At 41.9% G+C, this 241,769-nt stretch overlaps 1 protein-coding gene and 3 pseudogenes across 5 annotated transcripts; 2 read left to right on the forward strand and 2 right to left on the reverse strand.

Annotated features, from left to right (window-relative positions):
- Positions 1–54,249: 54,249 nt before the first annotated feature.
- Positions 54,250–55,151, reverse strand: LOC119505294 (annotated as a pseudogene).
- A 6,649-nt stretch (positions 55,152–61,800) lies between these two features.
- Positions 61,801–160,676, forward strand: TNC (tenascin C). Of its 5 annotated transcripts, XM_037797974.1 has the most exons (28): positions 61,801–61,970; positions 89,374–89,956; positions 92,823–94,232; positions 95,668–95,931; positions 97,057–97,172; positions 97,941–98,097; positions 101,149–101,418; positions 102,148–102,333; positions 102,586–102,675; positions 104,100–104,363; positions 113,657–113,929; positions 114,501–114,773; positions 115,388–115,657; positions 118,166–118,438; positions 120,718–120,990; positions 128,213–128,485; positions 130,039–130,311; positions 138,249–138,371; positions 139,769–139,912; positions 142,083–142,202; positions 143,804–143,947; positions 144,707–144,837; positions 150,493–150,625; positions 152,881–153,032; positions 153,616–153,712; positions 154,608–154,769; positions 157,018–157,181; positions 159,931–160,676. In XM_037797974.1, the coding sequence occupies exons 2-28, from the start codon at positions 89,500–89,502 to the stop codon at positions 160,039–160,041; spliced, it is 6,603 nt and encodes a 2,200-aa protein (XP_037653902.1). In that variant the 5' UTR covers positions 61,801–61,970; positions 89,374–89,499; the 3' UTR covers positions 160,042–160,676. The 5 variants fall into 5 exon arrangements, with proteins under 5 accessions (XP_037653902.1, XP_037653898.1, XP_037653899.1 ...); XM_037797970.1 differs by lacking the exon at positions 128,213–128,485; XM_037797971.1 differs by lacking the exons at positions 118,166–118,438; positions 120,718–120,990; positions 128,213–128,485.
- A 62,917-nt stretch (positions 160,677–223,593) lies between these two features.
- On the reverse strand, positions 223,594–226,095 carry LOC119545327 (annotated as a pseudogene).
- Positions 226,096–229,614: 3,519 nt separating this feature from the next.
- Positions 229,615–230,230, forward strand: LOC119545413 (annotated as a pseudogene).
- The last annotated feature ends 11,539 nt before the right edge of the window (positions 230,231–241,769 follow it).

Genomic DNA, 241,769 nt, shown 5'->3' on the forward strand with positions numbered 1-241,769 from the left:
TAAGACTGAACTCCAGGATTAGACAGACTTATCTGCTCAATTCCAGGCACCCTGAATGCATTGAGTCTCTCCTTTGGTCTCTGAAGGGGTAGAGTAGAAAGCCTGTTCCCTAGAGGCAACTCATGCTCTAGAGGAAAGGATGAGGCAGATGCATAGCAGTGCGTCGCCAGTTCCTGCATCCAAACTCCCCAAGTAGTTGAGACCTTCCATCTCCCTTGGTCAAAATGGGTGTGGGTGTGCGGAGAGGCCAGGAGCCATTCACTAGTGGAGTTCTCTCCACATGGAGCATTGCCCACTGTAAGAGACTGTATTTTTGTCGAAATACCTCTGCCCTTCTCCCATCCCTCTGAGAGTACTATCCTCCCAGTGGCCACGAGACTTGCTTTGGTCAAGAGTAGAAACGACACGAGCCATTTTTCCATAGATGTTTTAAGAGCCACTGTTCTTTCCTTTTCTTCTTCCACAAGAATGGCGTGTCCCAGACTGAGGTTTCACCTTCAGCCTTGGTTCTAGATAACTGGAGCAAAATTGCAGCATATTCTTAATGGACATGAATTTCAATGAGAAATAAATATTTTTTGTTTGAGGCCAAAAAGATTTGGGGATCAATTGTTATCACAGTCTAACTTACCTGACACTTAGAAATACATGCACCACCACCACCACCACCCAAACACATACACACATCATCTAGCAATCTTCCCTTTCTCCCTGGGTTGCTGTTTTTCCATCTATCAATCATCCATTCACTGGCTGTCACCTGGATAGCAGGCCCTATGAGAGGTGACAGAGCTGTAGTAATAAATAAGACATGCCTAGTGGGGAAGACAGTTGTATCAAGAAATAGCTTGACCTATGGGTGCAGTAGTGCCAGTGGTTTCCTCCTCCTGTCTTCCAACCCAGAAGCCCTCATGCATGCTGAGCCCCTAGGAAGAGCCTATTGGCCAGCTTGTAGGAGCTTAAAACCATCCTCACCTCTCCAACTGCAGGAAAATAAAAATGGTTGAAGCAGATAGCCCAGGAAAGCTCTTCATTGGTGAGCTCAATACAGAAACAAATGAGAAAGTCCTTGAAGCAGTATTTGGCAAATATGGATGAACAGTGGAAGTGTCTTAATGAAAGACCATGAAACCAATGAATCAAGAGGTTTTACATTTGTTACACTTGAAAGCATGGCAGATGCCAAGGATGCAGCCAGAGACATAAATGAAAAGTCCTTAGACGGAAAAACCATCAAGGTGGAATAAGCCACTAAACCATCATTTAAAGCAGAAGACATGGACCACTTCCACCTCCAAGAAGCATAGTCCTTCCTAGAGGTCTTAGCGGTGGAAAAGGAGTAAGTGGAGGAACCAGGGGACCTCCCTCATGTGGAGAGCACGTGGATGATGGTGGCTATTTCATGAATTTTGACATGCGTTCTTCCAGGGAACCACTTCCAGTAAAAAGAGGACACCACCACAAAGTAGGGGTCCCCCCTCCTAAAAGATCTGCTCCCTCAGGACCAGTTCACAGCAGCAGTGGAATGGGAGGAGAGCTCCTGTATCACGTAGAAGAGATAGTAATGGAGACCCACCACAAACGGAACCCCTGCCCTCTAGAACTGTTTATTTGTCCCCAAGAGATGATGGATATTCTACTAAAAATAGCTATTCAAGCAGAGATCGCCCAAGTTTTCATGATAAAGTGATTACACACCACCACCAAGAGATTATGCTTCCTGTGATCACAGTCATTCCAGTTCACATGAAGACTACCCATCAAGAGGCTATGGTGAGAGAGAGGGCTGTGACTGTGCTCAAGACTCTTCAGATCATCTGAGTGGAGGGTCCTACAGAGATTCATGAGAGTTACGGTAACTCACGTAGTGCTCCACCTGCTTGGGGGAGCCCAGCATCTTATGGTGGAAGCAGTTGCTATGACAGCTACAGAAGCTCACGTGACAGATGTGGTGGAAGTTGAGACAGTTACTCAAGCAGCCAAAGTGATCTCTGCTCCAGTGGTCATGATTAATCGGGTTGGCAGACAAGAAAGAGGGCTTCCCCCTTTTATGGAAAGGGGGCACCCTCCTCCACGTGATTCCTACAGCAGAAAGCCAATCTGATAGACAGGCAGAAGCAGATATTAAAAACAAACAAAACTTTGGACCAAAATTCCTGTTCAAAGAAATAAACAAAAAGTGGAAACTGTCATCATAACTACTCAAGAACTGTTAAGAGGAAAAATTGTGTTACCTTTTGAAAATTTCCTATAAAGTTCCCTGCCATAATTTTTATGTTCTTGGGAGGAAAAAGGAAAACATGCTGAATTTTATTTGATTTATGACATCACTTTCAACAAGCAAATGTTAAATGTTTAAGACTTAACTTGTATATTAGTGTTATAATTTTCTAAGTAAAAGTGTCCCTCAAGGCCACTTTCTGTCTGATTTTTCCCAGCAAATGCAGCAAGCATTCCTCTAAGAGCTTCCACAAATATCTAGCCTTCTAAAATGGAGAGATCAATCTTTCTGCTTAAACAAACAAGCTAGATATTGGAGGGCAGTTGGGGTAATGCTACTCTTAGGATTTCAGGATGTGTTCAAAGTGAAATCTCAATGTTTCCAGTAAGAAAAACCTGAGATCAGATGCTTATGAAGGAAAGTGCTATTCACCCAGTAAACCCAAAAAGCAAATGGATAATGCTAGCCATATTTTGCTTTTCTGACATTTTCTTAGGAATCTGCAAGAACTTTCCCCTTCCCCTCCTCTAATAAGACCACTTAAGTGTGTGTTAAACAACTACAGAATATTAAATAAAAAGTTTGTTCAAAACCAACCAGGAAGCTGCAAACCACGCTTGGTCTTGCTGTTTCAATTTTTTGAAACTCTGTAGTCTCAGTTTTAAAGGAACAGCTTGATTACAAAGGAGAAAATAAATAACCAATTCAGTTATCTCCAACTTCTCAAAGGTTTATGACTTTTAAAAAGTGACTCTGTCAGCATTCCACATCAGATTTAAAGCATCAAATGCCTGTGAAACAGCAAAGATGATTGAGGATTATGGTCATTATGGTCACAGAGTGTTGATTTATTCACAAGAGATAAGGCTGGCAGCAAGAGAAAAACAAAGCTAAGAGTTGTTGAAGCAGAAGGCTGATTGAGGACAAAGCACAAGAGATGCCTTAGTAGCACTCATCAGAGTTGGTTTGTTGCAGGCCGTAGATTTTGCCTTCTGGGGTTCCTGTGGACTTTAGGAAGGCATCAGTATCGGGTAGCACTCTTAACTAGAGAGTGGTAGTTACTTAAAGCAAGTAATTGACCAAATGGAGAAAGAGAAACAATTAAGGAAATTGGCAAGTGGAGGTAGTCAGGAAGTTCTTTTTTGTGGTTCTTTATGTAGCTTTTAACAGCTTTGGCTTTCATTTTGTTTCGCTAAACTGACAGGTAACTCTGCCATATAAAACTTCTTAACTAGCACTGAAAGTATCAGAAAGTTAAATTAGAAAACTGAAAGGCGTAAGTGGTAAGTCTTATAAGTGGTAAATCTAGTAAAGTGATTTTCAGCAAGTGAAACATTTTTTTGTTGGTGCTTTGTCCAGAAACAGTTAAGTTGTAAAACAAAACTAAAAGAAAGAGTAAAATCTGAAAACTAACAACTGGAAACATTGCTAAAATTATCAAAAGCAGACTTATAAAACTGGTAACAAAATTACTCATCAGTTGGTTTTCTTTTGTAAGCCTACTTCACCCCCACCTCCTATCTTGGAAACAAATCAAGATACAACTTTAGTTTATTACTTTGGAGTCTAGAGCCAATAGTATAAAAAGCTAATGTTCTCAAAGGAAAGAGCTCTGAGTTGTTGAGTTGGAAGAATCAATTCAACTTCTGAAAAACTGTGCATAATAATTATAACAATACTATTATGTTTAAATTTTACAATAGGGGAGAATGTTTATCCTTCATTTGTCAGATTTCTCTAATTAATCAGACTGAAGACATTGACCAAATGTAAATAGCAAATGTAAATAAAATGGAATTTTATTTTGATACCTTGAAGATAGCATACAATGTAGAGATTAATTATGTAGGAAATATCTTGAATACTGAATTCACAGTAAATGGAGTATGCTTTAATGAGCAGATGCCTGTATGTCAAATAGTTTATTAACCCAGCAGACTTAATTCTGCTCTTTTTGGAAAAAGAATTGGTCTTGATTTTTCTGACTTTATACTGATTATAAAAGAAACAGAATGATATAGAAAATGCTTTCCTGTTTACCTGGTATTTGAACATATAATTTAAGAATTAGAAATCACTTCACTTTTAGGAGCATTTTGTATTTAAAACTTAGTAAAACCTAACATGGAGAGAGAGGGGGAGAGAGAGAGAAAGAGAGAGAGAGGGAGGTAGAGAGAGAAAGAAAGAAAGAGAAAGAATTCAAGTGGAAAGTAGTGAGAATGCAAGAATATACAAAGTGCCAAGAAGGCCCAGAGGAGAGATGATTCAGGCCAGCTATGGGGACGGGGAAAGCCCTGGTCCATCTCTGCAGGAGCCCTTCCCTCTAGGGAGCCCCCAGAGTGTGGCCGGCATACACTTCTTGTTATCGCCCCTGTTCTCTAGCAGCTCAAAAGGCAACCAAGACATTAGATGAATTGCCCAACACAAATAGGGTAAGTGTCAAATTCCAAGAAATGCTATAGGAATTCAGAGGAAGGCGGGAGTCTATCCATCATCTTGTATAAGAGGTCTTCAGGGAGGAGGCTGGATTTCAGCCAAGCAGTGAAGGTAAGTTGAAGTCCCCAGGTGAGGGCTGGGGGCAGGTCAAGCCATAGGGAGCAAATGTGCAGAAGACTGAAGCAGGAGAATAAGTGCTCTTCCAGAGACAGTGTGTGGAGCAGAGAGTCAGGATTCACGAAGGGAGCAGAGGAAAAAGAGACTAGAAGGGGGAGCTCAGGGCTTTGCAAGACCAAAGCCCTTAGGTGACAAAAGCCACTGAAGGTTTCTGAACATGGGAATGGCATGATAGAATAGGCATTTTGGTATAATGTGAAGACAACTCTGGCAATATGGAGGGCAGGAGTGAAGGAGGTGGGGCAACCAATTAGGAGACTGCTAAATGTTCTTAGCAGGAGGTGAAGGGATCTGAACAAGAGTGGGAGGAGTAGAAAGGAGAGAAGGGAACAAGAGTGAGCAGGGTCACAAAGGAGGGATCTACAGTTAATGCTGTTGGGGTTTTAAGAAGGACTTGGCAGTCATGAAAAATGGTCTGGAGGAGGCAATAAAGTTGGGTCTTAAACAATGAACAAAATTCAGGTAAGCAGACAGAAGGGAAGACATTCCAGATTGGCGATGAGCAGACAAGTGGGGAGGGCAGCATAAGGAAGTATGGATCTCGAACTAAGGAAACAAGTTTGATTAAGGAGAGGTTTTCTGTAGAGGTACCATTGAAAACAGTGTCAGCAAGTTAAAGAGAACAATTCCATTTGGATCTACAGCTACCATATGTTCCTTCTCTTAGTGCTCTTAAGAACTCTGAGTTCTGCACTGTTAATCCATTTTACAGATGAGGTTATATGCAGGACTAGCTACATAATTGTGGAGCTTAACACAAAATGGAAATACAGGACTCTATGTACAAAAATTAAGACTGTCAAGACAGTGATGGCACAGCAGCTAACCAAGCACGAGGCTCTCTGAGCACCAGGCCCTGTGTGACTGCATAGAACCCTGCTTCTATTTCTTGCCCAGGCTTGTACAACAAGAAAGGGTCAGAGCTCGAAGTCAAATAGCTCTCACAGCAATCAGGGAAGCATAGTTGAAAAGGAGGTTCCTGACTCCCTATAAGGAGTAGAACTCCATGATGTAGCATGAGTGTGATATAAACTTCCATAGTTTTAAGCCACTGAAATTTTGAGGTTATTACTAAAGCATAACCTAACCCATGCTAATCAGTACTCCAAGGCTCAGAAAACCTCCCAAAGCACATACATTGGAGAGCTACGTCTTGAGCCTGGACCCCAAACCATACTCTTTCCTCTGTAAATGCATTTTCCAATTCCAGGTCACAGCCTATTAGGGGGTCATGAAACCAATATATTTGGGTCACAAGCAGCTTTTTTTAAAAATTAAATTAAAAAAATTAAATAGGATAGAAACTGTTAGTGCGTATTGCACATCGTAACTAAGTATTTCAGTACACGTGTGTACTCTGGAGCTCAAAATAAAATGTATTTCTTACTATGGGTCATCATCAAAAAATTTTAAAAGCCACTGCTCTACATCATGCTTTCACCACAGGAAAGGAAAATAAGTCTCCACACATCACCCCCAAAGACTTGGATACTCAAAATTCCTTTTTAAATTAGCTAAATGGAAGGAAACATGAGTCCTAATTGCCAACACAGCTAATACTTTAGACTTTACAGTTTCCCAGATAGGAAGCAATCCAAATTCTATCGAAAACAAAACTCAGTCTTTGACTTGTACCCCTTTAACTCTGTTAATCCCCCACCCTCCCAACCCCAACTTCTGTTCCTCCTAAAAGGACCATGAAGTCATCGTTTCGGGTTCAGGCAACAAGGCTTCATTGTCTTCTGACACAAGCTGACAAATTCTGGGCACATATGTGCCCACCAGGGTGACTGCAACAAAGCAGGCAATAAGCCTAACCGTGTCGCCAGCACCAGGCGCAGTGCCAGGCTTCTTTCCTTCCTCAAACCCACGATAGGCCGAGCCCCTCGGAAGTCGGGCATCGAAAAGTGCCAGCATCTGCCACAGATGGAGACTCAGTTACTCAGTGAAAAAAATCTGTGGAAAACACTAGTGTTTTGCTCCACCAAAAGCTGTCAAGCCTACTTCCCACCACTGCAACTGTGAGACTGTACCCCCTGCTTATGACTAAAAAAAAAAAAAAATTAAGAGCAAATGAAGGAAATGGAAATAGATACTGTTGGTTACTCTTGAAAACTCCCCAATGTGAGTTGTAGTGACTATGTGTGGTGCATGTATTTGAATTTCCAGTGTTGGCATTCTCCTTAAATGTCTCCTTCTGCCACACAAATTATAAAGCAGGAAAGTCATTATTGATCATTTAAAAGAGGGTTGGATTTCTGCCTCACCCTTCTTGCAGAGGTCCTGATTTCTGTGATTTGGAAGTTAGAGGACACTGCCCAGGACTTCTCTCTGTGCAGTTATCACCTTCCTCTGATGGAGGATGGTTGCATCCAGCTGGCCAAGTTTCTGTCTCCAGAATGTCTTTTGAGTCTATCCACCTCACACTGTATTCCTCATCACTCTTCCAGTCCAGACCACCCCAGCCGCTGGCCAGGATGTCTCCAGAACCTCCTCATGGCCCTTCAGTAAATGCAATGGCTTCACCCAGGATAAAGACCACACCTTACCGAGCCCCGGAGGATCTGGCTCTTTGACTCCAAGGGCTCATCTTCAGCCATTCTCTCCCTCTGTGCCCCACACTGCCCTTCCTTCAGTTTCTGGAATGTACCAAGCTCTTCCCTGCTTCAGGGCCTTTGCATCTGCTCTCCTAGCTCCAAAGAAAGTCTATTCTCCCCCATGTTCCATATTATTATAACCTAATCATCCTTCCATTCTCAGTGGAAGCATCACTTACTCAAGAGGCCTTCCTGAACCCCCAGAATAAACAAAGCCCCTCCATATTCTCTCCCATAATATTATCCTTCTCTGTTAATACTATTATCATGATGTATAAAAGTACATGATTTTTAATATCTCTTTCCCCAACTGGACAAAGCTTCACAGGGACAAAGATAATATTTGTTTATCCTCTATACCCATGTCTAAGTACAATGCCTGGCCCATGGTTGCTAGTAAACAAATATTTGGTAATTAAATACTAATACCACTTGAGAAGGCTTCTCTGAGATCTAAATGCTTGCAAGCAATTTCTTTGACTCAGAAACTATTATTTTCTTAAGAAAAAATGACTAAATCCACCTCTGCTTGTTATTGGCTGCTGGGAACCGAGAGTCATATATGAGGCTCAAATAATCCATCATGTGGATTGGATCCACAGGGTTTGCATATCTGCATTTTCTCTTCCGTTGGTCTTGATTTGCTACTTTTAATTACAATTTTGCTTTTACCATCTGATTCCATGGTAAATAATACCATGTGATACTACTATGGAATACCATTGTAAATCTTCACAGTAAAATTCAAGACAATAAGCAGCACTGAAATCTTTAAGGAAAGAGATGGGAGCAAATATTTATTTCTACGGTGTCTGGAAACCTTTCAAATTCAAGATGTGAAATGAAACAGAGCAGCTATCATGGGAGTCAAAAGCCCTGGGCACATATGTAGACCCTGTAAGACCTGGGCGAGACACTCCTCAAGGCTTAGTCTCCTCGTTTACGAACAAGAGGTACTCTGTTGTGCTTAACACACAAGGCTGCTGACACAATGTATGACAGAATCCGTGGACTGAAAGACAGAGCACAACCGCATGCACACACTTGCACACACACACAAGCATATATGGCTATGATCAAGGGGAGAAAGCTTTGATGAGATCACATTTTATTTCTCCCCTCTAGGACTGGCTTGTGGACAAATTTTCAAGTGAGTAAATTTTTCCATTGTTGCACTCCCTTTCTCCAGACACTCCTCCTGGGTCTTACTCATAAAGCTGCTCAGTGTTATCAGGCTCAGAGACCTCCCGCTGGGCCCCATCTCCAGGCTGCTCCCATATTTCCCTTCTACTTCATCAAAATCTGTCAGCCTGTGAAGAGTTTCTCACATTTATTTGGTAAACTAATTAAAGTTAAAGATGACTGACAATGTAGAGAGAAAATATACATGATGAGGCCTATGATGGAGGAGGCCCAAAGACAAGGTACCTAAGGTTAAAAAGGCTTCCCAAAGGAAGGGGGGTTATGCTGAGCCCTAAAGGTCACCAGGAGGTAGCCAAGTAGAGGAGGAAAAGGAGAAAGAGCCTGTGAGGGAGAGAGAACACAGCACATCCTGAAAACTGTAGGATGAATGTTAAGATCGGCATATATTTCTACCCACTGATTCTGGGACTACACTGAAGTCTGGATCTCTGATAGCCCCAGAGATTTGCAGGATAAGAACGGTCCTCCACCTCCACCCTGCAGAGGCCACGGAGAGCTTCCTGAATCAAAATCACATGACTACCAAGGGAAAATTATCACATGGGAAGTGTAAGAAAGTGGGGGCATGGCTTAAGGTGCATCCAAGACTATAACTGCAAGAGCAAGAGGCACTCAGTCTGCACAAGGCTGTTGGGAAAGCTCAAGACGTTTTAAATGTATCTGTTTCAGTTTGCTAATACTGCCATTATACAAAATACCAGAAATGGATTTGCTATTATAAAGGGGGTTTATTTGGATACAAGTTTACAGTCCTAAGACCACAAAAGTGTCCAAACTAAGGCATCAACAAGAGGATACCTTCACTGAAGAATGGCCAATTGCTTCTGGAACACCTGTCATCTGGGAAGGCATGTGGCTGGCGTCTTCTTCCTTTGCTCCCAGGTTGTGTTTCAAAATGTCATTCTCCGAAATGTCTCTGGGCTTGTCTCTCTTAGCTTCTCCAGAGCAAACTCTGAGCTAGCATCTCCAAACGTCTCCAGGCATCTCTAAGTGTCAGCTCCCAAGCATCCCTCCAAAAGTATCTCTCAGCTGCTCTCTGGGCATTTTGTCCTCTCTTGGCTTCCCTGGAGCAAACTCTGAGCTAGCATCTCAAAGCATCAGCAAGTGTCTGGGCCTGTGTCAGCTCTTTTTAAAGGACTCCAATAAACTAATTGAGACCTACCCTGAATGGGCGGGGTCAAATCTCCACGGAAACAATCAATCAAGAGGTAACACCCTAATCAAAAAGATTACTCAATCTCCCCCCACAAGATTGCATTGAAGAATATGTTTTTTCCTGGGGGGACATAATATATCCAAACTGGCATAGCATCCTTTCTCTGGATCCAGCACTTGCTACGCCTTGGCCAGGAGATCGATTGCAAAGTATCTTCCCCCAAATCAGCCTAGATGTTCATTTCTCCCTGCAAGTCTGTGGGAATAAGATTCTGGCATTTGCTGTGTATCAGGCATTGCGGGGGGGGGGGGGGGGGGGAGGAGTGACAGAAAAGACTGATTCACAGCCTGTCCTCAAGGAGCTCATGGTAAGCAAGGACAACATTCCCAGTGACAAAGTGACCAGGGAAAAGTATGACGCAAGCAGCACAAAACTGGGCATCAGGGAAGGCCTCTCAGAGAAGAGGCAACTGAGATGGCTCTTGTGGGATTTATTAGAGCTCCAGAGGAAGGACTGGTGATCATCTTTCTGCCCATAGGAGTTCTCCTGCCTCTCCAAAATCTCAGACAAGTTTCCCAGGCTTTCTTGGAAGGTTTTTTGACTACTAAGCCAGGAATCACTGTCTCCTATGATCTTGGGAGCACCTGGGGCCCAGAACACTCATGCTGTACTTACTCTCTGTCTCTCTGTCTGTATTATTTTCCCAAATAAATCAAAATTTCCTGAAGGCAAGGATCAGATGATTGACTTTTCTTCTTCTCTCAAAGAACTAGGTACATACTAGGTGCTCTATAAATACTGGTTAATCTGAAATGACTTGGTTTCATTTGATTGGTCTTTGACTTTCAGTGCTTGACAGAGAAATTAAGGTGTTATCTGGTCAATATGTTGCAGTGGAAAGAACATTAACAGGCTGTGGCATCAGGGAGTCTTTGGTTGAAATTCCAGTTCTACTTACTTCCATGTTAATTTGGGTAAGTTACTTAAGACTATATAAGTCTCATTTTTCTCATGTTCAACATAAGGATAATATCCCCTTCTCAGAGCTCTTGTGAGGGATTGGATGTGATCATGCACTTAGAGGACATTGAACATGGTAGTTTCTCAATAAAAATGTGTTCCTAATAATAGTGGTAAAGAGGGTTAATCCATTGGTGTGTTCAAGACACTTGGCTAAAGCACTTTACATACATTATTTCTAACTGAAACTAGACACTAATTCTATAAGGCTGGGCCAACTATCACCCCCATTTAAGAGGACAGAAAACTGAGGCTTAGAGAAGTCAAGTAATGTACCCAGTGTCACACACTGTTTTTCACTCTAAACCCAGTTCTCTCCCACCTCAGACCACATGTAATCTCCAGCTCCCAACAGTGGAGAACATTGAGATCATGAAAATTTATGTGACTTATGCTGATCTCGCTGCTAATCACTGGCCACTGTGCCATATTGAGAAATGCATTCTGGTGAGAAAAGCTTTCTCACCAGAGTTAAACAACAGGACTTAGCAACTGTACTTCTATTTATAACTGGAAATTATGTGTAATTGGAATACATGGAAAGGCACAACGATGCCTGATGCTGCTATTTCTCCACTGCCTATGAGTTAGCTTTTCCATTAAATCCCAGGAAGGAGAGAGGACAACACAATCCCAGCATGTCCCCGCACCCAGCACAGAAAGTCCTCCCCCAGGGAAGCTGAGAGCATCAGAAAACACATTTGGGCTCTGCAATAGGCTTAAGAATAGTGTTGCATGGGCTGGTTCTTTTCCTCACCATATTCTGTCAAAACATAAAGGGCAGGTCATGCCCATGAGGGCATCTGGAGTCTGTCACTGATCCCCCCCCCTCCCATAGCATCTATGCCAGTCTGGACCAGCTACCAGAATTAAAGAATCATGGAATTAAAGTGGAGCTTAGTCGGCCAAACTGATGGGAATGAAGATGGATAATGACTATTATTGCCTCTAAAATTTACCAAGTCTTCCTTGTGTGACAACCCCTTGGGGAAAGACTTTGCATTCATTCTCCCATTTAGTATTCACAACACCCATATAAAATAATCTCAATTTTGTATGTGAAAACAATGTGCCTCAATAATTTCCCAAGGAGCCTTAATAATTTGCCCTGTATGCTAAGGGTTATATAAAAATTTGCCTTTAGCCAGTGGTTCTAACTCCCTACCTTCCCGGTAGATAACATCATTTGTTGTGGCTTACCATCCCCTTCCCTCTTTGGTCTTACTTGATAAGGTGTGTGTTGGGCAAAAGAAATAGATGAACAAATTTTTGCAGACTCGTTCTTTACCAAGAAATGTGTCAGGTATTTATTACATCTGATTTGTTCTTACAAGATTAGATATTATATCATGAGACTCAATGGGCTTGCCCAAAGCACACATTTTGAGAGTGGGAGTGCCCAGGCCCTTTGAAGTTCATGCCCATGTTTTTTCCACCACCCAGGAGGTAAGATAATAAGAAAAAAAAAAGGCAAATAATAAGCTAGATCAAGGGTCTAAGTGATTCATCAGTTGGGTGATATATTCTTGAAAAACATGTCCATCTATTTCCAATTAAAAAGTGAAAAGCAGAAAGCAAAAGCAGAAAAGGTGATTGGGCAAAAAGAGAAGGTTATAAAAGGCATTGGGTCTTCCTGAACTTCCCAAGTGTGTCTGTTTGAGCTGAACTATTAATTGATTCATTGGTTGATTGATTGATTCATTCATATTTATTGCTTGCTTGCTTGTTTGCTTTGTACCATGCACATATTAGGCAGTGAGGACATGAGCATCTGTAGAATAGTAACTCATGAACTATGGAAGGAAGGAAGTGATGGAAGGAGAAAAGAGATGAGACTCTGCTTTAAAGAGCTCAGAGTCTGGTATCAACATGAAAAGTAAACAGACAATGAATTTTATCATATACAAACAATAATTAAATGTCAGGTTTGATATGGGCTATGAAAGAAGAAAGAAAAGAGGAAATGTCATGGAAGACTTCCCAAGTGACATTCAAGTTGAGATTTGAAAAACACATATTTGAACCCAAGTGGGATGTTTCAGGATCAGAGATGTTATAAACTGCAGTACACAAAGGCCAAGATAACAGAGAACATCACCTTTGGGACTTTGGGGATCTTCAAGGGTTCTGGTATCTCAGAGTGACCATAAGATATATTGGGGTTTGTGATGGAAGTCACAAGACAGCATCATGGGGTGAGGAGAGATGGCTTAAGAGACAAAGACAGAGAGACTATCAGAGGCCAGATTTTAATGAATCTTGAAAGGCATTTCAAAAAAATTGACTTCTCAGAAGAGCAGAAAACCACAGAAGGAGTTTAAGTAGAAGTGAGATGTCTTTAGATTTGTTTGTGATATATAGAATGGATTGTAGCACTGGGGGCAGGGAGCAAGGGGATAAGATAAGAAGCTACTCCAAGAATCCAGGCAGGAAATGTTGATACTCTAAGCTAAGAAAAAAATTCCGTTTCAGAAAGTTCATGGCCAAAATGAGAGATTGCTATGGGTTGAATGGTGTTCCCCAAAACTGTATGTTGAAGTCTTAAGCACCAGTAGTGCCTCAGCGTGTGACCTGAGAAGAATCAAACAGTGGAAGAGACCATGAGAAGATGGAAGCAGAGACTGAAATTATTCAGCTACAAACCACGGAACACCGGAGATTGCCAGCTACCACCAAAAGCTAAGAAGAGGCAAGAAAGGATTCTTCCTTAGAACCATCAGAGAGAAAACAGCCCTGCCAACAGCTTTCTTCTGGACTTCTAGCTTCCAGAAATGTGAAAGAATAGATTTCTTTTGTTTTAACCACCGTGTTTGTGGTAATTTGTTATGGTAGTCCTAGGAAAGTAATACAGAGATTGTTTAGAATTTTCTGCAGCCGTAACAGAGATTCTGATGCCAGATTTAATGGTGTAATGTATTATGTACCTTTGTGGATCCAATTTCAATTTTCTCAAATATAATAATTACAACAGTAAACATCTGTTATATAATATAAATCTTGGAAGTAACAATGTGTTTCCACTTACATCTCCCCAATATCTGCAATCCAATAGGTATTGAATAAATGAAGTCTCTCACTAGATTTCCCCCAATAGTCCTTTGAAATAAGCAGAAGAGTTATCACCAGCATCTCTGTCTAACATATGGGGAAACTGAGGCTCAGAGAAGTTACCTGAGGATACATAGAAAATTCCAAAGCCAGGAATGAGACTAAATTCCTTGTGTTCCTAGCTAGGTATTCAACCCACCTCCATGATGGAGGCTCAGGGCTTGATTCTTGGTGCCTAAAGACAAGAATATGAGTTTGTGAGTCTCCTAGTTAGTGTTGATTTAAAAATTATCTGGAAAGTGTGTGAAGGAGGATTTAAATGCAGGACACATAAACACTAGAGAAGAGAAAGTCTAAGATGGCCTCCCCCACGAAGCCCCAAATATTCAGATCAAGCTGAGTTTTAACCTGGCTTTATGTGTTAAATCTATATTTGTGCATGTTTATTCTCTCTAACAACAACTGAGGGTTCTGGTCATTGTCCCTCTCCTTGGCTCACACCCCCACCAGCCTCTGCAGATTCCAAGCCCCGCACATGCCATGAGTCAATCCTCAGAGCTGGCACGTGTTGAGCTAGTGCTGGCTGCCAACAAGGATTTCTCAGGAGTTTGGGCCACCAGACTCTATATCCTGGGAGAACTTCCATCCAAAGAGCATTAGAAAAGACAGATGGTAAAATTCATCCTTCTACCTCCTGAAAAGCCACATCCTGCCAGGATCTTCCTGGCTCTGAATCCAGGCCTTCCCTCAGTCTCCCTTCCTGACCAGGTGGAGATGAAGTCACCCTCCTGTCTCCTCCAGCTCATCCTTGGACATTCAGCTCAACCCACACCTCTCCCACACTGAGGGAAGTTGGTGACTGGCCCCTAGGGAAAAAAGGAGGGAGAGGTAGATGGGAAGGAACAGAGGGCACTGTAAGTCTGACCCTACCATAATTGTTTGCCCTTATGGTAGACAATTATTATTCTCCCATACCCCATGCCCCTCTCATGGAGGGTTATACATCCCCACCCTGTTTCATTCTGCCAGTGTCATGTGACTTGTCTTGGCCAAGGAAGAATGAGCAGAAGTGCCATGTGTGTTTTCTAGGAAGAAGTTTCTAGGAGCCAATGTGTGGTTGCCATGTTCTCAGTCCCCTCTACCAATATTCCAGATAGAGACTGCTTAGTCAGCTTGAGTTCCAAGGTGAGGCTAAAGTGGAACAGAGGCACAGCCGATCCACAATGGCTCATAGCATGATAAAGAAATAAATCTGGTGGTTGAGCACTGAGATTTAGGGGTCATTTGCTACCTAAGCATAACCTAAACTCTCCTAACTACCTCTGACTCCCTTTCCGCCCTCCTTCTGCACACCCCAAGGGGTACCATGTGTTCCCTCTCTGGGGTCTCTCAAACAGCCCCCTCTCTGTACCTGTTATGGGTTGAATTGTGTCCCCTAAAAGATATGCTGAAGTCCTAAACCCCAGGATCTGTGACTGTGACCTTATTTGGAAGTAGGGTCATTGCAGATAGAATTAGTTAAGATGAGGTAACGCTAGAGGAGAGTGGGCCCTAAATCCAATGTGACTGGAGTATAAGGGGGGAAGACACAGAGACATATAAGGGCAGAAGACCATGGGACAGTGGAGGCAGAGATCAAAGCGTTGTAGCTGCAAGCCAAGGAATGGCAAGGATTACCCACAAAACACCAGAACCTAAACAGAGGCAAGGAATGATTCTCCCTACAGGTTTCAGAGGAGGCGTGGTCCTGCCAACATGTTGATTTCAGACTTCTAGCCTCCAGAAGTGTGAGACAATAGATTTCTGTTGTTTTAAGCCACCCAGGTAGTGGTATTTCATTACAGCAGCTCTAGGAAACTAAACCAGTACCTATACCCTAATACATACCATAGTGTGATGGTTAGGTTCATGTGTCAATTTGGCCAGGTGGTGGTACCCAGCTGTCTGGTCAAGCAAGCACTGGCCTAACCATTGCTGTGAGGATGTTTGTGGCTGGTTTATTAAATCATCAGTCAATTGGCTGCAGCTGTGACGCCAAAGGGCGTGTCTTCTACAATGAGAGAGTGCAGTTGGCTGGACTTAATCCAATCAATCAGTTGAAGACTTTTAAACAAGACAGATAGAGGACCTTCAGCTCTTCTTTGGCTGCCCAGCGAAGCGTTTTCTGAGGAGTTCATCAAAGTTGCCAGTTCATTTCCTGAGGAGTTCATCAAACATGTTCATTGAAGATCCCAGTTCGTTTCCTGAGGAGTTCATCAAAGTTGTCTGTTCATTTCCTGAGTTCATTGAACATCTTCATTGGAGTTGCCAGTTTGCTGACTGCCCTACGGAATTTGGACTCATGCATACCCACAGTTGCATGAGTCACTTTTATAAATCTTATGTTCATAGATATCTCTCATTGATTCTGATTCCCTAGAGAACCCTAACTAATACACATAGCATACTGGAATGTATACTTATTGACTATCTGACCACCAGCCCCCAAGCTCCATGCTCTTGATCTGTACCTGGGCAGTTCCTAACATATGGGACACTTAATAAATGCCTGTTGAAATGAACTAAATTTATTTATTCGTGCACTGAATGATTTCTGTTTTCCCTTCTTTGGGTACAACACTGTCCTTGACACTTGGGAGAATTAAAGAAATAAAGTAAATACCAATGTTGTCTTCACAAAACTCCCAGGAGAGCAGGGACTATGTGGATGGCACTGTCAGTTGGCCAGTTCCACACACACTCCCAGTGACTGTCTTCCTCACCCATCTCTACTATAGAAGTTGGAAAAGTAACCAAGACTGGCCATGTAATTGGGTTCTGGACAATGCACCATAAGAGGAAAGTTACTGGCTATTCTAGGAAAACTTTGCTTTGCTGATAAAATAGTTGGGTGCATGTAGCATCACCCATCCCCCTTCTTCCTAACTTGAACGTGGATGAAATAACTGGAACTGTGACTATCAAATGAGATGATTGTGGAAAATCAAAAAATAAATTAAAAATGAAAGAAAAAAATTGCAGTGACACCAGCTTTGACATTGCTAAGGCCCAGGCTTCTTGATATGTAACAAATATAAATTCAAAGTTGTTTTTACCATTGTTAATCAGGCTTTTCTGTTACTAACATCCAAGCATATCCTAACTGATATAAGTTGCTTATTTTTAGAACATCAATCCTTACCATCTTCCTTCACTGTCTTATCCCTACTGATCCTTCAGGACTCAGCTTGGTCATTATATCCCTCCTAAAGCCTAGTTTGTATGTAAGAGCAAAAACCCTAGATCTGCTCTGCCTGAATCAGTGAAACAAGTTCAGTTCTAAGTGGATACATTTGTCACATGAATTCTCTATGAAGAGCTAGTTTTATTATTCCTACACTCCTTAAATCCTAACCTAGTGACAAATTCTACCCTGAGCTTTGATTTCTGTTAGAAGGCCCCAACTAATCCATTCTCTCTGGATTGCATATTTTTGAGTGTTTCCCTATGAGTAATTGGGAGTCATTTCTGCAGACTGTCAAGGGCCTGGCTGTAACCAGGGGCCAACCTGAGGCACCACAGTATCTCCAGGTCCACCACACACTCCATTTGCAGGATATCTTCAGACCTAAGAGTCATCTGTGAAAATGAGTCTTAGTTGTTGTTTGCTACTAGCAAAACCCTGAAGATTTCCCCAAGAATCCTCTCCAATTTTTTCCCCTGGAAGATGTGGGGAGACTAAATGTGCTCCCTGTTTGGCTTCTGGGAAGGCTGTCAGTTACTGTCCCCTACAGGCCCTCCCCAAAGCTGGGCCATCCCAGAAAACCATCACACATCTCCTTGCGTAAAATGGTCTTCAGAGCCCCAGGAACCCCAGAATTGGGCTCAAATCTCTACCACAGTAGATATAAAATGCTGAGCACACTGTCTGGCACATAGCAATTGCTCAGTAAAGATTAGCAGGCACTATCAAGCTATAAAAATAGACATAAATTTGTTGGTCCATAGCATCAAAGCCAGGAACTACTCTGAAACTTTTAAATATGAAAAAGGCAAGCAAATAGACAGCCAGGAGAAGTCAGGGAAGAGACAAATATAACATCAAAGTAGATTAGTAATAAGACAGTTGTGAAAGCCAGATTTGTTAACCCATAGGAAATGTCTCTGGCAAAGGATCAGGCAATCTGATTTGGAGAAATAATTAGATTGCAGACTGGAAACAAAATGACTAAAAGGAGAGAGGCCTAGCTCAGAAGAGTAGTTTTTTAGCATTTCTTCATTACACTACATATTTTCCCCACGATGAGCTCAGTTTAAGATTAAGAATTTGGTTTCCACCAGAGAAATGTGTAAGAGCTGCAATTCGTTTTCAATCTCCGTCAAGGAAATCAGATGCAATAAGCTGGACTAGGAATGCAAGGATGTGATTTGAGAGGGTCATATTCTCCAGGGGACCATGGAAATGAGGCAGATACAGAGGCATCCACACTCCTAGGCTGAAATGTAAATTAGTAAATCTTCAGTGTGGCAAGATGAATTGCTTAGAGTATGCATTTCCTCTCTTCCTTGTGGATCCCATTAAGATGCATCATGGATGGATGCGTGTTAGAAAATGGTCTGAGCCCAGGACTGGAGCCCACTGCTGGGTGAACTTAAATAAATGCCTTCCCTTCTCTGAGCTTCGGTTGCCCAAACTATAAAGTAAGTGAATTGGACCATTCCAAAGCTCCTTCCAGTACATGATATGTTGCCATAAAGAAAAAAAATCTGATTATTATGGTTTTAAGGGGCCCAAAAAATGACACCTCTTTCACCCATCCAAATTCAAAACCAACTGTATAGTTGAAATAAGAGTCATAAGAGGATCAAATTGCCAGCTTCATTAGATAAAACTTTGGTTGGAGAACATGATTTAGGTATGTGAAATCATGGGCTTCCTACATTGCACCCTGAAATTATCAGATGTGAACATCCAGTTCTTAGATAAGTACCTACCATCCCTCCCCCACCCATGGGCAGACCCATATGGCAGAAAGCAGACCAGCACACAGCCCTTCTGCAGGCAGGCAGAACTAAACAGAGGAAGGAGGAGTCATCTAAACAGTGGCTCTCAAACTTGAGTGGGCATCTGAACCTCCTGGAGGCTCTGACTGAGGGGGCTGAGGTTGGGTCTTAGAATTTGCATTTCTAACAAGCCCTGGTGACAGTACTGCTGCCAATCTTGGGACCACACTTGAGAACCTCTAAGCTAAACTAAGTATGTTCAGCCACTTCTCCCAAACTCACTCTCTGATTGAGTCACTTCTCCTCCCATAAAGGGGCAGAGGGGAGGAAGAAGGGGATCCAGAGTTTCCAGACACATTGAGTAGGCATCTCTGCACACAAAGTGCACCCCATGAAGTGCTCCTTGCACCCCACCCCACCCCACATACACACTTGTTGATTTACTGGCAAAAATGAAGAAAATTAATACTACTATAATTGTGCTTTATATTAACTATAGGCATACCTTTTTTTATTGCACTTTGCTTTGTTGTGCTTCACCGATATTGCATTGTTTTTTACAAACTGAAGGTTTGAGGCAACCCTGCTTTGAACAAGACTATTGGCACCAGTTTTCTAACAGTATGTGCTCACTTCATTTCTCTATGACTCATTCGAGTCATTTCAAACTTTTATTAACCTTATATCTTTTATGATGATCTGTGATCTGTGACATTGCTATTGTAATTGTTTTGGGGTACCATAAACCACTCCTATAAAAGACTGCAGATTTAATCGATAACTGTCGTGTTGTGTGTGTTCTCACTACTCCACTGACCAGCCATTCACCCATCTCTCTCCCTCTTTTTAGGACTCCCTATTCCCTGAGAAACAACAATATTGAAATTAGGCCAATTACTAACCCTACAATGGTCTCTTAGTGTTCAAGTGGAAGAAAGAGTTGCATATCTCTCAGTTTAAATCAAAAGCTAGAAATGATTAAGCTTAGTGAGTAAGGCATGTCAAAAGCCAAGACAGGACAAAAACTAGGCCTCTTGCACCAAACAGTTAGCCAAGTTGTGAATACAAAGGAAAAGTTCTTGAAGGAAATTAAAAATGCTACTACAGTAAACACATGAATGATAAGAAAGCAAAGCAGTCTTATTGCTTATATGGAGAAAGTTTTAGTGGTCTGGATGGAACATTCCCTTAAGCCCAAGCCTAATCCAGAGAATGGCCCTAACTCTCTTCAATTCTGTGAAGACTGGGAGAGGTGAGGAAGCTGCAGAATAAAAGTTGGAAGCTGCAAAAGAAAAGTTGGAAGCTAGCAGAGGTTGGTTCATAAGGTTTGAGGAAAGAAGCCATCTCCATAACCTAAAAGTGCAAGGTGAACCAGCAAGTACTGATGTTAAAGCTGCAGAAAATTATCTAGACGATCTAGTTCAGGTAAATGATGAAGGTGGCTACACTAAACAACAGATTTCCAAAGTAGACAAAACAGCCTTATATTGGGAGAAGATGCTATCTTGGACTTAAATAGCTAGAGAGGAGAAGTCATGCCTGACTTCAAAGCTTCGAAGGATATGCTGGCTCTCTTGTTAGGGGCTAATGTAAGTTGAAGTTGAAGCTAATGCTCATTTACCATTCAAAAAATCCTATGTCCCTTAAAAGTTATTCTAAATCTACTCTTCCTGTGCTCTATAAATGGAAAAATGAAGCCTGGATGACAGCACAGTTGTGCACAGCATAATTACTGAATATTTTAGGTTCACTGTTGAGATTTACGGCTCAGAATAAAAGAGTCCTTTCAAAATATTACTGCTCACTGACAATATACCTGGTCACTGAAGAGCTCTGATGGTGCTGTACAATGAGATGAATGTTGTTTTCATGCTTGCTAATGCAACATCCATTCTGGAGCTTATGGGTCAAGGAGTCATTTTGACTTTCAAGTCTTATTATTTAAGAAATACATTCCATAAGGCTGTAGCTGCCATAGATTATTATTCCTCTGATGGATCTGGGCAAAGTAAATTGAAAACTTTCTGGAAAGGATTCACCATTCTATATGGCATCAAGAACATTCATGATTCACAGAAGAAAGTCAAAATATCACCATTAACAGGAGGTTGGTAGAAATTTATTCCAAACCACATGGATGACTTTGAAGGGCTCAAGACTTCAGTGGAGGAAGTAATCGCAAATGTGCTGGAAATAACAAGAGAGCTAGAATTAGAATTGGAGTCTGAAGATGTGACTGAATTGCTACAATTTCATGATAAAACTTTAATGGATGAGAAATTGCTTCTTATGGATGAAAAAAAGTGATTTCTTGAGATGGAATCTACTTCTGGGAAGATGCTGTGGACCTTGTTGAATTGACAACAAAGGATTTAGGATATTACATAAACTTAGTTGATAAAGTAGTAGCAGAGTTTGAGAGGATTGACTCCAATTTTGAAAGAAGCTCTATTGTAGACAAAATGCTATCAAACAGCATCACATGCAACAGAGAAATCTTTCATGAAAAAAAGCATAATAGACGAGGCAAACTTCATTGCTTCTTATTTTAAGAAATTGCCACAGGCACCCCACCCTTTGGCAACCACCACCCTGATCAGTCAGCAGCCACCAATATCAAGGCAAGATCCTCTAGTAAAAAGATCACCACTTGCTAAAGGCTCAGATGATGGTTAGAATTTTTTAGCAATAAAGTATTTTTAATTGCGGTATATGCATTGTTTTTTAGACTCCATGCTATCACACACTTAATCGACTACAGTACAGTGCAAACATAACTTTTCCATGCACTGGGAAACCAAAAATTCATGTGTCACGCGTTATTGCAGTTTTCTGGAACTCAATCCACAATATCTCAGAGGTGTATCTGTATAAGATTTCATATTTCATTGGGATGCTACTATAATTTCTAAGAAAATTTATATTACTCTCCCATTTAAAAGTTAAGTTTAGTAATTTTCAATTTGTGAGTCCACAATGAAACAAGAGGAGAATTCCTATAATCCTTTGCTTTGAAATTATAGCAGTATTAAATTAGATTTTGCCTTGGAACTGACAGTTATACAACTGATTTAAACAGTCTACAATCATCATTAAAGAAACATTAAGGGGGGCATTATTCCTCCCGAAGAATAATTCCTTATTTAATCCATGTCTGATAGCTGGCTAGAACCATTGCACTGGAAATAACAAAATCAAGAATAAAATCCATCTTTGCCATTGTTTTGGTTAGACGGTCTTGGGCACTTCTCTGACCCTTGTTCTTCATCTGTAAAGACCACAGATGATAAAACCTGCAGACAACTGAAAGGTCTGTGCCTCCACACCTTTGCCTGTACAGCCTTGAGCACTTTCTACTTTTGCATGCAGTAATCTCATTTGATGTTTGTTGATTGAGAGCCCTTAACATCAAGCATCGTATCCCATCCAATAAAGCATAAAAAATCTTGCATGCTTTGAGAGGTGGAATGCTCGTGAAATGCTGGCTGTCAACTTGGCTTTCCTTTCAGTCTAATTTGATCTGATTAAAGGAGAAGATAAGAGTCCTACTCTCCCCTGGGTCTCAAGAAGAGCTCTCCATGCTAAACAGGCAGCTGGAAGGAGTTTTTAAAAATTCCTCCAGCTTTAGAATTTCTCACAAGGTTGAAAAAGCTAAATTCAAGTCCAAGTGTGCCATCCTAAAATATTCAAGAGGATTAATCTCTCCAGCCTGCAATTATTTTAGGAGGAAAGGGTAGTTTCTCTGCCTTCTTTAGAAAGTATCTGGTCAGAGAATTTGGGGACAGGTAGAGAAGAGACAGTAGATGGGATGGGGATAGAAATAAAGGGCTACATCAAGGGACATTTAAACCTCACTAATCAGATGAGGGTGTGGATAGGGTAAGACATAGCATTCTACACCTACAGATAGGACCCAGCTATTCAGTCAAGGCAGATTAGGAAGCTATTAGAGTTGAAGCTCAAGGCATGGATGAGATTATGGTGGCAAGGGGGACGGGGTGGGTGAGGGGCTAGCGAGACACAAACATACAACCCATGGGAAGCAAAAAATTTAAAAGGCAGGGAAGGAATGGCCAGAGTAGTCCAAGCAGAAGAGGAGTGCAAATAGACGCTGAAGGGAACTTGAGTTTCCTAGAGGACTGTGCCAGTTTGTATGTATTATGTCCCCCAAAATGCCATGATCTTTGATGCAATCTTGAAGGGGCAGATGTTTGAGTGTTGGTTAGGTTAGAATCCTTTGAGTGTTCCCATGGAGATATGACTCAATCAGCTGTGAGTGAGACTTCTGATTGGATAATTTCCATGGAGGTGTTACCCCACCCATTCAGGGTGGGTCTTAATTGAATCACTGAGTCCTATAAAAGTGTTCACAGACAGAATGAGGTGCTGCAGCTAAGAGAGACATTTTGCAGAATGCACAGGAGCTGGGAGTGGAGCTAGAACACAATCTGGGATCAGCAGACACCAGCCACATGCCTTCCTAGCTAACAGAGGTTTTCCAGATGCCATTGGCCTTCCTTTGGTGAAGGTATACTTGTGTTGATGCCTTAATTTGGACATTTTTCACTGCCTTCAGACTGTAACTTTGTAACCAAATAAACCCCCTTTATAAAAGCCAATCCATTTCTGGTATTTTGCTTAATGGCAGTATTAGCAAACCAGAACAAGGACCAATTAACATTATCCATTTCAGTGAAGAGGTCTGGTAAAATAAGAGCAAGAAAAGAGGCCAATCCAATGAAGACTGGATTGACCTCAGTGGAAACAGATTCAGGAATGGGAGAGAGGAGCAGAAGCCTAATTAAAATGAATTGACAAGTGACTATGAGATGAAGTGAGATAATAAATACAGACTTCCCAATGGATAATTTAACAGAGCATGACACATAGTATGTGTTTACACTGGAGTAAAGAAGAAAGAAAAGGATAAAGGAAACAAGGAGGAATGTATACTTCAGGGTGAGAAGAAAATGCCATATGGGCCATAGAAGAAGGATGAAGAGGCTAAGGTTTCTACGGAGCTCTTTTAGGTAAATTGATAATTATGTATTATTCAAAGACATGTATCCATGAATTAAATTACAAGCCTGAAGAGACAACAAAGATAAATGTCTGTTCTCCCTCTAGACAGATTCTTTGCATCTTTGGCACATTTTCTATTCACTCTAAATATTTATGGAGACAGCTTTACTTGGAGTTGCACCATCTCTTCCAAGGGATGTTAGCAACATGACAAAGAACTGGTGAGAGAGATGATGAATGTGAGATGCACGGTGGGGTGGGAGAGAGTGCTGGGCTCAAGGGGACTGGGCACTGCATTTTTCAGAGAGATGCTTTGATGCAATCTAATCTTATGGGCAGGAATGTATTAATCATAATCCATAGCAACAGCTCAAGATGTGTGATCAGAATGATTCATTTGTTCTTAGCTTTGTCTTTCTCCATGTGTTGATGTTGTGCTATTATCAGCGACGCTGATCAGGAAAGAAAAGACTGAAAGCCCTTCTCCATTTGACTGCCATCTACTTCTCTGTGACCTCTGTGGCCACAACCTGGTCCTTGCCTGCTTTCTATCTCCATCTCTCCTACTATAAACCTTGCTAACTCCATTCTACCCCTCCTAGATTTTGTTCCCATTCAAATACGCCAAGATGGCTCCTGACTCAAGACATTGGCCATCACTTTTTCCTCTGCCTTGGGAGCACTTACCTCAGATATTTGCACTGTTCTTCTCCCTTACTTCTTTGAATTCTCTAATCAAATGGCATGACCTAAAAGAGACCTTCCATGGTCATCCTTTTTAAAGTACATCCCCAGCCCCATAACTCTCTATATACCTTTGCCTTGTAGTGTTCTCCTTCATTACTGCCACTTAGATTAGTATTTTTTATTTATATGTAGTCTGCTGGATTGCAGGCTCTATGAGGAAAACATTGATTCTCCTAGTGCTGTATCCCCTAATACCTGGAAGAGTACCTGGAACAAAAGAGGTTCTTAGTAAGTAATTGTCAAAAGCGTGAAATTATTAATCAATTTAATTAATTAGTCCTCCAGGAAGGCCCCTCTAGTTTCCCAGGCTGGCGTAGAGTCCCCTCACCTCTGCCTTGACAACCCCCAAGTGTATACTTCATATTATTTTATAATATAGTAAAATGAGCTGTTCTCATGGCTGGCTCACCCACTAGTTGGTAAATTCCTAAAGCTCATGAACCATGTCTGATTTCTTTTTCAATCCCAGGGTCTCAAATGGCATTTTTATTCACTGAACTGAAGGGGAATGATTGTATTTACCAGCCAGAGAGAGAGTAGTAGCACAAACGGTAAAGTATAGTCTTGGGAGTTGGCACTGACTTGCCTAGAAATAGGAGAGACAGTGTGCTGGTTTGAATCTGCTATGTATCCCATAAAAAGCCATGTTCTTTAATGCAATCTTGTGGGGGCAGACCTACTGTTGGGTGGGACCCTTTCATTAGGTTGTTTCCATGGATATGTGACCCACCCAATTGCAGGTGGGACCTTTTGGTTAGATTATCTCCATGGAGATGTGGCCCTGCCCATGCAGGGTAGGTCTTGATTAGTTTACTGGAGTCCTTAAGAGAGCTAAGAGTTGAAACAGACCTAGACACTTGGAGATACAGACAGAAAGATGTTTGGAGGTGCTAAGCTAAGAGATGAAGCCCAGAGTTTGCTCCAGAGAAGCTAAAAGAGGACTCCCAGATGCTTAGAGAGAAATACCCCCAGGAGAACCAAGCAAAGATGCACAGGAGCAGAGAGAAAGAAGCTAAGAGAGACAGAAGCCCAGAGACATTATGGAGAAAGCCATTTTGAAACCAGAACCCAGGAGCAAAGGACCAGCAGACACCAGCTGTGTGCTTTCACAGCTGACAGAAGTGTTCCGGATGCCATTGGTCTTTCTTTAGTTAAGGTATCCTCTTGTTGATGCCTTAGTTTGGACACTTCTATGGCCTTAGAACTGTAAATTTGTAACCTAATAAATCCCCTTTATAAAAGTGGATTCATTTCTAGTATTTTGTATAATGGCAGCTTTAGCAAACAGGAACAGTGTGCCCATAATTACATAAATTGTGTTTATTTTGCCTCAACCACAAATCTGTATTAAGTATTGATTTGGAGTGATGGACCTGGGCAGCCAACCTCTGTTTTTGTCCTGGCCTTTGAGAAAAGGAAATGTCTTTCCCTTCTCTGGGCCCACCCCCAAAAATACAGTGAGAAGATTAGACCACGGGATGTCTGAAGGCCAGTCCTGGTGTTTCAAGATCCTATGTGCCTAGGATAGTGAATAGTGTAGTGGAGTAAGAGAAAAATGTAGAAGGCATATCCCTGCTCTCAAGAAAGGCAATCATGCAGAATTTGAAGTCAGACACATTTGGGTTTGAACCCAGGCTACAGAATTTACAAACTTAGTGAAATGAGGAAAGTTCATGTATCTGTCTAAGCCTCCATAAAATGAAAATAGTAATTCCTAGCCACATGCTCAGTAAATAGTAGCACGCTTTGTCCTTCTTTCTGAAATATCCTACTGCTCATCTTTTAAGCCAAGCTGACTCAAGAACAAGAAAATCCTTTTCCTTTTAAAATGTCACCCTAGCAGTTTGAAGATCTCCAGTTCTGCTACAACTTCAGCTAATTCCACCATGGGAGCAGACAGTCTTCTTTGCAAGTTTTAAGTTTTCCAGTTGCTCCACTTTGGGGCCTCTTAGAAGACTCCATTTGTGATACCCAGGAAGTCTCTCAAGCCCTTTCTTTCACTAAAATTCCATGATGAATATTCTTACAGATGACTTACCGCCTGTCACAATGCTCTGCAGCTCCCTTTCCAGAAAGAATTCCTACAGAGTGAAGTCAGTCACTTTCTAACCATGACTTCCATTTTTTTCATCCCTTTTGTCTTGCTGTTGGGATGCTGAGCAACTGCTTCTGGCTACATCAATTGGTCACTTGCAACAGCTGTGGGAGCAAAATGTTCCAGCAGTCCAGCACAGAGCCCAGAAGAACCAGGAAGATGAAGAACAGGCTCCAAATCCAATCAGGGATCCAAAGGGAGAAATGTCAAGTTAGTAGATCCAGTAACCATGGAGTGAAATTAATGAAATGTTCTGAGATATGCTTCTAGAGGGTTTAGAAATGAATAATGTTTAAAGGTATTTGTTCTCCTTTAAAACACCTTTTATTCTTCAGTGGCTCCTTGATGCCAGGAATGATGCTTATTCTCATTGTAGATGACTCTAAAATATTGGAGGCCCTTAAAAGTAGTTAACTAAGACATTGAAAAGTACATATAATTCCTTACTAGATAAGGCAGTAGCAGCTCACAGTCCTCAGCCATGTGGAAGCATAAGCAAGGGGTCTTCAGGTAAATACCTGGTACTATCTAATTCAAGGTGTCTCATGGAATCTCAAAATGTGTACAGAGGCATATGCTCACCCTCATGTTCTCATATTGCTGAATCATAAGTAAATTTGTTAAATTGTTTTATCTTTTACCTTTTAAAGCTAATGCTGATATCTGATGGATACAGAGGTAAGGGTCTTAGAAGGAACTATGACTCTTAGCCAACCTGATTTACCAAACTGTCTGCTCCTATTCCCATTTCCAGTATGTAATAACTTCCCTATGGCTTGTTAGTAAGATTACATTTCACAAACAGTAACAGAGGAATTCATTTTCATTCATCCAATCAATCTTTTATTCAGCCATTCAACAGACATTTACAGAGTCCCTAGAAGAAGCATAAACTCTGAAGTCTGTTTACTTAAGTTTAAACCCCAGCCTTTTGAGCCAGTTACCTAACTTCTCTGTGCCTCAGTTTCCTAAATTGTGATAACAAAACCGCTCTCTTATGGTTAAGGATTAAGAGTTAATACATGTAAAGTAGTCTCTGACATTTAGTAAGATCTCAATAGATGTTAGCTATTATTAGTAGTAATAGCAGTCAAATGGAATAGTATAATAGTGATAGCAGTACTAGTATGGTAGTAATAGTAGTACAGTGGTAATAAAAGCATTAGTCATTTAATAGCAATAGTAGCAGTAGCAGTAGTAGTAATAATATATTAGTAGCAAAAGTGTAACAGTATAGTGGTAATACTAGTAGGAATGTATAACAATGTAGAAGAAATGGTAGTAGTAGTTGCATGCTAGTATAGTACTAGAAATAGTTTTATAGTAATACAAATAGAAGTAACAGTATTGTGGACTGGGTTGCTATATGGTATATCATGGGAACACAGGCTCAGGCAACAGAGACTCCCAGCAAATGACTTCTTTATTATTTACACAGCACAAAGGGTCAAAAAGAGCAGAGGAAAAGATTCTACTGTGGCTGGTCCCCCAGGGAGTCTAACTGTTCAAGTCAGGGTCAGTGGATGGCACTCTGCATGCCCCACTTTGTGTTGGAGATGAGGGACACCTGCACTGCCTGAGAGCTGGGCTTTTATATACTCCAGCAGGAGGTTGTGCTGCCAGTGAGCAAACTTTGTGCCCTGGCAAGCAATTGAGGCTGGCTAAAATTCAATGTCTCTCCTGGCTGCCTGTGGGCTCTTGCAAGATAGAAAAATACTGAACACCTGCACACAAACAAGCAAGAGGGGAGAGGAAAGGGTTAGGTGAGGGCTGGGAAATGACCACTGAATGTGTCCATGACTTCCCCAGCAAGTATTTGCCAAGCACCAGGCACTGGGCATACAAAGCCAAAGAATATGAGGCCCTTGCCCTCAAGGAACTTCTAGTCTCCCCCAGATTCCTAGCATGTCCAAGATGAAAGGGAGTTTCAGAGATCACCTAGTGTATGGCATACATTATACAGGTGAGGAAATGAAGGTCAAGAAAAGGAAAGTGACTCTCACAAGATCCCCTGAAGAGTTAATGTCAGAGCACAAGCTAAACTTCCAGTCCCATACTCTCTCTCCAGTGCTCTTCCCACTACTCCATAGAGTTATTTCCATTTCCCTTACAAATTTCCTTCCTCATCTACCAACCCACACCCACTCTCCTCTAATCACATGAGAAACCTAAAGCTTCCCAAGCATGTTATGTTCTCTCCTACCTTTGTACTTTTTCATATGCTGTTCCCTCAACCCTGGAGACTCTCTACCTCTTTGCCTACCTGGAAAATTTCTATTTACCCTTCAAGACTCATCTTCTCTTCAAAATATTTCCTAAATGCCTGCTCCATCCTGGTTCCCAGGCTATATTAGAACAGCCCTCTTCTTTTCTCCCATAATTCTTTGCAATGGGGTTTAGCTTAGCAATTATTACAAGGACCTGGGATCCACTTTTTAGGTGCAGGCATTATTCTAAATGCTTTAAAAATATTAATTCATTTACTCCTCATAAAAAAATACTATGAGGTTCTTATTATTGATTTGTCATATCTGTTATCAGCACTATTTGTTCATTCCAAAAATTGAGCACCAACTATATGCTATGCATTAGGAACATATTAATGAAGAGGATAACATTGCCTCTCTCCTCAAGAAGCTTATAGAATAGTGGGAGAGGCAGGCAAGGAAGCAGCTCATTCCAATACAATCTACTAAGTGTTTTGATGGGAGGGATCCATGAGAGCACATGGAGAGTGCACAAATCCAACCTCTGAGAGGATGTCAGAGGTTTCCTGGGGGATTTAACATGAAGGATAAGTTAATTGGATAGAGAGATGGTGGAAAATATTCTAGATTGGAGAGAAGTTCATGATCAAAGGGCAGAATCCAGAATAACATAGGTAGGAAAAGCTTGGTGAGTAGGATAAGGAAAAGAGAGGGCTAGGATAAAGGAGCCATCAAAAATGGGGCTTGGGAGGTGGGAGCAGTCAGCTGAGGCAATGCTCCAAGGGCCTTATTAATTCAGTTGGCTAGTCTCATAGACCATGAGCTCCTTGATGAAGGAATTCTATTTGATTTACTAAAATGTTCTTCATACCTAACACAATGTATAACACAGAGCAGATACTTAATAAGTATTTGTCAAATGATCACATGAATGAGCAAACAAACGATATAAAACAGAATTATTTGGAGGAATCCCTTTCCTTTCCTTTCCTTTTCTTTTTTTTTTTTTTCTTTAGGATTTCTCTTATTTCATAAAGATAGTTTTTCATCTCCAAATACTGGAAGTACAGCCTCCTTGGGGCAGACTATGTCCAAAACTCAACTTACAGGGTCCTTTTCTAAAGAGTTCCCTGAAGATTTTCTGTCTCATAGAGCCAGACTGGGGACGTGTGCTTGGCACTTTTATAGATGGGAGAAAAATAGCAGATTCCAGAAAAGCATCAAGCTGAGCCCAAGAGATAAGAGAAATGACTATCGAAGGAACAACATTAAAAGAAACTTTTTGAAAATACTCACAAGTCTATAAATCATCCTGTAAACATGCTGTCCTGATCAGCAACACCCCCCCCCCCCAAAAAAAAAAAAGAAAAAAGATTTTCTTCTGTACTAATGTTTCATCATCACTGGTAGCTCAAGGCCTCTGGGAGCCTGGAGTTTGTGGATCTTTCAGTTGGGAGATGGAAGGACTGAGCTCAGAGCATTGCCTTGCAGGCAGTTTTTAGGAAAACCACAGCACAGAGTGTAGGTTTCTGGAATTCTTGTGGAGACTTCTCATTCCAGCACAGCGTTTCAAGAAGGAGACAGGGCTCCCTCAGGGGGCTGGCTGACAAGAGAAATGGTTAAAGGATAAAGTCATACCAGGCATGGTGCCAAACCCCAAGTAGCCCTCGGGCTAAAGACCAGGTTGCCAGGGGCCTGCCAATCAATCATTTATACAGCACGGTCTGTTATCCATGACTGGACTTGGTCAACGGAGACCACAGTCTCTGCCCAACATTTGGTGGCATGGTGGGTAGAAAGAGAAGAAGCTTTGTGGATATGTGGGCATAGACTCAAATACTGGCCCTACCACTCTGCATTGCTTAAGTAAGATCAACCTCCAAATTCTTGTCTGGAAATGAAAACAAAAGTTGTTTTAAGGGCCGAGTTAAACCATATATTTAAAGCATGATTCCTAGCACACAACATGATCTTAACAAATATTGGTGCCCTTGGCAAGATTTACCTATTGTCAACCTAAGGATCTTTTAGAATCTCGTTAGCTAAGTTCAGAGGTTATAAAATTTGTAAAAGTACATATAAATTAGCCCTACCTCTTGCCCCTAAAAGAATAGGAATTCAGTAAATTGTTAACATTCGGGGAGTTGCTCACTTTGATGGGGGCAGGGAGGAGCTCTGCCCCTGTTGAATGCACTACACTCACCTGGAAATGTCTTTGATGACCATGCCCCGTACTGCTTGCAAGGGTCTTTAACATTTTGGGGTTTAAACCATGAAAACCAGAATCTTAGATGTCTAGAAGGTATGTTTAGGGTCAATCAGGTTTATATGTGAATCTCAGTTCTACTACTTACCAGTTCTGTGATTCTGGGAACATTAGTTAAGCTCTGAGACACAATTTCTTTAACAATAAATGGAGATAATATCTATACCTCACAAAGCTTAAATATTAAATGGCATCACTTGCATGAAATTGCCCAAAACAGAAGATGTTCATTAAATTCATCCATTTCTTAACTCATTCATTCAATAACTATGTTTCCAGCACCTTCCAGCCAGCCGGTTTCTAGAGACTGATGTTGTAGTTGTGAACAAAACAATGTCCTTGCCCTCACGGAGTTTTTATTCTAGTAGAGGAGGCAGGCAACAAACAGGCAACCAAATAGATTTCTATCAGCTAGAATAAGTGCTGTGAAAAAAATTAAAGCTGAGTAATGACTTGGACAGTGATAAGAAAAGTGGTGCTAAAAAAAATACTGGATTATTTTCCCCTTTGCTCATGCAGCTCTTCTCTTTTTGAATCCCAACCTCTCCCACCCCATGACCATGAAAGAGGTTATATTCTTGAATTGAGTCATCTGACATCCTTTATGTAAGGTTGTGGACTCCAATAGAAGAGTACATAGTCATTGACAGGATGGACGGAGTTTGGGTGTCACTTTGGAGACCCTTGGAGACACACAGCTATGCTCTGTCTCTGGGTTTGTCATAATTGACACTACAGAGGCAATTCATGGGGAATGAGGGCTTCCCCCAAAAGGAGGCAGTCCTGAATAATGCCATCTTTGTTGCAGCAGAACATCAGCAACCTTGTTCTGAGCTGGATCCAAGTTGAAGGGAAAGAGGGGAATGGCCAGCTGTGAAAAGATCAATTTGTTTCCAATCCACTCTTTCTTACTGCCAAAGAGGCTGGCTCCCCACATTGGCTGGGTCTGTTGGGAACAGATGCCAAGTAGGGCACAGATGGAAGAAACACCCCCTGTTCCCACTGAAGTAGGAATCTTCAGCCTTCTGTGTTCAGTGGATCTGTGACATTAGCCATCACCCAGCTGTGCTGCTGATTTGGGTGGCCAGGAGGGATGTCTCAAGTCTAATTCAAAATTGCAATATTCAAATCCTCCACTTACTCACTTTTGAAAATAGCCAGTGTTGGCCAGAAATGGGAGTGCGAGCTCTCCCATATACTATAGTTGGGAGTGCTAATGGGTATTACATCTTCAGAGGCCCACTTGGCAGTATCTATGAAAACTGAAAATACAGAGACTTTTTTTGCATCCAGGCCACCTCTATGTATTTCTCCTTCAAATAAATTCTCAGAAGTACACCAAGATGAATGCAGAAAATTATTTATTGCAGCATTTTCACAATAGCAAAAGTCTAGAATCAACTGAATATTGTATTGTACCTAAAAAGAATGGGGTGTATGTGGATTTAAGTGGAAAGAGGTCCCAGAGATAGAGGGAGAAAGTAGTATGTAATTTTGTAGGCATGGCAAAATCCATTTGTTATGTATAAAGTTAATCCTTCCACCAATGTTTACATCCTGAGGTATGTTTGCCTACATCTCCATGTGGTCTCAGCCCAATTCCAAGATTTGATAATGCTCACAAGGCAAGCAGACTTCTCTAGGGCCCTACAGAGATGTGCAAGGTGCTAAGAATGAATGGATATCATAGATGTATGCAGAGGCAGGCAGCCTTGCAAGCTCCTATTAATCCTCCTCTGCAGATATGTTTGAAGATAAGATAGCCAGAAAACGTTTTCCTAGGCCAGGTTGAGATGGAGCAATTGCCAGAATGGGTAGTGAGTTCCTTATATAGCTTATGATTTTTCCTGAGCTCAATTTGAATAGGCCCTAAGACCATACTCTTAGGATTTTCAGTTTTTCAGTCTCTTCATAATGGATGACCCATTTCTTTCTTTCATCAAATAGCACAGAGAACAAACGTGAAGGAAAGTAAAAGCTTCCTAAAAGAAAGAACGGTTCATATTTGCACAATAAGAATTTGCTCCCTTCCAGCTCAAAAACATCCTACATTTTCCAAATGCGAATGTCACCAAGTTTACAATGAGCGCCAAATGCTAAAAATAAATAAATAAATAATTCTGCTCATCCTGCTTCTGATTAGCCATGGAATGCTGATTAGGCTTCCATAGGGAATCTCAGTTTTCCCCTATGGTCCATGCGCTATGGCTTTTTTGAACTTGGACCAGCTCAGGGATAACAAACGCATGGCACTTCTGACACTTAACCCTGCTTCCCCTGACAGATTGACTAAGCAATCATAACATTCTTTCTTAAACATCCCAAATGATTCCTCTGAATATTTCTTGATAGAACTCTAAGCAGTCACCAACAAAACAACTGACATAAAGGATAACACTTAACTGCCTTCTCTGGACTAGATGATGCTTGAAGTTCATTCCAAATTTAACATGTTGTTTCCATAATTCAAGGACTCCTTTGAATCTCATCTTGTTCATGAAGTCAACCCAGATTCTGAAACACAAAATAGTTTTTCTCATTTCTGAGTTGTAGCATCTGGCCCTTATAAGTCAATATGAACTTGACCTCTGGCTACTTTCATTGTTATCTCACTGATAGATGTATAGCCATGCTGGGGAGACTAAATTTAATTACAGAAGGAATATCTCACAGTGAACTGTGGTTCACTGTACCTCTGGAGGTACTCAAGGATTTTCCAAGGGCTATACTTGGCAGAAATAGTTGCAAGGGAATTTTCAAATCCTCACCTTTCATTTTTACTCTTTCTCAATAATGTAATGATAAGATGTTCCCTTTCATAAACACTGTACAAACAGAATCATACCTCTCCTCATCTCGAGTTGCAGGAAGGTATAAAAATCTCCAGGGGACCAAAGGAACAATTCAAAATTCTGTTCTAACTGTTGAGAAAATGAATGACCAATGACAGAGCAACAAATTATTTTGCAAGTCTGATGATTTCCAGTGCTTTGGTTACAACAAAACTGAAAGAGAACCTAATTTAAGTGTCAGCTGAGAAACCATTAAAAATGAGATTTTGCAAAGGTGATATACCAAGGTGAATGCAGATAAGAGGGGGGGATGGGGGGGCATGTGTTAGACACTTGACATTGGTGGTATTGTCTGATTCTTTATTCTACTTTGATTTAAGGTTATTTTTCCTTTTGCTGCTTCCTAGCTGTCATTTTTTTTGTTTCCTCTTTCTTTTGCCTCTCTACCTTCTTTGACTCTCCCTCCTGCCTTGTGGAAGAAATGTAGATGCTCTTGCTTAGTATAAGCAGAATGTTCAATTAGGATGAACTTAAATGTTTGGAAATGAACAGGTGTGTTGGTAGCAAGATGTGAGAATAACTAACAGCGCCGAATGGTGTGTGAATGAGGTGGAAAGGGGAAGCTCAGAGTCATATATGTCACCAGAAGGAAAGTTGGAGGTCAAAAGATGGAAATGTATAAAACTGAATCCTTTGGTGGGGAATGTCCATGATCAACTGTACAAATACTAGAAATCACTTCATGAACCAGAACAAATGTATGACAATTCAATTAGAAGTTAATAATAGAGGGGCATATAGGAAAGAACTATGTACCTATTACAAACTATATACTACAGTTAGTAGTATTTCAACATTTTTTCATAAACAGTAACAAACGTACTATATCAATACTAGGAGTCAACAATTGAGGGGGGTTAGTTAGGGATAGGGGAGGTTTAGAGTTTCCTTTTCTTTTTTTCTTTTTTCATCTTTCACTTTATTTCTTGTCTGGAGTAATGAAAAGTTTCTAAAAATTGAACAAAAATTAAGTGTGATGGATGCACAGCTGTATGAGGGTACCCAGGGGCAAGTGATTGTACACTTTGGATCTTTGGATAATTGTATGGTATCTGAACAATCTCAATAAAAATGAAAAAAAAAAAAAAATATATATATATATATATATATATAAAGAGTATTCGTAGTATATGTACCATATAATGATAGTATTAAATTTAACCAGTATTTACTGTGGGTGTAGTATGTACCATGTTTGAAATTTTAATTAAAAACCAATTTTTGAAGGTCACAAGTTTCCTAAAAATAGGAATCAAACCTAAAGAAACAAAAAAAAAAAAAAAAATGAGATTTTGGACATATAACCTGGGTAGGAGGTTATAACACTGCTGCAACAAAAGTCCTTCTTTTCCCATATACTTATTTCTGGAAAAGGTCTATCAGTGCTTACAACCAAAAAATGAAAACTAGGAATAGAATTGATATAATACCAGATCAGTCTAGCAATAATGACTATTCCTCAACATTTAGGTGATATAGTTGAAAAAACAATTCATCTCACTAAGATAAGCATTTTCAATAAAACTTTATGTTTTATGTCATAAATATTCATCAAAATTTTAATATAAATATGGTGATTTCATCAACAGAGTAGTTCTAATAATTATTATGATAATTCAGTCCTGAAGAAATTGTTTTGTATTAGAACCTTATACTTACAGAACATTAAAGAAATTTTAATTTCAATTTATACACATTTTGTTTCAGAGAAATATAATAAAATAGGGAACAAAAGACTTTCAAGTATAAAAATATACTACGTTAGAATAAACTTCTGGGGAGGAAATGGAATGGAAATACATGTCAAAGGAAAAAAAAGGACTATACAAGTTTTTAACTGCTAAGGAAGATCTTATTCATATATTTCTAGTGGCTAAATGGTGGTATCACATCACTATGGAAATTAGATTCCACTCATTCTATTTAACAGAGTGGTACAAATGTTCAATTTTTAAATGACCGTATTTACAAACATCTGGAATTATATTCTTTGCAATGATTTAAACTTGCAATAAAACATTCGTCAACTTAAAAAGGTACACAGTTTTCCAAGATTACTTTAAAAAGCACAAAAGCAGACTGTTGAAGACCGCTGTATTTTATCACAGTGAATTATCTTTGGCACTTACAATGGGCAAATCAAAACGGTAGGTGTTCAAGGGGATCTGATCTGCTGATGGACTTGCATCTGTAAGGGAGGTGAGGATGACACATTTTCTGAGTATAAATATTACACTTTAAGCTTGGACTGAGATTGCACTAGGTGTCCCAGGCCTCCTTGCCCATCCTCAGGCAGCAATCCCGGGCCAGCATCCTTACCTCTGGACCCAGGCTGCCCTGTGTACTTGAGTTCCCTAACTTGCAATAGGAAATTGAAAGATTTTTAAACTTCAGCTCTTTGCTGAGAAATAAAAAATCTCTTTAATTTCAGCACATATTGCTGGTACCTTGGAATCAGTGTCTCATCCAGGGAACACAAGCAAAGCAACAAATATTTGTCTCCATCATATCTTAGGAGGTCCTTTCCTTCCTTGGTCCATTCCAGATGCCCTGTTTTCTGGGCAGAGCTTGCTTAGCTGAGGTGAAGGCAAGATAAGGAAGTAGTGGAGGACAAAGGCATTCCAGCTACTTACTGTTGCTTCAATTTTATGTGGAATTTAACTTATCCATTTATTCATTCAGTAGGCCTTTCCCATATGCCCATTCTGGGTTAGGAGCTGGAGGTACCAAGGCCAAGAAGACAGATTCTGCCCTTGACAAGCTCACAGTTTACTAAGGGAAAGACAAACTCATGAACAAATACTTAAATTATTCTGTAGTAAGAGTTCTATTAGAACAAGCATCTAGTACTAGGAATCAGAGTAAATGGAGCAATCAATTCTGCAAGGGTAGTGATATTTGAGCAGAATATTAAGAAGTGCAGAAGGCAGAGCACCTGCTTTCACATGGGGGCATAAATAATCATGACATTTTGATGAATCGTGAGTATATTGAGGCTAAAGCAGAGGGTACAATCAGCATTTAGGAGATGGGGAAAGGAGATAAAGCTAAATTTAGAAGCAAGCTGGGGATAGGTCACAGAGGGTGTTGAGAGTCTTGATGAGGCATTTGGAATTTGAACTTGGTCCTTTGGGCAACAGGAAGGAACATGACTAGATCAGGACTTTAGGATAGTAATTCTGTGGGGCCATGAGTTAGAATTATTACGAAAAATGCTTAGGCCGGCACTGGATACAAGCAGATTCTCCAAAAAGCTTTAGTTAAACTCTGAACTCTCCAATCCCTCTTTTCCCTCAAAGAAAGCAGAGCTGTGAGCTGACAAAATACCATGCATTCGAGTGTTCTACAGAGAAGAAGAAAAAATGAACCAAAGTTAAGGTAAGAACTATTCATTCACTTCATCAATATTTATCAGGTACCTACATCTTTAGATATGGTTCTATAATTTTTTCCTCTACAACAAACTTTCCATGAGGAATGAATCATGACCCTGACTTTGTTGATGTGGACACTGAGTCACAGATGGGTTGGGTAACAAGCCCAAGGTCACATAGCTAATAGGACTTGGACTATTTATAAACCCAGGCAGTATGACTTGAGGCACAAGAACTTCACCACTGAATGTCTATGAGTATTATGATTACTTTTTTGCAACTGTGGACTGTAAGAATAAAAACACACCAAACCAGTGGGGAGAGGGCCCCTAGGGGTGGACTTGACCTATCGTTGTCTCACTCTTAAGTAGGGGTTGAGTGTGAGTACTCACAGGCCAAGTCTGGAGAGGAATGGAACATGGGCATAATTTCCTACTGAAACCAGGCCCACAAAGGAGACTGTTTGCTTCCATTGCAGGCCTGAGCTGGAACTCCAGGTCCAAAGAGTGGCCTCTCCTCATTCTTTCTTTGTATCCTCTAATCCCTTTTCAGGGAATGGCATCACTGTCCCCTCGTTCAGAACTTTGCTCCTTTCTACTTTGTCCCCCATATCCAATCAATCACGAAACCCTGTCAATCTTGTCTTTAATATCAGTAGAATCTTTCCACTTCCCTCCATCCTCACAGCTTCTACCCTGTTTCAACCTGCCATTTTCTTTTGCTAAGATAAGGGTAGCAACTCCCTCACAGGTATCCCTGACTCCAACTTGCCTTCTTCTTAACTCTGCTTCACATTGTGGTCAGGGTGCTATTTGACATTTCTAAAGCATAAATATACCCCTCTGTCCCTCCCTTGTTGAAATACTGGAATGGTATCCCATCACCTATCTGCAGGAAAAGAGTTCCAAATCCTTCACATGGCTCTCAAGGCCCCACCTGGGAACCTACCAACTCCAACTCCCTCACCAGCCTGATCCTCAGAACCCCCCACCCCACCCCACCCATACACATCCTCACCCCACAGACATTTGCAACATGCTGATTCTCATCTCCATGCTCTGGGGAGGGGGGGCAGATTCCTCAAATAACCTCCTCCCATCCCTTCCCCTCCTCCACTCCCACCTCTAACTCTAAATCTATTCAAGCTACTGTTCAGGCATACCTGTCTCTAGGAAGCCTCCCCACCTACCCACTAGTGGTTCCTGGAGTGGCTCTACTCTCTCTATCAGTGGCTTATCACATTGGATTACAATTGTCACTTTACTCCTCTGTCTTCTCCTCTGCGCTATGAGCCTCTGAAAAGACAATCCTCCTCTAGTTCATCTAACTTCCTCACTGTTCATCACAGTACTTAACACATGGCAAGAGATCAGTAAATATGCGTTCAATTAATGAGTAAATGTGCTCTATCATCTTTACCTCCTAGTAGATGCTCTGCATTCTCATAAGAGATTTTAGGTTTGCAACAGGGTGACTATAAAAGTCAAATGACCTTGAGCATCATCATTCCCAGCCTCCTTCTTACAGTGATGGTACACAAGGCTTCCTCATTTTCAGGGGATCACATATTCTTCAGCTAATTAGAAACTCATCCAACTAATTAGAAACAGGGCTAACAAGCACTGCCTCTGCAATTTTAAAGTTCTGAACTGGCCTTCTGAGCATAAATGAGAACATGATACATTTTTTACACCAACTTCTTTCCCAAAACAGAAAGGAATCCACTCCTTTTGGGGGGAAAATTTTCCTATACAGTGGGCCCCAGACTACTGAATGGAGACCATTTCCTCACCCTTCCTTCCTTCCCCCCTACACACATCAACTTACACACACACAGGAGGAAGCAGGTGTTTGAAGACTTTCCAAAATCAGGGACTGACTCAAGGAAGGGCTGTGTTTCATAAGGTGTTTCATCAAGAGTAAGAGACATTGGGCTCACTAAAGCTCGAGAGAAATGATGGAGAAGGGACAGGACATGGGGTGGTTCAAATGTCTGAGCCCTGTCCTACATTGTGACACACAGCTGTTTGGGAGCAGAAATTTTGCAAATCTGATCCTAAAAAAATCATGGAGTCTCTGAACATTTTTTTCTATCATGATAGAGCACAGAAAAATGCATGTCCCTTACTTTATGGTAAAAGCCATGGCAGGAGCCCAAGAGATTTAACACTCTGACCCCTTGGATACACCACTGTTGAGTTTTCCTAATATACATATACATATTTTTAATGCAAAATGGACCTTGGAAGTATATTGCATTCCCAGGGGAGGAAAAAAATCCCAAGGATTTCAATAAAACATATTTTGTTCCTACCATGTTCAGGGAACTGTTATGGCATGCTGGTGAGGCACACAGAGCTATATAAAGGCATGATTTTAAGCCCTCAAGGAGCATAAAATCTCAGAAACTGCACTTTTTCATTTTTAATATAGCGCTAGAAACATCTGCCCCATAGCCAATTTGAGGAGATTCCATGAAATAGCATTTGTAGAACAATTAGCCCAGTGCCTAGTGCATATACGTACATCAAAAGTATTCCTGTTTTCTTATTTTATAATCTCATGAGAGAACTACATATGGAAGCAATTATTTAGGATACAGGCAAAGTGGAGTAATCAAGGAATAGAGACACAAGTAAAATATAGAAAGGCATTTTGATATGAATTTTGAGGAATAATTTACCAGACAGGTGGCATTTGGGTTGAGTATTAGAAGATGAAATGGCATTTTAGATAGAATGAGGAGGCGTTTTCTCAGAAGTCTGCGTAACTGAAGCACATCACTTGAGCGTGGAAAGAAACACTTCCTGGCTCAGCTACTTAGTATTGTGTCATTTGTTAACATTATCAAATCTTTTCCATGTGGCTCTGCTTCCTGTCCAAAAATAGATTACAAATGCGAAACTGAGATTCTGCTTCCCAATGCATCCTCACTTGTCTTTTCTATGGATGCTGGTGGCTAGAGGGTGTTAACTAGGAATGTTCTATAAGTGACTCAATCTTCTCTGTAGAATGGAGAATGGAGAAGGCCCTCAGTTCCCCAGGGATGGAAGAAGGAAAGTCATTATTGTATTGGATTGTTCTTGACAAAACAGACAGTGGTACCTAGCGGTAAAGTCATTGCTCACACTGGCTCACATCACCACTAAGAGAGAAGAGAAGGCATGGTGGAGATGGTCAGAGCACCATAGCCACAAGGGGCACATGGCATGTGCCCTGGGGGTGCTGGGAGAGCCGAAATCACCATGGAAGACCAGAGAATCCTTATTAGGGCCAGCTATGGGCAGTTCCATTGTGTGCCATGAAATTCCCCATTCCCAAATGTTGCTGTCATCTTTGGAAGGTCAGAAAAGCTGAGTAAAGTTCATGCTCCTTAGGTGAGCATGCAGTACTCACGATCTACCCTGGCCATATCTCTCTCTCGGGGTCCCTGTGCCTGCCTCTCCTGAACCACTCATAGTGCCTGAATGCTCCCCCATGCCTCCTTGCTTTTGCACATGCTATATATTCTGGAAATATTTATAAACTCAGTTCAGAGATAAATCAGTTCACACACACCCCACCCCCAGTCTTGGTAAAAAGGCACTCACCTGGCACATACCTACCACAATCAAAGCATTCATTTCACTGGATTGTAATATTCTCATTTCTTGTCTCTTTTTCACACTTGATTGTAAGCTCCTCAAAAGTAGGGACTGGGCATTTAGTCCCAGCTGCCTAGCAATACATCGTGTAGGCTCAGATGAATGTTCGTGGAATAAATGAATCACCAATGAATTACAATACGAGCAGATTAGCAAAGGACAGGAATAAGAGGGCTCCATTTACCTTTCTTCCCAAAGAGTTCTATTTTCATCCTACAAATTGGTTTACCTAGTCTAATCCCCAGAGAAGTACTGCTCACTGCCTTGTCCCTAGTCCATCATTGTGATCAGGAGGCAGGTCTATATGTAGAAAGAATTAGCCATCAATTGAAGTGTGAGATCTGAGGGGCACAGTTCAATCACCTACCTCCAAACATTTCACTCAAGTCCCTGTACATCTCTTCCATGTTCAAGAACAAGCTTCAGAGATCCCTTCTGTTGCAGGGACTGTCTAGCTTTTATAAAACTCATTTCCTCACCTTTCTGGGACTCAGAGATAGACTACATTCCCCAGCTTCCCTTGCAATTAGATGTGATCATGAAATTGGTTCTAGCTAATGGAATGTCACTTCTGGGTCTGGTCCATAAGCCTTCCATAACAAAGTACCATAAACCAGAGGGCCAAAAAAAATAAAAAAAAAAAAACAGAAATTAATTGTTTCACAGTTCTGGAGGCTAGGATTCTGAAATCAAGGTGTTGGCAGAGCCATGACCCCTCTGCAACTTATAGGGAAGAACATTTCCTTGCTTCTTCTAGCTTTTGGTGTTTGCCAGTAATCCCTGACATTCCTTGGCTTATAGATTCTTTACTCCAATATCTGCTTCTATCTTCACATAGCCTTCTCTCCTTTCTGTATCTGTACCTCTTTTCCCCTTCTTTTAAGGACACCAGGCATATTGGAGTAAGGGTCCATCCTACTCCAGAATGACTTCATTTTAACTAATCCCTTCTGAAATGACTCTCTTTCCAAATAAGGTCACATTGAAAGGTCCTGGGGTTACAACTCCAAAATCTTTTGGGGGAACATAATTCAACTCATCACACAATCCTCCTTGCTCTTTCCTCTTCTGCTGGTTTATTCCAGGTAAGCACAGAGCTCATGGAAGCCAAGATGGTGGAGAGATCAATGGAAGGATTCTGGTATCAGTGCCCGAAGGAAAGCCAAACTTCCATAAGGGCTTTATATGAGCAAGATTATAAACCTCCATTGTGTTAAGCTGTTGTGCAGGATTATTTTTCTGCTGCAGCAACTGTTGTTACCCCTATGCACATGTGTCATTCTTAAACCCGGTGACACAGTTCATTAGCTATACTTCAGGGCAAGTATTTTGAGAGGATAGGCCACCGTGAGGACAGGGGACACCCTGAGCTTGAGATAGAAGGCAACAAGAAGAGAGTACACTGAGGGAGGGGCGGAATGCATGCCCAGGTGAGACGGGTGGCACCAGGTACTAACTTCACCCATTGCACCCATTTGCTGAGAAACATTACCAAGAGGAGTCAAGATACATCCATCATTACTCAGTTGGCTGTGGGATCTTGGATTGGTCTTGCTTTCTGCAAGAAGATTAGCTCTCGCCTCATTAGAACCAAACTGCACTGTCTGGTGAGAAGCAGTCTAGCTTAGTGGTTTAGACCCAGGCTTGAAAGAAAATCAGATATGGGTTGGATTCCTGGCTCTGCTACTTAGTAGCTATTACCCTTGGGTGAGCCAACTTCCTATGTCAGCTCTCAAGTGGAGATGCTAATCTATATATCACTGTTTTAGAATTACATAGATAATACTTATTGAGCACATAACACAGTACTTGGGATATTATAATTGCCCAGTATTTAAGAGCCATTCTTACTCTTTTATATGAAATATAAACTCCTACGATATTTCTACCATTGAATATTTTAAAAAATGACTGAATACTTGCCACTTGTCATGATAAACACACAAAAATACCCTAACAGAAATATCTAGTCCCTCACTCAACACCATGCTATTATTCAATTTTTTTTTTTTCCCCTCAACTCCTTCCCTTTTAGATAGGACTGCAAAAGAGCCCCTCTCCTAGTCTATCTTGGGGTGAGTTGGGTCCTGGAAGGTTAAAGACCAGCCCAGAGCGCACAACCAAAGGCCTCTCAGAGCCACAGCTGCCACACATGCAATCGGATCTGGCTGCAGAGAATGTGACTAAGCGAAACCCCATCTGCTGCGAGGTTTCCCCTGGTTCCCTGGAGGGGCCCGAGCAGGATATGAGATATGAGACGGCGGCGGCGGCAACGAGGTGAGGGTTCTGCACGGAAATGGTGAGATCCCCCACGTGTAATGTGTCTCACCGCAGGCCGGCGTGGGTCTCCCCCAGCATGACATCATCCTGGAGCTCTCCCCGGCTCAGGTCCGCGCACACAGCTCTCTCTTTGCCAGCAGGGGCGTCGGGGTGCGCGCGTTTGTGCGCCTGTGTGTGCGTGTTTGCGCGTGTGTGCTCATGTGTGGAGGGGCTGGGGGTATAAACCAGGGTTTCTCAACCTCTGGACTGTTGATATTTTTGAGCCAGATAATACTTTGTCGTCGGGGGCGGTCCTGTGCATTTTATGATGTTTGGCCACATTTCTGGGCCAGTAGCATCCCTCTTCCCAGATTGAGACATCCATTTATCATTGTCAGATGTTCCCTTTGGGGAGTGGGGGGCAGCAAAATCGCCCCCAATTGAGAACCACTGGCATAAACCACAAAGTAAAACAAGCAAGACCCTCTTCCTATTGAAGGCAGGGAAAAGAATTCAGGAGAAACATAAAATACAGTCACCTCCATTTCCTTGCCTAGTTTGGAAATTGAATGCTAGCAGGTAGTGGAGTTGACAGTTCAGGTGATATCTGTTAAATAAAGAGGAAAACCTAGAAGAAATAACAATTACCAACTATTCAGCACTTTTCCGTGTCACTGACACCTTACAACAGCCTTGAATGCAGGTGCCCTTATCCCCATTTCACAGGTGGGGCCACCGAGGCTTTAGAGGCCAACAGTCTTGCCCAAAAGCTCCCAAAAGGTGTAAGTAGCTGAGCTTTGACTCTGGGATCTAAACCCAGGTCTGTTTGACTTTAATGATAGAACTCAAAGCCATGTGTTCATCCTGGTCCATTACTTTGGAGTCTGCATTCAACACCATAAAAATTCCAAGGTCTATGCTTTCAGCCAATGAGTATTTAATAAGAACTTCTCTGTCCAGCGTAGTGTATACAGAAAGTGGGTGGATTTGAGTGGGAGAATCAGACTTCCCAAGCCTTACTTAAACAAGACTAACCCACATGAAGTATTTATAAATTCACGTGAGGTAGCACATTAACTCCTAAACTGATGGTACTCATTAAAGGTATAAAAACTAAACAGTTGACTGATGAGAAACAACATGCTTTAGCCACTGCATTTCTAATAAATGAAACTGACCCTGAATGGGGCAACCCATATACCAGTGAGTACTAGGAGTTGAGCATTGGACAGTTCTGGGTTTTAATCCCAGCTATGCCACTTACCAGCTATATATGTGGCTTTAGGCAAAGCACTTTACAACTAGAAGCCTCAGTTTCCTCATTAGCACAATGAAGATTAAAGTGCTCACCTATCAGGATTGATGGTATTAACTAAGATAAGATAGTGGGATCAAATGTAGATGTACTCAGGGAAGTAGGCTGTTATACAGCTGCTTAACTTTTCTTATATCACACTCATCACTATTTGTAACTAAATGCTAATTTGTGTATTTACTTGCTTAATGATTGTCTCACTCTGCATCTCCAGCCCCTGACACAGTACTTGGCACATAGTAATACATTTCCTCCTAAGATTCCTGACACTGGCAGCATTTCAGCAATAGAAAAATTAGATTCCCTTTCGCTCTGTGTTCTACCAAAGTTCCTTAGAGTGGCCTGCTCTACAGCACATATCACATTGTGCTGTGATTACTTGTCTATGTGCCTGTCTCCCATACTGGGCTTTAAACAACTTCAGAGATGATGGATCACCTTTGAATCCCTATGACATGGTCCCATTACCTATACCCAAGGTGTGATACATGTCCGAATTCAATAAATATTTCTAAAATAAAGACATCAATGTCTTGAGGTCATCTGTGCACAAAATTAGAAGTCAGACAAAATTACCACCAATAACTTCCAATTCATCGATTCTAGGCTTCTGCAACCCTAAATGCTATTAACTCTGCTTACACAACCTCCCACAATTAGGAACAAAAGACAGGGTTGTTATTTCTATCATCTCAAACAGAAATAGACCAGCAATAATTTGGTTCTGAATTGCATTGGGTGCTTTTACAAGGAAAATTATGGCCTGATTTTCCTAATATCCAAGCTACCGCCTCAAAAATGGTTAAGTTCATTCATTTAATACACATCTACACATTTCTTCCTATGTGCCAACCACAGTTCAAGATGCTGGTTAAATCCTATTGGGTCCTGCATAGGTTCTGTCAAGACCTAGAGAATAGTTTTGATATCGGACATCCTTCTCAGTTACCCAAAGGAAACCAGCTGTTCCTATTGGATTGTTTGGGGCAGACAGCAAAGTCCCAGAGACAAAACTCTTTGCCTTCTGGTCTCAGCACCTTTGGGAAAAAGAGACTCTGATGCTTAAAGCAATCAGTTGGTTCACTAAGTCACAGATGCTTCCTCGGTTCCTGAACCAGAACGCTTAGGCAGTGGAAAGTTTGGCATACCTGCAGATCTCACCTCCCCAACCATCATGCAACTCCCCTGAAAACAGGAAAAACTATTACTTTGCTTGTACTTGTTCTCCATAAGAAGGAAGAACTAGCACTTATAAAGCCCCTTACCTATGGGAGCTTTATTTTTGCAGTCCAGTAGTGGGTCCAATACTCTACAATACTCAAGGGTAAGAAAGATCCAATATTTTTCTTTCTCTCAATCATGCCATTCTGCTCTGAGTCCTCACCCAAGTGACCAGTGGAAAATTCAACCCCAGTTGTGTTGAAGAGTTATTCTCCCTGCCTACTGGTTTATTGAGGGTCCCAGGAGTCATACATGGCCCAGAACATCTGAGTTGAGGCCACATGCCTTGTGGCTCTCTGGTCATGGCAGATATCCTGATTGTCCAGACTTCATTCTCAGAATTGAGTGCCTCTGCCCCTTCCATTCCAAACTGTGGTGTTGGGATGTTGGCAAGGCCTGCAGCCCACTGAGGGTCAGTCTCTTCGGAAGCACCTGATGGCCATGACCAGCTGAGGTCTCCTCCCCTCCTGCACTGCGCTGGAGGAGGACGGCTGTCCCCATTTCTCACAGATCCCACAACTCCTCACACACACAGTCCCATTGTATGTCTGTTGTGTTATTTCTGCTCAAGGTCATGAGTGTTCCAATGTGATTTGGGGGTCCTGGCCCAGGTCTTCCATTTGTGAGATAACTGTCATGATTCCCACATCCCTACATAGCCACTAGAACAGGGTTTCTCAAACTCAGTTAACATTTTGGACCAAATTATTCTTTGTTGGTGGGGACTTCCCTGTGTCCTTGTGAGGTTTAACAGTATCCCTGGCCTCTGTCCACTGGATGCCAGTAGCACCCCCAAGTTGTGATAGTCAAAAATGTCTCCACTCATTTCCAAATATCTCCTGGGATTAAAAATCGCCCCTGGTTGTCTACCTTCCAAGAAGAAGGGCATTGTGTCTGTTGTATTTGCAGCTGTGTTCCCAACAGTGACCACAGGACATGTGTAAGCCATCAGTATATGTGGAATGATTGAGTTAAAAAGCGAATTAATGAAAGTATTATATTGCACTTTCCTTGATTCCCCCTTTTATTCTTTCAACAAGGAAAGCTAAGCAGTGAAATGTTTTCTTCAGAAAATATAGTGGAGAGGAGCATGAACAAGATGATCAGAGATTTGGGTTCCTAACCCTACATCTGACTCAAACTATTTACTCTTGGTCAAATAACTATTCCTCCCTATGCCTCAATTTGGGAGCTAATGAAAGTATCTACCCATAAAGTTATTATGAAGATGAAATGAGGTTAGTATATTTAATGTTCTAAGAATGGTATACAGCACACAGAAAATGCCCAGTAATAATTAGCAATCATTGTTATATAGGAGATACCCAGTAGCAAAAATGATAGAGTAAAATTGCTTTCCCTTATGAGAGGCCTTTAGAAAACAATCATCCACTCATACATTTGCCCAGATGTGGGTTCCTTTACTGGTGTTCCCTGCTCATCTTCCTGGCTCTCCAAGGCTCTGAGTCTGTGCTCAGGGACTCTATCAGCTTGTGACATCCATTTAATTGGCTATCTTCCTGCTCTGCCTAGGTTCTACACATAGCGTTGATCTCAGTAGAAAGCCAAAGGTGGGAGAAAGGAATCCATGGGTCAACCATGGGTCATAGAACTGCCAGGCACTGAGCTGCCTCACTTCCCTTCACAAAGACCCTTACCACCAATCTAGCCTGTCTTCCCATTGCAAGAGTTACAGTGGGCAAAGCCTCTTTAAATTTAGCAGGGTCTGAACTGGACTTTATCTCTGCTCTAGCTTTGGTGCTAGAGCTTGGAAAGTATAAAACATTGAGTCCTAGGAAAGTGCCATTTTTATAGGTCAAATGTGGTTGAGTATTGGCAATTTTATTTGAGTCAAGCTATTAGATTAATTGGGAAAGCAAGATTACAACTTTCTTAGGAGCCAAACTATGTCTACTTCCTTCCAAAGCAGCCATTCACTACTGATTTGTGCTCACTAAACCAGGCTCTGAGAAAATCTCTCTTTGGCAATACTTTAGTGATTTAGATGAGCTACTGACAGAATATATTTCAAAGGGAAGCAAGCACCCCTCAGTTGGTCTTCTACAATGCAGCTGTCTCACTGATTCATCCTGCCCCCACCCCTCCCTCCTGTCCATGGGGATTATCAAGTCTTCACCATAATTTCCTTATAAAGTATTTCCATGGGGGAAACCTGCTATCATCTGCCTTGAATGATGACTGACTCATCTATCTATACTCACTAAGAGCACTCCCCACATACCATCCATCTGCAAGTTGAATCCAATCCTGGTCTGGGCAGGTATTCCAAAGAATTTAGAAAGTCTTTGAACTTCCCCACGGAAGCTGTTCTGGGAGACAGTGCCTGAAAAACTTGCTTGGCTTCTAAGGACTCCTTCAGTCCCCAGACATCACAGCCACATCTGATGCGCTCACTGAGCAAAACGGAAACCAGAGGGAAACCAAAAAGAGAGATGGGACTTGCGGATCGTCCACAGAAGCACTGAGGAAGTGGGGTGTCTGGTGTGTGTCTGCTTACTCCTCTCAGTCCCTTTTCATGTCTTTTCTATTTTAGTAGAATATGCACAGTCTGAGTGAGGGATTTTTTTTTTTTCAAGCAATGAGCTCTCCTGGGTTTTGCAGATCTTCACACTAATCTAGACAAGTTTCTTCCTCCATGTACACTATTGCTTCAGGAATTCACAGACCCTGATTTTAGTCTCAGCTTTACCAGAAATTCACAATGTGTGGGCGAGGCAGGCAACCTCTCTGGGCCTCATGTCTTATCTCTAACATGAGCACAATGAGCTCTTAGCTCTTTTCAACTTGACAAAGTATACTGTAGTTGACTCTTTTGAGTTGTAAATGAGTACCTACCCAGATAAACCTGACACTTGTTAGGGTCAGGCTGACTCTGGAATGATAAGGATGTAATGTATAAGTCCAGATTTACTCCTAGTTGTGGACTAAATCACTCAACACTGCCAAGCTCCCACATCAGCAGGCCACTTCAAAATTCAGTAAAGGCAAAGGTTGCAACTCCCTTCAATTTCCCTTTCTTTTCTTTTGTCTTCCGGCCCAGACTTGAAAAATCATACTAAAGGAGATGCAGTCAAATATTTGAAAATCTAACGAAATGGAATGGCCACTTTTAAGTCCCTAAAATGCACGAGATGTAGACACTATCCTATCTAGTCCTTGTATTCGCTTCCTAGTACTACTGTAATAAATTATCACCAACTTAGTAGCTAAAACAATAGAAATTTATTCCCTTACGTTTCTGGAGACCAAAAGTCCAAAGTGAGTTTTATGGGGCTAAAATCAAGGTGTTGGCAGGAATGGCTCTTTCTGGAGGCTCCAGGTGAGAATCTGTTTCTTACCTCTTTCAGCTTCTGGTGGCTGCCAGGATTCCTTGGCTTGTGGCCACACCATTCCAACCTCCACTTCTCTGGTCACATTGCCTTCTCCTCTTCTGTAGTAAAATATCTCTCTGATTCCCTCTAATAAGGACACTTGTGATTATATCCAGGATAGTCTCCCCATCTCAAGATCTTTAACTTAGTCCCATCTGTAAAGTCTCTTTTGCCATATGAAGTAACATTTACAAGATCCAGGGATTAGGACATGGACATTGGGGATGAGGGTGGGGACATTATTCAGCCTACCACAGTCCTTACATCACCCCAAGGGGTGGGCATCCTCACTCCCATTTTACAGACACACCCACAAGATGGGGTCCACTGGAATGAAGGAATATTTAAAACTGCACTACTAATAAATGGCACTGACCTGGGATTGAGCTTGTCTGTCTAGCTCTGAATCATGAGCTGCTTCTATTACATAGTAGCCCGTACAACTGATAAAGTAGCAGTCTTTGTAGATGGCCTCTTCAAACCAAAGAGCCGGGTATTTTGCCTGTGAAGGTGAAATTTCTGTCAAACCACTCATGGCCATGTGCCTTTAAGCAAGTCTCTTGACCTCTCCTCTCCTCAGTTGCCTCATTTGCAATATGGGGATGGCCTTGCGGTGAGGATTGAGATAATACAGATGCTTTGTAATGTTACTAGCAAATCTAAGTGGATATATTTTCTTCCTGCTATTGGAAGCCTGTGAGATGGGGAAGAAGAAGAAGGTAAGACTGCCCACCTGGTGGTACTCCCCACGGAGGAATGATTCTCATGCTATGAAGTGCCAGTTCATCAACCTCTAGGCCCTGCTGAGGGAGCTTCTAGCTCTGAGGCAAGTGGTATACTACCCAGCTGACTCTAGACAGAAGACAATGGGAAATCATGAGAGAGCAGGTCCCTTAAAGCCCGTTGTTGAATGGATAGACAGATATAGTTCTACTTTTCAAAGGAAAGGAATACTATTTCTCCCAATCAAAATAACCTCTCAGAGGCTAAACTGACTTATAATTGTGCCTAAAAGTCTCCCCAAGTTCCTCTTTGTTGCTCAGATGTGGTCCTCTCTCTCTAGCTAAGCCAACAAGGCAGGTGAACTCACTGCCTTGCCCCCATGTGGAAACTGACTCACAGGGGTGTAAATCTCCCTGGCAATGCAGGTTATGACTCCCGGGGATGAACCTGGACCTGGCATCATGGGGTTGAGAACGTCTTCTTTGAAAGGAAACAAAGTTTCACTGGCTGGGAGATTTCAAATGTAGTCGAGATGTCACTCTGGTGGACGTTCTTACACACTATATAGATAACCATTTTTAAGTTTTAATGTATTGGAATGGCTAGAGGTAAATACCTGAAATTATCAAAATCCAACGCAGTGGCCTTGACTGTTGAAGACGACTGTATAACAATGTAGATTACTAGGGGTGAAAGTGTGATTGTGAAAACCTTGTGGATCGCACTCCCTTTATCCAGTGTGTGGATGGATGAGTGGAAAAATGGAGACAAAAACTAGATGAAGGATGGGGTGGGATGGGTGTTCTTTTTTGCTTTTATTTTTTATGCTTGTCCCTATTCTTTCTGGTTTAAGGAAAATGTTCAGAGATGGATTGGGGTGATGAATGCACAACTATATGGTGGTGCTGTGAACAGTTGATTGTATACCATGAATGATTGTATGGTATGTGACTATATCTCAATAAAACCAAATTTAATTATAAAAACAATGGTAAAAAAAAAAAAAAAGAAAGAAATAACCTCTCAGACCAACACTAAACAACCCTTCAGGAAAGTACTCATTTCCACGAGCTCATGCATATATGGTGTGTGTGTGTGTGTGTGTGTGTGCATTTGGGTGTGTGTGGTGCATGTGTATAGCAGGATGAAAGAGGAATTTATGAAGGAATGTGTAAATAAATGGAGTAGCCAACTGTAATGTTTAACTTCACATGTCAACTTGCCTAGGTTATGGTGTCCAGTTTTTTGGTCAAGCAAGATTTGCCCTGAATGTTGCTGGGAGGGTATTTCATAGATAAATTTGCATGTTTAGTCAGTTGATTGTATCTATGGCCTAGTGCATCTACAATCGTCAAAGGAGATTGCCCTTAGCAATGAGGGGAGTCTCCTCATCCTATCAGTTGGGTATCTTAAAGCCAGAATTTGTGGATTTCAGACATGAGAAAGAAGAATTTCTTTCTATCTCTACTTCAGCCAGCCAGCCTCTCCTGGGAAATTCAGTGTTGCTTTCATCAGAGTTTCCAACATGCAGCCTGCCCTATGGGATTCAGACTTGCCAATTCCTACAGCCATGTGAGCCAATTCCTATAATAAATCTGTCAATATTTACATATAAATATATATATAAATATATGTGTGAGATATATATATATAATCTTATCTCATATATATATATATATATATATATATAATCTTCTCTCAGTTTTATTTCTCTGGAGAATCTTGACTAATCACCAATATACTCAATTTGGTCAACTTGGAAATCTCAGACTATCACAAAAGGAACTATATTTTTTATGTGCTTGTACAATTTTTATTAAACTTTCTGTGAAGTGAACACATTTCTGAAACATATCTCTGAGATTATCTTTTTTGTCAATTACAGATAAGAAAATAAAGTCCCAGAATAGAAAAATTTGCTTGCCTTTAATAGAAAATGGCCACCATTTCAAGATTACTTAGAATGTGACAAACAATAATGTAAACATTTGACAGAGCATATTTCCTTTAATCCTGAGGATAATTGCAAGAAGTATCAGTTATTTTTATAACCATTTTACAAATGTGGAACCTATAACAGAGGAGCTATAGGGCCCACTCCTTTTCATGGCTGCTTAGTAGTGAGTGGTTGAATTAGGATTCTAATTAGAACTCTAAGTGCAAGCCAGATAGCCCCATAGTCCAGCTTTGGCATAGCCAGATGGGGACTTTTCACTATACTGTGTCGCTACAGCACCAAAAGCAACTTAACCAATGCCCTCCTTCCCTCATTAGATCTTTATGCTCAGACTTCAAAATCACCCTGTGTGGTCCGTCTGAGTCCAAGAATGCCATCTTGCCTTTGGGCAATTAAGTAGGAGCTGGAGTCTGCATTTGGATCCTCTCATTGTCATTTATTACCAATTAGGTCTTGGGAAATTTACTTAATCTCACTGTACCTCAGAACCCCCATTTGTAAAATGAAAATAATTATAATACCTACCCAATGGGCTCATTGTGAAGATTACAGAAGCTAATGCATGTAAACTGTTTAAATAGTGCCTAGACCACAGAACTGCTCAGTAAATGCTAGCCAGTGTTATTCATTGTTGTCCAAAAAAAAAAAAAAAAAAAAAGAGAGAGAGAGAAAGTAAAAAGGAAAAGGACATATTACACTTTCTCACAAACATCTAACCCAGCTGTAGCAAATCAGGCAAAGAAATTTGATCTGCATTGATTTCAATCCTGTGTATTCCCCCTGTGACCTGCATTAAGCCTGGAGATGGTTTGACTCACTCATATTCATCACCGAAGCTGGGCTCAGACCAGTAAACATGACCAAACCTGCCTCCCCAGCCCTCTGTAGAGAATACACAACTCCTAGACCTGCTAACTTGCCTTGGCCAATGCTCACCTTTTAAAACTCTCCTTCTTCCCCTTCAGCTTCCAGCTAAGAAGCAGTCTTTAGAAAGTGCTAGCAGACAAGACAGCACCAGGTCATTTTAACTCCCTTTTCCCTCCTGCTGAGCCCTGCAGAGCCCAGAAATACTTCAGATAGCAGCTGGGGCTCATGGTTTCACAAGCTTGGTGTAGCTATGCAAAGGATGAGCTTGTGACTGGGATTTTGGAAGGAAGAAATCACCATTCTTCATCATCAAAAATTCTGTATAGGGCATTACCATTTGCTTAGCATTTTCTCTTCCATTCTCTCATGTGTTGTTTTTTTTTTTAATAGTCATAATCAACTTTTATTGATTTCACATAAATAGCTTATAGAATGGCTTTGCAAACCATGTTTTTTTCCCCAATATATTTATGTTACAACACACAATATTTCTTTATGAAAGTATCTGCTAAATCATTTGCAGATGAAGTAGGGAAAAGAGGTAGACAAGAGGGAGAATAAGACTTCAAAACTAATCTTCATTGACTGGTCCAAATAATTGGCAATTATTTTCTTTCATAGAAAATTATAGGTTCATAACTTTGAAACATATCAAAAGTGCAGTGCATTGATTTAACTTAAAAAATCAGTAGCGTCAAATATATTATTCAGGAATCAAATTTCCCTTTCAAATATATTCAGATTCATATATTTTTAGAGTCATTAAATAATGGTTTTTAAATAATAACAATCAAAATCTTTAGCGAAATAATCCCATATCTGGATTAAATCATGGTAGAACTGATTTTTTTACAGATTCCAATTTATTTATACATCAGTAAAATGTGATACTTGACAATGTCCCCCAGGGAATAAGCTTCCTATGCAAAGGAAGATAGTAATATAGTTACACTTGCTATTAATTAGGTCATTTACGTAGCCACTAATATATAAGATTTTTTTTTCACATTGATGTTTTCGTTTGGACATCGTTATCATCCTAATACTGGAGACTTAGCCATTCCTGAGACAAGGAACCACTTTGTATTAGTGTTTCTCCATTAACAGTGCTTAGTCAGGGTATTATTAAGCACAATGAATTTTTCTTAATGAACGTGGGTGGATTAAGGCAAAAGGACATAACGTAGTCCCCTCAATTATTTATTCTGTCTTTTTAAAAACTGTTGTTGAACCTATATGAACTATAGATCTGTGTGCTGAAAAAATGCAAGTTGTCAATACATGGTATTTTAGGCTTGAGGTTAAAATCTTGGTGCTCACAGCATCTTTCCTTTACCTACCATTAGGCTCATTCCTCAGTGGTACCCACAATGCCGATTTCTAAACGATACCGTTTATTTGCTACGTCTCTTGACTGTATGTAGATTATTTTGCCTTATTAAAAATATTTAAGATTAACGTAATAATCTACTCATTCTTTGAAAGCTCTCCATTGAATAATTTTTCATTTTTACAAACATTTCCTGCATTGCTGCTGCATTTTCCTTCTATTTCCTTCTTCACACCTCTAAGCAGTCCCATCCCTTCAAAAGCTGAAGGATTTTTGAATGAGCCTCCAATTCTATCCCACAGTGTGAAACACTGTCCATAGTTATAATCAAAGACTATGTGGTAGTCTGTATGATAAGCTGAGCCATTAATAACTGGTTTTAAGATTTGGCGGGACATGAAAACCACCATCATGAATGGAAATTGATCAGAAATTGACCAAAATGTATAAACCTAAATAAACTACTTTATGTAAAGGAAAGATAAAAGGGTATATATGGTAAGGTAGACTCTGAAGGAAACCATCCACAGGGTGAAAAGCATGACTTGCAAATGGAGTAGGAATCTTCCAAATATAATGAGGTTTACGTGCGTGCTTATATAAAAGCCTATGATGAAGGCCTCTCTGAATCCAGTAAATCATCATGTCAGTGAAAAAGAGGAAGGATATTACACTAACAACGAGTTGAAACCAAACAAATGCAAACTCTCCTATGTCTCCGTATAATTTACTGTAATCTTTCACCTCTAACAGACACAATGCAACCGTGGGAATACTCATCCATGACAATGCTTGCACAGTATGCTTAATCTCTCAATAAACTTGATTCTCTAAAAACTGTGGATGTTTCATCAATAAATGATCAAAGACAAAAATGATAGCTCAGTGTTGCAAAGAAGAAATAAAGGATATAAGCACCAAGATTTGTTATAATCAGGAGACTGATAGTTTGTTGGAAAGTTTCATCCTCTGCCCATGTAGCTGGATATAAATAAGGTGTAAAAAAGTAATAATCTGCAGCACTGAGTACAAGATCCATCTTAGCACCTAGCAAGGATCTGCCGCCCTTCCAGTTGCTACAGTTTCCAGGCTGCCGCTGCCAGTCCCCTCTCGTGTCTTCTTTCCACCAACTCTGAGAGGTACAGGAGGCAGGGGATTTTATCTCAGGCTCACAGAAGGGGACTCTGCACTTCAGAGAGGGGATATGATTTTCTTAGGGTGATTCAAGCAGAATTAACCCTAGACTGCATGTGCCTATTTTACACCTTTTCTGCCCTTTCTATCAGTCACTCGTTAGTTAGCCAGTCATTTCATGGGAACATTAACCGATTTCCCAGTGCTTTGGGCATATAAGGATAGACAGCACAAGTCTTGTCCTCAAGGAGCTCTCACAGTCCAGCTGGGGAAATGGATTAGTAAATCAATGATAACAATTAAGGACTGTAATCCTAATAATTCACTTCAGGAAGTTCTTATCACTTACTTCCAAAATCTACTATTGGTCAAATGCCATTCTAAAAACTGTGACATGCAGGAATGGTATTAAAAATAATGAGCAAATGACACAGCACAGGCACCAACCGTAAACAGATGCTGGATGTAAATACGTCAGCTGACAAGTAGATGAAAGGGCAGGGTGCCTCCTCTCAAGATGTCCTTGGACTAGTGGGATAAACAAGCAAGAGAAAGTGTGCAACACACTAAAACTGAAAAATGGGAAGCTGGATGAGCATGGAGGAGGGACACCTCTCTGAATGTGTGGATCACAGAAACTTTTTTAGTAGAAGTACCATGAAGTAAATCTTGAAAAGTAAAATTGCAATTTGCCACATGGACAAGGCAGGGATGGGGGGTCATTCTAGCACAGAGAATTCGATGTGCCAGAGCTCAGAAGTCTCTAAATTATTTCTTTAAATTTTTTTCATGTAAGTTTTTGGGTTCTAATTGGGTTAGAAATCACTTATTTAGTAACCAGGACACTGAGAGCCAGAGAAGGGAAAGGATTTGCCTAAAGGCACACAGTCAGCATTTTCCACTTTGCCATGCCGACTAGCCAGTCTACTCATTTATTGACTGTGCAGCTGACTTGCCCAATTCCATCAAGCAAGGAAGCTCTGTCTGTTTTCCCTCTCATTTTGTTGGAACTTTGAGCTTTTTTGTCCTTTGTCCAATAAGAAGTGAGAATAGATGGCGAAGAAGGGCACTGAACAAAAGCCTGCAGACAGAAAGTTGGGGCAAGTCAGCTCTAAACAAATGCCTGAAGTCACATCCAATGAAATGACTTGCCCATTTTGTTGGACTGGAGCTCCTTAATTGCTTTGGGAGAGAGTTCTGGCAATCATAGTGTCACATGGGCCTTTTGAATGGGAGTTAGCACATTAGATGAATCCCGAGAACAAAAGGAGGAGGTTGGCAGCAGTGAGGAAGTGGGTGAGCAGGGATGGGAAGCAGGGGATTCCATGAGGAAGTGGACGCCAGACTTCTCAAAGAATTTCAGCTTCCTCAGGGAGAGCTAGTCCCAGCCAACTTCAGTCATTAGCTGATCTATCTGGGGAAAAAATGTATTACATTTAACAGACCTTCAAGGAAATGAGAATGATCTCACCTGAGGCAAACCCCCACGTTTCCTCTGGCCTCCAAACCACAGCCTCCACCAGCAACTTTTGAATGAGAATTGCAAACAAACAACAACAAAACCAGTCTTTGGCTGGGAACTCATGCAGAAGGTGGTATTTACAAGCATTCATCCGGCCCACTCACATGGGAAAAACAAAGCTTACAGGAGGGAGAAGGATGCAACTGTGAGAGATCAGATGCCAAGATGCATGGCTTCTGCCAAGCAGGATGATAAATGGTTATTAATTCCATAAACATCCTCTGTTGTAATGTCTGCTGTGGCTTGGTTTCTCAGTTCTGACGGTGACAACCATCTGCATGGAAAGCAGCCATTGTGCTGTCAGATAAGTCATTTTCCCATTTTGGGCCCCATTTCCTCAGTGGTGAAATGGGTATGTTAGACATGATAATCCAGTTTCCCCTCTCATGCTCTCTGAGTGAAAAGGAAAGAATTTAATTTAAAGCACAGCATGTCAAAATTTCATTTGTTTCCCCATTACTTCATTCATTCAACAAATATTTACTGAGCTTCTGCAATACCAAAGGCTCCATGCTAAGCACAGATAATGCAGATGTCCCTTGGGAAGCCTAAAATTTAGTAGGAAATACTGGACATACACATACATGATTATATCATGTAGAAGCAATTAGAGTCTATACTGGTTTCAGTTGTGTCCTCCAAAAAGGTAAGTTGATGTCTTAACCTCCGGTACCTATAAAAGTAAACTTATTTGGAAAAATGACCTTTGCAGATGTATTTAAGATGAGGTCATACTGGATTAGTGTGGGCCCTAAATCCAATGTGACTGGTGTCCTTATAACAAGAGGAAAATTTAGGGTTGAGATACACAGGGAGAAGGTAGCATGTGAAGGTGGAGGAAGAAATTGAAGTTATGCTGCCAAGTAAAGCCTGGGACCAACAGAAGCCAGAAGAGGCAAGGAAGAATTCTTCCCTAGAGTTTATGGAGGGAACATGGCCTTTCCAAGGCCGTGATTCAGACTTCTAGGGGCTTAAAGCTATCCAGTTCATAGAAATTTGCTACAGCTGCCCTAGGCAACTAATATGGTGTCCTAGCAGAGTTAGAAAATGATGTAGTTCACAAAAATATTGCTTGTGGAAGAAATCCAGGAAGCTCCATGGTGAGGCCGGATCAGAACTGGTGGTGAATGGATGTGGACAGATGGAGGAGAGGGTTCTAGGCACAGCAGAAGTGAAGGCTCAGAAATTGGAGAGCACAGGATGTGTGAAGACCTATCGGCATGGATGGAGGTCACAAAATGTCCAGGTGTGGAAAACAAGTCCTCATCTGTGCCCCCCACCCCCAATCAAAAATGAAACTGTTGCATGTTCTTTCCATGATGCTACCAAGCAGGAGTATAAATGGTTGTCCCAAGAGGAAGGGACAAAGACCATGGACAAACTGCTCGAGGACCTGGACGCCAACAGAGACACAGTGGTGGACTTCCGTGGGTTCATCATATTAGTGGCTGCACTCATGTCTGCCTTCCACAAGTACTTCGAGTAGGCAGGACCCAGCTGATGCCCTGCAGATGGAAGATTCCTGAAGGAGGTAGAGGCAGGGTCAAGGAGTGGCCCCCTGACTTCCAGAAAGCCCACTGTTGGGCTGAGTCTGCCTCAGTCCTATGAAATGACAAAACAAAAACAGAACACAAGGGCAGCGTAAGAAGTCACACTGCTTTTCAGAGAAAACTCCTTTTACAAGCAGCCTCTTCTAAGGGTACATAAACAAACCAAACAGTCACGTCTCTGTTAATAGGACATACTTCTATGATAGCTGTTGACTTAATTCTTGTCTGTCTGTTCCACTAGCCCATTTCCTGCCTTGAGGGCCAGCCTGGTCTTACTGGGTTTGTTTTTTCCTGTGGTTGGCTAAGCCTCTCATAGTAGGCAGTAATCAGTGATTGTAGAACATGAAGGGTGGGGGGCATGGAGATTCCCAGAGGAAGTCACATTTATCACTCAGTTTTCTAGCATGCTTTCTTGTCTCATTTAAACACTCACACGCACACACACACACACACATGCACACACACCACATTTGTTTAGTCTCATTTGTTTCTTCAATCTCATTGAAGAAATATGATCTCAATGTAGAAATTAGGAAAATTCGGAAAAACACAAAGAAGAAACTAATAAGCATCTGCAATGCCATTACCCAGAGTGCCCCGGTAACATTTTGGTGCAATTTCTTCTTCCCTGAATTCGGTCTTCCTGTTTCTCTTTGAGTTTGTCTTGTCCTTCTGCCACACTTACCTTTCCCACTTGCTAACACTGTCCAAGGGATTGTGCAAGCTACCATCCTCCTTATCTACCTATTATTTCTCTGTAATCTCCCCTGATCTGCCAGGAACCCATACTCCCAACAAACTCTAAAGTCTTCATTTTTATGTATGAAATGTAATTCCAAAATCTAACCTTAACTTCCCCCAACCCAAATTGCCCTTTTTTAAAAATGTCGTTTTATTCTACAATCTTTTCTGCAACTGCCTATTCCCTTCCAGATACATTATCAACCATATTATATAACAAGAACAACAGCAAACTCACAAAACTTGAGCATCTACACTTACCATCTTCCTTTGAGATAAATACTTTAAAGTATCAGTGTGCTTTCATATCTATTTCCTGTTTGTTTTATGTACTCTGATCATCCTACATGATAGGTAGATGATCCCTATTTTGTCCCTATTTTGCAGGTGTAGAAACTCTAAAAGAAGAAATAAAAGGAGCATCTGCTTAGAACCAGAGCCAGGCATTTTCACATATTCCGTACATTTCACCCCTAAAAACATAAGTAATTTTATGTCCATTTTAAAGTTTAGGAAACTAAGGCTCCTACTAGTGAAATACCTTGTGTGGGGCCATAGCTAGGAAGAGGTAGAAATGACATTGAAACCGAGGCCCAAAACAAAGAAAGCCTGTAAGTGAAACAAAAGTTCATGTAACGTGGTTCAGGTCAGGAAGAAAATTAGAAGCTGCACAGACTACAGCCAAAATCACCACAACCAGCCAAATGCTTTCTTCAAGGAAATATTTGGAATGCTGCAACAGAAAGCAAGCTCAGTGAGCGTAGGGCACAGGTAGCACCTAAACAGAGGAAACATTTAAATTTATTTGGCAAAACTCAAAAATGCACAGAGATTTTGAAAATATGTTAATTATATATTATATGTAAAATATGGTTTATAGTCCATATAACATGTATTACATACTAGTGTAATATTTTACACCCTAACCCAGAACATAAACTCGGTAGACTTTGGCAAACCAAGAGGCATGGAAGCCTTCACTACTGGTGGAAAGACACAGCCTCGTGCAACTACGATAAGCTTTGGCTAAAACACAGAATTAAAAACTTCTAAAACAACCAACACTGGAATCAGCCAAAATGGTTCAAGAGTTCAGATGAGCTGTTTTATGACATGACTATTTAAGGGCTTTCTTGCCGAGAGGGTCACTTAAGCAAAGAATCCTACAAGGAAGGAGCCAGAGCAACTGTGGGGATGATCTAATCTCCTCCCTCCTTTTTTAGATGGGGAAACAGGTCCACAGCAATAAAATAATACCTATGGGGATGATATCCTTCAGTACTGAAAAGAGGTGGATAATTAAAACCTCTATTATCAGTAGTTAAAAAGCAAAGCTCTCCTAATTACTCACTGTGCAAACATATATTATCCATACTCAGATATGGAGGTGATTTCTATTCAAATGCTGTTACAATGTAATGGGGCCTAAAACATTTAAATATCATCTTACTACTTGTCGGGACAGAATGTGTAAGAGAAAAAACTATGGAGTCCAGCGTTGTCACCTAAACACTTTCTAGTTGCGTTACCTTAGTAAAGTTATGTTACTTCTCTGAACCTCAGTTTCTTCATCTGTAAAAAGGGGACATTCACACCTATCTCACATGGTGATTGTGAGGATGTAATGAAATGAGGTTCATAAAGTACCTTGTACAGCAGCTTAATAAAGAAGAGCTCAATGGTAGCTCCAGGCTACAGAGTACTCTCATTTTCTCCACTATCACGAACCTTCTATGTGCTGAGACAAGCCCAGAAGTCCCTCAAGCGTGGGTGCCGTGCCCTCCCTTCTTTCCCCACTCCCTCAAATGCCAGTGTGCCCTGCGGAGACTCAATGCATGCTAACCAGCAAACGAATACATGACTCAGAGCTTGGAACCAATCCACAGCAGGCTGGAGAGCAAAGGCTTGGCTTATGTGTCAAAGATTAAGTTGTTACCTTTTTTTTCTCTCCTTTAAAGGAAAGGCTCTATGGTGAACCCCTTTCAGCACTAAGAGCAAGACACTCCCCAAGAGATCCAGCTTAGAAGACAGCCCCAAGCACAGGGTATGGACCACGTCAAAAAGCCACCCCCTGTAGGGCACTGGAGCTCTGACAATGACACCTCATGGCAGCTGGGCATGGCTGGCTCCCACATACGTAAACCAGGACCCTTCTGTGTGCTCCGGGCACCATCCCCACCTGGGGATAATCCTGGGTGACCTCTCTGATGTCCCAGAGAACCCCAAAGCCCCAGGCTTTTGAAGGTCTTTATCTCCTCTTTCCAGGAACTCAACTCTACCCTTTTGCTTTCTCTGAGGTGCAACTGGACAACTGCTGCCCAGAGCCCAGGCTGGGTTACATTTCCAGCCTGCCCGAGTAGCAGAGCTCTCAAGCTGCTGATTCTGCCCCCTCTCTCTCCCTCTGCTTCTGTCCCAGAATTACAAAACCCTTCAGGGGAGCAAAGCAAAGATCACAGTTCACAAACAGCTATTCTGTGTCAGGGCCAGGAGGCGGGGGAAGCGGGAATTCCTACTTTCGCCATAAATTGTATGCAAATGGGTTCCTTTCCTGGCAGAGAGCAAGGAGTGAGTGGGTCTTTCATGAGCTAACCTTGTTCCGCTGGGAGGGCTGTTCCTTTAATTCACCAACTGAAAAAGTGGAAAAGGATGTCTGGAGGCGAGGCGTCCCGTTACAGAGGAGGGAGCTGCTATATAAGCCAGCCAAAGCTGGCTGCACTGGCCACAGACTGCCGACTGTCACACGCCTCTCTCCGGCACGGACACACACGCTCGCCTCTTGCACAAAGAGGGCTCAGCGTGGTGTGGCCCTGGGGGGAGCAGCGCATGTGGGAGCCTTCTGCTGCTCAGTTCTAGGTACTTACTCCATGGAGCTGGAACCCTCAAGGATCTAGGGCTTTCCCCCTCCGGAAAGGTAAGTCTGTTGCAACCCCATCCCCAAAGATCATTATGATATACCGTTTGCATTCCTGGTATCAAATGGATTGTAGCTTATAATTTTAGAAGTTTCGTTTACCTCCTGCTGCTGGAAAAATGGGGTAAATGATTGATGGGATTCAGGATTCAGTGCACCTTGTTAGACTCTTTTCTACTTGCTCCACTTCAGTCTTACATGTATATATTTTTTTAAGTTCTATGAATAGTCACACTTGGAAGGTACTTTTTGTAAAGTTTTTATCTCTTCATTCTTCAGAGGAAGAGTAAGAATTTTCTCTTATCTCCATGCCTGGCTGATTCACCTGTGGGTTTTTTTGATGGAGGATTAGGGAAGTCGAGTCTGAAAGTGGAGTTTGCTCACAGCTTTCCTCTGGGGTGAGGTGGTAGGAGACTGATAGAGGATTATAGAGAGAATAACAAAAGTCTCCATCTATCAGTCCTTACCTTACTGTTTACAAAGTTTTGTATCCATCCCCTCTTTGGAACCTCCTGACATCCACGCTCTGCTCAGACATGGAAAGGGACAAGGGTTGGGGGATGATGGAGAGAAGGTGACTCTTAGCATTACTTGATACCAGCTTCAGTTTTTAAAGGTAGGGGGGCTTCCCGATGCTTCCTGATTCACTGACCCTCAGGCTGGGTGCACATGTGGGTTTGGGGAGCTTAGAACCAGCAGCACCCTCTATCTCTCTTGAATCACCACCCCTTCCTCAACTCTAATCACAGAAACCCTGAGGGACAACTTCCCTCAGAGATGGGAAACTCCACATCCGGAAGGTGGACTTTGGAAAGAGCCCGGGGCTCCTCTCTCCCTTCAGTGTTGTAAGGGGACTGAGCTCAGCTTTGAAGCTGTGGGAAACCATGCCCTGCCCCCACTTTCTGTGCATGTGACCCTGAGAATATTACTTTACCCTCTCTGAGCCTCAGTTTCCACTTCTCTAAAATGGGGACAATAACGGTCATTAAAAGGAGAAGATGAGGTGTACAGAGACCAGCAGAGCGTTCAGTAACTGAGAGGTTGGATAATCGTTGTCATTGCCTAAGCCTGCTATGACCCTGGAGGGTGAAAGAGGCACGTGGTCCATCGGGGATTGTTTCTGGTGTGTCCCTCGTTCTGCCTCCGTCTTCTTATCTCACGCTGTCTGAAGGGGCCTCACTAGGCTGGCAGGGTGGAGACTTGGCTGTATTTCACAAGCAGGAGCTTGTGTTGGCACAGGCTGGGAGAAAGGGGAGAGCCCAGGGCTGGATGTAAATGTCAGGTTCTGATTCATGAACACCATGAGGTTTTGAGTTTGGGCATTCGCAGATGCCAAAGCTGTTGACTATAAAAGTATGATGTTGCCAGGGGCTCTTTGGGGTTGCTTTTTGTCTGGAGGGAGAGACGGACAAAGACCCCCACATGAAGGAGAAAGACTGCCTCTTTTTCATGTTTTTGTGAACTTTTCCACCTATTTTATGGAGCTTCACCATATGTACTTTAGAAATGAAAACTGCTGCCCACCCATGCCAGTTTCCCCATTGTCCTGCATGTGGCAAGACTGGCTCAGGCTCAGAGAGAGGTTTGTTCAGGTGATTGGAAGTTTGCTGGCATCATACGCATCCGAGTCCTTTGCAGAAGATGCCAGCTGTGTTCTCTGGCCCCACTCATTTCAGTGAGGTGATGGCATTTGGGGGATGAAACGGTGCCCATTAGGAATATTCTCTGGTTTGCTCTAACAGTGTGAATTGGATAAGGATTGAAAGAAAATGTGTTGCTTAGCTCTATAGTTGTTAAGGACTTTTTTTCCATCTCTGCTTTGTTTTAAAAACCTAGGCTTTCCTATCTCATCTCCCACTAACAGCCCCCTTACCTGGAAGTTACTAACCTTCCAGCCCTCAGCTTTGTCTTCCATTCAAAGAGGATGACAATCTATATCTCATTGGGCTCTTGTAAAATTCAAATGGCACAGTATATGGCAAAACCTTGTTGCACTACCTGGCACATAGTAAAGGCTTAATAAAGGGAGGCTTTTCTTGGTTTTCCTGCTTATCAATTCATAAGGACTAGTCCAAGATTAATTTTCTAAGAAAATGGCTTTCAAACTTATTTTTAGCAATAAAACTAGTCATTAAAAGAAATTTTGGACAAATCCTCAAATATACAAAACAGCTAAATGTAGGGCTGCTTTGCTTTGGGGACCCAAAACTTGCCCTATTGCTCTCAGCCCTGAGAGACATTTCCAGAGAAACCTGGACAACACAAAACAGTTTAAAATCATAAAGTCAGAAGGAGTGCATTCAGGTTGCAGTTCCACAATTTGACAAAGATTTTTTCCCCTCCAGGTCCCCATCTGTAAAGGGAGTGAGAGAAATTCCCCAAATAATACGGAAGACATGGAATGCACATGGAAAGTTTAAAGCAATGACGTGTGATCATTCCTCTGGATAAACAAAATTTTAATTACAAAAATAGCCAAAGCGTATGGATAACCCATTCTCTATTCTGTAGGTCCTTTGCCTGCATCATATCACTAAATGCCAGCCTGTCTCTGAGGAATGGGCTAGACCAATTTGATGGAGAGATATCAAGTAATTTTCCCAGAGCCAGAACTCAAAGCCATGGAGCCAGATCCCAGACACACAATCACCAAATCAGACATATTTTGCCGTATTCCCTCTGATTGCTTCTGCTCCTTGGACTTCCTTTTTGACTAAATCTGCCCCTCTAGCGAGACTGTGGCCACCCATAAATGCAGCAGTAGCCTGATCATATAACCAGAAAGGAATTTAGAGAGGGAATTCAACTTGACAGAATTAAAAACATATCCCCCTTAATTCTACCCTTTCTAATTCGTACAATGAATGAAGAATGCCTATTCCCCCCTCTTGCTGGATTTCTGTAGACGTACAGCCATTTTTTTCTTACAGAAATAAAATATCTAGTTGGCCTAGAGCACAAGCCCATCACACTTCAGTTTGAAAGTACAAAGTAGATCACAAACAGTTTGCTCTAAATTTGCAACCTATTGTGATTATAAAACACACATGCACATGCAACAGTTTTAAGGGCTGCCTAGGTATCAAATATGGTATAGGGGGCTTTGCCTGTGGTTTATCATCTAATTCTCTCTTTAACACTGCAAGTTGTGAACAGCGATCTCCATTCATGGACAGAGAAATTGAGACCAAGGATGTTAAGTGACTTTTTTGAGGTCTTTCCGGAAGTGAGGGTCAGAGTTGGCTTTGAACCTAAACTTTCCGATGAAAACCCTACTACTCCTTCCACTACACTGTACACTGCATTGCCTCCTGAAGCCTGGCTGGGCTGACCTCGTGTAGAATCTCAAACCCTGGGTGGTGTCAAGGACACTGGCCAAGATGGCAGAGAGTTCTCCGACTGGCAATGGTGTCTATTGATTTTACAGAATAGACCGGCATGTATCACTTTTCATGGTGTTCAGAAAAGGGAGCTCATGGGAGTGCAATTCTCCACCTGGAGCAGAAACGTTCAAATTTCAGTCTCTGGAGATAGAAGAATGAAAAAGCAGTGGCAGTCAGGTCATTCCTAGTGATTTTAATCCCAGAAAAGTAAGCCCACATGTTGATGTGCCCTAAAGGGTATTCTTGAAGCTCTCATTGAGAAAGGAAGACTGCACCTGTACCCTCTCTCAGAGCCTGAGAGCACAGAGAATTTACAGCTGGCTTTAGAAGGGGCTGATTGAGAGATAAAATAAAACCAATATTCTCCAGCTTTGGGGCAGTGAATCCCAGGAAAAATGGGAAATGGTTGTAGGCACTGAGCCAAAATTGCAGCTGAAGCCTCAGAGAGGAGGGTAATGGTTCAGTCACCTCTTGTTTTGAAAAGGTCTCAGGGAATCCCCTGGAATCTAATCCTAGGCCAGTGTGAACACTGTCAACATGTGGGAAACATTAGACGAAGGCTTCTTTCCAAGGAGGAAACCCCCCTCAAAGTGTGGCGAAACTAACCTCCCACAAGTTCCAGGGATAGTTCTATCCAACCCAAAAGACAACAGGAGCACTTACCTACCACAAAGGGGCTGTACACTCCTTGTGACTATAGAGGAAAAAAGTCTGTGTGCCGACTTGATTCTAAACCCTGTGACCAGACTTTTTTCAGTTACGCCCTTGAACCTAGAGTATTTTTTTCCTCTTTCCTTCCCCCTTGTCTCCTATTTCTGGCCTGTCCTTCACTTTAGCAACAACCTGGTGACCAAACTGTCATTGTTCCCTCTGACCCTTCATTATGGAATTTTTAAAAATGCCCAAGCTGAAGAGCTCATGAATGGAAAACCCATTCCATGTGTATTTTTAGTCCATTTATGAGGGGAACTTCATGCCAAGTTGTCTCACAGTTTTGAAATTTCCTTAATTTTGAGTTCACAGATCCTTAATTAGCAGCCATGGTAACTCAAATGGCTTTGGTTAGCCCTTTAACCCTCCTCAAATCCCATGCCAAGAGCTAGAGATGTTTCATAGGCTCTGAAAGTAGACAGCCTTGCCTCAGAAATGACAACTGGTCACCTGTTACCCTAGAGGAGGTAGGTAACTTGGCTGCTAGTAACTTGCATATGAACATGTCTAAAAAGTTTTTCTTGGAGGGGTCTAGGGTATGAGCATAATGGCTCACATTTACTTGCTCCTCTACAGTACATTAAGCCATTTAACCGTCAACCATTGTTTCCAATAAATATAATTGTCCCCACTTCACATGTAGGGAACCTGAGGCTGAAAATGTTTAAGTAGCTTACCCAACAACAGGCAGATAATGACTGATGGAGCTTGAGTCCTGAGAAAGTGGTTATAATATTAGGGTAAACAAGTCATACTTAACACCATAATTCTATTTATCTTCTAACAAGAGAGAATCAGACACAGCAAAGCTAAGAATCAATCAAAAGCTTGTCTTTCAGACCCTGATTTTCTCTTCAGCAGGGCAGCTGTTTTTACTGTCTCCAACTTGCTCCTTCAGATTTCACCTCCCACATAAACTGTATTTGTACTGGTGTACAATTGCTAGTGTAATATGTCTCCTCTACTAATCTATAAGCTTCATGGGGGCAATGTCTGATCCCCACTGCATCCCTTCACCAGCCTGAGACTTGGAGCATAGACACAAGTGAGCATGTGCTGCCTGAGTGACACCTCAGGCTGGATTACACCCTTCACCTCCAGGCGTCCATAGATCGCTGTGCTTCCCCTACTGACCTCCCTGTATCCTCACTGTCCCAAGAATTGCCTTCCCACCCCACTAGACTGCATGTCAGTGAAGGCAAGGACGTCAGAGAGGGAGGGCAGGAGCTACATCGGCTGTGCCCACGCTTTCCCCATAGCCCACAACCCTGCTGGTAGGTGCCTGACCCTCAGTTATTCTCGTTGGGGAACCGCTCCTCTTTCCCAAAGGAAATGGATCAATAACACAACACCGCTTCGCTTTTGAACAGTGTTCTATGGTTTATGACGTACTTTTATCAACTTATAAAACTATAAAATAACTTTATTGTGCATCACCCTCAGATTCTTGTGGTAATTAGACAGTATTTTACATATGCATAACCTGAGGTATAGAAAGGTTAAGTCACTTAGGAGGGAGAAAGTGGTGTTGTTGGGGTTCCTCCCCATGCTGAACTCCCAGGATTGGGTTCTTCCACTGAACCCCATGGGACACGGGGATTATACCATTTTCCAGATGAGGAGAGAGGTAGAAACAGCAGAGTTTCAAGCAGACTACCTGCCAGAGGAGTGTTTCCATTCTAAGAATGTAGTTGGGTAAAGAGGGCAATGCTTAACACAAAAGAATGAATTGCCAGTGGGGGACTTTAGGCAAAGGGCTATTTTCAGGAGAAGAAGAGCTCAAATTTCATCCCCCAGAGATGTGTTTAGGAGTAAAATCAGACTGGTAGGTAGACAAAAAGGATGGCCAAGACTTCACACTGAGTGCAAGTCACTATATTTTTGTTCAAAGCTCTAAACCTACAGAAGTGGTGTGGGAAAGCTCTGGCTAAACACAGGGCACATGTAAAAATCTAGGGAACTTTGCTACACGTGCAATACAATATGAACACATGTAACCTCCCCTGCAAAATCAACTTGCCATAGTCAGAACTAGAGAGCCCAGAGTTCCATGGGCCAGAGACCCTTAGGAAAACTGCATCCAGTATAGGCACCAAGATACAAAAGGATAACAATAATTTTTAAAAGGACATGAGTGTGTCCAGAGGAGGAAGCTGTGACTTTCCACCCAGGGAACAGACAGTAGGGAGATGGGAGGTGAAGGGATGTTAGGCAAATACTTAAGCAGCTTTAATATAACTGAGGGAGGCCCACCTGCAGGGAGCTCTGAAGGCCAGAAACAGGCCCAGTGTGAGGCAGATGCACCGTTAGTGCTGCCTGCAAGGGAAGTGGCCCTGTCCCTGGGCCCTGGGAGGGTCACATAGAGGAAGCCTGATGCAGAGATGTCACAAAAAGCACTGTAACTGGTAGGTAGATTGTTAAAAGTGAAAATCTCCCTAGAACACATAGAATGTTGAAATTAAAAAAACCCATGGGCAGCCTGTAAGCCTGAAGACTGGATTTGAAAAGACTCCTCGGAGGTGATTGGGGCTGCCTTGGGGATTTGAGGAAGCCAAACACGGTGTGCTACTCGAATTTATTTCAACTAAAGTCCCTCCAATTTTATCAGGTTTTGTACACTGGGCTGCCTTATGCAATTGCATTTGATGAAAGGATTCTACAGCAAAAAATGTTTTTGTAAATCACTGACCTACTTTAACTCCCCTCATTTTAAAGATGGTGAAACTGAGACATGGAGAAGAGAAGGATCTTCTAAGATCTCATGCCAGTTGGCAACAGGGTCAGGGATAAATCCTAGGTCTCTGACTCCTGCTCTTGGAAGACAGGGACAATCTAAAATACTTCAGAATTAATACTTTCTTTTAAAAAAGAAAAGTGAACCCTGTTTTATTTTCTGAACAGCCTTAGCTTATGTGGACTGAACCATAACAAATTACCACAAAACTGAGCATAAAACCAGACACATTTATTATCTCATAGTTTCTGTGGATCAGAAATCTGAGCACAGCTTAGTTGGAATTTCTGCTTCATGGTCTCTCATGAGGCTGCAATCACAGTGTTAGCCTGGACTGCAGTCTCATCTGAAGGCTTGACTAAGGAAGGGTTCACTTCCGATCACACTTCCATAGTCGTTGGCTGGGTTCAATTCCTCAGTGGCTGTTGTCCTGAAGGCCTCAGCTCCTTGCTGGCTGTTAGCCAGAGGCCGCACTCAGTTCCTTGCCACATGACTGCTTGCTTCGGCAAGGAACCAAAGACAATGAGAAAGAGAAAGAGAGTTGGCAAGTAAGATGGATACCACAATCTTGGGTAGCCTAATTATGGAAGGGACATCTTGTCACATCTGTCATATTCTATTGGCTAGAATTAAGGCACTAGACCAGCTCACATTCAAGGGGAGGGTTTTACACAAGGGTGTGAATCGCATGAGTTGGTACCATTGGTGACCATCTTAGTGTCTGCCTGCCACAGCCTCCAACCCTGCAGTGTCACCAATTCTTGGCAACCTCTTATCCATGGTACATTCACCCAACCCAGCTACACGTCTAGTTGATGAATGATCAATAATTATGGTAGCCACTAAGGTGGACTGTGTCTTATTTAAACTTTCCAACCTGTTATAAGATGGAGCCAGGTGTTTGACATTGAATATTCCACATGACAGTCTTCCAAGACAATGACCTCAGATGCATTTCATTCAAAAATAAAACATTCAAAGTGACCAAAACTGAAATTCATCCGTTGTTCCTCTCCCAACCTATTCCTCAATTAGCAGATATAATGAAGACTAAAATCTAGGAGTAATTCCAGACTCCTTTTTCCTCACTAACACCCATGCAGCAAATCCTGTGGACTCCACTGCTTTGACAAATCAGTCGTTGCCTCCCCACCTACTGTACTGTGTCATCACCCTGGTTTAGGCCTTGGCATCTCACACATGGACTACAACAGCTTCCCCTTAGTTGCCAACCCACCAATCTCCCTCTTCAATCCATCCCTCACTATGAGAACACTGAGGTCAACATTCCTAGACTTTAAGCCTTCCAAATGGTACTCTTCTGCCCCTAGGAAAAATCCATATCCCCATCCTGGCATTCAAGACTTTCCATGAGCTGGCTCCCTCTCTCCAAATAGACCCTGTGCCACTGTGAGTCATGCTCTCCACACCAACTATCTCATGCTTTTTGTGCTTTTGCACATGCTGTTCCCTTTTGCCTGGAATGTCCTACCCTATTTTTGACTAGTCATAGTCTTTCAAAATTCAGTTCAGGTACTACCTCCTCCAGGTATATTAGGTGCCCCTTAACTATCATCACATTCCACTCAGTTTTTTCTCTAGTGTCACCCTTATCATTCTGGAATCACCTGTTTCCTCATAGGTGTACTCCTTCTGAGAGTGACATTCTTGAAAGGAGAATGGGTATCTGATTTATCAGGACTTGAAACCAAGAAAAACCAGAATAAAATTAATCTTCAACAACTGACAAGAGTCCTTTCTCTGTTTCCAGATTTGGACAACTCCTTCTTTACCAGAGTTTATTCAGAAAGCCCAACCCTTGAAGTTGTTTTCATGCTTCACCCTCTAGGCTCATAACTTTGCAGAGTGATGTCATAACACATGACAGGAGGAAGCCAGCCAAGCCCTGGGATGGGAAACCGTCTCAGGACACAGGCTTCAAGGAATGTCCTTGCTTCAGAGGTGGCCCCCAAGATCAAAGCAAGCTCTGTTTAGGATTTTGAGAAACCAGTACCAAGGACAGAGGAAGTCCAGCCATGGATCTGAGGCTGAGTCACACGAGATAGCCGAAAATCTGGAGGTTATAACAAGGGATCAGTCATCTGTTAGTGGGAGGAAGGAAAGGGCTCAAGGAAGGGATGAAAAGAAAGCACTCTTTATTTTAGGACATGGAGAAGTTTGCAGCCCAGGGAAAGAACTGAATAATAGTTAATAGTTACCATACTTCGTTACAGCTCTCCACTTTTGTGACAGTGATTGTGAAAACCTTGTGGCTCACACTCCCTTTATCCAGTATATGGGCAGATGAATGGGAAAATGGGAACAAAAATTAAATAAATGGGGTGGATGGAGTAGATGGAAAGATTTAGGTGTTCTTTTTTGCTTTTATTTTTATTTTGGAATAAGGAAAATTTTCAAAAATTGATTCTGGTGATGAATGCACAAATGTATGATGGTGCTATGAATAATTGTACACTGTGGATGACTGTAGGGTGTGTGACTATATCTCAAACTGTCTTAAAAAAAAGTAAATGAACAATGGAGGGAAGGAAGGGAATAGGATATTTTGAATGATTTTTTTATTTTAATCTTTATTTTATTTTTTGGAGTAATGAAAATGCTCAGATTGTGGTGATGAATGCACAACTATATGACGATACTGTGAATGACTGATTGTACACTTTGAATGATTGTAGGCTATGTGATCATCTCAATAAAATTGCATTTAAAAACAATAGTGTGGCTTTGGCTACAGAAAGTTCTGTGTTCAAGAGATGCTTGCTTGCTGTGTGATCTTGGCTTAGTTACTTAACAACTGTAAGCCTCCTTTTCCTCATCTGTATTAAAAACAAAATAATAGTGCATGCTTTATAAGTTTATTTTGATGATCAAATGACATAATGCAATTAAGGAACTTAGCACAGAACCTGGAATTCAATAAAATTGTTTTATTGTCATTGTTATTGTTGTCACCTGTTGCTAAAATCTGTTCTTGGTAATAAGACCCCACCAGAGAAGTGATTTTAAAAATGTCCTGTGAAACAGTATTTTCATGAGATGCACCTGAAAAAGTGTTCTAGGACCAGCTGAGTTTGGGGAACACTTGAGACTGTGTCCTCCTCTTGGAAATTCATAGCTCCTACAATCCATTCAACACATAGTCCTAAGGGCTGGAAATACAATAGAAAACACGATAGGCAAGGTTCTTTCACCCATGGTGTTTGCACTCTAGTGGGGAAGGCAGACAGTGAAAATGAGCCAAATAAATTTATACTACACTTTCAGGTAGTAGTATTTGCTAAGACTAAATATAAAGCAGGGTAAGGAAACAGACAACTGGAGCTGAGATAGTGGTGCTCTTTTAGATAAGGTGGGACATGGAGATGATGTATGAGTACTGACCTCATGGAATGAGAGCATGAGCTCTGTAGGAGATCAGATTTTTTTCTGAGTGTGATTAGAAGCCAATAGAAGGTTTTGGACCAGAGAGTGCACAATCTGAGAAATCCTGCAGCAGTTGATCAGTTCAATTGTGTTTAACCCAGTATCCTCAAATTCATTTGACTATAAGTAATCTTTTCCACTTACTATTGTCCATGGCTAACAACAATTTGGACACAGTCTTGGAAATTCTGCACTGGAACACAAGGCTTTGCAGATTTTAAAGGGACTGTGAATTTGTTCTCACTTATCTAGAACTACAGTAAAAAGCCAGACAACTGCTTGAGCCAAAGCAGGCATGCCCAGAGCAGAAAAACCTAGCTCTAGAGGTAAGGAGAAGTAGGATGTCAACCTAATTAGCAATTCTTTTTGCCTAAGATCATCAATGAGCCCAGCCAGGTCTCAGCAAACTATAGAATCTCATCTCAGGCCAAAGGAAATTTGCCAACATCTGCCCAGAAGCTAATAAGCTTTTGCAAACAGTGCACATTGGCTTAAGCTTTCTCCAAAGGGGAAGTGTATAAAACTTGAGATCCAGCCAGAGGCTCTGAGAGAAAGACAAAGGTCAAATATTGCAGTACTTACATGTAGACAGCTACCAGAGAGCTGATGAAGATCTGGGAAATGGAAAGTGAAGGTATCCACTAGGATCTGATGTCTCTCTTTATTGGGCAGTGCTAATTTAAGTTTACACCTTATATGAACCCCAGGAAGTCGCTTTAGGAATCATCCCAGTGTAGTAATTGAAATTACTCATTCTGAAATCACAAATCAGGTTCTAAAAGCTGACTCTGCCTCTAAAGGCAGTTGCTAAACCCCCCTGAGTCTTAATTTCCAACTAGGCATTATAATACCTCTCTCACCAGGCTGTCATGATAAATGACAGAATAAATAACATGTATAAAAAAGCATTTAGCTTAAGGCTTGACACAATATAGGTATATAGCATGCACTCAACAAAATCTTACTTTCCTTTCTGTCCAGTTCAATCTGTATTTGGTTTTGTAATAATAGCTGTCAATTACCAAGTAACTAACTACTGTATTCCACCAGGGCTCAGAAAACTATGAAGCCTGTTTTTGTAGATAAAGTTTTATTGGATCACATCCATGCCCACTTGCTTACTTATTGCCCATGGCCACTTTTGCTTCAATGGAAGAGTTGAGTAGTTGTGATAGAGACCGTCTGCCCCACAAAGCCTAAAACATTTACTATCTGAACTTTAAAGAAAAACTTGCTGACCCCTGGCAGTGAGCTAAATTTATATACTTAATCTCTAATCTTCACCATGACCTAGCAAGGTGGATATTATACTTATAAATATAAAGGGGTTGAGGTAGAAAAAATGGTTCATCTAGGTTCAATAACTAGTAAGCCCCACACTAAATAATGTCAAACTCTATCTGAAGGAAGCTTAGAAGAATGATAAAAGAAGTATTCATGTGTATGTTTCATCCTCTATTTGCCAGTGCATACCTCTGACTTTGATCTCTAACTTTGGCTGAATTTCTAGAGTTTCCTGCCATATGCCAAGAGAAATGATCCTGCCTAGAAGGGATCCCCCCTTCTTTTTATTATTTATTTATTTGTGTTTGTTCATATAAATCTATGCTTCCAGAAATGAAAGCCATACTTTCCAGATCATCTTAAATGCCCTTGACTGATTTTATGGAAGTCATACTATTTTAGATAACATATAGAATGGGACCCAATGTTCCAGAAAGGATAGATTTTTTAAGTTCCCCTGTCTATACTTCTCACTTTGCCGCCTTCTCACTTACTAACCTTCCAAGGAGAGCAACTTGTCCCTGAGGGCTTCAAAAATTTCCCTGGGACATAAAGATATTATAGCACATTTGGTTTCATGCTTTCTCTCAAGTTCAAAACTGAAAATACAATAGTCCTATGAAACTCAATTCCTTAACAACACCCTCTCAAGTTGTTCCATTTTAAGAATCTATCAACTGTATTTGCATGAATGATGTTGCGTTGTCCTTGAATATTTATTGCATAAATATTACTTCTTAGAACTGAGCAATGTATCTTGCTTCAAAAGATAACTTGTTGTCTCAGAAAGAGCATAGAGTTTGGAATGATAAGCTTGGGTTCTTAATTCTGATTTGGATATTTACTGACTGGGCAATTTATTTAACCTTCTCGGGGCTTGATTCTCTTACCAGTAAAATAGGAACAATACTTCATAATGTATAATGTTGGCATCACAATTAAATGGCACCTATAGAATAGTGTGAAATTATTGTCTTGCTCTTAGTTTAAATTCCTTGAGAGCCTCATTCCTGTAACTCCACATTTACCATAGATGAGCCATAGTTAGGAATGCCTCATATATAAGAAAAGGAGAAAGGGTCAAGGATTTGTTCTATATCAGCACTTTCCCCTGATGTGTGCCACCAAACTCAGTCCTGTGATACACTTTAAACACACAAAATAATCATGTAAGTTTGGGAAACACTCTATAAAATCTTCCCTTCTTAGAGATTCCCAATAAACACAAACATATTAAAGATCCTGGAAAATCCCAAAGGAAAGAAAGCTGTGTAACTTGTTTGATTTAAAATAGCATTTGGTCTAAAAGAGCATTTTCCAAAGATGTTTAATTGGGAAATCTTTTTCCCATGCATTAATAAATATCAACATGTTATGGATTATTATATTTTAAAAAGTGCTGCTTGAAGTTATACAGCTAAATTGAACCCAAGCCAGGGGCCAGAAATATCTCTATATTTCAGATTTGTGGGCAGTTTCTCCTGCTCACTCTGTAAGTCATAAAGATATTTCATTGCCAATTATTATTTTGGACCCTGACCATTGGTATCCTTTTGAAGTTCCGTTCCTTTAACTTACTCATGCAAACTACCCTTCGACATCATTAAAGGGTGGCAGCAAAGCCTGGGGTCTCTGACTCATGAGTCAGGCAGATTGAATTTAATTCCTGCTCCCCCTGTCCAGCTGTGACCTTGAGCTGTATGAGCCTCAGTTTTCTCTCTATAAACTGAGCTACTTCAAAGGTCTTGGAGATAATTCAATGAGATAATGCATGTAAGGCACATAAGGCAATGCCAAGCACAGATGTGTTCAGTCAATGTTATTTATTAGTGTAGCATTTAAATAGCCCCATTTTGAGAATGAGAAAGTAGACAGTGAAAGTATGCTTGTCTTACCTGGTATCACACACATGAATTACTGGAATAGACTGCGAATCTAGTTTTCTGCTTCTAGTCTCAGAGGCATATTTTCATTCCAGCAGACCTCTTCTACCAAAATGTATCCGATTTGATTGAACTTGATTCGTACAAACTTTTAAAATTGTCAGTGACTCCGTCTGGCACTATCTGCATGGTCCTCAGTCAAGCAGAATTCCATTCATTTGAATATCAAAATTAACAACACATTTCAGTTGGAAAAGAGTTCCAAACCTATCTAGACCTGCTATGCCAAATATTTGGTACACATATCAACACTACTCCACACGTGTACCCATGGAAGATGTTGTTAATCCATCACAGCACTCCTTCCCCTTGAGTCCAAACATGGCCTTAGACTCTTTCTCAGAGCAGCTCCAGGTAGCCAAACCAGCTAATTGAAATTGATGCATAAGCTGAAATGTAATTGCCATCCCAAAACATTCCAACCTCTTATCCAATGTTTGAACATTACTACCTCTTGTTGAACATGTCCAATGTCCTGAAGCTCCCTAATAGGGTGGATAAGAAACAAAAGGAGAGAAAAACAAAATGGGTACTAACATTTGGGTAGCAGTTATTATTAATATGCCAGGCACAGATAACTCCATTATTTCATTCACTCTCTCTAACAACATTTTATGGTTGAAGAAGACGTGGTCCAGAAAAGTTATAGAAATTTGTCCCAAGGCTCCCCAGGAGAAAAGTGGAATTTGAGCTTGGGTTTAAAGACTCACAAGGCTGTGTTATTCTCTGTCCCATTATAGTGCCTCCTCAAGAGTTTTCAAAGCCTTTCAAGGCTAAATCTCTGACATTGAGTGGATGATAACAGTTTTCACAGAGGCTACCATGTCACAGAGCCCTTTCAGAAGTTCTCTTATTTGGGATTGAGTTGTCAGCCAGCCTGTAACCTACTATTCCCCAGAAATCTTTTATTTCTTGACCTTGGATCAAGAACTCAAGAACCTATTTTCTGATACTTGTGAAACAGCCAACTAGATTTCTTAAAATTCTGGGTGAAGAACAAAGTAGAAGGGGTCATTTGTCCATTGGGAAATGGATTCAAATCTATTTTTGAAACAATTTTCCAGAATTTTACAGAAATATATATTGTTTCCATTTGCTCAGCCCAATTTTTTATTTTCTGTTCAGTCTAAGGAAGAATTAGAAGCAAGAAAGCAAGTTCTCTGCAAAAATTTTATTTCAAAAATTGAAACCAGATCACACCTGGGCAGTTTGTGGTCTAAATGTATCAATGGACCTAGTCATATTTCATCTGAGCTTTTCTTAGGTATACTAAACCACAAATGTGAATCTCATCATTGTGACTGGATGGAAATAGTTTATGGATTAAGATTTGTGGATTTAATTTGGTTGGTAATGAAAATTTTATTGGGAGGAGAGGGGCAGGGAGCCATGAAGTACCACCAATGCTTAAGCCAAACAACTGAAGAAAAAAGCACAAAGGATTTGGGGTTTTGTACATAACATTGGTCATTTGACTTGGGTCTAAAGTGAAATCCAAAATTAAGTTCAGCAGAAATATTGCTGAATTAACAATGGATCACAGGTCACTAGAACCAAAAAGACCTTTAAAATAGAGGCCACATACAACTGTTTATTTTATGAGAAAAGCTGAGGACTGAAGAGTGGATATAATTGCCAAAGTCACACTGTAAGTAGTGGGCAGAACGGTGGCTTAGAGCTCATCTTCCAGCTCTCAAACCTATTGCACTATTACATGGCCCCATGAGAACTTCAAACCTCCAGGAATTAAAAATAAGTAATGAAGGTCAAAAATTCAAAAGGGGGGAGGGTGACCTGAATTTAGCAACATACTTCAATTCAATTGGAGAGGTTAGAAACTAATAACCCAGGATGCTTCCTTCACACCAAAAGTGGAGATCCAGGCTGAGAATATTACCGGTCTAGCCAAGTCCATCTCTTGCCAAAGGTCCAATGCAGTTTCCTTTGCTCATACAGAAAACTTGCCTCAAAGCAGACAGCACTGAGTTCCCAAGGTCCCCTGGAGTATTGACTGGAAGCTCCTTATGGGAAGGAGAAAAGTCTGTCTCTGTCAGTTTTGTACTCCTAGTGATTAGTGTGGTATCTGGCATGTAGTGAGTACTTGCTGAATAGCTGGTTAATGAATAAAAATGGACTAATTGCAGGAGTGAGGTTGTGATAAATTCTTTGACACATCTTCCCATAGAAGACATCACAGGAAAACTACTTAATATTAAGGCCATTAGGAAAATAAGAGTATTTAATCATTCATTAATTCAACAAAAATGAGCACCTGTTATCTGTAGGTTCAAATCAAGATATATATTCATCTTTATTTTAAGCAATGTAAATGTATTGTGTGCATACTACGCTCTAGATACAGTGCTAGGTGCTTGGTATTAGAAATAGCCCTACTCTAATGGAATTTTATTCTAGTGAGGAAGCATAAATAAAAGACAGAATTTGCTTAAGAGAAGGAGCTAAACATATATCATAAATCCATATGATACAGATAATATCAGATCAAGTAATCAGAATTTAGAAGAAAGAAAGACCCATTTTGTCTGAAGTTGTTAGAGAAAACTTCTAATAATAAGTGATGTTTTTGAGCTGCATCTTGAAGGACAGGTAGATTTGTCCATTCAGAGATGGCAAAAGGGCTATCTAGGAGGCTTTGAGGCAGCTGGCTTCCTCTCTGGTGATAACTGAATCATGACAACATCTCAAAGGCACCTTCAGCTTGCTTCATCTCCACAGCATCCACAGGATGTCTGGCACCTTAAGGCCCTAATTCTAGAGGATTGATAGTCTTTCTTTTTGAGCCAGGTGTTTGGAAGATATGTATATGAAGAGCTCACATCTGGTCTTGCTCCATAACTCCTCTCCTTGGGCCTCCAGCACAAGAGGTTCTATAATAAAATGGTGATTCAGAACTCTGACTTTAGACTCATGGACTTGGGTACAAATCCTGATTCCACAATTTAGTAGCTATCTGAACTTGCACAAACCATTTAGTTATCCTACACCTCAGTTTCTTCATTTGCAAAATGAGGATAAAGATACTACCTCATATAGTTTTGTGAAAAATTGAAATTGGAGGTATGAAATGCTTAGTACAGGCCTTGGCAAAATAAACACTCGATAAATGTAATTACTGTTATTTTTATTATCCTTTGTGTTAGTTTGAAGGTGTTATGTACCCCAGAAAATGCCATATTCTTTTAATCCACTCCTGTGGGTGCAGACCTATCGTGGGTGGTAGCTTTTGGTTAGGTTATTTCAGTTGAAATGTAACCCAGCCCATTCAAGATGGGTCTTAATCCTTTTACTGGAGTCCTTTATGAGACGATAGGAGAGGTAAAACCAAGAGAAGCCCAGATAGAGAAAAACCCCCAGAGGAGCTGAGAGAACCACCAAAGCCAGAAGCTGAAAGCAATGAAACTTTGCAAGAGAAGGATCAGCAGATGCTGGCCATGTGCCTTCACATTTGACAGAGGTATCCCAGATGCTGATAGCTTTTCTTCAGAGAAGGTATTCTCCTGTTGATGCCTTAATTTGGAATGGCCTTAGAATTTTAACTTGTAAGCTAATAAATCCCCATTGTTAAAAGCCAGTCCGTTTCTGGTATATTGCATTTTGGCAGCTTTACCAAACCAAAATACCGTTGTCATTATTCAAACGTTGCTTGCCTTCCAAGGCCTCTCTAATCCATATTGGTGATTCTAAGCCCTTCCTCCTGCAGGCAGGCCTCCTGAACTTCCAAGTTTAGCATGCCACTTCCTTCTTCAAGTCCCTCATTCAGGTTGGCAGTGATACTGAACCTTACTTGTGTATGGTCTTCTGGTTTCTGAGCTCTCTAGATACAAGGAACAGGTCCATACTCTATCTGTCCTCCTCAGCACCCAGCACATTGGGGGCCCATAGTAAGTAAACAGCAAACAGCCCTTGCATGACTCTAACTTTTATAGTCTTTTGCTGGAGAGTATGCATCATGTTCCTAATTTGCGGTGACACTTAAGAATATCACAAATCTTATACCCACAATATATAGATTGAAAATAAATTGCATTTTTAGACGTTTCAAGAGGGAATTGTAAGTCTCTGATTACAGAGAAAATGTATACCCCATGCTTAACTCAGGACTTGGCACATAGTAATATCTAATAAATAGATACTGGAAGGATGGATATTTCGATGGATGGATGGATGGATGGACGGATGGATGCATGGATGTGTTGGTGGAAGAAATGAAAAGTTAAGAAGGCTCCAGGACCAAGAAGTCTGAATATCTGTTACACAGATGCTCTTCATGATTCACCACTGATATTTCTCTCTTGGGAATGTTAAAATACTTCAGGCTAAGAACTACAGGAAGCCTTTTATATGCCCTTTTTGAAGGCCTCCCAGTAGTCTGGGGGAAGAGATAAACCTTGATAGGAGGCAGGTTTCAGTATCAGCTTTGCTGCTAATTAGTTGGGTGACCCTCTCTGGGTGTTCAGTTTCTCCAACTCTTAAATAACTAGATAGTATGGCAAATAAGTTTCATGTCATGTACTACCTCTTCTTGACTGGTAAGTGGCTGTCTCAAGTGGTACATTCAGAAGGATTCTGAAGCAGGGCTCCGTGGAGGTGTTCTGTTCTTGGTGAGCAAGTTCTGCCAGGTACACAAGCAGGATTGTGGGAGAGCCACATAGTTGCCCCACCCTGGACTAGATGATCTTTCACAGTCACTTCTAAGCCCTGCTCAAGTTTGCTTTTGATTCTTTAATCTGAGGTCTGCCTATGTCTACGGAAAGTCAGAGAAGCTGAGCCAAATGTTTCCCATCAGGAGCAATGTCTTGCAAGCCTAAACCACAGGCAGCCTGTTCTGGAGAAAGCCCTGGCTCAGCCACAGGGACAACCATCCCAGTAGCTGCACTGCCTCTGAGCAACCTTGGCTGGGACACTGACCTCCCAGAAAAGAGCCCCACCCCAGGCTCACTGACTCACATTTAGAATTAGAATAGATACGATCGGTGGAGAAACTAGGGCTACAACCACAGGCTTCCCTTAGCCAAAGGATTTTAGAGTATCTCTGTCAGTTGACAAGCTGCAACACTAAGAATTACCCACTTCCATTAAGAAAGCAACAGTTGGTAACAGGGGCCTCCCCAGGTTCCCTAATGAATCCTCATCCTTCAAAGCCTAGCCATCCACTAAGTCTTCTCCAAAAAAGACTTGAGTAATCATGCAATAACAATACACACCAGCTACCAAAGATTCCCTCCTACTAGGCACTGTCCTGCCTGTTTGGCATGCATTATCTCATTTAGTCTCTCTCTCTTTTTTATTTCCTACTTGCAGTCAAAATTAATTTTAGCCTGGGGTTGGCATTACTGTTATCATTTTATAGAGAAGAAAATTGAGTCTCGGAGAGGCAATGTGAAATATTCAGGTCGTAGCCATTAGGTTGAATCATCTGAAATTGCCATGTCCAATCATGTCTGACCTACAAAACTGGCAATTCCACATGGCTCACTCTAATAGCAAGTGGTAGAGCCAAGGTCCAGTGTTTGAATGGTTCTAAGGAGATATTTTCAAATATTGCACATTCTCTCCTTGGATATTGTTCTATTTTAGCATTTATTATTCTTAAAACTGTTAAAGTTTTTTTTCTCTCTCTCTCTCTTTCTCTCTCTCCCTCCCTTCCTCTCTCCCTCTTTCCCCCTCTCTCTCTCTTCCTATCTCTTTTACTGGAAACTCAATGAGGGGAGGAATGAGTTTCTCTCAAATACCCTCACCCCTTACCCCTGCCCCAGGCTATGCCCATAGCATAGCCCTATAGCACTCATTTACTTCATCGCTGTTAAATGCAAGAATAAATGATTTTTAAAAATGCTTTAATTTGCAGGCTCTCTAGCATCCTAACTGGGCACCAGTTAAACCACCATACTTCCCTAAATGGATAAATGCTTCTCAAAGTTGGAATGCAAACATCTAGGGCTTGAAAGGTCTTTGATTTGGCAGTTAGGGTTTTCTCAATTCTTTTAAGACACAGGTTGTGCTGGACTCACTCAACTCTGGGGATCAGATGTCCTCGGAAAAAATCCACACTAAGGCTGTTTCCTGGCTTCTCCCTTTTCCTGACACATTCCAAGAAGGAATTTATGGATGTTGGGAAGGACAAGGGGTGAGGAATTTCTAGAACCTTTTAAGAATGCCCATGTAAGCAACTCCATGCATGACTGAATGCCTACAGTAAAATTCTCTTGCCTGCAAGCATGAAGAAATATTTGGTGTAAGCTGCCTCTTTTGTTGCCAAAATGATGTGGAAAGAAATTCATCTGCATTTCCAAACAGTAGGAATCCACCTTCCCCCTCAAATCTAGGGTAGGTCACATACATGCTGAAGCCAACAAGATAAATATATTCCATGAGCTACTAAAAATGAAGTCATAGGTAATTAATTCTGAAATATAATTCTAGTCAGTTGGAAGTTTTATCTTTATCTAAAAATGAAATTGGTTATTTTCCAGTTGTGACCAATGAAAAATTCAAAACTTGTTGATTCCTTCATCTCACAATGGTCTTTTTCCTGTGGTGAGGTGCCTAAAAATAACCATTAGTTTATTCCTTGCTGCTCCCAAAAGGTGAGCTACCAAACAGTTCTCCTGCAAAAACATGGAAGATTTAATAATAAGCACCTTGAATTAGAGGGTTATAAACTAAAGTACCCTTGGGACATGGCCACTATGATTTTGGGCTTTGTTTCCTCACCTACGAAATAAAGTATTACCTCACAGTAATGCTCTGAATAAAAATCTATAATGCCAATATCTGAAAAAATAATTATATACTGGCAATATCTAATACCAAAGAAATTGAAACAAGAACTCAATCCATACCTTTCATTGGTGATTGAGTCCTAACATTTTAAAAAATGGGGAAGGCTCAGGACCATTTATTTGTTTGTTTATTACTTTTGGGGAAGGTGAGGGCTGTAAAGGAAAGCCGCTGTGATTACTGTCATCTTCTTCATTCTCCTCGTCACCCAGGCATTCCAACTTCCTTGTTTTTCTCATGCTGTTCCCCCTTTCTAGACCACCAGAGGCTTCACATTCTATCCACCCACTGCGGTTGTATCCACCCCCTTTTCAGAATTCCACTCATCCTTCAGGCTCTTCTTAAATGTCTTTCTTGGGCCCTTCAAAAGAATGTAGCCTCTCTTTACTTTGGACATTAATAAACCTAGGTTGGCCGATCTCTTTTGTTATCTGTTGTGACATTATTATAGTCAAGGGTGTATCTCTGAGTCCTCCATGACTTCTGGATGCAAAGTTTCCTTTCTGATCTATCCTCAGCTTGATAAATGTTGTTATCACTTCCATGATCATTGACTACCATGTATAATGCACCTACTATGTGCCAGTAACTGTGCTAGTAGCTTAACGTGCATCTTCTCGTTTCAACCCCATCCTCCCACTACCCGATGAGATAGACGTACTGATCTCCATGTAGGATATGAGGCAAATGAGACCCAGAGAAGGAAAGTTGGAAAGCTAGTTTCTACCACAGGTCTAGCTCACTCCAAAGCCCAGGCTCTTTCCAGTGCACTCAGCTGCTTTATCAAAAGAAATATTTCAAAGGCCAAAAGAAATGGACAGAGTCCCCTCAAAAACTCTGGAGCAAATCAGTGCAGGGTCAACAGAGGAACAAGGGTTGTGAGTTGTTCTTGATTCACTTTACTGACTTTCAAGAGGCCAGAGAGGCAGAGGAGGATGAGGTATTAGGTGCATCCAGAATGGTTCCTGGAGCAGCTTAGAATTGTTTGATTTAAGAAGACTCTCATGAAGAACTTGGGGCAAATAGAAGAAAAAGAGAAGATTTCCTAATCCAAGGGCAGGGTGGGGGAAAGGGGTGCTGACCTGGGGCAAGGTGGTTGTCTCTTCAGATTTGAGGAGAACAGTGGCCTTAAAGACAATTTCTCACTTATAGCTGGATATATTTGAACAAGCACAGTTCTACACTTTAGGGCACATACATGTTTGCTTGTACTTAAATGATTTACTAAAAAGATGCCACCTTCTTTCCCCAGTCCCCTGGAACCAGTGTCTGAATTAATCAGCCACTTTCATTTTTGACAGGAGAACTTAACATCAGAACTTTCTTATGGCCTAAGATGTCCATTCATTTGACCTCTCTGAGCCTCAGTTTCCTCATTTGTGTCATGGACTTAATATCACCAAGCAACTCTTTAAACCAGCACTGCCTAGTTGAACTTCCTGCAATGATGGCAAGTTCTTTATCTGTGCTACCCAACCATAAGATACATGTGGCTAGTGCAACTGAGAGATGGGATTTTTAATTTTATTTAATGTTAATTAAATGTGGGTAGTGCAACTGAGAGACGGAATTTTTAATTTTATTTAATGTTAATTGATTCTAATTTTGATAAACATTTATGTCTAGTGGCTACCATATTGGACAGCTTGTGTTTTACTTTCCTAGCTGCTAAAACAAATCCCATACAGTGAGTGGACATAACAACAGGAATTTATTGGCTCATAGTTTCAGAGGCTAGAAGGCTTACTTCCTCCCAGGGTCGATATCTTTTGGCTGGCCAGGAATCTTTCGGTTCCTTGGCTTTTCCATCACATGGCAATGCACATGGTAGCATCTTCTTCCTTCTATTCCAGGTTCCATAGACTTCCAGAAGTTTCCAGCTGCTCCCCCTGACTTCCTCTTCTGTGTCCAATTTCCGTTGCTTCTAATGACTTCATTGATATTTTATTAAGGTTCACCCTCATTCAATTTGAGCCTTAATAACATCTTCAAAGGTCCTAGTTACAAATGGGTTCACACCGACAGGACCAGGTGTGCAGACACGAACATGCCTTTTGTGGGGGATGTGATTCATTCCCCAACAGTGCATCTCTAGACCAATGAATTCAAAGAAGATCTCCTATCTCATGGGGGAAATCCTTATTGTAGATTTTTCCCCTAGATTAATTATGTTTTGAGAGGTTGACATAAAGGGAGACACCTAGAGAGTCTCAGAAAACAATTTCACAATTCACAGCAGTTCATTTGACTCTAAGAGTTGCTTTTGATAAAGAGAGAAAACTAAGTATGATACACAAGTGTGTTTTTCTGCATTAGGCCTATGTGCTGAGATAGAGTACAGTGTAGGGCAACACACAAAGCTTGGAAATAGCCCCTTTGTCCTGGATGTGTGACCCCAACAATCTATGCAGTAAGCCGGTACAAAGGTTGTGTCTCTCCGTATTGACCTCCTTTGCAAACATTTACCCTCAGATCCTTTACTCTCATCACAAAAGGAGAAACTGGGCATATTTTCCTGGGAACTGGGGTGCCCTGAGAGAGGAAGAGGCCCCTTCATTGCAGAACTCTTATCCTTGCTTAAAAACAGACCTTCATATGCCAATGTGTGGGACAAGGGTTGGGAGAAAGAAACTCCTGGAAAAGAAACATTAAAGTCAATGTTTTTCACTTCAAGAATTTCTCATCTAATGAGCTCTTGCTGTCTGCCAAGTACTGTACTGGCCCCTTTATACTTTTTATCTCATGTGTTTTTCACAACCATCCTTTGAGGACAAAATTATCCCATTTTACCAAGGACATGACTCTGGCTTATGGTAGTGGGTAATACCTTGCCCAGGGTAAGAGTAATTCAGACCCTAAACAGTTTCAGTTTGTCTACAAAATCTGTACTTTACAAGACCATTCTATCTACATTCCAGTGCCTTGACATTCTAAAAGAAGCCCTGCCCATGAAGTGACAAGTTCAATTAATAACGTCTCTCTCTTGGGTTGAAATTTGCCTTCTTATAACCCTGCATTCCTTCCCCCACCCCCACTCACTGGTCCTTGCTCTGTCATTTTGGGCCACATAGAACAAGCCAGTTTCCACTTCCCTTGGATTTATACACAATAATCCTGTCCAACCTTGGTTTCCCCAACTATAGGATAAACATGCACAGCTCCCCAGTCCTTCCTCTTACCAGATATTTTCCAGATCTTTCATTGCCTGTTCATTTCCTATAAAGATAAGAATCTGCTTGTGCTTTTTAATAGAGTCTCTGCAGAATAAGTTTCTCATTTTGAAATTGTAAAAGTCCTACTGTCAGGACATGACTTTTTGTGTCTAGCCTGAATATCTCAAACTTCAATCTAAAGCAGTTTTCCTCAGTTCTGTCCTCAAAGGAGACATAAACCAGCCAATTGTCCACATGAAAATATTTTACATTCTTATAGGTCATTATTTGTTCCCTGTCTTTTCCTCCTCTGGTATAAATATTTCCAGTCCTAGTAAATTTATCTTTATAAGGTTTACCTTCTCACCTATCAATGATTTCTGCAGCTCCTCTTTGTTCTACAGCCAAATTGCTGCAAGTTTGGGATTGGATTCAACTGTAAGCTCAAGTTCAGGCTTAAGCAAAGGGAGGCTAATGGCCTCTTGCTAGGCTATGTTCTTATACTGACATCACAGTGCAGCAAAATAGCAACCAATTTTTAATGTGTACCTACCATGAACCTGAGACCATGATAAGTACTTTAGGTACAGATTGCTAATCCTTACCTCACTCTGGACATGTTTTGACCCCCATTTTTCAAATGAGGTAATGGTTTAGAGAGGACAGGTAGCTCGCCAGAGTCACACAGCTAGTGAGTGACATTGGAACCCAGATTTATCTAATTCCAAAGCCTCAGTGCTTTTCACCACACTGAAGGCATAATGGATCTTTCCCAAAGTACAAAAGCATCCACCAGCCCTCAGACCACCATGAGCCAATGTGAAATACACAAAACTCAGGAATCACATATCCTTTCCCACACTAGGCAACATTTGGCTGGGCCAGTCCACTTCTCTTAAATACACAGTGGAAAATCCTCACCCTACTGCTAGTCTGGTCATTACTACCCTAGACTCATTGCCTTGGAGTCTCAACCAGCAACTCCCATGGCCTTTTAGATGGAAATTTAAGTCATTTAGCAACACACACAAAAGTGCTGGGTAAAAGTCCAAAAGCATTTCAAGCTTGGCACATGGCCCTTCCTCAAAAAGAAGACCTAAGAATTGATGCAAAGGGGTGAGAAGGAAGAATTTTGTTGAAGGCAAGAAGAGGAAACTCACCAAGCTATGCTCTTTAAAGTAATCTTCATTCAGTAACCTTACCTACAACACAGACCTGCAATTCCTTTTTTAGGAAACTAATTTAAATAAGAAAGCATACTCGGAAGAGTTTTTTTGTGTGTTTTATTTTGTTTTGTTAGGTTTTTTGTTTTGCTTTGTTTGGTTTGGGATATTTTAGCCTAAGCAAGGAGTACATGCCCTAAGTAGATGTTACATGGAGAGTTGGCAAAACTTCAACTATGAATATAATTAGGGTGCGGATGAGGGTAGGGGTGTGGATAGCACATTCTAGATGAAATGCACAGTGGGTGCTGCTTTCTAAGTCCCTGGGCACTTGCTCAGTCCTACACAAATGCTTCTCAGTGCAATCTCTACAATCTTGCTCCAGATTTTGCAAAGACTTTCCATTATAATGAAGAGATGATCACATGGGATCATTTTTGTTTGTTTTTATTGTAGTAACATATATATATATATATCATAAAATTTCACATTTTAACTGCTATTAAGTGTACAGTCCAGTGGTATTAATTACATTCAAAATTTTTGCTACTATCACTACCAGACATTACCAAGACTTTCATGATCCCAAACAGAAACTGTGTACCTATTAAGCAATGATTTCTCATTTCCCTCTCCATCTGGCCCATGGTTACCGCTAATCTACTTTCTATCTCTCTGAATTTGCCTTTTCTAGATATTTCATGTAAGTGGAATCATACAATATTTGTCCTTTTGTGTCTGGTTTATTTCACTCAGCATTATAGGATACACACACACACACACACACACACACACACCACATTTTGTTTATCCATTCATCTGTTGATGGACACGTGGATTGTTTCCACCTTTGAACTATTGAAAATAATGCTGCTATGAACACTGGTTTACAAATATCTGTTCAAATTACTGTTTTCAATTCTTTTGGGTATATACATAGAAGTAGAATTGCCAGATCACATGGAAATTGTATTTGTAATTTTTTGAGGAACTGCCAAACTATTTTCACAGTGGCTGCCCCATTTTGCATTCCTACCAACAATGTACAAGGATGCCAATTTCTCTGCATCCTTGCCATGCTTTTTTTTTTCCCATTTTTAAATAATAACCATCCTAGTGGGTATGTGGTGTCTCTTGATTTTGATTTGTTTTTCAGTTGAGATCTTGTTGATGCTTCTTATCCTTGGGATAAGATCCTTCTGGAAAAAAAAGTTAGAAAACCTCTTACAGGATAAATGATCCAAAGACCAGAGCTAATTGACGTAAAGCACTAATTTAGAATGTATAATATGCATGGGCATAGGGAAATGTCAATTTGTGAAATGACTGATTGATTTTAGCCCTTCAATTACTTTCTTGAACTACATTCAGGTGTATAACTAATTAAAAAGAATCATAATTATAACTTTATACCACTTATAGAACATTCTCACATGCATCTAAGACATTATTTTAGTCAATATTAAAAGCATCTAAACTTTAGCCATCTCTTCCTATTCTTACTCAATGATTTCTCAACTGTCCTTTTAAGTCCCCTTTCCTCTGCTACCTGGCTTCCCATAAAGGTGAATATCCATAAGTGAGATGAACAAGAGAACTTGCCAAAGTAAGAAATATCTCAGGGTAGCATAGCCTCTTCCATATGGTTACTCACTCTTCAAGGCTCAGCTTAAATTCCATCCTTTCTAATAAGCCATGCCTTACCACCCTTTTAACACTTCCATTTTTTTTAACTCCATGAGCAGTTATATTCCGTCCCACAAAATAAATCTTTTGCATTGCTTCTTGCTTTGTCCCCTAAGAATAGAATATGTGATCTTATTTTCTTCTTATTTCTATTATAGATCCTTGGAGAGTAGGCACTAGGTCATTCATTTCTTTGTATTATCCACTGAACTCTGATTATTGTGGATAACAGTAAGAATTCGTAAGAACTTGTTGGTTGGAGAAGATATCAGAGGCTCACAGGTTTCCTTTCTGAGTTTTCTTTTGTTCCGAGTCACAGTTTGAACAACTGGCTCAGGAAAACTGTCTGGATCTTCTAAAAATTTGACCTGTTAGTGTTTTAGAGAAAAATCAAGGAGGAATGAAAAAGGTTCAGAGAGGTGGAGTAGTATACGAACAGTCTCCTAAGTTTGAGAATCTCAGCTAGGATTAGATTTCAGTTTGCCTTCTGTAGTTCTTAAACTTAACCTCTGCCTCCCATGACAGAGGTGGACCAGCAGAAGATGCTGTTAAACTCTGTTGGGAGGGTTAATAATAAGACTTGGGAATTAAGGAATATCTGCTGGGACTATGTCTTCCTATTACCATATTGACTAACTCAGAGTGTTAGCTAATAAATGTTTAAGGAATTAATGAATACATGCATAATTTTTACTTGATGTTTTCAGTTACATTATTTTAACACTGCTATTAGCCATTATGATCTTTGCAATACAGAAAGTGAAATAAGGCCCAAAAAAAGTTATAAAACTTACCAAAGATCCCAGGATTACAGGTGTTCAAACCCAACTCTATCTTTGACCAAATGTTTTACCCTTTTCTCTATAGCCTGCTGTTTCCTTAAATTTCCTGAAGTTGAGTAGGGAGTGAAATCATTCAATCAAGATCACAAAATTCTTTTACAGACCACTTTATATCAACAGTACAGTGAATACTTAAAGAAATATCAGGAGAGCTTCAAACAGAAGAGAAGTAAAGTCCAAATATTCATGGAATGGCATATATTCAATAGATAGAATTAGGAGTAGATACTAACAAGCTTGTTTTCCTTGCTTACTTGTAGAAGACAGTTTCAAGAAGAGCAGAGACGGCTGCTTTGAATTCCACCCTGTGCTTTCAAACCTGCAAATCAGCCTGAGAGTGAGCCACCCTAGCACCCCAGCAGCAGCCAGCTGAGCCCACCTCCACCATGGGGGCCGTGACTCAGTTGCTGGCGGGCATTGTCATAGCTCTGCTTGCCCTCCCTACTGAAGGTGGTGTCCTCAAGAGAGTCATCAGGCACAAGCGACAGAGTGGGGTGAATGTCTCACTGCCAGAGGAGCAGCAGCCGGTGGTGTTTAACCATATCTACAATATCAAGCTGCCCATGGGGTCCCAGTGCTCAGTGGATCTGGAATCAGCCAGCGGGGAGAAAGACCTGGCCTCACCGCCAGAGCCCAGCGAAAGTTTCCAGGAGCACACAGTGGACGGGGAAAACCAGATCGTCTTTACACACCGCATCAACATCCCCCGCCGGGCCTGTGGCTGTGCTGCAGCTCCTGACGTCAAGGAGCTCCTGAGCAGGCTGGAGGAGCTGGAGAGTCTGGTGTCCTCCTTGCGGGAGCAGTGTACCTCGGGAGCGGGCTGCTGTCCCCAGCCTGCGGAAGGTAGGAGCTGGTGGCCGCTCTACAGATGGGAGGGGCGGCAAGCAAAGCAGGATCCATCAGGTTTTCCTAAAGTGGGTTCCCTGGAAAACGAGCCTCACTAGGTGTTCATTAAAAAGAGATTTTATGGTCAAGTAAATGTGAGGAATGTCATCATTTCTTTCTTGCTCTTGGAGAGTCATGGTGTCAAATGTTTCTCAGAGGAGTCGTCAGGCCTGCTTTGAAAAAGCCTATTCATTTTTTTAATTGTATTTTTTTATGGTGAAATATAACATATATACATAAAAGTGATAACTTTCCAAGTGCAATTTAGCAAGTAGTTAGAGAGCAAATTTCAAAGAATATTATATGTTACATTTCCACAGTTTCAGTTATTTCCTTATTATGAAATATAACATATATATAAAAAAAAGTAATATCTTTCAAAGTATGATTTAACTAGTATATATACAGGAATTTCCAAAGTTTCAGTCATTTCCTTATTGTGAAATCTAACATGTATACAAAAAGGTACAGCTTTCAAATTACAATTTAACAAGCAGCTATATAACGAATTTCAAAGGATGTTTTGGGTTCCAGTAAGCCTAGTCATTTTAATTACAAGTTTTCTAAAATTTATTTGACCATGAAATCTATCCATTCTCTACCCCAAAACATATGAAACATAACATGAAATTCCCAACCCAAAGAACACTCTTTGACAGGTATTAATATAGCCCAATTGCCTCTTTGTACCAATAGAGAAACTGAGACCCAGAAGGAGAATGGAATTCCTCAAGGCAATGACTTGCCGAGTTAGGACTCAAGCCATCCCATTGTTCTTACAAATGTCCAATGCTGCCTGTGATAATGCAAAGTCTGTGGGGTTTGGAAAAATGTTCCAATCTAATGACAATGATGATAAGGATCACAACCATGAATTGAGTCCCCGCTAGAGACCAGGCACTGTGATCCATTATCTCATCCAGTGCTCCCAACAAGCCTTTACATAAGATGTGATAACCCTACTTTGCAGATACAAGAATGGAGTCTCAGAATAGTTAACTAACTAGTGCTTGGTGACATAGAGGCATAGGAGATAAGGACTTTGAATTTGTCTCTGTGTCTCCAGAGCTCACGTCTCCCCAGTGACACTTGCCTCCATGTGCATCTCATTTTAAGGAATTCTGCCACTTTGGAATTCTGTCTTTATCTCCATTCCCTAAGCTGATAGTGCTACAAGCAGTTTCAACAACTTCAAATCAGAGAAGAAAATTTCTATTTCTGCCACCCAGAAGAAATCATCAGAAAATGCTTCAACAAATTATTTTAAGAGTAGACCGAATCACCGTTAAGTGTATAGTATATGCTCTAGGTTTCTAAAGCAAAAAAGATAAAAATAAAAATAATTAGAACAACAGAAAAGTTTTCTCTATGCATAAATTTTTATGCATAAAATTTTATGGCAAAATGCAGACAGGAGCCTACACAGTAGGATTAATTCTAAAGAGTGGGTTGAAATAATAGTTCGGAGTAGCACTGTCCAATAGAAATATAAAGTGAGCAACATATGCGATCTTAACTCTCCAGTAGCCGTAAGTTAAAAAGGAAAAAGGAACAGGTAGCAATAAGTTTAATAATCTATTTCACTTAAACTGATATAACCAAAATACTAACTTTCCAGCTTGGAATCAATATAAACATTATCTTATCTTACATTATTTTCTTGTATGCTAACGTCTTTCTGTGCTTTACACTCGCAGCACATCTCAGTCTGGACTAGCCCCAAGTCAAATGCTTAATAGCAACCTGTGGCTAGTGGCTATCATGTTGGACAGTCCAGAACTAGAATCTCACTTCTCAAACTAACATTTTTTATTAAGAGTCTTCCTTCCTGCTATCAGAAAGGAAATAACACATATAAATCACAACTATATCTAGGTGCAGAGGCACTGGGAGTGTATTTTGTTTCTCGTCCTTGAGATCCATGAAGATCAGCCCAGTGACTCTTGTGAGCTGAGCCAAGACAATATGTTGGCTTCAAAGAATTGATCGTGCATTCCACAGGCTTACCAACCACTGCATCCTTCAGGATAAGAGAGGGAAAAAGGATAAAGGCACCTGTGTTCTCTGTAGTGGGGGGTGAGAGGGAGACAAAAAGAAAGGTGTCCTGACAGAATTAGAGAGCCACTCCCTATCTGCCTCATTTCAGTTTGGGGAAATTAGAATATATGGGTCACATAAACCCACATACCAACTTGGGTCAACCCAAAACACTCTGGAAGAGAAAACAGAGGAAAGCACAGCAAGCAGAGTGGTGAATTCTTAATGTCCTCATTGAATTTCACATACACCAGTCAAGAAGGGCTATTGGTTCCACTTTACCAATGAGGAAATGGCACTCCAGAGTCTAAATCCCTTCCCAAATGCAGCATAGCTAGTGAGTCAGAGTCAGAATTTATTTCAGTTCAGCCACTGTCTCCTGGGCATCTCCGTGTGCCTGACCTTGGCCAGGACCAGAGAGGTAGCAATACAAGCACAGCGTAACAGATTCCGTAAGGCAGCTGTTCATAATCCTCTGGAGTCATGGAACTCCTTGAATGTCTGATGACAACTGTGGCTCCTCTTCCTGGGAGTGGAAACACACTTGCACACACCAGCACACATCAATACACACTATCATTGCACATAATTCTACCATTTCAGGGAGGAAACAGAGCCCCTGAAATTCCAGTTTAAGAATCCCTACCTGATGTAATCGGATCTGACTCCACACACTAAATAACTGGCCTTCAAGCCAGATGGGGGTCCGGGGATCCTAACACCCTGTGGCTGAATTTGAATCTGGGTTTCATGGGCAGATACGAGCCTCCATTCTCTCTGTCTGCAGGCCGCCTGGACACGAGGCCCTTCTGCAGTGGCCGGGGCAACTTCAGCACCGAAGGATGCGGCTGCATTTGTGAACCCGGCTGGAAAGGCCCCAACTGCTCAGAGCCCGACTGTCCCAGCAGCTGCCACCTGCGAGGCCAGTGCATCGACGGCCAGTGTGTCTGTGACTCAGGCTTCACGGGCGAGGACTGCAGCCAGCTGGCCTGTCCAAGCGACTGCAATGACCAGGGCAAGTGCGTGAACGGGGTGTGCGTCTGTTTCGAAGGCTACACGGGGGCCGACTGCAGCCATGAGGTGTGCCCGGTGCCCTGCAGCCAGGAGCACGGCAAGTGTGTGGACGGACGGTGCGTGTGCCAGGACGGCTTCGCGGGCGATGACTGCAACGAGCCCCTCTGCCTCAACAACTGCTACAACCGCGGGCGGTGCGTGGAGAACGAGTGCGTGTGCGACGAGGGCTTCACTGGCGAAGACTGCGGCGAGCTCATCTGCCCCAAGGACTGCTTCGACCGGGGCCGCTGCATCAACGGGACCTGCCACTGCGAGAAAGGCTTCACGGGAGAGGACTGCGGCCAGCTCACCTGCCCCAACGCCTGCCACGGCCAAGGGCGCTGCAACGAGGGGCAGTGCGTGTGTGACGAAGGCTTCACCGGGGTGGACTGCAGTGAAAAGAGGTGTCCTGCTGATTGTCACAACCACGGCCGCTGCATCGACGGGCAGTGCGAGTGTGACGATGGCTTCGCGGGACCCGACTGCAGGGAGCTCCGATGCCCTAACGACTGCCACGGCCACGGCCGCTGTGTCAACGGGCAGTGCGTGTGTGACGAGGGTTACACCGGGGAGGACTGCGGCCAGCAGCGCTGCCCGAGCGACTGTAACAACCGGGGCCGCTGCATCCAGGGGAAGTGCCTGTGCGAGCGTGGCTTCACGGGCTATGACTGCAGTGACATGAGCTGCCCCAGTGACTGTCACCAGCACGGCCACTGCGTGAACGGCATGTGTGTGTGTGATGACGGGTACACAGGCGAAGACTGCCGGGACCTGCGATGCCCCAAGGACTGTAGCCGCCGGGGCCGCTGCGTGGACGGGCAGTGCGTGTGTGAGGACGGTTTCACGGGCCCCGACTGTGCAGAGTTGTCCTGTCTGAACGACTGCCACCGCCAGGGCGACTGCGTGAACGGGCAGTGCGTGTGCCATGAAGGCTTCACGGGCAAAGACTGCAGGGAGAGAAGGTGTCCCAATGACTGCAATGGCCGGGGCCGCTGCGTGGATGGCCAGTGTGTCTGCCACGAGGGCTTTACCGGCCTGGACTGTGGGCAGCTCTCCTGCCCCAATGACTGCAGCCAGTTAGGCCAGTGCGTGGCCGGCCGCTGCATCTGCAGGGAAGGCCATGCCGGGGAAGACTGCTCCGACGGTGAGTGCCAGGGCGCAGAGCAGCATGGCAATGGCCAAGAGTCCTTGCAAGCTGGGTATGGGTTGGAGAGCGATGGTTACATTACACACATGCTCACACACACAGGCTCACACACTCACACTCATATGCACTCCCACCCCCACACATGCTCAAAACTCATACACATACACCCACACATATATTCTTTCACACACACACACTATACACTTCTGTACATGCTCACATATACTCACAGACATTCACACACACACTCTCACATTCACACACACTCTCTCAAACACACACACTGACTCTTTGAGGGGCCCTGGTCATTCACCTGTTACAGGACTCTGTTTGCGGGCTCTGCAACTTAGAGAGGTTATGTAATTGTCCCAGGGACATGCAGCAACTAAGTCACAATGGCTGGGGAATCTGAGCCTGCCTAACTCATCTGCACTATCCAGTGCCAAGCACGAGGTAGATGAAATGATAACTTCCCTTTGCCAAACATCAACTCTCCACTAATATTGAACTGCTAGTAAACTAAACCCGCCTATTTGGATGGAAATAAAATTTCAGTAAAATGGAATGGGACAGTGAGTTTACATGAGGCAAAATGTTTGGAAAGTATTCTCAGCTAAATGCTTACTCTCTAGCAGGCAGACTCATCTCTTGAAATCATTTTATATTTACTGTCTTCTAACCCAAGGCCTGTGAGCTCCTCAGAGGTGTGCTATCCCCAGCAGTTAGCACAAGGCCTGGTTTATAGTAAGGGCTCAGTAAACATTGTTGAATGCAAGCATAATAAAGAGCGAAAATGATCATGTTTAATAAGGGTCTTCTTTGTACTTCACTCATCCACCCATATATGGAACGGTCATAATTGAGAATTTCTGCTTTGATTAAAGCTATTGGTAGTTAGGAATAAATAAATGGCTCTGTGTTTAGTGTGGCCAAGGCAGGAAACCTTGATTGGAAAGAACACTAGGCTAGCAGGGAGGAGATGTGAGTTCCAGACTTGATGAGGTAAGTGACTTGCCAAGTCCCTCCGCCTTGCTGGTCTTCCACCTAGAAAATGCAAGAATTGGGCCACACGAGCCCTAAATCCCCTTCCAGCCCACCGATGACTCCAAGCCAGAGCAGGGAGGGAATCTCAGGTCCCGCTTTCCTACACCAATGTCCTTCATCTGATTTAAGACCCAAGGGTGGAGAAGGAGGAGGAGCCAGGTGGCCCAGAGCACTGGCAACCACACTCCTGACCTTGAACTTTATTTCCCCTGAAGGAGATAGACACCCCTGAAGGTTTTAAAGATGGGTCACAGCAGGGGGTCCTTGATGAGTTGTGTTTCAGAGAGAGCTCCTTAGGCCTTTGTTGCCAGCAATGGAGGAGAGAGGGGGAGGGAAAACAAATCGGTGGACATGACTGACCTGCGATACCCTTCCTCCTTCCCGCCAGTGTCCCCTCCCAAAGACCTGGTCGTGACAGAAGTGACAGAAGAGACCGTCAACCTGGCTTGGGACAATGAAATGCGGGTCACAGAATACCTCGTCGTGTACACGCCCACCCACGCTGACGGCCTGGAGATGCAGTTCCGCGTGCCCGGAGACCAGACGTCCACCACCATCCGGGAGCTGGAGCCTGGCGTGGAGTACTTCATCCGCGTGTTCGCCATCCTGGAGAACAAGAAGAGCATTCCTGTCAGCGCCAGGGTGGCCACTTGTGAGTGAGCGGAAGCCCCTCGGCCCGCGGCTCCCCCACTGTGACCCTTCCCCGTGGGTTCTTTCCTCAGCTTTGCCCCCACACACCTGTGGTTGTCATTTGATAATCAAATCAATTAGGAAGTGTCGAGAATTCAAATAAACCCATTGAATATTTTCTTCAAGAAACTCATTTGCAACAAAATCTCCCTCCTTGCTTGCCTGTATCTTTCTGCCACAGAGAATTATTACAGGTAATACTTAACAAGTGTTTACTCTGCATCAGACTTTGTTTTGAGTACTCTGCATATACTAGTTCATTTAATCCTCACTACAACCCTATAAGTTCAGTGCTATTGTCAACCTCATTTACAGATGGGAAAACTGAGACCCAGAAGGGATAAAATGCACCTCAGCCCAAATCACAACATGGCTAGTAAGTGGTGGAGATGGGATTTGAACCCAAGTCTGGTTGCAGAGTTCATTTCCTTAACTACTCAACTCTACTACCTTTCCGTGGAGCTCACTAGCTATTTTTTTAAAAAAAAAGAAAAAAAGGAAACATTAGCATGCAAGTTATTCCATTAAGAGTCCAACATTAGTTCAATTGCCTGCACATCTGAACGTCAAGTTGTGGCTGGAAATTGGCCTTTTCTTGTTGAGTGGTAATAACCTTGGCTGCTATGTTTTGAAATAGTATTATGTATCAGGAACCAAGCCCAACTTTCTACACGGATCATCTCACTTAGTCCTCAAAACATTCCTGAGGGGCAGGCATACTTCTCTCATTCTTGTGGGTGATGAAACTGAAGCTTGGGCACTTTGCATCTTGCCCCATGTCATGAAAAGTAGTAACAGTGGAACTTAGATTCTAGCCCAAGTTTGTCTGATTCCAAAGCCCGGTCTCTTATTAGGTTGAACAGGATGAAGTTGCCAATAGTTCATCATACAGTGGCCCTAATATTAATTTTCCTACTGCCTTGCAGTAGACACCTTCCCAGAAGAACCCTGAAATAGTTTCTAGCCCAGATTACCAGCCCTTAAGTGTAGCAGGCATCCAACTCTTTGGGATAGTGAAATCAAGGCCTTGTTGCCCCTGCCACACATCAGCCCCAACCTCACCTCCTACTTGTACTATTCCTGACAGATTTACCTGCACCTGAAGGCCTAAAATTCAAGTCTATCAAGGAGACATCTGTAGAAGTGGCATGGGACCCTCTGGACATTGCTTTTGAAAACTGGGAGATCATCTTCCGCAATATGGTAAGAAGCACAAAGGAGCAGGTGTCTCTGACCAGAAAGTTCTAAAAGGTTGTTCAAAGAACTCTGCTGGTTTTCACATCAACTTGATTTCTTAAGTGATTGGTGGAGGGCAAGACTCTAAAATTAGCACCCTGTGTGTGCATATATATTCTAAGCTGTGTTGGTTTTTTGCCCTGATTTTAAATTTAACACTTAGGGCTAAGCCTAGATAAATAGAAACTAAGTCATCTCTAGGTTCCAATCGCACCTCACAATCTTGCAAACCTCAACTCAGAGGCGAAGAAGAGAAGAAATTATCCCAGTCCCAAAATGCCTCCACACACATTTCAGACTGAGCATCCCTTCTTTCTGGGCCTAAAACTCTACGTAAAGCAGAGAACCGGGTTCTTGAGTTCAAGGCCAGGCTCTGCCACCAGCTGTCTCTGTGACAGCACAAGAGTCACCCAATTGCTCCATCTTAGGCCTCTTAATCTTTCAAAGGAGAAATTGAGCTTATGGCTTCAGAATTCCCTCTGTCTCTCACATTCTGTCATTTGACTTGGATGTCAAAGGGATGAGGAGAGAGTTTTTCAAGAGGCAGAAAAGAGCTCAAGAAATGTTTTATTCATCTCTGTATCCTCAGCAAATAACATACTGATCTGGTTCATAGTAAGTGCTTAACAAATGGATGTAGGAAAAGGAGGAATGAAAAAATGCAGAATGAATGAATCACAGGAATGTAAAGGTTGGCGCTTTCTGTAAGTCTTATCAAGATGTCCCTATTTTCAGAACAAAGAAGATGAGGGAGAGATCACCAAAAGTCTGAGGAGGCCAGAGACCTCGTACCGGCAAACTGGTCTAGCTCCAGGACAAGAGTATGAAATATCTCTGCACATTGTGAAAAACAATACCCGTGGCCCCGGCCTGAAGAAGGTGACAACTACCCGTGAGTATCACCTTTAGTGCCACTGATCCAATGGTAGAGTTGATTATGCCTCACAGCACCTCCCGGTTGGTAAAGTGCCCTCTTGTATTAATTAGCTTTTGCTGTGTAACAAACAAGCCCTAAACTTAGTGGCTTAAAATAATTCTGCAGATTAGTGACTTTGGGCTAGGGTTAACTGGACAATTTTTCTGGTCATGACTGGGTTCACGTATGTATCTTTGTGGGCTGGGGGCTTTTTGGCCTGTGATGACCTCAGCTGGGGTTGTCTCTTAGCTTCCAGTAGACTGGCCTCAGAGCTTCTTAAGAACAAATAGGATTTGGCCCTGCTAGATCATTTAGGAGGAAAAAAATCTGAATTTTTCATCTTTTAATGAAAGGAAGTGAAAGTCATAATTCAAAGGGGTATGGATACAAGAAGCAAAATAATTAAAATCACCATCTACTATGTCCTCTAATTTAATCTTTTAATCTTAGCAGTAGACCTCTGAAAGAATCAGGGCAAATATTAATGTCATTATTTTTGAAAAGTAGAAACTGAGACAGAGAAGTCAAGTCTATTTAACTAACATCATATGACTGATAGTGTCAGGGTCACGTCTTTAAGCCAGGGACTAGTTTTATAACTTTAACCCCATCACCGCTAGGATTGACTAGGCTCTGGTTTATGCAGAATATTGCTCCCATGTGATCAACAGGAACCTAAATAAAATCCCATTCACTACCAATGGTGTCAGAGCTTCTTAAGAACAAAATAGGATTTGGCCCTGCTAGATCATTTGGGGAAAACAATTCTGAATTTGGAGTTGTTCTATGAGGAAGTATGTTTTGAAAAGACGGGGAAAAAAAAAAAAAAAGAAAGAAAATCATTTTGCATTGCCATTGGGTAAAACCTTTTTATCTTGCCTAAGACAACATATGCACCAACTGTTTGGGAATTGACTCTTCTTGGCAGGGACTGTCGGAAAAGTTAAGTCTACTGACTAATGACAAGAAAGAACATCTTGCATTTAAATATTTGCACATTTTTGCCTAGCTCAGAGCCAATTCAAGGGATTGTCTCCTTAATAAGCAAGTGTTTTCCATCATCTTGACAACATCCCTCTGTGGTAGGTAGAGGGCAGGTACCAACAAGAAAAATCATTAGATCACCAGAGAGGCATAGGAAAGATCACCCAACCAGTTATATCTACTATAGAGAATGCACACTGAAAATACAAAGGACATTTCTTTCATCTGCCTCTTTTCTTTTTTAATCTAAATTTGGAGATTGGCTGCTTTATTTTCTTCTTATTGCAGGACAAACATCCCAACATTTGAGTTCCATAATCATATAAATATCAACATTAAGGGGCAGATATTTCCCTGTTTATTTTGCTGATATACCTGTTTTTTTCCCCAGGTTTAAATGACCTTAAACTTTTGGTGCCAAAACAGTATCTCCCCCTTCCCTCTGGTCTCTTCATGGAGGTTGTATTATAACCATTTTGACACATGCATATTTTCAAGAGGCACCATCACATACAGGGAAAGAGCATGGGCTTTGAAGCCAAACACTCCTGAGTTAGAAATCCACACAACTAACCATCAGCTTGGGCAAATTTATTTCTTTAAGCCTCAGGTACAACAGCTGGAAAATGGGTTTATGTAATCTTCCTTGTGGGTTCATCACAGGGTTAAGACATAATGACAAAACACCGTGCACAGCGTAAATGCTCACCCCCTCTTCTCAAGAGTCCCAAACTCAGGGCAGATCAGTGTCCTTGGCTGACTCTCAGTTTTCTTAATGAAAGGAGTGTTAAAGAAAGAAATAAGCGTGGTTTGGGTGCTTGCCGGCAGCTGGAAGAAGAAGATATAGCACAGGCAAATTCACTGTTGATTTGAAGAATCATTTTCATTGTGCATTTTTAGTCGGGGCTGTTGTAGCAACACTCAGACTTCAAAAAATAGACTCCACAGCTTTATCACAGTCAGCTATGAATTATTCCTTCTTTTTCTTCCCTGTATAAAGCCAAATTCCTTTCATCTGGTATTGTTTACTCAACCAATGCTGAAAACACAAACTTAACTATTTTTACAAACAGAAAGCAATATTTACTGAATCCCTAGTATGTGTCTGGCTCTATACTGCGGATTATGAAGGGCCTAAGATTTCTGCCCCCAAAAATGAGTTACCTCATTAAACAGATTTGAAATGTAGATCTGCTACAGAAGAGTAAGAAACATACAGTATTAAAATGTTCTTTAAGGACAGAAGCAGCAGCAGGGAGGACATATGTGTTTGCCTGATTGCAGCAGGGTTGAAGAAGGCTTCTCATAGGAGGTGTCATGTACAGGAGATTTTGATGGATGAAGAGGCGATTTTTAGAACAGGGAGAACAAAGAGACAGAAAGTGCAGAGAGCAGGAAACAGCATGGTGTGTCCCAGGGCCCTGAGCAGCTGTTGGAGTGTGATGTCCCAGGGTGGGTGGGCAGGGGGCAAGTAATGGGGCAAGGAAAGAGGCCAAGATGAGGCTGCGAAGATAGGCCAGGCTTGGATATTGAGAATTTGCCTCAATTCTTTTAATCAAAAATAACTTTCCATACACTACTGAGACAGTCACTGCCTCACTCCGTAATTCTGATGGTGAGCTAGAGAAGTAATCAAACATCCAGGGAGTTTTGCCTAATTAAAACTCTGAGAGACAAAATCAAATTTTTCAATTGCAGTGGTGTGTAAGCATGTTTCTTCAACTTATGAGAATAGTAATAATTGCAACAACGCAATAGTCATTTATTCTGCAACTATCATATGCCAAGCACAATGCTAGAGGCTTTGCAAGCCTTATCTCCTTTAATATTTGAAAGCGCAAAATCAAAACCAAACAAATTCCTAAGAGGTAGCTGTCACTATCTCTACCTATATTTTAAACTGAAACTCAGAAAGTTTTCAGGAGTCAATAGACATCAACTGAATGCATGTGAAAAGGGCCGTGGCTGCAGAGTCGTCTGTCTGCTCAGCTGCAGGCACGAGCCCCGATCTCTGCAACCACCCTTGTCCTCTGCCCATCACAGGCTTGGATGCCCCCAGCCAAACTGAGGTGAAAGATGTCACTGACACCACTGCCCTCATCACCTGGTTCAAGCCCCTGGCCGAGATCGACAGCATCGAGCTCTCCTATGGGGTCAAAGGCGCGCCGGGCGACCGCACCACTGTCGACCTCACACCCGACGAGAACCAGTACAGCATCGGGAACCTGAGGCCAGACACTGAGTACGAGGTGGCCCTCATCTCCCGCAGGGGCGACATGTCCAGCAACCCAGCCAAGGAGATCTTCACGACAGGTAACAGAGCAACGGCGAAGGAAAGGTTGCCAGGCTGGGGTGTCTTCCAAGCTCATTTTACAGTAGGAAAAACAGTGGGGGGATTTTCATTCTCTTAAATTGGATTTTTAAAATGTTGTAGCAATTGATGGATTACTTTTTCAAATCAAAAATACTCCAGATAACCTTCCAAAGCACACATTTTTTGCAGGGAATATGTAGCGGATGCTGGGTCTAATGTTCTCTAACAAAGATTCTGGAAAAAATAAAAATCAAATAAATATTTCAATAATAAAATACAATATATGGAAAAGATGAATGACAAGGGCTCCTCTGAATATCTTAGCCAATGCTATTATTTTAAAAGCACTGAAGTTTCAATCGTTCATTCAATTGGTATTTTTTCATTGCTTAGTAAGCACTGGGTGAGTTATTAGAAAAAAAGTGATGAACACAACAGACCAGTTCTTATCCTCATGGAGCTTATCTGCTAGTTTCTGTGTAGTGTTTTTTAGGCACAAAACTGGAGGAAAATATGAATAACTGCAGTGGTGCATACACTAATAATGGGGAAAAGCACCAATTATGTGCTGCTTGTTTAGATCTGAGTGTTAACCCTCAGGCAGAGAGGTGATTTTTTGATCTCTCTCCAAGGGCAGGCACCTTCCATATTTCAGGTTAAACTGTCAAAGACTCCTGCTCTCCTAGTGCCTGGTGTTTTCATCCGAATGTTCTCTGTCTCCCAAACAGGGCTGGATGCTCCCAGGAATCTCAGGCGCATCTCCCAGACAGACAACAGCATCACCCTAGAGTGGAGAAATGGCAAGGCAGCCATTGACAGCTACAGAATTAAGTATGCACCCATCTCTGGAGGTGACCATGCAGAGGTTGACATCCCAAAGAGCCAACAAGCCACAACCAAAACCACACTCACAGGTGAGTGCTGCATCCCTGATCCAGCCAGCCCCATGGAGGGGCTCCCACAGGTCCCCATTTTGAAACGCTCATAGAAAGTGATATGTCCACCTTCCAGCAATTCCTATCACTTGGATGCTGAGAGTTGGTCTGTGAAACATTCTGGACATTGAGAAATCATAGCCTCCCAAGAACCAGTGTAGGGCCACTTTTATGGACTTTGGGATTGTGTCCAGTTTCAGGCTGTAAGCCCACCTGTGCATTCTCCCTTAGGTTTGAGGCCGGGAACTGAGTATGGGATTGGAGTGTCTGCTGTGAAGGAGGACAAGGAGAGCAACCCGGCGACCATCAATGCGGCCACAGGTGAGGGGTCACTTGGATTTGCACCACCAAGAGCTGGTAGGTGCATTAGACAGACAACACAGGGCCAAGGAGGCAGGAAAACCTACTTTAAAAGAAAAAGAAGTCTGGGAAAGTCTGGAAGTGCAGAAGGACCAGAGCAAGCTCTGATCATTTAAATGATGCTGATGTTCCTCTCGCCATGTGGGAAGCAGGTCAAGGGAATATTTTTAAAAGAAAAATTGGAAACTGTCTTTAGAAGAAATCCATAATTTTTTTATTTTTTTATTTTATTTTATTTTTTTACAAATCATCGCCTAATCAAAACAGATCTGGGGAGCTTCCTGTTAGGAAGCATATTGTAAGTGGCAGAACCAGAGTTTAACCAGCTTCTGCCTCCTTGTCAGTCTGGGCTCTTAACTTTGCAGCCTGTAGCTCAAACCTCAGGATGAGGATGGTGATAGGGCAACATGATTTGAGGCAAGGACTCTTTCTTCAAGTTGTTTTCCAGAAAATCTGCACATGAATGAGATAGCCCCTCCCCTTGCCTCTCCACCAACCCTCTACCAGGTACTGTGAGAAAAGGGGAGCTGGTGTGTAAAGAGGCATAAACCACGTTCCACTGAGATTTCAGATCATACGAGATCCACTACTGGGCACGTGCATGTATCATCCTTTCCTAAGTTTTAATTTTGAGTTCACTGCAGATTCACTTGCGGTTGTGAAAAATAATACGGGGAGCTCCCCTATGCCCTTCTCCCTGTTTCCCCCAGCAGTAGCATCTCAGGTAACAAAAGTAAATATCAAAACCAGGAAACTGAGTTTCATCCAATCCATCAATCTTATTCTGATTTTGCCAGTTTTACAAGCACTCATTTGTGTTGTGCATTTAGTTCAATGCAACTTTATCCCATGAGTAAATTCATTTAACCACTACCACAGTTAAGACATGGGACAGTTCCATCATAAGGATCCTTCATGCTACCTTTTATAGATACAGCCACGTCCCTCTCTCCGCTCATCCCTAATGTCAGGCAACCACTCATCTTTTCATCATCTCTAGAATTTGGTCATTTTGAGAATGTTACATAAATGGAATCATACAGGACATAGCCTTTGGAGAGTGGCTTTTTTTCATGTGGCATAATTCCCTTGAGATCATTCACATTGTTTCTTGCAACACTAGTTCTTTCCTTTTCATTGCCAGGTAGCTTCCCAAGGTACTAATGCACCGCTATATTTATTTTTAATCTCCCCAAACTCCTGAGAGCTAATGTATACTTGGACCCGTTTTGCAAAGGTGAAAACCGAGACTCGGGTTAACTGTCTAATGTCACACAGCCCCTCAACAGCAGACCGAGGGCTGCAGCCCAGTACCAGCTGACTCTTAGTCCAGAAACATCCCTGCCTCTCAGCCTGAGCAGTGTGCGTCTCTGTTTTCCTCCCAGACATGGATGCGCCCAAGGACCTTCGGGTTTCAAAAATGACAGACAACAGCCTGACCTTGCTCTGGAGAGCGCCCCTGGCCAAGTTTGACCATTACCGCCTCAACTACAGCCTCCCCTCGGGTCAGCCGATGGAGAAGCAGCTTCCCAAAGACACCACCTCCTACGTTCTGCGGGGCCTGGCACCTGGGCAGGTGTACACCATCCTCCTAAGAGCAGAGAAAGGCAGACACAAGAGCAAACCCGCCCACGTGAAGGCGTCCACCGGTAAGTCCTGCCTCTGAGCTCCCTCCAAAGCCAGATGGGAAGGCATGCTACTTCCTCTACTCCTGGAGCTCTTAAAAGCCACTTTGAAAGAGTCCCTTACCTCTTTTTCCAGAGTGTTAACTTTTCCTTTCGTTGGCCAGTTCAGCAAATGTCCCAGGAGAACTTAAAGCATCCGGGTTTGGTTTGTCTTTAATTCTTTTATTTTTTGATTGTATGTATGTTTTGCAGATTCTTTTAAATTGTTTCCCATTTTTCTTCCCTCCTTTAGCTTAGCAATTAATTTGTTTTTCATTTTATTTCTTTCAGAGATGACCAAGATATCTTGATACTAATTATTTGGTTATTTCCCATTAAATATTTTTATTCCAGGTCTTTTCCTTTCTTCTAAGGTTACCACTGGAAAGCTACACAGGATCCTTTGAGTCTTCCATGATACTTTTCTCCTTTTCTATTTTCTCTTAGGCATTAAGGTTTGAGCCCCATATTTCCAAGACAACAGCTTAATCCTGACCTCCCACGTCTCTTCTAGCCCAATCATCGTATTCTTGGCATCTACTGCCATGTTTCCTAAGAGGCTAAATTATTTAAATGCTATAATTGAAAAAACAATCAGAGAAAAATGTTCTTCCTTCATGAAAAAAAAAGATGTGCACATTTTATTTTGTCCCCCAATATTTAAGAGGTATAGGTGGAAAATGTTACATCTTCAGGGTTTAATCAGTCAAAGTCTTTACTTTCAATGTAATTAGTAAGTGTTTGTTGAGCACCCACTGCATGCTTGAACTCTGCTAATACTTGACGAAAAAGTGGGTGACATAATAAGCATAGCTACATTACTCATGTGCTCCAGCTTACAGTTTTGGGGAAGAATAGATACTCAGAATGTGAGATAGAATCCAATCAACGAAAGGGAGTGAAAAGGCAAATCAGGAGCAGCCAGTGAAGGTGTCATGACAGAGGTGTTTCTCCAACTGGACAGAAAAGGAGTTATAACAATGGTCATATTTGGAAACGCCTTGAGAAATCTTTGTCATTTACAAAACCTTCAACTGCCTATAACAGAGATCTTAAATAGCTGTCACTTAAGTAAGACAGAGGTTGCTTTCTTCTCTCATAAAATAAATCTAGTTTTAGGTGGTTCAGAGATGGTGTGTTAGTTCCAAATTAACAGGGACTCAGGATCCTTGTATCTTTCTTTTCCACTGTTCTTAGTCCTTGGCTTCCATTCATTTTCAAAGTCACCTCAATGCCCCAACATTGCTGCTATAGCACAGCCTTCTCATCTGTGCCTAGGCAGCATGAAGAAGAACCCAAGCCAAAAGAACTGCCTCCTAGATGAGTCTTTCTGGAAACTTCATGAATGATTTCTACTTGCATTTTATTGACCACTCCTGTCTATAAGTGAGGCTGGGAAACATGGCCTTCTGGTTGAGCATGTTGCTGCTCATATAAAATTGTGGTTGTTTGTAAGGAAGAGTGGGAGAAGGGATATGTGGTAGGAAAAGAGGGAAGTCTGCCAGGGAGTCTAAAGTGAGTCCAGGTGGAAAATTTTAGAGACTCTGTGCACAGACTGTTCCCACTTTCAGCCATGAGATGATTGTCAAGGTGCTCCAGAAAGGTAGTATAATCATGGGAATAGGGGCAGATGAGAATAAAGAAAAAATAAATCTATGGTAAATATTTGAATATTTCAGCTTTGTAAGCATAAGCTTGTTATAAGATGTCAAAGGACAACAAATGAATCAGAAATATGAAAAAGGGAAAGCCTCTGTCTCTCCCTCTCTCTCTCTCTGTATCTCTCTCTTGTCTTTAACTTTCCCTGAGTCTGACAAATGTTATGTCAAAGAGAGTTTCCTATCTCCCCTCGATCATTTTACCCTCTGCTTATAGCTATATTATCTCCTTTCTCCAGTGGGGAAGCCCCAGACCTCAGCAGCTCAGCTAGATGAAATCTTCCTAATGAACCACAGCCTGGAATTACTTTGCCTCTGACTCAGAGCGGTTGATATCCCAAGGGCTCAGTGGTTTCATTTCCCTTGCCATGACTTCTTAATGCTGTTTCGAAGAAATCAAGCTGTATATTTATATTCTTTAGTATAGGAAGATTGTACTAACCTTTTGTTTGGCTCTTCCCCACTGTCTTCAGAATATTTCTGCCTTTGGCTTTCTCCACAGAGCAATTGTATTCTATTAAAAATGAGGCGGACATTTATTTCCCTCTCCTGAATTCACTCAAATTCTGTAACCATGCCCTGTGCTAAGTTCTAGAAATACTAGAACAATTAAGACAGGTCCCTGCTTCCAAGGAACTCACTGTCTAGTAGACAGACAGACAAAAAGCAGCACACACATCACTAGCTAGTAATTGGGGATGCAGAGAGTGTGGTGGGAGCACAGGAGGAAGCACAGCATCTGCCTTCTGTACATGAGGAAAGGCTTAAAATGGGAAGAGCTGTTGGCAGAGACTTAAAAGGTGAACAGAACTGTGTCAAAGAATACGTAAAAGAAGTAGAAGTCAAAGTACCTAGCCTGGGAAGACGTATAGGAAAAAGAAAGGATGGGGGAAGGGGGGATGGGAGACTTTGGATGATTGGACCACATGGCTGTGGTCCTGAAAGATCAAATGGTTATAGGTGGAATCCTCAGAAGAAAGGCACTTTCTGCTCTGTACCACCAGACTCTTAATTGTGGAAGTCTGCAAGGGGCAACTCATCATCTGTGGGCTTTCCAGAGAAAGTGGGGAACTGGTGATTTCAAAGCCACATTCCCAGGGAATTCCAGGGCTATAGCCATGGAATTGAGCCAAAGTGCAAGCCTTTTCCTTGAAGCTAACCCATATTTAAAGTGTTCCTACCCTGGCTTCCCATCACTCCTAAAATGAGACCCAAAGACCCTACCATGGCCTCTAAGGCACTACAGAATCTGGCCACCACTCGTGCCCTTGCTCGTTTCGCTGTGATCACCCTGACCTTCTCACTGACCCTCAAGCATTCCAAGCCTCTCTCCACCTCAGGGCCGCTGCACGTGCTGTTCCTGTTGGATACCACTCTTTCCCCAGTTCTTCACACAGCATGCTCCCTTGTTTCATTCAGTTTCTATTCAGATACAATCTCAAAGGAGAGGATTTCCCTGGCCACCTAAAATGGCACCCCACCCTGATCTACCCCTTCGTTACATTAGTGTTCCCCGTGACACTTATTGGACCTGATACTATTCAGTTGTTGGTTTATTTATCTGTGGCCTGCCTCCTACTATGGACCAGAAGGTTAGGACTCTCTCCTTCATCCACTGCTGCATCTCCAGGGCCTTGAACATGATAGGTGCTGCAGGAGCATCTGGTGGCCCCAACTACCCCAGAGTGAGCATTTCCTTAGAAACATCTCATCTTTTCCATTCATCTACATTAACATCACTTTAATAGCTCAAACTCTCTCCCCCTAAAGACTAAGGGGAAGGCATTCCCCCTGGAAAGTCTTCAATTAGGCTTAATCTGGATAGAAGGAAGGAAGGAAGGAAGGAAGAAGGAAGGCAGGAAATGGGGGAGATATGCTTGGCACATTGGTCTCATGTCAATAAGGATGATTTCTCTGTTCCTTCCTTCCTTTCTTCCTTCTTTTCTCTGTCTCTGTCTCTCTCTGTCTCTCTCTCTGTCTGTCTCTGTCTCTCTCTCCCTCCCTCTCTCCCTCTCTGTATTTGTATTCTGATAAGGTCACCCACACCCTGTTTGAGGTGAAGGTCATGAATTTGCTGAGAGCAGTAAGGAAACATAAACCAGGGAGGAAATGTAGAAACACAAGACCAATGAAACATCTTTCCAAACCAGCATAAGACTCAATAGCGACATCCCAAATAATTCTCAAGAATTTTGGAAGCAGAAAGATATAATTTGTTAAACCATGCTATAAGCAATAGAGAATATTCTAGTCTGATTTCCGATTTGTATTTCCTTGTAGAACAAACTGAAATGTATTCAAATGTTTATCCAGCCCACAAAATTTTATTTAGCACCTACTATGGGTCAGACAATATTGGTATGTAGAACAGAAAGACACAGCTCTCCACTCAAGGAATGATGCACGCTGCAATGAGAAAAAGAGAGGAAGAAAGAGAGAGAACCAGAACCATACAGATTTAAATAGTCTGTGTTAGAGGGAAGGTCACTAGCTACAGAGCACAGATGCACGTCCCATCCCAGACCCAAGCAAAGGGAATAAAGGGCATAAGAGAGGGCTTTTGGAAGAGTTGGTACTTGTCTGAGTGCTATAAAAAGAAAAGGAGTTGGGCAACTGGAGAAGGGGGAAGAAAATTTCCAACAGGGGAAACAACATTGCAACTCTCAGAAGCATAAGAAACTTGATTTTCCTGAAACGCACACTGTACAATCCTGCTGTTGGACAGAGTGGAGAATGGCAGGGTCAAGAGCTGGAAGTGTCCTCAGGGATAGCTGCAGGGTTGTGAATATCATGCTAAGGGTCTTTGGCTTCATTCTTGAAGGTTCCCAAGGCAGGAAAGTCTTTTAATTTCATTCAACTTATTTTTACAAAATGAGATCAAAGCAATTTAATCTACCCTTTGGAGAAGTCACGCTTGCTCTTGGACATCACCCTCCTTCAGGAAGATCCCTCTTTCACCCATGACTGAGCACTGAAAGTGGATTCCTGAACAAGCAGGCACTGGGGACTCTCACCCAGCCGTGAGACATAACTACTGTCTACAAGATGGTGGGAATCTAAAGATTTCAAGTTGGCACTGCCAGAGATTCCTCCAGGCCAGCACTGTTTGCACCCACCATGAGCACAGAAATGGGATTTTGAAACTCCAATTTCCCAGGCCCACTGACATTGTTCCTAGGGTAGATTCCGGTGCACAGCTGTAAGATAAAGACAACGGCCTTTTCATAAAGAAATGCCAAGAAATTCATTCTGGAACTATACATTGGAAACACTTGGCCTCTGGGGCAGTAAACCCACAAGTGTGTCATTTACACTTGAAATGTGTATTCAGCATTTATGTGGGGTCTCTTGGTCTCCACCTGGACTTTTGTCTGCTGTATTTTTATTCATGTTATTCCTCCTCTTCTCTTAACTTTTATCCCTCTCTCTTTAATTTGTCTACTGATTTTATTCCTGGAAGTTTCACCTTTTACTTGTCCAACTAGCATTTATTTAATCAATCATTCCACCATTTCTTTGTTATCTTATAAACTTGCAAAAGTTTTCACTAGTATTGGGATTTTCAGAATTTATATACTAGGTGTCATTGAATTGTTCTTGTGTTGAAAGACCAATAAGTAGAAGACATGTTTTAAGGCCATAAAAATGTTTATTATCTGTTTCTGACCTTGTGTGTAGTTATAGATAGAGTAGTTTAGCCTGGTACATATCAGGGCTCTGCAATGATGAAAAATTGGTGCTCTTTGATTCACTCATTCCATACATTTTTATGAAGCACCTGCTGTAAGAGTTGGGAGTACAGTAGTGAGCAAAACAAAGTCCCTGCCTGCATGGAGCATGTATTTTTTTTGTGGGAGAGATATAAGATATCATGATAGATAGATGATTAGATAGATGGATAGATAGATGATTAGATCAAGGTAGATAGCTAAATAGAGAGAGAGAGAGTGTATTTTTTTTGGATTTTTTGTTGTTGATTTTTGTTTTCGTTTGTTTGTTTTTAATTCTAAGTGTGATATCAAGCCATTGGAGGGCTGAGAACAGCGAAGAGATATTTTGCCAGGATTCCTCTGGAAATTAGGCTCTAAGGGGGCAACAGTGGGAGCAGCAAATCAGTTAGGAGGCTGTTGCGTAGTTCAGATCAGGAATGGTGGTAGCTTGGAAAAGGATGGTAGCCCTGGAGGAAATGAGAAGTTTCTGAAGTAGAACTCTATCTTGAAGGTAGAGCCAAGAGGATTCACTTTTGGATTTGATGGTGGTTGTTGGAGGTGGGGATAAAAGAAAAAGAAGATTCAACAATGTCTCCAAAGAACTTGAACTGGATAAATACTGGTGCCGTTTATTAAGACAGGGAACCCCAGGAAAGGATCAAGTTTAAGGGGAAAAATGAAGGTTCAGACCTTGATATGTTGAGTTTGAGATGTCTATTAGACATCCAAGTGATGACAGCTAATAGGCTTTTGGATAAATAAGTCTTGCACTCGAGTTCAGAGTTGGGGATATGACTGTGGGAGTCATCAGCATATAACTGGCATATAAGAGCCATGGGCCCGAAGGATATTGTACTCCTCTGGAGTGTTGTTCAAGGTTTGTGTGTGTCTGCAGTGTGGTGTTGGTGTGTGTAAACATGATTGATCTAACATAGAATTTACCTATTCTCTATTAAACTACTAATTTCTGCAATGAAGTTGGCAAGATTCAAGCGTTTGTTATGTTGAATTTTTTTTTGTTTTTAAGACCATGCATTGGGGGAACACTCTTTGCTTTTTGTGGGGAGGAATAGATGCTGTCTTGGGTTGGAGTCCCTAAAAGCAGAGTGTAAGATGAGGATTCTTTTGGAAGTGATTTAATGGGTGAATGCTCTTAGGAAAAGTGTGGTGCAAGAACCAGGATGGGGCCAGGGAAGAAGCCAAACAAAGGTCTGGCTCATTCTAGGGGAGGTCTGGAACTCACACCGCCCCACAGAGTTGGTTCCACCTAGAGGCAAAGGGGCTGGCCTTATATACCCCCAAAAGGTGGGGACAGGGGGACATCATCTGGAGGAGACGGCTCCTGTTCAGCCAAGAACAATTCTCTAGAGAACAGGGCAAAGGTCAACTTTAGCAACCAGCTCTCCCAGCAGCTGGGAAGTAGAGGTACCATCTTGGTGAAGGGGTCTGAGTGGGGTACCAAGTATCCACTACATACATGACCACAACACAGCATTTCCACTTTAACTAATAAACTGATTCCTTTTCTTGAATTGCCCACCAAAACCAAAACACAACAAAGCAAAAAAAGTGGTGGAAATGTCATCACCATAACTGTTACACCATAACCATTACTATTCATTAAACAATATGATATTATGTGACAGTAATGCTATCAAATTTATGGACAGACGAAAAAGGATGTGAGCGTCATTGTATACATAGTATCAGTGATAACAAAAAGCTGATTCAAAGAGGAAAGATGACTCTCATCGGAAGGAGACACTTACCAATACCTGTCTCCTCCTCTTCCTATCCATCCATACTCTCTCAGCTTCACAGGCAATCCATAACCACCTCTTTCCTTCTGCAGTTAGGTGACTTACCCACATCTCTTGCAAATTGGTGCCTGAAATTTCTATCGCGAAAAAAAATACCTTTCATGTTATGAGAGATAAATCAATATGGCAGGGAAAAAGAAGATAGGTAAATGGAGAGGAAAAAAGAGTGACTCAATCACACTAAGGGATAAACTGTCAAGTCAGTTAAGCTCTTGGCAAGCAGTTTTTAACAGCAGGAGGAACAAAGAGAGGAAAGTAGGATAACAAGGGGAGTATTAGGGGTGTAAAGATTGATTTTGTTGACCTTACAGTTTTGCTCAGATTTGCTTTTGTCCTGCATCTCTTTTATGCATGAGGACCCTGGCATATACTCCTGAGTACAGTTATGCTTAAAACTCAAGTTCAAGGATATATTTGTTATATCTGGGAGCACTGTCCTGGGCTTACAAGGACCAGTGGGTTTAAGGATGGTTGATCTCTTCCCCAAACTAGAGTTATCACTTTGTCCTCTCTTTCTCATAAAGACCACACTTTTACAATTAAGAACTGCTAGGGGGCATTAGGTGTGAGCCCCCGAACACGAATCTGAGAGAACTGAGGAGCCCATAGATGGTGGTTCAAGATTGGGGTAGGCAAACACTTTCCGTAAAGGGCCTGAAAGTAATCAGTTTAGACTTCACGGGCTACATAGTCTCTGTGGCCTGCTATTCACCTCTGCAGTTGAACACAAAAGCAGCCGTCAACAACGAGTAAATGAACAAGCATGGTTGTGTTCCAATAAAATGTTATTTATGCCCACCAAAATCTAAATTTCATTTAATTTTCATCAGTCATGAAATATTCTTCTTTTGATTTTATTTTAAGCATTTAGAAATATGAAAACCATTGTTAGCTTGCTGTCTACCAAGACAGGAGGCAGTCCAGATTTGGTCCTCAGTTTGTAGTTTGCTGACCCCTCTTCTAGGTCAAACAAGATTTGAAGGAGTATAAGATTTGCCAATATGAAACAATTAGGAAGAATATTCCCCAGAACTTGGAAAAGTCTAGATCAAACAGATTCTAGAAAAGAAAAGCTCTCCATTATCAAAGGATAACCTCAATCGAATTGTGAGCTAAGATTTTCAAGTTTGAACCTTGTTTTAAAGGACATAGCAGGCTCATTTGAAATGCATAGCAATGTTAGACATACACAGGAAACTAATTTGTTCTTTTCAGTGAGCTACAGGCAGTTCCTACTCTCTTGTTCATAGGATCCATTTCCTGAGAAAATCCTTTCTTCCTAGGTTATGCCAAGTCCACTTAACCTCAGCCATGGGCAAATTATCCACCACCACCCCTTTACAGCAGAGTTGTTACCGTATTTTATGTGTTCTGTAGCAGAGTAGAAATGGTGTATTCAATTAAATTAAGCTTAGTAAGCTCTTTTTTTTTTTTTTTTTTTTTTTTTTTTTGCCCCAGGACTGAGTCTTTCTTTCTATCCAGTAAGGGACAAATATTTAAATCCATGGCCTTCCTTAGTTCTGCCTTACTTGTACTGTGTTAGTTTATCTATGATCTTTACTAAAATGGTTTGAGCAAATTGATTTGAACCCTGGACATTGACAAAGTCCCAATATCAAGAAGCTGGAAAATAGACCTGCTAGAGATTGAGGAGGCATGGAAAGGAAGGGAATCCAGGAGATGCAAACTGTGTCAAAATCCAGAAGGCTGAAAAGCTCAGACCAAGACCACAAGAATGTCTGAGGGCCCCTCCTCAGGACGAGAGGCACCTCTTAAACTGGAAATGGAAACCAGGTCACCACTAACATAGACCTACAAAGTTTCCTAAATCTACCGGACACCTGTCAATAAGAAAATACCATTTCTGAAAGACAATCTCATACATATGATGGTAAAACGAGTATATTGATTTTTTTGTTGTTGGTGGTGTTTTAATGGGGACAGCAATGCCAGGGGATCGAGTGAGCAAGGTACATTACACAGGCTCTGACAGCCTTCTTGCGCTGGCAACAGGTTTGCCATTTCTGGATTCTCAGAATGAACATGTTTTGAGGAATGGTTTAACTGACCCCACTTCTGTCATTATTCAGACCAAGCCCCTGAACTGCGAAACTTCACCGTGACTGAGGTCGGCTGGGATGGCCTCAGGCTCACCTGGACCGTGGATGACCAGACCCATGAGCACTTTGTCATTCAGGTGCAGGAGGCTAACAAGGTGGAGGTGGTCCAGAACCTTACGGTGCCCGGCAGCCTCAGGTCTGTGGACATCCCGGGCCTCAAGGCCGCCACCCCTTACAGGGTCACCATCTTCGGGGTGACTCGGGGCAATAGGACACCAGCACTCTCTGCTGAAGCCTCCACAGGTACCTCTTACCTTTCTACCCATAGCTTCTTTTTTTCTCTACAGGAAACTGGCCCAAGGATAATCAGACTCAAGTAGCTTTTGAATAGATGTGTTCTGCCGCAGGTTACAATGCTGTGATATCTAATAATGGAAAGCGAGGCTATCGATTTGCACAATTCTAGGGATGGCATTCATATTGCACTCCATGTGTATGGTGCCCTCTGGAGTTGTGCAGAGCCCAGCCTGTGGGACTATGCACACAGCCCCAGTGGAGGGGAGCTTCAGCTTCAAAAACAGGCTCACTCCTATTAAGAGCTGTTAACACACTGTATTGAAAAGGAAAACAGATCACAAAATTAATCCCCTTATCTGCTGGAGGCTAGTGCAATTCCCTAATAAGATAGGAAAACAAATCTTTTCCTACACCTTTCCCTTGTTGCTGTATTTCTAAAATTTAGGAAGCTGCATGATGCATGTTGATCTAAAGAAAGATACATTTTTAAGTGACATAAAGCTTATTCTCCTGTTAAAGATTTCCTGGATCTTCGTGTGTGATATGATCATTAAACTAGTTCTTTGTCCTTCTTCAGGGGAAACTCCCTCGCTGGGGGAGGTAACAGTGGCCGAGGTGGGCTTGGATGCCCTCAAGCTCAACTGGACAGCTCCAGAAGGAGTCTATGAGCACTTTTTCATTCAGGTGCAGGAGGCGGACACAGTAGATGCAGCCCAGAACCTCACAGTCCCAGGGCGACTAAGGTCCGTGGACCTAACTGGGCTCAAACCAACTACTCATTATAGCATCTCCATCCGTGGGGTCACTCCGGACTTCAGCACAACCCCTCTGTCTGTTGAAGTCTTGACAGGTATTCTAGACTAAGTCTCTAATTTGCTTCATTCCTGTTGTCTCCTGCTCAGGAAGGGTCAAAGCTCTGTCCTGCTCTAAACTGGATTGGGCCCCTACCATGTTGGGTAAATACTGGTGAATCATCCTTGCTTCTTCTCAAATGTCATATATCCTCATTTGGCCAAATCCTGGTAGTAGCATGGCAGCCAAACCCGTGGAAAATTCCGCCTTCTCTCCCTGTATAAAAGTAAGAGGTGACTTTCCTTTCGATGCCAGTTTCAGTGACGATATCTAAGAAGTTGGAAAGCATGACTTGGGAAGTGAAAAAAACATAAAAAAGCTCTGAGTTCATTTTAAGAACAAGCTAAAGGACTCCCCAAAACCCTAACTATATAAAACGAATGGAAGTTGTGAATAATTCCTAAAACTACCTTTCATTCCCAAAGGCCAAATAGAAAAATCTGGTTTTCCTGCCAATAGAGACTGCCCACTCAACATCTACTGTAAATCATGCATCTCTAATCAACATTAACCAGACAACTCATCTCAACCTGAGCCAAAATGCCATCTCACCTGAATCCCAGCACACAATTGCCTTTTGTAGTAACTCAGCAACTCTGTGTCCTTATACAGAGAAGGTTCCAGAACTGGGAAACCTCACAGTGAGCAAGGTTAGCTGGGATGCTGTCAACCTGGACTGGACCACCCAAGATGGGACCTACGAACAGTTTATCGTTCAGGTCCAGGAGGCTGACCAGGCAGAAGTTCGCAATCTCACTGTTCCTGGAAGCCTGCGTTCCGTGGAAATCCCAGGCCTCCGGGCCAGCACTCCTTACACAATCACCCTGCACGGCATGCTCAGGGACCGCAGCACTCGACCCCTTGCTGTGGAGGTCACCACAGGTATCTGACCTTCTTCTCAGATCAGAAACATGATGTGAGCCAGCCTGTCATTGGAATAGAGAAAATTCCCCATGTGGCAGGGTCCTACCTCCATGTGGTTGGCAGGCAGGCATCACCATGAGCTCTAACTCAGGATGATCTGGGTTGGAATTCTACCCTCCTGGCTGAACATTCATGGGTAGGTCACCTTACATCTCTGAGCCTTCTTTTCTCATCTTCAAATCGGAGACAATACTCCTACTTCAGAGTAATAAATGAGATAATAAATGAAAGTGCATAGCAAAATGATCATAAGGTAGTAAGTATTCAACAGGAAATAGCCAAATTTAACATATAGCCACTGAGTCATAATAATAACAGTGTGAACAGTGGGTCTGTTCTAGAAAGGCCAGAACTTTCTAGAGAAGCCTTGCATTCGTGGACTTGGAGTCACTAACAACCACCCAACTAGTAGTCAAGTCTCTGCAGAATAATCTTTGGAAATGATCTAGTCATCTTCCACCAAAATTATCGAAGTCTCTCTCCAACAGATATTCAAGGTAGGGACATTTCCAAGAAAGGATAGCCACACTTGAATTCAGTGTTCTTCATTCAATTTGAGGAGGAACAAGAATTCATCTCAATTTGTCCCCTGAAAAAAACTCCCTCCTAACTGCTACAGGAAACACTAGGTTGTTCATGAGGTTTTTAGAAAAGGCTTTAAAAGGGGCTATAAGCAAAAAGACAGAGTTGATAATAGGGTCTTTATGCTAGGCCTTTTAAGTCCATGCCACTTTCTACGTACCCAGTGGTTTTATAATGCCACCCAAATCACCTAATTCAACTAAATTGTTTTCCGTGCCCCTATCTACCAAATAAGCTTGGTCCTGGCTGGAAACATAACTGCAAAAATTAGAAAGGTGATGTTGCAATACACCTGAGCTGTTCAGATTATGATTGTCCTATGTTTTCTGAAATATCTTCACACCAAACAAGAGCCAAAAGGACCTTTAAGACATGTATGATCTGGGTGCAGGACACTGATGATCTAAATCTACCACTTGCAAACTTTTATTTTTAGCAGCAAAACTTCTTTTGCAAGTGAAATCTTAAAAGGAACCCCACTATATGACAGACTAAAGAATTGTTCTTGGTGAGCTGGGGAGAAAGAAGGGGGTGCACACCCTCCATGTCCCCACCCCAGTTCTTCCAGAAAAGCATCGGATGTATTTGGAGCATAGCTTGAAAACAGTCTCTCTAAAAGGAAGAAGTTGCTCAGACTCTCACAATACCTATTGCACAATACCTATTCCACAGAATTCTTGGATACCTGAGAACAAGTATTTTGTGTCTTTTTTTTTTTTTTTTTGGCTGAAATCGCTGCAGATATTTTCCTTTCTAACTTCTTATCCATAGCCACATCGCCTTAAAGAGAGAGACTGAGAGCTTGCATTAAACCTGACAAGCATCCCACTAAGCAGTGGGTTTTTCCATATCCTGAATCCAAACTTCATAAATCAGCAATAATAGCTATGTCAAATTTCCTTCCCACAATGTAGACTAATTACTAGTGGGCCCTGATCTGCACCATTTACTGAGAAAAATGTAATGACTATTAATTAAAAGCAGACACACTCACTTCACACCAACAGCCTTGCTTCAGGTTGGAGCTGTCCTTTCTTCAGGCATAAAGTACTATTGGAGGAGGTAGGAAGAGAAAAACCAAGCCAAGAATCCAGTGCCTAATCTTTGATCCCTGAAAGCTGAGAAAAGTCCAGAGGTAAAACCTATCAGTCAAAGCCTGAACAGCATATCCTCTATCAACCCAATCAAATAGCAGCCACCAGCAATGAGATCTGTCTAATTTCAAGTCACTGAAATCAAGCAGGTAATGCTCTCCCACATGAGCAAGAAACTCCAAGGTAAAACATCAGAACAACAATATACTGTTTAAGCTGTCACTCACTGGGCACTCGCTCTGTGTCAGGTACATTAACAGTTTATAAATATTATCATTTGATTATCACACAACCCAGTGAAATGGGTCCTATCCACTCTGTTTTAAAGGTGAGGAGAGTAAGGCTCAGAGCAAAGCTGAGGGACATGCCCAAGTTTACACAGCCAGCAAGTATCAGTGTTAGAATTCTAACCGAGGTCCGTCTGCCTCCAAAGCCTGTGCTTTTAACCATCCCTACTCCCCCTACCCTGACCCACAATCCATGAGCTCTTTAGCTGCTGGCCATGCATGCTCAGAGACCTCCTTGCAGGCTGTGCATTTGTCCTGATGGCATTGCCATCTCAAGGATAAGCAATGCACATGTTCTCCTTTCTGATCTTTTCTCAACTCCTGAAGAAAGCTGTGGTCAAGTACCACAGTTCAAATTGCAAATGCCTGGGGACCAGAAAGGACTACCCCCACAAAAAAATTCTCTCTTCCCCTGCTCTCTTCCCTGGTGTTGGGCCGTGGGATGTTTGGTTTCCTCATTTTCCATTTGCAGAACTGACACACACCTCTCTGCCCTTCTTCAGAGGAAATCCCTCAGCTGGGAGACTTAACCGTGACTGAGGTCGGCCGGGATGGCCTCAGACTCACCTGGACCGTGGATGACCAGGCCTATGAGCACTTTGTCATTCAGGTGCAGGAGTCTAACAAGGTGGAGGCGGCCCAGAACCTCACAGTGCCCGGCAGCCTCAGGGCTATGGACATCCCGGGCCTCAAGGCTGCCACCCCTTATAGAGTCACCATCCACGGGGTGGCTCAGGGCTATAAGACACCAGTCCTCTCTGCTGAGGCCTCCACAGGTACCTTCTTCTATACTCTCAGTGTTTTCTCTCCAAGGTTTCCTGCTTCCTTTCTAAGAGATTGTGCTGGGAGTCACCTCTCCATGCCTGAATCTCTCCTGTGTGCCCTTCAGCTGCTGGCTGTGCATGCTCAGAGACATTCTATGGGCTGTGCCTTTGTCCAGATGCCACTGTCATCTCAGGGATGTGTGATGCAGGTGCTGCTCTTTCTGACCTCCAGCCTCCCAGCCTCTCTCACCTAAACTTTACCTGGCCCATCCTGCATTTATATCTTTTTCTGAACGATGATTTTTTCCTTCAGGAAGCAGCCTTACAGTTTTAATTCACTTCTCCATTGCTTGGGTATAACTCAAAGCCCATCCTTATATGTGTGAGTTCTGGTGGAGCACAGATAATTTACCATAGAGAGTCTTTTGCTAGTTGCAAATTGTGCTTTACTATCTCCAAAACCCTCAGGGGTGTGGGTCCTGTGGGTCTTGCATTTAAGAAATGTTTCTATAAAGTGCACTGAGCATAATAAGAGAACTGAATTACTCTCCTCCTCCAGGCAATTCTCTCAGATAGTGAGTCATTGTTAGAACATCAAATTAGCAAATAGCTAGACCAGAAAGAAAAACATATATCACACAATTATGACTGGAGACTGTACCAAAGAGAAAGCCATTCATTAGCAGAAGTACACACAGCAGTATTTGGAACAAGAATATCCCAGGCTATGAATGTCAAAGAACTGATACCCCTTTTGCTCTTTTTAATCAAGAGTCACTCCCTGGAGAGTTGATCTTTGGATGGCACACCCCAACCCCAGACCCAGGACAGTACATTATCATTTACTCATCACACTACTTGAGTCACAAGGCCTTCAGTGTTCCCTAGGAGCCTGCTAAAGGGGGCAGCCCTTCCCTGCATTGTTTCCCATTGCTCATCTTCCTTATATGCCTGGATGGTTTTGAAGCTCATTAGCAGCTTTGTTTTGTTTTGCATCCTCCTGACCCCCTTTCTATAAAATTCTTGCAACTAAACTTTCATGGCAAACCTATAGGGGTCAAACACACACAACACAGCTCTACATTTTTGCCTCAATCATTTCAGTACCCTTCACTGAAATAAGTACAAAACACAAGCTACCACTGCATGGACAGTGATGCAGAAATGTCTAGAAATCATAGCTCTGCTGCGATTTCCCTGGATGTACCCCGGGTTCCTTAGTCCGATATCCATGAACCATCCCTTCCCAGACAGCAGAGAAATTGCCCACTGCTTCTGATCTTTCCTGCAGATCTTGTGGTGTGGGTATCATTAGTATTTTTACATCATTTTTTTTCTTTTTAACAACAGCAACATTCTTGTTCCTGATGACTTGGCCTATGAGGAGAAAGGGCCATAATCCCATTTACTCTGTGTCACCAGAACTGTTGCGTTGGCCTTAGAGATCAGGAGGCAGCTCCTTCCTTGCTAAGAGAGTTCTGGCTTTTCAAACCCTGCTTCTGCCTGCCCTCTGCAGGTTTTATTCCTCTTGCTCAGAAAAGCACTGGTAGGACCATCTCCAAGGCAAAATGGTATTTTTTTGGCGAAAAAAGGTTGCCCGAACTGCCCTGTCTTGGCTTAGCTCTCTTGGTGGGCAATGCAATACTAGTCTTCTTGGCCACATAGAAGCAGTTACAAGATGAGAAGCAGAATACGAGAAAGGATGGCCGTTGCCCAAAATATGGAGAAAATACCAAGAATTATATTGACCCCTGAAAATTACCAGTTCTCTTCAAGCCACAAAATCATAGGCCTCAAGGAACCACCCTTGGGATAATAACGGCATCAGAATTACTTAGGCCTCATTTGAATAGATGGGCCCTCCCTCAAAGCAAAGGATGCTGGTAGGAGGAGGGAGTCAAGTAACCTTGTCTCCAGAATGCAAGTCAAAAGACTGGAAGCTGCCAGCCCTCCTATCTTTTGACTGATGGCCAGAAGTCCCTGAAGGAGGCTCACAGGGCATGTCTTCCCTACTACAGGAGCCCTTGGCCACACCTGATCATGTGTGGCAGCTGCGGAGCAGGGAAATCTCAATTGCCATATCTTTCTCCTTTTGTTTTTCTTTTAACAAAGCCCCCTTTTCTCCTTCTTTCATTGGTGCTGACTGGTAACTCTTTGCTTTATTTTGCCGTAACCCTGAACTACCAGATCTTTCTATCTAGCTACGGTTCTGTTAACAAATTCGATCTTCAAACACAAGCCAAATGATTAACTAAATTTTTTTTTCTTCTCCCTTATCCCTCCTTTTTCAGCTAAGGAACCTGAAATTGGAAACTTGAATGTTTCTGACACAACTCCTGATGGCTTCAGTCTCTCCTGGACAGCTACTGATGGGGTCTTTGAGATCTTTACCATTGAAATTATTGATTCCAATAGGTTGCTGGAGACAGTCGAATATAATATCTCTGGTGCTGAACGAACTGCCCAAATCTCAGGGCTACCCCCTAGTTCTGATTTTATTGTCTACCTCTCTGGACTTGCTCCCAACATCCCGACCAAAACCATCAGCTCCACAGCCACCACAGGTACATGTGCCTATCCCCATTTCTAACATGCTCTCTCCAGAGTCTTCTTTACAGGGTAAAGCCACACCTTCTCCAAGCCCATTGAAGAATGAGCCACAGGGCACTAGCTCTTCTGTGATGCTAGACTGGAACACTATTTAATGCCCTTCTATTCCAACAACAGACCAAAGGGTGGATTCCATAACGCTACTCCCCTTATTTATTAACAATCAGAACATTTGCAGCATGACATGCCACTCCATCCAGATTGTCCTATGGAATCAGGAGAAAAGATTTCTCTCCTTCAGTAACTAAAAAGCATAGATAGATTTGTCCTTGACTTGAAAAGATGCCTGAATCATCTAAAGTGGTCTTAAAAGTTAGATTTTGTGTTATCCTCATGCTTTTGATATCCTAATACTCACATATCCCAATGATTTAATGTAATTGTGTTCATGGTGTTATTTTTTTTTCAACTGGGAACATGAAGAGAAAGCAGAGATTTTACTCATCAGACAAGTGCAGGAGATAGCATGACATCCAGACCACGCCAGTTCCAACACCAGCTCTAGGAGAAAATGCCAGACCACGATATCTATGTCCCAGAACACTGAATGGTAGTTGTCAAAAATGAAAGTGGACTAGCCTTGTTCAAACAAGGAGCTTGGTTAACAAAAGAGAAAATGGCTCTCACTTTAAGTTTGTGTTATCTGTAAGACACGTACTATGCCCAATATCCTCTAGCATGCAGCAGAAGAGGGAATTTAGAAAAGCATTAGAAATATGAATTTGGAAAAGAGAGCCTTGTCCATCCAAAGCAGCAATCTTAACACATTTTGGTCAAGAGTTATGCTATTGCCAATTAAAACACTACAAACTGATAAAAATAAAGGGGGGGGGGGATATTTGTGGAACAAACACAGAATTTCTCTTTGGAGTTTACAAAAGAAGGGGGCCCATATTCTGGGGAATCCAAGAAGAGAGTTAACATTATAGCATCAAAATTATCTATCATTTAAGCCACCCATTGTTGACAGATGGTTTCTTCTCATTCTGTGTGAGACTACAAATTGTTATGAGAATGGCTCAGAAGAGGCAGAGAGCCACCACTATCTAATTCCCGTCTCAGTCAGATTAAAGTATAAAAAACCTGTGGGAGAAAATTAGTCAGCCATATATATTTGTTTCTCATGACTCAAGGTGTATCTCACCAAAGGATAAGTTCCTTCACCAGGGGGTGAAGTCTGAAACTATGGATTTAGTCTTATGTGTTTTGATTTTGATCTTATATTTGTATTTTAATTGAAACACTTTCTTATTTTTCTTCTTTCTTTAGTAGCTGAAACTCTCCTTAGCCACCTCACTATCTCAAATGTAACCTGGGACAGTGCGTCCACATCATGGAAAGCTCAGGAATCTGCCTTTGATAGCTTTATTGTAGAAGTTAGGAATTCTTACCATCTCCAGGAGACCATGGTGCACTCTGTGTCTGGGGCCTCTCACAGCTTTGTCATCACCAACCTCAAAGCTTCTTCTAATTACACTATCCACCTTCATGGGCTGGTTGGTGGACAGCATGCTCGGGCCCTGATGGTACAAGCAACCACAGGTATTTCCCATTATGGGTTCTTCACTCTCCATTGAACTTCGTCTGGATAGCATTCTAAAAGTCATCTGCTACCCACTCTTCACCCTCCTAGTTCTTCCAAATTCTTCTTGAATTTGATAGAACCATCCAAATCAGGGCTTTAAAGCTTTAAAATAATTCTAACCCTGAATTAGGTTCAGTTCGGTGTCAACCTTTTTCCTAAATATCCACTCACATCTAGAGTTGCTCTGTTTGTTTGTATGGTTAACTTGACTTGCTTTGGTTGAATGTCTAAACCATCTTTTCATCTGGTCTTGAATAATCTTTTCCATTACCATCCATTATCATATGCCTGTGGTATTTCTAATCAAGGATTGCCGATGTCATATTCAAAGAGGTTTTGTGCATGCTATGTTTTGATTCCTTGGTCATTATGACCTACTCTCTCTCTACCATGATTTTAAATAGTGAAATGGTGGTGTCCCTAGCATGCAGAGAAGAAATACTAAACACATCCCAGGAACCACGTGGGGGGATCCAGTTGATCTCATCTTGGTTTGGAGACTTTTTTTAACCTGGGTGCCTTGCAAACAGACTGCTCTTTTTTTGACACTTACTCCGTCAAGCATGTTTTGTCACCCACTGGTATTTGCCTCAAAGTGTCAGTCTTCTTTGCATCTATCATCTTGTCCAAATCTTGATGCATGTTTTAGAACATTAAATTCAGGGCATTTAACTTTTTGAAAATTTCTGTCTTTCCTGGAAACTGACAGCATGTCAAGGAATTGTTTCAAAGAGTTAGAAAAAGTGGGAGGAAAATGTCCCTAGCTTGCATGGAATATTGATTATGCACTAACTTCTTTTCTCTTTCTGAGTTTTTCTTGCTTCTCACTCTCCACTCTTGGGCAGACAGCTGTAGAAAAAGCTGATCTTGAGACCCAAGGTCTTTTTCTGCCTGGTGAATGTGCTAGCATTGCCCTTCTCTGCCTGATAGCATGAGAAAAGCCACAACATGTATCTGTTATTCAAGAGATTGCTTCTGCAGCAAAATATAGGAACAGATTTGAATTTGGAGAATTTTATATTTTGTGTGGTTGAGGTAACTTGCCAGTGTAGTAGCTGAAAACTAGCAGCATTAGCTTCTCAAGCTAAATGCTAAGTAGGAAATCCAGTGTCATTGCTTATGGCTATATTCTGCTTCTGAGTCAGATTTTTTTGTCCTTAGAGAATTTGTGGTGTTGAGTTATGCTGTGAACTTGTTCAAAGTTTATTCAGTGAGCTCCTTTCCTCTAAATCCCGGAGCTCAAGAAAAACTCCCAAGTCCTCAAACGAAATAGTTTGCTTCTTTCCAACCATGAATTCTGATTCTAGTATCCCAATCCTCCAGGATTGTTGCTATTTGACAGTTGGGTCAAAATCATTTTACTGTTACTATTATTTGATAAATGAGCATTTAGGGAACCAGCCCCATAGACATCCCAGTTCAAAGGACTCCCTACGTTAAATAAGTTGCTCACACAACTGATTGTCTAAACTCCAAAGGAGAAATTTAACCATTGAGAAACCATTCATCTTCCTAAATTATCCAATGCATAGATTTCCTAATGAGAAAATACTATGCCTAACATCAAGTTTTCCTATAACTTTTGCAATTACAAGAATTTTTTAATGGAAGCCAACATTACCTTTATAGCATTTAGAGTATTCAGAGTGTGATGTATATAGATGTAGCATACATTTGGACTTCTAAATACTACAGAGAATTTCTCTTGTATGAATATTAGCTTTTAATTTGTAGAAACCAAATAGATCAAAAGAAAACTAAATAAATACCAATGCAGCATTTTCCAAAGCATGTTCAGTGGAACACCAGCCCCTTGAGATGTTCAAAGAATATTCCTCAGAAAAGGTATCCACTGATGATAAGTTTATAAAATGCTGGATTAAACAAAGTAAAATAAGTTTCTGTACAGAGCCAGCCTTTTAGGACATTCACAATGCTAATATGCTCTATGAGTTTCTAAGGGAAGATACAAATTTCAATGTTTACCATATATCCTTCACCATGGAGCTCTATTTTTTTGGAATATCTTATAGGGCTAGTGACCCATTACAAACTTTGGAAAATGTAGCCTTAATACCCTTTACATTAATCCTATCTAGCTCTCTAATGGATTGTTCACGTAATATATGTCTTCATACATGACTAGCAAATGTCACGTCTATACTTAAAAACAAACAAATCCATGCCTATAGAGAAAGCAATATAATCAATGCAGGTGTAGACACAGCTTTATATACTACTTTCACTGCAAATATTTGGAGCAATAGATGCTTTCATATTCTATTGTTACGTTCTGAAGAATTCCACTGCTTCCTCTAATAATGCCTCTTTCTTTCTCTCTGCCCATGCTCCTTCCCCTTCAGAGCCGGAGCCACAGTTGGGCACACTAGTGTTTAGCAATGTTACTTCCAACAGCTTCAACATGTTGTGGACCACTCAAGCCAGGCCTTTTGCAAAGATTGTTATCAATGTTAGCGATTCTCACTCATTGCATGGGTCCCAGAAGTTGACGCTCTCAGGAGACATACAGCACACTCATGTCACGGGCTTGGTGAAGAACACTGGCTATGACATTAGCGTGGTGGGGACCACCTAGAGTGGAGACCTCACCAGACCCCTCACTGCCTTTGTCATGACAGGTACTCATTCAAAGGTTCTTCTCGCTTGTCTATTTAGAATTCTGACCTGGGGAAAGTGGAGGAAGGTGATAGTAATTCCCTAGAGAAATTCAACCCAAAATACAGTCCTCATTCCATATGTAGACAGCTAAGTGGAAAGAAAGCAGATACTATTGCAAAGAAGAGATCTTTCACCACCAATTTTAGGAAGTGAAGACAGTTTGCCACAGTTGTATAAAACTTTCAAGAATTTCCGTGTCGAGTTTTATAGGATGCCTGAGCCACAGTTTGGAGAGTCTGGCTAAACAGTGAACTCTAAGTTGCTAAAAGCTTAAGACAGGATTTTTGCCCATAAATCGTGCTATACAAGACAGTCTGTGAACTACCTGCCCCAGAAATATATATTTTCCTTTAAAAATGATACTTTTTCCTAGTATTGACATCTACAACAGATTAATAAAGTACAAACTGGTATAACAGATTAATCCCATGTTTAATTAAACCTTACCCATTCATTAAACTAGACTTTTAACTACTCTTTGAATTGCTTAAGATGAACCTAAATTGACAACAAAGACTGAGAATGTCAATTTACCAAATCTCTGGTGGGGGAAAAAAAAAAACAACACTCAGAAAATATTTAAAAGTCTCTTATCTTCCCCAGTGATAATTTTCAGGAGCCTGACTTTGCTGTCTGATTTTCACATTGAACTAGGTCTCTCCTATGGTCTAAAATGCCATAAGTAAGATATGTTAATAAGTGCAGCATGGTGTCCTGGGAGAATGATGATTATGAGATCGGGCCTGTCCGGTTTCTAATACCCTCCTACTACTTTTTAGCTACATAACCTCGTCATGTTTCTTAGCTTCTTTCAACCCCCGCATCCTTATCTATGGAGAGTAGACACCACTGGCACCTCTCACGGCCTTGTCTCAGAGATAGGTGGAAATGATGCAGTTTAACTCCCTGGGACCCAGGTGGTATTTTACAGATGCTGAGTCCATTCTGCTATCTCCCAATAATATGAGGAAAGCTGTTTTCTGGAAAATAAACAACAGCCTAAGGAGAAACAACAGACCTATGCAATCATGACTTTCCTGTTATTTTTAAGAGAACATTGGACATGTATGTAAGGTTAAACTAGTTCTTTTTCTTATCCAGTTATCTACTGTGAACCAAATTGTTCAGATGAGTCTCCAACTGCAGAAAATGGTCATTTCTCAAGGAAAAAAAAAAAAAAGTAGCCAGGAGATGAGAATCTGCCCAGGAGGGAATAAATTCCCACCAAGCCCTTACTTGTAGCCTCTTGCAGGACCTCCCACAGAATAGAGAGGAAAAAGGAGTATGGGAGAGTTCAGCGTGGGGAATCCGAGATCCAGTTACAGTATTGTCTCAGCTAATCCTTAATGTGAAAAGACTCTGCATTTTAAAAGAAGCATATTTGAAAAGAAAACAACAGAGCAGGAGGGATTATAAATACCAAGCCCTTGATTTACTAATTAGCCTGAACGCCCTCATTTTGATCAGAATCCATAGCTTTGATGGTGAGGAGGTGCAAAGAGGCCAGCTATCAAAAAGAGACGCCACTTAGCTAAACAAAGCCCAGTAACAGAATTTTAGACTCTCTCAGACAAAGAATCCTGTTTGCACAGTATATGTGATTTTTTTTTTTTTTTTTTTTTTTGCCTTTGATAGAGTTATGATTCTTTGGAGATCTTTATGTGAGAAAAAAATACTTCAAAATAAACACGAAGTGTTTCAAAATAATTACAGGAAGTCCAAGCAGCAGCAAAAGTTTAATCTCTGCATAGGGGATGAGGGTGATTTTTCATTTGTTTGTTCAGTCACCAAATATCTCTTTTTCTTTATGTCCTATAATGTAAGGTCATTTGTCTCTTTGAAAGTTTCCATTTAGCTGCAATGGAAAAGAAGGTTCTAAACTGGATGCAGTTAAAGCAGGTTTGGCCCTGGAATTTCCATCCCCATGCCTCCTCTGATAAAAATAAATAAACTGGCCATTACTTTGCTTTGTTTTACTAGAGGGAAAGTGCTGAACCTTCTACACTAATCCTACTTATGCCTCAGGACTTGCCAGGACTGATGGGGTCTACTAATTAGATGTTGGGTTGGGGTATGAAAAGAACTTTGGACTTGGAGTCAGAAGACTTTGCCACTTACTTGCTGTGTGATCTTGCATACATCGCTAGACCTCTCTGTTCCCTTAGATGTCAGTGGGGGAGTGGTGGGCACAAGAAGGTGGCAATAGTTACCTTATAGTGTCATTGTGAGGATGAATAGAATAATGGATGTGAAGCCTTGTCAATCAGGAAGTATGGAGAGAAACAGCGATATAAGTTCTCTCTTTTTGCAAAACTCAATGTGCGAAAAGACCCGTTAGCACCTGAGAAATAAGTCAGGACACAGATGTTTGGTGAATGAATGAACAAACAATGATGACAGAACTTAAGATTGAGACATGCCCCTGTCTCCTAACTTTACCAAGAAAGCAAAGCAGCAAAAAAATTAATAAATCTTCATATCTTAAACTGGATACCATGAATTTTTCATTTTGATACATGATGAATCTTAATTCCTCCTCTTTATCTCAGCTTGTGAGGATGTGTCACTAATTGGCTTAATTCAAAATGTGGGCTAGTATCAGGATAGAAACATAGGAAGGGTACTGAAAGGGGAGCCTATTTGCAAACATGTACAAGCTCTGTGCTTTTGGCCAAGTGTATCCACTTCCTTGCAACTAAGCTTTCTCATCTGTAAAATGGGAATAATAGCTACCTCATAGACTTGTTATGAGAATCACACCAGATTGCACCATCTGGCACCCAGTGGGCTCCTGCTGAGTATTCATTTTCTGAGCATATAACACATTTAATGATTGATTGGGTATCAGTGTTCTTGTGCTATCCCAGTCAGTGCTGCTAACCTGAGTTATTTTCACCCCTCCCTTCTTTCAGAGGCCCTGCCCCTTCTGGAAAACCTAACCATTTCCGACATTAATCCCTACGGGTTCACAGTTTCCTGGATGGCATCGGAGAATGCCTTTGACAGCTTCCTAGTAACGGTGGTGGATTCTGGGAAGCTGCTGGACCCCCAGGAATTCACCCTTTCAGGAACCCAGAGGAAGCTGGAGCTTAGAGGTCTCATAACTGGCATTGGCTATGAGGTTACAGTCTCTGGCTTCACCCAAGGGCACCAAACCAAGCCCTTGAGAACTGAGACTGTTACAGGTATTTCATTCAAGTGAGCCATTCTGTCCCCTTCCTGGTCCTCTTCCATGTGATTCGTCTACCAGATCACTGTTATTTTAACATCCTTGTCCATAACTCCTTATTTAATCCATAGCCATGGCCTGTCTTTTTTGTTCTGTCCACGCTCTCCCTTGTCTTGATGTATCTAATGAGCTCCCCCACCTCCTACCCCAGACATGAGAAGGTCGAAATATGTCCACTTGGTGTCTCAAATCATGTAGATGTCGTCTCCATTTCTCTTGTGTACTTACCTGTCTTCATCCTGGCTGGTCCCCAGTGACATTTCAGCCTTCTCAAAAGAAATATACCAATGGGTATATTTCAAAACCTTATTGAAGGAATTTACCATCTCAAAGTCTCAACTTTGATCTCGACAAACTTATCAGGTGGGCTCATCATTGGAAAACCAAGTGTGAACTTATTATATTGGTGAACAGCTGTATCAGTGAGATTCGTCAACACAGACTAAATCCATAATTTTCTCAAGACTAATAATTCCTAGAGAAATGTAATATTAACAACTTTAACTGTTAGAACTCTGTTTCCCAAAGACTTTCCAGGGACTACTAGCTTCATAGAATTTTCAAAGATCCTACTTGGTAAAGGTGTTCATGCTCAGATAAGTTTTGCAAACACTGAGTTGAACGTAGTTAAACAAAGCTCGTGACTGCAAGGTTTTTCAGAGCATCCTAACGTGCACTGTGCGTCTCTAAGAAGGACTTACCCAAGCAGTATTTCCCAAACTTATTTGACAATGGATACCTTTTAAGGAAGAGGATCTAGCAGGAATAGTTTGCTCTGAGCACTCTTGGGAAACTCAATTCTAAATATACCTTGACATTGAAATTTTCTCTAGTTAAGGCAATGCAAGATGAAACCTTGGGTCCAAAGTATATAGCACAAGAGGTTCCAAGCCTCAGTTCTACCATCTGAACACTTATCTACTGGTTAAAAAGAAAGAAAGAAAAGCAGAAAAAATGAAAGTCAAATGTAGAAGACTTCTTTAGTAAAACAGCTCCAAGAACAAATCAAAAAGATTTTAAAAGCCATTTTGCTCAGGCCCAAGGGAAATATAATCAGCAGTATCATCATGGGCTGCTCTACAGATCGTTAATGCTGGTTTATTTGTCTTTTCAAAAAGAAAAGGAAAAGGTCTTGCAGATGATGGGCACTCGGCCACTGGAAGACAGAGAGCAATGTAAACAAGTTACTGGCTTTGAACTTGTTTAATAATGCATGGGAGGAGCCAAGGCTCAGCCCAGATGTGGATTTATAGAGTTTCTTTTAGGCAAAACTCACATAAGTAGGCAAACACTTGTCTTATGTTGAATGTGTTAACCCCATCTTTCTCTTCTCCCTGCCCCACTAGACTTGTTAATGTTGAATAATTTTATTTTTGATATCTCAGGACACTTCTATCTCTGAGAGCTGGGGCATCACTGCATACTGATACCCCCACTGAGGAGAAGATTGCACTGGCTGGCAAATGATGTTATCTTTCCTCCTTCTTCTATCATTTTCTCCCCCTCTAGAAGCAGAGCTAGAAGTTGACAACCTTCTGGTTTCAGATGCCACCCCAGACGGTTTCCGTCTGTCCTGGACAGCTGATGAAGGAGTCTTCGACAGTTTTGTTCTCAAAATCAGAGATACCAAAAAGCAGTCTGAGCCACTGACAATAACCCTACCTGCCCCTGAGCGTACCAGGGACATAACAGGTCTCAGAGAGGCCACTGAATATGAAATTGAGCTCTATGGAATAAGCAATGGAAGACGATCCCAGCCTGTCAGTGCTAGAGCAACAACAGGTACAGTAAATGCACAGGAGAGAACAGAAAAGTCACACCTTGGGGATCTTCTTCTCACAGGGCTGCATAATTATAAGAGTTTGGGACTTAGACATGCCTGGGCTCAGAAACTGGCTCTTTCAGTTCTAGACTGTATAACCTGGGACAATTTGGTTACTTTTTTTTGGAAAAGGAGCATAATGCCATTTACTTAATAGGATTGTGAGGATTAAATGGGATAATTCATGTACAACACACAGCAGAGGGCAGGACACACAGCAAGGGCCCAGCAAATGAGAGCTATTAATATTTTCCTCATCATTTTAATTCATGCTTTTTTTTCTTTTTAATTAGAAAGACTCTTCCTCTTTCCTATTATCTCATCCCATTTTACCCAGGGATACATTTCCTTGTTCTTCGGTAAAACATTTAAGAGACTCTTCAGGGGATAATGGCTATGTGGCATCACCACTTATAAAGATTAATATTTATAAAATGCTACTGTAAGCGATCAGTACCGTGACCCACAAGGAACAAAGAAGGGAGCTGGCAAGGTTGGCAGGCTACATTTGTGTAACACTGCTGCCATTCCTGACACTCACTAATTATTCAACACTCACAGCAAGTCTACAAGGCCCCCAAAGGGGAAAATAAAAGCCCTCTTCCCTATGAGCCACCTTGTTTCAAGGAGAAAAAAAAAAAAGATGGTTAATAAGTTGACTCTTTATAAAAATAATACTAAGAATAATGTGATTCTTTAGAAGGAGAAGGCCCGGCAGGTGGTATGAATTCCTTCATAAATCTTAGGGGGGTGCAGAAACCTATCATTCACTAGAGACAGATACTTCAAAGAGGATCCAGAGGGGGATAATCACAAGGTCACATGGTTAGAATAAAAGAAACCTTGGAAGTAACAGAGCTCAGCCTCTTCTGTTTGTGCATGAGGATTCTGCTGTCCAGAGAGGTGAAGGGCTTGTCTAAGGACACACAGCTAGAACCCAAAAGACCAACTTACTTTAGTACTATTAAATACAAGTGGGCTAGATTGCAGATAATCAGTGACTGTGCATTCTTGCCTTCTCCGAAACAGGCATGGAGCACAGCATTAGCCAAAACCCTCCCCACTTTTTCTAGAGATGGGTGCTTTATTAGGTCAAGTTGCAGGACCTAGCAAGTTCCAAGAAGCCACCTGTAGACGTTACAATCAGCATCTGCAGACGCGGAGGGAAAGCTGAGATCCTGGCAGCAGCTTAGCCAGAGGAGAGGCCCTGTTCCTTATTAGCAGGAACAATACAAGTCCCTGTCTCGTTCTCTCTGCGGCTGCCCATAAAACGAATCCAGAGCAGAGGCAGAGCCTGATTTTGACCTTGGTTTATAAACAGTGTTTTCAAAGTTTACTTCGATCACTGGTTTTGTTTGGCTGAATTTTTTTTTTCCTGGGGGCCTTGCATTTCTAAAGCACAAAAGACAATGAATAAATCATGAGTTTTGTTTTTTTTTTTTTAAAGAACAAAAGAAAAGACAGACCTGCTGTCCCCAAAAGACATCTCTTTGATTTCCTTCTCTGGAGCCTTGTATTTCACATCAAAGAGAAGAGTGTGTTTGCACACGCATATGTGCTTCTGTGCACACATGTGTGTCTGCACACATATGTTCAAGTACTCAGGAGGGGCAGGGAAGGGGAGTCTAATTTCCCCCTTCACTCATCACCTTTATTGAAATGTCCCCTTCGTTTTTCCGCCCTTTCTCCTCTTCTCTCTTTCCTTCCTTCCACAGTTGGAACCCTTTCTCTGAGACATGCTAGGCCTTTTTGTCCTGGTAATGAGCTGCTCCAGCTCCTCTCCCCCCACGGCGCCTCTGCCTGAGTACAGCCTGCCTTCCCCAAGGACCCCAGGAGGGAGGGCAGTTACGAGCAGAGTATCCGAGCAGTTCAGGTGCGGCCTTTGGGCAGATCCTTGGAGTCTGTTCCTGGCTCTGCCTCTCACAAGCTGTATGACCTTGGGCAAGTCTCTTTTCCTCCCTGAGCCTCAATCCTCATCTGGAAAATAGAATTTACCTCAAAAAATAGCCATGAGGTTTAAATTAGGTAATTAATGTTTAGTAAATATTTAGCAGAGTTTCCTTGCCCATTTTAACAATGTTAGTTGAATGGTATGTTTGGGGTTGTTTAAATCTTTTTTTAACAGGCTGCTTGGTCCAAAATTGAAAAGGTAAAAAAGGATATACAGTGAAGTCTCTCTACCTCCCACTATGCCTTTGACACCTTATCCAGAGGCAACCAGTGTTACCAATTTCTTGTGTGTCCCTCCAGAAATAGTCTATACAAATAGACAAAACTAGGTATAAAATTTACTTTCCTTTTTTACCCTTTTCTGGATGATGATTAATATATTACCCACTCTTTTACACTGTTTTTTTTTTAACTTATGAATAAACTTCAGAGATAATCCAATATACATTATTTATTTAACCTTTCCCCTAATGATGAACAATTAGGTTACTATTTTATTGTTCTTTCTGTCAATCCAAACACTTGCAATGGCTCCTCTTCCCCTCTGTTGTCTGAATTATTTTTTTCAGGAGTTCTTAATTCCTCTTTGGGAGGTGTAGAGTTGCCAGGAGCTTCTTTTGCCTCTGGGGTGTTAAATGCCAACATGCTTCTGTGGACCATCTCAAGTGTCCCAGAATAGGCAGAAAAGAGGAAAGAAATCCCGGCAGCAGGGTATGATGATATTGACGGTCTCTTCTGGAGGTTCCTATTGTCTACCTAGTGCTCAGAGAGAGCAGCTAGAAATGTTTTCTTAAGCTGTCTCCCTTCCCACACCAAGACACACACTCCTAGGGCTTTCACCCGAGGCCAGAAGGCTAGTGGGATGGGGTCAATTTGGGAGATCCCCTTCTTCCAATTCCCAGAATGTTCCCCCACCCCACCCCACCTTTTCCAGCCAGGTAGTCTCTTGAGTCCTCAGTTGAGTTCCAATTCAGATACATTTGAAGCCACATACCACAGAGTCACACTGACAGTGTACTCAGGGCCAGATGTCAGCAGATCTGCAGAGACACTTGCTTGGTGAGCATCCTGTTGGGGATTGAATCGTGTCTCCCACAAAAGATCTGGTTCCGTGGGTATGAACCATTATAAATAAGACCTGTGACGATGTTATTAGTGAAAGCGTGCTCCAACTGAATGAGCACAGGCCTTAATCTAATGGGGCTGAAGTCTTTAGAAGCAGAGGAAATTTGACCTGGAAGAGAAGCCACAGGAAGATCAAGGAGGCAGAAGTCAATGGAACCCAGAGAAAAGAGAAGTTAGTGCCATGTGCATTGCCGTGTGACAGAGAATCCAAGGACAAAGGATTGCCGGCTGCCAGCCCCTGAATGCTACAGTCTTTGGGGAGAAAGCATCGCCTTGCTGATGCCTCAATATTGGACTTCTCCTAGCCTCACAACCGTAAGCCAATAAATTCCCATTGTCTAAGCCCATTCACTGCATGATATTTGTTTTAGCAGCTGAGAAACTGATACAGTTTTTTGTACTGGGAAGTAAGATGTTACTATGAAAAATACCTAAAAATATGGACATAGCTTTGGAATTGGGTAATGGGTAGAGGCTGGAAGAATTGTGAGGTGCTTGGTAGAAAAGGCCTGGATTGTTTTGAAAAGACTATTGGTCGAAATATGGACGTTACAAGTCCTTCTATTGAGGCCATAGAAGGAAATGATGAATGTGATATTGGAAATTGGAGGAAAGGTCATCCTTGTTGTAAAGTAGCAGAGAACTTGGCAAAATTGTGCTCTGATGGTGGATTGAAAGTGGAATTTATAAGCAATGAACCTGGATATTTAGCTGAGGTTTCCAAGCCAAGTGCAACCTGTCTTCTCCTTGAAGCTTATAGTAAAAAGTGAGAGGAAAGGGGTAAGCTGAGAACTGAAATCTTAAGCAAAAGAAACCGGAAATTGATGGTTTAGAAAAGTCTGAGCCTATCCGGGTAGCATGCTCTGAAACCAGGACCAGAAATGGCTCTGCTAGGGATCTCCCTTGGCTTTCAGGAAGTGAGTCCCATGTGAGGGCTTAGCTGAACAATCCTTTGCTAAAGAAGGTGTGGCTGAACATGACTTCAGTCAGCCGTTTCAGTGGGAGTCAGGATTGGCAATTTGGTTATCCAGGAAGGCTCTGAAGAAAGTTCTGTTGTCTGGTGGTTTGGATCTCCTTGAACTGCAGGCAAACCCAGCAAGGTTTTTGCAAAATTTGTATAAGCAGAACCCCTGCCAGCTGGGACTGAAACGGACATAGAAAGGATGAACTGAGGGAAGAATGACTTCAAAGACAGAACCATGGAAGCAAGGGCTGGACCTAACAGATCCCTTAAGGTGAAGAAAGCAGGTGCACCCACGTGGACCCCCTTGCTCAAGGAAAGTGCCGTCGCTTCAATTCTTGAAGAGGGTAGGGTGGCCCCAGTGTGCCTGGAGAGCCTGGCTGCCACCCCAATGCTGGGAGAGAGTGGGACCTTCCCCCAGTGGTTGGGGAGAGCCTGACTACTGCACAAGTGCTTGGAAGGGGTGGCGTTGCTGCTCCATCAGGCCTGGAGAACAAAATATCACTCCATGGATGACTCTCAGACCTTGAAATCTAACGGAGTTTTTTCCCTGCTGGGTTTTGGATTTGTTTAGGACCCATGACTCCTGTTTTCCTTACAGTTTCTTTCTTCAAGATTGGAATGTCTACCCTATGCCTGTCCCACCATTGTATATTAGAAGCAGACACCTTATTTTCTAGGTTTCACAAGTCCATCAGACTGAGGAATTTTGTTCCAGGATGGACAATATCCATAACTGATTTTGAAGAGACTTTATACTTAGTTAGCATTGTTACTGAAATGACTTAAGGCTTTTGGAGACGTTGTGATGGGATTAACATATTTTGCATGTCTTTTGGGGTCATGACATGCCAGAGGGCAGACTGTTGGGGATTCGGGCATATTCAGGTCCCAACCCTTCGTCCTGTAGATGTGAACCCCTTTGCAAATAGGATCTTTGAAGATGTCATTAGTTAAGCTGTGCTCAAACTGAGCGAGTACAGGCCTTAACCCAGTAAATGCTGAAGTCCTTATAAGCAAAGGAAATCAGACACAAGAAGAGAAGCCACAGGAACAGCAAGAAACAGAAAGTCAACAAAACCTGGAAGAGAAAAAGACATCACCACGTGCATTGCCATGTATCAGAAAACCCAAGGACCAAGGATCACTGGCAGCCAACCCCAGGATTCCAGTCTTTGAGGAGAAAGCATTGCTTTGCTGACACCTCAATTTTGGGCTTCTCCTAGCCTCAAACCTGTGAGCCATTCAATTCCAGTTGCTTAAGCCAACCCATTGTATGGTATTTGCCATCACAGCTAAGAAACTAATACACCTCTCTTCCATATGATCAACCTCTTTGTGTTGGGCAACTCTGGCCCTGACTCATGTGCTCCCCCGTGAGGCAAAAAGATGAAAACTGCCAATTATATACACATACTCCATGCCGTGCACAACAAGGGGACTGACACACATTGTCTCACTGAATCTCATGGCACAGGCAGATGAGGGGGTGTCACGGTCAGCCCCATCTCACAGATACAGAAACTGAGACCCAAGAGGTTAAGGTGTTTCCAGCTAGTAAGGCCAGAGTGGAATTCAAACCCAGGTCCGTTTAACTTCAAAATGCTTGCTCTTAAACCGTACTGGGTGCAACAGCTGTCTCCTTAGTCTAGCACAGGAACTGCCACATACTGTGTTGAATAAGTATATGTTCATAGGAGAATGCATTCTCAAAAATGATTATCAAGAGACACATATTTAAAGGCATTTGTACCAGATTTGGGGAGGCAACTTTTTATGTAGAGTGGCAGATAGCAGCCCACTTCAACCTCCTTGAGAGTTTTAGCAATTCCAGATGTTCCCCTATTGGAATTTGTTTGTTTGTTTTTTTAATCAACAAGTCCCCTCAAAAAGAGAGACAGGAGTCATGGACTTTCCTGGGGGTCCCCAACTTTTCAGTGGGTGTAATTTAGTTGCTCTATGAAGCTCAATCTTCAGGTTCCAAGTGCCTGTCTCCTCTGCTGTGACACTGGAGACTTGGGGGCCCTATTTACACAAAAGATGTATTAGAACAACAAATAATCTTTTACTCTTAAGATCTTCTGTCTAAAAGTATCACCCCATTGTCCCTGGAATCCACCATTAACACATCTTTCCTTCAGGTTGCTCATGGTTGTCTTCCTGCTGCCACTTTTTCCAAGCACTGCCCCCAGGAATGTGTGATGATTGGCACCACTAACACAACAGCATAAGAGATGGGGCGGATATTATGGCCATTTTGCAGATGAGACAGCTGAGATCTAGACAGGAAAGCTGTGATCACAAGTTACACCTTCTAAACTGTCAGGACCTGCACCAGTGGGGTTTTCAGTCAGAGCAAAGGGCAGCATGGCCCAGGCTGGCTGTGGGAGAGCAGAGCCTCAGTCCCTGAGCTACCCACTTCACTGGGGTTTCTTTCTCAGTTGCCCTCATTTGGGACTTTCCTGGGGACTGCCTCAGAAGCTAGTGTGGCCCATGGAGGAAAGAGTCACATGGGAAATAGAGTAAAGGGAAAGCAATGGTGTCTATTGAATTTGTACTGCATGCCAGATGCTGTACTAGGGGTTTTAAATCCATTATCTCATTGGAGCCTCACAACATTGCCTTGGTAGTTACTGCTCTTCACACTGGATAGATGGGGCAACTGAGGTTCACAGGGGCAAAGTGACCTTCCCAAGGTTGCCCAGCCTCTCAATGGTATTTAGATAATCAAGATATTTTAAGCCCCAGAGCCCTGTGGTTTCTGAAGCTTTCCATAGAAAGAACAAAAACCCAGGCAGACACAGAGTCTGGTGATGGCTACCAGGTCACAGGAGAAAGCCATAGCAGGAGATACCTTAGATGACAGGAAAATATAGAAATGGGGGTAAGTACCCTGGTCTCCAAAGTGGGCTGTGGGATTTGGAAACTTAATGACCAATGTGGATTGGAGAAGATAAAGGAGGAGGAACTGAGCTCCCTGGAGACCTGAAAATTGTTTCCTGAATTCTCCAGTTAGGCACAGTCAGCTGAAGAGGGCAAAGATCTGAGCCAAAAAATACAGAGATAAAAGCCAAAGGAAACTGAGTTTGTGGGGAGGCAATTAAGGAGCAGAAACTGCCCCTTGCCTATGGCTTTCCCACCAGGTAGACCCAATGTTTGTTGGGTATTTGCTTTGGTAACAGGCCTGAGGTCACCACCCTGGCTTTGGACCTCCTTCCAGTTCTGGGAATGGGCTTGTCAAGGTCAGTTTCCATGTGAACGCTGTTTCCAGGATCCCAAAACTGTACTCAGCTCTGTTGCCCAATCCTGGGACCCAGAAAGATCACATTACAAGAATGTTCACTGGGGAACTGAGCCTCAGTTTGCTCATCTGTCAAATGGCTACAACTACACCTTCTTCATGACAGTTGACATATGAGAATTAAGTAAAAAGGAACACGTGTGAGGGGACTTTATGAGTTGCAAAGAATTCTGGAATTGTCAAGTCTCAGTATTATTTTATAGAAGGAACTAGAAAGCAAAGATTTGAAAAAATGCTAAAAATTAAAATAAAAGGGGTCATATTCCAAGCCACGTATCCACCCCTACCCATTACTTGCTTGGGAATCATGTACGGTGCTGACTTTCTCCTTGAATAAAATCTAATAGCTGCTCTACAGCACTGGACCCTGAATCCAAATGATGGAGCAATTGTTTCAGTCAAGTCACAACCTGACCACAGATCACAGCCTTCATCCTAAAGGTTTGGTTCACACACAAATTCTAGATACTGAGTATTCTGGTTTAGGAATCCAAGGAGAATCACTAATATGCATGATAGTTAACTGTTTGGGGGCTTCTCTTGTGCTTTCTCCTTGACAGCCATGGGTACCCCAAAGGAAATCATTTTCTCAGACATCACTGAAAACTCGGCCACCGTTAGCTGGATGCCACCTACTGCCCAGGTGGAGAACTTCCGGATTACCTACGTGCCCATTGCAGGAGGTAGGAAACTGGGAGCTGGGGCAGGGGGCAGCCTGAAGGGTTTATGTAGAATGGTGAGAACAACCCTGATAATTCCCCTTTTCTCAAACATCAGGGTCAAAGGAAACTAGTTCCCTATTTTTGAGATCATGTGGAGAAACCCCAGTTATAAAGTGCTATGAGATCCTTGGAAGAAACTACCTTGTAAATAAGAGTCTTTTCAGCCTTAAGATTCTAAAATGCCACAAGAAATCATCCCCCCATATGTTTACACACAATGACAGAGGACTCTAAACACCTGGCCCTTTTTCTCTTGGAGCCGACTCTTCTGGAAAGCTGATCTTGATGTGGATATGAGTGAGGTCTTGCCCATGGGATCCCAAGTCTATGAGTCTCAGTATAGGATGGGGAATTGTGACTTACAGGTTCAGGGGTGCTAGTTCAGCACTTCCTTGGGTTCAAAAGGATAATGTTCTGTTGACATGAAGCTCATTCAATTTAACAGCATGAGTAGAATCAAAGTGTCATGAGCAGGAGCCTTGCTCTGACCCAGGCTGGCCGGTCCGTGCCTGACACATTGAATTCTGGTGCCATACTTTAAGTAGAGTGACTCGAGACCATGTTGCGTGAGGAACCGATTAAAATCCAGGGTCATTTAGTCTGCAGAAAGGAAGGTGCAAGGGACATGGCATTTGTCTTTGAATTTCTGAGAAGTGTAATTTGCCCCATGGATTACAATGGAAACCACAGGGAGGAAGCATAGTCAAATCTGCCTGTAGACATTGGCAGGTGGTGATCTTCCTGCTAGTGGAAGTGTGTAAAGAGAGGTTAAGTTGGTAATCTCTTCAGAGGAATGCTGTAATGTCTCTCTGGGGAGTTTGATATTCAAGTTCTTCATCAGCCCTGGAATTCTAAGAAAAATAAACTCTGAACTTCTTAATAAATGTAAGAGTACAACTTAACTATGACCACCTTCTTTTTTTAAACAGTAGAATTTTTGCTAGTAGGAAGAATTTCCCAGGAGGAAGCCTATATATTTCTAAGCCAAGAAAACAGGTTAAATCACATATACAATACATAGTGAGCTTTCTGTATTCTTTGTGGAAAACAAAATAAAGAAAATCAAATTTGCACAACATGCCAGCACTCTACTGAATGGAAACTTGCCATTTTTAGTACACTGTGACTTCATGTTTTTCCTCCCCTGGCTTGGTTTTTGGCATCGACACCAATAGAAAGTGCATTATACAAAAAGTAAGCCCTCTTCCCTTATGCCAGAGGGTAGGAGCAAATAAGAAGTCAATGATACTGGGTAAAGCTGTGGTTTCATCCTGAAATTGGATACACCCACTCCTGGGGCAACAGTGAAGGAGCCTCAGTGAGGTCCCCTATTCCTGATCTTGCTTCTATTGTCTTAGGAACGCCCTCCGTTGTAACTGTGGATGGGACCAGGACTCAGGCCAAGCTGGTGCAGCTCATTCCCGGGGTGGAGTACCTTGTCAGCGTCATTGCCACAAAGGGCTTTGAGGAAAGTGAACCTGTCTCGGGGTCTCTCACCACGGGTACGTTTTGTCTGTTTGCAGACACTTCTTGTGCACACTACGTAACGTCCCTTCTTTAGCATTTTAGCTCATGATTTGGCAGCTGGTAGGAAATTTTTTATTTATGAAAAGTAACGGAAAATGGACTGGCTTTGGAGTGCCAGAGACCTCATTCCTGGGCCATCCCTGGCCTGTTGTGAGTGGGGTCCCTCCTCAGCCTTCCAGGGTCTCATTCATTTGGGACTCTTGGAGAAGAAAAAGCTAAGGTTCGGAAGTCATACCAACCGGGGCTGAAATCCCAACTCTACCCCTGACTAGCTATGTGAGCTAGGAAGTGATGAGCTGTCAGTTCATTTCTCTGGGGTCCAGGTCCCTTCTCTGTGAAATGGATATAATTCTACTTTCCTTGCAGAGTACTGTGAGGATGGCATGAAGCTATGTAAAACATCTGTAAGTGTAAATGATTGTACTCGATAGTCCACCACCTCCTCCCCGACCCTTCTGGTACAAGATCGTTTGCAAGGACCCCTTACCATAGGTGCTTCACACACACCTGCAGTGGTTACAGCTTTAAAGCAGCCGTTCTCTATTTGGCAGCTACTATCTTCCAGGCACTGTTGCTAAACCCTTCATGTTTAATCCCACAGCTATTATCATCTCCATTTTACAGAAGAGGCAAGTGAGACCCAGGAAAATTAAATACCTTGGCCAAGGCCATGTAACTAGTAAATGCTGGAGGCAAAGTTGAGCCTAGGTCAGTCTGAGTGCAAAGTCCATGCTCCTCTGAAATAAAGGCTTATTCTCCGATTATAACCTGATTTGTACCGTACACTGTAAAGAAGGGGGAAATAACAAATTGCATTGAAGGAGAATGAAGTGGAAAATTTCTCTTCAGGCAGCCTGTTACAACCAAGTCCCTAAACAATTTATCCTTTGATATATGAGCAATTACCCAGTCCAACTCATTATAGGGATCCAAAGAATGGGCCTCATAGGAAATTTTAAAAATATCCTAATAGCCTGAAAGAGTTGATAATATGCAATTAAAACATCCCAGCTGAATCCAGAGTCCTGTCTGCCCTGCCCTGCAGGCCTTATTTCCCCCAAAGAAATCTTCCATTCATGGATTCTCCAAGGCAACAGATTGCAAAAGCCAAATGGGTTTCCTCCCAAGGCCCAATTGTCTTTGCCAGTTAAAGGAGATTCTGTACATGCATGATGGAACAGGAAGGAACTCAGAGGCGACAATGTGGACTCCCCACGTTACTTGGCCTCATCCTCACTCTGGCCAGTCAGTTCATCTCTTGGGGTTCAGATTCTTCCTCTGCAAGTTAGCTGAGGACAGCTTCTCTCCATCCTCCCAGGGCTGTCATGAGGGGTCACTGAGTAGTGAAAGCAAGAGGGCAAAAGTTATATCTAGTTTGGCTTCTAAGAAAGAGTCGTTGGGTAGTGGATGTGGTCGGTGAAAAGCAACCGGAGAGAAATACCTTTTGGACATCTGTACTTTCTCAGTGCAGGTCATTTGGAAATCATATCTAAGACTCCAGATACTTTAATAGCTATATTAATAATAACTGCAATTATTGAGAGTTTCCCCAAGCATATTTTCCACACACTGTCTAGTTAATCCTCACAGTAGCCACCTAAAGAGAGTGAAGTTTGGAGAAGGGAAATGATTTTCCCAGACACAGGCACTAAACAGAGAAGTCAAGATGGAACCTGGGTATAGCATGTCCAGGGCCCCTACACAGAGATATCACTCAGAGCCCAGAAAAGTCTCGGACAGTCTCCTGTTTTGGTACGTTCTTTCCCTTGGGAAAATGATAAGAACAGTAATGAGAATCCTTGTGGTGTGTTCAGCCCTTTTCATTTTACAGAGAACCTCTCCATCCACAACATCACATGAAACTCAAACCAGCTCTGGGGATAAGGCCAGGGCAAATTGCTATCCTCATTTCACAGGTGAGGAAATAAATAGGGACCCAAGGTAACCAGGCCAGTGGGGGAAGGAATCAAGGCTCAAACCCAGGTCAGCCTGATTCCAAGCCTGGGACTCTGAGCCAACCCATGCAGCTGGCACTGTGTCCTAAAACCTGGAGTCCAGGAGCTATGCAGACAGCAGGGCAGCTGTGGCCTCATGTCATTCCCCCATCTGCCTCTCTCTCCAACATGTCACCTTCTCTCTTTGTAGCTCTGGATGGTCCATCTCGCCTAGTGACAGCCAACATCACGGACTCGGAGGCCTTGGCCATGTGGCAGCCAGCCATCGCTGCAGTGGACAATTACGTCATCTCCTACACTGGGGAGAGAGGTGAGGTCCCGTCCAAGGCTCTCCCCTCTCTGAGGAGTGTCTGTCCTGCTACAAACTCTTCCCACTCTCCCTTGTCCATGCCATACTTGGGCACAGGATGGCAAAAATATGTGGGTAGGTGAGAAAGGTCAGTAATGTCTTGTGGTTCTTGAATTCGACCTCAGATAGACTCTTGGGCTGGGGCCGGGGTGGGTTGTGGTGTGGACAGGCCTGTTCAGGGGGTGGCGAGGGAGGCTCTACCCATCCCCTCTGCTTGTTGTCAAGCAAAAGAGCGAAAATAAGGTGGCTACATCAAATAAGTCCTGCTGTCTCCTCTCTCTACCGGACAGTGTAAGCTTCTCTCTCTAGGAAGCAGCTGTCATCTCTCACAAAGAAGGAGTCCAGGGTCTAAAATTTTAAGCAGGCTGCCATTGGCAGTGCTGAGAGCCTGAGCTTTTCAGAGACCACAGAGGGGACCCATTGTAGCCAACTTGATTTTAAAAAGAGAAAGTGTTTTTCCTCGGTTCTGCAGCCACCTTTGCTGATTTATCCAATCGGCAGAGTAAACACTTGCTTTGGGCACCAGCAAAGCACAGCTGCTGAAAAGTAAATCAAATACAAATAACAATAAGAGAGAGGAGAAAGAGAGATTACTTTTCAATGAACTAATCCACTATTTTTTAATGAGCTATGCTAAAAAAAAAAATCTATTTTAATTTAAAGTATATGTAAGTCTCATGTTTTATGGTTTAGGACCGTTTTATTTGGAGTGCCAAGACAAGAGGGAACCATAATCTTGCCTGTACCTGGGGCCTCTGAAAATCTTAATTCACCCTGAAAACTATTTAAGAGAATTCTTTGTGAGGACTGAGCAAAGGGGGAAGAGGTGGTTGGGTTTGTTCTTTTTATTCTTAAGCATCCCTGTGAGCAAACACTTCTAAGTCAGGGAAGATGGTGCTGTCTCTTGAACCAACATAAATCAGGGTAGAATTCATGGGAATTATAGAAATTGGATACATGACTACCACAGGGCTGGTCCAGAAGGGGCTGGAGGATGACCAGGAGGGGTGCTCAACTTGTCCAGGATTGCCTGGGAATTTCCCAGTTTTAGCTCCCTGGGAAGCCATTCAGCCCCTGGCAAGCCAGGGCAGTTGGTCAGTTACGTTTACAAAATAAACAAATACACCTGGACACCGAGGTTTGGTTTCCAGGGTTGCAGTGGAGCAGAGAGGCAGCAACCAGACTCTGGGGGGTCTGCTACTGCCCATTCTTGTGATCCCTCAGCCTAATGAGTTGAAAAAATTTGGCAAATCAGAACAGAATTTGCAAATAAGTGAAGGAGAGGGGTTGATGTACACCAGGACAAATGAAATTTGGGTGGCTCAAGCCTTGAGGATGTTACCTGCAACTCTCCTTTAGCTTGTTTCTGTGTCTCTGCTGCAAAGCTCTTCCAGCCAGTGCTCTCCTGACCCCCAGTTCCCCTTCCTTCTGATTTGATGCCTGGAAAAATCCAGTCTCCAAATGATAAATCCTTTGCATATAAAGTGAGCACTCAAAAGAGAGTCTGCTGACAGTTCAGACAGCGAGAGGTAACCGCCTCGATATGTGTATTTTGTGTTTAGTGCCAGAAATTACACGCACGGTGTCCGGGAACACAGTGGAGTATGCCCTGACCAACCTCGTGCCTGCCACGGAGTACACGCTGAGAATCTTTGCTGAGAAAGGGCCCCAGAAGAGCTCAACACTCACTACCAAGTTCACAACAGGTATGGAGGCTCTCCTTTCTAAGCCCCTGCCCTTAGCTTCCACCTTAAACAGTAACCTCCACAACTCTTCTTTCTTAAATCAGGTCCATGCCATGAGAAGACAGCAGCAGCAGCTAAATTCACCCGTGTCCACTCCATTAAGACCTTCAGAAACACACCATTTCCTTTTGACCTTAAATGACCTTCTTCCCCCCACAGACTAGGAAAAGATTTCAAGAGGAGAGCTTTTTAAGTGGAAAACCAGTCCCCACTGGCCCTAAACCCAGTATTTAAGATCCATGTTCTAGGCAGGGAAACATTTTTAAGAGAAAGGCTTTTCAGGCAGGTGTTCCTATGTGACCACTGGGTTTTATACATGGAGATCTTTTCACAAAATTCAGCAAGCAGGGAATGGAGAAACATCTTGGCAGGGGTGAGTGCCAGCATTAGCACTGATCTGTCTTCTTTAGAAACATGGCGATGGTGGTAATTATGTTCACAGCTGTATCTTTCTCCCAAAATCCAGCCAGGGTCCATCAAGATCATGTTGGGCATGGGAAAACCTGGTCTTTGGGAAAAGACAAACTGCCTAGAATTTCTGCCTTTGCAGGTCACACAACTCAGCCTCCTCTTATACAGATGGGGAAGGCTCTTGCCCAAGGTCAGCGGGTCAGTGGTAGGGCAAAGACTTGAATTCAGGCCTCCTGATCCCCAGCCAGGAAGTTTCATCCCTCACTTGCTGACTTACTGGCTATCGAATGTCTTGTCTGTCTTCTCCAGACCTCGATTCTCCAAGAGACCTGACTGCTACTGACATTCAGTCAGAAACTGCCCTCCTCACCTGGCAGCACCCCCAGGCGTCCGTCACCGGTTACCTTCTGGTCTACGAATCTGTGGATGGTACAGTCAAGGTATCTTGATGTATATAAACATCTCTGCACTGCTGTTTGAAGCATTTGAAATTTTCTCGAAGTAGGGATGAATTTAACTGGTGAAGCTGAGGCGCTGAAAACAAAAATCAGTAAGGACTGGATACTGTGCCAGAGTTTCTGAGTCATATGCTCCAGCATCTCTCATTTTAAACAGACCACAGTTCTGACAGCCAGCCAAGGTCAAGAACCATGGCTCACAAGACATGAGGACATTTTAAGAGCTGGAATCTTAGTCCTTTAATGTTTTATTGAACAAAGGCCAAGAGCTTCTGTGTCTTTACCATATATATTACCTCACAAGTAGTATCAATACATTACATACCGCAGTATATATAGCCACATCCTTAGGACATCAGTTGTTAATATTGTTTATGGCTATTGTTAATATTCTTCATAGTCTTTACTCATGAGCTTTTTTCTTTGACTTTTTAGTTTGAAATCATTTTAGACCTACAGACATGTTATGAAAAGAGAGTACAGAGAGTTCCCATGTACCCTTCCTACAGGTTTCCCAAATGTTATCATCTCAGGCAGCCATTATCCAAAACCAGGAAATTAACATTGTTACAATACCATTGACTAATCTACGTTCCAAACTTGAATTTTGACAGTTGTCCTACTCATGCCCTTTATCAGACCCAGAATCAATCCCACATTTCATTTAGCTATCTATATCTCCTTAGTCTCCTCCAAACTATGGCAGTTCCTCAGTCTTTCCTTGTCTTTCAGGACCGGGACAGTTTTCAAGAGTATTGGTCAGTTATTGTGTAGAATTTCTATCAGTTTGGGTTTGTCTGATGTTTTCCAATAGATTGTGACTTTGTGTTTTTTTGGTAAGAATACCACTAGAATGATGTTGTATTCTTCTTGACACATATCAATGACACATGTCAATGATGTTAACATGATTTATTACTTGGGATGTTGACTTTGAACACTTGCTTGGGGTGCCATCTGCTAGGTTTCTCAACTGTAAAGTTATTATTTTTCTCTTTGTAATGAATAAGTGTCTTGTAAGTAATTAATGCAAATATCATTTTGCCCACTAACTTGAACATACACCTGTGATTCTTGCTTGTGCAAATATTTACTGTAGTTTTTGCCTAGTGGTAATTTTCTATTTTTATTTTTATGTTTATTAATTGAAATCCTTCTGTAGGAAAGAACCATTTCTTCTCCCCCATTTAATTATATTATTCATTTAAGTATTTATATAAGTATAGCTTCATGGATATTTTTTATTTTATGGGTTATGATCATTTCTTTTGTTACTCAACTTGGCCAGATTTGGGCATTGGGAGCTCCTTCAAATTGGCCCCTGTGTCCTTTCTCCCTGCCCCCATCATTTTATTTAAACATTTTCTTACTATCTGGTACCACAGGATGTTTTAATCTCATCTTGTATTTTTCCATCCCTGCCCCTGGAATGAACCATTTCTCCAAGGATCCCTTACTCAGGAACCTTTCTTTACAGTTAGTATAAGGAAAAAATTCAGCCGATCAACAATGTAATCCAGTAATCACTGTGAGAGTGGGGAAAAATACATTTGATAACGGAGTGTATTCTTTTTCCCCTGAAGACTGAATAGAGATTTAGTATTTTGTACGTGAGTTAAAAATTACAAGTCAGAATGATTACAGACATCTTTATAAGAGTTGAACTATTCTTTTTTGCTTTACTTTAAATTATTTATCTTTGTTTTGGTTGGATTTGGCCAAAGTCTAAGAAAACATACGCTGGCAGTCTCTGAGGCTCCTTGGGTACTATGGCAAAAGAACATTTACATGAGGAAGAGAACTCAGGTCAGAAAAAGTAACCATTTTTGAAGGGAGCCATTGGCTGCAGAGAAGGTGAGGGAAGACGTGGCACTCGGGGGATGATATCCCCAGATCGGCTGCCCACACTGGGCTGGGAATCAGGGCTTGAGGGCTTGGGATGGGGCTTCTCTTTCCTCTCAGTTATGATATTGTTGTGGGGCAATGAGGTAGAGGTTCAAGGTGGAGATGTGGTTCCTCCAGAGGAGAAGAGGAATTCTGGAGAGCCACGGGGAGGTAGTCAGCTCTCACTTCTAGTCCCACACAGACTCGAGAGCCAGTGCACATGGCAAGTATATAATGGCTGCTTGAAGGTGTTTCTCCCTCCCTTGACTCTTTTCACCAGGACATTTGCTATCGTTCCATCAAGAACAACTAAACTTTGGAACCAGACTGGGGTTTTAAGCAAATTCCAAGGGCTGTAGGCAAGGAGATGGCCTTGCAGCTCTGTATTTATTCGTGCCACACCTGTCTATGCACAGCACCTGTGCTGTGATGAGATGGTCTTAGCACTAGCAGGATGCTTTGCAACTGCTTCTCTTATTTCATGCGGCGTTTCTGTTGGACAGCCTTGCTCAAATGAACACAAATGATCCAGAAATTGGTGGAGGAGGATAAATTAAAATAAAGGAGTGAAGTTGAGCCTGATCATAAGGTCATTTCAATAATAAAACAAAACCATATTTATTTTAGTACACAAAGGACGGGTCCTAGCCCGGGCTCTCTCACTCACTCATTCTATGACATCAGGCAAATCACTATTTCCTAAAAGAAATATACTCCTTCTCTCAGCTCTAACACTAATTTTGACTTAACTATCAAACGAAAAGCATTTGGGGACCACCGATTATATTCCCCACCCACTGCCAGAATCAAAAGAATTAAAAAACATTGTTCTCATGCCTCCCCTCTGAGTGGAGAGAGGGAACTTAAGAAATAGTGGAAGACAGATGCATGGCATAATATTTTTGAAAGAACTCTTACTTTAATTAAAATTAGGCACATTGTTTTAAAAGTTAAATAGTTTTAAAAAAAAGTCTAATAAACAAATGTTGACCCTCATACATTGACTTTCTAATTATAGTTTTGCCCCTATTTCCCATTTCTCTTTTTGTTCAAGATTCTGAGCAAAAAAAAAGTTTTTCTAAACTTGACCTTTCAAATTTGTTATTGAGATTTTACTTTCGGTCACCATGCATTGTATTTCCAACATCTTTTGCTTAGTCTCTTCATATTTGTCTTTTTTCTAACATTTTGTTTGCCTTGCATGTCCTTTCTTCTCTTCCTTTCTAAGAATACGTGTTATTGATATTTTGTTATACAGTCTGCCTTGTGTTTCCTCCAAGTTTCTTTTTTCTGTTTCACCACAGCTGCTTGGATTTGTTTGGTTTGGGTCTCCCTCTTTCATGTTAGAAATTGATCCCCATCTGTCCTTTTGTACTTGAGCCAAGGATGAAATAGCTGAGTAGGAGTTCCAGGCACACAAGCCGGACTTGCAAGCTATGGGGCTTACCGTGGAGTGATCAGGCCAAGTACCCAGTAATTTTGTCCAAATAGCAGGACAGTGAGACTATTTTCTTGAGCTAATCAGTTACTTCAGAGAGAGCCCCTAAAGCCTTCAAACTAAGCCTCCATTTCCACCTTTTGTTTCCAGTGTAGTACCTCAGGCTCACCCCCAACTGGGTCTGATGGATTCAAATCCAGAGTCTCTCTGGCTTAACCTCTCTGTAGAGTAAGCCTCGGCGTTGCACCTGAATGGTGGAAGCACAGTCAGCTGGGTTGTTGGGGTGGGGAAGGATGGAGAGAAGAGATCAGGAGACCTAATGATTGTTACACAGATTTTTTTAGCAAAACTTTGTACAGCCACCTTCCATATTGGTCTTCAAAGACATCTGTTCCTTTGAACCTACTGGACTCTGTGGCATATATTAACCAGACTCTGACAGGCTTTCCCCATTGTGTTTCGTTAGCCCCCAGCTATCTCCATTCTGGCAACTCAGTTGCTGCTCAACCACCCACTTTCCATCTACCAATATTCTAACATTGCATGCCTTTTTCCGTCTCTTCTCCTGTTTCCCTCATCCTTTGGGGTTTATACCTTTTACCCCTTTCCCCTCTTTTTGCTGGATATCAGAAGCAAGCAGAGACAGATGGCTATGTCCAGTCAGCCATGTTTTATCAGAAGTGCACACACATTTCTAATTGCTACCAAGGTCCCTCCTGGAGTTAGTATAACAATGAACTAACTTACTGCAAGTTCTTTCTTTTCTCTGCGTGATAGTCTTCACATCTATAAAATGAGTGAATTTGACTCACCAATTTCCAAAGTCCCTTCCTGGCCAGGCATTCTAAGTTCCTATGTTTATCTAAAGCCATGGCTCTCATTTCAATCTACTCTAATTGCCTAGAAAACAACTTAGCATGACAGTCTAGAGAGCACACAGGTAATTGTATCCCCAAGTAATTTAATGAGCTCAGCTTTTTTACCTGACACTTGATCCTTCCCCCTGGGACCAGACCTGAAGCCTCACAAAGGTCAACTGGGTCACTGGTTAACTTCTCTTCATGTCCAACCCCCAACTTCATAGAGCTCACTCAAGAAAATCAAGGAGAAAAAGTCCTGGACAGGGTGTGTGAAACCAGGATGCAAAACTTTCCTGTGCCACCAAGAAATTATGGCGTTAGAGCAAGTCTCTTAATCTCTCTGAGACTAAATTCCCCCATAAGAGCTATCAGAATAACATACCTGCCCATTCCAAGGATGTGGGAAAGCCTTCCAGGGGCTCCCGTGCTCACTCACCATGCCTAAACCGAGTCTGCCCTATTAGCAGGTTGTAAATAGAATTGTTTTATTTAGTTTACTAGTATAGGTTGGATTTCAATCCCAAGCACAAGGTCATCTGTTAAAAGGTGATCTCACAGAAACTGGATGCTAGAAAGAGGATTTAAAAAGAAAGAGGATCTCTGGCAAACTCAAACTGATCACCTCCTATGGACAGTATCACAGTCACCAGCTGCAGACTACAAGAGTAGTTAGAGGAGGTTTTGTAGCAGCTGCACACTTCTGCCTCTCCTGGACATCTTTATTCTACAAAAGAGACATGCTGGGCCAGCACAAGCCTTCATCATGATATGTCTACTGAGCTAGTGTAATCATCTCCGGACTCAAGAGAACCCCAAACTGACTGCCCATCAGAATCATCTGGGAGCTTCTTAAATAAACACCTTGCCAGGCCCACTTCTGGCTGTTGTGATTCAGTCAGTCTGGGATAGGGCCCAGGCAGCATACTGTTTTAAAGCTTCTCAAGGGGCTGTGATAAAGAGCCATATATAGCAACCCACTGACCTAACAGGTTTCAAAATCTAAATCTTTGTCCCCTGTGTGATTCATCTTGCCACCAGATTAAGCTTCTAAAAGCATCACTGGATTTGTGTCATTCACTTTTTCTAAAACCGTTTGGGGCTCCACCTTCCATATAATGATAAACTTCAAATTCCACAGCTTGACATTTAAGGCCCTTCATGATCTGGCTTTTGCCCACCTCTTCCACTGCTCCCCAACCTGAAATCAAATATGGCTGAGTCATTGCCTCCTCACATTATTTTACCTTGCTCTGCCCCTTCTGGCCCCAGGACCTTCACTCGTGCTGCACCTTCCCCATCTCTGTCATCTCATGAAGTGTGGCGCAGGGTGGGTACTCAATGGACTCTTGTTGATTGAATAAACGAATGGAGGGGAGAATGAACCAATTCATGCATTGTCTATACCCTGAGAATTTCTGTGACCAAAAGCTATTCTATTCTTTCTTCTTCCCTTAGGAAGTCATTTTGGGCCCAGACACCACCTCCTACAGCTTGGCAGGGCTGAGCCCATCCACCCATTACACAGCCAAGATCCAGGCACTGAATGGGCCTCTAAGGAGCAAGCTGATCCAGACCATCTTCACCACAAGTAAGCAGAACCAGGAGAGCGACTGGGGCCTTGAGAGTCTAACTTTGTTGATTGAATCAACCCTCCACTTCCTCTTTGGCCTCTACTTTAAGTTTCAAATAAACCTCTGAAAAGGATCAATTCCTGGCCTCCACCTGGAAGCCCAAGGAATGAATATGGGTACAGAGGGGTGCAGTGAAAGGGAGGGAGGGCTAGAAGTGAGCACGTCTGCATTCAGTGCCCATCTCCCCCACTTACTCTGTGATTTAGCAAAGTTACCTCCATTCCACAAGCCTCTGTCTCTTCATCTGTATGGTGAGATGAGTAATCATCCCTTACTCACAAGGACCTGGGGAGGGTTAAATGAAGTATTGTATTTAAACTCCTAGACCAGGGTGTGACCCATGGTCAAGGCTAAGTAAGTATAAGCTCAATTTCCCTTCCCTTCCCCTTCAGGGCTTCAGAGTTTACAAAGCCTGTCCACATTCTTAATCATGAACAGTCTTCCTAGGAAGCTGTGGGCCAGGTTATCATGCCCAATTTCCTGGTGGAGAGCAGCCACTTCCAGAAACTAAATGACCTGCCCAAAGGCTATTTATTTCATGAGTTAGAGTCAGAGCTAGGCTTGGGCTGTTCAGGCCAGGGGATCTCCCTTGCACCTTGCCACTGGGTGGGCGACTTCTGCAGATGATAAATGGGCAAGTTGTTCTGCTGGTGGATGAGAGGCAGTCTCCATTCCTAAGGAATTGGGGAGCTGGTCTTGGGATATCCCTGAGCCTGGGATACACTGAGTGCCCCAGGTCTGCCTCCACGCCCTTCACATTTCCCTCAGCAGTCCTTTGGCACACATCTGCTGGGGCAGGTGCTTCTTCTTTGCTGGGTTTTACGCCAGATGAGTCTGCCCTATATATGCACTCAGACCAGGGTTGTAAAAAATATATATATAAAACAGCTAAATCGAGAAACTTCAGTAAGGGCTGTGAAGATAAAGAGAGCAGGTGTCAGATCAGACAAAAAGGACTGCTTTGACAAAGGTCTGTTCTCAGGACCCCTACTGAGTGCAGCCCAGGTACTGTCAATTTCTATCACTTGTTTTATTTTTTTGTGTCACATCATCACACTTGGTAATGCTTCCCGCATTTATCTTATCTCTGTAAGATTCCCAGGTCCAAAGCAGTTTAATGACTTGTTCAATGTCATCAGAAAGGAAGTGGCAGCTTCAGAACCGAAATCCTGGTCTGTAGCTTCAAGAGTCTTCTGCATCCATATCGTGGATCGAAACGTATTTGGGGAGATCAAAGAGCCAAAGCGTTTATCAGATTTTTCAAAGCAGCTTGCTGCCGATAGAGTGCCTTGATCCACACTGAGCCATCTGCCAGGTGCTAAAAACCTGGCCGTACTTGACCCAGGTGTTTATCAGGTGCTGCCTGGTGTTAGATCCGGAGCTGTTCAAGAATCCACACAATGCAGCAAGTCATGGTTTAAGTAGAGAGTTTAAGGTTTATTAGAGGAAGAAAGCAGTAGAAAGCAGGTGGGAGCCAGCAGAAAAGAAAGAAAGAAAAAACGGCTCTGGCTCTCTATCTGAGAGCAGCATTTTTTAAAGGAAAAACCCACTTGGGGAGGGAAGGGTGTTGGGGGAGAAGGGTGCCTGCTGAGTGCGTCCTGTGCCTTGACTGGGTGAGTGCCTATCAATTTCTAGGCTGATAGGTTGCTAGGATTTTGGCACATTATTCTTCTTAGAAAAGCAGCTGCATTATCTATCTAGGGAGAGCAGGCCTTATGGCTTATTTGTGGTCGTTCATCTTATGGACATATCTGACCTTGCCTTACCCGCCTTTGAGGTGCCATTGTGGCTGGAACAGACTTGAGCAGCCTTCAATCTTTAGTTTATGGGGCTATTTTCTGTGAGATAAGCAGCAGGGCCCCTGGATCAGACATTCCTTCTATATGTTAGACTCTTCTGGTGTCTGACACCTGGCTCCTCCGCTGTAGGTCAAGGTCAACCTGACATATGCCCCTCATGGTAGCTCAGCTCTCCTCCCACTGATGGCATTGACTGTGTCCATCAATACAAGGGACTGAGATGGAGCCCTTCTATCCACACCTCTCAACCCCTGCAAATTAGGTTTTGGCCCCATTTTGCACATGAGAAACAGAGCCTCAGAGGAATTAAGTGGCTTGTCCACAGAATCTCGCCAATAAACAGTTGAGCTGTGATTTGAAAGCTACTGCCAGTCCTCCTGCTCCTGAGAGCTCTATTTCTTCTTATCCCACAGTTGGATTGCTGTACCCATTCCCCAGGGACTGCTCCCAAGCCATGCTCAATGGAGACACGACCTCTGGGCTCTACACCATTTATCTCAATGGTGATAAAGCCCAGGCCCTGGAAGTCTTCTGTGACATGACCTCTGATGGCGGTGGATGGATCGTGAGTATTGAGGAAACCTATTCCTGAGCCCTCGGACAGGGGACAGCGAGGATGGGGGAGGGGGTGGAAGTCATCCCCCGGCACTCCAACACTGATATACTGAGGTTTTGCAGAATAGGGCCTGTCACACAGATGCATTCAGTAATTATCTGTTAAACAAAGCAATGGGAAGGAAGCTGGGGGTAAAAATCAGGGAGCAATAATTTTCTTGTAATTTATCTCATTTGATCCTTCAGACAACCCTGTGAAGTACAAATGGCAATGATCAATGAGCCCATTACTAATATTAGTCAACACTGACTGAGCACTTACTATCTACCAGGCCCTGTGCTACATGTTTTTCAGGGGTTGTATGAACCCCATTACCATACAAGCTGTGTAGGATTTTAATCCCCATTTTTCAGGTGAGACCACCACAGCTCAGAGAAGGGAGATTTCCTGCTCCTTGTGTCAAATTCATGGCGGACAGAGTTGGGGACTGGTGCTCTTTCCACAATCTGATGTTCCTTCTGCTCAGAAAGATGCACTCTCTGAGTTCCTTCAATAGTGTATATGCACCCGGACTCTTTGGCTCCGTTTCTAGGTATTCCTGAGACGCAGCAATGGACGTGAGGATTTCTATCGAAACTGGAAGGCCTATGCTGCTGGATTTGGGGACCGCAGAGATGAATTCTGGCTTGGTAATGCAGCCCTACATGCTCAGTTGTGTTCAAAAGTGCCCATTTCTGCCCTTCTTTCTGTTTCTCCTAGCCCACACCAGCCTATCGCAGAGAAATGGATTAGGCGGAAACCATAATTCTGGTGGTAGATACGGAATATTGAATTCCCAATGGTAGAGACTGTTTAAATGCTCTGGGTCATTAAAAAATTTTTTTAAAAATTTAATTTAAAAAATGGATTAAGGGAGAGCCAGCAGCCAGGGCTTAAGAATTAGCCTAATCTTTGTCACTCATTGAACTATTGATTTAATTATCCTCACAGATATCATTGCTTCCATCTCATGCACCAAGTGCTGAGATTATATCCATAACCTCTAAACCTCATAGAATCCCCATAAAATAAGTTTTATTCCCATTTTTTTCATGTGAGGAGACAGACCCTCAGAGAGATTGAGTTGTTCACCCATTGGGATCTAGCCAAGGCAATTTGAAAGTTGCAAAGTCCCAAGTCAACACTGCAGAGCCATTATCCATCCTTACAACCCTCACTTCCCCATAGCCTACCTGGCACAGAACACTTTTCCACACTGTTGCCTGAGCTGGGAATGTCTGTTCCATTGTCATCCATTGCCTTTCACTGGAGTTTACAAGGTGCTTTTGCCACTTACCTCTTTTGACCTTCACAACACACTAGGAAGTGGGCAGACCTAAGATTACCAACCCAGTTTCACCTGAGGCTCAGAAACATCACATATTTTGCCCAGCTTTGCACCAGATAGGGCAGACCAAGCTTCCAGCCCGGGTCTGTGTGACTTGAGTCTTCCAGTTCATCCAGCGGCTGCTGTTGCACAGCGGTATAGAAATGGGGGCCTCTGTCACTTGTGCTTCTTCAGCCACCCTTGTCTGTCCTCTGTAGGGCTGGACAACTTGAGCAAAATCACAGCCCAGGGGCAGTATGAGCTCCGGGTTGACCTGCAGGACCACGGGGAGACAGCCTACGCCGTCTACGACAGGTTCAGCGTGGGAGACGCCAAGACCCGCTACAAGCTGAAGGTGGAGGGGTACAGCGGTACTGCAGGTATGGGGCGGCTGCTCCTGGAGCCTAGGAAACCCTGAAAATCTGCTTGGTGCTTTCAGCTAATTCATTCATTCATCATCCCTTCATTCCTTCTTCCATTAATGTATTTATATATTGAATCAACAGATATTTGAACACCTCCTAGGTGCTAATCCAGAAGAACTGTAATTGAACAGGGTTGAGTAGATATTTTGGTCATGGAAACACGGAGTAGATTGGGAATCTGCACCATCAGAACTGATTTACAACTACAGTCACTCAGAAAATCTAGTTTTTCATATCTGATTTAGTTGTCACTTATGGAAAAACAGTTCCTTGGAGGTAATCCAATGCCTCTCAAATTACAATGTGCATATGACTTGCCTGGGGACCCAGTTGTGTTGAGGCTGATAGGGTATGTCTGGGTGAGCCTGAGTTTCTACATTTCTCACAAGTTCCCTGGTGGTGCTGATGATGCTGGTCTGTAGACCACACTTTGAGCAACCAAAGACCCATCACACCACCTGCTTGAAACTCTTCCAAGGTCATCCTGCCATTGGTCATCCTCAACCAGCCCCATCCACCATGACCAGGTGGCCACTGCATCCCATGGAGGTCTTTCCTTCCTTGTCCAGGTTTTGAAGATTTCTTTGACATGAAATGGCCTTTGTCTGGTTTTTTTGGCCCCACATTAGAGGAGAAATAAATAACAACATGCATTAGGGCCAACCACATGGCATCATCTTTTGTAAATGTTTCACTCACATTACCCCCATTTAATTCTCATACACCTTTCCAGGAGGATATTGCTATTATACAGATGAGGAAACTGAGGCTCAGAGAAATTCAGTGCCTTGCTCAAGGTGAAACAGCTTGGGGAAGGTGGATCCAGTATATAAGCCTGGCTGCAGAGAACTGTTATAGTCCATCCCTGCATTCCATCCCCACTTTGGGGTGGGTTCAGTTATGTTTATGAAAACAGAAAAGACAGGTGCTATTGGACATTTCCAACCTCTCTGAGCCTAGAAAGAAAACATCTAAAAAGAGGAAAGTCTCTAGATAAAGTTGAGGCAAAGCCAGACTCAAACTAAGAAGGCACAAAGCTCTTTCGAGATGGCAGTTTACATGCAAGTCAGCTGGAATGAAAAGAGAGGCCCAGGGGCTAAAATTGTTTTAGTTCTTGCATCCCTCAAAGAATTCTGACATTTTATTACCTGACTAAATACCTCTTTGGCTGAAATGGCTTCAGGCAAGAAGGATGTTGTTTCACAGCAAGCAAACCCACCAAGCAATAGGAATGTGGCCTCCACCCAGCTCTCTTTTTGTTTCCAATGAAAGAACCATAATATTTCCCTTTACTAAGATAACTCTGGTAAGGCTGCATTTTTATTTTTCTGGGTTCTTTAGTTTGCAGCATGCAAAGCACATCCTCCCCAGGAAAGCATCTTGTTTCATCAATACCCACTGCTCCTTGATAGCCTCACTAGTTAAAAGGCCTTGGAGTCCCCTTGACAACTTGCTTCAACATATCAGGATACAATGCCTGGTGTCTTCAAATCTTTGAACACAGCGTGCGGCTGATTTGGAAGTGGGGGTGGACCACACAGAACACAATGGCACTTAAATTCTCCTAACATTCAATAAATTAAGTTATAAATTAGATCCTCAAATAGTATTATATATAAATGGTCGTCTTGTCTGAGAATCTGGGAACATTTACCTGATGAACACTTTTATGAAAATAACCGTAATGCACAGGCTATTTGGTGATATCTGAGGGATTTAACTATAGGTATGGCTGTAAGTATTTGTATTGGGGAGGGAAAGCACACCGTTTTTTTTAAACGCAGATTTCCCACCTTAATCTTTGATCTTCTTTATGTAAAGGGAAGGCAGAATAGTTATAAAACGAACAATAACAAAATAGCTCTGTTTACAGTAGACCTTCATATCCATTGTCACAGCAGCACTGGGAACTAGATAGAATTGATATGCTGGTCCCATTTTATAGATGAGAAAACTGAGGTTCAGCGAGAGGCTCAACTTCTGCAAGGTCACAGCTAGGGATTGAAAGAGATGGGACCTGAACCTGGACCCTCCAAAGCCACCTCTAGCCCACATGGTGACACTCCTGCCAATCCGGTCCCGTGTTTGATCCTGACTCTACGTCCGCTATTCAAGGCTGACCTGCCCCAGGACCTCTCCTCTGTCACCTGGAAGGGAAACACCAGCTGTGCTTTCTCAGGTGCATGTTTTCTCTCACCCCCAGGTGACTCCATGACATACCACAATGGCAGATCTTTCTCTACCTTCGACAAGGACACAGACTCAGCCATCACCAACTGTGCCCTGTCCTACAAGGGGGCTTTCTGGTACAAGAACTGTCACCGCGTCAACCTGATGGGGAGATACGGGGATAACAGCCACAGTCAGGTGAGCAGATTGTGGGGCCCAGGGCAGGGCTTGGGAAGCTGGTTGGGGCCAATGGGAGGGCAATGCAGCCGCTCTATCCTGGTTGAGTCTAGGACACAGGAACCTCCGGGAATATGACAACATGTCTTTTCCCACCACAGTTAGGAGATGTCTCAGTGACACTGCAGGCCAGGTAAAATCATAGAAACAGCACGTGTGAACCCTTGAAGATCACGAGAAGAACCACTGGGCAAGTGGAGTCCAAGCATGGAAAGGTTTTGTCTGAACCCCAAAACAGAAAAAAGTGGAGTTCCTTTAGCGAAGCAGGGGAGAGGCAGGCCTGGGGCTCTTGTCCTCTCCCTGGCAGAGCAAGCCTGGAGGCGCCTCCTGAACCCCAGCATCACTGGAATGAAAACCACAGGCTTTAACTCCCAACAGTGCATGAACAATAAGACTGAGGCCCAGAGAAGGGCAGCTTTCCTGAGATCACTGAGCAAAGTTGGAGGCGGAGGCAGATCTCCCCTGGTCCAGCCCCTGGCCTTCCCGTTGCACCACACACACTGGCTGTAGCACGACTTCTGCCATCACAGGCGGATTTCTGATCCACCTTTAGAAATAGATTAGCTAAAAGGAGTCCACTCATCGGCCTTACACTGAGTTCTGCATGCCCTACCATGAGCCTGAACAGTGCATAAAGCCGAGAGGGACCAGCTCGAGACCTTCAGGACCGAGCCCCTCCACCCCACCCCTTGCCCCCACTGGTCCCTTCTCACCAAGAAGCTCATCCCCACCCCAGGGAGGAGGAGTCCCTGCTCTCAAAGGGCCACACTGGACCCATCCCCGGACCTCAGTTCTGCTCATCAGGGGCTTTGAGAATCTGCAAAGGTCTGGAATCTCCTCACCACCCCGGAGGTTCTGATTCTGCAGATCTCTGGAGGGAAGCAGGCATCTTGCCTTTTTTGCTCAATTTCGTTTTTCTGTTGGCTGGTTTGGGTTTTTTTGGTTTTTGATTTTTGCTTTGTAAGCTACACAGGTGATTCCTGCCACACAGCAGGCACTGAGAACGGCTGTGTCGGCCATTAGTGATTTTGATGGACTTGTTTAGGCTTGCGTGAACTGCTAGCAAATCATAGCTGTTCCCTTAAATGTGGATCTTACCCTGACGTCATCTCTGGCAACTTTCAAAGTGCCCTTACATTCTCTATCTCACCTGCTTGTCACCTTTACCTTGTGACAGAATCAGGACCCTGATCTTTGTGCCTTTGTACAAAGGAGGTTAAAGTGACTTGCCCACCTCTTGCCGTCTTCCCTTCTTTCTATGTTGTCTCAATAAGACTTCCACTTGAAGCAGCTTTTATCACCTTTACTGCCTTCTCCCACAACACCAGTGTAATACAAAGCCCTTCTGAAAAAAATAAAAACGAAACAAGAAACTGCATCCCAACAAGGACACTTCTTTTTCCTTCCTTCTGTCCGATATTGGAAGAAGAAGGAGATGAGGCAGATGAGAGAGAAGGCCGCAGAGGACTCACAGGAGCTCAGTGCAGCTCCAGCTCTGCTCCAGCCGCCATGTGACCTCTGTCCCGTCACCTTCCCTGTCTCTCTGGCTTCCATCCCAGTACAGTGAGGGCTCGCTTCCAGCTCTGAGCTGAGGAAAGAAAGAGGGGGGAGGAAGGCAGCATAAGCACCATGCTTTCTGACCACAGAACCTCACTGTAACTGAGTAATCATGAACATTAAGCCATCAAATGAAGCAGCCATTCTTAAATCCCACCTCCCCTTCAGACTCAAAGACCTCCTGATGTCAGTGAATGTCACATAAATAGACATGACTTTTCCTCTGGCCATTGACTTCTCCATGGACATCTTTCCTCCACAGCCCTAGGCATCTTAGAAAGGAGATGGGTTCGGTGCATCGGGTGGTGGCTTAACAAGTGTGTTGATCGAAGTTAAAGTTACCAAGTCAAGAGATCCCTCCCCACCCCACCAGTGGGACAAGGGACACTTTGGACCTAATGGACCAACTCTACCATCTTTAAGCTCTGCTAAAGAGTCAAGGAAGGTTCCAAGAGGCCTGAACACAAATATAGTCTTTTCGTTTAGAAAATCTTTGGCCAAAAACTCAAAGATATTTCTCTCTACTTGAGGTTTAGCAGCTAAAGGTAGCAATATTGATCTACCACCTACTGTAAGCACTATGTTAGCTCTTTTACACACTCATTTAATCTTCATAGCAACCTTGCAAAGATTATCAGACCTTAAGGGAAGGAAAAAAATGTAAAAAAAAAAAAAAAAAAAACTGAGGCTCAAGAAGGTTTAATAACGTATTCTAGAACATTTGGCTCTAAAGCAAGTGCCCTAAGGTTTAATCTTCTAAATCAGGTTGCAAAACTTGCATTCCTTTTTGCTACACCATACTATGTCCTTATTAAAATATTTTGTGTGACTCTTGTGGATTACAGACCTCCCTGCATAAAGCCACTCAATTCTCTAATTTCCACTTATGTCCCAAATTCCTTCAGAATGTCTTCCTAATGATGACAAGTTTCATTAGCCACCATTTTATATCAAGATGACAGGCCAAAACTCAATGTAATACAAAGAATTTGGGTCAGATTCAGCCAGCCCCTTTGAAACTGTTCACGACACAGACTGGCAGACAGCAATTGAATTGAAACAAAACCCTTTTTGTTTGGTTGACTAAATGGCAATGGTCAGCGAATGCCTTTGCCTAATGGAAACTAACCTGGAGGCTTTCTTGTTTTCACAGGGTGTTAACTGGTTCCATTGGAAAGGCCATGAATACTCAATTCAATTTGCTGAGATGAAGCTGAGACCCAGCAACTTCCGAAATCTCGAAGGCAGGCGCAAGCGGTCATGAATTCCAGGGACAACTGGGTGAGAGAGGGGTAGGGCCCAGAGAAAAGAAAGGATTTTACCAAAGCAGCGCTACAACCAGTCCAACCATCAAGCCACACCTGGGCATTTGCAAGAGTCAAACTGGACCATGGAAGAGTGGGGTCAATGGTAACAGCTCTGGCCTCGTCTACTCTGCGATTACTTCCTTCGCACCAAAGACAACAGTCTCCAACAGGTTTCTGTTTTGTTGTTTGATTCAGCAAAACTCTTCCAGTGACAGCATCACAACGATTGTTAACTTCTTTTGGGTGGCTCTGGGAATGGGAGAGGGGTAGGCTGTACGTGGGTAGTTTGTTTTAGAACCAGCTGTATTTTATGCAAAGCTGTATAATTAATTATCATTATTTTTGTTAGTGATGATTAAATATTTGTCATTGGAAGACATCCCTTTTTTTTACATTTCATACGAAAGAAACCAGAAAAGCAATACTGTTTCAATTTTTAAGGATATGATTAATATTATTAATATAAAATACTGATGATGATGAAAACTAAATATTTGTGAAGAGATCTTCCTTTCCAAAACACATCTGGACAGTATCTGAAATTGTATTTTTTTTTAAATAAAAGCACAAGTACTTTTAAGTTTGGCTTTTATTTTGTCTCTCATTATTGAGTCTGAATCCTCCAGTCAATGTATTTGAACAAAGGGAAGAATGTCGGAAAGGAAAGGTAAGGGGGGATCATGGTGAAGCAGGAGAGAAGAAGGAAAGGGAGACAAGCATTTTGGGAGGAAGAAAACACTGTTTTGAACAACGTAGAATGAGGTTGATCAAAGCTTACAAGTTAAGATTCAGTTTGTTCAATACTTTCATGACTAATAGTTTATGGTTTAAACTACTTCACGGTAAGGGTTGTTATCATTCAAGGTAAGGATCGGAATCAGCCTGGGTACAAATCCTGGCTCCCAAGTTCCCTGACTTCTCTGGACCTCAGTTTCCTCATCTGTAAAGTGGGGATCCTATCAGTTGCTTACTTTATAGCATTTCTGTGAAGAATAAATAGTGTCACCCACACGAGGCCCTTACCAGAGTGCCTGACATGTATTAAGGGCTAAAAAGTTCTCATTATTGCTACTATTATTTTATATGTGACGGACTGGGGTTCACAGCCTTGCAATGCCATCCCTGTGGCTACTTACCCAAATAATATTAGAACTAGGATTTAAATCAGGCCTTCTGATGCTAATTCTCCTGCTCTCCCTCAAGCCTCTGATGACATTTTCTCCTTCCCTGGGGAGATGTGTGTTATGGTGAGAGTACAGGTTGCAGAATGGGGTTTGTGGGGTAACTGCAACTGGAACGTTCATCGGGCTCCTATAGTCCAGAAGTCTTACAACTAGAACTAGAAAGAATGTCTGTTAGGAATGTCTCCTTCTCCCCTACACCAAAAGAAAGAAAGAAAGAGGGGAGGGGAGGGGAGGGGAGCCCAAAGGGAAGGGAAGGGAGGGGAAGCCCAAAAGGAAGAGAGTCCAGTGATCTCCCCAGCCTCGGTCTGAACACGTCTAGCAATGCAAGCTAAGAGCCAAGCAAAACAGATCCGTCTGTACCCAGCAAAGACAGGGAGTTAAAACCTCATGCCATGCAACATTTCTTTTTAAAAGGGGGAGAAGGTGGATGCAATTCCCAGTTCATTCTCTTAGGGCTTTTCAACAAATTGACTTCTTTAATAATGCTTGCGTCAATAACCCTCAAGCAAATGGAATGCGATGGCTCAGAGCAAGGATCAGAGGAATTTAGGGCTCCAGCCAGATCCTTTGCTGCTGAGTTTATCTTGCTTTAATAAATGTTGTCATGTTCTATACACAATTTGCTGTTCCAGATCATAAGACTCGTTGCCTGTGTTTCAACCATAGCAACACTCCCCTTGCTGCATAAATCCAAACAAAAAGGCTCCCTCCTTTGGTTCCTGACAGTTTCCCAGACCAACTGCTCCAAACTTCATGTCAATTTTATGAGCTTCCTGATATGCTTCCAGCATATTATTTTCCATAGGTGTACCAGACAACTTCTGATACTTGCAGCCAAATACCTTGACTGATAGTCTCTATGATGGTTTGAAGTTGTATGTACCCCAGAAAAGATTATGTTCTTTTAATCCATTCCTGTATAGATCTATTGTCGATGGGACCTTCTGATTAGGTTATTTCCATTGAGATGTGACCCACCTCATTCAAGATAGGCCTTAATCCTCTTACCGTATCCTTTATAAGAGGATAAAAGATAGAAAAAAGCTCTAGAGAAGTTGAGAGAGAAGGACACACAGAAGCTAAAAGAGAGAAGCACACAGAAGCTTATGTTTCGTTCTGGAAGCAACGAAACCCAGGAAAGAAGGGAGAGACCAGTAGACATGCCATGTGCCTTCCCATATGACAGAGGTGTCCCAGATGCAGCAGCCTGTCTTCAAAGGCCAGGTATCATCCTATTGATTCCTTAATTTGGACATTTTCATGGCTTAAGAACTGTAAGCTTGTAAGTTAATAAATCCCCATGGTAAAAGCCCAACCCATTTCTGGTATATTGCATTTCATCAGCCTTAGCAAACCAAAACAGTTTCCTTCCCTAGACCATGAGCCCCTCCTCATATTCATTGATTCTCCCTATGGGCCTAGCACTGTGCTTGGCATGTTAAACATTCGATATCATTTGATCATGGCGGCAACCTATAAGAAAGATAAAATTATTCTATTTCACATAAGAAAACTAAGCCTCAAGGGGGTCAGGTAACTTGACCAAGGTCACTCAGCTAGCGTCAGACCAAGATGTAAAGCCAATCACTTAATTCCAAATTCCAAGTTCTTTGCAGAGAGACTATCTTGTTCATTTCAATAAGCCACACTAAATCAAGAACAGTGCTTTATCCATTTAGCAAAATTGTGGGGCACCTTCTGTATGGAAGGCACTGTTTTAAGCCCCTAGGGATTCAGGAGTGAAAAGAGAAAAACAGTTCCCTGCCATCACAGAACTGATGTTCTAAGAGCCCCACTAATAGATGGTCACCATTACTAGACAGTGTGAAGATGATGGTAGTGAAGTCAATCTTACAGATTCTTAGTTTTGCATTCCTTGCTCAAATTTCAAAGTCCCTCTGTGGGTACCCAATTGGCAAGCCCAGGTTATGCACCCACGCCCTGGATGCTGGGGAGGGGGAAAGAATATTTTCCCCTGTGGCTTCCATGACAGCAGGCAGGGTCCTTACTCAACAGGAAATTCTCCAAATCTAGAATTCTAAGAGGGGAAGCAATAAATGATGAATGCAACAAATGAGCAAAGTAAATGGTAGATTAAAAGGTAATAGGTGCTCTGGGAAAAATGAAAAAATGGAATTGGGTGAGGGTATAGAAAGTGCCAGGCCAGGGGAGCACATTGCAGTATTCGATAAGGGTGGCCAGGCAGAATAGGTCTCATTGAGTAAAGACTCAAAGGAGGAAGAGAAGATGTATTCAATAAATATTTCTTGCATGATTAGTGATCATTCTCTCCCTTTAATGATGGGGAAATAGATGTCCAGACAAAGCTAGGGATTGCCGCAGGTAACACGGCAATTTGTAGATAGATTCTGAAAAGAACCCAGGTTGCCTTGCTCTTTGTCCAGTGTGGCATGGCTGTCCCCTGCAAGGAGCAAAGCACTGCAGGTCTCCCCCTCTCGCAGCTTCTGTGGCCTGCATGCTCTCAAACACCTTCTTTGGGGACTATGATCCCACCTTCTCTCCTTCTCAGCTTGCTCCACCTGAGCCATTCTCCTTCACCCCGTGCCTTGTCCAACCCCAAAGAATCCAGGGCCAACTTGTGGGCTGTGCTGTTTGGTCCTCTTCTCCCAAGAGTCTCATTTCCCTTTTACTTAAAAACCAGTATTGAGCACTGCACCACACGCGTCCAGCACTAAGTGAACCAAACAACCAAGAGGCAGGCCCTCGTGGTGCCTCCATGCCAACATGGAGCCTCGCCATCAGAGAAATAAATGTATGATGATAAACTGAGGGCAGTGCTTCATGAGCAAATGCAAGAAGTTCTGAGAACATTGAAAGGGAACCCAGCCTCTCTGGGAGTCAGAGAAGGCTTCCCTGAGGAAAGGACATTTGAACGGAGATTTTAGCAAGTAGGAGCTCACCAAGTTAAGGAGGCAGGGGAAAGAGAAGGCCTTCCAGGTGGAGGGCAGAGGATCTCTACAGGCCCTGAAGGTACCAGGCCACGCAGAGAGAAACCCAGAGGCCAGGAGCGAGGGGGAGATGTTATAGAAGCTGAGGCCGAAGTAGAGGGCAGGAATCCAACCATGCAAGTCCTTTTTACACAATAAGGGCTTTGGCTCTTTTTCCTAAATGCAATGGGAAGCTACTCAGGAGTTTTAAGCAGGGAAGTATCATGATCATATCTGTTTTTTAAAACCAGCTTTTGTTGCAGTTTGGATGATGGTAGGGAGGTACAAGTTGGGGGAAATAATCTTGTCTGCAGGGTTCCATGTGAAAATTGATGGCAATTGGCATAAGTTTGGTGTCATGGAGATGGAGTGTGTGGTTGCAAGAGATGTTTAAAGGTAAAACCCACAGGACTCGGGGCCCCAGAGAACTGCTTCATGCCCCCTCCCCCATTTCTGAGCGGCCCTCAAGTCCCCCAGGGGATTCTGTCCTGATGCAAGTGTAAGTTTCCATGAGGTCAGACCACGTGGGAATGTGGGCAGTTGGAGTCGAAGTCCCAGTATCATTAGGACCTGGGAGAACGGCAGAGTCCTGGGGCGCTGGGACATCACTCCGCGGAACTCAGGGCAGGTGCAGGAGTCGGGGGAGGGTCCCTCGGGGTTACTGTGGTTAGGACATGGACTAGTGGTGATGCAAGCTGATGCCTACTTCTGTATTCGAAGGGCGAAGCTGGTGGGGACCAGAGGTGAGGGTGGTGGCTGGGCCTCGCCACGAAAGCTTCATGTCCTCGGAGCACGGCTGACAGTTGCTGAAGGCGGTTAGGCCGGGAGTAACAGAACCAGGTTTGTTTTTTAGAAAACTCACTCTGGCTCTATGTGTGTCTTCTGGCCTCAGTGTTGTCCTGGGAGCCCTCAGCATCGCACACTGTTGGGGTTCAGCCAGCATCATCCATGAACGACCAGCAGAGGGCTCACTTCCCCCTCGTTATCCAAGGAGTGCCACAAATGGATTCAAAAGCAGGAAAAGACTCATCCCAAGGACCTGGGTGACCTCGCTCCAGTCCCAACCAGGATCAGAAGATGAATTTTAATATGTTACTCATAAAAAAAAAAATGGTCAAAATGCCTCGCTCCCACATTTTCCCAGTACACCTTCCCAAAGCAGTGAAATGACTATCCCCAAGTTCACCCAGCCTCTCAGCACAGAGCTGGGGCTAAAACCTGAGGCTTTTGTCCCCTTAGGCCCAGGGCCTTTGCATGGGTCATGGAGCCTGCAGGATCATCCCTCTGTATGTTTATTCTTTATCATTCGGCCATTCGGTGCACACAGAACACCTGCCATTTGCCAGTCCCCCATAGCACTTGATGGTTTGCAAAGCCAATGTGATTATAGCGACTTCTTTAAAGTAATGATCTTTGTAGACAGCACTTGAATTCCATGTTTTCCAATTACTGTGATCTTGGACTAGTCACTATTTTTCTGAGTCTCCCTTAAAATGGAAATGAACAATACTTAATCTGAAGAGGATTTGTGGCGATTTAAAAGGCACAAGGGACAGCACCTGGAGAAAAATGCCATTAAGACAGGTAATCTGCCTAAAATTGAAAGAAGCTGTGCCCAGAGTAGCTCTCTGGGTAAAATGCTCAAGGCAACCAGCAGATGGCAGCCTCCGCCCGGCTTTAGGAGGGACCTGACGGGGGAGCTCCTTCTCTCTCCTTGAGAACCTTGGATGGGGCCGATGCCAACTGTGCTCAGACGGGCCTTCAGGAGAACTTCTCATTCTCTCTAATTCCACTCTCCATAACGGACTCAAAGCCTGCCCAGGGGATGGCAGGGACTGAAGTATCTTGTTTTCCTTGTCTTCTCATCTGCTGCATAAAACCTTCTATCAGCAACCAGAAACCCTCCTGCTTATCACTTCTTGCAAATGTATATTGGGGTGGGGTGGAGGGGCCAAGGAGGGAGGGGTGTTTCTGTCCCACGTGTCCAGTCTCCATGCAGATTCTGCAAGAACATCACCCTTCATCGTGTTGACAGCTCCCTTGCACTGACATCCCTTCACTTATTAATCCGCTATTGGTGGTGGGGAATGCCAAACTTACCCATTTTCTGCTCATCTCTGCCTGTTTCTACGGCTTGTTCTTGGAGGCTCTGCTAGAAACTCCTGTTCTCCTTCCCTCTCTCTTAACTTTCTAGCGCAAAGTAAGGCACAGGTGGAAACGTGAGCTCGTTACTGTTGCTCTTCTCTGAATTTTTCTTCATGTCTCAATCTCGGTTTAGATGAGGATCCCACCGGATTATCCTGAACAGCTTGGGCCATAGTGAGAACGAGGGCAAGGGCCTGGCGAACTCTTCTTTGCCTCCAGTGGTTGCTTCCTAGAGCCGATCCATGCCCCAAAAAGCTGCAGAGTGAAGCTCTGGAAACACTGACTCATATCCTACCATTTGGCTGCTCAGACCCCTCCAGAGCGGGCCTTCTCGCTCCAAGTAAGGCCAAGACTTGACAGTGACCTTTGCGGCCGAGCGATCTGTCCCCTGACTTTTCCCTGACCTCTGGGCACAGAGCTCCCTGCTGTTCCTCAAACCCAGCAAGCACACTCCCACTTCAGGCCCCCAGTCTGGAATGCTGGTTCCAAGACATACACGTCTCACACTCTCACTTCCTCCAGACGTCCTCCAAATGTCATCCTTTTGATAAGACCTACCCTCACCACCCGTCATGAACACAACACATGCACACACACATACATGCACACACATCGCACATGTGCACACATACAAACACACAAGCCCTCGCTATCCTCAGCACCCTTTTTTATTTTTCACCATAGCACTGATTTCCATCTGACATATTAGTAACTTATTTATGGTTATGTTTTCTAGAATGTAATCTTCAGGACAATAGGAACTTTGTACATGCCTCCCACCTGTTGTAACTCCAGCACCCAGAACGGAACCTGCCAGAGAGCCATTTCTACACAATTATATGCTGGCTGAATATATGACCAGCCCTAGGAGAGAGTCGCACAATCCTTACTAGCGGCGCCTTATTTTCTAGTCAGTCCCTTGAGGGCCTACTCTGTTCCTCAGATCATTGTGTTAGAGCTGAAACAAACAAGCTCAGAGAGGAAGTGATTTTCCCAAGGCCACCATGTAATCAACTGCGGATTTGAATTCAGTTCCTGCACACCCATGTTGTCACCTCAGCAGATAGGAACCAAACACTGTGATTTAAAGAAACAGCAAAAAAAATTGCTATACCCAGAACCCTAGGCAGCAGTCTCTCCTAGGGAAGAGGAACAGATAAAGGGCTGAGTCGTCTTGCAGCCATAGAGGGAGAAATCCAACAGAGCATTTAGAGGAAAAAGAAAATACCATAAATATCCGTCATTCCGACGGAGCATGTTATATGTCCAACCCAAATGACTCCTCCAGGGCCTTTCCACAGATAGGTCTCTTGGAGAGCATCCACCCACTTTTGGATAGAGGCCCTACCACCCAGCCACACTGAGAACTCCCATTTCTCAAGGATCTGTTGGAAAGCAGGCAAAATTTATGACTTCTCAGGGCCAAAGTCAAGTCTTTTATTTACATGCCACCAACTTAAAAAGCTACTAAGATGGTGAAGGGAGGGCCGGGAGAGAGAGAATGTTCCAGGTGTTCTGGAAAATCACTAAACTGGGATTCGTCTAGTTTATCCAATAAGGGACTCCAGTTCCCAGTGGTAAATGAGCCTTCATCCTTCCCAGAGTTATTCAGCTCCTTTGTAAATATATTTCCCTGCAACCAAGACTTTTTTTTAATATAATTTTTGATTGTGAAATTTAACATTTATATGAACAGAGATAACTTTCAAAGTGTGATTAAACAAGTAGAGCGCAAATTTCAAAGAATGTTATGGGTTACAGTTCCACAGTTTCAGTTCTTTCCTTGTTGTGAAATGTAAGATATATACAGAAAGGTGATAACTTTCAAAGTATAATTTAACGAATAGCTTTACAGCAATTTTCGAAAAATGATATGGGTTACTGTTCCACCATTTCAGTTATTTCTTTCTAGCTATTTTAATACTCTAGCATCTAAAATACATATATAAAGATTCAGTATTCATAATCCTTTTTTAAATCCTAGCTTGTCTGTTGCTGCCCCTTCCTCTTGTTTAATCACTTTCTCGATCTTCAGGGGTGTCTAGGCAGTGAGCACCCTAACTCATTCATATTGAGAAGACATGTTGACATAATGGGGAAGGAGGCTGCATCTGGTGGTTATTCTTAAAGAGGCTGCTACCAAGACTTTTAAAGCAGTTCACAGAGAGAGCAAAGCAGATCCCAGGAGTGAGAAAGGAGCTTGGGGGAGACCCAGAAGGCCTGGGTCAGTGCAGGCCAGGATCACACTCCATCTGGAGACCCTTCAAGGAGCAACAGTAAGGTCTGTAAAAGTCATCTCACCCAAAGACCCAGTGCAAAGACAACAGAGGGTTTCCAATTTGTGGTCTCCAGAGCAGATCACAAATTCTATGAGGGTATGGATTGCGTCTGCTGTGTTCTGTAGAAAAAAGATCTGTTGATTAAAAAATCAATTTATAAAAACTGCCTGGAAGTAATGTGAAAGATTCTGATGTCAAAACCAGGCCCAGTGGGAAAGGAGGCTGTGGTCCGTGAATGATGTCTTATTAATATGTATGCCCTATATTGTCATCCTTAGAATGGAGAATATTCAGACAATCAGATTGGTGAGAAGACTAGAAACCCTACCTCTTTAGGATGGTAAAATTGGAATAATGAGCAGGGATATAATCTCTGTCTCAAAAATCTCCGAAAGAATCAAGTCTCATCCTGCTAGCATCAGAGGGTAAAATCTACAGAAACAAACTGGATCCAGATGAGAAAAGAACTTCTAATAACCAAAGCCATCCAAAGAAAGCACAGGCCATCAGTAGAAACTGAATGGGTACCTAATCCAAACAGAAATTAAATACCTCTTGGCCATTGAGTTTCAGTGGTGGCCCTGGCATTACACAAAGTGTTGTAAAGAAAGTTCCAGTTCTAAAACACGGTTCTGCAGTGATGATTCAGTTAGTTGGGTTCATACAGAGTGTTGAAAATGTTGCTGCTCCAGGTTTTTTACCTCCAGCCTGAATCTCAAAAGCAACAAAAGAAAGGGCAATCATGAAAGGGTTAAAACACCATGAAACAGATTTTATTCTTCAGAAGAAGGGGGTGTTTGGGGAGGCAGGAGATGGAAAGAAAACAGGGGTGATGACTGTTCCTTTGCCCAGTCAGAGCCTTTCCTCCAGGGAACATGCTGGGGAAGATCCATACTTTCAAGTAGCCAAAATTCTAAAACTTCTAAAAATTCCAGGTTTAACGTGTTTCCCCAAAGCAAGCCCTTTACAGAAAAAAAGATCCACAGCCCTGCTGATGACTTACTGCCAGAGAATCTTACTGCTTCCTGAGCCAGAATAACTATTGTAAGACATTGCTCAGAGCCAAATTTCACTTTTAGATGAGGTTTTCTATACCTCACTTCAGAAATTACAGAAGGCTTACTCACAGATTTGGGCTCCAGAAAGGAGAATTTTAGTATTAAAAGAGTTATGATAAGGAGGAGCTAAGATGATGGCATAGAGAGGAGTGGAAGACAGTTAGTCCCCCCCAGAACAATTCATAAATGACAAAAAAACTAGTAAATAACCTGGAATAACTGGGGGAGACAAACGTGACTGTCCACTCATCATCCACCAACCTGAATTGGGAGGAATGCCCGAGATCACAGCATAAAATCTGTAAGTAAAACTGCGGACCCGCGATGAGAGCTGAGAGCCAAGAGCCCCTCCCTCATGGAAGCCTCGTGGTGCTAGAGAACAGCACTCTCTCAGCCCAGCTCCAACTGGGGTTTTCATGTTAACTGCTCAATACAGACAGCAAATCCCCAACAAGCAGACAGAGGCTTTTGGTGACAACTGATCTTGGGAGAGTCAGGGGACATATCTGTCTCAGGACGGGGAGCCCAGAGGGCGGGTACTATCTCTGGCTGATGGGTAAACCTGGGAGCTTTTCTGTCCCTTTCTCTCCCTGTGGAGAAAACCTCAGCCATTTTCAGCCCACAGTGCTTTGCAGTAAAGACAGCCTCAGACATTTTAAAATCAAAACACTTTGATCAGCAGAGTCAGAGAAACAAAGAACTTATTGATATGCAGATGATGTCTCTGGAGGGGGCATAGCTTCCCAAGAGGAAAGGGAGGGGCCGAGCTCTACTGCCCACCTTTCCAGAACCAGACCCCAAAGCCTGGGGGAGGAGAGCCACAGGCCACACCCTCTTACACCAGCCGGTGACAGGCTGACAGGTGCACCTGACAGGCAGAAAAGCATAGGTGTATCAATCCTCTAAGAAAAACCATCAGGGAAACCAGATACTGAATATTTCCTCCCTCTTTGACCTGAGCCTGTTCTCATCTGGAAAAACCTGATTGGGGTGGCCTAGGAAGTCAGATGCCTAGACAATAGAAAACTACAACCTACATTAAGAAAAACGAAGCTATGGCCCAGTCAAAGGAACAAATGTACACTTCAACTGAGATACAGGAATTTAAACAACTAATGCTAAATCAATTCAAAAAGTTTAGAGAATATTTCACAAAAGAGATAGAGGCTGTAAAGAAAACACTGGGCATACATAAGGCAGAAATTGAAAGTTCAAAAAAACGATGAGTAGAATCTATGGAAATGAAAGGAACAACACAAGAGACGAAAGACACAATAGAAACATAGAACAGCAGATCTCAAGAGGCAGAAGAAAACACCCAAGAACTGGAGAACGAAACACCTGAAAGCCTACATGCAAAGGAGCAGATGGAGAAAAGAATGAAAAAATATGAGCAAAATCTCCGGAAACTTAAGGATGAAACAAAGTACAAGAATGTATGTATCATTGGTGTCCCAGAAGAAGAAGAGAAGGGAGAAGGGGCAGAGGCAATAATAGAGGAAATAATCAATGAAAATTTCCCATCTCTTATGAAACACATAAAATTACAGATCCAAGAAGCGCAGCGTACTCCAAACAGAATAGATCTGAATAGGCCTACGCCAAGATACTTAATAATCAGATTATCAAATGTCAAAGACAAAGAGAATCCTGAATGCAGCAAGAGAAAAGCAATCCATCACATACAAAGGAAGCTTAATAAGACTATGTGCGGATCTCTCAGCAGAAACCATGGAGGCAAGAAGGAAGTGGTGTGATATATTTAAGATACTGAAAGAGAAAAACCACCAACCAAGAATCCTATATCCAGCAAAGCTGTCCTTCAAATATGAGGGAGAGCTCAAAATATTTTCCAACAAACAGACAATGAAAGACTTTGTGAACCAGACACCCACCCTACAGGAAATGCAGAGTTATAGGAGAAGACAGGAGTGCATGGTTTGGAATGCAATTTTGGAAGATGGTAGCACAGCAATGTAAGTACACTGAACAAAGATAACTATGAATACGGTTGCGAGAGGAAGGTTGGGAGCATCATCAGAAGACAGGAGGAAAGATAAAGACTGGGACTGTGTAACTCGGTGAAATCTAGAGTGTTCAACAATTGTGATAAAATGTACAAATATGTTCTTTTACGAGGGAGAACAAGCAAATGTCAACCTTGCAAGGTGTTAAAAATGGGGAGGCATTGGGGGAGGGATGCAATCAACATAAACTAGAGACTGTAACTAACAGAATAATTGTATTATGCTTCCTTTATGTAACAAAGGCGATATACCAAGGTAAATGCAGATAAGAGGGGGGGATAGGGGAGGCATGTTAGACACTTGACATTGGTGGTGGTGTCTGACTCTTTACTCTACTTTGATTTAAGGTTACTTTTCCTTTTGCTAAAAAAAAACAAAACAAACAAAAAAAAAAGTACCTCAAATGTTTGTAAAACTAACTTGCTTACTGAAGAAAATTTAAAAGATTCAGATGGTCAACAGGAAGAAAATTAAAATTACCCATAATCTCACCACCTGGAGATCATCAGAGTTTGGTGTAAAATCTTTGTCTTGCACATAAAAAGTGTAATATTACTGTTTCATAACCCACTCTTTCTTACTTAATATAATGACAATATTTTTTCCTGTCCTAAAACTATTCTTCCTTCATATCACTTTTAATGGATAATATTCCATGTTATGCATATACCTTGGTTTAATTAGCCAATTGTGGAATTATAGGCTATTTCTAATTTTTCCATTTTATAAATAATTCCTGTGGCAAAATTTTTTTGAACATTCATGATTATTTTCTTGAAATAAACTCCTAGAAGTGAAAAAAAGTTATGATAGTTTGAAATTATTTCAAAATTTTAACAAAACACATTTAAAAAAGAGGTATGTTATCATTCAGCTCCCAACTTCAGCCACCACTTGATCTTTTTTTCCACTTACTACAAATACCAAGGCACTCAAATAGAATTTATGTGGCTTGATGTTCATCATATAGTACATGTTTTTAATGCTAGGGCTTAAGATTAGGTATAACAAAGCCCCTGGACATGGAGTCAGGAATCTGTTTCCCCATCCAGACTGTGGGTGTCTTAGGGGAAGAAATCATTTCTTTGCAATCTCTGTATCAACAGCACTAACTCAGGGTCTGGCCCAGGGATGATGCTCAATAGCCATGTGCTGAATCAATGAATGAATCGACCAGTGAATGAGTCGATCAATGATGGATGGGTGCAAGCCCTGACTCTGCCACTGTGTGGCCTTGCTCAAGTTACATAACCTCTTTGGACCACAAATCTTTCATCTATAAATAAGAAATAATAATATCTGCCTTGTGTAATTCTTGAGGATTAAATGCAATGATGTGTATCAAGTATCCTAAACAGCGGCTGGCATATAGTTGGTGCTCAGTAAATTCTATCCCTCTTTCATTCCTTTGTAGACCAAGAACTTCTTTTTACTTTCTCTGTCTCCCTAGAATTAGACTCCACACAAAACAGATGATCAAATAATATTCAACTGGCTGAGCAATAGACAGAACTAACGTGAATGTTCTTAGTTAATTTAGGAGGAAGTATGGAGAGATTAGGTCATGTATCGTATGGTTGCTTCGTATAGGAAATCTAAAATTTAAGTCTAACTTTGTATTCTGACAGCTCTGACAGATAGCAAACAGTGGTACACTTCCTCCTTTTATACCATGATTTCTACCTTGGTATTTGAGCTCCAAAAACAAAGTTTCCAAATCTTCCAGAAGATTCACATAAGACCCAACACTTTCAGTAGACTGTCATTAGTGAAGCGGGACATAGAGGCACAGCAAACTGGACTCAGAGTCATTTTTATTTAAAGGAACCACAGAGTAAATTCCTGTTGCATCTGGTGCCCCTGGCTCCTCAAAGGGTTTATTTCTGCAAATGAATGTGCATAGGATGCTGTGATCCGGAAGTGAAATGTATGTCATCCAGCATGTTCCCCAGCTGCCTTAGTGAGGAAAATAAGGACAAATCCATTGACTGTGGATTCTAGTCATCACAGCTCAAGTCATAAGCTATACCTTCTGGTTCCTTCCACTGGTATCTGTTCTCTTTTTAATCCCAATGGCTCTATTTTCCTTTCTGTGTAATCTATAAGTCATTGGAAACACTTGGGCAAGAAAGTAAGTTAGAAGATTGTTAAAAACTTGAAAGTGCACACAGATTCCCCAGTTTGGAAAAGATACCTGACTTCTCTTCCTCAGATTCACCATCTTTAAATAACTGATGAGGCTGAAAAATAATAAAAATGTCAAACACTTACAGTAGTTCCTATCATATACCAGGACTGTTCTAACTGCTTCACATGTATAAATTCATTTAATCCTCATGAAATTCCCAAAATAAAATCCTATGAGGCAAGTAGTATCATCATCCCCACTCTACAGAGGAAAAAACTAAGGCCCAGAGAGGGTTGGTAACTTCAAAATTACAGCATTGCAGAGGTGTTCCACTTAATGCAATTTGGATTAAAATTCACATTAAAATGAACACCCCATCATCTAGGAACTGTGAGGCTGGTTGTGAACATAATTAATACACTACTAAGGCTGGCAAGGAAGTCAGCCCACACAGTTCAGAACACTGATGGTAAGGATAAGGAGCCAAGTCAATTTTCCTTCCACCATTAAAGCATAAACTGCACAACTTGACTGCAGAAACAATGAAAACGTAGAGGCTATTTATTGTTAAAACTCTATTCGAAGGGGGGAAAAATCCATCAGGCGAAAGGACATGTTCTCCAACATTTTCTCTGCCTATGAGCCAGGCACCTAATCCTGCAGCCTCCTCCTAAACCCAATGCCTTTTCCACAAGAGGAAAGTGATGGTGAGTTTATTGAGAAGGGAAAACCTGCAGCCCCTGCTCCCAGCCGCAGTCTGGAGGGTGACACACCCTGTGTTCGGATGAGCTGGTCTGGCAGAGAAGTGGCTGCTCTCACCTGCAGCTGGGAAACTGCTGAGTGGAAGGTACTGTCCTGCTCTCTGCAGGTCACAGCTTCCAGAATCCCATGTGCCATGGCAGGCTGCTTCCCCTTTGGGCCAAGACTCACAAAGAGGCTATTTTCGGGTTCTAGGTTCCTACCACTTTCAGGGTTTCAGAATGAACTGCAGCCAGATGGATATGCTTCTTCATAGAGGTGTACAAGGAAGTTGTCACTTCTCCCAACTTCTGATTTCATCATCGGTGTGGCCATGCTGAACCAGATCCAAACAATTGCCTTCAAGATGGCCTGGATAAGGACCAGCAGGTGCTTCATGTCCTTTTCCAAGACAGCCTCCTGCCAGCCCAACGCTGCCTGCAGAAATCACATGGGACCTGTATGGTGGCCTCCTGAGCCCCCATTCCTGCTACATGGTTAATGTCTCTTCTTGCTTCCTAGATGGTAGAATTAGTTCGCCTAGCTTCCTGACCATGTCTACCACCATACCTGGTAAGCCGCAAAGGTTTACACCTCCTTTGGCACCTGTTTCCTGGACCGGCTTTGGCATGTGTGCCTTCTTCTTCTGTAGTGAACCCAGCCCAAGTCAGGATGAGGTCTTGTTCACACTAATACCATTGGTGGGCTGGTAGGTTTTAAGTTATAATGGACAGACTGTCGGCGAAGAACCACAAGAAGAAAAGTGCTACGTGATCAGAAGCAATTACTGGTAGGTCAAGAAAGCCCTCTTTGAAAAGGTGCAATTTGAACCTAGATTGTCATGTGATCCAAGGGCCACTTAGTGCAAAAAGTCTAGAGCAGAAAGCAGCTGTCTAAGTAAAGGCAGACACTTTGTGGGTCTCAGGTCATCGCTGATCTCAGAGCAGGTGCAGTGGACATATTGAGAAGCAGGAGAGCTAGATGAGATCAAGTCAGAGAGATCGGTATGGGCCAGACCATCAATAGCCCCTGGAAAGTCTTTAGATTTCAGACTTTTGAGCCACATTAGTCACGATGGTGGGGCCCAGCCTGGGAATCCAGCAGACAGGCCTTCAGGTAGCCGTGGTGGCATGGGAACAGGTGGTGGGAACGTGGCATGTGGCCTCACTGGGGTTTGATGGAGTCTCCAGAGCTCAGCTAAGCTGGTTAAGCTCCAGAACAGGAATTGCAACAAGTAAAGAAGGGAAAATGAGGCAAAAGGCCACTCACAGAGGTGGGGCCAAAAGAGAAGTCACAGAATGAGGACCTGACTCAACTATTACACAAGTGCCCAGAACCCAGCTCTGGTACCTTGGATACAGCATGAAAATATCCACAGGTCTCCTGAGTGCTGCCTATTACAGTCAGTCTGTTAAGCAGTTTTCATAATGAGCTCATTTAGTCTTCAGAACAACCTTATAAGTTAGTTATTTTACCCATCTTATAGATGACAAAAGTAAGGCTACCAAGCACTATTATCAAGATTTGAACCCAGAGTTACTGGATGCCAAAATCCATGCTCTGGCCAATCAACTACCCTGACAGAGCTCAATGGAGCTGCAGCCTGGGTTCAAGGTCAGTGACCGACCCTGCAGATGGAAGCTTGATGGCTGCAGATGGGAGGAACTGAAAGAAGTAGAAACTGACTCCATATCAAAAAGCTTATCCAACATGAGCACACCAGCATGAGGGTTATGACTGTCACTGGAGGAGATGTCCGTATGCCCACAGGTTCACAGCAGCAGCCTCTGTGTCCACCGCAGTCCCATTACAGTTGATCTTCCATTAATAAGGAATGTTTCTCAGATTTACTTTCTGGGCCCGGAGGGAAAGGACTTAAAGTTGCAGTGCACACTTTGTCATGTAGAAATGAAACCACAACCATCCTTATATCTGCACACCACACACTCATTTACAAAACATATCCCAGTGCCTGAATTCAAAATCCCAAGTGTGGGCAGAGGAGGAAACTGAAGACCAGAGACGTTGAGAAGCAGGATGGTGTGGGGGAAATAGCCACTTGACGTGGATCCGGGAATGGCAGCTCTAGTCCAAGCTCTGCCCTTGACTTATCTTGACTCACCACAGGCTTCCTAGTCCCCTTTGGCAGTGACTTTACCCTATGTATTGGAGGGTGAAGGGCTAGAAGATGGAAGGAGCCTGACTTCCTGAACAAATACCTAGAGCAGAAATCCAAACCCACGGTAGCGTTGGACCATGATCTGAGCAAGCAATACATTTGTATGGTGCTTGAGGTTATATACCACTGAGATTACAGGGCTGTTTGCTCCAGCAGTTAGCCTACCCTGACTAATGCAGTGCCCCTGCAGCTCAAGTCTGCGTTCTTCTCCAGTTCTAGTCCAGTTGATTCAGCATCATTCAGAGCTTCCATTCTGCACTTCCCAAGCTGGACTTTACTGACTACATATTCCCACATCTCTTCCTCATGCTAGTCCTTGCCCAGTGCCCTTTTTTTGTTGTTGCCTTTGAAATGAGTGAAAGCAAAACCATAAACCACCCAGTTCTCTCCCCTGTGGGAGGAGAGCCAGCTCCATCAGAGAGTCTGAAAGACAGATCAAAGGGCACCAAGCCCAGTTACAGGGGTTGCTGTGCTGACCTTAGCTTGGCCACTAATTCACCATGTCACCTTGAGCACATGCCTTCTGCTCCTTGGTCTCAGCCTTCCCATCTCTAAAACTAAAGAGTTGAACTCACTGATGCCAAAGCATCCTACTAACATTTCAGTATTCTAATATGTCAACTCAAGGCCTAGGAGAGAAGGATGTGGATGTGGGTTAATTAGTCCAAGTTGTGAGATAATTCATGAAGGTGATTTCCCTGGACCTAAATGGGAGAAGAAAAGATTTCATTGAAGGAAAGAGAATTGTTAAGTTCATGAAGGAAAAGACCAGATTGTTCCCACAGAGCAAATCCCACTGTTTGAGAGGCAGTGGGAGAGAGTAGAAAGAGCTCAGGGTTTGGGTCTGGGCAAATCTCACCTTTGCTCAAAACTAGCTGTGCAATGGTTGGAATTTATTTCACCTTTCTAAAATTGATCACTTGTCAAGTTGTGCTTATCTCAGAAAGTTGTTGTGCTGACTAAATGAGATAATGTGAGTGGCTCACATGGCAAGTTGTGGCAAGGAATTCCCTTTACTCTCGTCATGCTAGGGTGAGGGATGAAGCTAGTTTGGGAAAACAGGGAGAGTCATGGAGGCATTTCATTCATTCATTTGTCTCAACAATGTGAATCAGGCACTGATGAGTAAAATACAGCCCCTGACATCAAGGAACAGCCAGATGGAGACACACACACACCAATTCTTGACCCCTGATGTGCTCCCTATCTGATACAACTATGAGTAAGGCCACACTTCCACTTCTAGAAGAATACTGTAGAGGGACATACACATGTGCCCAAAGAAACACATCAGAGATGTCCACTGCAATTCTCTGAACATTTTCTAAACATTAGGAAAAAAAATTGAGGGTCCATCAATAGGAGAGAAAACAAATAAAAGGTAGCAGAATCATAAATAGAATTACTGTTTTGTGTTTAGATGACTAAACTAGAACACGCCGTCTCAAAAACTAAGATTGAGTGAAAAGTGCAGTTATTGAATCACAGATTGTTTAGTACCATTTGATTAAGTTTTTAAATTCACACAAAATATTATGTCTTTTTATGAATGTGTGCATTTATGTATGTAAAAGTATTTTTTCAAATTGACTAGAAGAATCCACATCCATCTCATGATTATAGTTGCTTCTGGGGAAGGTAGAAGAAGTATGAGATTAGGAAAAATAGTCAAAAGGGACAGTAATTTCATCTGTAATGTTTTACTGTTTAAAAAAGGCCAGGAAAAATAGGATAAAATCTTAGCATTTGTTAATTTGGATAATGGCAATATGTGTGCTAGTATTCTTTATACGTTTCTATATTTATTAAATTTCTCCAAAAAAAATTAATGAAAGTGTAAGCAATAGGATTTATGAAGAAGAAGTAATGAAAAAGTCCTTTCCTCTGTCAGGCTAAGTTGGCCCAGTCCTTGCCCAGTGCCCTTTTTTTGTTGTTGCCTTTGAAATGAGTGGGAAATGAGTGTTAGCCTAAGTTGGCCGAAGGGTAGGTATTAGAGGGCCATGGCCAGACGGCTGGGTGTAGGGTCATCAGGGTTAGCCAGTATGGTGGAGGGTGATGGGGAATGTCAGTTAATCACGTTGACAGTCTGGCAGGCAGGATGGAAGTTTGACAGGAAGTGATGAAGACCTAGTTTTCACTCCTGGATTTACCACTTACTAATATAACAAGGTCCCATATTTAATCACACCTCAAATTCTGACACGTATTGATTTGTCTAATGAATCTAGTTCTTAATGCCAATTGGTTAAAATGATAACTTTAAATTCCATCCCATTTATTTTTAGTTTGAACCAATAATTTAACAGGACCTTTTAGGAACTTCTCAATCTCACTAGGAGAAAAAAAAAATCTAATCTTGAAAATGATGGTTTTCTGCTGACCATCCTCAGCTCCCCCTCCAAATGGTACCTGGGCATGGTTTATGCATCCTTGTGATGGAAAGGAAACCTCCGGACCTCAGGCACAGAGTCCATTGGATGTTGGTGTCAGAGATAACACTCTTGATCTACCTAAAATTCAGTCAAGTTATGCTGATAAAAGGCTTGGCACACTGCCTGATGCACAGTAACGGCTCAATTTAACATCAGTATTATTATTTTCATTATTACTAATGTTTGGAGATACGACGCTAAGTCTAACTGGGATTTTCAGTGTCAGAATTTGAGGGTTTGGGGAGGTGATGAAGTCAGAGTTTAGGGGCCACAGGGGGTGCTGATAGGATGAATATGCACAAAGTAAGTTTTAGATGGTCAAACCTTGGTTGGGTTATAAGATCCAGGTTGAGAGGAAAGTTGGGACTGACAGGACCAGTGACTTCAGGGCAGTGGGCTCAAGGTCAGGACAGGGAGTGATGGCTGCTACTCCTTCCTACAGCTCATGTCCCAAAGTATGTGATCCTATGAAGTTTGTCTTTAATCCAAAGAGACATCTGTGCCAGAGCCAGCTGTGCCTTCTGCCCTTTCAGGTAAGGATCGAATGTTCAAGCAACTTCACCCAGGGAGACTGAGGAGGATGGGAAATTCCCCTGGAAGCCCAGAGTGAAACAAGGCCAAACTCTGGGCTTTTTCTGAACAAACATTTTGAGAGAAACCAAAGTGATGATGATGTGGAAGAGAGGCCGGGGCTGTCCCCTCGTGCAAAAGCAAGGCTGATGAAGACCCAGGGATTAGTACAAATGAATCATTTGCCCTGCTCTCCCTGGGAGAGTTTGCTAGTGGCAGCTCAATAAATACCAGATCTCCGAAAATGCTGACGATTCACCCACCTGGGTGGGAGCTAGAGAAATCGCTTCCGAAGTTGGTGGGAGGAGAAAGCGGGGAGTGGAGACACGGGGGTGTATCTCCCCTTCCAGGATTCATGTTCTTCCTTTTGGTAAGATCGTTTCCTACTCTTTCAGAAGCGTGGGTGATTCTAGAATCTAGATGAATGATGCCCCCAATCCCAACTTTCGTCCCCCCTGTGTGGGTGGGGGTTCAAGTCCCCCTATGATTTCTGCCCTTCGACAACAATGAGGAGGTGGTGCTGCCAGGTGGGACGATTCATAGACAAGAGGGGGAGCTGGCTTGTGTTTGGTTAGTAGCAGGGAGGAAGAACTGAAGATCTCCAGAGTGCTGCCCAGATGGAATCTAGGGTCAACAGAGCGGCAGTATTCGGTTCATTTTCTTGACTATGACAGTGGATATGCAAACCTACACATGTGATGAAATATACAGAACTAAATACACACACACACACACACACACACACACACATAAATGAGTAAAAGTAAAACTAGGCAAGTCTGAATACAATTCGGGGGTCACTTCAACCTCAACATCCTGGTCTCAATATCCTATTGTACTAGAGTTTTACCAAATATTACCATTGGGAGAAATGGGGCAAAGGGTACATAGAATCTCTCAGCGTTATCTCTTTTTTTAAAAAAACAGATTTATTGAGCTATGATTTGCAGGCCATACAATTCTCCCATTTAAGGTGGACAATTCAAGAGCTTTTGGTATATTTGCAGAGTTGTGCATCCAACACCACAATTGATTTTAGAATGTTTTCATTACTCTGGAAAGAAACACCACATAGTTTAGCCATCACCCACTTTCACCACATCTTCTCAGCCCTAGGCAACCTCTTATCTAATTTCTGTTCTGTACATTTCATATAAATGGAATCATACAACACATGGTCCTTTGTGACACATAGCATAATGTTTTCATGGTTCACACATTTGTAGCACGTATCTGTACTTTATTTTTATTGCTGAGCAAAAGTCCATTGTATGGATATACCATGTTTTATTTATCCATTCATCAGTTGATGGACATTTGGGTTTTTCACACTTTTGGGCTATCATGAATAATGCTGCAATGAATATTGAAGTACAAGTTTTTGTGTGGACATATGTTTTCAATTCTCTTGACAATATACCTAGAAGTGGAATTGCTGGATCATAAGTTAACTCGATGTTTAGCAATTTGCCAGACTGCTTTTCAAAATGGCTTTACAATTTTACTTTCCCATCAGTTGTGTGTGAGGGTTCCAATTTCTCCACATCCTCTTCAACACTTGTTATTAAATATCTTTTTTTATTATAGTCATGCTAGTGGAAGTGAAGTGAATCTTGTGGTTTTAGTTTGTGTTTCTCTAATGGCTAACGACATTGAACATCTTTTCATGTGTTTATTGGCCATTTGTACATCGTCTTTAAAGAAATGTCTATCCAAATTCTTTGCCCAGTTTTTAATTGGGTTACTTGTCTTTTTTATTATTGATCTCTGTATTATTTCTTACAATTGCATGTGAAGCTACCATTGTCTCAATGCAAATTTCAATTTAGAAAAATAAAAAGATACTGGTGGAGAAATGGAAAGGAACTCATTAAAAAAGAGGTAGTATTTCACTGGAGGATATACAGATAGCAGCTAAACACATGAAAAGGTATTCAATACCATTAGCCATAAAGGAAATGCAAATTAAAACCATAATGAGATATTGCTACATTCCTATCAAAATGATTAAAAATAAAAATTGTCTACAAAACCAAATGCTGCTGAGGATGCAGGGAAACTGGGTCAGTCATACATTCCGGAAAAGAGTCTGGCAGTTTCTGATAAAATAGAGCATACAGCTATCATACAACCCACCAACTGAACTCTTGAGCAATTATCCCAGAGAAATAAGGACTTATGCTCACACAAAAAATCTATACACAAATGTTCATAGTAGCTTTATTCATCATAGCCCAAAACTAGAAAGAAGTCAGATGTCCTTCAACATGTAAATGGCTGAACAAATTGTGGTGCGTCCATACCATGGAATGCTGCTCAACAATAAAAAAGAATGAGCTATTGATATGCACAATAACTTGCATAATTCTCCAGGGGATTAAGCTGAGTGAAAACACCAATCTCAAAAGGTTACATGCTATATGATTCCATTTATGTAACATTTGTGAAAGAACAAAATTACGGAAATGAAGAACAGATACGTGGCTGCTGGAATAGGGGACAAGAGGGGGCACAGCGGAAGGAAGTGTGTGCAGCCGTAAAAGGGCAACACAAGGGATCATCGTGGTGATGGAAATGCCCCGTGTCTTGACTGTGCCGGTGAGAATCCTGGTTGTTACACTGCACCATAATTTAGCAAGCTGTCACCTCTTCAGGAAAGGGGGTAAAGGGCACACAGCTTCTCTCTGAATTATTTCTTACAACCACATGTGGATTTACAATAATCTCAAAATAAAAAGTTCCATTAGAGAGGAAGAAAGGCCTTGCCCTCATGGATCTACTTACAGCTCTACCAATTATTAATGGTGTGATTTGGGGCAAGTTGATGTCTTCAGTTTTTCCGTCTGTAAAATGGGGATAATACCACATGATTGTGGTAAGGCGCAAATGAAAATAAAAGTGAAAGAGACTTGTAACTAATAAAGCAATTACTTCTACTACTGCTAACAAACGCCACAATAACTAACTAGTAGAGATGTCCCCAATATACATCCCTAGCGGAAGATGCCACAATGTCAGAAATTTCCATCCATCATCATTTGACTTCTCCACTTGATAAAACAACCACTTTGGGAAAGGTACCAGGATACCCTCCTGCATACTCAGGAGGCAGTGATAAAAGGTTGTTAACACGAGAGCATTTAGGTGCTTTGAAGGACTCAGAATTGGAAAGCAAAGTGCCAAGGGGTGGGTACTCATCAAGGGCTCTCAAAGAGGAGGGCAAGGAGGCAGGCCACACTGGAATTCGGTCACGAGTTGTAAGAACTCTAGTCTTGGACGTGGAGTCTCCTCACCTACCTGCACGAGTATAAATTTGCTCTGAACCTCATGGCCTTGGGAAGCCTGCATCACCCCTCTGCCTGAAGTTTTCCTTGTCTATTAAACAGGAATCTCAACACATCTGTTACAAGGCAATATGAGCCCCTGGCCCAGGAAATAAAGCCGAGTTTCCCAGACTTCCATCGTTCCTGCCCCAGCTTCACAACTTCTGCCAAATTCACATAGATCCTGAATTGTTATTTATTTACTATTTTTAATTACATAAACTCTTTTTTTACTTAAATAACTTTTTTTTCAAGAAAGTAAACAGATGCACATTTCTTCACATTTCAACATCTTAGAAACCAGCAGGTTTCTTGCAATCAGTGGTGTGTGATGGTTTAATTGGCAGCATTATTTCTCTTTCTTAGTTGGAACATAGCAAATGTGTTTTCTAATCAGTGGCATTTTAGATTCTATTAACTCTGGGATGTCACTTCTTTAAATAGCAAACCAGGATTGCTTATTAAAAATAGAAGGCAACCATTTAAATAAATGCATTTTATTAAATTGCATTTTAATTGTATTTCTGACATAATTAAATTTCAGCTAGAGTGTGCTGCCTGCAAATATATTTTAGCCTGAAGCCTGCTTCTGATCCATTAAGAAAAGGAAATTCAGCAAGCAGAGAGAGGAAGTAATAACTTTCTAGCACCAAACTGAGAGGGCCACCATGTGCAGCCACTATAGGATTCATTGTTACTAACAGCCACACCATGAACTACCCAAAACTAGCTCTGTTAGTAGCAAGTGTCTGCCTTTAAAACACACACACACACACGGGTAATAAAATCAATTTAGGACATACACAGAGCAGTTCTGCATGATAGCTTCTGGCAGCGGGAGTTGGAGGCAATATAGCTGTGCCTCTAAAGGAATGGGAGAATGCAATGTAGTGGATGCACACTGTGAGATATGCAACAGTTAGAACCATCAACAAGAAATGTAACTAGTGATGTGGACAGATTTTTAAAATAAATGCTGAGTGAAAAAATAAGAAACTGAATGAGATTTATATAGCACCATCATACATGCAAATTAAGAGCTTACACCTTCACCAAAAACACTACATGTTCTTCAAAAATAGTACACAGATCCCTATGACGGAGTTGGGGTAGGGGAGAATGGAAGAGGAGACCAAGGCCACAAGGGAGAAAAATAATATTAATAAAATAAAAATGAGACAAAAGAGGCTTTTTGGGCCAGTGATGCTACCATGCCATGACATGTGGTATATGATTCATTTGTCTATCCCTATAAATACAGTGGATATAAAGCTCCCACAGCATCACATGGGTGTACAGCGGATACTCAATAAATGATAATCACTTGCCTTTAGGGTAATCTGTCAAAGGTTGCCTGGAGTGCCTCCAGGAATTCCAAGTAGCACTGAATCTCCAGTGACTGCCTCTAGTAGGCTTTACCCACCCCCTTAGAAGCCCTCCGAATTTGTCCTGGTCTGCCCCAACCCCTCTACACATCCACTTCAGAAGGACCCACCACCAGAAACCACCCTTCCTCCGACTGCAAGGGGCATCTGAAGCCAAGGCTGAGGCCCCTGGACAGACGCACAGATCTTCATGAGTTGATGCAGGTGGAAGCTGCGTAGGGACTGAGGGCCCCTGTCCCAGTGTTCAGCAAAGAAGCAGGCCAGAGAGAAGCAGGGAACTGGGGAAGTCATACAATGAGTCAGAGGTGGCACCAGGTTGTCTTCCTTCCACAAGCATCCTCTCCCTCTCCACACATGAGCTCTACTGCCCTTTATCTGACCCTCCAATATAAAACCAGTGGCAAAGCCCATGAGACAGAATTTCCAACGTCTGTGGGGACAGATATTCAAGATGTCTAAGTCACTGCCCACCAGCCACGGGGAGACAGAGACACCGAGAGGCCAGGGGATTACAATGAGGGTGATGAGTGCTCGAGTTGATGACACGGAAGCGATGACAGCCGATGGTGTCATTTCTCAATGCTATTATCACTAAAGATGATCTATTCCCTGGATGATGAATGATACAAAGTCAGGTCTGGGTGCTGGCAAGCACCCTCGCTTCAGAGGGGGTGGGTGGGTGGCCAATGTGTCAAAAGTGGTCAGGGTGAACAGTGCCCCACTCTATGAGAATTGTCGCATATTCCCAAAGCATAAGAGACTCTGAGAGGCTAAGTAACTAGCCAAAATTCACAGAGCCAGAAAGGGACTGAAAAGGGATTTCTGTCGAGTCTGTCCATCTCCAAAGCCTGAGTCCCTCCCCTGCACTGCTTCCTTAGACAATAAGGGAAAAAAAATAAGTGTGCTATGAAGGTTTAGAGGAGAGAGCTTCAGTTTGAAAGGGAGATGAATCCAGCAGGATTCCCTAGGCTTGTGTCATTTGAGCAGGTCTTAAATGAAGGGTACAGTTTCCACCGGCAGAGATCAGATGGAGAGAGCTGCCTAGCAAAGGCATCGGGCTAGGAAAACAGAGTGCGAGCTCGGTATGGAAAGGAAATCGGTTCAGTTCGAAGTGAAGTCATGTGGAGTGGATCGGAGCTAGATCAGTGTGAATGATGGCTCGGAGCAGAGGGAGGGGAGCACGGGACGTCAGACGAGAGACATCTGTGTGCATGCAGCGGGCACTGCAGCGCGCTTGGAAGACTTTAAACCAAGGTGGAGTGCAGCCAGGGCAGTTCTCCACCATCTGAGCTCCCCCTAGCCTCTGCGGCTGGAGGAGGGAAGGGTGAAGAGTAGAGACTTTGGGGTCAGACTGACTTGGAGATTTCAGTTCTGACCCTGTGATCTTGGGTGAGGGTCTTACACTTAGCACACTTGGGACAGGCCTGGCCCTTCAAAATGTTCATTAAGAGATAACAATGATGATGATGAAGGTTATGATGACAACAAATAAGGAAGAGGAGGAAGAAGAGTAGAGGAAGAAAGAGTAGAAGGAACAGAAAAGGAGGAGGAGAATAAAGAGAAGAAAGAGTTTGATAAATATTGATGGTGGTGGGGAGGGTGGGTTCTCCTTCCATTGGAGCTCACTCACATGGCTCTATGCCGGAAGCCTTGACTACTGATCCCCAGAATAAATGAGGATTTCTCCATTTTATGGGTCCACAGCTGGCCATTCTTTTCCCTCGCAGCAGCCACAGTTTGAGCAATGCCTGTATGTATTTACCAGACTGAGCTTCGTATTTGTCTGCCTGTCTTCTAACTGCCTACTATCATTGCATCCCTGCCTTGCATAATGTCGGTTCTCAAATCTTTGCTAAGTGAACGAACTAATGAATGAATGGATGGATGGATGAATGAGTTGAATGAAAGTCATGAATTGAAATCTTATCTTCAGACTCCCACATCCCCTTTATTTCTATTAAGAAAAACAAGACCCAAATAAACAAACTGGAGATTCCTCTGTACTTTATAAAAGCACAGACACCTCTTGAAGATTCAGGGGCTGATTATTCAATATATTGTCTCTCCAGGGACTCCCTTGGGGCATTGAGTGACTACTGAGGGTTCACACAGATTAAAAGGGCAATCTGTTTTCCTCATTAGGGAAGCTTTGGTGGGAAAAGAGGTTCAGACCAATGCCCCACCTGATCTCTGGGATCATCTGGGGTGTGATTCTGGAGGCTCCGGCCCTGTGCCACTTCTCTGGTGGACTCTCTGGCCGTGCCTCAGCCTCTCGGTCCCTGGGGGTGGGGGCAGAGAGCAGTGAGCCCTTCCGCAGCTGTGAATCAGCGCTGCTTGTGCATCATGTTCTCTCAGAGCCACATCAAAGCCATAGTTGGGTTGCCAGGTCTACACTCAAAGTCCTCAGGAGCCGCAGCTTGGGACGCACGGGGCTCCTGAGGCAGCCACTGGCTCCCTGGGGGACCAGGTACTTTCCTGAAGAGAACACATCATTCAGCTTCCTGTGCTCTTACTGTAAACTCTTGGTTTATTACGTACCTAAGAGGAAGGACGAAGGGGAGAGAGAGAGAACACCAAGACCTGCACAGAGAGGAGGTTTGATCCCAAAGTACAGAAAATAGCCAGATTCTTGCATGTTCAGAGCTATGAGTGACAGACACATCCCACGCCCCCATTTTAGAGGAGGAAACTGAGGCCCAGAGAGGGAAAGTGACTTGCTCTGAGTCCTGAAAGCTGAGTGGGCAGGGATGCAAACCCAGGCCTCCTGATGCCTCGTCCAGTGCCCTCCACACCATATCTGAACAGTAACTCTTCCAGGGCCTTTGAGACGAGAGACCTTCAACGGGGAGGGTGCCCTCAAGCACTGAGGGCCAAGGATACTCATGGAACAGAGGCACACTTAGATGTCATCCATTCTACCATGTGTCAGTCACTGCATCTAACATCTCAGAGTACACAGAAAGGAAAAGCTGAGGCCTCTACCCTCGCTGAGTCCCCAATCCTGTCGGGGCGGTAGACACGTATGCAGCTCCATCTGACCCAGCAGGCTGCCAGAAGAGCCGAGAAACAACAGAGGAAGGCCAGAAGGCGGTGAGGGAATTGTCACAGGCTTCGCGATTGAGTTCAGCCTTGAGGGTGAGCACGTGTTCACTGGCTGAAGAAAGGTCACGGCGAGAGAGGGATGTGCAGAAGCCAAGGCCTTGAGATGGAGGAAGTACGTGTTGTACTCCTGGTGAGTCACCTCTGTGCCTGGAACTTAGCTTGCTAGTAGGGGGCAGTTGCAAAGAGCTGACTAGGGAGGTCATTCTGCCTAGCTGTGACACCCCCAAAGCCAGGAGCCTGGCCTTGTCCGTCTTTGGGTACCGTGTACCGAATGAATCATACACTGAATGAGAGGCAGTGGAGCTTCATCGCGAAGCCTGAAATCTTTGGGCCTTAATGTGTAAAAACATGTTAACTGCAACTTCTATTACCTGGGATTTTGTGCAGAAAATTCCATAGCCACCCTACAAAGCAATACCTGTCAATACCGCACTTTCTGAAGCATGGAAATCCTATGTAAGTAAGACCTGAAAACAGGTGGCCAGGAAGACCCCATCACCCACATGGTTTTATGAAAAGGATGAAGAGATAAGAGATCTAGAGCTTCTTTAGAGAGGGGATTTGCTGGGATGCTCTGCTTCTCCTCATCCACATCCTATCACATGGGTGGGGAGAGGGATGTGCCTTCCCCTGCCTTGAGCCGCAAGACGTGCCCTTCAAGAAGGTACCCGGAGAGCCTGAGCTGTAGCCCCTCAAGTGCGATGGGTTTGAACTCTCAAAGAGAAGAGGGATGCTATCTACTAGACATTTCAAATGCCAACTATTTTATTCACTCTTTTGTAATCCTAAAATTAAACATAAATAACATCATTCAGATCATATCCGCAACACGCTTTTTTCATTCACTGGTATGATTTAGCGATTTATCTTTGCTGCAGTATTGTTCGTGATATAATATGGGATTCAAATTTTTGCTGAGTGAATGAACAAGTTGAATGAAAGCCAACTCCTATACCACCTTTATTTCTACTAGGAAAAACAAGACACAAATGAACAAATTGGGGGTTCCTCAGATCTTTATAAATATTATTCATCCATTTCAATTGCTATAAGCTATGCCATCACACTTAATTTATCTATTCCCATGACTTATTCTTTTTTCTAAAAATACAAAATGCATGAAATACAAAGCAACACTAAGGAAAAATTAGAATAAACCAAAGAGGATATTTTATATCTCTTTTTTTTATTAGAGCAGTTGTAGGTTTACAGAAAAATCATGCATTGAGTAGAGAGTTCCCATATACCCTCCCCACACACACACAGTATTCCCCATTATCAACATTTTGCATTGGTGTGGTATCTTTGTTACAGCTGATGAAACAAAATTATTGTAATCGTACTATTAACTATTGTCCTCACTGTACATAGGGTCCATGCTTTGTGTTGCACAGATCTATCGGGTTTTTTTTTTAATTCTGCTAACATGTATATGACCTAAAATTCCCCACTTTATCCATGTTTAATTATACAATTCAGTGGTGTTAATTACATTCACAACGTTGTGCCACCGTCACCCCCATCCATTACCAAAACTTTTCTATCACCCCATCAAACCTCCCAATTCCTTCCCCCCATGTAACCCCTGGTAACCTGTATTCTAGTTTCTGACTTACTGAATTTGCATATTCTAGTTATTTTATGTAACTGAGATCATACAGTATCTGCCCTTTTGTGCCTGGCTTATTTCACTCAGCATGATGTCTTCAAGGTTCATTGATGCCATAGCATGCATCAAAACTTCATTCCTAGAGGGGATTTTTATTTTACAAAGCCTGTTATATAGAGCAGTGGTTTGGAGAAATTGCTCGGGCTGCAGTGTCGAGTTGGATTGATGGAGCATGGGGGAGTAATCCTGGTTTGAGATGATAACAGTCTGGGCACAGCACAAATGACTGGGGACCAGGCGGCAGAGCCCAAGCTGCTCTGACTGCAAACCTCAAGTTTTTTCATGATTTAATGTAGGATATCAGCCGTAGAATACCTTCAAGGCAGCAAACAGGGTATCTGTCTGGGGATGGTATTTAAAACCGTATGCTAGTGATACTTCTGCCTTGCCGAGGTCCTGCCTCAGCAAATGTGTCAGGGTCCTAAAGTGGGGGTCGGCGTCGGCGCAGCAAGGAAGGAGACAGACACGCAAAGTGTCTGGGACGAAGCTCAGGGCTCCAACAATTTTAATGAAAAAGTGATTTTCTTTTATAGCTCAAAGTTACATAAGCTCTGCACCTGGATCACGCGGGTGAGAGCTGGCAAGCACAGCATATAAATCACGAAACCATTGTTACTCAATTCCAGGGGACATTGGGGTCCGAACAGGGTGGGGGGACCGAGCAGTGTGTGTTTTCATCCCTATGTTAAGACAACTCTATTCCGGTGCAGACCTTCCAAGTTCCTCATAATATTCTTCCTTGTTCTCAGTAATGATCTCTGTTTTGGCTATTTTAATTATTTAGAAGGGCTTGTTTTTGTACCTAAAGTAAATTAGCTGTGGGCTCATACGAGGAACTACTCTCGTACCATAAGCCCGTGGGGTGGGTGCCCAAAGAATTTCTTGTATGCTCTGGCTGCCCGAGGCCAGCCATTAGGCACTAGTGGAGCGTGTTGACCCTGATTCAGTTCTAACCTCGGCAAACAACGGGGCCTGTCAAGGAACCGGGTGATGAATTATGTGGTTTACATTGCTTCTGCTTTGGCCTTCTAATCACTTTCTCAGTGAAATATTTTTGGATGTCAAAGGGGGAACTTGTGTAAAGGAGGATGTCTGGAAAGGGGCAAGGGGGCTTCAGGCGGCTAAACGGGGTGGCTGCTTTCTCATAGGTGGAGGAGGGGGTTCATCGAAAGGTAAAATCATCGGAAGGTGCCCAACACTTTGTCATATCTTTGATTATTATCCAGAGTATATCCCAAATAATAACATTAGCAAAGAAAAAGAGAAAGCAGAAGCACAAAGATTAAAAGAATCAGCATTGCAATAGTCCATCGGTGGTAGGCTTTGCCAGGATCCGTCGAGGGGCCACGCCCGCCGCTGTGCGGCACATCCACAGTAATGTTTTCTGTTGAACCTGAGGCCTTGCCATCAGGTTTAGGATGTGGCGATTTGGCTCCCGACACTGCCTAGATATGGAAAAAGAGATCACTTAGGAAAAGCACTTTTGTGGACTCCCTGAGCTAGGTGAATACAAGTTACACTGTAGGGCAAGGGGAGTCGGGAAGAGAACCTCGTGCTATTACATCAGAGCTGCCACTTCTGGAGACAGTTCACCAAGCAAGAGAGGGGCCAATGTCCATAATAAGTAGGGGATCCTCTGGGAGAGAATAGACAGAGACCTCAGTTGTGCTCTCTGAAACTCAAAGTCAGGAAGAGCTGCTGGGGGTAGAAGGTAAGGACAGGAAGGCACACACCTAATCAGAGATCTGGAGAAAGACAACAAGGCACCAAAAATAAGGAAAGAGGGAGCCTGGGCTGGTGGCTCAAGCTCAAGACACATGCTTCAGGGAAAGCAGCTTCAGGTACAGTGTGTGCCCAATGCACTGCTCTGGTAGGGTAAAGAGCGTGGGCATCAATGCCTAGGCTTGTAGATGTACCTGAAGAGAACAATTACTCTGGAATCCAAGTAAGTGATTTGCAGTCTGTGCAAGGACTTTGACCCACAAGCACATTACTTCCTGCTCACTGGAAAAACGACCACAGGACTCTGCAGGACTAAGCTACAACAGTGACATCTTGTGGCAGGGAGAAACATGTTCTCAGAATCCAGATTTCTCTCCAGGCTTGAAGTTAAGCAGAGGATTGATCCCCATGGAACTGTGTGATCATCTAAGTTTCCTGGACAATCTGGCGGAGTGTAGGGAGCCTGAAAAAAAGGAAATGCTGGAGTCCCTCCTGATGGGCATGTGGGTTTTCAAAGAATAAGGAGCGCGACTTTATTCGTACTCTGACTTTGTGAATCAGGTCATAGGGATTTTAGAAAAATCTTTTACCTACCCTATCAAACTCTGTTTTCACATATTTTCCCCAGTTTGTGTTTCAAAAACCAAAAAAAAAAGGGTGGGGAGTCATTGTTTAAAATCATTCCCATCTACCACCCAGCAATACCTTAAAAAGGAAATAAATATATGGATATTTGCTTATTTTGGTGAAATTTCATTCATATGTCATTCATTGAACTTTGACTCTTAATATTTATGGATGATGACATTCTAGGAAGTCAAAATAGTGGATTGTTGCAGAGAAAAAAATAAACGACAGCATTTGGCCCTGGGAACTGCCCCTATATTAATGTGAATCACTTCTAAAAAGGTTTGTATAGTAGTGCATTTTGCATAGGCAGGCATAAATTCACTCTGCTCATATGGAGAAAATAAAACCACCAAATATTTAAGTTTCCATCTCTTCTTGCCTTCTTTTGCCCTCTGCCCTCTTGATACCTGTAATTAATAAAAAGAATAAAGTAGAGCAAGAAACCCAGCACCAATGTGTCCTACCCCACTTTGGCCAATCTACAATCCCAAATGGCTTTCCTTACTCAGGTGGAGTAGAGTAGAATGGGATTCATGCAGCCAGGTGTGAATTCTGCTCTGCTATTGATGAGCTCTGTAGCTGGAGCAAGTTACCTAAACTCTTGGAGCCTGTAAATGGGTGCAATCACACAGACTTTATATTAGGGCTGCTCTGAGTTTGATATGAGATGTATTTACTAGAACAAGGTGGGTGCACAATCAATAAGTAAAAGGTGCACAGATGCTGTGCTTCTCTACCTGCTCTTCCTCATTCCTCTCATTCCTCTGACTCAGTTTGAGGTTTACATTCTAGGCACGAAATGCTAATGAGGTATGGGTGGCAGTCGTGGCAAGCATTCCTGTACTCTCCTCCCAGATATGCTCAGCGGGCATCCCCAACACCCACACAACCCTGGGGGGAACCAGGCCCCAAGTTGGGGGCCCCTAATCATGTCCCTGGTGCAGTGCCAGGCCAGGGTGCCCCAAGATAAGGTAGAAATCTCCAAATGCTTATATCTCTGCTCAAGCAATGCCAAAACAGCTCCGGAATTTAAATTGGAGGCACAGTGGTTATCTTAATCTATGCTAATAGCAATCAGAGACATTAGAAACATTGAGAGGTATTCCTATAATGCCACGCATGTGAACTGTGTTTCCCAAGCATTGTGTGCATTCATTAGCTCTTTTGATCTTTACAACAAGCTCCTGAGGCTTCCGGGGCAGGTGCAAGTCTCCCACCTTTGCAGGTACGGAAACTGCCATCCAGAAGTAAAGCGTTTTGTTCATGGTCACAAAATTAGGAAGTGATAGAGTGGAAGCCAAACCCAGAGGGTTCCCCGCTATAGGAACCGTTGGGTTAAGAGGCATGCTCAGTTTAGACATTTGTCCACGCCCCTGGGTAAACAACGGTGTGATGTATTTTAGTTCCTGGGCTTTGCTTCATGTCATATCCCCCATAGCCTACCCCTTTCATCACTGCTAGCAAATACACTTGAAATTATTAAAGAAAATCTGATTTAAAAGGAGAGGTAATACAATGCTTTTCCTTCACACTTCAGCTCATTACTTGGTACAAATGATGCCCTCCGCCACTCTGTAGAACATTTTTCTAGTGCTTCCCGGGACTGCACAGAAAGAGGGAGACCCCCAAGGGCAAAGTCTTCCACTTCTTTGACAATTTCAATATCCTGGATCTCCCAGGATATTCTATGATAGAATTATATTAGCGTATCATTTTATTGAAAATTATAATGGTAATTACTTTGATGAACAGGAAGACATCTTTATTAAGAAAAAAGTTTTAAATATGGAAAAGTATAAAAATAAAATCACCCATAATTCTACTATGCACAGTATGTATATAATTAATATATATATAATATGTATATTGATTGGGCATCACCATGTATATATACATGTGTTTGTGTATGTGTGTGCACATTCATATACATATATATATATATATACACATATATATATATGTGTATATATATATATATACACATATATATATATGTATATATATATTTGACAGCCAGGGTAGTATTTCTTCTTATTTTCTGACAGTGTCAATAATAGAGCAATAGAATGTTTGTTGAACAGGTCTTTGTGAACATCTGATTATTTCCTTAAATCCTTAGATGTAAAATTACTACATTAAAGGATTTACACAATTTTATGTTTTGATATCTGTTGTCAAATTAGCCTCCAGAAATATTCCTCAATGTATACTTCTGCCAGCGCTGATGGAGAGTTTCTGTTGCTGCTGTTGTTTTTTAACTTTATACTAAAGGTCAGCTACTACCATAAGAAATATTTTTACTTGATCCTTCCTATTGTAAAATATTATGCCAGTATGCATGTTTCAACCATCCATATTTCAATCCTCCTTTTTTGAAATTATTGGGAGTAGTCAGAACTTGAGAAAACAATCCTCTCCATATCATACCCTAGACATGTGCATATTTTAGTTTTACTTTAATGTCAAATGACTCTATTTGAAAAGAAAGAAGAATTAGCAAGCATCTATATATCACCACTGTTTTCAAAATGGGAAAAGTAAGACCTAGAGAGTGGAAGCGATCATAAAAGTTTCACAGAAAGTCAGGGGGAAATTGAAGCTATGATCCAAATCACTTATTCTTATTTTTGCATTTTTAATGATAACGAACTTGGGCTCCAAGGAGTTAATATGATGACACAACTCATAAGTGGCAGAGCTGGATTCCAACCTGTTCTATCTGAGTTGGCTAGTTGATAAGGACATCTGGTTAGACTGCTGATGATCCAGAAAGCAAATAGTCCTATGGTCACATACTCAAAGAAAAGCTCAAGGGAATTGATAATGTTCTATTTCACATTAATGTATATTATCATACTGAATTAAATCTGCATTAATTAATCAGCAGAGTACCTTTACAACAAAGTAATTTATGTACACATACAACGGGGCTATTGTTCTATCAGACAGTCTATAACTCTACTGTCCTACCACTGGTCAGATACAGTTATTGAATACTGGAAATGCAGTTTGTCCAAATTGAGATGCGTTATAACTGCAAAATACAAACTGGTACAAACAGTGAACCCTAAGTTAAACCATGGACTAGGTTAATAGTACAATTATAGAAACGTGCTACTATGAACTGTCACAGGTTCTCCACACCAATGCAAGGTGTTGATAATGGAGTGATTTGTGGGATTCCTGTTATTTTGTGCATTATTGCTCTGCAAACACACAACTCCTCTAATAAAGAAAAAAAAAGCAAACTGGATTTTTGAAGGCTTGGTATGAAAAAAAGAATGTAAAATATCTCATTAATAATTTTTACATTGATTTGGGTTAAATAAAATGTATTTTTAAAATCAATTTCACCTGTTTCATTTTGCTTTCTTTAACGTGGCTACTAGAAACATTGTAATTACATGTGGCTCACATTATGTTTCTATTGGACTTCTATACTCATATTGGACAGTGTTGGTCTATATGATGTGATCAAAGCATCTTGACCATCACTTAGCAGAGAGGGTCCTACAGATGGGTCAACCAAACTGTAAATAACATCCAGAATCCTAGATTGTTCAATCTGGAAGAAACTGTGGCATAAATTTATAATTGTTCTGCAATATCCATTCTCCTCTTCTCTCAAAGTGATGGAACCCTAGTTTTTAGCTGGCAAAATAGCAACTAAGAATAAAGACTATATTTCCCAATTTAGCCTGCAGCTAGATGAGGCCATGTAACAAAGTTCCGGTCAATGGGTTGTGACTTGAAGTGGTATGTGTAGCATGCGGGTTGTGTATTTAATCATTAGAGGTAGTATGTTCTTCTTGACTCTATGATTTCCTACTTTCTGGAAAAATATAAAAGGATCCTGGGACTCTAATCATTTTCTGAAGGAGAAACCCCTATAGATTATCTTGAGACCTCTACATGAGGGAGAAGCACATTTCTATCCTATTTAAGCTGCTATTTTCCGCAAGTAATTTAGCCTCAATTAATACAGATCCTGGAAGTCATCCTTGTTTGACACTCTTCTGTTACAGCACGATTATATATCAGAGAGGGTGAAAGGACCCCCAAATTCATATGGCAACTTAGCATGAGAGCTGGATCTTAAACCCCAGGCTTCAAAATTTGTACCCTACCATACTATTCATTGTAATCAGCTACCTCATCCAATTTACAGAGTGTGAAAAATACACTCCAGAAGATAACAGCACATAAATATTCTCCTTTGAATCCCTGAGATAAGAATCTCAATGTGCTTATATAATTGGTGTTTTAAACTGCTTCCTTAAACCTTAATAATGTGTATAAGCTAACCTTGATGCAATAGCAGCTCACTTGAGCAAGAGTCAGGCAGTCACAAAATAAACCTATCACTGACACCTTGCTGGAGGCACCAAAATAATAAATGTAACCTTGATGCCATTCGCTTTCTACCTGCCCTTTAAGATCTGGAGAAAATTGGCTCAAAACTTCTCCAACCCCATGTCCCATGGAAGACCAAAGCCTGTAAGATTTATGCAGATTTCCAGGGTGAAGGGCTCATATTCTGATGTCTCCAACTTTGGATTCCTGGTTCTGTTTATTCAGCAGTTTATTCTAGGCTGCTTCAATATAGACAAGAAATGCAGCCCTTGATCAATATCTACAAACATACACACACGCACACACTGTCACACGCACACATGCACAAAACATCTCACTCAAAGATCTAATGAGTATAATACACTTACTCGAAGATGTCTGTAGAAGATAGAAAAGGGGCCACATCAGACCAACCCAACTTCAATTTGAACGTTAGGCATTTCCCTTGTGAAACTTTCCTTTGTAGGGAATTCCCATGGGTGCTTTTCCCAGGGTCACCACTAGGGCATAGAGGCACCTCCTCCAGGTGCTCGCAGACTAAAGGGCGCATGACTTAAGAGAGTGGAGCAGTGGTTTGATTGCCACCCTAACCTAACCCCAGCCAAACAGCTAGAGCCTTGGCCACCTGCATAACCATGCGCAGTGGCTCTGGCTTTACCCTACCTTGTCCTCAGCCATAGACTACCCCTCTCGCTCCTCCTCCCCTCACCCTTTTCTATGCTCATGAGCACTCCTGTTCTCACTGATAGAGATAGAGACAGAGCTCTAAATTCCTTTTTTATTCTCAGGCTGGACAGTTTAGCCATAGTTTCGCTTTTGCTTGAGTTCCTGCAAACCTCCTTGGGATCTCACCTGCTACTCAGGTTGTCTTGACATATCTTTTCAAATAAGAAGGGTCCCTCATAAGATGAATTCTGATACCAGCTGTTAAGACAATAAAAAGTTCACTAAGTTAGAAAGAAACAATATGTAGTATCTCCAAGCCACTTCTTAGAGGGAAACGTATCTCCCTGAAAAACTGAATCTGGGGCCATTCCTCAGGGTTGGGGGTTAGGGACCATAAAAATCTTGCCAAATGCCCCATTGGATAATTGTCTCTCTTTTATCAACCCCAACAAGGGGTTGACCAGCCTCTGCGTGATGGAGAGTTTATACTCTCCTAGGGTGGTTGTGACCTTCTGTTCCTGCCATTTCGGGACCTATTTCCATCACGGGACAGGGGAGGGATGACACCTTCTATGGCTCCCAAAGCACAGGTCCAAGTGTTTGGGCTTAGAATTCAAGACTCTTTACCCTTTGGAGGCCATCTATACCTCAAAACTTCTCTCTCTCCTCTCTCCCCTATGCAACCTAAGTTTCATGCCTCTGACCTTTATGTATGGTGATCTTCCTGCCTGGAATTCTCATTATCACTTTTCTAAGCCTGGAAAAGCTCTGTTAATCCTCAAAATCCATCTTGACTTCCCTAGGCGGAGCAGTGCGTCCACTCCTTTGTATTCCTGGAGTACCTCTTATATACTTTTATTACAGCACATATCACATTATTTCAGAGTTTTTGCTTAAACCCTGTGCCTTCCCCACTACACAGAAGAAATGGCATTATCTGTTTCTCCAGCTCTTCTCACAATAATAATACATAATAGATATTGGTTGGATTATTATGCAACACCTGTGTCCCTGCTTCTCCATGACAGCTCTTCAAATACATGAAGACAATTTTTGAAGACATGTCCATCCTTAGTCATCTCTCCTTCTGGCTAGACACTTAGGATCCTCCATTGTTCCTTCCTTAGCATGGACTCCAACCTCCTTTCCACCCTTTTCCCCCTCCTCTGGGTAGTTCCCATTTCTCAAGTTCACTCTGGTGCCTGGGACTCAATGTCATGTTCCAGGAAAAGCTCCACTAGGCCCTGAGGAGTTTAGTGGAAGACGTGTGTTATTGTGCCCATGTCTTTGTTCAGGGCTGCACTGTTCTACCAGCATGAGACAGGGCCACCCAGGTCAGGGGTGCTGGGTCCCTAGGCCTACCTCAACAGAATTGGGCCCTTGAGTACACCTGCTGCACACCTGGCATCCTCCAGATTCCTCACAACCTAAGCTCTGTCCTATGCACCATACTTGCACAATTGTCAATTCTTTTCAGCTATCACTAAGATTTTTTTAAATACCTGTTTTAAAATACACACAAATAATGCATGTTTGTTATACCAAACTGGAAAATATGGATAGAACTGAAGAAGAAAAAAATACCATCTAAAATCTCCTCCACTAGTAACCTGTTGAGATATATTCTTCCAGATTCTTTCTCTGCATAAATAGAAAAGTATTTACATTCTTCTCATAAAATATTATTATCCCATCCCTGCCATTTTGTAAACTGTTTTTTATATATGCAAAAAATATATACTGTATACAGACAATTTTCTGGGTTATTAAAAATACATCTAACATAGACATGTCCCTTGGACTGGCTTCAGGAGAATTGGGAAGCCCCCTGAAACTGGAAGCTGAAATTTGTGTTTATGGGCATATATGGCTTTTCCTAGGGAAAAAATCTATAGTGCTTGGGGCCTCAATAGTGTCCCTGAACCAAAAATGATTAAGAATAAATGACTCATCATTATTTTATTGGATACAATTTATTCTGTTAAATGGCTATACTATAGTTTATTTTTAAAATCTGTTGTTGGACATGTAAATTGCTTCCACTGCTTCTATCTTAGAAGCAATTCTGCTATGGCTATTCTCATGGATACATGTGCTCATACTCATTAAGAGCTCCTTGGGATTAATCCCCAAAAGAGGAATTTGCTAACATAAAGGACATGAACTTTTTAATGCACTTCTGTGGTTCTTAATGGAACCCATCTCTGGTTCTTATCTGAAGTCCCCTCTAAGCTCAGCAGCTCAGAATCTTCTCAAGTCGATCTTCACCCAACCATCCTTGATTGATTGCTTAGATGAGATGATTTCAAAGCGGACTCCTTCTGTCTTCTTGCCTCGATAACCAGCCTTGTTGAATGGATCTTAGCGCATACAGCTCTGTCTTAAAACACTCAAGTCCAAGCCACTCTCTGTTAGATGTTATCTGTGTGCTCTTAGGCAATTCACTTTACTCCCATGAATGATTGGGAAAAATAATTCTTGCCCTCCCTGAGTATGAGCACTCTATATTGTAGATGAAGAAATGGACTCTGACATAATGTGGCTTAAAAAACAACCCTCTCTTCACCCAAGGTCTTGTGGGAATGGGTAAGGACTTGGAAACAGACGCATTACCCAGAAATTGCCATTTCTTTACTTTCCACTGGAGGGATAATAAAAAGTTAACTGAGCTCCAATTTTCCAGAAAGGCATTAAATGGTGTGAAATGACTTAAGTGAGTCACATGCCCACACGGCTATTCAGTTCTGGATTGATTGGCTGAGAAATAATTTCAAACATTCTCAAAAAAGAAAAAAAAAAAAAAAAAAAAAAGAGCCAATCCTTATCAAACTGAAACCTTTAGGGAAAATTTCCTGGTACTCTTTTTCATCCTCTGTTCCACAATGAGTTCTTTCTGCCAAAGACCAGTCACAGGTCATGCATTTGCTGAGAAATGTAACTGGGGCATCAGAGAAAGAATTATTGTTCTCTGGGCAGAGCTTCACTCATAATTAAGCAATTCTGACCTCAGCCTGGTCTCTTATAAACAATCCCAAGTTATCCTAAGATGATATTCGCATTACCTGTTTCATGACTGCACCACATGTTGGCTGCTGTAACATAGAACCAAATCAACAATGTTTTAGACAAAATAGCATTTTATTTCTCTTTTCAGGGCTGGCACGGTGCCTCTATAAACATCCTTATATGTTGCTGTCTCATCCTTAACATCTAGTTTCCATCTTATGGCCAAAGCCGACTGCCCCCACTCTCAATATCGTGTCTGCACTCCAGTTAGCAGGGAGTGAAAATGAGGAGGGCATGCCTCCTCCTTCACAGTATGAATGTGGAAGTAGTCCACATCTCTTTCAATCAATTCCATTAACCTATACTGAACTATATGGCTAGGAGGGAGAGAAATGTATTCATTCTGAGAAATCGTGTGCCCAGCTAAAATTCCTACTTATATTCAATTTTATCTAATAATACAAGACGTTAAGCTTTGCTAGTACTTAATGTACTGGCATCCTCACTGGGTCCTTATGCTAGATAATCAGGTATCACTTACAGCAGGGCTTCTCGGACTTTAACACGTATCTGAATCACCTGGGGTACTCATTGAAGTGCAGGTTCTCATTCTGTAGTGCTGAGAATAGACGTTCAAATAAGGTCCCAGGAAATGCTGATGCTACAGATGCGCAGACCACATTTTGAGTAACAAGGGTTCGCTCAATGTTTATATGTTTTATCTTTTCGAATACTTATACATTTGACCTGTCTGCATCTTTATATTTAAAGTGGTTTTCCTATAGGCAGTTTATAATTAGTCTTGCCTTTTCATCCAGTTTGTCAATCTCTGCACTTTATTGGTAATATTTATACCATTTTTGTTAATGTAATTTTTGATATAGTTGGGTTTAAATTTGCCATCTTCTTATTTATTGTCTATATGCCCCTTATATTCTTTGTTCCCTTTTTTCTCTTTCTCTGCCTTCTTTTGGAATTTTTTTAATCATTTTACCCTTACCCCATTATTGGCATATACTCTATAATTTTTCATGTTTGTTTTTTATTGTTTTCTGGAATTTATAATATGCATCTTTAACTTATCAAAATCTGTCTTCAAGTAATAGTATACCACTTCACGTATAAATTAAGTACTTTGCACAAGTATAGCTCCATTCACCCCTTCACATACTTTGTGCAATTTTGTCAGAAAGTTTATTCTTATATATGTTAAAACCCAAAATGTGCCTATTTTTGCTGAAAACGATTGACTGTCTTTTAAAGAAATTTAGTAAATAAAATTTTACTTTACAGTCGCCATTTCTGTTGCTGTTCATTCCTTTGTGTAGATCTAAATTTTCATCAGTTAACATTGTCCTTACATCTGAAGCAATTATTTTTTTTAACACCTCTTGAAATGCAGGACTACTGGCCATGAATTCTCTCAGTTTTTTTCCTTTAAAAAGGCTTTATTTTGCCTTCAGTTTTAGAGGATATTTTTTGGTCAGATATAGAATTCTAAGTTTATAGTTACTTTTCTCTCAGCACTTTAAAGATGTTGCTCCTTTGTCTTCTGGCATGCAGATTTTTTGATGAGAAGTCAGATTTATACAGCTGCTCCACTATATATATTTTGGTCTCTGGCTGTTTTTAAGATTTTGTCTTAATCACGTATTTTCAGAAATTTAATTAATACATCTTTTGTGTGGTCTTTGGATTTTTCCTGCTTGGGATTTGTTGAGCAATTTAGGTCTTGGATTCATATTGTTTTTAAATCAATCCTGTAAAATTTTTAGTCATTATTTTTCAAATATCTATGTATATATAGGAATTTAATTTATGATAAATGTACTTTTTAAATCAATGGCTATATATATGTGCGTGTGTATATATATCCTATTAAATAAATCTATTGGAAAAATTCACTCTTCCTTTATTTTTTTCCAAAGCTAGATTTCTACCTCATTCCATTTACAGAAGTAAATTGCTTTTATATTACAACCTCATGCAAAGAATAGAAATATGAAAGTTTTCAGTGAAAATAAGAGACTAGTTTAGGAACTTGGTGTAAAATATTCAAGTTATAGCCTAAGGAAACCCTGTATTTATACAAAAATTAATGACCCTGTCAAAAATTAACTGTTAGCCAATTGGGTAGGCACCCCCTGGATATCACCCCAAATCAGATTTGCCATTTGTGGTTGTGAAATTTGTGGCTGTCATGCTCAAAATACTTTTACCAGCTGTTCTTTGAAAGAAAAATCAAGAAGGTCATGGGCTTTTTTGAAAATGAATGTTCCCAAGTATTGAGTTCACCTGCAAGAAATATAAACAATAATGTTTTAAACAAACAGAAATTTATTTTTCTCTCATGCTTATGTAAATATAAGCAATTTCCGGTTCTTACAGAAACCTATCACCACGTACCCAGATTCTACCCCCTTAATTGTTCTGTTATTCTCAACATGTAACTTCCATCTTGTGATACAAGTTCCAAACATCTTAGCCACCTTCCAACCAGCCAAAAGGAGATATAAGAATATTTTCTGAAGAAATACCACACTAATTCCACTTATGTTCCACTGGTTAGAATTTAATAACATGCTGCTTCTAGCTGCAAAGAAGTCTGGGAAATGAGATTTTGTTCTAGACTACTCTGTATCCAGGTAACTCTTAGGTGCTGCCTTACTGAGGGAAAAGAGGTGAACTGATATTGGGGGACAACTAGCCTTTCTGTATTGCTCCATTCTTCCCTTCAACAAAACCATTTCACCACATGTATACAAGGGACAATGATAGACTCTAAGATATAGGATCAGCAAACATGCAGTCCCTCCTACATAAATTTTACAGTCTAGTGAATGCGTAAAAGTTGAGTCACTTAAAGCATGTATCTTCTGTACCATTCCTGTAGCCCATTTTTAACCAGCTCTGGGTGTAATGATATTCTGTTGTTTTATATCTTAGTTTGCCTTAGCTGCTATCACAAACACCACAATGGGTTGGCATGAACAGTGGGTATTTATTGGCTCATGAATTTGAAATTGGAAGGAGTCCAAAGTCAAGATGACGGCAAGACTCACTTTCTTCTGTCGTCTATGCATTCTGGTGCTGCCTGCCAGCAATCCTTGGGGTTCCTTGTCTTGTATTTCTGTCTCCCATCACATGGTGATGTCCTCTCCTTTCTCCCTTCTGTGACTTCCAGGTTCCCTTTGTAAGGCCTCCCATAATCTGGATTAAGAACCTGCCTCATTTCAGTTGGCCCACACCATAGTTAAAAATAACATCATGTTGGGGGATGTAATTCAACCTGCCACGGTTTAGTTCCTACAAATCACCCATACCATTATTAAGCACCAGCCTGGAACTCAGCATTACATGAGGCACTGTGAGGAATCCTGAGCATTAGAAAGAAAGGAAACTTTAGAGATCATTTAATTCTTTGTGGTTAAGAAATCGAGTCTCAGAGAGAGAAAGGGACTTGCCCAAAGTCCTTCATTCAACATTTTTGTTTGCAAGGAACTCAGATCTCTATCTGCAATCATTGCAGATTCTGTCAGGACTAAAATTCAGGAATCAAAAGCTCAGCTTCCCTCAGGATTCCCCTGCTACACATGAGTCATGGGGAAAACCCCCAGGGGACAGTCAGTAAGGAAGGCTGCTACTTTAAGAATGTAGCTTGCTAAGTATTTTAACTTCTAGTTATTAAATGGGAACTGATCCCACCCAGACTTCTGAAATACCTTTCAACTCAGCTTCTGTGCCTGGAAAGAAATCAGTTAGCTGGAGATGCTGAATTTAATCCCCACTGCAACATTCATTAGCTGTGTGTCTTTGAGGACATGGCTTAACCCTTCTGAGTTTCAGATTTCTAATCTTTACCTTGGGGATAATTACTCTATGGTTTTAAAATGATCAAGTGAAAAATACCATATATAACACTTTTAGCACAATACATGGTACTTGTTAAATGTGATTTTCATTCACTTCTATTCATTAATCATTGCTCCCAGGAAGACCTTTCTCTAACAAAATTAATTTGGGTGATTCAATCACTTCACATCCTTCAATGGCTCCCAATCATTTACAGGAGAAAGTTCAAACTCCCTGGTATGATTTTCAAGGCCTCCTCTTTTTCTTTTGAAAGGGGAGCTTGAGCAAATAAAAGATGGAACCAAACCATAGATCAACTGACTTCTGTTCCAATAATCCCTGAACAAATAATTACAGTAAAATGGAGAGAGTTCTCCAAGAGAAATTAACACAGAGCACTAAGGTAAAAGAGGCATCCCATTTGTCATAAAGATGCTTGCATCTTCTCAGCCATTCACCTCCAGGGACTGAAATACACCCTAAAAGAGTAATTGTCATCATCTCTAGGTGGCAGAGTTGTGGGTGATTTTTAATTACATTTTTGTCAGCTCAAGAATTCTCCAAACTTCTTATTGGTGTAGTAAAAGTAAAATGATAATGATAATATGCAGTGCCTATAACTGAAGATTATCCCCACATGAAGGAAATATTGAAGGGATAAGGTTATGAATAAAGGTAAATATTAGGAAATTGAGTGACACGATAGCCCCAGTGGTCCTTGGCCAGAAGCAAGCATATGTAACACAGAAACTAACCAAAAGTTTATGCTGTCCCATGTCTTAAGGTAAATTTTTAGTTTCTGAGACTCTTTAGCTACATCATAAGGCAGGATCTGCAACTGAAAGGCTTTCCTCAGCAATAAGATAAATAGCCCTGCTCCAGCCAGACATGTTTCTTTCAGTTGTGTGATGGCTCTTATAATCCACAGACAGACCCATCCAATTTCCTTTGTGAACTGATGCTTAATGATTCTTACATTCCTTTCTCTCTTCTTTCTCTCCCTATTGTCATTTAGTTCCCAGAACCAAGGTAGATGGTCATGCCAATGAGAAATCTTTTCTCTTTTTCAAAGAGAGAAAACTGCATCCCCCTTTTAGAATATACTTAGTGTCTTTACCACTGCATCCCCCTTTTAGAATATACTTAGTGTCTTTACCACTGTCCAGAACTTACTACCAATCTTCTAAATGCAGAGCACTAGCCCCTTCTCTGGATTTTCCCTTCTTTCATTGCCTCTATCTATCCTTCCTTTTAAGAGAAGAAGGGAGTCAGGGAACTGTCAGTAGTAGTGGTCACCAAAAACTATAGCCAAACAGATACTTGAAATGCAAGACCTAACTTCCCCCATGAGACATATTGCTTTGCTAAGCTTCAGTTTTCTCATCTGTCAAATGGTCCTAAGTATATTTACCTTAAGGCACCATTGATTGGATTCAAAGTTATGATGTTCATGATTATGTGATTATTGCCATGGATGTACTCAAAGGAAATCCAGCCTATTCAGACACTGTTCTATCCAATTCTACTCAAAGAAGAAGTTGTAAAGTGTTAGGAAAGCATGAAATATAGACAGAATTCTTCCAGACACTTTTATAGGAAGGTATCGCTTAAGTAAGATGTGGTCAAGCATCTTAACTGATTCTTGAATTACTTCACTTTGAGCTAGGTGTTTTGGTAAACACTTCCACTATTCATTCATACTGTTTCTCCTTTCCTTCCAGGCACATCAGAGATGTGCATGTGTCCATCTCCATATAATTAAGCGGAGTCATGTAACTCCTTCTGATTAAAGTATTGAGTGGACATAAAGAGTGTCAACACCTGGACTAAAGTGTTGAAATGCCAGAGTGAGACCCTCTAGCACTCTCTTTTCCTGCCAAAATAACCATGGAAGCACATGTCAACATGCAGGAGCCTCAAGATTGAAACAGCCTTGCTTGATGAGCCATGACAAGAAGATGGAGAGGGCCAGACCACAAAGGACTTTGTATGAGAGAGAAACCACCCTTCTTTGGCTAATCAACCATGATTTTGAGGTTGTTATACAGCACCTCTTAACCTAACCTGATTAACCCATCAGTTTCTAATTATCCAGTAATCCCATTCAGAAATATATCTGTTGTCCTTTTCCAAATCATAACCACCTGGAGAAAAAAAATACACTAATTATATTAGTTGGAATTTGCTGCAGAAAATAGTTTCAGTTACATACTCCAAATTCCACTTTTTAATTTCTTCAAGACAACACATTTTGTGATGGGCAACTAGAATAATATATGAGAGTGAATTTATTTCTTAGAAACCACCTAGGTTTGTTATCAGTGCTGTCCACCAATTTTCATCTCTCTTTCTGAGCACTTCTCTAATGCTTTGATGTTGGATATGGTCATGTGATTTCTTTGGCTGGTACACTGTGAACAGTAAGGTTGCCTGTCTCTCCTGGGGACAGAAGCTTTAAGAACCAGGGTTTAATTCCCTTTGTCACAGTAACTGCCATGGCTCTAGAATCTCAAGTTTGTATTGTGATTGCCTCATCAGCTTGGGTTTTGAAGTGAGGGAAACATTAAGGAGAGTCCACAGTCAGTATCTGATAGATGTGAAGCATGAGTGAACACATAATCTTTTTGTTTAAAGCATTGAGGTATTTGCATTGGTTTGTTTGTTCCTGCAACAAAACCTGGCATATCATGACGGATATGGAAATCGGCATTAGCAGAACTTAAAATATTGCCTTAGTATTTGGTTGGTGGTCAGTAAGGAAAACTTTGGAGATTAGAAAGATGGTAGCCCATGTTATGCAGTGGGGAAAACTGACACATGGTAACTTGGAAAGCAGACCACGTTCCTAAAAAACTCATTGAAAAACAAAATGTAGTTGTGTCAGTTTGTCTACATTATGTTCCTCAGAAAAAGCCGTGTTCTTTGATGCAGTTTTGTGGGGGCAGATGAATTAGTGTTGATTAATTTGGAACCTTTGGATTAGGTTGTTTCCATGGAGATGTGACCCACCCAGCTGGAGGTGATAACTCTGATTAGATAGTTTCCATGGAGGTGTGGCCCCACCCACTCAGCATGGGCCTTGATTAGTTTACTAGAGCCCTATATAAGAGCTCAGACAGAAGAAGCTTGCTGCTGTAGCTGAGACAGACATTTTGGAAACGGCCATTGAAAGCTAACATTTTGGAGAATGCCATTTTGAAACACAACCTGGGTATAAGTAGAAGCCAGCCACATGCCTACCCAGCTAACAGAGGTTTTCTGGACACCATTGGCCATCCTCCAGTGAAGGTACCCTATTGTCGATGCCTTACCTTAGATACTTTATGGCCTTAAGACTGGCTTTTAACAATGGGGATTTATTAGGTTGTGAATGTACAGTTCCAAGGCCATGAAAATTTCCTAACTAAGGCATCAATAGGAAGATACCTTCTCTGAAGAAAGGCTGATGGCATCTGGGGTTCCTCTGTCACATGGGAAGACACATGGTCAGAGTCTGCTTTGCCTCTCCTGGGGTTAGATTCTTGTTTCCATTGCTTTCTTTTTCTCCTACAGTGATTCTCTTTAAGCATCTGGGGGTCCTCTCTTAGCTTCTCTGGGGAAAACTCTGGGCTTCATCTCTCAGCTTAGCATCTCCAAACATCTTTCTGTGTGTATCTCCAAGCATCTGCATCTCTGTCGGCTCTGAGAGCTCACTCTCTCCCTGAGTTCTCTTAAGGACTCCCGTAAACTAATTAAGACCCACCTTGAATGGGAAGGATCATATCTCCATGGAAATAAATCTAATCAAAAGGTCCCACCCACAATTGGTCTGCCCCACAAGAGTAGATTAAAAGATCATAGTCTTTTATGGAGTACATAACAGATTCAAAACCAGCACAGAAGGCAATACAAAAAAAAGAGATGAGCTCAGAAAACAAGTGGTCAGCATACAAGTAAGAATGGGGGAATGGAGAGTATCCAAATTAAGATACTCACAGGGTTGGAAGAAACAACAGCTGTTCAAACTCAACAAATAAAAGACAAAACTGAAGAGGTGTTGAACAACCAAAATCGATTAAAATTCAGCCTGTGATAAGAATCAAACCTAAGGTATGACTACATGATCCATTGTTAAAACCTCTCAATAATTTAGTAAGAGTCAATCAAAGGTGTGGCATCCAGTAAATCCTTTTACCTGAACAAAACGAATTGAAGGAAAAGAGAAGGTTGTAATTATCCCATCAAACCTTGAAAAGGCCCAAGGTTCCCAAAATTAAATCAAGAAATTAAGTGGCATGGGAGTGAGAGACAAAATAAATGTAGCAAACCTAAGGACACTGTCTGGAAAGGAATTGCAGCTATTGGCACATGGAGCTGACTCAAATAAAAAACATAAGTCAACTAGGTTTTGAGAAGATTATTCTGATTAAAGGACCACTAGTGTGGATTAAAGAAAACTGATGTTTCTGAGGCTTAAAATGACCCATCTATAAGCAAAAGTTGATCTAATAAAACTGTTCATCCCCCAGGAAAGCCTATTACTTATGTCTACTCCAGATATGACCAAGGAGGAAAAAGGAAGGGAAGACTTCTTAGAAAGGTGGATCTAAGGGCCTTGAAAAATGAGAACTGGGGAGTCCCTCCTAGGGAGAAGAATCATGCCCTACTCAAGGAATATTTCCCACCATTGCGGGTGGGGTGAACCAATGATTTAAGTGTCTACCACCTTTTTCCTTTCCAATGGAAGGATTAATTTTGGTTTTTCTGTTCCTGTGAATTAGGTATGTGGGGGCAGGCAACCTTTCCTTTTTGTTCAGAGATTATCAGACCAAGAGGAGACATGTCCACACCCGGTGAAGAGGTTACCAGGCATCCCTTGGAGATCCTGGACATTGAACTGATTCCAGGGGCTGTATGAGACTGTCATGTCCCTTGAGCTGGCATGACTGGGATTTGCACATCAGCAGGGAAGTGACCTGAATATTTGGTGACTAGAAGAACAGACTGTTGTCGTCATCAGTGTTGTCCACCAAATATTTCCAATTCTCCTCCCAGGCACATGGTGGGATTGCACTTCCCCAGCCCCTTAAAAATGGGTGAGACCAAGTGACTGACTTTGAAAGGTGAGTAGCAGTCAGCCCCATCACTTCTGGGACAGTGTGCTCTCTGCTACTCTTTCTTCCTTTGTGCTGTCAAGTACATAAGATCACTATGAAGAAAACTTTTAAATTATAACAGTAGGCATAGAAAATTAACTGAAAATGGGTACTTACTCTAAAATTTATAGTGAGGAATAAAGGTTTATGAATAGTTGAATCAACTTTTTTATAAAAGAGGATTAAAGAAAAGATATTGCCATACTAGACATGTCATACTAAAAAGCCATCCTAATTAAAAAAAAATGTTTCATGTGTGTATCCCATTATATGTACAGTTAATAAAAGAAAATACAGGGAAATATCTTTGTAACCTAAGGATGGGAAAGTTCTTAAAATTTCAAAAGCACAAACCATTAGAGAAACATGAACAAATTTTATTATATCATAATGAAGGGCTTCTGTTTAATGAAATGGACAATGTTAATAGACAGATGACTGATTGGGTAAAATATAGCTGTAAGATCTAAAGCCAACAAAGCATTAATATCTAAAATACATAAGAAAATCTTGCAAATCAACAAGAAAAAGAAAGCAGTCCCAATTGAAATCCAGCCCAAGGATATAACAATTTACAGAAGAGGAAGCCCCCAAAGCTAATGAGCATATGAAAGATGCTCAAAATCATTAGCAACTAGAGAAATGCAAATGTCATTTTGAACCTAGAAAAATTATAAACATTTTACACTAGCAAAAATTATAAAACTGTGTTTTAAAAAAACTGGATCAGCAGAGATGTGGGAATATAGTGGCCATCAGGTCCACGTTGGGTCCTGTCCTAGAGGGCAAGCTGTCAGTTCTTAGTCCCATTATATATACATGTACCCAGCAATCTCTCCCCAGGTGTATATACAGCAAGAAATTCTTACAAAGGCTCATTGGAGATTATGCCTGGGAATATTTATTGCCATAATTTTTTTGGAGCTAAGAGGTTGGGGAGCATAATTTTGATGCCCATCCCTGTGAAAATAGGTAGGTGAAAGAAAGTAGATGCCCACTGTAAAATACCAGGCAGTGTTAGAAGGGCTTAGATTATCATCATAGCAACACAGACAGATCTTAAAAATATTGCCCTTACTGGATTAAAAAAAAAAAAAAAAAAGGAAAAAACAGAATGAGATAATGGGATACATTTATATGTAAATTCAACATACGTGCATATAAAATAATATACATTTTGGAAAAATGGGTACAAATAAAGAGCAAGACATAAAATCAAAAGCAGCACTTCGGCCTCCCCTCCTCCCACGCTGTCCTATGTGTCTACACTTTCCATGCCAACAATACTTAATTGCTCGTAATTCCACAGACTCAGCATACTGTTTCACTACTGCCTGCCCTTGTATGAGCTTTTCCTTCCCCCAGTCTTCCCATCTAGGTCATTGAGGGCTGGGCACTGAATCTTAATCACTGTCAAATCATCAGAGCTTATAGCTTCAGATTTGGTGCAAGGCAGAGAGTCAAATATTATTGACTTAAATTCACCCTCAGTAGGCCTCTCCTAAACCAAAACCCCCCTCCAGCCTCTCCCAACATTTTTTGCATGATAGTTAAAGGATGTGGAATACATCCCAGCACTCTGTTCCTATCTGGAGACTTACTCTGGATGTCAAGATCCCAGGAAGGGGCCTGGGGACGTACTGGTTCCTATCTGGAGACTTACTCTGGATGTCAAGATCCCAGGAAGGGGCCTGGGGACGTACTGGTTCTTCCCATTTTCTGTAAGGTTCCCTTCTTCCAGCTGTGCCTGGTGTCCACCAGTCCAGAGTTCCCTCTCTTTTTCAGACCCGACTTCATCCTGTTCAGATGAAGCCAGACCCTTTCTGTGACTCTGGAGTGCAAGTCTTCTTGTCTTCCTGCTTCTGCCAGCTTAAGGTTCAGACTTTGCAGGTCTGCTAAAGCCAGTTACTGGTTGTCCAACTGCTTTCCAGCTTTCAGTATTGTTATCATTTCCCCACCCATTCTTTTTTCCTTGAAGGTTAGGCTACAAGCTCAGTCATATTTATTTTATCGGTTTTTCAGGAGTGAGCAGGGGTAAGTGAATGTGTTCAATCTATCATCTTTAACCACAAGCTGCCAATTTTCAGACGGTTTAAATTGCTAAAAATGTCTTCCGTAGTGTGAGGCAAAATCAAGCAACTCAGTAAGATCCACCTACTTGTTCTTGTTTTGACAGGACAGACCTTCAGATATTAGAGAACATCTCGATGTCCTCCTCACACTTCAAGTCTTCTCCTCTCCAGGCTAGATACACACCCACCCCACCCACCCCCCTCCAGTATTCTTTAAAATTTTTGTGTGAATGAGCAAGAGAAACCACACCTGACAAACACAAAAATAAAAGGGGGTGGATTGGGGTGTTGAAAGAATACTGAGATGGCTCACAGAATTAAAAGGAGCAATTATAGCAAAGCCTTGGGAAAGGATGGGTTGCAGGCAGCCCAGGGACCTCAGCAGTGGGAGTCAGATGTACTGCCATTTATATGACCTGAGTCAGAGGTCCCAATCAGTCAGCCAGTCGACCCACCCACCATCAGTGAGAGACCCTAACTGATCCAGCATGGTTCAGGTGAGACTCATGCTGAGAACCATCAGTGGTTCTCCATATGCGCTCCCCAGACCGCAGCATCGTCACCTGTGAATTGTTGCAATGCAAATTCTCAAGCCCCAGCCTAGACCTACTGGATCAGAAACTCTTGGAGTAGGACCTAGCAGTCCGTGTTTTAACAAAGGGATTCCAAGGCATGCTCAAGTTTGACAACCACAGCCCTAGAACCAGCTATGGCCAAGGATGCAGGGAGGTAAAGAACAAATCTGGCCACTGTCTTGCAGGGACCATTTCCCAAGAAGGAGGTAAAATGAACTGAAGTCCCACTTAGTTGCTATCAATTACACTCCAATCCCCAACAATTCATAGTACTCCCCAGGAAAGAGACAGCTAATTTCAAGTCTGTTGAAAATGATTCCGCTCCTTGGATGCGTTAGTCTCATGGTTTTACTTGCTTTCTCCACATCCTGTGTGTGAGCATCCGTCCTAAGAGAGCTGGTACAGATCTAGAGCATCTGTACCATTTGGTGCCCCTGGTGCTACCCATAATTACAAGACTGAAAACAACTTTGTGCCAAAAGTGTTTGCTGATGACCTTCCTAGAATCTCTGCTCTCAGGAGCTGATGCTTTAAGGTTTCTCCATGAAGAAGTAATCTATCATAGAGATGGAGAATCTCTCAGCTTCGGTTTGATTTCATTCCAGCTTTAGAAAATACAGGGTTGAGATGTACCCCAAAGGAAAATTTCAGCAGTGTTATTACCTGTGTTACAAAGATTCAGAAAAGTTTCTGAAAGTTGAATAATCCTAAATAATACATAACCCAATCTTTCACAGGGTCTCCTTTACTGCCTCCCCTTCAACTAGTCCAGCATACCACCAAGTCTCTCCCAGGCCAAGGATACAATATAATGAAATGAAAATAATGGTTTCAATATGAGGGTCCACTGTGTGCCCAGGAATGTGCAAAGTTTTTATATGTATTATCTCAATTCACTGAAAATTTATAATATTTCTGAACATTATCCTTCTTCAAAATATGAAGAAGCTGAGATTCAGAGAGGTTAACCAGTTTGACCAAAGCCACACAGCTAGTAAATCAGGATTAAACCTTTGTATCTATCTGCCTGCCACATCCGTGATCTTAACCACTTGGCCACACTGGTTCCGTGGGCACACAGAGCTTGGTTTCAAATAAACCGTTCCCAGTTTGGACGGGGCTGGATCGTTGCAAGTGCCGTTGAGACTTTTCCTTTGCCCAGGAAAGGCCCGACAACCTTGTCTGCCTAACAAACTATTGCACTTCCTTTGACTCGACATAGGATCATTTCCTCCTCTGTGAAGACTTTCCCACTACCCCAGATCCGAGTCAATCACTTTTCATACTCTGCTGCTATTCTTTCACCTGTCTGTCTCTCCCACAAGACTGTGAGCTTTAGAAGCAAGGTCCACTTGATCTCTTGCATCACTAGCACCTAGGACAGGGTCAAACACAAAGGCTGTATTTAGTTGTATGTTGAATCCAAAAATAAATTAAAGGATGGATGGATAGATGGATGCAGGAATAGATAAGTTTCCAAAGGAAGTGAGAGCAGCAAATATATGACTCTAGTACCTGTAGCTCCAGGGTTCATTAGAGCAAAACCAAGAATATTTATCTGCAAACACTGGCACTTATGCCTACTGCCTCTTGCACTTTCCATTTCTTTTATATTTCTGCCGTTTTTGCATCTCTCTTCTCCTTTTCCCCTCTTCCCTCCCTTCTTCCTCTCTCTCTTCCTTTAAAATGTCAGTAATAAAGAACTGAAATCATATATGTATTCTATTCATTTGTTGCATGTCATGATTCAGATATAATTTTACCCATTCTTAATTTCAAAATCCAGTGGATGGAACATTTTTGTAATTTCTAAAAATAAGATCCAAAACACAAACACCCACAACTCTCTCCCATGAATTAACAACATACAGTAAATTGACATTTTTTATTTTTTTGGTGAGTCAGTGACTATTAATAGGAAAAAACAATTATCCAAACCTGTTGAATGGTAGGAATTAGTATTATTTCAGCACCTAATAAGTACCAGTAATGTGTGTAGTGTGTGTGTATGTGTATAAATATAAATGTGTGTGTGCATGTGTGTGTGTGTATATATATGTACACACATATATATATAATCTTCAATTTATAGGGAGAACACTGAGGTCCAGAGAGGTTAAGTAGCTAGTCCAATGTTACCCAGTAAGGAAGAGGAGGAGGAGGTAGAATTCAAACTAAGGAACCATGCTTTCCCACTAAATTAAACGTTCTTTCACATGAAATCATCGAGTCTGCATTTGTAGGAGAAAGGAAGAGGAAATGCCCCTAATTGGAAACAAAAGCCCAGGATTAAGGAGCACTTTTTCTTACCAGGGTTACTGGAGCATGGTTTTGTAATCACGGGTGTACAGCTTTCATGCTGACACTTCCTATGATTCAGCTCTGCCGTCTTACTCGGCTCTTTACGAAATTAAACCACATTTCAGAAAAGGAAACAATATCAGACTGATAATAATTTCTGTTTAAAATCAGATAATTTAAAACAGAGGTGAAAACCAGTGGAATGACATAGATTTTTATCTCACCTTCTGGTCACAGAAATGTTGAGTGTGAAAAACTCTGAATTCCAAATTCCAGAAACAAAACTTTCGTTGCTGGCTCTGGAGGTTTCTCATATTGTTTCACAACCTACACACCCCTCGCCCCCACCCCTCACGGTGTCTGCTTCCTCTTTCTCCCCCATTCCATGCCTTGAACCTGAAGCCATGCTGCAGAGAGGCGTTCGGAGGGGAAGAAGACTACAGGAGCCCTGCCTTGCGTGTGGCACTTCTGAAAAGTTCTAAATGCCATCATTGTCTTAGGCTGTGCTGGGCTGAGCGAGAGAGAGGAGGAAACCAGGCAGGATGTCAGCCTCGCTTAGGTTCTGAGAATTGCTACTGACCACAGTTTTCTCTGGCTTGAACAATAGCTGTAGGCCAGGTGGAAAGTGTAAGAAAAGAAAGTGCAGCTGATGCTCTGAGGGACATCATCAGAGTGAAAGCAGGAGGGGTCTGCAGGAAACCCTGGGCCAGGCCAAAGCCAAATTGGCCTGCATTTTAACTGGCGGGCGTAGGCTACCAGACTTAGGGGACTCCTGCCCAGTCTTTGTGGCATCTCCTCGCCTTGGCATGCTCTCCTCACACCTCATCACCTCTCCGTTGCATTTTGCACCTTCATTCTTAAGAAGTCACTTGCCCAGTTAAATGTGAGTTTCTCCAAGGTCAAGCGTAAGCCTCTGCTCTTCTGGGCTCATCTTATGGAGTTTTGGAGTCAATACAGTATTGTAGTTGAATGTGGGCTATGGATTTAGATAGAACTGACTTTGAGTTCTGGGTCTACCAATTATTAGCTGTTACTTAAGCAACTAACGATCTTTTTTCATGGCATTCTCTCCTTTGGCTTCTCTGTGAGAATTACTCCCTGATCTGTGTTTCCATTCCCTACCACTAATTTAATCAACTGTCTGCTAAACATTTCCACTTAAACGTTCCTTTATTACTTCAAATATGACAAACAAAAATCATTATCTACTCTTCCCCATCCCCCCTAAACGCTGTTTTTTTCTGCTAGTGGAATCACTAGTCATTGAGATTCATCTTTAACTCTCCTATTGAGTCTTCCTTTAAAGCTCTCTGTAGCTCAACTCTTCCTTTCACACAGGTTCTTGTCAGTTCATGCCATCTTCTTCCCCTGAAAGCATACTCCTTCCAAACTAACCTCCATACCACAGCAAGAAAATTCTTTCTGAAATCACTTTGATCAAAATATCCTACCACCACCACCTCCACCACCACTGAAAAGCCATCAGCAGGTTTCCACCCAGGAAAAGGACACATTCCTTGGCCGGATGCTCCAGGCTCTTGCTGATCTGGGCTCAGTCTCCTTCTCCAGTTCATCTCCCAGGGGACTCCCCACCTGAGACCTCTACTCCTCTATTCACTCAATGTCTGTTTTTCCATTCACCAATTATTTGTAGAATGCCCACTTCGAGCCATGCATTAGGGATATAGTGGTTGAACAAACAGATCCAGCTTCTGGCCTGATGGAGCAGATAGGCCTTAGACAAAGAAATACAGGAATAATGACAAACTGGTTAAACAAAACACATTGACCATGAGTGTTTCTACCTTTTCCCTCCTGAATAAAATGAATACCAGAACATCTTACAGGGATGAACTCAAACAGACAAATAAAAGGGAGGAAGCATCAAATGCACAACAAATTTCAATCAAATTTTGGAAGACAAGATATGGATACATGAGTAATGATGGATTCAGCAGAGTGATGAAAATTTCAACTTAAAGAGCCTGGAGAGAACTATGCTGAATTCATCAATCTCATCCACCCTGCAGAGCCCTGTGGGGCTCAGCTCCCAGTGACCTGACATGAAACATGAAGCTGCAGATCTAAACACAGGAAGAGGCAGAACTTTCAAGTCCCTTCTTGACCCTACAGAGCCTGATGGCCATCCTACAGTTAGAAGACAGGAGGGCTCATGTCTGGAAAATTGTTTGAAAAACTCAAGATTCATGCACACCAGGTGCAGGGTGTGACAGAGATGCAGCATGCGGAGGAAGTGATTATGCCCAGGCACATCGCCATGACATTTCAGAACCCAGGCATAAGAGACAATCCTGAAAGCTCCCAGACGGAGGGTGGAGGTAGAGGGTAGGAGAAGAAGAAGATGGCATGCAAAGAAACAGGAATCAGAATTGCAATCAGGCATCTACCAGAAATGCTGGAAGTTGGAAAATAACTGAAGAAAGCCTTCAAAATTCGAGGAACTCTTTCCTCTTACTTAGCTAAACTAGCAACAAGCATAAGGGGAACAAAAGGACATTTTCAGACATATGAAGAGTCATAGAAATTTATCACCCATACACACCCTCTTTTTTAGGAAGTTACTTGAGAACACCCTTCAGCTAAACAAAAGAATATAGCAAGAAAGAGGAAGACACAGAGCACCAAGAAACAAGGGGTCCCAAACAGGAAAGCCGTGAAGGAAGTTGCAGGATACCAGGCAGACAGGAGACAAAGAGAACAACCGGTCACAGATGAAGCAGAAGGGTGGAGGACTCCAGAAAACAAAAAATTACACACATGAATGTCTGCTGTATTTTATCATTTAGAACAGGGGTTGGCAAATCACGACCCATAGATCCAATCCTGCCTGACACCTGTTTTTGTAAATAAAGTTTTATTGTAACACAGTCTTGCCCATCTGTTTATGTGTCATCTGTTGCTCAGTTACATATCGTCTATGGCTGCCTTCCTGCCACAATGGCAGAGTTGAGTAGTTGTGACAGGGACTATCTGGCCAGAAAAGCCTAAATATTTACTATATGACCCTTTACAGAAAGAATTTGTCAACTCACCTTTAAAAGGGAAATTAAAAAAAAAAAAAAAACTAAATAAAGGTTTATAACAGATGTGATGAAATAGGTGGGGAAAAAAAAGAACAGATTAGTAAAAGAAGCACAAACTGGGAAAAAGGGGCAGTCATTAGCTCAGGAAATAAAAAGTTGTATAAGAAAAGAAATGATCATTGGACTCAGTGTTATCTGGATCTGTATCACTGATCCAGAAAACTCTGCAGTGAACAATATTTGCATAATCATAATAATATAAACAATGATTCTAATTTATCCACAAATTGTGATATAAATATTAAGGGAAGGGGAGAGGAGAAATGAAGAGATATGTTAAAGGTCTTAAATTCTCATCTGCAAGAGTAGGAAGCCATTAGAAGTCTAAATCAGTAGATAATAATATAAGCATCTGGGCCAGAGATATGGAGGAAGGGGTAAGAAGAAATAGCTAAAAGAATTCAATGTGATTTGCCCAGTGAGCAGTACAAAGAGAAGTAGGGATGAGAAAGCAGGGGACTGCTGTTTTCGTTATAAACCTTTCAGTGCCATGTTTAACTGCATTTATGTATTATTTGGTAAAATAGGGGTTAATTTTCAAAAGTACACAATCTCAAAAAAATTCAAAATAAATGGGTGTTATGAAGCCACAAAACAAAATGCCATTAAGAGAGAATGATGGCTACAACAGAATATTGAACAGCTGCAAGAAGGAATGAAGCTGTTGACACATGCAACTAGGTGAATAGATATTGAAGAAGTATGTCCAAAACAAAAAGACAAACCTTATAATGCTTCACTAATACGAACAAACTATAATGTATAAACTCTGAGAATTGAATCTTAGAACACAGTTTATCAGGGAAACACTTACTGTAATGGTCCCTAGATTGTAAACTCTTACAGCAGTCACATCTATTCCTGAGCTGTAATGGTTATCTCTAAATTCTGATATGCTGGGCTCCTTGTGTAGCCTGGTTGGTCTCTGGAACTTTGAGTATCTGTGTGACACCTGAAACTCAGAGCTCAAGTTCAGCAGCTATAAATGTCAGTATTACTTCATACAGAAACTGTTAAGCTGAAAAAGAGTCCAGACTTTGATTAGAGATATGAATGAAGTGGATCTGGTTAGGACTAAGGCAAACCAGGCCAAGGGTAAAGGATGATATTGACTGTGTTTTAAAACTTCAACTTCTGTGTGAAACCAAGGGAAGAGATGTTTATTTGGTGCAGGATCTATATTTTCTGCAGCACACTAAATAATTTAACTTGTATGGTCAGTTTATTCAAACACCATATTTACATGGAACTTTGAATAGGAAGTGAGATCTGGTAGGTTTGTACAGGTTAGTTTTGAAGTCCTGATACATCCCAAAGTAATTTCAGCAGAGAATAAAAACATATTTGCAGGGCCCCCCTGAGGAACTGGGGGAAAAGGCAGAAATGTTTTACTTCTCCACTTGGGTTATTACCAATATACTCACAAACACTGAGGACTTACAATTCAGTAGGATTAGTCTTCAATCTTGGGGCTTGCCCTTATGAAGCTTGTTACTGCAAAGCAGAGGCTAAGCCTACTTATAATTGTGCCTAAGAGTCTCCCCCAGAGAATCTCTTTGTTAGTCAGATGTGGCGCTCTCTCTCTCTAAGCCCACATGGCCAGTGAAGTCACTGCCATCCCCTCTACATGGGACAGGACTCCCAGGAGTGTAAATCTGCCTGGCAACATGGGACGTGACTCCCAGGGATGAGCCTGGACCCTGCATCGTAGGATTGAGCAAGACTTCTTGACCAAAAGGGGAAAGCAAAATGAAACGAAATAAAGTTTCAGTGGCTGAGAGATTACAAATGAAATCCAGAGGTCATTCTGGATGGCATTCTTACACACTATATAGATATCCTTTTCCAGTTTTTAGTGTATTGGAATAGCTAGAACAAAATACCTGAAACTATCAAACTGCAATCCAATAGCCTTGATTCTTGAAGGTGATTGCATAACTATGTAGCCTACATGGGGTGACAGTGTGATTGTGAAAACCTGGTGGCTCACACTCCCTTTATCCAGTGTACAGATGGATGAGTAGAAAAATGAGGACAAAAACTAAATGAAAAATAGGGTAGGATGGGGGGGTGATGGAATGTTTTAGGTGTTCTTTTTTACTTTTATTTTTCTTTTTTAGGAGTAAGGAAAATGTTCAAAAGTTAATTCTGGTGATGAATGCACAACTCTATGATGGTACTGTGAATAACTGATTGTACACTATGGATGATTATAGGGTATGTGACTATACCTCAATGAAACTGTATTATAAAAAAAGAGAGAGAATGATGGAGATGGATAATCTATAAACTTACATCCATCTTCAAAGAAGGTGATTCTAAGGAGATGCATTTCAACTGAGAAACTGAAAGGTAGCCATCCAGCCAGTTAGGGAGAAGGCACCTCCAGTAGTACCAACAGCATGTGCAAAGGCCAGGGGTTGTGGTCAAGCATGATAATTTAAGGACTTTTAAGTGGTTGGGATTGAAAGGTAAAGTATGGGTATAGAAGGTTTGAGAAATGAACTAGTGATATCAGCAGGGAAATGGTCTTCACCAGGAGGCATTTGTACTCTGTCCCAAAGACAATGCTGAATCACTGGATGCTGTTCCCATAAACGGGTTCACAAGACCATGTCACAAGACCGAGACCAACATTTGGAGCATGTTTCTTCTTTTGTGCTTTTTGCATGAAAACAGATTTAAATCCACAACCAAGCAGAAGAAGCTACCATACAGTCAGAAAGTTGAGCTGAACTTGTATCTGTTTCCTTGAAGGTGACAGGTCAAACTCTTACCGTAACCCAATGAGTGGCCTCACCATGCCCCTGCTGGCTCTGAAGGTGGCAACTTGCTCCTTCCAGGTTGGGTGCCTGCTGTCACCAACTATGTGGCAGCTTCTTTTTGACCCACCTTTCTCATGTAACCTCTTGCTTTCATGCCTGCCCACTTCTCCCCCTTAATTCCTCTTGGACTCTTAGAGGCAGGGTTCCCTCCAAACTCTCCTGGAGCTCCCATGGGCTCTGTTTGGCCAAATCCAAAATCCTGGTCTTTGCCATCATTTGGTTGACTTCCTAATCTTCACCCTCTCCTTGTTCTTCTCCAACTATCTCAAACAGACGTGGGTCCCTCAAGAAGAAACCCAAGAGATGCTCTCTCCATACCTCCATGAGGAAAATGGACCCCAGGGGAGAGAAGAGATTTTCCCGACATCACATAGCAAACCAATGGCAGAATCAGGGTCACAAGGTAAGTTTCAGTGCTTTGGATTTGTTGGGTTCCCCCTTTAAGACTTTCCAGGAAAGAAGCCACTATAGGTACCTGACACTGTAAAATTCCAAGAGGTAGATTCCCTATTACACGAGTCAACTTTAAAGTGCACTCTAAAAAGAAATAGCAAATAACATTGGAGCAATCATGTTCTTGCTACATTTTACCATTCATGGCCCTGGGTTAATGTATGCCCAGATGAAATCATTTTTGTGAAATAGCACTTAAGTCCCTGTGTATTAACTCTTGCTTTCTTTAAAAGCAACAGGAAGCCTCCGCATCATTGCTTCTGGCATTTTCTTGTCAAAATTACTAAGGATTAATTATAAATTATTTTTATTGTACTGGGACTTGGCAGTGCTGAATTAATAATGTATCCTAAACATTTATTTTGTCAGTGGTTCCCACAGATTTTTGGTCTCAAAATCTCCTTAGCCTTTTAAAACCTGAGGACCCCAAAGTACTTGTGCTTATGTGGGTTATATCTATAAGTATTATTAGAAATTAAAACTGAGAAATTTTATAAAAATTTATTAATTCATTTAAAAGTAGGAACAATAAACCCATTACATGTTAACATAAACAACAATTTTGTGAAAAAAGAACTATATTTAAAAAAAATTACTGAAGATAGTAGACTTGTTTTTATATTTTTGCAAATCTCTTTGATGTCTGGCTTAATAGAAGACAGCTGGGTTCTCACAACTGCTTCTTTATTCAGTCTGTTGCAGTGTCACATGTTGTGCAACCTCTGGAAAACTAAGAGGGAGAGTGTAAAAAAATGCCTGTAACATCTTGGTATTATTGTAAGCATAGATTTCTCATAGGCATCCTAAAAGAGTTTTAGGGAGTCTCAGGGGTCCCCAGACCACACTTCAAGAACTGCTGAGTTAATGAAAATAAAAAAGCAAAATGTGTTAATTCACTACTGGTGTCTTCGTATGAATGGTTTCATTAAACCTTCACAAGCAACCAGGGAGGAGATATGTTTATGTCTCATTACATGCAAGAAGCATTTGTTAGTAACGGCATTGGTGGATTGGCTCTTAAACACTGGGGCGCAAAACATTTGGGCTGTTGGGGTGGATGCTCAGTGGCCAAAGTGATGTCACTCAAAAGGTAAATAGACTTACCATAATAGCTCATGGTGTCCTTGAATATTTATTGTGAGTAATTCACTTTGATCCATCATTCAACAGCTTATCTCGGTTCTGTTTCATCAGTCCACAGTGTAGATTCCTATTTCAGGAGGCAGATTGTTTTATTTTGGTGTCTCCTATTGCTTATTTGTACCACCTTTGAGGGAGGGCAATGCCCTAAATCTGCCATCTGTTGAGCAGAACAATAATCATAGCAATAATCAGCTCTGAGCAAATACTGATTTGCACTTTGCCAGGGCTGGAGTTGAGGAAGAAGAGAATCATGGGAAGAAGCAATGCATGTGGCTATGCAGGAAGATGGAAATGGTTTCCAATCCAGTTCTGCCACTTACTAACTACATGACTTGGGCAAGTCATGGAACTCTGTGAACCTCATTGGTAAAGTGGGGATAATAGTACCTGTCTCCGAGGGCTGTTGGGAAGCCCCTGTAAGATAATGAATGGAAAGTGCTTATCATTGTACCTGATACATAATGAGAGCTCCATAATTAGTAGCTGTGATGATTTAGATAAAACTTATGATGTGTCAGGTTGATTCAAGGACCAACAAAGGAGTTTCTTTCCAAAAACTACAGCCTGCCCTCCCCCTCTCTATTCTATCCACAAGAGCCATCTTCCAGATCTTCAATCAGGCCAGATCCCTTCCAGCTTCAGGGCTTTCCTAAATGCCATTCCCTTGGCCTGGAAGCACCCTAAATCCCTCCATACCCACAGTCACACACTTACTTCTCCTTCTGAGCTCGAAAAATGTCGCTTCCTCAGGGAAGCCCTCCTGGATCTCTCACTCCATCTGCTTACAGAAAACCCAGTGTTTCTACATAATATTGTCAATTAGTGAAATAATCATATAATCACTTGTTGAATATCTGCCTTCCCCCTTTTCTCTAGCTTCTAGCTAGTTGCAAAGGAAAAGAATATGATCAAAGCACCGAGATGGTTTCTTCTAATTCATGCCACATACATTAACTTGGTCTCTTTATAGATTTCTTGAAAACACAGGTAAAAAATCCCCAGGTGTAAATGCTCAAAGAACTGGCAGCCCAATGTCTTTTAAGGACAATAATAATAATAGTAATGGCTGTTATTTGTTGAGATTTTTCTCTGTGCCAAACAGTGTGTACACATTATCAGCAACCCAAATTTGCAGAGAGAACAGATTCCGAGAGGAGAAGAAACTTGCCCAGCATCACAGTCAGCAAAGAACAGAGCCAAAATTCAAATCCAGGTAAACTGGACTCCAAAATCCGTATTATTTCCACTTTACCAAGAACCCCTATGCAAACACTTCCTACTTCCAACTTGCCAAAGTATTATTCATTATTTTATCATGCCTGGCATTATGCTAAGTGTCACATGTGGATTCCTATTTAATCCTAACAAAACCCCTGTGAAGTAGTTACTGTTAATACACCCATTTTACAGATGGGAAAACTGAGCTTTAGGAGAATAAAAACTGTTCCCCAGGCTACACAGCTAATAAGTGTTAGAGTGCACATTCTTAACCCATAAAGAAATGACAAAGAGGAAGTGTATTAATCAAGTAGATCCTCCTCTGACACCTTGTCATTGTCAAAGACAAAACTTACTCTCCTGCCTCTTATACTTAGTATCCCATTTCTAACTCCTCCTTTCTTCATTCTCAATTCCTGCTGGCACCTGTCATCCATTGCCCATGAGGTTGAAGGGCATTAAGTGTCTGTGCATCTGGCTCCCCCAGCTCAAAGTCTTGGTTTACTTTTTCATCATCTTTGTCTGGTTATGCAAGCCTCAGCCTGTGAGATCTCTTCTGCTGTCATCACTCACTCCCAGTCCAACTTGCAAAGCTTTATCTGCAGGCACCACAGCCAGAGCCACGACATGGCCTTTAACACCTTCTTCAAAGGCAATTTAACTCACCAGTCTTCTCACACTCCCTTTCCATTCATCTACTCAGCAGACATTTTTTGGCACTATTTAGGAGCAAGTTTTCCCTCCCTCTGGAACTTTCAACCCAATAGAGATAAAATCTAAGTGGTCTCCCTACCTCCCACATCTCTCTATTCCTAGTCTTCTCATGCCCCATGATATTCTGTTTTGACTGAAAGAGCATCTCCTTCCAAAGGTTCACCATTGCCCTAGGATGACATGTAACTTCCTTCATGTGGTATTAACAGTTCTTCACAAGTTGGCCTTCTCTAACTGGATTCTAGACCCTAAACATACCAGTTGCCCCACATATGCATACCTGGGCATGCTCTTTTCTGTGCTCAAATGCCTCCCCCAATGCCTACTCCCTTCAACCATATCTAGCTGTCAGCCTTCACTGCATGGCACTTTTGCAGTGTCTGTCATGTGGTTGGTAAAGTAACTGTCTGTGCATCTGCACATATCCTGTGAGCACAATGAGGCCCGAACCCCTGCTGGGTCCCCAGGACTTAGTGCAGAGTCTGGTACTCTCAGCCCAGCATCATGGAATATGGCAGCCACTGGTCACATGCTCCACCTGTGACCCACTTGGCTGCTGGCAGGGGCATCTCCTCAGATGACACAGGACTTGCCAGTGTGCTGGTGGTTGCCACCTCCGAAGGGATGCTCTACGGGGTTCACGGCCATAAGCCACACGTTTGGCCAGCAGTTCCTCTTTGCCTTTTACTTGGTGGTAGGTACAACCAACCTTCAGGATGGGTTTGTCAATGTGGTCACCACCAGACACCATGCCACCCACTGCTCTCTTGGCTGAGATTAACTTGGAGCCCTAGGGCAGCTTCACCTGGGTCTTCCTGGTCTCTGAAATGATGGTGGCATGGTTCTCAGAGGCCTGGGCCAGCTTGCCGAGGTCACCAGGCTTCTCCTCCAAGCAGCACACAATAGTGACCCTGGGCATGGTGCCCACCAAGAGGACAGTGACAATGCTAAGCTGGGCTTTCTGTCCACAGTACAGAAACTGGCCCATGTGGCTGCTCTCGGCAATTGAACATCTCCTTCCAGTTCTTAAACCAGTACAGGTTGCAGGACACCACCTTGGCCAAGGGCCAGGATGCAGCTGGGTCATGGACGATGTCCTCCACAGTGCCCTAATGTAACCATAACCAGTGGCTTGATGGAGTACTTGAAATCCAGCTAGTCCAAGTTGAGATGTGCCAGAGTAAAATTTCATACTATGTCATAGACTTAGGATAAAAAGGATAATGTAAAATACCTCATGAATCATTTATATTGATTACATGTTGAAATAATATTTGGATATTATATTATTATTATTAATGTTTTACCTGTTTCTTGTTACTTTTCAAAATGTGGCTACTAGAAATTTTTTAATTACGTATGCAGCTTGCATTTGTGGCTTACATTATTTTTCTTGATGGACCTGGCTTAGAACAAGGGCTTTCCTATCACAGACCTGGCTTCAAATGATGGCTAACAATAGGCTTTCCAGCCATCCTGGTTTGCCCAGGTCTCTGAAAGTCTCACATCCCAGGAAACCCTCGAGTCCTAAGCAAAACAGGATGGTTGGTCACCCTACCAACCTTCTGAGCTGTCTGACCTCCAGGAAGCCAATATTCCCAAGCTTTGATTCCTTTATCTGTGAAGTCACAATAATAACCTTACCTTTTGGGATGGCCTTGAATAGTAAATGAAAAAATGTATTTAAAGTCTTTGGCACACAGTAGACAAATACTCATTAAATAACAAAGTAGGTTCTCAAAAAAATGTTTACTAAATAAATTAACAAATGATTTAAAAGTAATAAATATAAAAGTGACACTGATAAAGTTATTGGGGAGCATTTACAGGAGAAGGAATAAAAGTGAGGTGAGAGAATCAGAAATGGCTTTAGGAAGTAAATGACTTTGGAATGACTTTGAAGGCCTTATAGAAGAGACACTAATTCTACTTGTGGGTTTGAGACAAGAGGGCCTAGTAAGTGGAGAGTCCAAACCTGCAAATCGCTGGTAAAGTGCAGGTTACGGATAAGGGAAATAAATGGCAGATAGGAGTGGAGCATGGACTATAGATTCTAGAGGAATCACACACAAAGCTGGAAGGTAAAGAGCCTGGAACGTCAGGCTTAATTACAACCCTTAACTGAAGCCAAACTCAAACAAAACCTTCTAGAGTCTTCTTTGATATATTCTTAGGCACTTGTCTCTATTTCTACATGTGTGTATGCATAAGTGAATGTGTTTCAAAGAGCATTTGTCGATGTTCCACTCTAGACCAAGAAATACCTTATTCCATTTATGCTTCATCATAACTACTGTTAAGTTCTGATGAATAAAATGGTAAACTGTCTGAGGTAACGGTGCTGAGGAAAGAACACCAGAAGATAGAGAGGCAGCCCATGACATATGCTCTACAGGTAAACTCTCCAGGTTTTCCGGAGAATCCATAAACAACTAGAATGGTTTTCTTTGATACCCGTAGCTGGTCTTCTCAAGGATAGGCTGTCTGCACCGAACTGTTTGTTTGATGCTAGCTAGTATGTTCACCCAGAAAACAGGCACAAAAATAAACTGTTATTTTTTTTCTCCCTCTCTCCATTTTCACTTCTACAAATCCTATTTGGGACCTTTGTAAGTTAACATTATTGCTCTCTTTTATGTATAAATTAGCAATGTGCTTGTAATTCACAAAATTTCTCTGAGTAATTCTTTGACCCCGCTCTGAGAGAGAGCAAATTCAGTCCTGGCAAAATTCTGTAATTTACCCAAGTTCACACAGGTCACAAGTAGAGAATTGATAGGCAACCCCATCCCCCAATCGACAAGATAAAAACGAGAAAGCTGCAATTAGCTTTTGTCTCGACTTCTGCTTTATTTCATTGGAGGCTCCTGGCTTTGTTACAGCATCATCAAAAATCAGCATGGAAAAGAAGAAAGTAAATAATCGTACTTTTCAGAACACAGATATCGTTTCAAAGACAAAACAACTTCTATTAAATTAACAAAACCCCGAGAGAGAGAACTGAATCTCCGCAGTGGCTTCCACACTGACTGAGTATCGCCCCACACTTTCCCCCTTGTATTTATCCAGCCGCATTCAGCTAGATGATGTTTCCAAAGCACAGCTCCAAATTTGCCATTCTTCTCAAAAATGTGCAATGTCCACCCTTGCCCATGGCATGAAGTCCCAACTCCTTACCCTGGTGTCCACATTCCTCTGTGGCCTGGCTGCATCCCACTTTACCAACCTTCTTTATCTCTCTCTATTCATCTACCTCCTACCTGCAAATGCAGGTGGCCTATTACATGACTCTTTTGATGAAGGAAGCAGTGCATTGATTTACAGTCAGACTCAAGCTTCTTATCTCATCAGTGCACAGGCCAACGACTTTGAGTAGCACTGCCTAATACAGTTCTCTTCCCCTAGATACCCTTCTAAGATCTATTCATCCTTTAAGGCCCCACTCAAATACTACCATCTCCATGGAGCCTTCCCTATTTATGTCAACTAAAAGCAATCTGTTATTGGAGCTCCCTTATATACTACTTGTATCTTGCCTTGTGTGCCAGTTTGGATGTATTATGTCCCCAAAAAACACCATTATCTTTGATGCAGTCTTGTGGCGGCAGACATATTAGTGTTGATTAGGTTGGAATCCTTTGATTGAGTGTTTCCATGGAGATGTGACTCAATCAACTGTGAGTGAAACATTTGATTGGATAATTTCCATGGCGGTGTTACCCTGCCCATTTAGGGTGGGTGTTAACTGAATCACTGGAGTCGTATAAAAGAGTTCACAGACAAGGACCTCAGAGAGCTAAGAGTGACATTTTGGAGAGCAACTGAGAGTGACATTTTGAAGAGCAGCTGCAGCTAAGAGAGGACAAAATGCCCCAAGAGCAACACTTTGGAGAATGCAACCCGGGAGAAAGCAGACATCAGCCACATGCCTTCCCAGCTAACAGAGAATTTCTGGATGCCAATGGCCTTTCTCCAGTGAAGGTACCCTTTATTGATGCCTTACCTTGGACACTTTATGGCCCTAAGACTGTAACTTTGTAATCAAATAAACCCCCTTTATAAAAGCCAATCCATTTCTGGTGTTTTGCAAACGGGCAGCCTTAGCAAACTGGAACACCTTGCATTAGATTCTATATACCCGTATCCTAACTCTTCCAGTAGGTTACTTGACGGAAGGGCTATAACTTATATGCCTCAACATCTTCCCCCACAAACACAATACCCTATACAGGCCTTGACAATTAATGATTATAAGCAAATTAATTGATTAGTGGATCAAATCTGATCAAGTCATTCTCTGGCCTAAACTCCTTTAATGGCTTCCCATTGCCTTTCAAATTTAAAATAAACTCCCTAACAGCATTTACAGAACTGAACATGCACTGCCCCTGTTCAGCTCTCCAGCCTCATCAAGCACCACCCCCTTTGCCTCTACCCCTGAACATATCAAGTTTTTTCTTGACTTGGGGTCCTCACACATGCTTTTCCGTCTTTCTGAACTCCACTTTCTTCCTGCAATTGCCTGGTCCACAACTTCTGACATTTCAGGTTTCAACTTAAATTCACATCCTCAAAAAGACCCTATTGGATACATTGTCATCCAGGGCCCTTGCAGAAAACAGGGATCACACACCAAATGTAAAACCCCAGGACTAGCAACCACAAGGAGCCACTAGCAGGCCCAGGCACGGGAGACAACATGAGCCAGAACTTGGAGAGGTAAAGTGTAAGAAGAGGACCACCTTAAAGGTTTTAAAGAGGCAGTGGCCTTTAGCAGAGGGACACAACCAAGCAGGGTGTCTCGGTAGGGTAGGGAACAGGGAATTGAATACATCACTCTTGTTCTTCTCCCACCATGAAGATGGCCAATCCCCAACTGGAAGCCAGAGGGCAGAGAAGCCCTTCAAGCAGTCCATGTGGCTTAGCATCCTCGGAAGGGTGGAGAAGGATGGAGAGGGACTCAGAGGCTAGCCAGAACACCTCCCAGTCTTAGGTAGACCCTCTTGTTTTTCTGCCTTACAGCAACTATTCTTGCCTGTAAGCACCTTCTAACTGTAAATTCCATGGCCATGAAGACATGAGCCTTATTTGACGTGCTGACTGCAGTATTCCCAGAATCTAGCATATAGTAGGTACTGAAGAAATACTTGTTGAAGAATAATCGAACACATGGACCAGACACATGGACTTATGCCAATATTATATGTGTAACACACATAATTATAACATATTCATCTCAGCATCAAAAGAGAAACCACATCTACCGAATTAAAAAAATACCAAGAAATTTCACGTCAAAGTGAATTCAATGAAAACAAAATGTTGCCCAGCATAGAGAATCAAACTCTAACTTCAAAAGAGCTGATCGTTTTCTAAGAAGAGAAGAAAAAAAGCCTTTCCTATTAACCTCCTTGAAAACACCCTGAGCCAGAGTAGATAAGCTATCACTGTATAATACAAAATTATTTCCACCAGTCCATATTGCAGATTTAAATAAGGTCAAATGGAAGTATTCCCTCTTGAACCCTTTGTTCTTTCCTACACCTTGGTAGCCCTCATACCCAACTTTACAGCTTCAACTTTATGGCTTAAAAGGAAAGAAAGTGCTAGTAAACCCTGAATTTCCTCTTCAGACCTTGAGGTTTTATGCAGCTACAAAAAGTCTGGATTTCATTGAGCTTGTTGCAACATTATGAGAAATCAGACCCAAAAAGTTTTAATCAAATTCTCCATAAGTTGATATTACATATATTTTATAGACAGTTGAATTTGTCTCCCAAACACACACTTGCACATTTGCTTCTCTCCATCCTCCCCCAACACATTCACAATTTTGATGGGAAGGCAGGAGTCTTTTTCCTTATGGCTTTTGACACAACATGATTCCAAATACTTCAACTTTCTTTCACTTCCTCAAATGTCATATGCCATGCTCTCTCTAGCCACAGGGCCTTTGTACATGCTGTTTCCTTTCACTGGAAAATGCACCTCTTATTTTTCCATCCAGTTCTGTAATAAAGGGCTAATATTAATACCTAGACAACAGAGTGGGTGTGAGGAATAATTGAGACAACGTGTGTAAAGCACTTAGAACAGCACCTGGAACATAGTAAGGTGTCAATAGCACCATCATCATCATCACCATCATCATCATTATCAGTTGTTAATTTGCAATTCATCCTTCAGATTTCTAATCAAACATTACTTGCTCCAGGGAGATTTGATGACCCTTAAATTAGATTGGGTGCCCATATCATGTACATTCTTATCACTGGGTACCTTTCCTTCATAGAGTTAATTACAAACTATAATTAGGTATTATTCAAATAATAACAAAAATTACATATATATTCCTGACTAGGCAAAAAAAAAAAAAAACCTGAGAGCAGCAAGCCCATTTATCGTTGGTCACTATTGCATCCGTAGTTTCTAGCAAAACGTTTGGCACTTAGCAGGCACTCAAACATAAGTGTTAAAATGAAAGGATAAACAGACAACCCCCTCCCCTCTGACTGAGGCACGTAAGCCACCACCTCTTTCCATGAAATTCCTTCATACCCCTTCTGCCAGAGGCTCCGCAGCCCACATGGCCTTATGATGGGGCTTCTTGTCACGAAGCTGTGGAGCCTCTTCTGTAAACAAGAACACAAAGTAATCACAGTGCGACTGGATAATGCAGGAAAACCACCATTCTTTATCAGTTCTTAATGAGAGAAGTGGTTCATACTTCTCCAGCCAGGGTAAGCAGTGTTGAAGACGTTGTGGTGAATGACACTCATCTCCTTATGTGGGACCCTGTTGGCCAGGAGTCTCTGGGATCCTCATGGAACACCTATTACTCAAACACGGGGCTCATCATTCTTTAGGTTGGCGGCTTTGACAGGGAGCAACTAGCTATTATGAAAGAAGAATTAAACAGAATGCTGGCTCACAAGGATTTACAGAAGGCTGCAGTCCTCATCTTTGCAAATAAGCAGGATATGAAAGGCTTTATGACAGCAGCTGAGCTCTCTAAACACCTCACCCTTAGCTCAGTCAAGGACCACCCCTGGCACACTCAGTCCCGCTGCGCCGTCACAGGAGAAGGGTTATGCCAAGGTCTGGAGTGGATGATCTCCCGGACTGGCATGAGGTAACTGTTCTATTTGAAAGAGACTGCTCCATTTATTCTGTGAACATGAACATTTTTCCTGCTACATTTAACTGCTAAAGCAGCAGCGTGTTTAATTTATAACAAACAACCCTCTACAAGCAACACTTGAATCAAGTACAGCTGAACTGGAAATGTAAAAGATTTTTTCTGAACTTTTTTTTAATGTGCTAATCTTCAGTTGGGTGAGCTTGATGTATACGTTTTCAGCAACAAATTCTTCTGACTGTTTATTCTAATTATTCAAAGACTACCTTTGTCATATTTAATGGCTTCTGAAATATTGTCGTTAACTTAATGGCCAGTTTCTTTCATTTATTGATCCCAACCCTCATCCCCTGATAAATCACTAATTTGACAGTCATATTGGAAATCAACAGGTACTGCCTGCAAACTTCTCTAGCTCTACATATTTGCTTCCTCCATAAATGACTTATCTTTTGGACAGAATTTATAATGGGGCAGGGGAGCTACCTAGAGGAGACACATAAGGAAGAGTAATCATCATGAGAATTTGCCTCTAAATGAGTAACTTCCCCCAACATTGCAAATCATGGAATAACTATAAGATGCTATTAGCATGGAAATTAAGTAGATTATTTATTTATTTGAAAGAATCGAGATCACCCTTCAGCCTATAGCAGAGAGTGGGAAGAGCCCCTTTATTCACATTTGGTCAGAAACTAATCCCAACTCTGATGACGAATTCTGTTGGATAAATCTCATGTTAAGAATGCACATTAGTCAAGGCATACATAACTATAGGACTTTATTAGAGCACACCAGCACTAAAATTGAAACAACACTTGGGATATTATTATTATCAATTACAAACAACTTCATTATCAGCAAAATCTTCAAGAATTCTATTTTCAAGGGGCATCCTATCTGTAAATACTGTATTTTGGGCAAGAACGGAAACAGAAATATAAACAGTTCACTTTATTTTGTAAATTTTGAAAAATGTTTCTGTCTGTAATAACATCTCTACCACCAGCAGTGTATTACTTAAAGTACCATGTGGCATTCCGGAAATCTGTTTGAGGTTTTAGTGTAATACGGTTGAAACAATTGCCATATTTATAGTTGAGCTTCATGTGGTAAATCTTTTGCTGCATTATAGGCAACTGCTGAATTTAATCCTAGTTTTTAGACTATTACTTTGAAAATTAAAGTTAATACACTAATAGCTTATAAATTTAAATATATTTAAAAAAAAAGAAAAGTCCAAATCTATCAAAAGTTTATTGGCTAGCATTTAAAAGTTTCAAGACAGTTTTCTAAAGAAGAAAAATCTAAACATTGCATACCTTAAATTAACAGGGAGGACAAGGACAAGTATAATAGTTTCAATCCTACTTATTTCAAATGTTTGAGTTTGCTATAATGAAAATGCATACTAACAGAATAATACTTCATTTTGCAGTATTTTTTTTCAAATTTTGATCAAAAATAAGTCAGTGTTCATAAGAATATCAAAATACCTGTTCAAAGTTGTGTTTTAATTTTAATATTTTTATTTGTAAATTGATTTAAATGTTGCCTTGTTTTCAAATGTATTGATTTATCATACTTAATCTAATTTAATGTGGTAACTTTTTTTATTTCTATTTAGTGCTTGCACACCCTAGAACTGGAAAATGTTCAGAATAAAGTTTTCTGGACTTTGGAAACTAATGGTTTGACTTTGTTTTGAAACTTTTTCTTAGTGATTCTCTACAGGTAGAACATAAGCTCATTTTTTAAACATAATTTATAATCAGTAACATGAGAACAAAGCAGACATAAATCAGAATGGATGCTTTGTGGGGTAGGGGTGGGGGTAGGGTGGAGAGAAAGTTAGGAAAACACCTTTTACCTAAAGCACACTTTGCCTGAATTTCTATCATGGTTATGTAGTTTAACTATTTGTACTAAGGATAATTCTCTAATCCTGTTCTGAATAAAAGAATATTCCGTACTTCTGTATCTGTTCTTATTATGAAATGATTAGCTGCCTTCTTGTATGGCTCAATTTTCTTCTCAAATTATATGGTATTTTTGATATTACCACATTAGCATTATATTGAAAGTTTTTAGTAATCAATTGTATTTGTCAAACAACTCCTAGTATAGACTCAAATTTGCTATTTAATTTTTAAAATACAATTTATTTTATTTTCTAAATCCTTTTTTTAAACAGGTTAGTTTTGCATTAGAAATGATTTACTTTAACTGTGTGGTAGAAGATGAAATCAGATCTCAACTAGATTTTGTGCCAAAATCTACACTTGAACATAGATTAACTGAATGTTTTGTAAGAGTTCAACTAGCAAATGTATGTAAGACTTCTTAAAGTATTTTATAAGTTCTCATTAGCTATTTTCTGTTACAGTCATACGAAAGCCAGCTATTCTTTACTCCAAGAGAACATTTTGAACTCCACAGGTACCCAGTACTAAAGTGTTGATTCTGACATTTATTATAAATCAATCAATTACACAATATTGTCTGATGTAAAATGCAAATTGTAATTGATTAGTGCCTTAATTCATATTTTGAAATAATTCTCAATTTTATGTTATGCCTGTTCTTTGGAGGTCAGATGATCAGCTAATTTGTTTAATGATCAAATAACTGGAGTTTCACCCTCCCCTCCAACCTCACACATTGCCTACTGAAGTTTCTCAAAAGTATTGGAAAGCAATGGACCTAACCACATCATCTTCAAGAGGTTATTCAACACTTCCTTTTTAGTTTGAGGACAAAGAAATTAAATTTTAACTGAAATCTTTTCAATATGTTATTACAGCTTAAATAGAAAACTACCCATAAGTTCAAATCTGGCATTTTTCCTAATTTTGAATATGTTGCTTTCTTCATCTTTTAACCCCATCATTTTTATTGGTGCTCATTTGAGGACTCTTTTAGTAATTAACAGGCCCATTTCCAAGAGATATTCTTCATATTTTAAATTGTGAATTATTAATCCCTTTAAATCTGGAATATTAATATGAATGTAATCTATTAAAAGTTGAAGATTAAATGCATAAAAAATCCCTTCATGCTCACTATTTCAGGAGCTCTAAAGGGCATTGGGGAAACATTCACCAGAAGGTCACAGGAACAGAGGTCCTAGTTCCCAGAGCCACACATGCCAAGTCTGGGCCAAAACCCCAGCTTCCATATTTCCAATCATATAGTGTCCTGGGTGTAGGCAAAAAAAAAAATGGCAGAAGGTGCTCTATGGAGGACTGGATGGAGGTGGGAGGCACTTGGCTGTGCTTATGATGTCCTCAGTCTTATTTATATAGTTTCTTTTATATATATTAGCTAACTGTTACAGCAACATAGTTCTGAGAGATTGTGCAGAGAAAATGCTCTATGTTCACCATACTGTTTCTTCTTTCTGGATAGACAAGGAGACTACATTTCCCAGCACGCCTTGCACTTAGGTGGGAGCCATGTGACTGAGTTCTGGCCAATAAAATGCAGGCAGGAGTGAGATAGTCACTCTCAGGCCTGATCCATAGAATGTCCCATGTGCAATCCTCCATACTCTCTTCCCCATCCAGAGCCACTTGGAGGCCACAAGGGTGCCTGTCACTCATCAGACATCACAGAAATGGGAAGTACACATTTATTTTATTAAGTCCCTGAGATTTGGGGGTTCATTTGTTAGTGCTGCATATCGTACTATCACCCTATCTAATACAGGGAAGCAGAGTGGAACATTGGAAAAAGAAATGGAGACCAAGAGTTTGAGTCATGATGCTGGAAAATCATCTTCTCTCTGGACCTGAATGTTCTTATCCATGTGACTCTAACCCAAATAGATCACCATGGATGGTCTCTGCTTTTACCCCCATATCCCCCTGGAAGCTAGTCTCAGTGCTTCATTAGATCCCTTCCTCCCACACCTACACACATCTCTAAAATCAATGGTAAGTAACACTGTTTTTACTGAAGAATTTGTTGAGTGATAACAAAATGGATTAAATCTAGAGTGACCATATGTGTCCTGGTTTGGCCAAGACAGTCCAGGTTTAAACCTGTTGTCCCAGAATAATTCAGTGTAATATCAGCCCCCTTTACCTCTTAGGTGTCCTGGTTTGGACAATAAATTATAGGATTACACTAGTTTTATCACACACAACATAAGTGACTCTCACTCAAAACCTCTGCCCATGCTGCTGTTGTCCTTCCTCCTTGAGGCTCCACTATCCCCCACAGATCCTCCTTGGTACCCTTTGCTAGATCCTCTCTCTGTACCGAGGCAGCTGGTTGCTGAGAATGAGCTCAAGAAATACACCAACTCGCAAGCCATCATATTCTTTGGCCTCAAACTAGCCACATGGCCCCACTGTAACTGATGGATGGGTGATTGTAGTCCTCTTGGTGGCCTTCTCACATGCCCAGAAGAAAATCTAAATTAAGTATGAGTAAAGGTTTAACAAAATGCTTTCACCTTCTCTGTGGGAAAATGACCCTGGGTGAACCATTCCCTGGAAACTATTCACTGATAAAAGTCGAATGGCACTGGTAATGGGGAAAGTGACCCTTGATTGGTAAACTGTCTCTAGACTGGGCAGACTATGAGTGAACTATGAAGATTTGGCCTTCCTATAATGCAGGACCTGGAAGTTATTAGAACAGATATTGGTTCCTATGGAACTTGGGACTTTTAAGTCAGGGTAGTTTCCAAACCCAAACATGTAGTCTTATTACCTTATACTTGTTTCACTGGGGGTGTGGGAAGGGGGGTAGCCCTGAGGACTCCTACTCAAGAGACATGCTCGGAGCCACCCTGTTGACCTGCTGTTTCTTCAGCTGTCTTCTTTGAAATGAAGTGTGCCACGGTGACGGTATATGTTTGATTATCTATCCTTGCTATTCAAAGTATGGCCCGTGGACCAGCAGTACCCTAGGACCTGTTAGAAATGCAACAAACACACCCCAGACCTACATTTTAACAACATCCTCAGGTGATTCCTAGGCATATTATAATTTGAGAAACGGTGGTATAAATGAACCGAAGACCAATGGAACGGGCACGTAGAAGGGAATACTGGTCAATTTCTCCCACTCCTCAGAAGCCCTTACCCATTCCCAGGTCAAATCAATATTCATGTATATTTTCTCCTAGTTGCTTCTAGTTTTTACACATAATTTTTTAATCATATCACCTATGTTCTCTAAGAAGACTCTCCAAGAGAAAGGTCCTTCTACTTCAATCTACAATTAATTGATTAGATCTCAGTCCAAATGTAAAATGGATGACAATCTCTAACTTTTAGGCTTTATTTTTTCCCACTCAAAAAAGTGTTTATCAAGCTCCATCACATGAAAGCAAGAGAAAGACAAGCCAAGTTTTGTGGCCTCAGGTATGGGAGCTTTTGCATGAAGCCCACAGAGCCTGCCAGTCTTGCTCAGCCCAGATCCTCCAATGAGCGTGAACAAGGAAACCAAGAGGCTAAGCTCGTGGCTAAGTGAGCCTTTCCAAACCATGCCTGGGTGCCATCCTCTAAGGGCAGTGGAAGTGTCTTCCGTGGTTTTACCAAACTATCAGAATGAACTTCTTTGGACTCATACCTTATTTGCTCTCAATTTCTATAGCAGGTTTTCAGCCTGTCCAGATATCCATCAGCTGCTGTAACATTTCTAAAATAAAGAGCAGCATGTGCTATATCCTTCAAAGCAACTGTATAAAGAAAGAACAAAGGACTCACAGGGTTGGGTCCACAACCTTGTGGGCTGGTTTCAGAGGGAGAAATTTAATTTTATTTCTTATATACGCCACATTCCCTGGAAAGAGGTAGTGAATGGTAACATATGGTGTTCAGACAAGGAAATAATAGATTTTCTTATGACATATAAAAACTATACATATTTTTAAAAGAAGAAAAATAAAATAAGTTATGTATTGAGTATGATCCAAGATGTTACATGTGGTCTTTCCTATGGGTGGGGATTATGGGTTGTTTCTGGTGTCTTCATAAAAAAAGTAATATATTTTCATTCTAAACAATTTGGTACATGCAAAAAATGTAATACAAACATGAAGGATAAATATACCTGGAAAAATTGCAGCTGGGGAGTCAGCAGGAAGGAACATACAATCAAATGGTTGGGACAAAGATAAATAAGAAAAGAAAGAGGGAAAGAGCCTGGGAGGTAGGAGGAGGGAGAAAGGAAAGGGGGGATGGATGCCTTCGGTGATTTGGCCAGTGTTCTAGTTTGCTAATGCTGCCAGAATGCAAAACACAAGAAATGCACTGGCTTTTATAAAGGGGGTTTTTATTTGGTTACACAGTTACAGTCTTAAGGCCATAAAGTGTCCAAGGTAACACATCAGCAATCGGGTGCCTGCACTGGAGGATGGCCAATGGCATCCGGAAAACCTCTGTCAGCTGGGGAAGCACGTGGCTGGCATCTGCTCCAAAGTTCTGGTTTCAAAATGGCTTTCTCCCAGGATGTTCCTCTCTAGGCTGCAGTTCCTCAAAAATGTCACTCTTAGTTGCACTTGGGCCATTTGTCCTCTCTTAGCTTCTCCAGAGCAAGAGTCTGCTTTCAACAGCTGTTTTCAAACTGTCTCTCATCTGCAGCTCCTGTGCTTTCTTCAAAGTGTCCCTTTTGGCTGTAGCTCCTCTTCAAAACGTCACTCACAGCTGCACTGAGTTCCCTCTGTCCGTCAGCTCATTTATATGGCTCCAGTGACTCAACTTAGACCCACCCCGAATGGGCAGAGCAACACCTCCATGGAAATTATCTGATCAGAGTCATCACCCATAGTTGGGTGCAGCGCATTCCAAAGAAACACTCAAAGAATTACAATCTAATCAACACTGATAACATCTGCCCACACAAGATTACATCAAAGATAATGGCGTTTGGCAGACACAATACATTCAAATTGGCACAGCCAGGGATGAGGGATGGGGAGCAGTTTTGTTATCTGGATACATAATCCAATGGTTTATTTAGCCAGTTAGTATCTAGTGCATCAAGTCAACAAAAGAAAGTCTCATTTCCCTTGAACAAATATAAACCAAACACCCAATGTGAACTAGGAGGTGTTCTAATGTGTTTTAAACACACGATATCTATCTTTCAACTACCCCAAAGTGAAAAATGATTGTCACATTACCAGTGAAAACACCTGGGACTTGGGGTGACTAAGTGGTCCCCCAAGGGTTACAAGGACCCAGCTCACTGCAAGTGTTCAAAAAATGTTTGTCACAGAGTGGAAGGAAGGGACAGAAGACTCAAAACCAGGTCTGCCTTTCCACAGCATCTCTCTGAACCATTCTCTAACCATCCTCAGTCTTCTGTAGCTCCACTAGAAGTTTTCCTATTAGCACACGCATTTTTCTTATTGTCCCTCACTGGTTGTTCCCCTGTCTGGCCTCTCTCCCATGAGCATCGCAACACAGGAGACTACATTTTGGTAGATTGACACTCTCCCAACACTGCCTCCCCCTTTCTTTGCATAGCTGAAAGTGGATATTTGAAAGGCAGTTGGGTCAGGGTTTTTTCTCCTTCCCAGTAAAAGTAGTAACTACAAAAAACGAATTGTTGCATTCTGTTGTGGCTCATGTATCTTCTTTGTGTCCCTTCACAACTAAAATACGTGCCACAGCACAGCCAAAGCATCTGTCCTGTCTGAAATAATTTACTCAGTTGTTCTAACCACCTGGGGATAAAGTGATTTTTACTTCAAAACCAAGACCCATCCAGCTTCAAGTTTCATAGAAAATGAAGGGGAAAAAAAAGTTAGCCCACTTTAAAGAGAAAAAGTTCACTTCCTGATTTTGTTAACATCAGGAAACACCACCACATCTTTTAGTGTCAACCCCCACCCTTAGTAAAGCCCATAGACCAAAGTATCATGCTTGATTTTGTATGAAAAAAGTTTAGTTGAGTAGCTCAGAAAAGCACTCCACACTTCTTAAAGAGAAATGAGCTGTTCTTTTCAAACAGTCTCAGACCCTGAACTTGTGAAATGTACTCAAATTTTCTATTGTCTCTCTCTCTCTTTTCTACAATAGCATTTTTTATCCAATTTTTTTTGGCCCACCTATTATGTTCCAGGCACTATTTCAAGAATATTTTCTTAGACATCCATGTGCCACAGTTTCTGTCCACTTCTATTCCAAAGATGTGTGTCTGCACTTGCATAGAGGCAAGGCCTAGAGTGGGAGGAAACAGGGGTTTGAGGATAAAAAGTAGCAAGGAAGAACCAGGCAGCAGACCAGGTCTGGAGTCTCTTTTCTGGAACAGGCTCATGTTTGGATGTTATTAATGTGAGATTTGCGAAAATGTAAAAAAAAAAAAAATCTTAAAACAAATAGTGTCTTCCCAGACGTAATGAATTTTAAATTGATCTATTAGGTAAATGTTCAATTTAAACACTTATTGAGATCCTACTAGGTGTGAATATGTGCAAGTCACTAACTCTAAAAATAAACATTCTGCGTTCTCGTGACACTTTAAGTTTAGGTGGAAAGACAGGGCCCTAAATAGTTACCTGGATTATAGTTGATATAATCACAGTGGTTACAGCAACTTGCTCTGGAGTCTGGTAGACCTGTGTCAAAATCCCAGCTCCAGCACTTAATAACAGTAAAACCTTGGAAAATTCACTTAGCAATTCCAAGCCTCAATTTCCTTGTCTGCCAATTGGAAATTACATCATGGAATTATTGTGAAAATTAAATGAAATTATAAATGCAATATGCTTGGCACACCATAGGAGCTCACCCAGTGTAGGTAGTGGTTGTAATCATAAAAAGAATTATTGTGACTCTCATCATTATTGACTGGAGATAGAAGCCGACTTTGAGACCCAACAGAGAAAAGAGGGATATATTTCTTATAGGAAGTTGGGGGGTGGGAGCTCAGAGAAGAGACAATATTTGAACAGCAACTTTAAAATATATATATATATTGAATTTTGAAGTGGAAGAGATGGAAGAAGAGACATCTAGATTGAGAAGCAGATGCCTGTCACCTGCACAAAAAGTCAGCAAAGGAACTAGCAGACACGAGGGTCAGAACACACTGATGCATCCAGCTTGGAGGTATGGATTTAGTGGGATCAAAGGCTGAAAACGAATTTATGGTCAGGCCAGGGAAGTCTTGCAAAAAAACATGGACAGAATTTTGCAGGTAAAGGGAGATGCTGAAAGATTTTAACCCTGACAAGGAAAAGCATGAAATGACTTACTAGGAGATTTGGGGGGGAAATTCTTCTTCATTAAATGAGTGTAGATGTCAAAGAGTTCATGTCAAGGAAGAAAATGATAGATCAGCTTGCGCTCCAAATTCTGCACTCATAACACCCTGAATGATTTATTCAATTGCCCACCTCACCCAACAGATTGTAAGTTTCATGAAAGCAGGGATAATGTTTGTCTTCTTACTGTTATATCAATAGTGCCTAATCCCTAGTAAGCTCCCTTACGTTCAGTGGATGAGGTTCCACACTGTGCCATCCTGCATCTTCCAGTATCCATCATTTATGGACATGGAAGTTCCTCTTCTTTGTTTTGCAAAAAGTGAAGACTCATCTTTCTTCGTTGAATAGCCATGGGGTTCTTAAGGAGCATCTATCCAGTTTTCTAGTCCTTCAACTGGACTGGATATCCCTAGAGGGCAGGAAAGTGATGCTCTTTTTCTTTGAATCTCCCACTTTCCTAGTATCAGTTCATCATTAGTTCATCAATACTGGATCATTGAAAATCATAATGCTACATTGCATTTCAACTGTTCCAGTATTTTCACTTGTTAAGATTGGTTCTCATCTTAATTCATTGCAATGACATGCTTTAAATTCATATATTAAGATCATCTGGAATTTCAGCATATTTTATATATTTCAAAGCATTTATGCAACTGGTAAAGTATCCATTTCTCCTTTTGACTCATTTTCTCTTTTACAACCAAAGAGTGTTATGAAATCCTGTGTGTTCCTTCTTGCCCTGGTTGCCAAGAAGCTCACAGATATGCATCTTGTGCACAAATCCTCAAAATGTCATCAAATAACGTTTCTTAATTCTTTCACTCTACTCTATATGTCATATCTTGGTTTCTATCTTTTACCTTGTATTAATGGCTTCAGTTCTTACAAATTGTGCATGTATTATAAATTGCCTCAAAATGGTTTTAAAGTAGGCAGGGATTAAAAAAAACATTTATATGCTACATATGTGTGTGTGTGTGTGTGTGTGTGTGTGTGTGTGTGTGTGTGTGTGTGTTACTAATGTAAAATTCTACCTATTGGTCTCCCAAAAGTCTTCTGCCCGCACTCCCCATCCTTCAGCTACTCTGTCCTTTCAAGAAGTCTGTTTTTTTCATGCACCAACCAGGACATACAGCTCCTCTCCAAGAAGTGAATCCCAAAAAGAATTCTCTCACATGAAAGTATGAGTCAGCAATGTAGACATTATAGAAGAATGTGTAGGGGAGTCTTAGGAAATACATTTGTATTCTTTTCTGCAAATCGCTTCTTGGTTATTTGTCCTGAGTTTATTTTGATAAATCAGGGCTCAGAAAATGGTTTCTGTAAAGGGTTAGATAGTAAACATTTTAGACTTTGTGTGCCACGAGGGCTGTCACAACTACTCAAATCATCATGGTAGTGCAAATGCAGCCATAGACAATACATGAATGAACAGATGTGGTCATGTCCCAGTAAAAGTTTATTGACAAAAATAAGTGGCTGGCCAGATTTGGCCCATGGCCCATAGTTACCTGCTCCCTGCTCTAAACCTTACTCCCTCTGTACCTGCCCTCGCTGGTCCTCTCGGTGAAGTGTCCCTCTGGCCCAACTCCAATGCCCAGCCTCTCCACATTAGCCCAGCAAGACAAAGTCTCTTGAGATAATGACACAGGAACCTCCCTCCACAGAAGATGGTCTAGTTGCATGTTTTATTACTTGAGCATATCCTGAAGGAGACTCTCCTTCTCTCACATACACTAATAGATTAAAAAATATATTTCTTTCTACCACATACAGTGACCATATAAAGAGGAATTGAGATAAATAATTCTCTCTGTTTTATTAAAAATACATATCCATCTACATAATAAGCAGTATTTTCAGAGCCTACAGTCATATTTGAGGTTGGAAAGAGGGCTCATTCACAGGGCAGAAAAAATAGTCTCCACTTCACCCTCACCCAGCTTCATGACCCGCAGACAATAACTTCTCTATGCCTCAGTTTTCTCATCTGCACAATGGGCATAGTAGTTCATCTGCCCAAAGGCCAGAATCTGGACCAAATTATCTCTTGGAGTTTCTTTCTAGAAGTTAGACAACTTATTTCCCTAAACCATTGGTTCTCAAATATTTGCAGGCATGAGAATTCCCTAGTGTGCTGGGCCCCAGATCACTGGGCCCCAGCCTGAGTTTATGATTCATTAAGTCTGGGGTTGGGCCTGAGAATTTGCATTTCTAACAATTTCCCAGGTGATGCTGAAGCTGTTCTTGATGTCCTGGACCACTCTTTGAAAACCACTAGCCTACATGATGGAGATCTTACAGTCCCTTATTTGGGGAAGCAATGGGAGTCCTACAGCTGGTTCCTCTTTTCTCAAAATGGGTTCCCTCTTGAAGGGA

This window comes from Choloepus didactylus, chromosome 10 (genome assembly GCF_015220235.1).
Source record: "Choloepus didactylus isolate mChoDid1 chromosome 10, mChoDid1.pri, whole genome shotgun sequence".
In the NCBI taxonomy this organism is placed as follows: Eukaryota; Metazoa; Chordata; class Mammalia; order Pilosa; family Megalonychidae; genus Choloepus; species Choloepus didactylus.

What these genes read in the sequence shown, in the direction of transcription:
- TNC (XM_037797974.1), top strand. Translation starts at nt 89,500, where the DNA reads ATGGGGGCCGTGACTCAGTTGCTGGCGGGCATTGTCATAGCTCTGCTT. An exon ending in CAGCGCCAGGGTGGCCACTT is followed by an intron (nt 95,932 to 97,056) that starts GTGAGTGAGCGG and finishes TATTCCTGACAG; the next exon opens with ATTTACCTGCACCTGAAGGC. An exon ending in GGGATAACAGCCACAGTCAG is followed by an intron (nt 157,182 to 159,930) that starts GTGAGCAGATTG and finishes TTGTTTTCACAG; the next exon opens with GGTGTTAACTGGTTCCATTG.